This window comes from Trachurus japonicus, chromosome 11, assembly GCF_045865225.1.
Source record: "Trachurus japonicus isolate A0001 chromosome 11, Traja_1.0".
NCBI classification, from domain to species: domain Eukaryota; kingdom Metazoa; phylum Chordata; class Actinopteri; order Carangiformes; family Carangidae; genus Trachurus; species Trachurus japonicus.
In genome coordinates, this window is record NC_140917.1 from 34,169,917 (window position 1) to 34,458,274 (window position 288,358).

At 41.1% G+C, this 288,358-nt stretch overlaps 5 protein-coding genes, 1 long non-coding RNA gene and 1 pseudogene across 9 annotated transcripts in view; 2 read left to right on the top strand and 5 right to left on the bottom strand.

Annotated features, from left to right (window-relative positions):
• Positions 1-44,824: 44,824 nt before the first annotated feature.
• Positions 44,825-174,134, bottom strand: khdrbs3 (KH domain containing, RNA binding, signal transduction associated 3). Its single transcript, XM_085792344.1, has 9 exons — positions 173,852-174,134; positions 113,078-113,196; positions 102,710-102,826; positions 91,308-91,454; positions 89,627-89,766; positions 82,061-82,241; positions 67,044-67,126; positions 50,159-50,211; positions 44,825-46,015 (listed from the first exon to the last, which is right to left on the bottom strand). The coding sequence occupies exons 1-9, from the start codon at positions 173,940-173,942 to the stop codon at positions 45,924-45,926; spliced, it is 1,023 nt and encodes a 340-aa protein (XP_085648470.1). The 5' UTR covers positions 173,943-174,134; the 3' UTR covers positions 44,825-45,923.
• Positions 174,135-214,898: 40,764 nt separating this feature from the next.
• On the bottom strand, positions 214,899-221,843 carry LOC146979196 (CMP-N-acetylneuraminate-beta-galactosamide-alpha-2,3-sialyltransferase 1-like). The gene is made up of 6 exons (XM_085790428.1): positions 221,573-221,843; positions 218,855-219,051; positions 218,415-218,582; positions 217,757-217,796; positions 217,487-217,606; positions 214,899-215,108 (listed from the first exon to the last, which is right to left on the bottom strand). The coding sequence occupies exons 1-6, from the start codon at positions 221,828-221,830 to the stop codon at positions 214,941-214,943; spliced, it is 951 nt and encodes a 316-aa protein (XP_085646554.1). The 5' UTR covers positions 221,831-221,843; the 3' UTR covers positions 214,899-214,940.
• A 4,642-nt stretch (positions 221,844-226,485) lies between these two features.
• Positions 226,486-228,519, top strand: LOC146979197 (uncharacterized). Its single transcript, XR_015036991.1, has 3 exons — positions 226,486-226,577; positions 227,312-227,427; positions 228,425-228,519. It is a non-coding gene; the product is annotated as an uncharacterized LOC146979197 (long non-coding RNA).
• A 31,331-nt stretch (positions 228,520-259,850) lies between these two features.
• Positions 259,851-263,817, top strand: LOC146979198 (lactose-binding lectin l-2 pseudogene; annotated as a pseudogene).
• Positions 263,818-265,611: 1,794 nt separating this feature from the next.
• LOC146979199 (uncharacterized) lies at positions 265,612-266,900 on the bottom strand. The gene is made up of 3 exons (XM_085792347.1): positions 266,734-266,900; positions 266,481-266,654; positions 265,612-266,281 (listed from the first exon to the last, which is right to left on the bottom strand). Exons 1-3 carry the CDS (start codon positions 266,788-266,790, stop codon positions 265,670-265,672), a joined length of 843 nt encoding a protein of 280 aa, XP_085648473.1. The 5' UTR covers positions 266,791-266,900; the 3' UTR covers positions 265,612-265,669.
• Positions 266,901-271,792: 4,892 nt separating this feature from the next.
• LOC146979200 (uncharacterized) lies at positions 271,793-274,170 on the bottom strand. The gene is made up of 3 exons (XM_085790262.1): positions 274,051-274,170; positions 273,800-273,973; positions 271,793-272,668 (listed from the first exon to the last, which is right to left on the bottom strand). The coding sequence occupies exons 1-3, from the start codon at positions 274,111-274,113 to the stop codon at positions 271,793-271,795; spliced, it is 1,113 nt and encodes a 370-aa protein (XP_085646388.1). The 5' UTR covers positions 274,114-274,170.
• An 888-nt stretch (positions 274,171-275,058) lies between these two features.
• Positions 275,059-288,358, bottom strand: part of LOC146979201 (uncharacterized) — a 44,048-nt gene continuing 30,748 nt past the window's right edge. For 2 of the 4 annotated variants that reach the window (XM_085792345.1, XM_085792346.1), the window contains exon 3: positions 275,059-275,604. In XM_085792345.1, coding sequence (XP_085648471.1) covers positions 275,504-275,604 — 101 coding nt within the window. In that variant the 3' untranslated portion in view covers positions 275,059-275,503. Of the gene's footprint in view, positions 275,605-276,170; positions 276,304-276,388; positions 276,667-288,358 lie in introns of those variants that run through there. The other 2 variants (XR_015037162.1, XR_015037161.1) reach the window with 2 other exon arrangements.

Consider the following 288,358-nt stretch of genomic DNA (forward strand, 5'->3'; position numbering starts at 1 on the left):
TGTCGACTGTAATTGAACAATCTTTTACACCAGCTCTGACCACTGTGAAGATTTGCCCAAACAATGAATTTGTCAGGCAGCCTCCTCCACATGCATGACCTTTGTGTAGTGCATGTGCAAAATGGTGGGCGTTGCTCGGTGGTCGCACAGCAACAACATCATTATGGAAAATCCTCCCAAATGTCAATAAATTCATGCACTTAATGAATATTTGTAAGGCTTATAATCCCTTCTTATTTCCCCCCTCATTCTTCAACCACTGTGACAGTGAAAAGAGTATTACATTGCATTCTCTAAGGTAGTAAATAGGTCTTTAAAAGTCTTGTGTATAATTTTGTGAACACTGTAGAAACCCTGATAAAAAGCATTTAGAGAGATGAATGACAGCTGAGGTTTGTTATAAATCAGGCTGATTTTTTTTTTCTTTCATCGGTTATTGTGCTGCTGAATAGGAACAGGTATAATAAATGATGTTGGTGACTGAAATGAGGTGAGTTAGTTGAATGGTATCACCAATATGCTAAAATGTCTGTTGTTTTGAGCTTTACACGTTGGCCCTAATTCTCAGTAAATCAGGATTCTGAGATTGAGTTGGAATCCTTAATTTGAATTCTGTTGCCGCCTTCGCCTCTTCACGAACATACAAATTACAAAGCTAAATAAAAAGGTTGAATGCCAAATGGAAAACAGAGGGATATTACTTTAAGTAATACTTTTTTCCCCCAAGTTTTCATTTGCATTTTGATTTACACATTTCAGTTCAATCATTATTTAATTTCCTTGTGGACTTCCCTCTTTCTTTTAATATTCAGTTACAGTCTCATTAGCCAGACAGCTAAAATATCATGTAAATTTGTGACTAAAATCAGAAATGTAGCACAGAACCAATGCATATACTGTAATAGATGTTTTATTGGTCGTAATAGAAGGAATATGACTGGATTCTACCATTAGATGTGCATACATGTCAAGTACATACTTTCAATGGTTTATGCTTTTTCCAGGGTTTAGATTTGCAGTCTTCTTTCCTTTCACACGTAGAATTCTTGGTCTGTACCATCCCTAATCTCACAAACTCTGATAAGAGAAACACAACAAGATATGAAAATACTTTTGAAATTTATCAGATATAAGTCTAATCTGGAAAACAAGTCTTGTGTCAGGTGCTGTGCTTGTATTTCTTTAAGAAATATAAGACAGCAGCCAAAGTAGCTCACATGGTTAATTAAAACTGGTAAGAGATCAATAAAGCTCCCAGTCGCTCTCTTCTAATTCTCCAGTATTAATTAAAGATACTCACTTTGAAGAGTTTTCTCTTCTGTATCTAGTTAATTAGAAACAGTGCAGCAGCTCCCCACTAGATGACCGAAACAACGGTAAATTGAATTAAGCCACAGGATCTTAATCAGAACGTTAACAGTGAGACATTTTGCACAAAAAATCTAAAAGAATCGGTATGATGCAACTGAATCAGTCAGTTTATTCCTGCAAGGTTGAGGCATTAGCAGTGGGTTTCCATTTCTGTCTTTTTTTCTCCACCAATCTGGTTTCACAGTCAGAATTAAATGACATGTTAGGGGTCTGGGACAAAGCAGCACTGCCCTGAAATTGTTCCGCAGTGGCCTAAAGCGCAGGAATATGAGGCAAATGGCTTTCATTGCATCATAACCTTGACCGCAGCGACTGCTCTGCTTTGAGCTTCGGCCATCGATGCACTCGAGGGCCACTTTGTGCCAGTATTACCCCTCCATGTCGTCCTGCCATCACAGTGCAGCAAGCCCGGTGGCAAAAAATAATAAAATGAAATGTCAAATCAAAGAGAGGACAGAGAATGGTCTCTACCACAGGGCTTAGATTTTTGAGTGAAATGGAAAAGTGGATTTACAGCTGCTGTTCTCTGCGTTGGGGCGGATATGCTGCAAATGGAGTCAATGAAATATGGAATCGTCTGAATTCACACTGTCCAACATGAAGAAAAAATAACATTACAACTGCATGTATACTGGAACAATATGGCTACTATGGTTAAAATAAAGATTTCACCATAAATTTCTTAATGCCTACATTACCCACAATGCAACTCAACACATCAGCTGTTTTTTATGGGAGTAGTACTGTAGCTAATGCAGCTCCTGCTGACCATGAATCTAATAGGTGTGGTCACAGGTTTGTCAAACGCTGCATGGCATCAACATTTTCCAAACCATGTGTATTGGATATTTGGCTTTGGTGTCATCTTGAGCTGCTGGCCTCATCTAGACATCTGAAAAAGAAAAAAAATCTTGGGCCATACAGTGAATTTATCAGATTTGTATAGTGCTCAACAGACTCAAGTGACATCACTTAAGGAAATGTGTGCTATTGTTAGATAATTTTAGATATAGCCTACAATAGTTACATTAAAGTGATACGCCAACATTTTTTTTTCGTGTCTTGCCTCACTCCCGAGTCCATGACAAGCAGATAGACACCATCCTTTTGACTGTGAGATAGAGCTGTATTGTCTGTAATTAGCTTAGCTCAAATGCTGTTAGTGTATAGGTAGTGTTAGCCTGCATCCTACCCATGCCGAAATCAGCAGTCAGAAGCTGATTTCATTTTAGCTCTAAACTCTGTAAATATATCACTTTATCAACATTTCAAACATTTTTAGGCGAGAAAGTAGCCGTTTTGACCGATCCCATCCTGTTACCGGCATCTGACCGCTCAAAATGCCTTACCGGAGAGTTTTGTCAGCTCTGAGACGAAGATCGGCCCGCCGGTTTCCGTTTAGAGTTGCTGAAGAGTGTCTCTGATGACTTTAGGTGGAGACAGGCTAACGCTACCTATACACTTCCAGCGTTTGAGCTAAGCTAATTACGGGCGATACGGCTCTATCTCCCTTGTTACTGCACGCACAGTCGAAAGGATGGTGTCTATCTGCTGGTCATGGACTCGGGAGTGAGGCAAGACACGAAAAAAAAATGTTGGCGTATCCCTTTAACAGCTGGTTATTTACAGTCTTGCACGAGCTTCAGTCGGCATTAGGTGGGTTTACATGGAGCCAAATATTCTGATTACAATCTGTTTAGGTGCCCAAACCAAATGGGGGGCGGGCTGCTAGCTAAACACCACCCCAAAATAAACCTTTTCTTAAACCGAAAGAAATGAAAATTGTGTGACATAAAAACAGATGTTGTCAGGTTTACGTTCTTTCTGTGCATGCTCCATGTTGACGTAAATGCATGATGTTTCTTCACTTGCAAATGCTTGAATGGAAGTGTCAAAACCATGAACGACTGTGCTAATCAGACCATAGATCTCCATCTGTTTTAAAAATCTGACCAGACTGGAGCCATGGGAGTTGAAGCCCGGACTTGACGCGTCTCACTGGCATTAATTCTCAGGCCGAACCCGGCCGGAGTTGGCCAAAAAAAAGAGAGAGAGGAAACACGACTAAAGTCATTTCTATATAATTTCAGCCTGAACCCGTCTGAACCAGTGCCTCCTGCTGCGGTGTTCGGGTCGGGCCTGTTAAGAACACTCGGTGCGTGCCACGCGGCTGTAAAACGTCTGTTCTGAATAAATGGAGTGGCACATGTAAACACGCGATTGGATTAGATCATATCTATCTATCATATATCAGAATGAATTCAATCAGAAAGGGGGAAAAGTGTCCATATAAACACACTAAGAAGTTATAATATGCCCACAGTGAGTAACCTCTTACCTTCATTACTGCATTACGTTCCTTTTCAGATGTAAATAAGTAAATGAATCAACCTCAGTGAATCAAGATTGGTTCCTTGGTTGGAGGACACTGCTAGTAGAAGTCCCTTTACTTATCAAGATACACAGTCACCCTTTGCACTTTTTTGTAGACATCATTAAGAATAAATCACAAAGACTCAGCGATATGTATTTGAAAAAGCTGAAATATTTTGTTGTTTTTTAGTGGTTACCATGGTTACCATTACAATACATGTCCTTGCATTACATTACATTTTGTGATCCCAATTCTGATCCTGTTCCTACCAGGTTGAGAGGTGATTCTGAACCAGGAGTGTTTTGTACATTAAAATTGATATACATTTTTTTTTCCTACTTTCTATTTCTACAAATGCATGGCTGGAATTGATTCTCTAAAGGTGCGTTCACACCGGACCTTTTATTTGTGTCGCTGTCGCTCGTATCGCTCCAAAAAAAAAGCTCTGTCGCTCAGCTGCATTCGCTCGTCAATTTGGCACAGACTCACATTTTCGCTTTGATGACGTCACTCATGCCCACTGCCATGTGTCTCTGTTTACACCGGCACCACCGGGATTACGGCAGCCAATCAGCGCTGAGCGACGAGCGACTGACGGCCGGAGAGTTGGGATTTCTCATCTCGAACGACGGAGTGAAAAATCGCTCCGTCGCTATCGCTCGGAGCCCCAGCATTTTTTCGCCTGGGCGATTAAACGCTCAATCGCTCATTTGCATTGACTTAAAGCAGATATCAGTGGAATGTTTTTGTTAAGTCCTAAATAGTCCTATTTTCCGTCAGCAATCACTTACATGAAGTATTTCAGCCTAAACACGAGTCTCTCCGTCACTCTGCTCTGCTGTAACCCGAGGAGAAAATTTTCCTTGTGGGATACAAGTGTTATCCAATGAGGGGAGAGAACGGCATGAAGGGCTGTGTGTGCAGCCAAGGGATGCGCGTGAATGTGGTGACGTAGCACGAGGACCAATTGATGCCTGACAAGGGCGGGGGCTGCTAACTCATGGTGCGTTCAAGGAAACTCGTACTTTGTGTTTTTCCTTCCTGTGAAGTCATACCAGTTCGATCTGGTACGAGTTCACGGGTCGGAAGTTACGAGTGGCCGTTATAGGGAACTTTCACAGACAACAGGACGGTAAAAACACGAGCTACGGGTTACCTGGAACGCTACCAAGTCGTAGTTGTGACTTGAAGCTGTAACTTACGGTTTCAAAAGCCTGCCTTGAACACAGCATTAGCCGAAACGGCCGTGCCGCTGTTATCTGCTTTAACATGTAAACTCGTCGCCCGCGAGAAAAACAAAGGGTCCAGTGTGAACGCAGCTTTAGTGGAATTACTATGTAAAGCTTTTTGACAGTAATCTTCATCAGTCATGAAACAAATCACTAGTAGCCTATCTTTAAAAAAAGATTAAAAAAAAAAAGAAGACATTATGTGAAATTAAATTTTAAACATACAACAATGTGACAACCTTGTGCTTTGAGACAGATTGTCCTCCCCCCTCCCACAGAGACAGGCTCCATGCTGGTGCACCTCGCGCTCTTTGTTCACGCTGTGATATTATCAACACTCCATGGATCATACAGTTGTGGCAGCCTCTTGAGAGTCCAGATGCTGCAGGGAGGACCTCTGTTGACCTCACAGCAGACCTGGGATCAGTGTACTGTGGGTCTGCGATGATCATCCTAGGGCCCTTTTAGATGAGGTGTGCATAATGGGGAGGTTTCTCTCACTGAAGGATGAATCAATGTGGCATGAAGAAGAGAATTTCCACCCCATTTCCCCCCCTGATTACCCCACCACATACAGCTCCTTAATAGCTTGTTGTGTGTCATAAATCTCATTTTTACCACCATAGCATCACAGATGTATTACAGTGTATGCCTTACATATTAAACCAAAGGTGTCATTGGGATTTGGTGCTGGTGGTATGATGGAACAGTACTGTAAGGCAACATGTTTCATTTGTGGGGCTTGTCTTAGTCAGCACTGGAAGCCATGATGTGCAGCCAGCCTGCTTATCTTTAAACAGCTCTCTGGTTTATAATAAAGCTGTCCCTGCACGGGCTGGAATGGAGTGAGGGATGCTGCTGCTTTCACCTCGCAGGTGGGACTGCACTGGACGAGGCCCACAGGCAATACAGAGAGCACAAACTGTAGGTGTGCAGGGGTGAATGGGGTGAATGGGGAATGCTGTCAGAGAGATCAGGTACCAGTCAGAGGCTGCAGTGGATAATATTATAATAAATTCAAACAGCTGGCAGAAGCCTCGCCTGATTTCCCTTTTAATTGAGTTAGCACATACTGTATAAGAGGTTTTTTTTATGTTTATACTGTACAGGTTAGCAAACTGTTACTTATTTACACATCATGCAGATACTGAATGACATTAAAGGATAATTACCGTTTTTTACATTTTGGACCTTATTTCTAGCATAAAATACGATCATTTACTCAGCCAGATAACTTTGGTGTCATTACAAGTTGTTCCGAAGAAATTAGCTCCAGCCGAGAGCCGCGTATATCCGTATAATGGAGTCTACAGGGCAGCGGAATGCAGCCTTTAAATAACACATTATCTGCTGCAAAACTCATTAATTTCTCCAATATTTTGTTATGATACGCTAGTGCTATTCCCCTCTGAGTCCGGGGTTACCTGTTATCAACATCCGGGGTCTGTAGGATGACCTACTGACCTCTGACCTGGATGATGTCATCTCTGAGTGCTGCACAGCTCATTCTGATAATAATCATTCTGCTTTGGCATTCGGGTCCATTTTTAGCGCAACTAGCCGGAGCTTTAGTGACTCCAGGTTGAGGAAAGGAAGCCTGTGGAAGCTGAACTTCGTCCAGCTGCTCATTTTGTTCCGACAAGTCAGAAACACGCAGAAACGAACCGTAGCATTAGCGGTAGCAACAAGCCGCTCCACGCGGCGCTCAGAGATGACATCATCCAGGTCAGTAGGTCAACCTACTGACCACAGATGTTGTAGATAACATGCCACCACTGGCTTGGAGGGGAATAGCACTAGCGTATCATAACTAAATATTGGTGAAATTAACAAGTTTCTCAGCAGATAATGTGTTATTTAGAGGCTGCATTCTGCTGCCCCGTGTTCTCGCATTATACAGAAATGTAATGACACCAAAGTTATCTGGGTGAGTATATGATGTATTTTATGCTAGAAATTTTATTGACTGACAGTCAGTAGCACATTACATATTGTAAGTGATCAGATCCGGTCTGCATTTCTCTGCTTGTGTCTTCCATATTGATTTCTATGGTAACAGGCTATGCCAGGAAACAAACAAACAAAACAGACAACAGTCATCTGTGCTTGTTTCTGTCCCAAATCATGTGGAGCTGAGACAGCAGTCGAGGCGACTGCTGAGTCGTGCTGCTGGAACCACAGTGGAATGCGGCGGAGCAGCGATGTCTGATGGAATCGCGTGCTGGGGATGTTTGGCGATGCAACGTGGCGCTCTCATTTCAGACATTCCGCATAATTCGTCAGTGTCGGTCGTTTAATGCGGTGTCGTCATTGTTGTTTTTGTTTTTGTTTGTGTGACGTAGAAGACGCTTCAAAATTTGAGCTACGGAGCCGTTGACATTGAAACAGATCTGTACCAATCCTAACAGAATCTCATCTGAAACCACCTCTGTATGGGATTTGAATCAGATTTGTAAAAATCAGATATGGTTTATGGCTGTGCAGAAAAAATAAAACTAGATAAAATTTTGATACGCTACAAATCAATTTACTGTGTGAACATGGCCCAAGAAGATACAGTAAGTGTCAGGGTGCGGGTAGCGGGTGGACCCAAATGCAGGAGCATAGGCAAAGTTTATTAAATCCAAAGCAGGCAGACAAACAGAACACCATGACATAAACAAGAATCGGACAAAGAACTGAAAGAAACAGAACAACAGAACTAATCAAAGCAACAAGCAACAGCTGAGGAGACAGGGGGCAAAGAAAGCTGATTGGTGGAGACACACAGGGAGCAGGGCAGCTGACGAGGTGAAACACAGTGCAAGGAGAGTGTGGCGGGAAGTAATACTAGAACAAATGCACAAGAACTGAACTACAAAATAAAACAGGAACTGAAGAAAACAAGAGTCCAAAGTCCAAAAACAAAACAAGAGTCCAAAACAACAGAAAACCGAACCATTGAGTGGTGGCAGGCTCAGGGCCATGACAGTAAGTAAAGCAGCCTGTCACACAGGATACAGAAATTAAATCTTTACATCTACAAAAAAATATAATTAAAGCAGCTTAACCAAAAACTTAACAATAAAATAAAAGGTGTTCAAAACAGAGAGAGAAATGAAGTGTTCGATCTCTTCCACTCTCTCCCTCTTCCCGTTTAGCATAACCTCTGAGTAGATGTTCCTACTTCCCATCCCCCATCTCCTCCAATAAATATTTTAGCAACATAACAACCAGCACAAGGTATACATGACCTACTAGCCACTGAGGAGAATCATTTCTTAATGCAGTTGCAAATGAGAAGAGCTCTGGTTCATGTTTGCCTTTTCATACAATTATACGATCAGATACTACTTTTAAATGTAGGTTTGATCGAGAGTGTTCTTGCCGTGCATATCCATACATTGCAAATTCTATTTTGCAGCAGCTGAACACTTCTCTATAAAGAAACGTTACCTCACATGTACTTCTGACTTTATTCACAACACATCTCATTGTGTCCTGCATGGAGCGCTACACACTGAAGGTTGGCACTGGATGTAAGTGAGATACAGAACTGTCTGAATTGGAACTGTGTAATTCCAAGGATACTGGGCTGTTTTTGCCAACTGATGAGATACACGAGGAGAGGGGATGGAACATGGGAGGTTTTATACGCTTTGTGAACCGCTTGTCAGGTGGTTGAATAGATTTGGAAACGTTTTCCCCACACACCCCTTCATCATGAGTTTGCATACGAAATCATTAGTATCCAGAGCCACATCCAGATCCTAACTTAACCAACACACACATAATATATGAGCTAATGAAAATTATTCAGTTTTCACAGTACATTTCCATTTTAATTCAAACAGTCGGTAACACTTTACAATAAGGGTCCCTTAATTAACGTTAGTTAGTACAATATTAAGCATTAATATATAAACTAATGTGTTAATTAATGCTGAGTAATGCATACATAATGATTATTCAACTTTTATTATTACTTAATTTATTAACTAACTTTGAGTAGTAAACATTAATTAACTGCTTACTAATAGGCTACATTAATTCATGTGTTTCCTAATACTAAGTAATACATAATAATGATTGTTAATATATGTAAACAGTTAATTAATGCCTAATAATGTAACGTTAGGGACCCTTATTGTAAAGTGTTACCCAGTCAAACAGTCTTTTCTAGCAGTCACAACACAGGTTATGCGATGCTGCTCAGCCAGTCACTGAAACGAGAATCAGTGTGAGACGCACTCATGGTGAGATGTGTGATGACACTGTTCAATATCGTGATGACAATATGACTTACAATAAATTAGCAAATATTCCAGTGTGCATATTAACCATATAGTTCCTGTGTCTTCTTGAATGAAAAGTGTCAAAACAATGACAACTCCTGTGCTAATCAGACCATGGATCTCCATCTTTATCAATCATGGGATGTCTGGATCTCTAGAGTTCTAAACAGGCCTGAAAATTAAAACCCATGGGTGTTGAAGCCCAGACTCTGTGCGGCACATTAGCATAAATTATTGGCCTGAACCCCACCAAAAAAAGAAAAGACAAAATGACCATAATCATTTTTATATAATTTTGTGCCACATGCTTGTAAAACATCCGTTCTGAATAAATGTAGTGGCACATGTAAACAACTAGATTAGATCATATGCAAACAGTTAACCTGAAACCACCACCACTAATAATAACAAAATAACGATAGAGACAAAACGATATATTTATTGAAAATGGGCCCATTAACAAGTGTGGGTAGCAGAGATTAATCCACATTAACGTGAGACTTGTTTATAACCAAATAGAAACTCCTCGTTGTCCCTTTAAGATGTGATGAGAAATGGCTGAGACTGTTGGTTAAGCTGGAGTTGACCATGAGGAAGAAAAATGGTCAAAGTCAAAATGCAAATGCCTTGACAGTGCACATATCCATGCACGTCACAGTAGCTAGAAGTCAAACAAACAAACAAGTCAAGTTTGGAGGGAAATCAAAGCTAAAGGAGGAAAATTAATTTGTTTCAATTAAAACACTTTGCAAACATGAAATAAATCACAGCCTGAGCCGATCGATCCTCTCTGCGAAGAGTGTGGCGCAGTGAGCTTAGGCAATATTTTCATTAGGCCTCTGCCTGTAAGCGCCGTCTTCCAAAAGCTCTCACACTCATTACTCAGTTGATGGGGTCCAGTGGGAAATGTTTATTTGTCAGAGAGGATAAAAAAACAGATTGCGCTTCAACCTTAAATTAAATAGAGTTTGATACAACACTTGGCATGTCTCAGTGCAGCGATAGAGGTGAAAATAGATATATTCACACTATTCAGCAGCGGTGTGTTTGCACAACTTAGTGTAAGTCTTTTTTTTTTTTTAACAGTCAACCAATTACTGATGTAAGACGGCCGTCCTGTTGCTTTTATGTCATCTTGTTCCACAGAGAGAGAGAAGTGCAAGAGTCTGTACGAGAATACGCCGGCCGCTCACACAACTTCAGCTTCTTTAATAGGCAGTGGGATTTTTCCTTTGCTGTCAGAGCTACATATGCAAATGTGACAGCAATGTACCAACTGGTCATGAAGAGCAGTAGGAGAGCTCTATGCATTAGTCATCCCCGCAGAATGAACCGCTCTGACAGAACCACTAATTAATGGTTAAAAAAAGATTCAAGAGTGATTTCCATCCAGCTCTCCTCCACCTAATCAGTTTATAATAGCGTTTTCGTCCTCCGGGATGATAATGTCTCTCAGATGTCTGCGTGCTCTGTCATTAAGCTCTTTGCAGGAGTTGGAGTGGATTTGTCTGTAGGTGTATTGTGGAAATGGCACTTTTACTGTGAGGGCCATACAGTAGTAAATAAGACAAAGTAAGAGGCTCACGTCAGCACACAGGGGTCACTTTGGTTCAGACAGTAAGTGATGACACAACTGAATTGGACGAGGCTGTGTCTCTGTCAAGTTTTTATTTTTTTTAATAACTACAACCACGACCAAGTGTGTCAGTTGTCTGACCCTGTATTTATACTTTAAACTTAACCTTCAAATTAAAAGTAGAAGTTGGTGTCTTTACTGTCCTATGGGCTTTATGCACAGCTCCACTACTTCCTGAAATAAGCCAGCTCGTTTATTTCCTGTCTTACATTATTGGACCAACTGATTAATCCAGGTGTGCCTGACCATTGTTCAGGAAGTAGTGGAGCTGTGCATAAAGCCAATTGCAACAAAATGTGTGGCCAGGGTTTGATTACAAAGAATATTTGAATTAAATCCTACACGTTTGATTGGATTGCGGTAGTGTGTGTGTGAGAGAGAGAATGTAGTCCTCCGCCCCCACCTCTCTCGCCCCCGCTGCTGAATCAGGAGGAGGAGGATAAGGGCAAAATTAAAAACTGGATATCAACTGCAGTCTGTGGACACGTACCCCCATTTTGACGACTGAAATCACTCCTATACACTGTGCTACAGCTCACTATTATTTGGTTTGTGTCAGACAACACATCAGTGTTTGGTTGAAGTCTCTCACATTTCAGCTTCGCAAAAAGACATTTCATCTTTTAATCTAACATGGTTTCATTTAATGTAAGACTGCATCCTCTCTGTTACTGTCTCCCTCTATCATTCAGTAAAAGTGTGTGTGTACAAATTTGCTCATCACATCTTCCTTCCTTTTTTGTTTGTCATGTTTAGTCTCCACTGAAAAGTTACTGAGCTTTCCTGGCTCTTCAGCACTGTTTCTTTTCTTCCTAATGTTTGCAAATTGTTCTGCTGTTGGCTGCAAAAGTCCACATCAGTCTTCATGTCCTCCCATTACCTGAGAAAGTGAGGACCCAGTCCATTTGTTTTAATATTGATAGAAATGTCCCCACAACTACTGTACTGCAAAAACAGTAACAGTTTTCTGAATGAGGGCCAGACTGGCCAGTACAGCACAAATCTGGATTCTCTTCAAAACTGAAGATGAAGAACGGGTCGATATTGAACGTCCATGATGTAACTTCAAACTTTGAATCTTTTTTTTTAGAGTTGTACTGTTTGTCTTGTAGGTCAGCCTTTGAAACCTGCCCTTGGACTTTGGTACAAATAATATTACTGGAGCCTATACAGGCAGAAGGACTGATGCTGTATTGAGGAACCAGCAAAAGAAATTGTGTTGACACTAATGAAAATAAGAAAAATATTACAATATAATATAATAAAAACAGAAATGTAACACAAATGGGTTTACAAAGACAAAGAAATGAAAGACATGTACATGCACCTGCACCAACTGTAGGCTTACAGATTAGGCCTACAACATCACACACCAACATGCTATGCTGACTGTCCCAAACTAGTGCAGACATGTGAATCATGGGTAAAATCAGCCAAAAAATCATGAAGCGTGTCCCCTGCATTAATCCTGTTTAGAACAACTGTGAGTTATACTGGGTGAAAAGGTGCTTCTATCCTGAGAGTAATCAATACATTATGTAATTAGATGAAGGAACGGAAAATAATCAGACCTCTGTGGCAGCTGCAGGACTGACAAAACTCTGACCAATCCATGCTTTTCACTTAAACTTCAAAAGGAAAAACCAATCAGATGTCTTCATGTTCTGCCTACACCTAATCAAGCTGCCGTCACAAGAATACTCAGCTATGTCCGCGGAAAAGCCACACTCCAGTCGGATGGGTGGTAGTGTTGCACGTTGGGGAAAGGGGCTGGGACTTTTGACTGATAGAACCGTTTTTCCAGGATCTCCAACCCTAACTTTAAGTAATGGGATGCAGTAGAGATGTTCAATTGTTCATTGTCTGTGTAACTTGGTGTGTAGCTTTGATGATGTCATAGCTCTCTCCCTGTAAAACAGCGAACAACTCTTCCTGGCGTTTGATGAATATATTATGGTTAGTCATATGTAATATTTCATAAACTTACACTAAAGTTGCCAATTATTGTTATTGTGTTGTCACTGAAGATGATCCAGTGATTCTTTCTGGCAGGGTTAGGGTTAATAATGGTATAAGTGTAGTCAGTACATCAGAAACACTGTATAACGGAACTTCACAGGGAAATGTAATAAGACAAGCGAGAAACTCCACGACTCAGTGATACAGTACAACACATCTACAAAGTAATCAAACTGTCACTTTTCTTACGCTGCAGTTGTTGCATCACAGAATATTGAATACTCAGGTTTGTGAGAAATGTGCCTATTAATAAACAGCATACTCTGTGGAAATGTGGACTTGATAACATCCCACAGCCAAATGCTTTTTTCTGCTTTTTAGTCTTATTGATTTATTCTCGCTGAGTATTAATTTAGAAATTAATAATTAAAAAAACAAAAATCAAGAGAAGAAGAGTGAAGATTAAAGGAGTGTGTGTGTTTGTGTGTGTTTTCAAAGTTTAAAGACTCTGCCCACAGGTCATGAGAAGACTAAGTCATAACTGGCAAATAAATGGGAAATATGTAAATGATAGAGGATTCAGAGCAGAGTGGGAAGCCGTTTGGAGGCATGGCTTATATGTATGTGTATATATATATATATATATATATATATATATATATGTATATATATATACACACACACACACACACACACACACACACACACACACACACACACTATTATATATTGGTGTGTTAGGACTAATATAAATGTCAGATTGAGATATTTGTAATAGACGTACTGTATGATCATGGTATATAGTACTTACAGTAACCATAAACCATTTCCTTGATGATTCCACTGTTTTAACTGATATATTTTTCCACATGAAAGGATGGATTAAGTTAGCAGCTGTCGCCGGGGTGACGCTGAGTTCATTCATACCTTTGCTATGGAAATGAAGTCACTGCAACACTTGATATTTGTTTTCCCAGCCTCATTTAAAAAAAGAAAAAAGGTGTGCAAGCAATAACTTGTTTATCATAACAGCAATTCAATTGAGTGTTTGTCATAGACCACTGCACTGACACTGTTTATTTGAATAAACAGAAATAAATCACCCCGCCCTCCCTCTCTTCGCATGGAGAGAATGCAATAATCATGCGCTGTAAGTGGAGGGCTTAGCCCAGTCCGTGAAAACCCATCGACTCTTAAGCATGACAATAAATTAATTCAAGCCGGGCTTCAATGTCTTTTTCTGTTTCATGTTGTATTGATTGTGGATCCATGTTGTTTACAGAGACAAATGTTGCCCAGCACGTGTGTGATTGTCCCAAACAACAACAGATTTTTCTTTTTGAAAGCTGAGCAGGATTATGATGTATGTGATCACTGGTCTGTATTGATCCAGCTGATGCGTATGAGTTATCTGTAAAAGGGCCGGAGTAACAGAGGTCTCTTTAATAATACTTTACTTTAGTAAACATAGGTACATTTATTAATTTTCATAAGTGTTTTTTTTTTTTCATTTTTTCATGTGTGTTTGTCTGGGGGTGTTAATGTTATAGCATTTTATATCTATTTTATTGTCATCACCAGCTTTATTTGATTTGCCCTTAAAGGGACAACGAGGAGTTTTGGAAAAGCGAAGCGTTTTCACACTACATTTATGAGCCTCCGCGCACACCGTAAAATTCTTTGACCGGCGCAAGATGGACTCATGTTTTCATTCATCAAGAATGAAAGTCGGAGGTTCAAAGACGTTCAGTTACCATCGTAGTTCCGACTATAAATGGCCATTCAGCTGCGTTATTCTCATTAAGGAAACGCTGGTCGGCTCGACCAGCATTTCCGCCACCACTAATAATAACAAAATAACGATAGAGACAGAATGATATATTTATCGAAAATGGGCCCATTAACAAGTGTGGGTAGCGGAGATTCATCCACATTAACGTGAGACTTTTTTATAACCGAATAGAAACTCCTCGTTGTCCCTTTAAATTGTCATATCAGTCATATGTGAAGTTTTTTGCACTATACCTGTATGAAAAGTGCTACTGTATACTGATTGATTTATAGATTGATTGATTCTACTTTGTTAAACAGAGGCAGTCTTCCTAGAGGTTTTTGAACCTATCCTTCCAGGCCAAGGTCAGGGGTGGGACCTCACTGCTGTCAATCAAAGTGTGGATGTGCTTCTGGGCTACTTCTCCTCTTCAGGCTAGAATTAGCTGGAGGACATCACTATGCTAACTCACAGAGAGAGGAACAACGAAGTTGCAGCAAAAAAAAAAGGCAAATTTAGCTGCACAGCAGCTTCGAGCAAAGACAGCAAGGTCAGTAACTGAAACAGGTCCAGCAGCATTTTCAAAAGAATCTCTTTTAGCCTTCTGCTTTAAATTCCACACTATTCATAAATGTAATCCCACTTACAGGCAAGGGCAAATAAAACCAAAATCCAGCAAGTTGAGTATTGTAAACTGACACGTTGCTCTTGTTAAGAAATCCAGGAATCTGATGTGAGTGTACTTGTTAACAAAACAGGATGAAAAGTAAAAAAAAGAAAAAAAGAAGTGTGAAGTGGAAAAATCCATTAGATCTTCTGATAAAGCCCCGGTGCATTTGGTTAAAATGAATAAAAGGTATTTCAGACGCGGCAGTTCAACAGAGAGATGTTGAAATTGTTGTTGTTTGAAGGTGTTAGACTTCTCTGAGGCAGGAATCAGGGAGAAGGATTATTGACGTAAGAGACAAAACCAGGAGTTAAATGAATGCAGTGTGTCAACAGTCATTAGCATGCATGCTTAAGTGAGTGCTTTCAAACTTCATCATCTCTGTGTTTTCCTTCAGCAGACAGAGACAGACTGAGCAGCTGAGGGCTTCAGTCAAGAGTTCACACAGACTGCAGGACGGCGCTGCCTGATCCGCCCCGCCGTCACAGCGCAGTCCTCCTCCGGCCCTGCATGCTGAGCAGCCACCAGGCGACCTTTGACCTGTGGCTAGTCACGGGGTTTTGATCCTACCGTCAGCCAGCGGCAGCACAGCTGTAGCAGCAGAGGGAGGTGTCCCCGGGCCCCAATTAGGCTCCCGAGTCCCAGCCGGCCCACCGCGGCAGGACTCCGGGGAGCTGGGACCTGACACTGATGTGGCTGTACAGCAGCTGAAGGGGAGGGCAGCGGGAGGTGCAACCTTTGAGGCGATGCCAATAAGTGGTTTAAAAATGTATGAAACCCTTGTCAAACTTTCTCCGTCTCACAGCGCCATGGCAACCGACTTCGCCCAGTGGCATGGTTGTCGGCGAGAAAAAAAAAAGAAGGAGGGTCACATTTGTTCTCCCTGTCTTGCTTTTTTCTTACGCAGATGCACACACATAAAATTCACATCTCATTGGCTCCATTGGCGCAGCATGATACAGTCCTCAAATTGGTACTTTTCTGGTACAGCTGGGAAAAGAAGCAAGAGGGAAAAAAAATGTAAAAAAATACATTTTTTTGTAATTTACTTGGAAAAAAAAACTATTTGCAGCTTACTGTTCTTAAAGAGGAACTAAACCCCTAAACCACTTTTTTCTGCTGAAAACAAATGTATTTGGGTATAAGGTAGTGTTGTCAGTTGATTCTGGTCCAACTTTTGACATTTTAGTCAAAATATTTCAATTTGGTGTAGTAAAAATGTAGAGTGACTGCCCTCTATGGGTTGAAACACGGCTATTACAATCGAATTTTTCTATTGGCTGAGATGGAGGCAGATGACGTTTTGGAGGCAGCTTTCGTCACCGGCCACTAGCTCCCCGACCAATCAGGGGCGCATGACGTCTGTCCGACTACCCATTTCTCCGACCACCCATTTCTCCGACTCCGACCATACATTTCTTTATTTTTGCGTCCATCAGTCCGACCTCCCACTTCTCCGACTTAAGTAGCCCTAACCCTTAACCTTACCCTAAACCTAACCTCAACACTGTAGAATGGGTAGTCGGAGAAATGAGCCGTCGGACTTGTGGGCAGTCGGACTGACGTATGCTCCCCACCAATCAGCACCGGCTGCTGCCTGCCGCTAACGGTTGCTAGGCACTCTAGCTGCTCTGCTGCGGCCAACGGCTGCTAACAGCTGCCTGAACGGGAATCGTTAGTGCGGCCGGCGCTAACGAGCCGTTAACGAGCCGGCGGATCAGCTGTAGATGCTGTGTCACGGCTCTGGCGTCCTCTCCTAGTAGTGTCCACGCTACTAGTGCTGTTAGAGTAGCTCGTTAGTAGCTCGTTAGCGCTAGCAGAAGTGTCGATGTGTGTTTATTACTTTTTTTTCTCTTTTGTGTGATTTCGCGGGTGTGAATGGGGCGCAGGGGGGAGGGGGGAGGGGGGATCGGAGAGTGTCTCCTGGAGCCCCGCCCATAATCAAGGCATTTTTTGAATTTCAAGCTTACAGCACGTCATCCAAAACTGAGGGGTTTAGTTCCCCTTTAATTCTAGATTTAAAAGTGAGGTGAATATTTCCATAGAGTGTCTAGAAAAAAATGTCTGTATGTTTGATGTTCTGTGAAATGTGCCCATATAGATACATAGTTAACTTGAATTGACCTTTAGAGCCAGCAGTGGACTCTTTGGTCCTATACATGAATTCGGCAAGCGATTTGTGTATGCCGCCATCTTGCGGCGGCGCCATTGCTGCGGTGACATGTGTCAGTCATAGTAAACTGATTCTCTATGACAGCATCATAAATAGGCTGCATTTGTGATGTTTAGTGCCCCCCAGTAACTGATTAAGGTATCTTACATGAATACCAATATTAATTTAGGAATTAATCATTTGTTTGAGCGATTAGCAGGAAAGATTAGAGTAACAGGGAGATAAGAGACTGTATCCGGTACGTTATGCGTGCTGACGTTAGCAAGCCAGCAGCGGTATATTTAATCACGTGGACAGGCTACATGAATAAAAACAACAACTTGTGCTTTGTTTTAGATAATTCAAGAATATTTTATTGATCAGCTGGACTCCAGTGATCAGGAAAAACGTCAATTACAGGTCTCTGATTTATGGTCAAAATTACCTGAGCTCCTGATGGGTCGGACATATTTTACACCGACTTTTAGACGACCATGATCACATCATATTGAAGGGATCAGTGAGACATTCACAGACCATCCACTGTCACCACGACGTGAAGGTGACGGTGAGAAGGGAGAGGAGCCAGGCTGTAGGCTACAGGTCAGCTGTGACTGCGTCGCTGGCGGCTGCTGCTGCTGACACGCTGTACGTAACGTTACGGTCTAAACACGGACACTCTCCTGAAGTAAGGGGCTGTGTTTTGCTGATATTAGAGCAGTCAAGGACAGCACATGTCCTCCCAGCCTTCCTAGACATATTTACAGAAGAGAAAAGGTCCACTTCTTGGCGCTTGCATTCAAATGCCCGCTTCGCGCACAGAACCCATCGCTGCCTGACTGGGAGCTGTCACCGCAGTAATGGCGGCTGCTCGACTAACGGTTATTTTGCCGAATTCGTGTATACAGACCAAAAACTATTTAACTATTTTAAGTATCTTCTAACTATTTTCTCTGTAGTTTAGGTAGAGACCTAGGGCTGGGTGGCTACAACTTCTGTGTGTTTATAGAAAGGCAGGCAACAATGAATAGACTGAATTGCAAAAAGGAAGAAACATCACTATAGTTATCTTATACTGAGGAAAAACTCCATGGAAAACCCTTTTAACAGGAAAAAAATTAGAGACTCTTTGGCTGTGTTCGAAATCATCCACTCACTCACTCACTCCCTATCCACTACATCATGTACATGATATAGTGCACTACATCATGTACACGATGTAGGGAACGACGGGAGGAGAATTCGGACACTAGACGGTAATTTTCTGTACGTGGTTGCGTCAGCTGATGCGCCAGGTGTTGCTGTGACGGAAGCAGACGCGCCGAGAATCATGTAAACAAAATGAAACAAACCGGACACATAAAAATAAAAACCAAACACTTGCGGGAACATTTGAGGATGTGATTCTGTGTGGTTGTGTTACTCGGACAATAAACTGTTGAAATATCGGAAGTTTGGTTTGGTAAACTACTGTTGTGTGTCCCGACCGTGAGCCGTTAGCGGCTCTGTGGCTATGCTCTGTGGCTATTAGCTTAGCTCGTCAGATCGTATTTACTACATATTCTACTACAGTTTCTTTAGATTGATTTAATGCTGCCTGTTAATGTTGGGATGCTGCTGCCCAACTCCTGCTCCTCGGGCGAGGCAAACGGAGCGAAGGCAAATACGTCTGAGGAGTTTTTTTGGTAAATTGCCTAAATAAATCGTAGCTAACATGCTAATTAGCTTCCTCTTCTTCTACTGACTTCTCTGGCAAAACACGGCCGCATTGCATTGTGGGATACGGGAGTAGAAAGTAGTGTACATCGCTTGTTCACTCAATTTTGCGGTGCATTGTGGGTGTTTTGTCATCCACTACATAGTGGATGAAATTAATCGCGGAGAATTCGAACAACACTACAAAATGGCGAACACACTATACTGCACTACATCTGTGATAGGGGGTGATTTCGAACACAGCCTTTGACTGTTCTACATCGGTTTGTTGCCTAGCAACATTACTGCTATTTTTTTCTAGAAAGTCTAGAAAGAGTGATGTCATCAGTGACAGTTCACACACACAGTTCACAAAGCCAGAAAAAAAACATGATGTCATCGATTACATCATTCTGAATCCTTTGATGTCTCAGAATCCTGAGGGCATATACCAGTGTTCCAGTCTGAACACATCACTACTTGTAGAGAAGCTCGCCACAGAGACACAGTTTGTCTGCACTTACTTTAGTTCGATAATTTGTGAGTTGAAAAGTTCTTGCGAACACTTGTCTAAGCACAATGGATAATTCAGAACGGATGGTATTTACTACAAAGGAAGACCAAAAAGGCAAACAAGACGCTGTCAGGCTTCTAGTGTTACTTGTTGTTTGTAGGATAGCAAAAGAAGCTAAACTGGATTTAGATGTGTCAGCCAAGTGTGACATAACAGACCGTTTTTTTGAAAAAATATGGCCTCAGGTTAAGAACATGCAGTTTGTGTTATCAGAAGACTTCTGTGATAACTTTGAAGAAACTGTGTATAAGGAGCTATTACGATACTTGGGCAGCGAACGCTCAATGGCGTACTGTATGATGTCCAGCTATCCTCCAGATTTTTTTGTAATTATAAACTTTTTCACATCTGTCCTGAAAGCGTCGCAGCCCCCTGGTTGGAGGCGCTGGAAGCCCCGGAATGTGAAGTCCCGGATGAAAGGCTTTTTAAAAGATCACTGGGAGCTCGTCCTGCTAACAGCTATCTGCTCTGTTTCAGTTGCAGTTGCATGGATGTTTTGGGTGTGATCCTGCACCTTGTTGCCCTGCTCCTCCTCTCTCTCCTTCACCTTGTTGCCCTGCTGCTCCTCTCTCTCCTCCGCGTTGCCCTGCTGCTCCTCTCTCTCCTTCACCTTGTTGCCCTGCTCCTCTTTTCTCTCCTTCACCTTGTTACCCTGGTCCTCCTTTCTCTCCTTCACCTTGTTGCCCTTCTGCTCCTCTCTCTCGTTCACCTTGTTGCCCTGCTGCTCCTCTCTCCTCCTCCTTGTTGCCCTGCTGTTCCTCTCTCTCCTCCACCTTGTTGCCCTGCTGCTCCTCTTTCCTCCTCCTTGTTGCCCTGCTGCTCATTTCTCTCCTTCACCTTGTTGCCCTGCTGCTGCTCCTCTCTCCTCCTCCTTGTTGCCCTGCTGTTCCTCTCTCTCCTTCACCTTGTTGCCCTGCTGCTCCACTCTCCTCCTCCTTGTTGCCCTGCTGCTCCTCTCTCCTCCTCCTTGTTGCCCTGCTGCTCCTTTCTCCTCCTCCTTGTTGCCCTGCTGCTCATTTCTCTCCTTCACCTTGTTGCCCTGCTCCTCTTTTCTCTCCTTCACCTTGTTGCCCTGCTCCTCTTTTCTCTCCTTCACCTTGTTACCCTGGTCCTTCTTTCTCTCCTTCACCTTGTTGCCCTTCTGCTCCTCTCTCTCGTTCACCTTGTTGCCCTGCTGCTCCTCTCTCCTCCTCCTTGTTGCCCTGCTGTTCCTCTCTCTCCTCCACCTTGTTGCCCTGCTGCTCCTCTTTCCTCCTCCTTGTTGCCCTGCTGCTCATTTCTCTCCTTCACCTTGTTGCCCTGCTGCTCCTCTCTCTTCCTCCTTGTTGCCCTGCTGTTCCTCTCTCTCCTTCACCTTGTTGCCCTGCTGCTCCACTCTCCTCCTCCTTGTTGCCCTGCTGCTCCTCTCTCCTCCTCCTTGTTGCCCTGCTGCTCCTCTCTCCTCCTCCTTGTTACCCTGCTGCTCCTCTCTCTCCTCCTCCTTGTTGCCCTGCTGTTCCTCTCTCTCCTTCACCTTGTTGCCCTGCTGCTCCTCTCTCCTCCTCCTTGTTGCCCTGCTGCTCCTTTCTCCTCCTCCTTGTTGCCCTGCTGCTCATTTCTCTCCTTCACCTTGTTGCCCTGCTCCTCCTTTCTCTCCTCTTCCTCAGTCCTCTCTGACTGGTTCTACTACTGTAGCAGCTTGCTCTCTCTTCTCCCCCTTCACCTCTTCCTTTCGGCCCTGCTCTCTTACTTTGTCCATTCTGTACAAAAGTAATGGTATGAACTTTAAAGCTTTGTCTCCCACCAGGCTTACAGTGTAAATAATGCTGCTAGTGGACTGTATATAATTATTTGTTTGTCTGCTCACAACTGTCTGTTCTGTTTCAGTTTCAGCATGGAAGTTTGTGGGGGTTTGACAGATTTTTGCCACTTCCTAAATGTAGGTGGCTGATAATACCACAAACTCCCCAGCTGCCAGAAAGCCTAAGAGGTATTATGGGTTTACTCCGGGTGCTCCGGTTTCTTCCCACGGTTCACTTGATCAATAAAATTAAGTGACAAATTTATATTTTTCAATGTGTCTTAATCTATGTTCAGGTAAAACTTAATTCTGTTCACTGAAGAAACTCATCCTTGTAAAACTTAACAATACAGCATGTAGAAAGTATATAAATAACCTAATTAGACCTAGTTTTCATCTATCTAACATAAACAACAAACTCTGAATATGAAGTTTCCTTCTTCAGCTGTTGTTAAAGCAGAAGTAAGCGATCCGGTCGTTTTGACTAACTTCCTGTCAGCCGATGGAGGTAGCAGTCCCCGCCCTCGTCCCTACGTCACCACATTCACGCGCATCCCTTGGCTGCACACACAGAGAGGGCCGCCCCTTTATGCCGTTCTCTTTCCTCATTGGATAAAGGTTGTAGGATACAAGGAAAGTTTTCTCCTCGGCTTACAGCAGAGCAGAGTGACTGACAGACCCGTGTTTCAGACCAAACACTCTATATAAGTGATTGCTGTCAGAAGATACAACTATTTAAGACTTATATTAACACAAACATTCCTCTTACTTCTGCTTTATCATTATAAAGCCTTATGGTAATGATAGTTATACATGTCTATATAAGCCAATTATACCGCATAACTATATTTAGAATTTATTATCGATGTGGGCATTGTCAGTGAGTTATAGCATATTATGATTTTTGTTATAAAGCATTATGATCATTTATGAGTGTTTATAACTATAGTTATATAGTGATATAACTGCATTATAACTCATTAATAATAATAAACTTTGTGCAAATTAAAAATATATTCAACTTTACAAATAGTAGACATACTGTAGCCTTTTCTTCATCATAAAAGTAAACAGTTTAACAATATGACTTGCTCTCAATAAACCAATGAAATTTGTAATGAATAAATAAATAGCTTTATCAGATTCAACCTGTCACCAACGTGGAGAGACACTTTAGTCCTGGGCATTGCTACATACACATTTTTTCCTTTCACCTCAATGTTTTGATGCCTTGAAGAAGGTTTATTAGTGAAACGTTGGCCTTATAAATACAATTTAAAAAAGTGCAAGTGAGAAGAAAGTGTGCAGGAGTTTCTTCACAACCTCAATGAAGGAAAAATAATGCTTGTACTTCCAGTTTGAGAAAGCTATACTGTACGTACATTCGGACTCATTGAACCTGCTTCCATTGCTGTAACTTCTCCTGATGTATTTGCTACTGAGCTTATGTGCTTGCGAACAAACACCCGCCCTCTACCTGATTGGTGGTGATGATGACATTGATGACATTTTTCTAAGCCATAATCATCACTTTTTTGATTACTCGTTACTGAAAAAAAGTAGTGCAGTAGCATTGTTTATTTATAACGCTGTTATCCATTGCAAAAGACAGGTTCTCCTTCACTGAGCATCTGAACACTGCTGCAGGCTGACAAATACCAGCAGTACTACAGCCAGTTCCCTGAAGCAGCTACCAAGGCCTACTGGTTCTGTGACTTGCTGCTTAAAGGGGAATTGCCATTTCTTACAATCTGGACCTTATTTCTCGCACAAAATATGATCCTTTGCTCAGCCGGATAACTTTGGTGTCATTACAAGTCCTTCTGACGAAATACGATCCAGCCAAGAGCCGCGTGTGTCCATATAATGCGAGTATACAGGGCAGCGCAATGCAGCCTTTAAATAACACATTATCTGCCACGAAACTCGTTCATTTCACCAATATTTTGTTATGATACGCTAGTGCTATTCCCCTCTGAGTCCGGGGTTACCTGTTATCAACATCTGAGGTTTGTAGGTTGACCTACTGACCTCTGACCTGGATGATGTCATCTCTGAGCGCTGCACGGCTCATTCTGATAATAATCATTCTGCTTCGGCATTCGGGTCCATTTTTAGCTCAACTAGCCGGAGCTTTAGTGAGTCCAAGCTGCAGAGAGGAAGCCTGTGGAAGCTGAACTTCGTCCAGCTGCTCATTTTGTTCTGACAAGTAAGAAACAAAAAATAGTATTAGCAGTAGCAACTTCCAGGTTACAAGCCGTGCAGCACTCAGAGATGACATAATATCAGACGCATTTGATAGACATTCATAGCGCCCAAACAGGCTTTTGTAAACCACACCTCAAATCAGAGGTTGCGCTAGACTTTTTCGTCGCCGGTCATTTTGACTGACGGGGTCATAAAAATTCCGTCATAATCTATTTTTACCGGTCACTTTATTTATTTTTTTAAATGATAATAATGCCATATTCAATAGCATTCAATTTTAATTCATGTTTAATTCATATCAAGTCCAAACAAATTGAACAGAGAATGCTCCGGAGCAGAGTCTGCGTCAGAGTACATCTAACTGTGGGGTCAGTCAGTGAATGCGGGGGTCACTTTCTGCCACTCAACATCTAAATACAACGTAAATACCTGATGATGACATCAGTTTTCTGTCAACAATCAACATGCTAACCCATGTGTTAGGCTATACCAAAACATCCAAAGGAGCACGTTTTCACATAGGTACCGCATAGTGCACCGGCGTTAGCTCTCTCTCTCTCTCTGTGCCTCTCATCTCTCTTTTACGCACGCACGCACGCAGCCACTGCGCATCACTGAAACAACTGAAGCTATAGACCACACAGCCAGATGCAGCACAAATTCAGACAGGACAAAACCCACTCAGCTTTACGTGTTATAAACAATGCAGGCCCGTAGCCAGCCTTGTGGAGGGGGGGGTTCTTTTTTCCCAAAAAGTGGACCCCCCCCCCCCCAAAATAAAAAGTAAATAAATAATAATAATAATAATAATAATAATAACAATAATAATAAAGGCACACACTTCTTTTTTTCCCCATTATAACTTCACTTTGACATCACATGTTTCTCTTCCTCCACTATCCTTTACTGTTGCTCTCATTTACAACACAATTTTCACCATGTAATTCATTTATTATATATATATATATATAAAAAAAGGCTTAGCTTTTTCATAACAATAATCATAATAATGTTTAATGTAGTTAAATGTATCTCTCTCACACTCACTCACACACACACACACACACACACACACACACACACACACACACACACACACACACACACACACACACACACACACACACAGAGGTACCTGCAAACTGGAAATTATGATAAAATAAACCCCTGTAGGGGGGGTCTGGGGGGATCCTCCCCCCAGAAAGTTTTTATGATTTTAAGAGGTAAATGAAGCATTCTGGTGTACTCTGAGAAGAATATAATGGGAAGACAACATTCACTTCAGATAAAAAAATATATATATATACACTAGGCTACTGACTGAGGTTTCTATCTTTGTAATGGCACGAATGGCTGGACTGTATGACACTAGTCTAGTGGGGAGCTGTGGCTGGTGAGAAAAAACAAAACTTTTTTTTCAATCTTTTGACCTGGACCAGCCTTTCAAGGCCAGTTTCCTCTGCTTCAGCCTCTTTAAGACCACACCACCACTACCCTGTTCTCATCTGTATGATGGCTGTAGCTACTGTCAGATATTAATAAATGAAAGGAGGCTCCCATTCCCATTTGGAGGTTGCAGGTATAACACACGCACATGCACACGCACACACACACACACACACACACACACACACACACACACACACACACACACACACACACACACACGCACACACCTGTTGCTGTCTCCCTCTCCTCTGCTCTCTGGACTAGGCTGCCTGGCTGTTCTTTTGGGCTACCAGGTGTGCATGGACCTTCTCATGGACCGGACGCGTCAGTTCAGTCCGAAAATATGTAGACATTAATTAGGTCAGGTCGCGCTCCTACTCGGCTTCTCTCTCTCTCTCTCTCTTTTCTTTTGGCCGGGTTCGGACGCACTTAATTCAGGGTCCGGGTTTCAACACCCGCGGGTCGGACCGGGTTCGGCTTTTAACTTCCAGGCCCGTTCAGCTTGATGCCAGGAGCAGGACTTCAGAGCAGCATGTCAGTGCTGCTGACGCACCGCACCGCACCGCAGGTTGCAGAGCGTCAACTCGCGCGGCGCCCTACTGCGCTATGATTGGCTAGAACTCACAGGCTTTGGGCTGTTTGCTTCAGCAGCAGTCCAGTCAACACGGGGACACGCATCCCACACCAATCAGAGTTATTAGAGAGCCTAAAGACAAGCACCGCATTTGCGGCAGCGGTGTGGTGGGGGGTGAGGGGGGGGGGGCGGGGGTGTGTGTGTGTGTGGGGGGGGGGGTTCGAACGAACCCTCCGATCCCCCTTGGCTACGGGCCAGCAATGCCACGGCGGGCAGAATACATTAAAATAAGGCTTAACGTTACCTTTGGAAGAGTTGTGCGCGGCGAGTGTGTGAAACGGTGATGTCCTGCCCCCACCGCTCTACCTGTACCGAGACACACCTGTGTAGCTACAGCTACGTAACTTAACAGCTGACTACTGTCGGCCCCTCGGACACTGCAGCTGAATCTCGCCCGTTAAATCATTATCGACCGTCATATTTGCACTGACACGACTCCCATCAACATTTAATCCACTTGTAATGTTTGGAGTTTGAATACTGCGGGAAGCTTTCTGTCTTCTTCTCTGTTGTTGGTGTTTATGTGTGGCAGCGCTACAGCGCCACACGCGCTCCACACAGGCCTGGAGGATGTACTACAGCGTTCTACTGAGCGCACCAGCCAGCTGTTAGTTTGTTTGTTTTTTAATCTAATTCTCACCGCAGTGACTTTGTGACATTGTATATGTTTTATATCGTTATCCACCGCTCCATTTATTGATTATCAGCCGGCTTCATTGTAAACAAATGCACATGGCCAGACGGCCATGGCTGTGAATTGCAATCTGTCAAAATGACGGATGGCCTCAAAATTTTTCCGTCACCGTTTTAAAAAAACGGTCAATGACGGAAAATATCCGGTTAACGCGACCCCTGCCTCAAATACAAAAAAATGAACAGGTGGTTCCCAGACCGAATCTCAATCTACATTGAGATGAGGTCTGGTGTTAGCCAGGCATCAATCAGTGAAACACATGAGCATTTTGTCCTCAGCACCAACAGAACACACTTCCTGACTGTTTTACATCATCTTGTTGCCTAGCAACAGCCATGCTATTTTTTTTTTAGCGTGGCTAAAAGTGATGTCATGAGTGACATCTGTTACTGATGACATCACTTGATGCCCTAACAAAGCCAGAAAAATGGTAAATGGACTAGCGCTTTTCTAGTCCCTTGGACCACTCAAAGCTTTACACACAGGTCACATTCACCCTTTCACACACACATTCATACAGCGCTCGGCACAGCGCAGGAATCTAACCATTCACATACACATACACCCAATGGACACATTGGGGGCAAGTGTGGGTTCAGTGTCCTGGACATGTTTCCTGGACATGAGCCTGGAATCGAACCACGGACCTTCTGGTTAGTGGACAACCCGCTCTACCTCCTGAGCCACAGCCGCTCTGACAGCCAGATATGGACATCAGAGTGATGACTTTGATGTTACTATGGTACCACTCTGTCATCAAAACCCAGAAAACAACTGTACTGTCATTGATGACATCACAGAATCCTGAGGGCATATACCAGTGTTCCAGTCTGAACGCATCACTACTTGTAGAGAAGCTCAAGAGTACCCGTATGCAGGGACATGGGCGCCGCCATTAGCCCAGATCCATACCGGAAGTCACGACCGGAAGTTGCTCTTCTTCATGTGTATCATTTCTATGTAGATAAAAAAAAATAACTCAGTAACTCAATGGTCCATAATAAAATATTGTTTTCCAGCGGATATCTTAGTTACAACATGATTGAGCTATAAAATATTTTTTTGCATGGATCGTTTATTAAGTTATTGAGTTATTTAAAAAACGCTGCTAACGGCTAACAGCTAGCGCCGAACGGCTAACGGCTAGCGCCGAGCGGCTAACGCATGGATGTATTATATTAACGGGGCTAACGGCTAACGGCTAACGCCGCTCCTGCTGACAGCAGACCAGAGAGAGAGAGAAAAAATAAATGAAATGTCGTTGGTGGGTGCTTTGGTTAGGCTTAGGCAATGAAGAAAGGAGTTGGTTAAGTTTAGTAAAAAGAGCAGGTAGAGGCTAGACAGGCCAGACAGAGACGAAGAAGAGCAACTTCCGGTCGTGACTTCCGGTATGGATCAGCTGGGCTAATGGCGGCGCCCATGTCCCTGCACACAGGTCCCTCTCGAGAAGCTCGCCACAGAGACACAGTTTGTCTGCACTTATCAAATATTGGTCAGTTGAAAAGTTCTTGGGTACACTTGTCTAAGCACAATGGATAATTCAGAACGGATGATATTTAATACAAAGGAAGACCAAAAAGGCAAACAAGATGCTGTCAGGCTTCTAGTGTTACTTGTTGTTTGTAGGATAGCAAAAGAAGCTAAACTGGATTTAGATGTGTCAGCCAAGTGTGACATAACAGACCGTTTTTTTGAAAAAATATGGCCTCAGGTTAAGAACATGCAGTTTGTGTTATCAGAAGACTTCTGTGATAACTTTGAAGAAACTGTGTATAAGGAGCTATTACGATACTTGGCCAGCGAACGCTCAATGGCGTACTGTATGATGTCCAGCTATCCTCCAGATTTTTTTGTGATTATAAACTTTTTCACATCTGTCCTGAAAGCGTCACAGCCCTGTGATTCACGGCCCTCTGATTCACAGCCATGTGATTTGAAGACCCGGATGAAAGGCTTTTTAGTCCATAACTGGAAGATACTTCTGCTCACAACTGTCTGCTCTGTTTCAGTTGCAGCATGGAAGTTTTGGGGGGTTTGACAGATTTTTGCCACTACCTAAATTTAGTTTTTTTGGCTGATAATACCGCAAACTCACCAGCCGCCAGAAAGCCCTAGAGGTATTATGGGTTTACTCCGGGTGCTCCGGTTTCTTCCCACAGTTCACTTGATCAATAAAATTAAGTGTTAAATTTATATTTTTAAATGTGTCTTAGTTTATGTCCAGTTGAAACTTCACTCTGTTCACTGTAGCAACTCACCTTTGTAAAACTTCACAATACCAGCACATTGTAACCTTGTTAGAGCTGTATTTCATTTATTTTTCATACATAAACATCACTGGTCACTTAGGAATGCATAAGGAATTGTATTGTCCCAATGATGTCCAATGCTAAATCAGCTACAACCCTATTAGATTCATCTTTATCTAAGCTGACTGATGCACAGAAAAATCTCAGTAAGAGACCAAGGCTTCATTTACCTGTAGCACTCGTTGGCTGAAGGTTAAGAGAGTTTTCAGAAAGCACCACTACCAACACTTTAGTTTCTACAAGTGTTTCCTGAAGCAGCACTTACATGTAAGAGGCGCCGTGAAGAGGCCCTTCACCGTGCCTGTCTGTGGTGCTGGAGATTAGGCTGAATACGTTTTAAAGATACTTCACTCAAAAATACAAAACACCACAAAGAGTCAAAAGTGTATTATATTATATTATGTCATATTATATTATATATAAGATCATCATTCAGCTTTATAAGTCATGTTACTGAATGGACCGTGATTGTGATTTTTGCTCATCACTATTACGTCTTGTTTGTGCAGTGGTGTAGTTATTTTTCAGTCAGCATTGCGTATTCCCACTTCTAAATCCCCCCTGATGCGCACCATTCAGTAATATCTGTGAGCCAGATTGCCCATTTTTTCCTCAAGGATGGTGAAGCCATGACCCACCCTCCTCTGCCTCTAATTGGCTGGTATTGGATTGGTTAACTTTAGGCATGAGGACTAATGAGCCAATCAGAGGTAGAGTAGGGCGGGTCATGCAGAGGAAAATATTGCCAACACCTCAGGTGCCAGTGCCACCCCAGTTGATTGACAGGTCACTGCACGTCTCCTTGAAAGATGCACGATTATTGGAAATGCGAATGAGAAAGGAAGAATAAACATCTTTCAAGTGAGTGGCACGTATCGAGAGAACCTACTTTCATGGAAGACCCTTCTGAGGTAAGTTTTAAGGTGGTTTCCAAATGAATCATTGTTTTAAACTACTGGCAATATGACTGCACATTTAGAGGAGAAGAGATTTTGTCGCCAATAGTTAAACTGTGCGGACACCATGTTTGCCTCATGATGAATACATTTTACATTCATCCAGGCTACTTGTGTGACCAGTAGTAACTACAAACTGCTCCTAATCAAGTCATTTTATAATAGTGAGCAAGTAGAAATTATGGATTTTTTGGGTAAACTATGTCACTGTTTCTAAAACAGGACTTTTTTTCTGGACTACTTAAAAAAAAAAAAAAAGGTGAAAATTATAGAGTAGTATACCCACTTCTCACTGTGTGTGTGTGTGTGTGTGTGTGTGTCTTTGAGCTGTGGGAGAACATGAAAACTCCGCCCAAAAAAGCTGAAAGTGTTTAGTTGAGTATTTGGTGATAGACAGTAATAATGCATTCCATTCTGTGTTGACCACTGAAGTTATCCTAGGCCCATGTTGTTAGCAATGATTGGATTGTACTTAATTTATAATAATGTATTTACATTCCCTCTTTGCTTTCTAATTATAATTTCATTCAATGTTATAGAGTGGAAAATATAATTAATTTTGGAAATAACATGGAATTATATGTGTTTTTCAATTACAACTTGTATAGTGTGTATTTAAGTAGGCATGGGTAAATGGTAAATAGTCTGTATTTTATATAGCGCTTTTCTACCTGATCAATCCTCAATCAATACCACCTGAGCCACTGCCGCCCCCATTACATGGGTATAGCCTACCTGTTAAGTACAACTTGTTTGGTCTTATTACCTAAGACTGTATTGTGAAATAAAGTAATCCTAAATATCTACAATAACTATGTCATGGTAAATTATAACCTCTTCATACTGCACATGCCTGAACATACAGCAACATGTTAACATTATGAAATGTAAAACTGTTCACAGCAGCGCACTTGGCTGACAGCACCTTTCCAACTTATGTTAATGAGCATTTCCCATGTTGAAGTGTGGCCAGCAGCCTGGCAGTGCGAGGGAGTGAGAATCTGTGCTGTCAGATATCCAATGTGAAAGTATCCTGGTAGGGACAGCTTGTAGCCTCACCGCTCCTCCACCAAATATAGTCCGCCCTAATGCACGCTGCTTTTTCCATCAGCATTTTAAAATGCTTGTTTAATGCACATCATATCCTTTAGATGAAGTCCAAGTGGTGCATTATGGGAAACAGTTGGCTCAAAGGACAATCTGGTTTGATTTAAAGAGATGACATGTGAGGGGTTTCCTGATCCCTGACACAAAAGTGATCATAATGTGTCCACAAGAGGTTTTTGATCAATACAGAACGACTCAGTAATTATTTGGCATCGAGCTGAGATTTCTGGCTTCCCTCCTAACCCCACATCCCCACTCCCAAAATGGCATTTCCAACCATTCAATGAAGCAGGGCAACGCTAAAAGCAGCCAAATGGCATCACAAAAACATTTCATTTCAGTGCCGAAGGTTAAAAAGTGAAGCTGACACACTGACAAAGCTGCATTGTTATGCTGCAGCGTTTATCACGCCAACATGTTTCCTCTACACCAGACGTTTCTGTCGGAGCCCTGTTCTAATTAACCAGCATGCTGCTCTACATTGTGAAAATGGGACTTGTAAAGGGGAGGAGAGGTCTGTGCCAAACACCTGGTGGTGCTTTTGGAGTTCCTCCTGCTGACAGACCTCAGAATAGATGACTTAGTGACCCTTTAATGTGTGCTTTGAAACATTCGCTAACCTCTTGGTTCATTTCCTGGGTTTGACAGAAGGGGGGATTAAATGTGATCTTCCTCTAAAGCCTTATTTTCCATACATTATGTGCATGTGAAGAAGACAAAGCCTTCATTAAGGATTGAGAGTATGGTCATGGTCGTCCTATCAAATTCTACCAGAACAGCTGAAGCTATTCAGCCTGGGATGCAAACCTCTCCGGAGGGGCTCTCTCTGGGTTCAACCCTTGCCAATCATTCCGACGCTTTGTTCATTTGCAATTTTGCTCTTTTTGTCATATTTAATTACATTCGAGAGGAGTCGATTGTTTCTCTGGCATTAAAATAATTGCATTTTCAGGAAAATCCAAGTTTTGTGTTGTGGAGTGGTCACAAGACGCCTTAGATCCTCCTCAGCTGGGAAAAAAAGCTGCAAGTGGGGAAGGTCGGGTTTCAACATTTTCTCACTGATTTAAGTTTGAGTGATTCCATTTTACACATCATGAGGCGATCAAAGGACAACTAGCTCTCCAGGTTTTCATGAGATATTTCCTTCATTGATGTGAATATAGTTAGAATATTAGAACAAATCATAATTTGTTATTAATATTATCATTATTTATTTCCTCAGAACATTTAATTAACCTTTAATTTAATTTAGCAACTTGCACAGATTTGTTTATAATGTTTATTTGAGTTACCTCTGTGATGATTCCAGGATAATTTCATGATGTCTAAACACAGTTGGGGGATGTATGAATATGAATTTTACATTGTTTGAACATGAAAAACACAACACAATAAATCTCAATATCAGTCACCCTGCTGCTAACTTCATAAGGTCTGTGAGTGCAGAATAACATGATTTATATAACAGTTATACATTTTTAAAGTACTCTACTGTGCTGTACACTGTTGGAGAGAGGAGCTGTTTAAGTAGCAGCTAGCAACAGCCAGGTTAGCTTAGCTAGCTCACAGTAAATCACTGTGATTTCCTGAAAGATGTGACAGCACATAGGCTACCCAACCACAAACAATGTTCCCGCTCCGCTGCCATGACCTCCAGTAGACCGGGATTTGGATTAAAAATCCAGTACCAGTCTAAGGTTGAACACAATTATGTTTATTTGGAGGAGTTGTTTTGAAACAGGGAGCACTTCACCCTAGCGTTCGTTTGGTCATATGTGAACACAGCAATCGTGCTTGGATGCGGAATAAAACAAGTGGTGGTGAGATCGCTTGGAGGGGTCTAGTCTCGGCTGTTTCCGCCCTGCGGTTTGTTTTACAGTGAGAATGTAATCGACACAGCAACCGACACAATACGCAACACACTACTGATGTCATAAATGACAGGACGCGCGGGTCAGCTTTGGGCTGAAAATATGTAAATGACTCGGCTCAGCTGGTTCGCGTATGACATTTGGACCGCTTGGGACTGTTACCGTGTGAACACAAACAACCCAAAAGAAAAATGCAACATTCAATCAGTTTAACCTCTAAATCGGAACCAAGCAAACAAGCCACAGGTCTGAATACCTTAAGGTTATAGGACCATGTTATTGTCTCACAATAATACACTATGTTAGGATTGTGAAATAGAGAAACGATGTTGACAGTTTCTTTCAGGAAATGAAGAGTGGTCTCTATTTAGTCCACTCATCCGTCCACCCCAACATGCTCCTAAGACAGTCTTTGCCACTCTGTATCTGATGTCTAACACTCTGTTCAGGATTGGTAAAGTTATAGGGCAGCTCAATTGGAAACCAGCATAATCATTGGAAAGATGAGCTGCATCGATGTTTAAAACATGTTGCCCCTCCCAGCCTGAGGTCTATGATGCACAGAGTGAGTAGAAGACATAGAGTATACCTTTCTCAAAGGAACAGTCTAGTATCCACTCTTAAAAGAAATGACTATAGGCCTAATTATAATCATCTTTTCCTCTAAAATCCCCAACTGTTTATCTGTAGTAAATTCCAGTATCAGCAGCAAGTATTTTTTATACTGTAGGTACTTGGAAATGGCAGTATATATCTTAAATTGTAGTATTAAGTGTAGTATTAAGTGTTATGACCTCACTCTCCAAAGAGGAAGAAAAATTTGGACAAAGATGATGTAGAAAATGTAAGCTAGAGTTATCCGTGAAAGTGACTTACAGCAACATGTAAATTACCAGTGAAAGATAAAAGCTTGAAAAAGGCTCACTTATTATATTTTATTTTTAGTGAGAACATGATGAGTGGCAGGAGGGTGGTAGTGAAACAAGCTCACCAGGTTTTGTATGAAAGGGATTTTTTGGGGGGAAGAAAACTTGCAGAAATCAAAGAAGCAGGAAGGAAAAGTAAGATGACCCCATGCGTCTCATCTCCTGCGGTGTTCTTCAATCACAACATGAGCTTCTTTAAAAGTCATACTCACACTGCGATGCTGGTTTTCAAAACGTGGTTCACGGTGACAGATTACCTTTTGCTCATTTCATTCATTTTGAAGTCTGGGAACAGGAGTGAATGAGCTCCGTACATTTGAAAAAAGTTAACAATGGCCGTCGTGCTTGTAAAGGCCGTCGCAAATGAACAGCTGGAGAAAAAAAAAGTCACAAAAGTGAAATTAGGATAGGAGATGTCCTTTAACAAAGACAGTAAAAGCACAGAGTACCCTTGAGTATCGTTTGTGGAAGTCATTGGAAGAAGCCCAGTTTTGTTCCCTGTGAAGAATTGCTTGGATAAAGACAAAAAAATGCTAATTTCGTCGGCTCTTGTATGAACGTGACCTCGCTGAAACTCCAGGGAAGGATTTCTTGTCTAAGGTACCCGAGAGATAGTGATATTTTTCCCCAAGCGATTTATTAAATGGGTCCGGCTGCAGCGCGGTGGAGGGGTGTGATTGGGGGGGAGGCCTGCTATCATTTTCCCTCGGGATGTGTGTGCACACGGCTATGTGACAAATTAACATCCCCTTGTTTCTAGAAGCGAGGGGGGGTGGGGGTGGCGTGCAGGGTGTGGGGTGGGGTGTAACTTCCGTATCTCTGATTTATGTCACCTCACCACTCCTACAGACGGCAGCCACCCTGACTATTCTGGCAGCTCTCAGACACATTAAATGAAGCCATTTAATTAAATCTAAAACTAAATTACCTCATTGTATTTGCCCTAAATATGACCCACCATAACACGCAATGATCTCTCAGGATGAGCAGCCACATGAGATTTCTCTTGTCTGCAGGGATTTTACAGCCGCAAAGGTAAAGGAAACATAAAGCAGTGTCAGTCTGATGATTATAAATCCAAACGCTCCTCTCTTTCATCTGACAGTCAGTAAAGATATAATTATTTACAGTGTTGAGGCTTCATATTTAATTAAAACTTGGACTAAAAATATCCCATTAAATACAGCTCTAATGAGGTATGATCTGTAGATATTCATCTCCTAAGCATTCTGTGGGAACACCATAGTTACTGTACCCACGGATATTATTTTAAAGAGATGGTGTATATCTCTCCTGTGTTTTCACACCTCAAGTCTGTGTCACCATTTATTTGGCCCCTTACAAAGACGGATTTTCAACTCTAAATTTAAGGGATGCTGTAGGACTGAACACCCATATACTACCACACAATCACTGGTTGTTGTGTTGGGCAAGAAGCCAGTGAGGAATCACTAAATAGGTTGTAAGATAAATCGACGTGGATGGAACTAAACTGTGCATTTAAACTGTCAGACTGCACGTTACATACAATGGGTTTTGGTGAGAAGCACGTTTAAAAGAAAATCCTGCACCTTAAAGTGGGAAAACAGACATAACATATCAAACTTTAACTCTTTCATGACCACACTAATTGCTCAGCACATCCGCTCAGGACCACATGTTTTTGGCTATTTGTTTACCCTTTTTCTCACGTCGAACTGAACTCTGTACATCACCTAGAAACAAACGGTTTTCACGTAGTTGAAGAGTGACTTTCCAACATGCTCCTCGAAAAAACGGCAAGTTTTTCCACCGTTTCGTTCGTGAGTACGAAGGAGAAGAAGAGAGCTCGGTTTCTCCAAAAACGGAGCTCCTCCTCTAGTTTTAGAGAAAAATGCACTTCTGTGTCAAGTGGCAATCCGCTCATTTTACTGGTACTCTACAGTGTGTCTCCCAAATCATTTCTACGGCTAAATAAGTATTTTTGTAGGCAAATATGGGGGGTGCGGTGGCGTGGAGTGCAGCGGTGCGGGTCTCTGGCCACAGCGGAGCAGCTCTGGGACACTACTGTGTGACTGGCTGCCGGTGGGTGCTTCGGGGCGGGGGCAGCCAGCTCACAGCGCCCGCTGCACAGCGCCTGCTGCACGGTGAAAACAGCTGTGATAACGGGCTTTCAGGTCCAAATCTCCAAACCAGAAACGTTTGTAACAGCACCGGAAAAAGTCCCCAGATTTGTTGCCAGTCGCTTTTGTCAAAAAAAAAAGTCGCCAATAGGGTTTGGAAAGTCACCAGATTTAGCGAGAAAGTCGCAACACTGTAGCTGACAGCCGTACATCACACTGTCCCCAGAGCAGCATTCAAGGAGAACGATTACTCAAACAAAACCAAGATTACACAGTTTATAAAAAACATTATGTTTTGATTGTAGTTTAAAACAGTTTTTACATATCAGAGGACTACCATATTCACACACAGGGTACCTCAGAGTGTCTATTATCGTAATCTGTAAAAAAAAAAAGACGACGAGTTAACTCGTCAATGGTCGCGAAAGAGTTAATAGTAACACACGGAAATACACAAGTAAGGTAAAAAGTGAAAGTATCGTGATGTTGCACTTGAATATATGTTTATCTAATGCAGTAATTGTATGTCTATTTAACAAAGCTATTAACTTAATCTTATTTTCAACAAATCACACATTTGCAAAAGACGTTGTGCCTGGAGAGGTTTTTATGCTTCATTTAAACCTGTAAAAACTGAACTGAGAGTAGCCACAGTGGCAGGCAGAGGTCAAAGAGAGGTCAAATGCCAAGGGGTTACTCCTCTGATACCATGAAACTATCTAATCAACGTGATCAGGCTGACCTAAAGCAACAAAGAGATATAAAATGGACAGTGGAAAGTTAGAAGGCAAGAATGAGGAGGTCACTCTGAAGCAGAGGATGAAAGAGAACAAAATCCTCCACCGGCCTGACAGAAACAAGGCACAGATGGACAATCCCGGGGGTCAGGAGGTCCATCTCTGTACCTTTATTCTGGGGGCATGAGGAGCGCAGTGCTGACAGTTTCATCATCTCATCCAACACTGATGTAATGCTAAAAACTGAGACATGTTCTGGGAAGTGTTACCCAGGGGATCGCCTCGTAGCCTGAGACAAAATCTGAGCCAGAGCCTGCTGCACTAAACCAGCAGAACTGGACCAGCACTTTTAGAGAAGGACTGACTAAGAGTTCTTTAGGTCTAATTTTTTTAATGAGGTGGCCTCAATAATGGATTGATAGGTTGTGGTTAATGATTATAATATGAACTCTTAATAATTTACCAATTATCTTAAAGGTCCCATATTTATGAAAGTGAATGTCCATGTGTTCTTTGATTATAAAACAGCTCTAGGTTCTATATTAATACTGTGAATGTATCAAAGCCTCAGTCCACAGACAAATCACACAGCGTGTATTCAGAAAGTCAGCCTCACAATGACACATCAGGAATTCTGTAAATTTGTGATGTCACAACAAAGCAATGATTGCTTTCAGCCATGACCCAAGCCCCGCCCACCTGGAGCAATAATACAACTTTGTAGGAGTTGGTCTCTCTGAGTGTTCACATGAAATATTGATCATTCAGAAAATAGATTTTTTTCCAGTTAGGCAAGAAGATTCTGATTGAATAACTAACCACTAGAGAGAGGAGCTGTAAAACTACAATGGGAGGTTTATTGTGACTTAAAACTATAAGACTTGTGTTGCCGTAAATTATTAACACCAGTCTCCTGTAGTGTTAATTTTGGCAGCCATTTGTCTTAGTCTTAGTTCTGTGTCAAATGTCCTTGTTAGTTTTTATCATATTTAGTCTACAGCATTCTGTCTTTATTGAGTCAAGTTTTAGTCTTTTAGAGTATTTTAGTCTTATATTAGTCAAAGAAAACCCGGTCCGACCCGTGCGTGTTGAAGCTTGGGCGCGACCAGAGTCATGAGCGTTAATTCTCGACCTGAACGCAGACAAAAAAAAAAGAAGCCTGTCTCAAATAAAAGCCTGGTCAGTTTGGCAGTTGATATAAATAAAAGCATGGACTTGTATTGGAGAATTTACGGGATATACATTTTTCACATATGACAGTGTCAGAGGACAGAGTGTCCATGCCAAGGCTCCAGAGTTGTCCCTCCTGTACCCTGGTGGGGGGGTCAGGCTGGTTCATCGTTGCTGCTAATCCTGTTAACTGCTTAGCAGAGATAGTGTGGGGTGTAAAGTTCAAATACATCAGCTGTCAAGTGGGAAAGATGGGAAATCATGTTATGCTAACCTGACGAAATACATATTCCATAGCTGCTTACATTATGTTTATTTGCATTCATTTACCAGAGCATTGTTTGTTCTATAGGTTCATGTAGATGAAGAACCGTTTTCATACAGCCAATCATATCACTTCCTTTAAAACCATACATGAAACAGTAACGGCGGTGTTCAGTGACAGGCAGACGGTCACACTGAGCCCGACAGCAGCTGCTACACAACTCCAAAAGCCGCAACAACCTGCATGAGCTTCCCTGCTGCAGCCTCCCTCTGATCTCACTTACAAACACGTCTCATCCTGCATCTTAACTTGTTGAACGAGGCCCCAAACAAACATTCACCAGGGAAAAGTGCACTGCTGACAACAGTTTGCATGCTAGATGGCTGATTAGCCGGTCAGCGTTAGCAGTTGAACTGCATGTAAAAAGGGGCCTGTACATATCACCTGGGTGCAGTTCAGTGCTGGTGGTGACATAGAACAACTCTGTTTACAGTCCTTTAGTGCCTTACACCTGTAGACAGTCATTACACTGTGATATTAACAGGGATTTCCTACTTAAAATACTGTACGAGGCTAATGCCATAAATGTTATAAGTTAATAAGCTGTAATAAGAGCAGTGTGAAGTGTAGCGGGCTGCAGCACATTGATTCTTTCCTCCAGAGTGAATGCATAGTGGCTGAATGAGGACGTTTTAAATGCCAAACATGCTCAGGTTAACAGGAGCCAAATGTCACATTGAAGGTCAGTGTTCCATCAGTGGAAAGAGGTGTTAAGGTAAACAGAGAAGGTGATGGGCTTTTAACTTCACCTCATGGTGGTGTCTCTGCAATATCCTCTCACCCTATGAGTCTATTTATACTGTTGTTGGCAATAAGGTGGTACAGTATAAAGCCTATGTTATTTCATTTTGGCCACACAGGCCCCGCTTAAATTGCTTATATCTGGCCATATGCACTCAAAGTATAAACAAATGTTTTAATCTCTCACCACCGCTGGAGCCGCCGGTTTACAGAGAATATAGGCCTATTTACGCTGAAACTGTTTAGCCTCCCTTGCTGCTGCTGCTGCTGCTGCTACAGCTGGAATAAAAGGCCAACAGTAAAGTTGGGAGTGGATAATCACCATCAGTTTAGCTGAACCAGTGGAGAATCTGCTCCAGCCTCGGCCTCACACTGGGAAATACAGTACACACCTGAATGTGGAAATCTGTTTGCAACGCACACAAGCCTATACACTCACCTGCACAGGCCCAGAGGAGCAACACTGTAGCTACTGTTGAAAGATCCAGGCCTCAACAGCCATATTTCTGCACTGATAAATAAATAAGAATTAGATAAGCAATTCATCGTCCGCAATGGCGTGTGTCAGGCGTAATTGATCCAGCGAGGCTGAAAGCGCTCGCTCAACTGGGCCGTTGAGCGCTCACATTACGGCTGCCTTTGACCTATTAAAAAACCTCTTTTTGTCTTGTTTTTGTTTACATCTGTAGATGTGTGTGTGTGTGTGTGTGTGTGTGTGTGTGTGTGTGTGTGGGGGGGGGGGGGTTACGAACAGATGGACTTTAAATCTCAAATTTCACACAGCTTCAAAGTGAAACGGCCTGAAGGATGGAAGCAAATGGGGGGGGGGCTGGAAAAAAAAGAAAGAATAAAGAACAGCAGCATTTACATGAGGAGAGAGATGTATCCACGGCAGCAGTGGAGGGGAACATCCAATATTTAAAAGGGTTGGAGACAGACACAGCCTTTGCAACACAAACCTGTTTGAGGTGTAAGTATTATTTCAAGGGCGTATCAAGGTAAATAATATCCCTGCAGTGGTGAGGGGTTTGAAGTTAGAGAAGAATAAAAAAAAAGCATGCCAACTGCCAAAGCTCATCATGAGCTTCCTCTGTCGGAGCCAATAAAACACTATATTTAGTTCAGACTTCATTACTCGGTGTCAATCTTCAACAGGCGGGACGCTGGGATTGCCTTTATGATTTGTTTGCCAGTGTGACACGCCAGGTGAACACACACACACACACACACAGCGCAGCACAATCACAAACACAACACTGAGGACACCTGCAACCTGAACATTAGAATCTTTAATGATGACAGCACGCACAGTAAAAACAGAATCATGAGGTACAATTATGCACAGTGTGTATACAGCATCAAATGTACAGGTACATCTACTGGCTTACTTTGCATACACATGAAACAGTTTAGTTCTTCAGTCTGGATGTTGCCTTTTCTTCACAAAGACTCTGCTCTCACTTTGTGTTCCCCTTTCGTCTCCCCTTTTTTCTTTTTGTCCTCCCTCAGCCTTTTGTCTACCTGTGGCTGATTTTTTTCTTGTTCTTGTTTCTTTGAAAACTTCTCTGATATATATATTTTTTATATATTTTCTTTTCTCCCCGCCGGCGTCCTCTCTGATACCCTTGTTTTCATTTCTCTAGTTGTTTTCTCACCTCTTGTTTGACTATAATGCTAATTACATAAGTGATTATACTTCCTGGATAAATAAGGAAACAAGTAAGAGTATGTCATCATCATCATCATCGTCATCGTCATCGTCGTGTCCGTCGCCTGCGCTGGTCTGGCATCAGCGCGGTGCAGCAGTCTTTCTCCCTGTTATTGCTATTATTCACCCCTGTTCACTCAAGGCTCTGTAATAATCGATTTTTTCACAATCTGAGGCTCCACTTAGCGCGCGACGCACACTGACCCATGGTCACATTAGTGCTCACTGCTAAAGCAGACAGAGGGACACTTCAACATTGATCAGGGCGTTTTAATCTCTGCAAGATTAAGAGCCCTCCAGTTAATTACAGAACAAAAAGGCAGGAGACGGCCGCTTTAGATCCTGAACGTGATAAAGAGGAACACAAGTGGATAAGCATACTTGACATATCAGAAAGATATTACTGGACAAAAAAAATGCTAAAAATAATAAATAAATAAAAGAAAAGGCATTACAGGTGATACAGGTGCATGTAAAATAAAATAACATTGTTGTTTTTAATTATCTTCGATAATCGTGCTCCCAGGTTTGATGCTATGCTAAGCTAACCACCCACACAGGAAGTATGTGGGTGGGATTTGTTCAGATTTTATTGACAGTAAAGGCAACACAAGCTACACAACCTATTACATCTTGATTTAAAATCCTGTTAAAGTTGAATATTGGTGCATTCAAATACAAGACAACCTCCGCACAAAACTGTATAAATCATTGTCAGAACATGTATGGTGTGTTGATGCAGGATCTCATTGCTCATTCAGTTTCTCTAAGCTATTTCTAATTTCCTCTGAATCCTTTTCAAAAACACCTCATGTTGTCCCTGTGCCCTGTTGATCTGTATTCTGCTGTTGAAATGAACTTGTCTCCCAGTGACAGATCACTACGTCCTCCTCTGTATGCATTCTTAATCAAATAAGCTGCTATTCCTTTATTAACTTGGACAAGCTTACTTCAGATAAGCCTGTCGTCTTTTAAGCCACTTCAGAGGAGGAATCAGCCCCCGGGGGTGATGAGAGTTGACTCCGGAGCCTGAGATGCAAGCTTTAGGTTGCCATGTTATTGTCTGAGGCTTGGCCCGAGGCTCCACAGAGAATCACTCCCTCTAATGGAAAACTATTGTCTGCCGCTAAGGGCATACAACTCGGCGGAATACGGATCAGCCTATCTGGACTTATGCACAGGACAGAATGAAGCTCTCCATCCGATAGAAAGCTATTTTGGAATTGTAATATCCACTGAAGTCGATTCTGATTAAACAATACATCTGGAATGGACTCGGTGTGGTATGTGGCTGAGTGGTAATGCACACAGGAAACCAAGAAGCAGCATCAAAGAAGGGGAAAAAAATCTCCAGCAATGGCACTAAACATCCAAAACTGTCATAACAATGCAAGAATAAGGCACTTGGTGAATTATGTATTCATTGGTGTGGATTGGATATAGGTTAATGAGCAAGATAATGAGTTTAGAAGTGTCTTTGTTAGAGATACAATGTCGTTCTCTTAGCATACTGCATTATTTATTCACTCACACTCCCTACTAGGCGACAGTTAATGTCTAATGTAAGAGGTAGACACATTCCCTCTAACAAGTGAATCAAGAAAGACATGAGGCAGGTTCACAGTCAGTTCAGAGCACTCCTGTGTTTATGTAAAATGCACACAGAGCCGGTGAAGCGCTGAGATAAATATTCTCCGACAGATCGTCCCAGTGGATGAGGAACTCCATTTACCTCACGGCTTCCCTCTCTCACTCCCTTTTCTCTGGAAAAAATGACGATGTGTGATACATACATTATCCCCAACCCCCCCGCCCCCATCCAACCCCTCCTATTTATTTTTCTGCATCTCAACAGGTCACTCCATATCTTCTTTGTCCCTTGCTGGATTCACCTCAGTCCAGGATGTGGAAATTGTGAAAGTCCACGGTTTGGCCAGAGGGGGGACCCTGGTGAAACTGAACCACGGCCTTTACAGGATTTGGTTTGACATTGTGTGGACGTCAGGAAGCTCATGTGTGGTTCTTCAAGTCTATTGAGAGAGGAGAGAAGAACAAGGACAACATGAGCATCTGAAAACACTAAAAAGAAAAGCAATGAAGGAGAATTTTGTCTTTTATCCAAGTCTCTTTGCTGCACTTGAAGGTTTTTTTTTCTCTTTTTGCTAATGCAATCAGGCGGTGCATGTCTCCACTTAATACAAGCACAGGGTGTCATTGTCAAACTGCAGCAACAAGGACCCCGTTGTGGTTTAGATGACAGAGAGTGCTCTTATACAAAATTTGACGAGGTACAAAGCGAGGCAGAGAGTCCGACGGGACGGTGGAATCCTCTCGAGGAAATTGCTGGCTGGTATAAAAAAAAGGAGAGCTGAGGGTCGAGCCTCTGGAAATAAGGACGATCCTGAAGGATTTCACTAGCTCCCGAAAATATATTTTCAACCTTAAACACCCATCATGAAGACATCAAGATGCCTTAAAGGCACATTAATATTTGATATGCCGTGATAACGCTGTGTCCTCCAGTAGAATATTTCATTTTGTACTTCCTGAGGGTTTTTACATCGACAACCAAACAGGATAGATGATTTGTGAATTTCCTCAGAGGATCAACCCTTCATCAGCCAGGATTTCTCTCAGAAGAAGTCCTAAACCTTTAACTCAGCCCTTATAACTGCTTATACTGAATGGTTTAGATCAATGCATATGATCATATATCCTAATGTAGGCTAACTGAATTAATCTGAACCCGGCTGCAGTTTTTATTCTTGTAAAACCTTAGTGAAATCTCAGTTTTATTGTGTTGACAAACCATCAGACAAAAATCAAAACAACCGTAGACATTATGGGCGTTCTTTGAGAATTTCCTACTTTCCAAATCCAACCTTTAAGCATTTTCATTTAATAGATTCTGTATATTATAATTTTAAAATGTCCCAATCATCAGGACATCAGAGATAGAACTTGCATCTTTTGATAATGGGACAGAAGAAGAAGCTACCAGAGTCAAAAATAATTCTAATAATGAATAATAATAATAATAAAAACATACTTCTCTCTAAACAGATTGCTTAGAACCTTTCCAACAACTCTTGAGTTTCATCATATCCAGCCAGTATTTTGCCTTCATTCATTCTTTTGGTCTGATTATTCAGGTAATAGGTAATTCAGGTAAACAGTAATGTTAATGTTTTTATCCACAAGAGAGAAAACAACATACCTGTAGCACCAGTGAGACAAATGGACGGATGAGCGGGTGAAGCTGAGACATCGGCCTGGAAAGGAATATAGACAACACTATGAACACACCAGTTCACATCACAACACATTTCATAAGTGATCATATGAAAACAACATACAGACACATAACATTTTATGGTTCAATTATTGTAACAGAGGATATTTTATCAAAGTCTTAGGATAAAGTTATTTTACTGTACATTTCTGCTATTTATCACACTTTTTTACTGTTTTTTTTTTTGTTACAGGTTATCTAATTATTCCCAGCTTTGTGTCTAGATTACGGACTTAACAGAGACAGGAAAACATTACATTTAAGTTTAGAGAGGGTTTATGAGCAACTAGGTTAGGGAGGGTTAAACTGGGTCAGGTTGTTTACCTTGTGGGACGGAGGTCTTTTTAAACAGCTACTGCCATCCTCTCTGTGCGGAGGTCAGCTGGGTCATTTAGAGTCTCTTTAATGGACGGGGCAAAGCCAGGCTCTTTAAAACGACTGAGAGAGGGTCACATGACCGGAGGAGAACAGAAAGAGCAAAACAAGAAGAGAGAGCAAACCCCATCCCCACCCCCACCCGTCACCCCCTCCCTCCCCTCCCCCCCCTTCCTTCCCCCCATATTGAAGTGAACAAGGCCTAGAGGAGGTCAAGGAGGCTTCTTTCATGCGGTGCTACGAGCCGTCTGTGTCGGGGGGTAAACACCCGGGAAGTTAATGTGTGTTTACTGATGATGCTTGACGCGATCAGCGTTGGCCTCACATCGAATTATATGAACAAACAGAGTGGATAGAGTTTCGAGAGTGGCGACGTCGCTATCGCTAAATCCTCTAAATCTCAGTCCCAGAGATTTTCCCACAAAATGCATCACATGGCGCTCAAATACAAATAGGAAACCATTCTTATCAGATTACCAAGGTCATCTGCAAGGTCGCATACAGCCATTTGCTGTTTGTAAATGTTTTCCGTTATGCCATCTTGCTACCACACTGGATTTTATACTAGAACATATGTTCAATTTTCTTTTCTTTTTTTTGCTTGGCGAAGAGATCCTCTGTCTGTTCATGTCATACTCTATACTGTCATACAACTTGTCTAGCTTTTTCATTTGGGGTTGTTAGTTTAAATTATAAGTATTTTTTATGAATCCATAATTATTCTCTCAAACACCATTGTTTTCTTTCAAAATGTTTATTCAGCATCAACAAAGAGGAAAATATTAAAGGGCTTACATAAGCTCAAAATCAATAGTTGAACAAATTTCTAGATGGAAATGATTATCAATTCACCAGCATGTGATTTAGTATCTTAAAGTTATGCCTACAAAGTCAGAAAAGTATCGCGTTTTAAATCAAAAAATAACATCAAAATGACTTATTTAGAGCATCTAAAAAGAAAAATCACAAAAATTAAAAAGTTTCTGCTCTGGTTTTCAGCTCTGGTTAATCGGTGTACATAATGTATGAGCAGCTATTTATAGATGGATTAAAGTGGATGTTTGTGGGCATAATCATGAACACAACTACATAGGCTTCTCAGAATAAAACAGCTGACAATATCCACAGTTGCACACCATGCTTTTATAAGCCCTTTAACACTAAAGAACTAATATTTTTTACAAAAAGGAGGAAACAACAATACAATATGTATACAGTATGACCTTTCTCTTTTTCATTTTGTAAATGTTCAATTTACAAGGGACACAATTTCACTAATCACCCCTCAGAAAAAATATCTACAGTACTGCACTTTCCTAGAACTAAGCTACTACATTTTTAAAGTGATCAACCACGCAGTTCAAGGTTTAAAGAATAGAAGGTGATAAATTAAGTTGCATCGGCAGCTGTGTAGAAACATTGTATCAAACAGCTCGTAGTGATCGACCAATCGTTTCTGAGCAAAACACCTTGATACAATGTCATTCTTCACAATCACAATCAGCTGAGAGTGAAACTTAATGTACTATGGAGTCAGTCTTAACCTCAACATCCAGTTTCTCCAAGAGGAAAGAACAGATTACCTTAATTGCTCTACACATTTTTCCCCAGTGGGAGTACGTTATTAGAATCAGAGGGTTGTTGTTTTTTCTGTTTTTTTTTTTTACCAGTTTTTGCTAATTCATTGTCTCGCTTTCAGTATTTCATTCATTTTATTATATTTTTTTATTGTTTTGTGGTTTAGTTTTCAATTCTAAAAAGGTGGGAGCGTCCATAAAAAATCCATTACTTGGGTTGAAACAGCCATGAGGACTCAGGTGCGGGTTGTATAAACAGTTCAATATCTGGTGTATGGCTGCTCTCTGTACACTCCCTTGGCTGTTCGTGCCGACGGTGCCTTGCCGCGACTGTTTGCCCACTCTTCCTGACCTGATTAAGGAGAAAAGAGAAGAAACAGATGGAGCGTGATTACAGAGGTGTTATAGCATACCCAGGCTTCTATGCAAATGCTGTAAATGTTTCTGCCTTCGATGAAATAAATGCAGCGGAGGGCTGTGAACGCTCCGAGTGTCTGGTATCGATGTGGCTCGTAATAAACAAAAGCGCCGTCGCAAGCTGTGAATACAAACGGCGACTGGTGCAGAGGAGCTTGACTTTCACCTGGAAAGATGCATCTTGGATAATTGAATGAGAGGATCAAATAGCTACTTGAAAAGGAGCCGTTTAGTGGCTTCCAGCTAAAAAAAGGTCACAATTACCATTAGCCCAAATCAGCCCCTGTTCACCCCCCTGGTACTGTCAATGTGAAAGTGCCAGTATCGATGGCACCTTTTGTCTGATCTCCAGCCAGCTCCGAGACTTCCCCAGAGCTGAGGCTCACAAAGGGTTGTGTTTTTTTTTCCTGGGTACAGGCTCTCTGTTGGCAGCACACAGCCAATACCCCTTAATTAAACCTGTCACCCTTTCACTGACACTCACTTTGAAGAAATAGACCAAGGTAACCTTGCGTTACCTTGAACACGGATGCACATCAGCACTGTTTATCTGTTTTGTTTGAACTGTGGCTTTCTCCCTCTGTGACCCCATGCAGCAGCGTTTTCTTTGTGTGTGTGTGTGTGTTTTTCATTTTATGTGCAGGAGGCACGCACCACCCTAATGAGTTGAAGCTGCTCAGTTCTTCCACTTTGTGTGGTCATAAAAAGTTGGAAGGTTTTGAAGCGTTTCTCCATGACTTAAGGTTTAATGATGCAGGGGACAGTTGTTTCTGCAACAGAAACTATGCTCTGTAGAAATTAACTTTAATATGTTTGTCAGTCACTCACTACAAAATAAAAAACCCAAAACATCCACATATCATGCATAATACATTTAGGAAATCTTGTCTGAGAGCTGAATTAAAACTCAAAGGCTGTAGCTGAACCCAGCAGACACGAGGCTATACTAATCAGTTACAACACTGTGATGAAAGATGGTTTGTTTTGGAGAATGACATGCTAAACAGAAGAATGTAGAAGGTTTATTGACTCTAAAATACAACATTTTTACAACATTCTGAAGCTCCATCATCAACCAGCAGCCACTTATGACTCTCAACTTAAAGTTCCTGTGTCAGCTTTGTAGTAAAGGCCTAATGCAGTCAATATTCGGGTTAAGGTCAATATTCCGGTTTCTGAAACATTCAGAATAACATGAATTACATGTGTGAGCAAACAGGCTTATTCCTGTATACATGGTCATTGTAATCAAGTGGAGTATCCCGAACAAAACAGTGACGCACGGAGAACGTCTCGACACACAGAGAACACCATGACGCAACGTGCGTCATTTCAGCTTCTTCTTCCTGTATCCAACAACAACAACAACATCAGCAGCATGGTGGATGATGAACAGCCCGGGTATCAGTCGCCGTCATTTGCGCTTTGGTGCTGGTACTGACCCACCACCAGTACTTGACACTATTCTTGGTCACATTCTTCATTAAAGGAAGGTGAAAACGTGAAGAAATAGAAAATGGAGCCGGAGCTGTGCCATCCACATCCATCCTGTACTCAAAAGATCAAGATTCCTTGCGGGGGGCAACCGCCATTCCGACATCCCACCAGTCCGACATAGGCCTCTAATGTCTAAATGGCAACACTTAATTTTCTATCAAATGTCCCATCATTCCGACAATTCTTGCCTCCTATGGTCGGAATGAGGATATTTTTTCTTCTTTTTTTTTAAACATCCTGTCCAACAATTCCTATAATAGCATATTTTTTTTCCCAAAATATTTTGCACTGGTTGGGTTTAGGCGATGAAGGAGTTGGTTAAGTTTAGTAAAAAGACCAGGTAGAGGCTAGACAGGCCAGATAGATAGAGAGAGTCCAGATAAGTAGGAGGGAGTCACCTGTTGAGTAACGGATATTTCCTTATATTGAAAGCCTTGTCGGAATGGTGGGACCATGGCATGTCGGAATAGTGGTATGTCAGAATGGTGGGATGTATGAGTGGTGGGATGTCGGAATGACAGCATGTAACCATTCCTTGCAAATAGAACATACAGAGAACACAAATGAATGGTCCTTTCAATGGGGATATCCTGATACTGGTGTATACATGACCAAATATCCGGAATTTTCAGAAGGGTTATTGGTTTGGCCATGGTCGTATGCAACCGGGTTATTGCTAATATTACGGTTATGAAGGGGTTACTGACTGCATGTAAAGTAATAGTCACAGTATAGACCTGTGGGTTGTGTCTGTGCACTATGTTTGTCTATGTGGCTTTGTCAAGTACGTTTAAAGCCATTGAATCATCACCTATGTTGTTGTGATGTAAGTATTATCCAGTTCATGTAAAAGCTACACTGACATTTCTAGTGACAGATCAACCTTCAGATGCCCAGCAGCATGCTCTACTGTACCGTATATTAGCTCTACTGTCATCCGAGTGCTGCGGCAGGAACGACCTTGGCCCACTTTTCACTGGATCTGACAGTAAGCTGACACAGGACTTTTGAACATTATCTTAGTGCTGTTAACTTTGTCTGAACTTTGTGGCGACCGGAGCCATTGACACATCTTTTCATGAGCATCCTCCGAACCGGAGATCGGTTTATTCACCGTGGCCTTAAACAAAAAAGCTGCTCCGTGTAACTGACTGCATTAGAATCAAACAAAGTAGCGTCACATGGAATGAAGATGAAGTTGTTGTCATTCCTCCAGTGTAGTAAATGTCCTGGTGGCTGGGGGGAGGAATTGAAATCTTGATTGCCCTTTAAATTGAACTAAGCAGAATGAAGCTGATAACAACACATGAGAATAGTGCTTTAATACAAGTGCAGCATTAGTGCAGGCATCGTTTTATTCTACTTTTCTCTTGAAGAACTTCATTCATTATCTCATAAGAATTTTACATCTATATGTGAGTGTCAGTTAGAGAACCACCTTCAAAGAAGCATAGCATAATCACTATAGTTTTAGGAGTAGGTTCGTTCCCTTTAATTGTCGGTGCAAGCTATTTTTAGAACGGTGGAGCAGTGCCGTGAGCTGCTCAGAGCTACGCTACGGAGGCTCATGGGATTTCTTGGTTTTCCCTCATCAAACTCAAATACACAATCCAACAACTCCAAAACGCTCTGGTGGACAAGATGTGACTTGCACATTCACCACGCTATGAGATAATAACAGAACGTTACCAGACAGAGTTGTTTTAGAGGTAAATTCATGCAAAACCGCTGATGCACGTTCCTGTCGGGGGAAGAATTCGGCAAGCAGTCTCTGAATTTCCCTCTAAAACAACTCTGTCTGCTAACGTTGTGTTATTATCTCATAGCGTGGTGAATGTGCAGGTCACAACTTGTCCACCAGAGCGTTTTGGAGTTGTTGGATTGTGTATTTGATGAGTTTGATGAGGGAAATCAAGAAATCCCATTAGCCTCCGTAGCGTAGCTCTGAGCAGCTTGCGGCTCTGCTCCGCTGTTCTAAAAATAGCTTGCACCGACAATTAAATGTAATGAACCTACTCCTAAAACTATAGAGATAATGGCAATGGGCCAATTTGCCAAAATGTTGAACTGTCCCTTTAAATATGTTCTATATCTTTTAAATATTTAACACACAATCAACTTCTGCTTTATCTATCATACTGGATTACTTTCCTTATTTGGATTTATTTCAATTGATACAAACAAAATTAGGAGAAAACTGACGCTGCTAAACTTAAAGGGTCAATCATCTGTCAAATTACGATTTTCTTTTGTAATTGCATGTGATTTCTTATAGCACATTTTTTAAGGTTAATTCCTGTTTGGTTCACCCTGAACGCCACTGAAAACATGACTTGTAGTCGATTGATCTTAATTTGGAGTGGCACTCCCATCCCATCTAATTAGTCAGATGAACTGAGGGACTATTGACTATTATGGACCTTTGTGATGCTTTATTCTTATGTGTCTAAAACATCATACACTTAACCAGGTGCTATGGCAACTGAGATGAAGCCAGCAGTGCAGAGTCAGGCACAATAAATTGATATTGTTCTGACAACTGGCAGATGATATATTGGAGGAGAAGAGGTCTGCAACTCACCATATGAATCATATGATTCCCCACTGTGTCCGTATTCATAGTAGTCATCTGAGCTGTAAACAGACAGAACAGCAGGGTTAATAAAAGAATAAACAGGAGATGTGAGAAAAATAATACATTCTGCATCAAACTAATTGCGGTTATCAACAAATAAATGGAAAGTGACTTATTTTCTATGTTGTTGTCGAACATCAAAGTCAAATACATCACATGTATGTAGAGGTGAGAGAAAAACACAATCGAAGTGTTTTTGTCAGATACACTCGGCTGGATATAAAAGTAAAAAAACAAAAACAAGAGGCAAGCTTTCAATCATTCAAAAGTTTGGCCACATTTGTGGTTCTACAAGGCAATTTCCTGCACCACATTTCTGCACGAACCTCTGGTTCCATATCAGTGCATATGGAGATCTATGAGAGGTGGCAACTTTAATGAAAAATAAAAAGATGGGGAGGTGAGTTGCATAGCGCTTCATTTCGCGCTTTATTTATTTATTTCTTTATTTGCGGTTGCCGGTGAGACGTTGACAGAACAATCCTGCGTCGGTATCATCCAGTAACAGCGCTATCATTCAAGAGAGGCAATTCATCATAAGGCTGCCACTGAGCCGACACCAGCCATCACAGCTGGGTCCTCTCCGCCTGCCTGTCAGTCAGTCTGTCACCTCTCTGCTCTCCGGATTAGAGAGCTGAAGGCACCATCCAAAGTGCCAACACGCCGCATCAACACGGGCCCGACCGCTGAGGGCAAAGAGGTGACAGTAATGACACACCAGCGCCGGAGTAACGAATTACATTTTTTGCTCTTGTTACTGTAATGGAGTAGCTTTTTTTCGCAGAATGATCTTCAAAAAGCCAAACTGAGGTCCAGGAGTCGGGGGGGTTGAGACACTCGGCTCGTATATCAGATTACACCAGTTTGCAGCACTCCAGGAAATCAATTTCTACAAATTCAGTCTGGTATTGAGTCTGTGTTTCGCTGGGCGGTAGTATATCTGCCTCATGAAGAGAAACTGGACCATTGTGGGAAAAATAATTTTTAATCTTCGCAGATTCGCAATTTTCATTAATCCTTCCTCTTTATATATTCTAATAAATTCACTGTCACACCGAAGATGTAGCTCTCTGTGTTTCCTCCAATTCGTTTTCATTAAGCGCCATCATATGTTTGTATGAGGATAAAGTAGGCGATCCCACTAAATGATTTTGTGATTATACAGCACAGATTTCATTAAAAGGTTTCTTATTCTTTGTGCAGAAAATAACCTTTATTCCTATCAGTGTACCTGTCAGTGTGTATGCTAAAACTGAGCTAAATGCCACGGCTAAACTGCTGTAAGTGACATCCAGCCGGTTTGCCATCTTAACTGGCAACCTGCTTTATTTGTCTTCAGTTTTATTCATGCTTGGGTGAAACTCTGTGTGTTCACAGCATTAAAAGATTATTAAAAAAAGATGTGCAACATCTTTCCAGAGACAACTTTCCTGTTATTCTGGATAATCCACAGGACATAGTGTCAGTAGTGTTCAGACTTACACTTTCTTTAGTAAACAGAAGCTACAGTGCAAACAGCTCACAGTGTGTTCAGTGGATTAAAGGGACACTGTGTCTCACACAAAACTTTACTTTGACACTTAGTAACTGATCTCCAATACTAACTATCTATCTATCTATCTATCTATCTATCTATCTATCTATCTATCTATCTATCTATCTATCTATCTATCTATCTATCTATCTATCTATCTATCTATCTATCTATCTATCTATCTATCTATCCATCTATCTATCTATCTATCTATCTATCTATCTATCTATCTATCTATCTATCTATCTATCTATCTATCTATCTATCTATCTTCTCTTTCTATCTGTCATCCCCCATGTCTGCCTTTCTTTCTCTCTTTCTATCTACACCGTTTCTTTGTCTTTTTACTTCTTTCTTTCATTCTTTCTACCCCCTTTCTCTGTATTTTTCTTTCTTTCTTTCTCTCTGTCTCTTTTTTCTCTCCTTTTCTTCTTTCTTTCTTCTACCCCCTTTCTCTGTCTTCTTTCTTTCTTTCTTTCTTCCCACCCCTCTTTCTTTCTTTCAAGTAAATACAGTAGCGATAAAAACGTATCTACCAACACTTTTATTGTGTTGATAAATACATCTATCTATCTATCTATCTATCTATCTATCTATCTATCTATCTATCTATCTATCTATCTATCTATCTATCTATCTATCTATCTATCTAGTGCTTGGTGAGACATCACCAGGACTTGTCACCTGACATAAGGAACAGCTGGGTGAACTGATCCTGTCTCTGACATCCTCCCCAGCTCTGACGATGATGATGATGCCTCTCAGCAGCAAAGCACACGACAAACTGATTGGCTGCTTTATTGTTTTCCTGCAACATTTTCTTGGTGAGGATGAACAAGGCAACATGACCAATTGAGGACAGTGGGAGGAATCATTTTAAGAGCACTATGGCAGCTCAATGAGACATGAGACAGCTCCCTAAAGAGGCTTGTGCCTTAAGTCAGGCTTAGCATAAATTTTACACAGTCCATAATTCAACTGCAAACAATGCCAAGCCGGCAGAGGCAAACAAGGCTTTTCCCCCCTTGTAGTCTCCCTGCGAGAAGCCAGGCCAGCTGCTGCGACTGGTTTCCAGTCAGCCCTCGTGGCTGAGGTGCCACCGTGCATCTGCCATGGATGTCAGGTCTCTGCAATATCCTTGACACCAGCCGTTGGCCGACAGAGGCAGAGAGAGAGGGGGGGGTGAATAGAGGGAGACAGAGAGACATGTGACAGCTGAATGCATGTTTTGGCTCATCATGTTGTGTACCCTGAGACAAGACCTGACAGGATACTAAATAATTAGATTTCACACCATGCTAAAATGCAGGGGTGTATTCCAGAGACTGCGTCTTTGAAATAAACATCAATTTTTATGAATGTCAGAAAATCAATTTGCCACAATTCACAGGTGCTTGCAGACATATTGCAAAGTATGAGCAATGCTGGGGTATTTTGGGCTCTCCTCTACAGCTCTGTGTCATATTCAGTGATAAATAATAAAAAAAATAAATCCAGGTAACACAAATCAGGACACGACACCTCCCTGTTTACACTATCTAGAGGTTGCTACAGTACATGCTGTAGGCTGTCAGCATTTCCCCCGTTATTTATTTTCTATATGTTTATTTCACACACAAAAAAAGAAACTGAGCTATGATTCCTTTAAGGAAAAAAAATCACTTTACCCTTTATGTTTGTCTGTTGCCAAATCTAGAAAGGCCAAATAATAGCAGGCTGCCCTGCTGAAAGCTGCCAGTACAGACCACTCTTCGCACAAAGGAGAGGAGAGCAACAAAAGCTGTTAGGCGCCTCTAATTTCCGAGGTGACATTTTATCAATATTGCTACACAACTTCTCCCTTTAGTTACTTTCTCCTCTCATTTACAGAGACTTCAGATGTATCCTGAAGGTCAGAGATTCTGCCAAAAGTCTTCTATGTGGAGCTAAAGGTTCAGCAGCATCACCTACAGTACCATCCACACCAGGCTTCTGTAGGTGCAGGGTATGTATAATTTAAGCATTGAAACTAAGCATCTTTTATTTATCAGCGGTATACAGTAAAGATCTTCAGTGCAAGGTGTGGTACTAATACAAGGAGATGTTTTTGATATTCGGCAATTTGAGCAGGAGAGTAGCTCAGATTTCATTTGCGTGACCAAAATGATCAACCTCTAAATGTGTCTGTAAACGTGGGCGGATCATAAAAATGTTCACCCAAAGTCAAAAAACTATTGTAGAAAGTAGAAGTTCAGTCAAACGGAGCAGACCTCTGCCAAGATCAAGGTCAAACAGCAGACAGCAGACGTCAGAAAAGAAGAAAAAAACATCAAATTCATGGTAAAGGATCCAGAGCTGCCTCAAAAATCACCTCGGTAAACTGTGCTGACCAACACATTTCAAACGAATGTACACATGTGGAAACATGACCTCCTTTGTGACATTAATGAGCAGGTTAAAGGAGAATTACGATCATTTTCTAAGTAATGCTCTACAGCTCTAGGTCCCCGAGTGCGACCATAGGAAGAAATCGGAGGGAAACATGTGCAGACCGGACCTAGCTCTCCTCCTGCTAGCTGCGCTACACTGCAGTTAAACAGCGAGGAAATGCCCAACCAAAAGGATTTTGGATGGGGGAAAAAAAGCATCAATATGAATGTAACAGATTTTTCCCCAATCCAAAATCAATTTTTCCGCCTAAATCCATGTTTTCCCCGCGTTTTTTTTTTTTTTATAAAGTATATTTTTCGGCTTTTTGCCTTTATTTGATAGTGATGACAGTAGAGATAGACAGGAAATGGGGAGGCAGAGAGAGGGGGAATGACACGCAGGAAAGGTCTGCCCGACGCGGGATTCGAACCGGGGACGCCTGCGGCAAGGACTGTAGCCTCTACATGGGGCGGCCGCTCTACCCACTGCGCCACGCACCGCCCCGCGTTTTTGTCTTTGTTGATATGGAAATGGAATGGTCCTGAGCTCGGCAGTCAACTACTGTAGTAAGGTCTACCCCGGAAGCTAGAGTAAACTGAGCTACGTGATAAAAACACATGTTAACACTGCTCTTTCATATTAACGGAGTTTATGCACACTCAGTGTTGTGTGGTAAGGAACTGGTGGATGTTGTAAAGCATGTGTAGTGATATTTTGAGTGTTATGTAGAGGCCAAAGTCGTGGTTAGAAGAACTGCCCCCATTACTTTGCTGTTTAACTGCAGTGTAGCGCAGCTAGCAGGAGGAGAGCTAGGTCTGGTCTGCACAAATTTTTCTCAGATTTCCTATGATCGCACTCGGAGACCTAGAGCTGTAGAGCGTTACTTACAAAATGACCGGACTTCTCCTTTAAAATGGGTCAGGTTTGTGCAGTTGTTGTCAGATTGAAATGACTGACCAGGTCCAGTTCAGCATTTAGCGCGCTGGCACCAAACATGATCAATTCTAACAGCAAGAATGTGAAATCTTTCGATCCAGGTTCTTTCAAGTACAAAAAACAAATGTTGCGAGTGGAGGTAAATCATGGTGGTATGAGATGAAAGAAAAAAAAAACTTGAACCTGAAAGCCACTTCTCCGCCTCAGAACCCTAACCTTATGCATTCTACATTTATCACCACTGATCCCACATCACAGCTTCAGCGAGTCAGACGTGCAGCTGGCTGCACGTACAGAAGCCTGAGCCGAGGTGCCCTGGGTGGACGCATCTCACTAGAGACGTGGCGCTGTCATAGGTGTGAAAGTGCTTTGACTTTCTAAATAGGTCGGCTTTTGATTTGACATTCATTAGCAGAAGGCGTCCAATGCTTTGTGTCTCCCTTAACTCCACTGACTGAAGAAAAAAAAAACAAAAAACAACACATCTATCTGAGGCGGTGGCGGGGACCATGTGAGGCAAACACAACACCCATTATATAAGTGTGTCTCTTTCATCAGGCATCTGATTCCAGACCTACTTCTCCACAGGTAAAGACCCTGTCTCAGGAACACATCTGTCTTCTCTCTAAATGCGTTGTCTTAAGCACTGATGTTGCTGTTGCTGGGCATCACGGAACAGATGGCGGTGTTAAATCTGAATGATGTAGTACATGTCCCTGGTGGACTTTGTTTTCCTACATTCCCATTACTCTTCCAGTCCTCTGTGATAAATTTAAAGAAATCTAGTAGGACATTGCGAAGGGGGGCGCAGAGGTAACGCAGCCAGTGCCGCTCTGATGCGGAGAGAGGCTGCTTTTACTTCCGCTAGCCTCCTTCTTGCATTTTGGACATTTTAACTGATCATGACTGCAAATCCTTAAGCAGAGCGAAAAGAAAAAAACTCCTTGATGCGTCCTGTGTAATCATGTTTTTCATTCATTCTCAGCACAAGGTTGAAAAAGTAAAACGCTGACAGAAAGAAGCCCCACACTGAATGCTCTGATTATGCTGGTGATTTCCACAGACAACAATACAATGAAAATGGCTGAGAAAAAAAAAAACAGGACTACTTTTTTTTTTTTTTTGGCACATTTTAGTATGAAATGAAGCTCACATAATTTCAAATGGAAACTTCCTTATGGATACACTGGTGATTGCTCAGTGCGGTGGCTGATTGCAAAGCTATCTGCGCCGCTGACCCCCTGCCGAGGAGTCACAAAGAGGGACAAAAAGGCCTACGGCAAAGATTTGACTTTATAAATGAGTTCTTTCCAGCGTTGAGCGGACCACTTATGGTACTTTTTTTGGGGTGAAAAGAACATAAAATCACCCTTCAAGGAAAATACTACCTCTTCACTGCAAAAATTCAAATATCTTACCAAGAATATTTGTCTGTCTGTCTCAAGACAAAGAGTGGCATGTTGTAAATTTAATGCCCTTTCAATAAGACATAACAATGTCTTCCACGGTTTTCCAGTTTCATACGTGTTTTCAGATGAAGGATTTTAAAGAATACTATGGATTGATTTGACTTTGACAGAAAGGCCTACGGCAAAGATTCGACTTTATAAATGAGTTAATTCCAGCGTTGAGCGGACCCCTTATGCTACTTTTTTTGGGGGTGAAAAGAACATAAAATCATCCTTCAAGGAAAATACTACCTCTAAACTGCAAAAACTCAAATATCTTACCAAGAATATTTCTCTTATTTCTTGTCAAAATGTCTAATGTCTAGTCAAAACTATTCTCTTTCCATCTAAACTAAGACTCATCACCTAAAAATTAACTTGTTTTTAGATCATTTTCACTTGCTTCAAACTAATTTTCACTTGAAATAAGTAGAAAAGTCTGCCAGTGAAAGCAAGATTTTTGTGCTCATAATAAGGAAGAAAAACTTGCTCCACTATCAGATTTTTCTACTTATTTCAAGTGAAAATTAGTTTGAAACAAGTGAAAATTAAATAAAAACAAGTTAATTTTTAGGTGATGAGTCTTAGTTTAAGTACAATGAGATTTGTTTTGAGTAGAAATTAAATTTTGACTAGAAATAAGACAAATATTCTTGGTAAGATATTTGAGTTTTTGCAGTGAAGAGGTAGTATTTTCCTTGAAGGGTGATTTTATGTTCTTTTCACCCCAAAAAAAGTACCATAAGAGGTCCGCTCAACGCTGGAAAGAACTCATTTATAAAGTCAAATCTTTGCCGTAGGCCTTTTTGTCAAAGTCAAATCAATCCATAGTATTCTTTAAAATCCTTCATCTGAAAACACGTATGAAGCTGGAAAACCGTGGAAGACTTTGTTATGTCTTATTGAAAGGGCATTAAATTTACAACATGCCACTCTTTGTCTTGAGACAGACAGAGTGGTGTAAATCCTGCCTTTCGTCCCCTCAGATGGTCCAATTCCCGCCACAGTGCCTGTCACTCATCTTGACGAACTGTCTACCTTGAAAACGGCATCAAGGCGCCTGGCATCTGTGAGGCAACCGCAAGGTCTTTTAGAAGCAGACAGCAAACACACCCCATCTTTACGATGGGAAACAAAAGGAACATATTGGCCTAAATTGATGTTGTCTGCCATAAGGCTCTGACAACACAAGCAGACCTCAAAGTAGGAGCTTGAGAAAGGCCGAACCATCAAACAATAGAAGACAACCCTCTGGTCATCTAACAGACATGTGAGTTTGAAATCTGTCTTTTTTTTCTCGTTATTACAGATCTAAACAAACACTGACCAACTATTTTATACCCCGCTGTGAATCTACTGTAAAACGTTTCATTATATACTCCAAAATGTCCAGTTTTCACTTTACTTTGCTCTGGCCTTGTCACCACACAGTTTTCTTGTGAAGCAGGAAAAGAAGAAGAACAAAGGGACACAAGAAAACCACAATAAGTGAGACAAGACGTAACCAGTCAGACAACTCTTCCACTTAACTCTGCTTAAGTCAAACTGGTACCAATGATTCTGGAAACTACAGAACCAGTAGATTGAAATGTTATGTGTGTTTGTGGATGCCAGAGGATGAATCAGACCGGCTCCCTGTGAGCTGTTTGGTTTCGCTGTCAGCAGATTCACCCAGCCCATTTTTCATGATCAGATTTGTGTTAACAGCGTGGTAGATGGTTCGGCAGCCAAAAGTGGAACAACATGAGGATGTGAAGTAATGCTGCTCATACCTGGCTTTTAATGTGGATTTAGCATCATAAAAATACAGTAATTTGAATGCAATGTCCACTTACATCAGGGCCCTGCTGGTGGTTCCTCTAGGTCTCAGAGACTCAGAGTGACTGAGCCCCCAGACTATGGAGTAGTCTTCCTGTGGTCATTTATTCTGCCACAACTCTTTTATCTAACACATCACAATTAGTCCCAAGCTGTTTAATGACGGTAAAAATGAAACATAAGGTACATATCCTGCATACTGTAGTTCTTCTGCTCTGTGCTACTCTGATCAGAACAGCGTCCCTAGCAATGGTCTGTTTTACTTAGCAAAGGTCGGTTATACATGAATAAAAGACTGTAAAATGTAGAATCAGAGTGTAGTTCATTAGAGTGTAATCAAAATGCAGCATTCAAAAGAGCCATAAAAAAATGTTAAAGGTACATTGTGTAGGAATTACTCCCATCTAGCGTTGCGGTTGTAGATCGCAAGCAACTCAGTCGTATTTTTCATGCTGCATTCACGTGAAATTGGGCAGACGGCAGACGGACAACAGCCGCTGCAGGTAACGGCATAAACAAGCCTCTAGTAAACAAGTGCAACGCTCCATTCCTCCTCACTGCGTTACCGCGGTGACTTTTCACAGACGCCACCTCGACCTGAGCCGACAGCTCCGGTGTCTCCGCTGAGTTTCCGTGGTTTCCTACTGTCACGCTGCCACTGAACGTAAAAACACGGCAACACGACATGGCAGCCAGCACCGAGCTTAACCGCTCCATGTAGATATGAATGATATGAACGGCAGATTCAGAGCTGAAAGGAACACTTCAGTTTGTTGATGGGGGGGATTACTGACTAATGAAAAACAGACTTTTGAACCAAATTATCGATTTTCGTGAAGAGATAACTGGAGAAGTTCCACAATGTACCTTTAAGTCGTTAAGTAATCAAGATGGCGCTGCGACCGCTGTGTGATGTCACATGATATCTATCTAGTATATAAATAAAGTTGACAATTATTATCATCCTTAGTGTATATGTCGGTCTATTCCAACCATTGCCCCTCTGAACTGCCATCTCACTGGAAACAGCAGCAGCTTTTCCATTCCATGATGACCAGCTCACCACAGGAACAGACAGATCATAAACCTCCTGTCCCTGCTTCTGTATTCACTGCCCCATATGCTACTTTGCTGGGGGACCCGATGATTCGCCTCCATACTGACCACATTTCATCCCCTGTGTGGTATTTCTTAATGTTACGACAATAACTAGACACCTGCAAGCATACATACATAAGAATGTACCTGAGCATTAGGGATTGTTAGCCACTTCAGGCCATCCCAGCGCGCAGTATAATGCGCATACAGAAAGATTCTGCATTGACAAAACTGTCGAGGAAGTGGACACGGTTTGATATCTTGCTTTTCAGTGTTTGATAATGAGCTGTTTCTGAGAACAATCCGAGGAAAATATTCACACCTCATCCCCTGCAGATGTATTATAGCCTTTTTGTAGTGTTTGGAAGTGTAAAAAGTGAATAACTAGCCCCACAGTGATTCACTGAATAAGAGTCAGACTGGATGTTTGTGTGTGCGTGCTGGTGCTGAGGCTCTTCTGAGCGATCGATTCTAAAAGTGCAACACCAAGAAACTTAGAAATCCAGCTCCTCTTCCTCCTCTGTGTCCATTTCTTCTACTAAGATTTACAGTTGTTCCTCTGGGATGCGTCTGCCCTTTAAAACGCTGTCACACGGCTATGCGTGTACCCGCGGGCCTCGGGGATCCGGCCTACGATCCGGCGTACCAAAGCAAGGTGCGAGGTGTCGGCAGCCGGCAGTCTCCGAGGTGTCAAGTATGAAATAATGCTTTGATCTCACCCGAGCTACAAGGGACGACCTCGCCGTGACCTCGCCAAGTGTCCAGCCAGGGTTGTGCCACAGCTGTCATCCCTCTCATTTCCCTACAGAGACGTCACCTTCTCCCTGCTAATAAAATTAGAGGTGCTCTCTCCTCCTCCAGCCTCCTTGACCTTAGCACTTGATTGGTGCCTAGCCTAACCGCCGTGGCGTCGGATAAACTCTCCCGAGATGAAGCCCTCTTCCAACGTCTCCAGAAACAGACGGCAGCTCAGCGCTGGTACGCTGCGGTGTACAAACAGAGTAAGTGGAGGCTGTGATCTGCGAGCTGCCGTGGCTGTCATGCTGAGGTAGATTTCCACGAGCTTCCTCCGAGGCATCAGCTCTCTTCTGAAAGATTTAAATGTTGTGAAATGTCTTTAGGGCGTCAAAAAAAGCAACTGCTTTTTTGGTTATAGCTCACGTCTTAAGGTTGAGAGTTGCTTATTTGCCTTTCAATTTTAATTATGTCTAAATTTCTCAATTCTGTCTGTTCTGTGTGACAGAATGTGTGCAGTACAGTCCCAACAGTTTGCGTGTCTCATTTTTCACTGGGTGCTGTTTTTTTTTTTTTTTTGCTTTTATGTACAATAATGTGCTGCGCAACAGTTTGTTCCAGTTTAACACAGCAGAGGACATTAATATTTTATCATCTTCTCTGTTTGGCAGATGTGAAGAAATTAAGTTTATGTACTCAAGCACTGCAATGAAGTACACTGTAAAAACTCAGGAAGATAAATTACACTGATCAGCCACCACATTAAAATAAGTAACTGATTTTATTGTTGCAGGTGATTGGTGTTTATCTCGTGCCTGTTTGTAATTTCATTAAGAAACATTCCAGTTATTTTTCATGGCTTCATAGCTCAACTTGGATCAGATCCATCACAACATTAATACCACCAATACCAATACCAATACCACCAGTCACCTGTTACCCTAATACATGGCTGATCAAAATATTCATGCATTATCTATAGTTATGAAATTATTCAATCACCTCCTGAGGCTTTAGGGTTGCTGCAAACAAAAACAGTTAGGATATCATAACAGGATGATATAAATGGTTTGTGCTTTTACTTAAAGCAGAAGTAAGCGGAATGTTTGTGTTAACATAAGTCTTCAATAGTTGTATCTTCCGACAGCATCACTTATATAGAGTGTTTGGTCTGAAACACGGGTCTGTCAGTCACTCTGCTCTGCTGTAAGCCGAGGAGAAAACTTTCCTTGTTTCCCACAACCTTTATCCAATGAGGAGAGAGAATGGCATAAAGGGGCGGTCCTCTCTGTGTGTGCAGCCAAGGGATGCGCGTGAATGTGGTGACCTAGGGACGAGGGCGGGGACTGCTAACTCCGTTGGCTGACAGAAAGTTAGCCAAAACGACCGGATCGCTTACTTCTGCTTTAATACTTTGTACATTTTATGGCTGAGGATTCTGTAACTAGTGACTTCAAATTTAAATGCAGAACCTTGTGTACTTTAAAACACACCCTTTCTATCTGTAAGAGCCTGGATGGGTCAACTCAACTCAACACAACTTTAAACAGCCACAGCTGAAACAAAGTGCTGTACATAAATAAGAATAGAACGTAAGATATAAAACATAAAAACAATAGAAAAAATAACAATGTTAAAACAATAAAAGACTTAAACAAGAGCAGAGTCTCATGCTGGGTTGAAGGCCAAAGAATAAAAATGGATTTTAAGGAGAGTTTTAAACTCTAAACAATGGAGACATCCTCAACTGTTGGCATACGTAGCAGAAGCAGAGACAGGCAGTGCATTTTCAAACTTGTGAGTGGCGATTATGGTCTACTTTTCACGTTGACACAGAGGGGAAATAAAATGTCTATTTTGATGGCAACTGAGCAAAGCACCTGTTGGACAATCATGGTGTCATACTGTGATCATCATTTCAAGTGAGAGCACAACACGTGAGTGTACTTTTGTGTGTGCAGTGACTGAAATATCAGATTTGACACAGCATGTGACTTTTAATGCAATATCTTTTTCTTTTTCTTTTAAGTCTATCAGTATTCAAAGGTTCCATGTGGCGCTCCCAAGCAGTGACAGTGCTGTGTTTACCAAACTGCACATGGCACCTTTAATCACAACGTAAACACTTGCTTAACCAAATTATATTTAAAATATTCCCATGGCAACTCATTAATTTAGTACTAATATGGTCTTTTGTTCAGTGACTGTTCACAGAGGTGCCCAATTTTTTTTTAAGGTTAACAGAAATAAACCCTAATTTTAGTGGAATGTCAGATTAATTAAAAAGTGTTAATTATTTTTTTACCCTGATAAAACAGTAGAGAGTACTAGTAGAGAGATGTCATCTGTGGAGGTAAGATATTGAATATAGTTGTCTTAATTGACTGCAATGAAATGAATGTTACATGAAAAATAAATTTCAAGTTCATTTAATTATCAGTAAATCCACGGATACAGCTATGCAAGCAGCCTCTAACCCCCCCCCCCACCACCACCACCACTTCTTTCCTTTGTGTTCACAAATGGCAGGCCTGTTTCTAGCATAAGCCATTGGGGTAATACCATGACAGAGAGACTGTAAATTGTTCTGCTTGTTATCCTCCGGCAACTGAAATCCTGCCACGCAGTCAGAGCTCAGATTGGTGAGTGGAGCTCCTTAGGCTGCCAGAAACATTGTTAGGAAAGACTTCTTGTCCGCACAAACACACACACAAACGTCCACACACACACACACACACTCTCTCTCTCTCTCCTCCAGGTCCTGAAGCAGCTGGGGCCTACTATGACTTTCCTCAGGGTTGTGATGAAAATAAGGCACCTTTGTGTTTCACAACGCTAAATAGGATGGTGAGTATGAAGTGGAGGCCTGCTATTGTGTTACAGTATTATTCCCTATTGTTAAAATGCAATCATTAATTAAAAGGTAACGTATGGATTTCTCTGGACACATGATATGTAACACGATTCTGTGGTCTGGGATACAAGTATGTAAACATCCCGTGTAGTTTAGAGGTAGATGTCTACATATTCTTTAGCAGGTCTAAGTTATATACAGTGACTGTGAATGTGTTTTATGTTCTTAAAATTATAAAATTGAGATTAATGCAAATTGTTTTTCCTTTATTATCTGAAATTTAAATGCATCTTAGTTTTATGTATGCAGTAGTAATTGTGGTGTTTTAATAATGAGGTACATTGGAATAAACAACAAAAAAGAAGATAAAAAGATAATAGTTCTGTTTGTGAACAAATTCAATCAGTTGTTCATTTCATTGAGCTGCTTGTGTAATTGTGTACATACATAATCTGAGCTTGCACTAACAGTAACTTTTCATCCAGATCCAGGACACAGGACACCAAACAAGAGCAGAAGTAAGTGAATCAGCTGTCTCTGGAGGCGCGTACTTAGCTCTCTGCTCCCTATTAGTTGCTGCGTCTCCCACCAGATAATAGACATGAAAATCTCTTTGAGTCGACCCTGCCTCCAGCCTTTACATGATGGACTCCATTTTTCTTCTGTGCTGCCACTAGACCCCCCCCGCCCCCTCCTTCCACCACCACCACCACCACCACTCCCCATCCAACACTCCTCCCCCTCTGTGCTTTGCTTTGCTTTTAAAACAAATAGCTGCAGCTTCCTGGGGCAGACCTGCTTCCACCAAGCGAGCATCTCTACACCAGTTCATGATACATCCCTATGTGTGTTAGAGGGAGAGGGATGCTTCTATGTGTATGTGTGTGTGTGTGTGGGTGTGTGATCTGACCCCCCAAGAAGAGAGAGATAGCACAAAAGACGGATGAAGCCTGGGTGACATACATCATGACACCTCCACAAAAGAAAACATTGACCACTCTACTGACAAAAGCCAAGGGACAGAATAATGCTTTTTCTTTTTTTCCCCTCCTGTCTCTTTCCTTTTCTTCCCGCCGCTGCCAATACAAGCCAATTTTTTTTGACACACTAAATGTGACAACAATCATTCTTTCTTTGAAGTGGCACACAGGCATACATAAATGCAGCACATTGTACGCTGATGAAATACAGTGGGACACGGACAAACCAGAGCAAAAGCCTTTGACCTTGTGTGGCTCAGGGAGTGTGATAGCTCTCTGGATATAAGAAAATCAATATTCTGCATTTAGCCGCGCGGGACCTTCGGTTATATGGAGCAACGCAGCGCTGAGACTGTTTGTCTTGCATTGACATGAGAACCACGTTGAGGAAAAAAAAGAAACGCACCTCAGGCCAGATGTTTTTAAAGGTGATTAAGACAAAGATAATACATTTAACGTAATGACCTGCAATTAATTCCACTGAGGCGACAGAGAGCGGTTTACTCTGGGGCTAAACTGGAATTAGTCAGTGTTAAGTCCTGCTTGTTTTGAGTTTAGTCTGAAAGGTCAACACAAAGGTCGAGCAAAACATCTCACACTTCCCAAGAAACTTCACTGAAATGTAGCGTTTCAAACAGCTCAGGTGCTATAAATCCAGATGTTCTCAACCTGTGAGAATCTCAGTTTGACCTCATGTTCTCTTATATGTACTGTACAAAAGGCCAAACGGCCAGACAGCAGCACAGCTCAGATGCAGCTCAGAAACTGGACTTTGAAGTCAAATATAACTCAGTATAACTTTAGATAAACCTAGCTATAACTTGTACAGTCTGATAATACAATACACCCTACAGTAACTCAATAAAGGTCATAATGCTCTAATGTTAGTTCTACTGCTCATTGTGGAGGCCAAAGCATGTAAATGGCAGAACATGCTATGGGTCAATGACTAGATTATTGAAGACCAACATGTTTTTGATATTATTAAAGGGATAGTTCACCCAAAATTCAAATTTCTAATTTTCTGTTCACCCTCATGTCGACTAGGGCTGGGAGAAGTTTCAGAGTCCTCCGTGCCTTCTCTGAGTTACAGCAGGGCACGGCGCAGTGTCGCTACCCGATCTGCGACGCTACCGGATCTGTGACAAAACTGGTCTGCGCATGCGCAGACCGGCCGCCATCTTGGACAGCTGCCTACGGCAACACCACTTGGACAAACTTCATTTGGGCACTGCCCGATTTGCGTACATGCTTAAAGTTCTGTGAAATTAAAATACGGTACTGTGAAAATGATTAAAAAATAAAATAAAATAAAATAAAAACCGCGTAGGTCCGTCATAAGACAGCCACGGCAGACTCGTTTATTCAGTGAGTGTTGTGGTAGTTGTGATTGTTTGTGGTTGTCATGGTGATGAGGCCGGCGAGAAAAGAGGACAGTAAACATTAAAAGTCCGCCTGTGTTCCTGTTTTCTGAGCATCAAGATCCAGACCACCACAACCAACCCTCAGTTTACATTACTAATAAAGTATTTTAAAAAAATAAATAAAAAGATAAACCGTCTCTGGCGACGCACATAGGGCAGTGATCCTAAGTCAATTCAACTAAGTTTGTCCAAGTGGAGTTGCCGTACGTGGCTGTCACAGATCGGGTAGCGTCGCAGATCGGGTAGCGACACGCAGCACTGCATGTCCATATGACGGAAGCGAACGGGGCTCACTTTTCTTCGTCCAAAAAGACACACCAAAAAACATCCAAATACCTCCGTAGTGCTCGTCTGTAATGTCCCTCTTGTATTGAAGCCCCAACATGAGAAATTGTTCCTCGCGAGATTTGCACTGACACTGAACTGAGACACTGGGAGCTTCCGCTACGAACAAGCTAAAAATATACTTATTTAATTTATTTCGGAACAATTTCTCATGTTGGGGCTTCAATACAAGAGGGACATTACAGACGAGCACTATGGAGGTATTTGGATGTTTTTTGGTGTGTCTTTTTTTGTGACGAAGAAAAGTGAGCCCCGTTCGTGACTGTCATATGGCAGTGCAGTGCTGTGCGGACCCCCCCGTAACTCCAAAAAGGCACAAATGAGTCTGAAACTTCTCCCAACCCTTAGTCGACATGAGGGTGAGTAGAAAATGAGTGAAATTTGAATTTTGGGTGAACTATCCTTTTAACTTTTACTATTAAAAACACAAGCTGAGGGATGATTTTAAGAAGAAGCATAATCTTTTTCTGTTCAAGTTGCTGGCAAATATATAAGCAAATAGGCATAGCATTGTGACCCCCTGCCTAATATTGTGTCTTTTTCTACAAAATAGACAACAAACTGTGCTGCACTGTGTGACAGCTTTCTTTTAGTGGTTTGAGCAACAGTATCTGGTCTGTTGGATGGGAGCACACAGGTCAGCCTTCTCTCTCCACATGTACAGTATCAATGAGCCTGTGGCCGCTTCACCACTGTTCCTTCCTTGGACAACTTCTGATAGATCCTGACCACTGTAGACCAGGAACAGCCCACAAGAGAGAGACCCAGTCGTCCTTGGAGACTAACACATCAACTTGTTTGCAACAATGTTCGCTTTCTGCCTAATATATTCCACCCACTAACAGGTGCCATGATGAAGTGTTATTCAGTGTTATTCACTTCACCTGTCAGTGCTTATAATGTTATGCCTCATCGTTGTATTAGAATATTAATACAACAAACACTATTTATGTCTCTAAAGGTGCAATACTCATTGTATCCTACCTCCTGAAGGTAAAACCTGCGTTGTAAGATGCTAAATGTTCTGCCATTGTCAACAGCTAGAAACTAAAACTGTGTAGGCTGGTGCCTCTGAGCTCTCTTGCTGAAAACAGCTGTCTGCAGCTGCAAATTAGGTTGATGTGAGCAGTGAGAGAGAACCAAAACAATGAACTCTAACACCCTAAAACACACCCCAGGGCTGATGGGAGCTGCAGAGTCAGATGATTTATCACCAAAACTAGAATGGGGGAAAAAAATGCAGAACTTACTTTTGTACTTGATTACTGTAGTTGTTATCATATGATTCGTATCCCTGGTCATCGTAAGCTGTTCCGTAGCCGTCGTCGTATTCCTAAAGTAGAGGAGACAAAATGCAGCCGGTTAGGTGAGGCACAAGAGGAAAACCACCCATAAACATTTTGACAGTGAGGAGCTGTTGATATGACAACCTGTGAAACATCATGAACCTGTTGAAATGTAGCGAGAAAAGGTTGAAAATGCTTTTATTAGAATGAGAGCTGCTTCTTGCTGTATTTTGTAGGTGATTGTAACAACCCCTTTTGTGATGTAGATTAACAACAATTTCAGAATTGCTTGATTAAAGGGATAGTTCAACATTCTGGCAAATCGGTCCATTGCCATAATCACTATAGTTTTAGGAGTAGGTTCAATACCTTTAATTGTCGGTTTTAGTACGGCGGAGCAGAGCCGTGAGCTGCTCAGAGATACGCTATGGTGGCTAATGGGATTTCTTGGCTTCTAAATCAAAATCAAATCAAATCAAATCAAATAGCCTTTATTGTCATTGCAACAGACAAGTGCAACAAAATTTGTGGTGCCACATCCATTCCAGGGCTGGAATAGCGAGCCAAAAGCTGCTGCGTCAACACGTGCCGCCATCTGATGATTCCCTCATCAAACTCATCAAATACACAATCCAACAACTCCAAAACGCTCTGGTGGACAAGTTGTGTGACCTGTACATTCACCACGCTATGAGATAATAACAGAACGTTACCAGACAGAGTTGTTTTTGAGGTGAAGTCATGCAAAAGCGTCTCTGCATTTGCCTCAAAAACAACTCTGTCTCGTAACGTTGACCCACCCCTTTAAATAGGAACTATTACCAAATCATCCTTTTCTGGTATAGATTGTGTTCTTATCCATCAATTTTTAAAGGGTAGTTTTTTCAGGGGGCTTTTTTTGCAGTGCACTGACAATTTTTAAAGGGTAGTTTTTTCAGGCTTTTTTTTTTTGCAGTGCACTGAAGCCTTCAACTTAGCAAAGATATAGGTCAAAGTGCTTCATCTGCTGCAGTTGATATAGCAGCCCATATGCAGCCGCATTAAAGTGGCAAGTGCAGCCCTGCCCTTGTCTCTGTGTCAACTGACTGACGGTCGGATGTAAAGACTCTCGCTGTGGCTACGTTTCATCACCACCTCAAAGGATGAGCCTTGAACATCTGTTTGTGCTCCAGCAATCTGCCCGGTCGCCACCGCCATCACCCCCCACCCCCCAACCCCCCAACCCCTCCTCTGCACCCAGGCCCCCGCCAAGAAGAACATCAAAGGAAACCAGCGCCGCACCCGTCCTAATTTAGGATAAATGGGACTTACGTTTCCACAAAAGACGTCGACCCCTTGCGACACATCTCTCATCCCCCCTCACACTTCCTGGCTAATTCCATCTGCCCCTGATTTGCATGCTTGAAATGAACGTCTGTAAGATTTAGCAGCGGCAGAAAATGCTCATCACATCAATATTATTATTAAGGACCTAAATCCTGATTAGAAACATGCATTTGCCAAATGACAGTATTTGAATTGAGTCTTTTATCTTTAATCCTCCAGTAACGAAGTATGTGTGAAGAAACTACATATAGTAACTCTCAACAAAGATGTCCGAACACTTCTTGGTCTCTTGTTTTTGAAATATTAGGTTTGGTGCAACAGTTACTCAAGGGTATCCATTTCATGCCGATTTCATGCTGATCCATAAAAAATTGTGTGTGTGTGTGTGTGTATCACAATGTCATTTAACATCTCATTTGTCAGGCTTCTCCCAGTTGATTGAATCTAAATATAGCATTTTTCTGGTAAACACAATCCAGGTGGCCTGGACCTTTAGCATGGCTAAGAGCAGTGGCTGCTTTATTGTGACATCACACAGTCACAGAAGACCTAACAGCTTGTTTTAAGGCTCAGTGTCTGAATACGGGCTGTGTAGATGTCTCTGTGGACTGAGGTTTTGATGCTGTCACAGTATAAATAGAGAACCTGGAGCTGCTTTCTAGCCAGAAAACACAGAAAAATCTCACTTTATATAATATGGGGCCTTTAAACATTTGTTTTCTTACACTGTGGCAGCAGTCGCATTACAGAAATCATTTTAAATGCTCCGACCTCTCCTTGGTCCTCCCATCGGGTGGTGTATGGAGGATTTGTTTGTATTCCCCCTGTTGTTGTTAGTGTGAGTAGGAGGTCCGTTGGTTTTTGCTGAGGTCTTTGTCAGTTCTCTTTTATTCGTCTAGAGGTAGCTGACAGGGAATTCAAGTCCCTTCTGGCATTTTGAAGTTCTGTAGCTACAAGACCTTTTGCAAAGTCAACAATTCCCCACGCTAATGCAAGAACTAAGTTTAGTCAATAACTGTGGTTTTCACACTGTTTAACTCCCTAAACATCCTAAAAACAATACCAACAGCAATTCTCAAAAAGCAGAGCAATTTTGTCAAAAGGGGTGTAATTAAAAGCACTTTCCAACCAGCAGAGAAATTGGAGACTTTGATTTGCAATTTCCCAACATGACCCGTTTTTCTGTCTGCTAAAACACAAAAGACAAATAATTACCCTGGCAAGTTTTGAATAGTTCTTAGCAAAGATTATCACAATGACAGCACTGACAACAGTAAAAACATTTTAATATTTGTTTGTTAAGACTCCCAAGTGGCAAATAGGGTGAAGTGGACTGTGGAAATGATTTCTGAAGAAGACAATCTAAGAAATAAAACAGCAGAAAGTAAGCTGATGTGCCATCCCAGACGTTTGAAGTGAGTTTTCTTTTTTTTAAACACTACAATAAAACAAATAGTGCATGTTGCCACACATGCTAAAATAATCATGCTACATGATAACCACCGTGACACTCATTAGGAGATTTATTCAACATAATGATGATTGTAAGAATAATCTGAAGCATTTTGTGTTGCATTGTACTAAACTGTAAAGGCATTGCACTTCTTTTTCTCATGTACTGGTTCTGTATCGACACTGAGACAACAGCATGCTGCACAGTATATTCAGAGTTACTATCAACTAATCCAATCAACTGACAAGTATCTATGATGGAAAAAGAATGAATGTAAAGCCATTTTACACATTTAAATATTCTGTTTTTGTAAAGCTAAATAAATAAAAGTCTGATGTCAACCTCCTGTATTAAGAATAAAGTATTTGTCCAACATAACTCTCTCATCTTCCAATAAATCAGAATAGTATTCCGTTTATAGTATATTATCTATAGAATAGAATAGAATATACTTTATTAATCCATATAACCACCTATTAATATTAATATTATATAATAAATATATACTTCTCAGTGCTAGAACAAGTTAGATGCTCAGCTTGGAATGGTTTTTGTGCTTCACTCCTCTTAGACTCTGAAACTGCAACAAAAACAGTGAGTTGTTTTGTTCCACTGTAGTTGTGTATGCTGTCAACACCACTCAGGTTTTGGACATATTGACACACAGAGCCGGGATTCACTGAACTAAAACCAGACCAAGCCAGGCCCTCCACTGACACTGATAAGCAGCACTGAACAAATCCTAACAATATTGACTTGCAGATACAGATATCAAATAATACAAAGGATCAGCTTGATGGCTATTTACAATCATCAGTTTTATTCTGATCTGGCAGGAGAAGCAGGCCTGATCATGAATATGTATGAGCTCATCATCAGACCAAAGAGACTGATACTGTACTTTGTAGACTAAGTCAACCATCTGACATCTGGGGCTTTGGGAATAAAGCCTGACTGTATTCATGCAGTGGCTCTCTGAAAGTCTTAGAAGTAGTTTTTACAGGACAATAAACTACAGCAGCTGTTTAAGACTGGTGAATAAAAATGAAAAACAAAAATACAACACAACATACACTGTTTGCTTAGACTTCAGGTGGTAAAAAGAGTCTGCTGTGCTTCAGTGATGGAGGCCGGTGCTCTAAATGCAGGACACAATACCAGATATAAAACACACACATGGTTATTCTCATACACTGTGCTGGAGTTCTCAACAGGCCTGGAAAATAAAACCCGACCGGCCCAACCAGCGGGTCTTGAAGCCTGGACCTGACGTGGTCTGGCCTGATACGTCATTATTGCGTTCTAATATACAGGTTCACTTGATAAGAATAGTGATGATGAAACTACGTAGAATGAAATACCAAAATTATACATTCTTCTGTTAGTAGATAATCATCACCAAAATAAACAGTGCTGATTCAGTGCATTACACAATAAACAACACACAGTAATACCAGGAAGCAAATGTGGATGTCCAGCTCATCATTTGAACTGAACTGAGGACAGATGTGTTTTTTTTTTAAAAAGTAGTAAAGTGGATGTGAGCTAGGTCTTCAGAGCTGAAACTTCAGAGAAGGCTCCGATACGAGAAGGCCCCAGCTGAGGACACTGTGTCCTGTGTTGCTGGAAGTGTCCCCAACACAAATTGCAACCATGCATGTTATCTTGTGCAAAAACTCCTCCTATTTCAGACCATTTAAAAGCTGCTTCTATCACAGAGTGTCTGCTGCACCCTGGAACAAACAAGCGCATATGAATATTGAATGACGGGAAAGTCGGCAGGAGACGGACTAAAACCATGTAGCTGAGGTTGTGAAGCAGGATCTGTTGTCACATGAGATACTTGCTTTAAGCACAAAAACATGAAGACGGTCAAAACCTGCGCAAGATAACACAGTCAGCTGTCTCCACCGGTTACTACACACTAACCACAGACTCTTACATCAGATGACGCCATAGCTACAGTATGCTTGGCTTCTTTCAGTAATGACAATAAATATGGAGAGAGTGCATTCTGTTAAAGGGATAGTTCAACATTTTGGCAAATTGGCCCATTGCAATCCCTATAGTTTTAGGAGTAGGTTCGTTACCTTTAATTGTCAGTGCAAGCTATTTTTAGAACGGCGGAGCAGAGCCGTGAGCTGCTCAGAGCTACGCTACGCAGGCTAATGGGATTTCTTGGTTTCCCTCATCAAACTCATCAAACACACAATCCAACAACTCCAAAACCTTCTGGTGGACAAGTTGTGACCTGCACATTCACCACACTATGAGATAATAACAGAACGTTACCAAACAGAGTTGTTTTCAAGGCAAATGCAGAGACTGCTTGCTGAAAAACTGCCCCCAATGGGAACACGCATCAGCGGTTTTGCATGAATTTACCTAAAAAACAACTCCATCTCGTAACATTCCATTATTATCTCATCTTGGGAAACCAAGAAATCCCATTAGCCTCGGTAGCGTAACTCTGAGCAGTGAACCAACTCCTAAAATGTTGCCAGATTATTATGGCAATGGACCAAAATGTTGAACTATCCCTTTAATGTTAGTTCAGAACTCTTGACAGCAAAATGTGTGAAAAAACATTTGATAAAAAGGTTCATAGAACTAATATACTGCAATAGGAAATGACAGGTCTGATTTCAATTGTCAATTAGCACCAAGACATCAGCGCCAGCTTCTAGTCCAACACAACTATATAAGAAGTGAATTTGTAAACATTATACATAGGGACTACACTTCTTGGCAGATTATAGATACAATTTGGTTTAAAAAAAAAAAAAAAGTAGATCATCAGAGACTCAGACATGTGAGTTTTCAGTGGTTAATGACACAGAGCAGAAGTGACTGTATCATGAAATGCTGGCAGTGGCAAACTGAAAAGGTGGGATTAATTAAAAATAATGAGCTGCGTGGGCTGTGCCAGTCACATAAGCAACTAATATCATGAACTTTTATCGCAGTTTAATTCGACATTTTTCCAGTGGAAGAAGTTTCACAGCTGGCAACCAGCAGCCATCTGTAAACGTAAGAAATATCTCTCCTTCACCTTCAGATAGTTAGTTTGATTTGTTTCATGATTGGTTTTATTGATTCTTGAATACATAAGAAATAACAATTAAATGTAGTTTTTTTTGTAGTTTTTCCTCATTATCAACATCCTATCCTCTTATTTGTGCTACATTATTGTTCAGTCTGCTTGTGACAGAATAAATAGGCTGCACCTGATGAATAAACTTTGTTGCTTCAGTCGGAGACAAGCATTATGGGAGGAAATATTACCAATGCCCATAAAAGGAAAGAAAATACAAAGCCCCGAGTTCATATATTTCTATAATGTTCCTGCAGGGACTTCAGCCTCTAGTGGAGCTTTGTGCCTTCACCTTGACATGCTTTTCACTCATTCAGTGCCATTCATAATTATAACTATGCCATTAAACAATAGCTCTAGTTCTCAGTCGTTCAATCTTCATTTTATACCATGCAATTTTTTTAGAGCTTTTTTGTTCTCCATGCAAATGAAAGAAGTGCAGTAATTATGAGAGGGAAATCATTTCATTGCTGATGTACACTGGGAGTTTGTCTGCAACACAGCGCGGTTTCCACTTGTTCCTCCATTCACACACAGCAGGGAATAGAACGCTATCATGCAAGACACTGGGATCAGCATCAGAAGCAGTCTCAGCTCATGGACAGTTTGACATGTGGACAGGAGCTGGCCGCCGGTCCAGCAGCCTTCACTTGCATTTCATGTTGCCAGCTCGGTGTGTGTGTCATGTCCACAGGCTGTCCACACACAACATTAAGACTTTGCCAGTTGGTTGCTAAAGACCGAATTTTAAACGTTGAGCGTTACATGATTTGGTGCAGTGAAAACATGCCACCACTGGATGATTCTCATCACCAACAGCCGTAAAAACGAAAGGGCCCCCCTGCCCTGCATTGTGGCCCCTGGAGGCTGCAATTATGCCCCATTATACGGCATGGTAATAAGGAGTTGGACAAAATGTACAGCATATTGATGGTGCTGCCAAAACAAAGACCACAGGGTCCTTAAAATCCAAAGTGTTCACCCCCTCTGGAAGATGAGCTTCATGGAAATCTGCCAAGGCACAGAGGAAATTTCCCAGGCAGCTTCATGTTGGAGCGAAGGTAGCGCTGTGGGAACACTCGAGTAGCCAAAATGCAACAGAGTCATCCTCTGGCAAGTACCACTGTACGGCAGTCAACTATGTCTAGTGCCTACATGGAAATCCTGCCCTGAACATTGGGCTTGAGGAAAGTTTGGAACATTGGAATATTAAGATTCACAAACGTCCACCTGACGCCACAAATATCCACCATTGATTTCTATGAAATCATGATTAGTCGTCTTTTATCACACTTTTGACAAGCCTACAGTACAACTGTGAAATGAAATGACTGGCATCTCCACAGCTGGAGGCCACTAACGAGGCAAAAACACAACATGCATACACACAATACACACACCGAACCGATACATGTGAATGATATTTACTCCACACATTGACTTGTGTCATAACACACCAGTGTTGGGCACGTTACTTTTAAAAAGGAATTTGTTTTAGTTCAGTGTTGGGAAAGTTCACTTTCTACATGAACCAGTTCAAAGTTTAGTTCACAAATTTCAAAATGAACGACTTCAGTTCATAATCCAAAATTTTTAAATAAGTTCCCAGTTCCAAAAATGAACTTTTTTTCCCCAATATGTTGCTGCAAGCTATTTAAAAAAATATTGCCACAGCCCATATAGAACCACAGACAGCAATTACTTTATCAGATTTAACACTGAAACTATATGTCAGATTTCATCTTCATATCCACTTTTGAATCCTTATCCAACCAATTTATATCAGCGGTGTGACACTGTGGTGGCTGCTGTTGCCAGATTGGCTGGTTTTTCCACTACATATTAAACCCTGTTCACGCTGTTTTAGCTGCGTTTTCACCTGGAAGGCTCTATGGAAATCTGGCACACTCTCGAACAAAGTCATACTGTGAGAGAGCGCCGTTCACAAATGGCAGAATGAACGCGCAGGCACAACACTGATAGTTACTAGTTACTTTCCCCAAAAAGTAACTGAGTTAGTAACTGGATTTTATTGTCAGTAATGGTAATGGGGTTGTAACGGGGGAAACTGTAATTTTTTGGATTACTCACTACTGAAAAAGTAACGCTGTTATTTTATTACACTATTATTCCCATCAGTGTAACACACATTACACTGTTGCTGATGTGGGTCACGTGCATCGTTAGCAGAGGAGGTATTACACACCCAGACCATGTGCCATTTGTCTTAACAGTCTCTCCTCATCTCGACTAGGTGCTTCCGCTCACATAGGACCAACAACTACCTGGTATTAAGGACTTTTAACAATTGTACCTTATTGCCATTTATTAGAGCAGCTACTCTATAAATGAGTTACAAGCAAGCCGAGAGGAGAAACATGCTGGGTTTATAAATCATGTTGGCACTTTTAAAATGATTCTTTTCTTTGGTGTCTGACACGTGAGCCGGGGCTATTATAATATCTCATGTGTCGGTTACTGATAGATCGTTTACTCAGAATATCTTGGAGAGCACAATAGCGCAACAATGCTGCAACAGTGCTGTGTTTCCAACACTAAACAGGATTAGTGTGACAGTGAGAGGTTGAGGGAGGGAGGGGCGGTGAAGGGATAGAAAGAGAGAGAGAGGGAGAGAGAGAAGCCCCTAAGTGAGTCTTTCATTTGTATGCCAGTGGATGGCTGAGAGGTGTGTTGTTAAAAGATAAGGACTGGCCTCTGAGGCCACTGAAGACTAACAGAGGGCCTGGCACTGCATGTTACAACAGCAGTATCACAGCCGCTCCACTGTGCTCTACAATACATTGTAACAGATAGGATGCCACTGACACCCAGAGCAGGCAGGATTTGTTTCCCGCACACTATACTAAATCCAAATGAGTGCAACATCACACCGTCCTCCTCCTCACACCCTGAACTCTGTGAAGAAGTGCACCTGCTGCGCGGCCCGAGCTAAAAAACCCGCAAAGTGTCACTAAATGCAAAGCAAGAAAATTAAGCAAAATCAGAAGAAGAGGAAGAGCCTTGTTCTTCCGAGACGGCTAAATTGCGATACCATCTGTTCAAAGGGGAAAAAAAATGCCTCGCCTCCATACAGCTGTGCCACACGCTGCTCTTAACTCCTTAACAATAAAAGCAAAATAACACCCCATGATATTGCTCTAAAGAAAACAAATAATCTAGCGCTCGCAACCCTTGGTCATCTGTCTTGGTCTGAAATTTCTCAAAGTAGTTACGTGTCATTTATTCAGCTTTTCCTGCCAGCATATTTCACAAAGCTGAACAGGCTGGAATTTGCTGAAGCTCTTCCGCTGCAGGGGTTGAAATACTACTCAGGCTATTAGATTGAGGATGCCAAAAAGTTGGCCCCATGCATCACGTTGAAGTATCACTACTCTGTGTTACGCTTGACAAATGTCTTGGCTTTTTTTTTCCCTGTTCTGTTATTTTACCACCTTTGGTTTTGATCTTAGCCAAGTTTTGAATAAAGCCTGTTTCCATCTGCCAAGTATTATCTGAGGAATTCTTGTCATCTATGAATTAACCCTGCGGAAACACATCTGCACTGGAAATGTAATATCACTGCATCTGATGCAACTTGCTGTACTTGACTGTACTTGCTGCTGTGCAGAGCGGTGGTGGGGGTGGTGGTGGAGGTGGTGGGGGCTACAGAGTGTTTGAGGGAGGGGGGGGCGATCTGGGCCAAAAAGATCATGTGACAATCTTTAAGGATCGATTCTCAATCCATGATTTGAATTGTTAACATCCCCACAGAGTTAACTTGACTCATATGATCGTATGATATGTTGTACATACATACTGTTGCTCAGATACAAAACATGCCTCTTAATCTCTGATTCCTGATTCCTGTGTCCTATGTCACTTTAATTTATTCTGAAAGTCAGATTCTGCTGCTTCTGAGGGTCCCTCGACCCAAAGATGTCTTCTTAAAGTGCTGTATTTTATTTTGAAAGTTCAGTCAGTCCCCAGCAACTCCTCCGTCTTGGACAACAGCTGCTGGTGGTTGTTGGTTCTAATTCTGCTCAGCTGCAGAACATGTACTACATCTACCACTTAGGTACAATGTGGAAGAGCAGGACAGAGACTGCTGTCGCCAGCTACAGTTAGTTTGGCTAACCATTTAGCCAGTAACAATAGACTGGTTAGCAGTGATTGGCATTTAAAAAATAAACATGTTACAAAAGAATCTTCAATTGACATGATTTGTACAATTTATCTGTAAAGGAGATCATATTTCAAAAAATATTGCTCTCCCTCGTTTAAATAAGGGACTTTTGCTAATTAGCATTAAATTAGCATTAAAGGAGACATATTCTGCCCCCTTTCCACAAATTAAAATAGTTCCCAGGTGTCTTAAAGACATGTCTGTGACATGCTTCAGTCAAAATAAATGCAAATGAACCACTGCTTGCCCTACCCCTTCTACCAGTACCAGGTAGGGGTGGGGTTATGCAAATTTGAAACCTAGTTACATCACTGGAAGACAACTGAGGGAACAGCTCGTAAAATCACATCAATTCCAATCTAGGGAGCCTGAAATTACAGATTTCTTTTTTCTCACATTCTGGGGCTGTAAGGCAAGACAAACACCTAAATATATGTTAAAGAGCCTTCAAAAAGTGATATTTCCATAACATGTCCCCTTTAACGAGAAAGTGCAGCTGAGGTTGTGGGCAAAGCACTGGTGGCATTAGAGGAGGTGGCGTGGTTTATAGTTCAGACACCATGAATGTCCATCCATCCAGCCATCTCTATGATAACATTTGTGCTAACCATCTTGTCTAAAATATTTAGCTGGTAAGAGAAGATTTGTCCTGTTGTTGGTTCTACATGAAAGGTCGGGGGATCACCAAACTCATTAGGTCTGATCCTCTGGACACCATAAATGTCTGCACCAAATTTCACGCAGGTCCATCCAATAATCACTGAGCTGTTTCAGTCTGGACCAAAGCAGCGGAGTGACCCACACTGACACTGCTATTCCTCCAGTCAGGCTGCTAGCATGGCTAATGAAAATAATTTGCACCACAAAAACAAATTACAGCCGTGTTTTCCCTACAAAAAAATTAATAGGGAATTACTGAGATGTGCAATTTGCAGAAGAAATTATAAACGATTCACATTTGCAAGAGATAAAATATAATTTAATTTTCCATGCAATCTTCCCATTATTACAAATCACAGGTTTTGTCCCATTTGAAAAGGTTTCAATCTTATCTTCATGACTGGTCTTGTCTGCCGCACCAGTTGGATGCAGCTTCTTTATGACTGTATCTGAAATATTTTCCCAACCATTACACTCAATTTAGATGAAAATGGCTACAAGGACAGTGCCATAGAGAACACGACTCAATTAACAATGCTTGGCTCTCTACAGGGCTGGACAAGCAGAGAAGTGCCTGAGGGGGATGAGTTTTTTTTCTCTTTTTTTTCTGGAAATGCTGTAACAGTCAGCAAGGATTCACAATGCTCAGAACGGATTATTGTATCCGGAGGATTTAACATAAATAATGCAGCCCACGTGCGTTGCACACTTCTTGGTCTTCTCTCTCAAAGGAATTAAGCTTGTGTGTAAACAGAGACAAACACAGTCACATGAACATCCAGCTCTAGATTTAGCACGGAAGTGGAAGTTCTGCTACTTTGATTAGCCACTTTGATCAGTTTCCACGTTGGCAGTGTTCAGACTGCAACAAAAAGACGACACGCGTTCTTGTCTCCGAATTGAGAATTACATCATTTTTAATTCTTCTCCAATGGGATTAGCAGCAGGTAACACAGAGATCTCAATGCGCCTAATGAATTACATGAAATGAGATTTGGCTGCAATCATAGTAACCATTCAAGACTGATGGGGCTGCCAAGAATGGATCATTGGATAATAACATTTCTGTGATTTTGTTTGGTAACAATTGGATTCAGAGTAATTTGATACTGATACTTCTAGTACAAACAGAAATTCAACATAGGTGGATTATGTCAACCATCAAAAACAAACATCCAGACAAAGATACTGTACTCCCATGTGTCATCATGACAGTAATCAGCCAGAGGTAACCCAGGTCTGCTGTCTTTTGTCTGAACCAGAGAGAAGAAGAAAAAGCGCCTCCAGCAGAACAAATGTTTTGGCCCGTGGCGATGCGATGCAGCAGAGAAGAGCGGCGGCGGGGAACATGCATATGAGTGAATGCTAAGCAGTGATAAATAAAGGCGACAAATGTGAACCAGAAACATGCCTTTGTCATTTCATTGATGAATACAAGCGTCTATTTGTCAGCAGCCGATGGAGAACACTTGTCCCGGGATGGTGATAGATCCAGATAATACAGAGCAACTCATTCAGCCTCTAATTTGCAGCGATGTGGTTCGATTTATCATCTGGCAGATGCCGGGGGTCCCCTCCTCCCCCCCTCACACACACACACACACACACACACCTCACCCCCCACTCAGATACACAGGTGCAGGTGTCGGGGGATGCAGTTTACAACTGTGACAATGATGGGAAACAGCTGGTCCAAGAGTCATTCTCTACGACCTCCACGCATTTGAATTGCAACCTCTGAATAAACCTGTCACATGTGGTTAGGTATGGGCTGCTGGGGCAATTTTCCAGCGTAGGGCCACCTCCTCTCTCCCTCTATCTGCTAAATATGCCACGTTGACGCCGGAGTCCCTGGGGAACTTGCCTTGACAGTGCGGCAGGAGGACTCTCTTGGCTAATGCACAAAGGCTCTGACTCTAAGCCTAATATATTCATCTCTGGCAGGTGTTGATATTACAGCCAGGCCCCCACAAGACTGTGCAGGTAAGCTACAGGACTAGATCACAATAATGCCTACAATAACAAATTCACACACTTTATGCTAACACATTATGTATCCACGGAAACAAGTAAATATGGTGGGCCATCCTTGCTGCATTCTATTCAGAGCAGTTTCATCTTGATTATCAAGAGCAGCTGAGTCTGTACACTGATATAGGTGCATATCAATAAATTAGAATATCATGGGAAAGTTTATTTATGTCAGTAGGCTATATTCCAAAAGTGAAACTAATACATTATATAGATGCATTACACACAGAATGAAACATTTGTGTCTTTATTTATTCAATTTCTTTGAATTCTAATGATTATGGCTATGAAGACCTAAAATTCAGTATCTGAAAAAAATATATTATAAAATATATATATATATATATATATATATATAAAAGACCAATTTAAAAAAGCATTTTTAATATGGAAATGTTGTCCTTCTGAAAAGTATTGTCCACCATAACTTGGTTGGGGCTATTTGACTTGAACTACTGAAATGGACTTTTCCATGATATTCTAATTTATTGAGATGGACCTGTACATATTATTTGACTGAAGTTGAACCACAGTTCATTCAATGTCCCCTTGTTAAAGTTTTGCAGAATTCTCATTAAAATGACACAGGCTTAGCAGTCATTCATGCTTTGCAGCGTAGGCATGGATAAACAGACAAGTACCACTTTGATACTGAAGAAACTCAAACACTCGACAAGTGTCAGTGAAGTTATTCATTATAAGAAACATTTATTCTCTGTGATTTCTAAGATTATGCATGAGTTTGCGTCTGCGATGGATATCGAAACAGTGTCTGATTTGTCTCCCTGAGCTGAGTGTCATGATGACCTTTGGTGCTTTATCTGCTACCTGTGTTGGTGCAGGCCAAATCAACAACCAGACAACAACAATAACTTCCAGTGTTTTTTTTAGGACACAACAACAAGCCTGACCTCCTCAGCCCTCACTGTGTCTTTTCCCTCACGTCTCGCCCTCCTCCTTTATTCTCCAGCCCCTGCCTCTGGGGAGCCACATGTTGCAGTTTGCAATCCTCTGATCCAGATTAACTGGGACATTTGTCAGCAGAAAGAGAATTTCATGTAGAATCTTAAAAAATATATGTTTTAAACAAGTCTTTGGGAAATCTCAAAAGCTGGACAAATAAGACATTAACTGTCTTTACAGATGCAGAAAGAGGTAAATGTTGGTTTAGGAAACTGAGACATTTGGTTAAGGTTATAATAAAATATAGCGAATGACACACACTCCTGCTCAGACACTAAACACCAACTCTTAGTCTTAGTCTTGTCAGCAGCAAAATGGCTCACACTTACTCACACTTGTCTTGCTGTTAGTCATCGAGGGACGACTACACTCGCTCCTGTGTCAGCGTTTTCAGATTTATCTGTTTTGTATCTCCCAAAACGATTAACATCTTAATTGAATGTAAACAGACTCACATGCTTTGTTGACTCTTGACATTTTACTGCTGTGAATATTAAAGGGATAGTTCAACATTTTGGAAAATTGGCCCATTGCCATAATCCCTATAGTTAGAGGAGTATAGGTTTGTTACCTTTAATTGTCGGTGCAAGCTATTTTTAGAACGGCGGAGCAGAGCCGTGAGCTGCTCAGAGCTGCGCTACGGAGGCTCATGGGATTTCTTGGTTTCCCTCATCAAATTCATCAGATACACAATCCAACAACTCCAAAACGCTCTAGTGGACAAGATGTGACCTGCACATTCACCACGCTATGAGATAATAATGGAACATTACAAGACAGAGTTGTTTACAAGGTCAATTCATGCAAAACCGCTGATGCGCGTTCCCGTCAGGAGCAGATTTCAGCAACCAGTCTCTGTATTTACCTCAAAAACAACTCTGTCTGGTAACGTTCTGTTATTATCTCATAGCGTGGTGAATGTGCAGGTCACAACTTGTCCACCAGAGCGTTTTGGAGTTGTTGGATTGTGTATTTGATGAATTTGATGAGGGAAACCAAGAAATCCCATGAGCCTCTGTAGCGTAGCTCTGAGCAGCTCACGGCTCTGCTCTGCTGTTCTAAAAATAGCTTGCACCAACAATTAAAGATAATCAACCTACTCCTTAAACTATAGGGATTATGGCAATGGGCCAATTTGCCAAAAATGTTGAACTATCCCTTTAAAGTGGAATTTCACTAATTTTACACATGTGGATCAGTTTACATGTCACAAGGAGTCCTGGTATACTAGGATAAACATTATGGTGCTGATGCTAGACATGTATACTCACATATTCTCCATACGTGTCCTGAACTATGGGAGGAGCCGGTCGGTATCCGGCAGCCGGTGGGGCGCCTCTGGCTCTCTGCACCCCCCTCCCTCTGGAGGATGGAGCCCGGCTGGGTGGGGCTCCTCTGGGTGCTGCTCCTCGGGGCACCGCCGCATGCAGGGGAGGAACCCCTCCTCGACTCCTGACACAAGACACAAACATCCCCAGGTTTAGATCAAAGAGTCTCATTTGGATTTAATTCTTGTTATTCTGTTAATTATTGGAGGGAGAACTAGTTTATATGACACACAGTATATTCTCCACATATCCACACAACACGTTCATCTGAGAAAGCATTAAAAGATACTATTACAAGGACATCATTATATATCATCAATATGAGATGTCTCCTGTGTTCCACGTCTTCATGATGAGGTGCTGTAATTTATTATGTTTGGAGTCAAGCTGCCTCGTCTGCTTCCACTTCCAGTAAGTGATTTCCACCAAGTCGATGACTTTGACGATGAATTTGATACATTCAGTGTCAGGTTTATGTGAGTAGGTGGAGAAAGAGAGGAACAGTGAGGATGGAGGGCAGGTTCCTCCAGTCGAGAGAAAGTGAGTCACGTTCATTACTCAAAACACAGCTTGTCTTGTGGCTGAATTGCTTTTTCTTGCCTATAAAGGAAAATGTAGAAGAAAAAAATGTTTTTTTTGTGCCAGCTCAGTGATGGATGTTTGTTGATTTTTTTAAAGGTCCTACATTGTATAAAAGGTAGGTTTGCACACTTGTTTGATTATAATGCAGGTTAGGGTTATTTATTAATAGAGTGGAAGAAGATTAATACACAGCTTGTATTCAGAAACGGAGCCTTCCAACAAACCGTCAGGACTTCTGTAACGTTGTGATGTCACAACAAACCCCTCAGGCCCCGCCCACTCACACCCACTGTCCAATCTTGTAGGATTTGGTGTCTGTTTTTTTATTTGTCATCTATATATGATATTTCTATTCCGCCAATCAGAATACAAGCTCAGAGCCCCCTTTGTTCTGATTGGATCACTGACCTGATGTTTTGAGAGCTCCAGAAAGAAGCCTGCAAGAGATGTAAAACTACACTGACAAGCACAAATACAGTAGCTATATCTTCTAATGGATATCAGTAGTTTTTTTGTTTCTTTTTTTTTAGAATACAAAAAGTGGAAAATGTGAGGCATTTAAATAAAAACATGCATTAGTACTCAGAGGGAATGGCATCAAACAGCAGAGTTTTCAGCAATTGTTGTTAGATATTGTAGAGCACATTTCTGAGATTGATTTCCCCTTTAATATTTAAGTAAACAAGCATGTCTGTCTGCAGAGAAATAGCTACTGTTACTGCTGAGATACTGATCTCTACTGTCATCCAGATGAATTAACACAGGACCCAGAGTCAAACCTGCTCTGTAATCAAAATGGAAGCAAAGTCAAGCTGCTCTGTTGGAAATCAAAGGCAGTCTGACCTTGTGGTTTGGTAAAATGTTGTCTGGGCTTTTTACACCGACTGAGCTTTCTTTCAGAAGCAGTTAACTGATCTGAAGCAGCAGCAAAAAACCACCAAGGTTGCTCTCCAGGTCATTTTCTTTCTGTGCTTTCCATTTCAGCTGTCAGCACACAGCATTGGTGAGACATCACACATTTGGGACAGAAGGATAAAAAAAAGGAAATCTTTAATTTTCTGACTAACAAGGACAGTGGTGGATGTTTACTTGATAGAAATTGGACCACCCTCAAGCAGAGAGAGAGAGAGAGTACTGAGAGTCGATTGTCCTTTAAGAGCTGGACTTCATTTCCACCAGCAACTCTAGTCAAAGTCAAAGCAAAGAGGAAAAGGTGACGCTACAAAGTCTGCATGCAAAGCTCCATCAAAATCCAACACGTGTTAGTGTGAATATGCAATAAACAACACACGACTTCCTGTGCAGGAGCCTGTGGGACTTCCCGTCTTATCACACTTGCATTAGGCATGGTAAATGCTAATTACAGTGTAATTTAAAACACAGCCAATTATATTCTGACTCAGAGCAATACAAACACCCCATCTCTGTGACCTTGTTTATCTCAAAATCTGATGAAACGAAGTGTGTTTTCTTTTATAAACACAAAGAACAAACAAATGCTTTGTGTTTTTTTTCCCCTTCTATTTTTAAAGCCAAAGCATCAACACACACAGTGTAAAAGTCTTGTAATGGCCATGAGTATTTTCTATCTGCAGACTTGTGAGGTCTCAGAGGAGTCTGCATTAGCGTGGTTTCACAGGGATAGCAGGAAGGCAAGCATCTACTAATGATCATTAGCATATAAAGGTTTTTATGCAAATGTGGCTCAGCTTTGCTAATGTTTATGGACACCAGTCACTGCACCATGGTACCACTGTGACACTGTTTAAAATTTACCGGCTCTTTCTCCTTTAAGTTGCAGCATATTGGGACCACCCTCAGATTTAACATGGCATCATCACATCATGGCACAAACACGGTGAATGTTCTCCTACAAGCATGGACTGGTTTACTCAAGCACTGTTGATAAAATAAAAGCCCACATATCAGAGACCATTACTGTGGCTCTCCACGGTTCATAGGCCACGACATGACCACTCTGTTTCTATAACACTCCAGCAGGAAGGGGCGGGGGCTGATGGTGAGATGTCATTTCGCTGGAGCCTTGTGGTTGTAAATATGAGTAGGAAGTATGGGACATTTCTGACAGGTGCGATATCTACTTCTTGGCAAAAACAAATGCAGAGGTGTTTACAACCTGATGCCAAAAGCCTGCAAACAAACAGCTTAGTGTAAATAAAATCCAATCAGTGCAGCTATGTAATAAGTTCTAATCCTCAAGTTTTTTTTCATGAAAATGAACTTCTGATACAGACAGTTTCAAGAAAGGAGGACCGGTGATTAGAGTTTAAAGGTGGAGCTGGCAGGATTTTCCTAATGAAAATAAAATATAGACTTAAGCATAAGAAATCCGGCTTAATTATCACTTCTACTCATGTGATAGTCAATGTGTCTGGCGACTAGGACTAAAGAACTGCTGCCGTGAGCACAGAAATCTATAGGGTGTGGGCCAAGCCTGAGTGGCAGAGCCACCGAGGTGACTGTGGCTCAGCAGCCCAGACGGATATTGGTGTGAAATGCCGGCCTGAACCGGCCCGCCGTTGGGTCGGGTCGGTTCGGGTCAGGGCCGGGCTTGGGCTCGGGCTCGGGCTGAGAATCTAAACTCTACCCACCACTCCGACATACCACCATTCCGACATGCCATCGTCCCACCATTCCAACAAGGCTTTCAATATAAGGAAATGTGCGTTACTCAACAGGTGACTCCCGCCTACTTATCTGGACTCTATCTATCTGGCCCGTCTAGCCTCTACCTGGTCTTTTTAACCAACTTAACCAACTCCTTTCTTCATTGCCTAAGCCCAACCAGTGCAAAATCTTTTGGGGAAAAAAATACGCTATTACAGTAAAGGAATTGTCAGAAAGGCAGGATGTTTAAAAAAAGAAGAAAAGAAATAAGAAGAAAGAAGAAATAAATACTGTCATTCCGACCAAAGGAGGCAGGAATTGTAGGAAAGGCAGGACATTTGATAGAAAACTAAGTGTTGCCATTTAGACAATTAGAGGCCTATGTCGGATGGGATGTCGGAATGGCAGTTGCCTCCCGGGTCAGTCCTGACAACTTTTGTCAGGGGCAGGGGGCGTGGCAGGAGGGGCCAAAATTGAATGTTGTGTTTGCAAACTGCAACGAACAAACCTACAGACTATACCTTTAAATCCATGCTACTGATCTCATCTGCAATGGTGCAACCTTCAACCTTCATTCCTTCTCATTCATTAGACACACTGCTTATCCTATTAGGTCTACAGAGGTCAGTTCCAGCTGACACTGGACCAGTGTTGGGGTACACCATTATCATGTCGCACCAAACAACCACTCACACCTACAGTTCATTTAGATTCACCTATTAACCTGCCAGTGTTTGTATTGTTGGAGGAGACTGGAGTAATTGGAGGAAACCTACACTAGAACAAGGACAACATGCAGACTCTGGATGTGACTAAATGTGTTGAGCAGCATCACTGGTGCAATTAGTGTTCATAAGTCAAATCTACTGCTGGATAAAAGTGGATTTTTTTCTTTTCTCACCATATGTTCGAGCGGCACCCTGAGGAGACAGCACCCTGCTCAGTAGCCCTCTGGTTGCTTGACAACCCCCTAGTCCAGCTTGTTTACTATTAAACTAACTCGTTAATAAACCACTACAAAGACATAACACCACAGAAACAGAGTATAATTAGCTGATATGTGGAAAACAGAAGGGTGAGGATAGGTAATGAGAATAATATAGGAATAAAAATAGTAAATAAGTAAAATTTATGAATGGAGACAGGCATTGGGAGAGTGGCCAGTAAAAGAAAGGGAGATAATGGGTGGAGGAGTTTGGTATAGAAGTCTTCCCTGTCTTGTCCAGGTGGTTTAACACAGAAAACAAACTATAGTTCTCGATAATTCACCAATCATCTCCTCACCGTCATGCCAAGGAAGGGTTTGGGAGAACTTATGAGTCATCAAAACACTTTAGGAGTTCCAGGGAGCTCGTCATTGTAAACCATTGGATGTATGATGTGAACACGGAAGAACATCTCGCAGCAAATCTGGCGCATGCGCACAACAAACATCAACAGAGCCACTGGGAGCTACTGCTACAACAAGGCTTGAATCTTTTTGGACGATTCAAAAGTGAGCACTATCCGCCACCATTATATGGAAATTTGTTGCCAGCCGGACCCCCACCCCCCTGGAACTCCTAAAGAGTTTTGATGACTCTCCAAAACTCCAAACCCTTCCTTGGCATGACGGTGAGTAGAAAATTGGTGAATTATTGATTTTGGGTGAAGTATCCCTTTTAAACAAGCAGACATTCGCAAAATTTTGCAGAGTGACAAAAAAAAATTTAACTGTAATGCTTTACTGTAGGTTTTAGTTTTATGCCAATCAGGATTTCTCATCTCTGTAATTCCTGCTGAAGTCTGCACACAGTCAGCACGGTTAGAAATATCAGGGCTCGTTTTTCTGCCTTCACTGCCGTTCATTCTTGTAGAATATGAAAAACATCTTCTACAGAGAGAGATAGAGAAGTCATCAGGAAGTCTTTGTCTGGTTTAAGTTTTTATTTCAGTGTTGTGCCCTGTATCAGTTTGTACGGGGACATTATGAGCCACTGTGTTCGCTGTCAGTCAACACCGACGCCGACAAGGTCTTAAATAACAAAGGAGGTCGTTTGTCAGTGCAGAACAGCCCATTTGACTTTTACAAAAACCAATTGTGGGAGTGACTTTACTGTTAATGTGACTCTGAGGACCTAAAACACAAAAAAATAAACAGCAGAAGTTGTTCGACTTTCATTGAGTGATTTTAAGACAGAGTAATAAATACTCTGTCATTCCTTGTTATTTTAATTAATGTTTTTCAATCATAATGAGACACAGCCCAATTAATATTGTTTAATTAACAAGCACAACTTCAGCACAATAACTAATAAATCTTACCATTAAAACATGAACAAAATATTTACAAGAAATGAAATTGACCTGCTATTGGAGGCTGAGCTGCACATTCCCTCCGGTCTGCATGGATCAGACGCAGTGGGAAATCACTGCAGAGGTGGTTATGTTGTGTGTCTTGGCCTCGGACAGACGACTCCTCATGGCCAATTTAATATCACTCTGAAGGCTGAGCCTGCACTCTGCAGCAGCACTGGAGACTGAACTACCAGCACCAGCTCACAGCAGAAAGTCTGCTACAATACCAGTCATCTATATGGGATTATTGACAGCAAAAACCTTTCTGATTTTTCTAATGACAATTGAAGGTCCCATATTTTACATTTTCCCTGTGTTTTATTTTAAGTGTTGATGCATAAGAACATATTTTTGTGGTTTTAAGAACAAAAGAACATCTCAGTGTAGTTTCACATCTCCGCTCTCTGGAGCTCTTCAACAACAGGTCACTGAGCAAATCAGATGAGAGGAGGTTCTGAGTCTGTCTTCTAACCGGTTGCCTGTTTACTGAACCATCAAGTAACAACACAGCAGCTGTCTGGTAAACTCTCAGAGAAACCAAATCCTGCAAGGTGGGATGGTGGCTCCAGCTGGGCTCAGGGCATGGCTGAGAGGCCATGATGCTCTGTTGTGACATCACAAAGTTACACAAGTGGAAATGGCTCAATTTCTGGATACAGGCTGGGTGCATTTGTCTGTGGACCGAGCACTTTGATTACACAACATGTCTAGGTTCTTTACTGTGAAAGTATCAAAGAAGACATGGACATCAACCTTTATACTATAAGACCTTTAAAGCAGAAGTGTTTGGTCCGAAACACGGGTCTGTCAGTCACTCTGCTCTGCTGTAAGCCGGGGAGAAAACTTTCCTTGTATCCTACAACCTTTATCCAATGAGGAGAGAGAACGGCATAAAGGGGCGTTCCTCTCTGTGTGTGCAGCCAAGGGATGCGCGTGAATGTGGCGACGTAGGGACGAGGGTGGGGACTGCTAACTCCATCGGCTGACAAGAAGTTAGCCAAAACGACCGGATCGCTTACTTCTGCTTTAATGTTGTAAAATATCCAGGACGCTGCGCTAAACAGAGAACTAATAAAATCCTATAAATATGATAGCAATAATTATTCATCACAATGTTTAAAACTCCTGTTTTTAAATGCATTTGACTGCATTCACCTGTCTATTCCACACCATCTCTCTCCACCTGCTGCACTCTGGCCCGATGGTCCTGCTGCTCCCTCCACCTCCCTGTGGTGGCTTATGTATGTTTTGTGCATCTTACTCCATCCATCTTTCATGAGATGAACTAGTCATGAACATTGTCATTTTATAAATGTGTGAAATATTTTTTTTCTCCTGACAGAGTTGAAGTTACAGTCAAGGTCAGATCACAAGGCCGTGGTGTGTGTTTTTTTCTTCTAAACTTGGCCGGCTCACAGACTCCCACTCCGCTGTCTGACCTGTGCCTATGAGCTCTCATTCACTTGCAGCCCGCTCCTCCAGGGCAGTCCCAGGATCAGCTGACTGTGCAAGGAACTGCTGCCTTAATAAATCAAGAACTAATATACACATATAGCAAAACAAAGCCATCGTTTGTCTGATAAATCTGCCCCCCGATTGTTTAGGCACTGGTAAAATAAAACAGCCTCGCTGAAACGTTCAAAGAGCTCAATCATGAAACAAGACCGAAAAAACGGCTGGGCTTTAATGTGGCATGCGTGTCTTGTATTATTAGAAAAACACAAGGAAAAATATATTACATGTATTATTATAGCAGACAGGGAGAGTGGAGTATGTGCTCTAACTCTTAATGGCACCATTAACTGAAAATGCAACAGGACACCATACACATCCATTTACAGACGGCTTCCCAGTAGCTCCTTAACTGTAAATAATATCCAGTCCCCAGATGAACCAAAGTGTATGAATACACAACAAGTAGCACACACACACACACACACAAACCATTTGGAAGCATGTTACCTGGGAGGACCAGGAACAGGTGTCCCTCTCCCGCGGGTGGCCGACTTGCCCCTCACCGCCGGCACCTTGGCATCCTCGGAGCCGCCGTTCAGGTATGTGAGCTCCTGCAGCTGGGCCTGTCTGATCTCATCATTGTAATCCTGCACACAGAGAGCCAGCATGTTCACACACACACACACACTGCAATAGACTCGCTTTCAATTACTCTGTATTAAATTACGTCCTTTATCTCCAGGGCTGCAGCCCCGGGAATATCTAATTAATGTACTTTACAGTACTGCCGTGACCGCTGTTCCTGAGGCAGCTAAACATTTCAGATATCCTGTTGATAAATCCTCGGGACCCCCCCTCCTTTTTTTTTTTTTTTTCTTTTGCTTTCATCTCCTCATAACCCGTTGTTGTTGTTGTTTTGCAGCCAAATTAAAATACATAATTAACACGGAAATGGCTCTTTAATCATGAAATGACTGATATGATTGTCATGTGTCCGCTCTATCGATAAATATGTTTTGTGGCAACAGTGAGGAGAGGTAACGTTGAGCAGGGTGGGGTTGGGGAGGTGGCTAATTAATGATGAGATGTAAATCATCATAGCTCTGAGCGTTGGAGACATCATCCATAATGAATGGAGGAAGAGTAAATACGCTGCTGCCAAGAAGGAGGTTTGGCCCGTGCAGAAATATTCCCTCCTGCGCTCTTTTATTCCTGTTACAGCGCAGACTTCCCACCCAGAGTCACACACACTCAGCCAGATGCTTTAGACACACACACATGTAAACACACACACAAACACTGTGACGGACCCTGACAGAATTACAGTGCAAGTTACAGACAGTGGGTGTGAGTGGAGGAGCAAATCAATCAATCAATCAATTAATCAGGCTTTATTTGTAGAGCACTTTTCATGGCCACGGCAGCTCAAAGTGCTTCGCATGATAAAAACAAGGAACATAGGGAACACATGTTGGGAGACACACATACATTCACATGCACATACACATTCACACAATAATTTTAGAACATTGGATTTTAGAGACATCGGGGAAACGCTATCTTACACTCAATCATTTGCAGTGGGGAAAACACCAGATAAAATGAAGTAAAATAGATAAAGTGAGAAGACGAGGAAGACAGATAGAATGAAGTAAAATAGACAGGTGTAGTAGGATAAAATAGAATAAAAATGGATGAGTTAAAATAGAGTAAAAAAAGATAATAGTAATAAATAAATAAATAAGAAATAAAATAAAATGAATGTTTTATAACAATAAAAATAATAAGAATCAGTTAAAAGCCAGGCTAAAAGGGGAGGTCTTCAGTTTGCTTCTACAAATGTCCAGATTCTCTGCTCTCCTCAAGTCTTCAGGCGTCTGTTCCATAGGCGTGGGCCGCAGTGATGAAATGAGGCCTCACCATATTATGTTTTGTTTGCAACTTTTGGGATAATTGAAACAATTGAAACAAGACTGAAAAAACGGCTGAGGTTTAATGTGCTGCTGCCTTCATAAATCAATCAATAAACCATAGCTCGCTGCCTGAAGACCTGAGAGTTCTAAGGGCTCATATGTTAAAAGCAAATCAGATCTAAGTAACTGGGACCGAGACCATTAAGAGCTTTGAAAACCAAAGAGAGACAACAGAAACACCAGTGTGTGTGTGTGTGTGTGATATTGGAACATACCGGTATGAGAAACTTCTTGATCTCCTCCAGAGCGTGGCCCATCCTGGCATAGGCCTCGGCGGGCGGGGCGAACACCTCGATGAGGACGTGCAGGTCTTCGTTCAGGTGCTGGTATTTGGCCTCGCCGCTCTGCCGTAGCTCTTCTTCCTGATGGAAAAAACAACAACAACAACAAAGTTTGGTGTCATATATCGTCTGTCTAGGGAATGAATGTGAGTTAGCTGTCACACTCCACATCATTTATCTTATTTTTTTTATAATCCAGCAAGGATTTACTGCGGGGAGTTTTTCCATAACGGTTAGATAATGAGGTTTGATGCTTTAGTGCTGCAGAGTTGCGAAAAGACAAACAGAAAATATTTATGTGGGTTGTTGTAAACTTATATTCCTGCACGCAGGCAAATCCTTACAATCCACTCGACTGCCGCTGTCACAGTTAACCGATTGCTTTTGTCCTCACACAGCTGCCTGTCCTCATAACAAATGCATAGATGAAGTATGTGCTCGTGTGCACTTCATCATAATATCTGCTCTCGTTCTCGCTGTCGCTTCATCAAAACAAGTTCAGCGACTCTGGGAGGAAGAGTTATTTCATATGGTGCAATATTGACAATTTTTCTAAAATAATTGAGTACCTTGTGTAAAGAAAATGAGTAGCCTAATCATTCAAAAATTATCAATGGAGACAAAAAGTTGTTTAACTCAATGTGGGCAAAGAGTGTGCAGTGCAGGTGTGAGGGGGCTCTTGCGCTCCAGTCCCTCCAATGGAGATCAGCAGTCAGAGTAGGACCAGATGTAATCGCAAATGGTCTGTGATTCCACTCAGTGATGTTTTTTGACATCGTTCCAGTTAAATGAGACTCTCCAGTAGTCTGAGTCTCAGTTGGAACTGGCTCCCTGGGGTACGATACAGCAGCCGCCATGACTTAAATGCAAAAGAAGTGTTTTGTTTTTGTTTGTTTTTTAAGGTGTTCATATGCTACACTGTGGTACCTTCCTAAGAGTTGCTCATCATGACTGAAAGTTAGGGCGTGATGATTCTTCAGATTTTATTTTGGTCATGATTGTGGCCTCCAAAGAACAAAGTAGTCAAGAGAAAAGCAGTCGTGCCTTCCCATATTCAGATCTTTCACTTACCTCCCTTTTTCTACCAAAATTTGTAGATTGTGTGTTAACGGATAGTTCAACATTTTGTCAAATTGGCCCATTGCCATAATCCCTATAGTTTTAGCAGTAGGTTCATTACCTTTAATTGTTGGTGCAAGCTATTTTTAGAACGGTGGAGCAGAGCTGCTCAGAGCTACGCTACTGAGGCTCACGGGATTTCTTGGTTTCCCTCATCAGACTCATCAAATACACAATCCAACAACTCCAAAACGTTGTGACCTGCACATTCACCACGCTATGAGATAATAACAGAACGTTATGAGACTTGTTTTTGAGGTAAATGCAGAGACTGCTTGATGAAAAACTGCCCCCGTCAGGAACGCGCATCAACGGTTTTGCATGAATTTACCTCGCAAACAACTCGGCCTCGAGTTTGATGAGGGAAACCAGGAAATCCCATTCACCTCCGTAGCGTAGCTCTGAGCAGCTCGCGGCTCTGCTCTGCCGTTCTAAAAATAGCTTGCACCGACAATTGAAGGTAACGAACCTACTGCTAAAACTATAGGGATTATGGCAATGGGCCAATTTGCCAAAATGTTGAACTATCCCTTAAAACACAGCTAAACCGATTTTTTTTAAAAAGACACCCCACTGTTCACATCTTATATGTGCACAGGAGCAGTTACAACATGGAATTAATTTACCAGTTCATTTTTATGTGGCTGTGGTGTACTTTGAAGCTGTGTTTAATCCGGGTGTGCGAGGTAGCTGTGGTGTTTCTGGTTTAACAGCACGGTGCACAGGTGGTCGGCAGTGTCTGTGATCTGAAAACCTCATAGACACGATGCTGTTTTTTTTAAAATTTGTTTCTTCTATTTATTTTTAAGTGGATGTGTGCTATCTCCATAGTGCATGAGGGAATCATGTTAAATGATGGTCATCTCAATGATTTAGATGATGATTGTTGCAGCCCTGTAAAGAGCAGTTCAGCAACACAGTGACAGTGAATATTAGAATGAAAGAAATGATCTGTCACTGAGTGCACAATCATACAAGCTATGATATGATTATGATTTTTTTTTTTTAAGTCCAGAAGATAATTAAGGATAAACAGCACTTTAGTGTGTTTTCTTTCTGTTTGATTGATACAGTGTGATTTTAATAATTGTTTGTTTTATCTATGTGTGAACCGCAGGAAGACAAACAACCACTGTGTGGGAGATAATGGGGATCCAATAGATGTAAATAAATAAAAATGAAAGAGGCTATTAAAACACAAAGTGAAGGGAAGAGCTAAAACACCAGTGATGAAAATGGTGCACTTAATGACTATAGACTGATGTATAAGCTCTGTCACTCATGTTATTACAGACATACACTGTAACACATCTAAGGTTGTGTTTATTATTATTACAGAGACATCCCAACCAATCGTACAAAACAGTATCAGGACGAGTTCATTCCTGATGAACAAATCAGGTCAAAAAAAGCAGATTACATTTCTGGTCAGATTTCTCTGTTTAGCTCGTTTCCATACAAATGTAAGCATACAAATAAGAAAGTGCAGCAAAGGCTGATGGGAAAGGTCATAAAACAATACAGTGAACACATGGAAATCCTGATTCTGAAGCCTTTTGCTGATGGGCTCATCAGGTCACACAGGCGGTGGCTGTCACTGCCAATATGCTGTGAAGAACAACTGCTGCACCAGACTCACAGCTCACATCAAGTCCTTCTTGCCATGCATCAAACCCAACAACACAAATCAAACAGTAACTCACTTTAACAGAAGAAAATGGTCAGTGTCTGAGTCACACAAACAGCCAAACTGCACAACAAGTCGGCCATTTCTTTCCCATACCAATCCAGTCACCTGTTGCCGCCAGCGCAGAGGAACAGGCTTTAGCTTTAAGCAGGTGTAAGCAGGCATGAAGCACCAGTCAAATCTGTGAAAGTGGAGCAGATGTAAGTGGCTCCTCTCGACCTCGGACGGCACAAGCACAGTTCATTTTGATTTCAACAGGGAAGAAAGCCTTGTAAACAGTGAGGGGTCACGCAGGCCGTTCAGACCTGACAGAAGCAGGCCACTATAGTGTTATATGGCAAGAAATAGGACAGCAAGAACCCCCAAACGTCTCCCAACACATTACACAAAGGAAACAACAGGTTTGGCGTCCCAGTTTCCCTTTTTTTTTCAAAAAAAAAAGAAAAAAAGTCTTCTCCAGGGCCTTTCCAATGGCGGCAACTTCCTTTCCCCCCTTCTCCCTCTCCCAGCGCCATGCAAACCAATGTCTCTGATGTCACCTAATTATAAATAACCTTCTTTTAAGAGTGCCTGTGGTATGTTAATGATATGTTAATTTCCCCCCATAAATCTGTGCTTTACGAGCAGAGGGCTGCTTTGCACATAGCACCAGCGCTAACGGTGTTGAGCCGGGATGCAGATCTCTATCTCCTCTTCAATATTATTTGTTCTTGGTTTATTCACATGAAAAAAAGGGCTTCAACTATCAACAGCCAAAACAACAACAAAAAAAACTGAGGATATAATCTACTGTAATGTAAGCATAAATCATTTCAGGATTTTCATTTTTTTTTTTTTAAAGTATCCCTACTTTTAGTCCGTCTCTACAATCGTATGATCTATGCGACATGTCCAGTGTCATTTTGTTTGAAAGCAATCTGCATCATTTGCATATGATACAGTTGATATTGGAGCAGTTCTCATACATGGGAACTCTTCTCCCAGCGCTGATAAGAAGCATCCGTGATCCAGCTCAGTGCTTTAGCAGCTAAGCAGCCCACGGCAGGAGATTATAGCTGTCTGTTTCTCATATCTATTGCCAGCATCTTCCTCCTGTTTCTCTCTCTCTCTCTCACACACAGTAAATCTGCTTATGAAAAGTCGTTCACCCTGGAAACAGAGGGGCCAGGACGCCTTGGACACAGAAGCTCCAAGAGACAGAGCTTCTAGGTGAATAATGTTGAAATCTATGCGTGTACATTCAAATGAAATATTTAAGGCCAGACATTAGAAAAGGAGGAGAGGTTCTATTGTGTTCTATTATGCGGCGGCTAAACGACAGGTGATGCATCATGCTGTATAAAACAGCGCAGACATCTACTGCCGCAGCTCCATCGGCCTTGTTTATCTACACCTCTGACACTCAAAGTGGATTACAAACACAAAGAGCAGATTTCCTCTTTAACACTAATAAAATCATACACTCCCATACTGTAGATTCTGAACAAATGTATCTAGCAGCCTCGGCTTGGCAGCAGGACTCCAAATCTCAACCGACGAAGGGAGGCTATGCATCTACACTGTAGGCAAGGCAAGGACAGCTTTAAGCACTTTTAAGTCCAGGTTAAAAACATTTCTCTTTTCACGTGCTTATAGCTGAGGTCTTTTTAAGAACAAAAACTTTATATCTATTTTCTTTTATTTGCGCTGGCTTTTAACTCTGTTTTTTGTGTTTGTTTTTATTCTGTTTTATGCTTCTCTATGCTTATCTCTCTTCTCTTCCTCTCTTTTTTTAAAAATGTTTTGTCTTTATGTAAAGCACATTGAGTTGCCTTGGTATGAAATGCGCTATATAAATAAAGATGCCTTGCCTTGCCTTGCCTTGCCTTGCCTTGCCTTTACGGTGGTCCTGAGAGCTCAAAATACATACAAACAGACAAACAAGTAATTTCAGAAAATGCCCTCATCAGTTTGACAACGCATGCTGCCAATACACACAAAGTGTCAAATGCAGACACAGTCAAGGGAAAGTGGAAGTGCATTGTGTATAGGGATGGGAATTGATAAGAATTTAGCAATTCTGATTCCATTATCGATATTGCTTATCGATATGATTCCTTATCGATTATCTTATACATTCTCATTGGGTGAGGGAATAAAAGAGAAGTGGGTTTGTTTGCATTAATGGCTTTGACAGGACCGACCTGCCTGTAGAGGTTACAATACATAGCTTTTAGGTTAACACTACAGTATACACCACTGTGGCCTGTGGTGCAGCTGTGGTTACAGGACTTTCAATTTCATGTTTTTCTCGCATCTGTATTTTTTCTCACTAGTCAGCTTTAGTTTTCATATAGAAACCTGCCTTGGGACTGCGGCTGAAATTTAGCAGTTGTGCTAAGTCCGGCACATTTACACTGATGCTTAATGTGTCAGTGTTGATGAATGTGCACTGTCCCAATTCAATAAATAAAGAAATGAAATGAAATGAAATTTTTAAATGAGGATTGCGAGTGAGCGAGCAAACGAGTGAGAGAGAGCGCTAGAGAAAAGACACAGGGTGCGCACCATTCACCTAGCTACTGGCAAAATGAAAAGAGTTGGTTAGAAGTAAAGAGAGGGAAAAACAAAAGGAATGTCCAGGAGACGTAGGTTCAGGTTTACTGATGAGGAAACTGTCACTGTCAGCTGCACATCTGTCAGCAGGTCCACTCACTCCACGCAGACACGTCACTAACTTTATTTTGTGAGAACAAACTAGATGTTGATTTAGTAAACAGTGACAAGTCCACATGTGTGTCAGGTTACACACACAATACAGGTGTGTATGTGTGCCATAGGTGCTCAGGTCACTCAATCTCCACACGTGGAGGACTTTGATCTTTTATGCCTTCTGGATTGAGAACCGGTTACATGCTGTCATTCCGACATCCCACCACTGCGACATACAGTAGCACCATTCCGACAAACCGCTATTCCGACATGCCATCATCCCACCATTTCGACAAGGCTTTTAATATAAGGAAATGTGCATCACTCAACAGGTGACTCCCTCCTACTTACTGTATCTGGACTCTCTCTATCTATCTGGCCTGTCTAGCCTCTACCTGGTCTTTTTACTAAACTTAACCAACTCCTTCCTTCATTGCCTAAACCCAACCAGTGCAAAATATTTTTGGGGAAAAAGGCGCTAATAAAGGAACTGTCAGAAAGGCAGGATGTTTAAAGAAAGAAAAGAAAAAATCAGCAAAAAGAAAAAAGCAGAATAAGCGGAATCATTAAGCAGACATGCACATGATGCCAAGTAATTGATCCAAGTCTGGATTCCCACCTCTAGAAACTGCATTCCTACCCCATCAGTAAAGTTACATAGTATGTTTCAGCCGGCCTGACCCCGCTCTGCAGCAGCGTCACGATTCATCCTATTCACCATTGTTCTACCACTTTAAATTAGTTTTCAAATATTATTTCAAGTTTGAAAAACTACATAATAGTGTTGCCTTAAAAATAAAACAGGAAGTGATGTGACAAAGACAGAAAACTGAACTAAAAATAAACTAAAAAAACAATGGACAGCATTTACTGACTGGTCCTGACGACAAGTGTCTGTGTTTGTGCCATTTGAAGTTGAGTGTGTGTTGTTATATCATATCACACCCATTCAAGTACATCCATTAGGAGTGAAACTGATTTTTTGTCTTGTGAATTTGTAGTGAATTGAGCTCTCTGGGCCACCGTAGATATTCCCTGGTTAAAAAGAAAAATGCAGCGCTTCATACAGTAATGGCTGACTTTGCAAACAGTGAAGAGATGATGTGACAACATGATGAACTAGATAATGATGATAATAATAGCTTGGGTAGCCGCTTTATCATTGGGAGCAAAACAGCCCATTGATTAGTGCGACAGTGTCAATATCATCATTAACTGAGTCTGCCAGTTTACAGTTTGGTGCAAAACCCTGTCGCCCTGACGTTTTATCTCCCATTATTCATATCCTGCTTAATATGATCTCAATTACACCTTTCCCAGCAAACACAGCTGGGTTTATAATCTGCTCAGACAATGAAGGTGTTTCTTTTGAAATCCTACAGTTTGTCTATAAAGCACTAAATGGTCCAAATCCACCTCTGAGCTGTGAAGCCTCCAGACTGAGACACCGACTATGTTTACATGCAGTCAGTAACCCTTTCATGACCGGAATATTAGCAATGAACCCAGTTGCGCACGGCCATGTAAACACCAGTAAACCTTTTGAAAAACCAGAATATGCTCATATTCCTTTTTTTTTTTTAAAGAAGACCCCTGGGTTACTCCTTTTCTCCTTATACACCTATACTGACTACTGTATATACATGCAGTCAATAACGCTTTCATAACCAGAATATTAGCAATAACCCAGTTGCACAGGGCCATGTAAATGCAGCCGATGTTAATCTGGCCCTCTGCGTTGTGTTTCGGTATACAGACTGCCCCAGGTGGAGTTCAAACCCTGGTCTCCTGCACGGCGGGTGACGATGCAAACCGTTGTGCCAAGCGGTTTGCACGTCCTTTATGGGTGAGAGAGTGCACCCGGACCCTCCGTTACATAAACACCAAATTAAGCGTATAGCGTTAGTTCTGGCAGGCCATGACGTCAAGCTCTAATCAGCACAGCGTAACTGTCTTCACCTGTGCAGGTCAGCTGATGGCTCAGCTGACTCCCCTATTGGGGAACTGCATTCAGGGCGCGCTGTTTAAACTGCTGTAGCCCGACGTCACCTCCCTTGCTGCTGCTGCTTCCTCTGCCGGCTTTTTTGCAACCCACCTCCGCCCCAGCTCCTCCTGTCATTATATCTTGTTGGTTGCTCTGCTCTGTCTGGGTTTTCTTTGCTGCTGCGCTCCCTGCTTATGCCGTTCATGATGGCTCGTGAAGGGCAGGAAGGTGCTCTTCCTGCCTCAGGCTTTCCACGCAAGCGCGTGGAAGAGCAGGGGGTCCCAGAACAGTACCATACCGCCAAATTAAACTGTGCAAGTAAATAAATATTATTTTGACATAGTGGTCCTGACAGAATAATTATTTTGAAAAACCTGAAAATGACTCTTGGGTTACTCCTTTTCTAACATGAATATTTGGTCATGTATACGCCGGGATATCGGGATATCCCCATCGAAAGGAACATTCATTTGTGTTCTCTGCATGTTCTATTTGCAAGGAATCTTGCTCTTTCGAGTACAGAAACTACTTGTAAACAACGTTCTCGCCTTCCATTAATGGAGAAAGTGACAAAGAATAGAAGTGGTGGTGGGTCAGTAATAGGGCTGAACGATTAATTGCATTTGCAATTAAATTGTGATATGATAAAACACAAATTCAAAATCGCAGGCTGCGATTATGCTCTAGTCACGTGTCACGCAAGTGAGAGAGGAGTTGTGGATGAAAACAGGCAACATCGCCACACTGTTACTGACGTCAGGCTCAGCTGAACAACTTTAATGTCAGAGAGGAGCAGTATTTCATTGTGTGGAACGACTCCGTTTTTTTTTTTATTTGTGCACAACGTCAGGTGACACCACCGACCTGTAGATCAGCAGCTCTGTCAAACACTGCATATGATCGATGATGGCTAAAACGCTGATGAGCAGTGAGTTGAACGAGTCACTAACTGAAGTGTCCAGTGTTTCCTCTACATTCATTGAGGAGTGGCGGGCCACTATTCCTTAATCCTACCCGCCGATTACCATGTATACAGGAATAACCCTGTTTGCTCACACATGTAAACAGGTTATTCTGAATGTTTCAGAAACCGGAATATTGACCTTAACCCAAATATTGACTTCATGTAAACGTAGTTACTGAGCAACACACTCCACACTCAATGTTCCTTCAATGAGAAGCCAGCAAGGTGAAGCAGCTTTTAGTTTCTGTCTGAACTGAGATCTGCTGAGACCATCAGCTCATTTCAATCAGTGCTTTTTCTTTTGTTCCTTTTTAATATCAATGCAGTGCTTATTTTAAAACAATGCCCAATGTGTCTGAGCTGACTTTTTTTCCCAATCATGATAAATATTTTCATTTATTCATTTTCCTTTCATCCTTTTCAAAGGCTACTTCCTCTTATTTATGGTTCTATTTTTAACTTATTCCCACGCCTCTGTGAAGTGCTTTGATTCGTCTCGTGTCTGCAATAGCGCTACAAAAATAAACTCGTCTTCACGGCAGCAGTTCACCGAAAAGTAACGGCGAAGGGAAATGTGATTGCTTTTGTCTATCGGGGAAATTAAAGAGGGAGTCCAGAATCCTGTGGAAGAAAATGGATGAGTTAATCACAGTGCTAACGAGTAGGGGGCGCGGAGCACGGACGCCTTTACATCACATCCCCCCACGTGCGCTGACAGCGGCAGGACCAAACCGAGGTTCCACAGACTCAGCCTCTCTCTCTCTCTGCGCTCACTCCGCTGTCAGCACCAGATCAAGGTCCCGCAGCAGCAAATATTTGAGCAATTACCTCAGCTCTTTACACCGTCTGAAAGAGCTTAAGAGGGGACATATTGAACGGTGAACATGTTTCATCCTCCAACACATCTGGTTTTATGTGAGTATAGCAAGACCACAATTAGATTTCCATCTCCTGTCTTCAGCAGGATGAGACTGTACATTATCTCCTTAGCAGTCAACACAGCAGCATGTACAGTACAGTACATCACAGTGTGGATTTCATCTGTATAAATAGAAACCGGTCATTTAAGGGAAGAGAGCCTTTCAATAAGGGAGAGACAGCTTTGTTTTAAAAAAAAAAAAAGAATAGGCCCCGTCTTGCTCCTCTGCAGCGGTCTCAGTGCCCAACGCCACACTGACACACGCTGTGCTGCTGGAAACAGAAAGTCAGCAGCAGCAGCTGAAGATGAAGTAGTAGTAGTAGGTCTCTCTAGCAAGCCCCCACCCCCCCAACCTTTAAAAAAGAGGACGCAGCCCTGCATGGAGAAAGCTGTCAGTCATAAATCCCGCAGCGGGGTTTATGCACGACAGGTAAGGGCTGTCGAGGTCAGCACATCTCCGTGACAGATCTTTTTGCTCTTGGTTTGCACGAGAGGAGTCGACCATCAAAGACTATTGATCACGGTAATCAAAAAAAAAAAAAAAAAAAAGAGCGTGCTGTATGATGGCGAAAGAAATTCATCGCCGCCAACAAATCACCTCCGACAAACAGAGAGAGCGGAGGGACGCCGGCGAGCTAAGTGAAGTCGATATATTCCCAGTTAACCGGTCCAGACTGCAATCAATCCTGCTGCTAAAGAGCCGCCGCTACACAGCTACTAAATATCTACTGTTTATCTACCGACATGAGCAAGATGATGGAGAGTTGTAAAACTGGATCATGGTTAAGATTTCCACCCAGATTCACTCTTTCTCCTACACGTCATTATGAACTGTGCTCTTCTTCACCTGTGTCAGAGGTCATGTGAGAATAAAACCACTGTAAGCATAAACAGTGAAACCTGACCATGAAACTGTTTGGCGCAGCCCTCAGCATCATTCACATTTCCAAAGTTGTTTTCAGGGCTGAAGCTGTTTTTTTTGTTGTTTTTTTGCCCTTACTCTGTCCATGAGACCAAAGAGCTGTCAGCCAAATCTAACTATGGTTACTAAGGGTGACGACTCACATCTTTTTCAACACAAGACAAATATATAAACACGCTTTTGTTCTTTTCTTTTCTCTTTTGAATCATTTTCCTCTTAACTATAACAGAGAAATGAAAAGTGAAGACAAGAAAATTAGCATGTAATTTAAAACTCATTTAGCTAAAGTTTTGGTCCAATCATCTAAAACATATCAAGTACATTTCAGAGGAGCTGCTGAGCACAAATTTCAATTATTATAGACAGTTTTCAGAAAATATAATTTTACCATCAGAGTAGGTGGGAAAATATATATCATTGTCGAAAACACACAAGAATCACTTAGTTGACTGAAAGAAGATTAATCTGTAATCATTCTGATGATCAGTTAATAGGTTTTTTTTTTGGAAAGAAAAATAGCAAAAAGATATCTGTAGTTTCTGCTTCTAAAATGTGTGAATATATTCTTGTTTCTTAGTTTTATCTGATAATAAACTAAATATTCCTCCATTTCCAATTGGTCAGAAAAACTTAATTCTATGTGTAATATTGGTACATAAATGTATGCAAATGTATTAGTTACTCTCTCTCTCTCTCTCTCTCTAGGCTAGATGAATTGATAATGAATAGAATGATAAGACGCAGCCTTAATTCACAGCTCTGTGAACAGAGAGGCTAAAGTTTGATGGGAACCGTCTGTCACCCTGAGTCAAAACATTAGTTTCTCAAAAATGTGATTCAAATTGGATTTTCATTGGGCCCCCTTCATTAAAATCTCTCTTTTTCAACTTTAAAGACAGGTCCAGCCCACCTTGATTTCAAACCATGTGACAGACCTGCTGCTGCTGCAGACAGAGATCAAATTAAAAAAAGGAAAGAGGTGGAAGTAAAAGCAGTAACAGGAGCCAGGAGAGCAGGGATAAAAATTGAAATAACAGACTGGAGTGTTACCTTTTCTTTGTCTCTCATGGATCCTTTTCCGAGAATTGACATCTTTGTGAGAGTGTCCTCTTGTAGTCTCTTTAACGAGTTCCCGCGTGGCCCGAGGAGTTTGCCAACAAAGTTAAACTGCAACAGAGAGGGAGAGCGCGGATCAATCAGAATCTGTGTGTTTGAGATAAAGAGCAAAGACATTTCTCGTGTCAATCACACGACGCGCGACTCGACTCGACTGAAGCCGCCGGAAACTTATCAGCAGTTTCTCTCTCTGGTCCACGTCTGGGATGGAATCACTGTGGAGACAGGAGGGGGGGGTCTTCACCTAGGTTCACCGTGTCGCCTTTTCATGGTGATAGTTATATTCCCTTGGCATAAAGTTAGCATAAAGTCAGCATTACATTCAGTGTGGACAGCGGTGAGGTCGTACTGCAGAGGAAACAATGAAGTCAGAGGCTTTTCAACCAAAGAAGGTAGAAAATGATCCTCTTTCATATCAGTCTGGCAAATACCCAGTTATAATTGATTGTTTTTTTAGGCTTTTATAGTTTAATTAAATTGAATACAAATCTGATACAGGATATACAATAGATACTCTACATCAGCCTCACAATATAGACAATAAACAACAAATATACCATTAGAAACTTCAATAACCCATACATAATATCACTTAAGTACATACTGTATATCAGAATACTCTGAAAAAATAATCTCCCACATTACCTCAAAGAAAAACAACAACAAACAAAAAAAACAAACAGGGGCAACAATTTCATAACCTCGCTTTATAATTATATAAAAAATCCTTATTTGACCAGAAATGATTGATGACATCACATTCAGACATGGGATTAATTTGGTTACTCTTCTCTGAACTGCTCCAATGTTTTCAATATATTTTACTTCATAGGGACACCAGACAGAGCTTGCAAATTCATTGTATGCCTTTTTTTTTTAAATGGACTGTGTAAATTGTTTTATTATCAGTGTGTTAACTCATTTAGCACCTTGTGTGTCTTTGATGGAAACCTAATTGCGTTTCCATGTCTCCCATAAAGCAAACCCAAACCATGTATCAAATATATTATATATACTGTTTATAAGCTCTGGTTAGCCTAATAACATGCAGCAGTACTTAGTTACTTATGCAGTTACAGCCTGTAGTGGTGCCGACGGCCTTCATCTCAGCCTGAAACCCACAACCTCCAGCGATAATATATGGAAGCTGCCTGAGAGGCGTAAACTGGGTCAGAACATGTCGACAAAACGCTGCTTTCCTTTTTTCCCTGTAGCTTTAATTGCTAAGGAGCGTGCAGTAACAGGAACAAGGTGACTCAGGCGATCACGTCCACGCTTCGATCCACTCTGAAGTTGTGAGCCTCAATGTGGATCTTGGCGGCCGGAGAGCGAGAAGACACTAAATGGAACTGAAACTGGTTGTGTTAGAAAGTGGATGTTGAAAAGTGACACGTCCTCTTTATCCTTGAACAGCGGAGACTGAGGTATGGACAGTCATAATAATGTTACATTTCTTTAAGATTTCAGAGCTAGATATTATAGATCCATTTTGCTTGGAAAAGATAATTTGCACGTACAAGGTTTTATCTTCTCAGCACAAGTTTAAATTACAATAATCTCCCAACTGGCTGTGTGGAATCCCATTTTATTAACACACATAAAATCATCACCATCAATCCAGCACATGCAGAGATATGCTGATATTTAGTCCTTATGTTAAGCTCCTACATATCCCACAATGCAACTACAGATCTTCTGATTGCCCTTCGTGATAACAATTCTGATACTTGTGCTTCTGCTGTAAGCTCCAACACTGAGGTGATGTGGTGTTATGATATGTTCAATCCATTTCAAATGCATAACATTTCCCTCAGCAGTTAGTTCCAACCAATGACATCTGATGTAAAGATGTATAATATAATATAATAATCCAACCTGTTAATGCAGAGAAGCTGTAGTTAATCCATACAACAGTCTGAAACAAGTCAACAAGACTTAGTTGTGACAGTTTCTTGTGATAAAAACAGTATTTCTGGTCATGACATGAGTGTCCACATGCCTATGTGATATCGAGAAATCAGAACTTGTATCTGTTCACAACATTTCACACCTTTATCACAATACTTTGAACATAAATTGTCAGTATGATCACAATGTGTTTATGCTCCCTGACTTAAGCCATGTCCACACCGCCGTCGCCATCAGGCTTTTTAATTCTTCTGCAAATGGTAGATGAGCTGTCACACAAATGAATTACCCTTTGGGAATTAATAAAATGATTTGTATCATATTGTATCATATCATATTTCATATTTGATTTGTATGTTTGTGATTTATGAGACTGTTATGCAACTGCTGTTTTGATTTGATGTTCTCTCGACGTCATTGGAAACGAGGGTTTAACCTCAATGGCCCTCGAGATCTAAAGGTTAAAGAAAGAATATGGTACATGTAAACAGCCAAAACTGGATACTTTTCTATGCGTTTGTGATTATCATCCACACCTAAACTCCTTCTGGGCAGTGGACTTTTCAAAACGTTTACATGTGGAAAAGGAAAACTGAGTTTTTGGTTGCGGCCTATAACGACCTATTTCTATAACGCATTATAACCATACTTATAATGAGTTATAATGCAGTTATAGCACTGTATAACTATAGTTATATACAATCATAACGCACTACTGTATAAAGCATTTCATCGTGACTTATAAGGTCAGGTATTATAATACGTTACAATTATAGATATAATGAATAATAGTTATAATGTGTTATAACTGTCTAATAAACGTGTATAACTGTCATTATGGACACTTGAAAATTATCATAAGGCATTATAACAATAAGCATAGCACTTCATAGAGCATTTTATAATGGCTTATAAGGTCAGGCATTATAATAGAGTTATAATGCTCTATATTGTGTTATGCTTATTGTTATAAAGCCTTATGATAATTTATTAAAGTGTTTATAATGATAGTTAAACACGTTTATAAGCCAATTATAACACATTATAATTATATGTATAATGCATTATCAATGTGGGTACAACAATTATAACGTATTATAATACCTGACCTTATATGTTATAATAGTGTGTTATGATTATTGTTATAAAGCATTATGATCATTTATGAGTGTTTACAACTATAGTTTTACAGTGTTATAACTGCATTATAACTCTTTATAAGTATGGTTATAATGTGTTACAGAGATAGGCGTCAAATAAAGTGTTACCAAAATGGTTTAATAGAGGAGAGAAAAACGTGGTTCGCAAAACTACCCAGGTACGTGTGGACTAGGCCTTAGATTGCCTCACAAGCTTGTTTATTCTTTTAGCTGTAAAAAAAAAAAAGTTATGCATTACTGTGTTGAGGCATGTCGCGTGCAGGCGCCCAACAAAACCGGTACAACCTGAAGACGGAGCGCAACACAATCCAACCGGCAGCTGGAGATGGTCAGAGAGACAAAAGGAGAGCGATGCTCCTCTCTCGCCTCTCCATGTTTTTCCTTTAACAGTGAGTTATACAGCTGTCTGCCTCAACTATCTAGGTCATCAATTAGCTAGCAGGAGGTAAGAAAACAGCCAGTTTTGTTCTACACCTCGACTATAGCTCTCCTGCCTTTTGTTCAGAAAGCGGCTGCTTATTAGGAGGCTCCTACCAATTCCTGGGTGAGGGATTTGAGAGGTGAGCTTTAGTGATTCACTCTAATGCAGTAACCCACTGTTGTTGTTTCGGGGTTTTTTTTGTTGTTGTTGTTCTTTCTTGGCCAGGCTGAACTCCAGCAGTTTTCTGCTCCTGTATTATCCAACAGCTTTTTATAATTACAAACAGTCCTGTGACTGGATGTGATCATGCAGGACCCCGTTCAGCCCACTGTGCTAATTCCAGCCCTGTACTTGCAAGTGGGAATGAGTGGAGCCCTGCAAAGTCCTGACCTTGGGCTGATGAATATGTCAGACTAAAACTAGAGCATTTACTCCAACACGTCCCCCGTTCAAAACTTGACAAACCCTCGCCCTGGAATTTACAGCATAATTAACAAATATACTGAATAAGACATGAACGTTTGGATCAGGGGAATTCAATTTATCTAAGGAAATAAAATGTGTCCTGGCTCTAATGTATTCCAGTTTACAAAAGGAGCATCAAAGGAGACGGAGCCGCCAGGGCCAACAGAGGCTGCCGAGAATTTTTTTTTAAAATGTGCCGAGTTTAACCGACGTCCTGCGCATCCATCATTTCCACCTGGATGGAGCCTTGATCACTGAGCTGTGCCGTCTCTTGAACAATGATTTGCAGAGCACAGATCACACAGCCGACATCTCTGTGCGTTACTACAGCTTCCGCACAGCGCGCCCGTTCCCTCTGACAGGTTAAGTATCGGACACGGAGTCTGGGACGTTTGTGTGGATATCTCAGTTCTCCTCGGCGCTGGTGGATTTTTTTAAAAAAAAAAGCTCAAACAAGGAGAAAAGATTGTTTTGTTTCTCTTTTTTTCTAATGGAGAACAAAGTGTTACTGTGCTGCTTACAATATTACAGAGAAGGAGCTGCAGTATTTCAGCTGTGCATGCGTCAGGCTCCAGTCAGTGAAAAGTCAGACAGGCCGTGAAACACAACTTCATGCAGGCATATAAATTTACTGTTTCACTGGAATCAGAGACACAATTAGAGCTGGATTGACGACAGAACAGAGGCCCCCTTTTTATTATTTCTGACAATACGACACTGTCTGCAGCCGACACTTTACAATATCATAAAAATTGAATGTGTGGAATGAGAAATGGGCGACGACGTCCCGGATCTGTTGCATCATTAGACTCTGTACTCCACTAAACAACCATTTAGCACCTGAAGAAACTGAGCCACTAAAAAATACGACTTTTAATTAAAGATTACTTTATTAATTTCTGAATTTAATTATGTCAGATTTTGTAAACACCGAGTTAATCCAATTACTGACCCCTGGGCAAGTTTTTAATTTAATCATTCTGTCAGAAAACTGCAGTACAATGTTGTTCATTAGCATAGTTTTTTTTTTTCTATTAATTTATTTTTATAAATTGTCTTTATGAAGAGGGACGTCCACTGTTTAAACCGACAGCAAGCTGACACACCTGCTTTACTTCTGTTTTCGGTTTGAAATGATAAATGATTAGGCTATGTATTGTAAAGATCTGCGGGGGGATTTCCCCATTAGAATCTTTCTGAGGCCGTGTGAAGGAATCAGACAAAAAAGAGGAGTTCAACAGAAAGTAGAGCTTTAGTGACTCAAAATGATCCATCTTTGTTCAACCAAACATTTGTAGCTCTGTTTCAGGTTCGTATCGGTCTCTTTGAAGTTTCTTTTTCAAAGGCCGCAGCCCGATGCCAACAGCTTCAAGAATCAGGATACTTAACTTAACTTAACTTAACTTAACTTTTAACTTAATCAGGACGTATTTAGTCACAAGGGCTCAATCTCCAAGCTTTTTTGTTTTGGTCTGTGTACAAACTGAATTAATCAAGTTTGGGATGTTGAATAATGTCTACATCATGACTAAATGATAAAAAATGATAATAAAAAAGAGTAGGTTTCATCTAATATCTACACCTCCCAAGGCAGTTGTTTGATGGTCATGTTATTACTTGTAATGATGGTAACATTTCCCTCTGACACACCACAGGTCCTATGATAAGGGCTTAAATCCACTCCTGTATTACCTGCTCTTGTAACACTGTCTCCTAAAGCGTACATTTATATCCTAACTCATTTGTTTTGACAATTATGTTTTGATGAGAAATGTAATTGCAGCCTGGACTATGTTCGATAGCAACATTTATTCCAGTCTGGTAAGTGCAACACGGCTACAGAAATACTTTTTTTTTGGTTATAGGTGTGGGTAATCACTGAAGATTAGAGAAAGATCACAGTTTGGTATGTAAACATAATTTGTAGAGAAAAGATTACAAGATATTTCAGAATTCCAACATGAAGACGTGATATTCTGGCATAAAAATGCTAACAGGGGTCGTGCAGCTCAATTTCTGAGTCTGTTATAGACAACACAGTCATAGGTATGGATTTAATGGCATTTGTTTGACACTATTTTAAGATCTTGACTATTTAAAAAGAGATCATGGGGATTTTCTCTGTATTTATTTGACTAATGCCAGTAAATGTCAGACAGAAGTCTTAATCTGGACATTTAAATACATCGGCGTCCGGTCAATACATTTGCAGAGGCACACGCACATCCCATCATATGGGCAATCCAAAGATATGACTGAACACATAACTATAATCCCTGCTGTTTATCAGATATCAAAAATCCAAGCGACTCCCACTGTGACTGATGCGTTGGGGTTTTGCTAATGCTTTAGTTATCACGAGGGATTATGGGACTTACAAAAAAAAAAAACCTGCCTGGGCTCCTGCACTGGTTCATGTCATTAGACTGTGTGAGAGGATTGTGCTGCTGCTGCCTGTAATCACCAGAATAAAAGCTGATGTGTTTAATTACAGGTTGTTGCCTGCTGAGCCTGCTGCCATGTTGGCGGCACCAAAAAAAGTCATACAAATAAAATACCAAAAAAAAAAAAAAAAGAGGAAATGACTGAAACGATTTAAAAACGCTGGATTTAAATTGTTGTCTGTTGAAATACAATGAGAGTGTCAGGTGGATGAAGGGAATGAGAGATGGCGGACACAAGTAGAGGAAGAATGCATGATTAATCACAGTTAAGTTGAAGGGAGAGCAGGGGGGAGAGATCTTTTTATCATGTGCTCAACGTAGAACTGCCAGCCTGGCAAAAGGTGTGCTCACAGAGAACCAGCGCGCTGATTGTGCTGAGGACAGCAGGACGGGAGCGACAGCAGAAAGGATAAATCAGCGCTCCCAGCGCCGAGAGAAAAGCCACAGTCTGAACTGGAAATAAACCAGTGGGACTCCTTACGCCTCGCTAATGGCCTGCAGCGCTTTCTGCCAAAACAGCTGCTTTCTAAGATCCCCAGCATATCGTACAGATGAGCACCGATAGCGCATCCTTCCTTCAAAAATGTGGGATATTTTTAGTCCCCAGAGTAGGTGTGACTCTGTGTGGCGTTGGTTTAATCATGTAGAGTCTCCCTATCCGTCTCTGCAGACCAGCTTTCAATTAAATCTTCAGATTTTCTGAAAGAGTGTCCATTACGCGACAGGACACCGACACTGACACTATGAAATCATCAGTCAAAGCAAGTCAAAACATTCATCAGTGTTATTAGGGATCACATCTGAGGAACAGCTGTGTTTTCAGCAGCCGTGTGGGACCTGCAGCGCCGTGTCCTCAGCCACTTGATTTTGATAAAAAGCTTTGTTTGCAGAGGATGGATTTAACCTCTCTGCATGTGCACCTAAATGGCTATTTGGAAAATGGTTGTGCCACTTCAACGCCAGAAGCCAAAAGGTGACGCTCACGGCTCAGAGGAAAACCCATTCAAGTCAAACCAATCACTCTTGCCATTGCTACCTGTCAGACGGGACAAATTGAATTTGTCTTCCTTCGGTGGCTTGTTGGAGCTCTAAACAGCGTATTAGTGGCTCTACTTATCAAAGCTGTCAGAGCAAATCTGTTTAGCTGTGAACCTGGGAGACTCAGATCAGCCTCCAGATGACACGGCGTACGTACGTACTACAGACTCAGAGTCAGCGCTCAGCCAGATTATTTTGTAGAAGTGATTTCAGCTCCACAATACAGTGTGTGTCAGCACATGGTGATTAATGAGTCTGCTCGAAATTCAAACAAAAGGTCGTGAGGGTCGTAACACACTGGAATATAGACACTGGGATTTAGTTCAGTGTTGCAAACAATGGCTACATCAGCTGGCATCCAAAAGGCTGAAGCTAGAAAAATGTGATCACGACGTGCACTGCATCAGTGAGTGAGTTAATATCAACATGTCTTTTCATATAGACGTATGAAGTTCATTTTTCCTATTTCTTTTTTTTTCTTTTCTGGGGGGGGTTGTTGTTGCTCTTGTTGCAGTTTAGTGTAGTTTAGTTTATCTTATCTTATCTTATCTTATCTTATCTTATCTTATCTTATCTTATCTTATCTTATCTTATCTTATCTTATCTTATCTTATCTTATCTTAGTTTAGCTTAGTCTAGCTTTGGACAATTCCAGGCAAATTCAACCTGGGGATATAGTTTCCTAATATTTTAGGTCTAAAAAAGCCACATTTTTTCCCCACAGACAGCTTCAGATAGCTTCAAACATACACAGAGGGGTTTACTTAAAGCAAGCCATAAAAGAAAGTCTCACAAAGTCTCGTGTAAGAGTCAAGTTGACACGCTCAGTATGTTTTAGTTTGTAGAATGAACAATATCCAGACTTACTCTTATTGCTACGAAGAAGTCGTGGCTCTGAGTTGATATTCATTTGTTGATAAAACAAATGGGAGCTTTAGAAGACCTGTGAACATAGTTAGCCTTCATCTTGACTCTCACGAGAGATTTCACAAGTTTGCGCGGGACTTTGTATTACAGCTCCATTTACAAACACGTCCGCTTGCTTGAAGAAAATAAAGCCCTCAGTGTATGTTTGAAGCTATCTGACATTGTCTGTGGAGTTTTGTGGGATGTAAACAGCCTAAACAGCATAAGATTGATCTTATCCCATTATACGCTGCCGTGGCGATGCGGGGACAGACAGAACTGCTGCATAACAGGAGCAATTAAAACAAAAATATTCAGAATCCTTCTTTTAGACCTAAAATAGTAGGAAACTATAGCCCCAGGTTGAATTTACCTGGAATTGTCCTTTAAATGTTCAGACTCAAATATATTTGTGATTTATCAACTTTCCATAAAAATGTTATTTGACCAGTACTTTGGTTCATGATCAACAAAAGAAAAACTAAACAAATTGCTTTCCAATCATCTTAAACAGTCCTGCTACTTTGCTAATTAGCAATCATTAGCATGCTAACGCACTGAATTCAGAAAGGAAAAATTGCATTAGCCTATATATTTGCAGATCAACTGCGAGCCCTTTTAAATGAGACTGAGAAATGCAGCCTTCTTATCCTGGGAAACAGAGGAAGATCCATTGTGCACTGATAATGAAAGCAAACAGCAGCAGCAGAGAGCCTGAGGGTTACACTTGTTCTATAAGTTGAAGGTTCAGCTCAGTTAAACAGCTAACGGTACAACTGTTAAAAGCAGTGGCCTTAAAACTGTAAAAGTTTGTTTTTGTCACAAAATGTTTCATGCTGTTTAGGTTGCTGGGCGTTTTACTGAATGTTTCTTTATTTGAATCCAAAGAGTGCTGACAGAGGATGTGTTGTCACAGAGCTGATACAACTCTATGGTGGTTCATGCTGGGTGTTGACTAATATAAAACCTGCCAGTTTGCTGATTTTTACACCCAGAAAATTAACTTTTACCATGCATACGATTAATAATTTGGGGGATTTTGAGCTGAAAAGAACAGAGAAACTAAACCTTGATATAACCTTTGGAGTGGTATTTGTTTAGTGTGTGACTCCTCTGCTGTGTTTCTTCCCCCGCTGTCCTCTCCATCCCATCCACTCACTCCTGGTTACTGCTGTCTGTCCGTCCCCCGTCCCCCCTGGAGGGCTGAGGTGAAAACTTGAGTGATGGAGTAAGAACAGCCCTCTCACTTTTACATCAGCCTCCCCGTCGCGCTCCCAGCGGGAAATCCCCGCCATGCAGCGAGCGCGTGGTGAAGGCTCCTGATGGTGGCGGTGAGGCTGGAGTGCTCTCAAATGTGGCAACTGCATTATCGCTCAGAAGGGTCTCACATGGAGGTCACTGTGAAGCTGGCCCTCTATAACCTTATTGCAAACGCACTCCCACCCTTCAGGATAATGATTTTTTTGAGGAAAAGACCCACAAGTGCATGCATCTACCATTTTTGAAATGAAATCCACTGTGACAAAACTCCTTTGAATCCCACATTCATAAATATTCATTGACAAATTAATACACCGAGACATAAAAATGCCATTGACCAAGGTCAGTGTAATGGAGAGGTGTGTGTACCAGGGAGGACGATTGACTATTACAGTTGTAACATCTGGAAAGCTTTAACAACTCTTCAGGCAGGAAGTAACATCCCTAATATAGTCCTAGCCCAGTTCTGTCAGCCAGCACTCCGCCTGTACGCCGCCTTCCAGATATGCTACATCTAATAACATAAAGCATCAACAAAAAGTGTCAAGTGGCTGTTGTAAGGAATTTAAATCAAAACCAGAGCAACTGTAGTTGGCTTCATTATCTATAAATAACACCATCTAAAATTCTCTATCTGTGCACATCACATTCTTGGAGAAGTCTCTGGTGATGGTGGTGGTGGTGGTTATATAGCACTTACTTTAGGAAACTGCTTGACTGGTATTAAAACTTTCTGGCCCAGTTTCATGTTCTTGTTGATGACGACGTCAATGAACTTCTCCTCCTCCTTCCCCTCATCTTTCTGAATTTTTTCGATCTCTGCAGGAAAAATGAGAGAAGAAGAGTTAGGAGTCAGGTGACAGGCGGCGGATATGATGGGCTGTTAAAGGACTGTCGCACAGCCGGAGCTACCACTTATCTCCATTATCAGTGAAAGGATTACTGAGGTATCTCAGCCAGGTTTCCTTCAGACCTCGGACACACACTGCAGCTTCTGTAAGAGCAGCTCTGGATCTAACTTGAACAGGTTTTGGTTTTGGCTCCAGAAAATCACAGTTGCGCCAAATTTTATTGAAGATTAAAGGAGACGTATGATGCCCGTTTTCCACAAATCAAAATAGTTCCCAGGTGTCTTAAAGACATGTCTGTGACATGCTTTGGTCCAAATCCCCCAAGGATCAAACATCACAGCTCTTTTCATCCTCTCTAAACAGCCCTGTTCAGAACGGCTGCTTTCAGTGCCTGTCCCTTTAAATGCAAATGAACCACTGCTCATCCCCCTCTACCAGTACCATACTCACAGGTAGAGGTGGTATTATGCAAATTCAAAAACTAATAACACCATTGGATGACAACTTGGGGGAAAAGCTTGTAAAACCACATGGATTTCAACCTCAGGAGCCTGATAATTACAGATTGTTTTGTCAATTCTCACATTTTGGGGGCCGGAAGGCAAACCTAACAATATGTTAAAGAGCCTTCAATAAGTGATATTTCCATAATATGCCCCCTTTAAGACACTATTAAAAGGGCTCATGCTATCCTAACCACATGGGATATGCACTATACATATGGAGAGATAGTACTTTTAACAATTTACAGAATATGTACAACTGTTTTTATAATCAATTAATTGATAATTTAAGTTTTAGTCATATAATTATTCAATCAGAGAATCTAATATTTGCTGCTATCTTAAAACAACACTTCTGCATATATCAACTTTGGCTCTGTTCAGCTGTGAGGGGAATTGTGATTCTGATATTCCAAATATTCTTATTGTGTAAATAATTAACTAATCGGTTAATTATGAAAATATGCACATTTTCTTATGTTTGTGTTGTTAAAAGAATCAAACTACACAAAACATTTAGTTCACATTTTGTCCAAACACGAGTCCAAAACCCAGAAATATCCACGACACAAGACACATGAGAGCATTTTTTTTCATAAGAAGGAAAGTGCATGTTTTTCCTTCATAAATGAATAAAAGGGAAAGCTGAGCAGTGTTCCACTGAAAGGTCAGCATCCAGTCATGAGGAGATACACACAGCATGTGATAACAGTTGTAAAGTGTCTTGTGTGGATGTGAAGGAGTCACATCCAGACTGACACAATAACCTCTGCTCATGTCATGATGTGATCTCTGTTTGAGCTCCGAGGCGACAGCGTTCAAACAGGAAGACAGCTGATCCTTTAAGACCCACTCAGCAGATTTGCTCAACAATTTAAAATCTGGTAAACACACACACACAAACATACACACCTTATTGGCTTGTGCTTTATTTCTAAAAAAAAAAAAAAAAAAAGATATTTCCTTCAGCGTCATTCATCTCACCTACAGGCTGAGGCTCAGTCATCACGGTGCTTTAAGCTCGGGTACCAATTTACCTGTATAGAGACGACATGTGCTTGAGTCCCTTTCATGTGCCTATTAAAAAACGGGAGGACACTGGAGTTTGAACCTTCGGGCTATCAAAAATATTGGCTGTCACGCTTCTTCTTTTGGGAGAGGTAGACTTTGATGTATTTGGAGATGTAACCTTGAACGTTTAATCAGATGGATAACATCTGTGTTTCAGTGCCAGGAAAATGGTTTTGCAGAGAGGGCAGCTGAGAGGTGCAGGGAGGCTACCACAAAGACTCCAGGCTAAAAGCCCAGCGGGGGGGGGTGGGGGGGGGGGACAGAGAGCCAACTCCATCATAGATTTATTTCTCCTGTGAAAGATGATTTTATGAAAAAAAAAAAAAGCAAATACGATTAAAACGCGGCAAAGATGGTGCTTTAGCTTTTTTGGTTTATGTTTATTTGATTTTTGGAGCCTGGGCTCAGAGTTAGATGTGAAGATTAGATTTGGGTTAAAAAAAATAAGCTTTGAAAAACTCAACCGTGTTCCTATGTTCAAACGCCACACAAAGCAGATAGACCACATCAAGCCCGCTTTTCAATTACTCTGGGTCAGATATGAGCCGAGTGTATCAGCACCACAAACTAGGAACTAAGAAGGCAATTGTGATTTCTCCACAAAGCTCTGCAGCATTACATGTGCAGAATGTAATTAAAACCTTTGATATGAGTTTTAACGAGGATAAAAAAGAAGCATCAGTGTGATGGAGATATCTTTAAGCTTCAGTTTATCCCGAGGGGGGCAGAGAGCGTGCGCATTCTGAGAAAAGACAACATTAATATTAATGCATCGCCTAGCAACATGCCAAGACAGAGTTTCCTCCTTCAACCAGGCGTTGTCCTCAAAACATTCAGGCTCTGATGTGCTGGAAGATTGTGACTGAGACTGTGTTTCAACTACAAATACTCCTTTTTTTTGTCTTTTTTCCTCTCCAAGCAAACTAGCCCGGATTTTTTTTTTTCTTTTACATCTCAAGACCAAATAAAACCTCCAACAGGGCTCTGCAATCAATCAGCAGGTGTAATAAGCAACCAAAGAGCAGCTTCAAATGAGCTGCCTCTCTGAACATCAGCGAGACAGAATCAGCCAGTGTGATTTAACTAACCACAGTTCTTCGCAAAAAAAAGAAAAAAAAAAAAGAACTTGTTTGTGCCGCAGTTTATGAGGGAGAAAATGTGGCCATGTGAACCGAGAGCCTCCCTCCACCTCCAAGTCATTACCAAGTTTTCAAAAGAAAGAGGTTTGAGCGTGCATCACTGACACAAACACAGTGTGCATCCCCTTTTTGTTCCAGCTTTAGCAGAGTCCCCTCCTCTATTCCAGTTTGGCTTGTTAGAGAGCCACACAACACCTGACCACTCATCGATACAGTCTCCTCTTCTGTCCTCGTAGTTCCCGTCTTTGTGCCAAAACCCATCAGCTTTTCAGCTACAATGTCGACGAGTGAAGTTACGTGAAGGATGAAATGAATTCAGCCGGTTGATAAAGATTTCAAAGCCCACATTCTCTCAGCTGCTCAGAGGCTGTGACGGAATGAGTGAATGAAATATTGAATTTTGAAGATTTCCTTAAGATACGTTGTGTTTAACTCTCCTGTGCTCCGGAGGAACCATTTGGCCTATATTTATCTTGAATATGTATGTACATCCTGTTCCCCTGATGAGGGCTCTTCTCACTGCTGAAGAGCAGCTGAATTCTTTCCACTGCCTGGCTTCTCTTTGAGGATGGAGGGAGAAGCAGCAACTTAACCTATATTTCCCTTGAATTTGTGAATCCCTGAACTGGATGAGTAGAAAAACTGAGATTCAAGGATAATGCTGGAGTGATTTTTGGTTTGTTTGTTTTAGGTTCAGCAACGATATGGAAACACATTTAAAGTAAATGAGCTGAGACGCTTTATTTAGCAAAATTGTGATGAGACACAAACCACAGATTACATATTCACAGACATCTCCCTCTCACCTCTCTGAAACGTTTCTTTTTTCTAGACTTGACAAATGTAAAAATGTAAATTCCTTCATGGATTATGGATTCATGATACAGGGTGACCTGATAGCCCAGTGGTTAGGACTCACACCGTGTCTATGCAGAGTCAGACTGCCCTGAGCACTGAGTCCCTGTTTCCTGCCTGGCTGGACAAACTCTTGTCGTTCCAAGTCTATCCCCGCATTTCCTGACTCCAGTCTTTCTTTCTTTCTTTCTTTCTTTCTTTCTTTCTTTCTTTCTTTCTTTCTTTCTTTCTTTCTTTCTTTCTTTCTTTCTTTCTTTCTTTCTTTCTGTCTGTCTTTCTTTCTGTCTGTCTTTCTTTCTTTCTTTTTTCAAACTCGTAAGTGCACTGAGGCAAGCCTAATTTACAGTGCAGACGAGCAGGCAAAATATACAAAACAAAACAGATAAGAAAATAAAGATACAAACATGCAAGGTAAAATACAGGAAGCAGACAGAAAAAGAGTACAAACAGAGGAGAGGAAATTAGTGATTGAGCTTTAAGGTTATCTGAAGATTGTTCCAGGTATATGGGGCACAAGCAGAAAAGGCAAGCTATTGACTTACCAAATAAAGGCAAGAAATTACCATAAAATAACATTCATAAGTCTCATCATAAGTTTGGGATTTTGTTTTTGTAGGTTTTGAAATAAACACTTAACACATTATCTGCAAGCAATCAAAGGTGCTATGCTAAGATATTCTGCCTTCAAAATGTAGTCACCACCCAGTGCAGCTAGCGACAACAAGCGTCCATCAGTGGGACAACAGACCTATATAAGAGCTAAAGATGCGTAATGCATTGTGGCCAATAGCAAAATCCAAATTGTAGGAGCTGCAATTTTTTCTGATAAAAAGTAAAATGTGTCACAACAGTGTGCAGTACAGCATTGCTACAGAAAAGAACTGTAAAACAATGAGGATCACAGGCACTCAAAACCACTGATACATCTTGCTAGACAGTCAACAGTTAAACTAAACCCTGAGTATAGTAGACAGTATGAGACCTTTAAGGAACATGTTGACCAAACAAACACTGGAAAATTCCAAAATAACCATTTCAAATGAAACTGCATATTGTAATATCTGATATCATTGTAATATTGTTTTGCATAACACAGCCTGAATAACAGCACTGTCCATATAAATACTCCATACAAACTAGGTAAAAACATGTGATTGGTTTTGCCACCATTCAGATCACAGCGCTGTGGGTGAAGAGCAGTGGTGAACAACCAGAAGAAAGCATCAGGGCAGCGTAAAGTATCATATAAATCATAAAGCCAGAGTGGATACAGGATGTCGAGGTTTGTGTATGTTCCAGAAACCATATGAACAACCAGTCATGTGATCACAACTTCAACTGAATCTATGGGGAGATTTGTGATTCAAGTTGTGATGTGTTTTTGGGGCCAGATCAGCCATCCCTGTTGTGCATTTGTAGCTTCAATATGGTTAATCATTCAAACCAAAGTTAAGAAATAAAAAGAATTCAGCTGATGTTACAGCAGCAGAAGTCCTCATCAAGGGAACCAGATAAACATACATATTTTACAATATATTTTATAGGCCAAGAGTGTGTGGACCATAGAGTCAAAGTGAGTCAAGAATAACTTAAGAAAATCTTCAACATTCAATATTTGATCCATTTCATTCAGACCCACTGATGCATATTGGTTTAGAAAGATGAACTGTCTTTATTCTTCACATGGCTTTAAAATGAACCTGTTGAGTATGAAACTACCGAATAAACAAATAACCAGAGCTGAAATAAACCAAAGTCTTTATTTTTGTTTTGAGAATCTGTTTCTTCATGTTCGAGACCCTTTCAGAAAACCCCTGCTGCATGAGACGCTACCACTTTACAACCTTTGCCCACATTAAAAAAACTGTATTTATAGTCTATAAAACGCATCTGCCTGGATAATGACACCCCACAATAGGACACCACCCAGCTGTCTGTTTTTCTACTAGAAATGCATTCGGTTAAAAGCAGCTCTGTGATTTAGGCCTTCCCATTTAAAATGCATAAGCCGGGTAGATTTTGTAGGATTATACATGACTTCAGCTGCACGCCGCCCAGAGTCTAAGTGGGCACAGAGGCAATTGGGTCATTAACTTTACCAATTCCACGGTGAACGGTGAGATCATAAACACGTGTCTGTGCGCCAGGTATACCAACTCACAACCCACAAGAGAATTGTGCATCACTTTGTGATGCATCATCGTCATCATCTGGTCTGTGATGCAAACAGAATTAAACTAAAAATAACAATTTTAAAGCTGCAAAAGTGAAATGTTCAATGTTTTTTTCTTTCTTTTTTTTATTTTGATACAGATTCAGACTAAAGCTAGCCTAGAAATCTAGACGCATCCTAGCGGCAGCAAAAATATTTGCTCCGTAGGTGGGTCTAGAAACGAGCCATAGGAACTTTTTGAGTCTCGAACACCGATTGTGTTCACCAATCACAGCGCTCTGTTTAGAGAGTTGTTGGGCGTAGTCTGGGCGGGCTTAACGCGATGGCGACATAGATTTTAATTGGCTTGTCAGGCTAACGACATCCTGCTCTTTGCTCTGATTGGCCGTAGCGCTACCCTATTGCGTGCAGAGGCAGTTTGAAAGACAGCCTTCATCCCGCCCCCTGGATTGAGCTGAGGTCTACCGGTCGTTTCCAGACTGTCATTTTAGTGATATAGTCTGGTTTTTCAGGCTAGACTAAAGCAGGACTCTTCAACAGTTTTCTGGCCAAGGACCCCCAAACTGATGTATTACTAGCCTACTATATATTCAATATGAGGGTCCCTGCTCCATCTCGACATCATTTTATACAATATATTACATTGTATAAAACTGTGTTTTGTATTAAACAGGGCCTTGTGCCATGTATAAATCTACCTTGTTATTGTGCATTCAAAGTAGGCTAAGCTATTCAAATAATACACAGGGTCATATATGTTCGTGTTTTTATTTTAAACATGTGCAAGGTACAGTGAACAGGGTGGCCATGCCACTGCCTTGAAACGAACAAATATTAAAAAGAATTGTCTAATCAACCAAAAATGTTGTGACCCCCTTGCAGTACCTCCGTGGACCCCCTAATGAAGACCCCTGGTCTAAAGGATACAGTGAGGCTGCAGCAGAGCACCTATATTATATTTGCTATGTAATTGGTTTGTATTTCATAAAGGTCATTCCCTGAAGCCTTACACCTACAACAACATTTAATGACAGAGCATAAAAATTATGATAACTCACAAAAAGTGTTATGCAATACATTTTTTGTCACTTGCTAGTTAACCTGACTACAGCTTTGTCAGTTAACCCTGCTAGCGGGAGGCTAGTTACCCTGGCTGTGATGCCATGTGCTGCCCACCATGGGGTTGAGTTCACCACCACCACCACCACCACCACTCTTTTCAACAAGAGTGCATGTTGTGTGTCAAATGAAGCATAAAAGTGTTCAGAAAAGAAAATTGATTTTGTTCCCACTATGGGTCTTAAAATGAGTGTAATCATCAGACGATGTAGCCCAAACTTTGTGCAAAATTCTATTTTTGAGTAAATCCGGGGAGAAAGTAGGGTAGTTTTTTTTTTTCGTGTTGGATAGGCACGCAAAATATGCATCACTTTGCTTGCCATTCATCAGCCAGTGATATCAGGATCCTTCATCCGTCAATCAAAAGTCTGAGAAAAACAAGCGGTAGCCTACGATGGAGGAGACCACCACCACCAACACAAACTCTCCTCCGTCCCTACTCCACTCTCCTCCACATCCCTGTGGTTCACTTAGCAAGCTATAACTTAGCCTACTAGCTAACAGTTAGCTACGTAAGATAAACACACTCGCACACACACACACACACACACACACACACACACACATACACACATCAAGCTCAGTCTCACCCCAAACATTGAATATCCCGCCCGCTAGATAACGACCAATCCAATGTGTTTTATACTCATGTGGAAACCTGTGGAAGGAGGCGGGACAAACAGGACAAACGCCCATTTCTGAACACCTTTAACACAGAGATCATTGCTTTGTTACTATCACCGCCTCCCTATTGGATTAGGGGGCGGGGGTGTCTAACACAGTGTAGTGTGAGAGCACATGTACACAGAAAGGACCAGTAACCCGAAAGACAAGGCCACTAAAAACGTAATGGATTTTTTGACCATCCATCGGTTCCAGTTTGTCCGATGGCACAGGCCGACCACGACAGATCCACTGTCAATGTGTTTGTGAGTGTGAGAGAGAGATAAGGGGAGCGGAGCAAGGACAGGTCAAACTGAGCTCCATGCAGCTCTACAATGAAGACACAACACATGACAATTATTTGGATCTTGGATCTAGTCTTTTATCTTATCATGGGAAAGAGAAGAGAAAGAGAGAAAAAAAACAAAATAGAAAAAAAAAATTCTCCTTGCAAATGAGGCCCAAACGAGCAGAGCATGGGGAGATGTCCGTTAGAGATAGTTTTCCTGTAGGCTATGGCTTGATAAATTAAGAAACATACATGGAAAGTTTAGATAAGGGAAACACTCATGCTTGTATATGTTGCACTTACAAAGCAGGCTATGGCCTACTCATTAATATAGTGGTAATTTATTCATTTGACGGTCATGAGGGTAAACTATGCAGATACTTTGCTTTTCCCCACAATAAGAAAAAGTCCAAATTAACACAACCCTACAGTTTAAAGTACACACGACTAAAAAGTTTCAGATATCAGTAATTATTTCCAGACAAACAGCAGTTTGATAGCTGCATAATATAGTGTGGTATTGACCCATTCTTCCCCCATAATCAGATTTCCCAAAGCATTGAACTGTGCCTTTAATGTCAATACTAATGAATGCACATGTTCAGTCATGTAAGTTGATACTGGAGGAAAATCAAAAAGGCACCAGCCTGTAGAGGCAGACAGAGAAGCCCTCTATTAATGGAAAATAATGTTTACTTTGTACTTTTTTTGAATTATTCTAGTTTAATTTCCCATAACTGATTACCAATAATATCAAAGCGGTAAGAGCCCACTGTTCCTTTAATTCAAATGTGAGAAATAGCACTGGGTCAGCAGTTCTCTAATAAGGCAGTCTGGATGCCCTTAGTGGTGGCACTTTGGTAAACAATATGTGTGAAGCAAAAGTTCACAGCTAACAAATATAATGAGAACTACATTCTCCCTGGTGTACGCACTGATTCCAACACTAATTATCCCACAGCTCGCTGTTGCTTCGGATGTTCAAGGGTATTCTGACACCGGTTTGTGCCTCCAACTTTGAATTATCGCAACACACACTTTGAATTTTACACCTTTTTATGGTGAGAGAGTGAGAGAAGCCATGTATGAGTCTAAGGCAGCATCGGAGATTTAATAAAACACAACCAGTGTGTTTTCTCTCAGGGTGGAATAGAGTCTAACCTCATATGTGGGTTCAATTTAGCAGAACTGACTGGTACTTCAGTATTAATACATAGGAAGTGTTTTGTGTGTGTTGGTGGTTAACCAAGCAGATATGTGGTAAAGTCAGACTCTCAGGGGCTAGATCAGCATTTAAATGCCATTACCAGACACATGGTCTATAATACAAGAAGAAAGATTTGACATTTCCATCTTTTATTGTCCTTGGTGTAAGATGTTTTGTTGAGTTACACTAGCTATCTCAAAGTGATGCTGCTCGCATTCCTAATCATGAACTACCAAAGAAAACTGACAGGTTTTTTTTTTTTTTTTGTATTCATTTGTATTTTATGAAGGTTATTATTGTTTCTGCTGCTCTTCATTTCACCACATCACAGACAGGATGCACCTGCATGGAAAGAACTTAGCTCTCACTGTGTTTCATTGCGTAAATAATTGAACTGAAAATTGAAAGACAGTGAGTTTCTCTTCTGCTTCACTAAGCGTTTGAGGCAATAAAAACATACAGTAGCTCGTCTGAAAAAAGCACAGTGGTAGTTTGTCGGTGGCTTTCCGCCACTTCCTTGTTACAGCTGATGTTGTATGCTGCGGTCTGCGGCAGACAGACTCATTATTTTGTTGTTTTGCAATTATGAATCAAATGAATGAAATGAGATGCCAGAAAACAGGAATGTCACATCATTATTCTCATTCTACAAAAGAAAGCGCTTCTATCAACCCAATAATAGGACACTGAGGTCACTTAGAAAGGTAAAATATTCAAGACAAAATGGTATAAAAATAAATAATGGATGTTAAAAAATTTAAATTCTGGGAGACAATTAATAGACCTTGAAAAGCAATTTTTCAATCATCCATTTAAAATGAACAGAGGAATACAGTACATGAATGCAAAATATTCAGTCGGCGTTTGACCAGTTTGTGCTACTTTGCAAGAAACTTTTAGGTATCCGGTGATGATTTTCATGGGGGTCATGCCTATGTTCCCACAGCCCTATGTTCCCTCAGCCCTATGTTCCCTCATTTCTAACTTTTGTTGTCACTGAAAATTAGGCCCTATGTTCCCTCAGCCCTTTGGTCCCACCATTGGTTGGGTTTAGGCAATGAAGAAAGGAGTTGGTTAAGTTTAGTAAAAAGACCAGGTAGAGGCTAGACAGGCCAGATAGGCCATTTTCATGCACTAAACAAGGTTTTATTTGTTCATCCAAAACACTGATTATTGCTAATTTAATTCATGTTTAATGATGTGCCATATTGTATAAAAGGTAAATGTCAATATGTTTTGTTTATATCTTATAGGAGCTTTAGGTTCTATATTAAAGGAGACTTATTATGCCCTTTTCCACAAATTAAAATAGTTCCCAGGTGTCTTAAAGACATGTCTGTGACATGCTTAGGTCTAAATCCCCCAAGGATCAGACATCACAGCTCTTCTCATCCTCTCTAAACAGCCCTGTTCAGAACAAAGCAGTCACTGCCCCACCATTCACCCTTGCATAATTTGGTTGAGTGTTTGCATTAAAGCAGATATCAGTGGAATGTTTTTGTTAATATAAGTCCTAAATAGTCCTATTTTCCGTCAGCAATCACTTACATGAAGTATTTCAGCCTAAACACGAGTCTCTCCGTCACTCTGCTCTGCTGTAACCCGAGGAGAAAATTTTCCTTGTGGGATACAAGTGTTATCCAATGAGGGGAGAGAACGGCATGAGGGGCTGTGTGTGCAGCCAAGGGATGCGCGTGAATGTGGTGACGTAGCACGAGGACCAATTGATGCCTGACAAGGGCGGGGGCTGCTAACTCATGGTGCGTTCAAGGAAACTCGTACTTTGTGTTTTTCCTTCCTGTGAAGTCATACCAGTTCGATCTGGTACGAGTTCACGGGTCGGAAGTTACGAGTGGCCGTTATAGGGAACTTTCACAGACAACAGGACGGTAAAAACACGAGCTACAGTACGGGTTACCTGGAACGCTACCAAGTCGTAGTTGTGACTTGAAGCTGTAACTTACGGTTTCAAAAGCCTGCCTTGAACACAGCATTAGCCGAAACGGCCGTGCCGCTGTTATCTGCTTTAAAGCTTGTTTTAATTCTATTGGACGAGACTGTCTTCTGATTGGTTCTCTGCTCTGTAAAAAATATTTTTGGCTCTATATCTTCTCATGGACAAACACTGCAAAAACACAAAACAGGAAAAAGTACAACAACAAGGGGGGGGCTTTAAAGGGGAAACATTTCTGTAGTGGCAGTGGGGGTGAATAATAAATGTCCAGTATGGTGAAGAAAGGTGAATGCTATACACACAGAATGTAAGAAAATAAAGGTTTAGTCTCAACTAAAAAGCTAACTAGCTAAAATGTGTTAACAGTGCTAACTTTAGCCTCAATTAATAGGCATAAAACATCAAGCAGCTGACTGTTGTAGTAGAAGATTGGTGTTTATGTTGTTTCTCCATTTAAGAGAGACTTGGAGACACAAGAATGAAAACCAAATTTAAATGCATCTCAAATATACTGTAAATTTATGTGAATTGTTTGTACTGTCACAAAAGTTTGCTTTTCATTTTCATTGAAAAAATATTGAAATGATAAAGATGAGATTTTTGTTGTTGGTATTGCAAGATGTAAAGCTAAAGTTGTTGTTTTTTTCCACGTAGGCAAGGACCTCTCTCTTTATGGTATGTTAAAATACAGCACTTGTAATTTGAATACTGCACTTGTCCATATTTAAGCCTGAATTACTTTAGTCCTGCATTAAAGACAATTGAAACCCTTAAACATTGTTGGTCTAAAGTAAAACAATAAAGAAAACTCATCATCTATAATGTGTTCGCATGTGATGAAGAAAATGAGAAGATGCCATTTCTCAGTCTTTGCATTTAAACAAACTATTGTACAATGCTACAATGGCCGTCCATACAGACTGTGTGCACTGGACTGACCGACTGTTGAGTGTTTCAGGTAGTATGGTCGGTGCCAGAAACAGTTTCCCCAACACACATTTCATGTGTGCCAGTGTGACCACACACATTTAGCATGAATCATAGCGTCAAGGCTGTGACCCTTAAAAGAGAGACGCTCGGAGAAAAAAAAAGCCTCGACTCGCTCCTGTCCTGAAATCTCAATTTCACTCTGGCTCCTCCATTGCCTTGACAAGGTCAGGCTGGCAGCAGGAATTCGTCTCGCCCCCTAATCTAGAGATTACATTCTCGGCGGCCGGGCAGGGCCCTCCCTTCTTCCCCCCTTTCCTTTCTGCCTCTCTCCCTGCAACCCTGCCAGCCTGGCTCTCTACTGCGAGGTAACGAGCCAAGACCCGCTTACAGTGTAGCGATAATGTCCACGGATTAAGACAGAGAGCCCCTCGAGTGGTGCCTCTTTCATTTCAGTATCCGGCCTGTGAAGCATCATAAATACACCCAGCCAGTCAGGGACTCCATTCTGTGGATCTCTGGTGAAGTCAAACTCTCTCCCTCTTGCGAAAGTGTACGGTAGCAAACAATTTTAATCCGCCAAACTCAGTGGTAATGGCTGCGGCTTTGCAGAGATACAAAAGAGCATTTCCACTGCAGAAATCATGGGATCTTTAGGGATGTTCGTGTTGTCCTTGGGGTGAGTCACAAATTCAAAACAGTTTTGTAAGAACATTAAAGTTCCCTGAAGGTCCCTTTGGGTGGCAGGGTTGCTCAAAGTGCAGAAGCTTATTTTTTTTTGGGGGGGGCCTTGAAGGGTTCAAATCACCTAACAGATGCCAGAACTGCAACTGAGACTTCTACCTTGTGTCAACAGCATTTTGTGTACTTCAGATCTGTGTTGTTTGCTGAGGATAGTTGCGGGGTGCATTTATTTTGGCACCTGTTCGTTTAAAGGCTTGCTCACGGAGAGATTATCTGAGTGTTTTCAACTTGCCAGAGGATTTTACTTGACAAATTTGCTTTTATCCGTGACATCCTGAACAGCTGCATTAAAACAGGAAGGTGTGGTTGATGGGAGGTTTTTTTTTTTTGTTTTTTTTTAGGGTAACATATCAGATGGTAAGTGTCCAGCAAAATCTGCACGATTTAATAACAGGGATTAAAAAAAAGTTGTTTGAGGAACAAGAAGAGAGAAAGAATCAACCCCATTAAAATGAGATGAAAATGTGTGTCCTTGTGATTGGGGGGAGCATTCACAAGTTGTGCTCTCTGAATGTCAAAATAAAAAGAAGAGAAGAAGCCAAGTTTGTGCTTTTTAAAAAAAAATGCATCAGCGTTTGTATTTTCACTGAGCGGTCCACGGAGGCAGGATGAAGCCAAGTTCAGAAGAATCCAGGAGACATGAAAAGGATGCGAGAGCGTTTGTGCCGGCATCAGTTTTTAGCCATAACCGGACTGAACTGCATAACCCACCTCCTGCTCCTCAGATGATAAAGATGTCAGTGGTACAATGCAAATACTGGACACAAACTCAATGACTTAAAGAAAGAGAAAGTTTCTACAAATCGAGCCTTCGTGTCAGAAACGATGCTCCTGCTGAGCTGCTGATCAATGCATATTTACCAGTGAAAACAGCTACTGAACAACAACAATATTTAACCTGGAACTGAGCTGCTTCACTGACCTTGTCGCCACTCCTTGCAGTCCTAAGTGCATTTATGAATATTATAATAAGGCACATTGTATAACTTGCTGACGATGCTATATTAGTCTCAAAGCAAAGCAAATTTATAGAGCATTTTAAACTGTGCCCTAAAAATGCTGAATATGAAACGAGTTTGATTCTCAAACATCCTAGATCGTTTCATACTGTTCCCCCACCCCCATACATAATTCAAAGTGTTTCTCATCATAAAATATTCTGTTTTCACACAATAGATTGGAAAAGATCAAACTGCTCTGAGGTTTCCTGAAGGCAGCATGATCAAGTCCGACCTTCTGCAGAACAAACTGGTGGTTTTACTGATGGTTTGTAGATCTTGAAGATAAAACCACACTCTATAAGACAGACTTTCCTCTAAGATCTTTCTATTATGAAGTAAGTGAATAATAAAAAAATCCATGCACTTGTTTATTTTTTCAGCTACTCTTCAAATGAACGTCTGCCAAGGTTATCATGTTTTTATAAATGTATCAGTAATTGTCACCAACATCTGCCAAGGACTGAACAGGACGGGAAAAAAAGGCAAACGAGATTTCAGTTGTCCAAAAGAGACCACTGATTCTGTATATGCATTTATTTAAAGGGACAACGAGGAGTTTTGGAAAAGCGAAGCGTTTTCACACTACATTTATGAGCCTGCACGCGCACCGTAAAATTCTTTTGACCGGCGCAAGACAGACTCATGTTTTCATTCATCAATAATTAAAGTCAGAGGTTCAAAGAGGTTCACATACCGTCGTAGTTCCGACCATAAACGGCGATTCAGCTGCGTTATTCTCATGACTCGTTGCGAAACCGAAAGTAAAAAACGCTGGTCGGCTCGACCAGCATTTCCGCCACCACTAATAATAACAAAATAACGATAGAGACAGAACGATATATTTATCGAAAATGGGCCCATTAACAAGTGTGGGTAGCGGAGATTCATCCACATTAACGTGAGACTTTTTTTTATAACCGAATAGAAACTCCTCGTTGTCCCTTTAATAGCAAAGATGAGAAGGGTGGTTGACCTGCCTGAAAAACAACACACTGACAGTGGTGATGTCATGCCTATACAGAAATCCAACCTATTAATTCAGAGTAACGTTTTCATCATGTCCAATCAGCAGCTAAACTCCCGATATCTTACATGCTATCTTGTGTTTGCAACACAAACTAGACACACAAGCCACATGCATTCAATTTCAACCCATTTGTTAACTGGCAACCTGTCCAGGGTGAATATCAACCTGGGATTAGCTCCATGGATGGACGGACCAGACGACTGGCTGAGATCTGATCCTTTATTACAGGCCTGTACCATCCCAAAACATCGGTCCAACACTAGAAGACACTCATTTGCTGTTCTCTTCTCAGATTACAACTTAGATGAATCACTGCCTTTGTTTAGCAGTGGGCAGCAGCAGCAGCCTGTAATACTTTCTCTTCATTAGGCTATCAGCTCAGCAGACCACTGTGTACAACAACACACCGAGCCCCAGTGGCTGCTGCTCCATGAATAGGGAGGAGAAGAAAAGGGGAGGGAGCTGCAGAGATAAATCATTTGAAACATGTATTCATTAATAATAAATCACCTGTCAGGTCACACCCTGCAACCTCAATAATCAACCTTTTTTTTCCCCCTTTTCTTCTATCTTTGGTGGACCTCCAACATGTAGGACCACAGCGAGGCCTCTTTATCCCACAATTAACATGAGCTGATGTTTATCGGTTCGACATCCCGTCGCCTAATGAAGTTTCCCATAAAACTGTCATTAAGGCTGTGAGAGGGCGGGGAGGGGGGGGTGGGGGGTGGAGGTGAAAATGAAAACCGTGCAGCAGCGTAATGTACATCATTTTCAGGGTCTCATATCAGGCTGCGTTATCAAAATACACTGAATCACCGTAACTCATAACGACCAGAGCGCCTTCATTTTTTATTTCAATTACTCATCGTGTGTCAGTTAAAAACTGCAAATGCTGGAAAGCGTGCGAGAGTGCGTCTTGAAAGCATTCAGCGACGCTTTGGATCTTTCTCACATACACACACACACACACAGGCTGTGTCTCAGATTCTGGTAAACAGAGAAATTCATTTCCACACTCAAGTCAGCCAGCATTAAGGGAGGCATTAAAGGAAGCGCAAGTGGTTATGAAATCATCGCACGCGTGTTATTTTCTAACATTTTCCACCGTGGTGTTGAGCTAATACGCTGCTTCTCAGCGTCGCTTCGTCCTCTGATCGCAACAAGCTCAGTCAACCTCTGTTCCTAACTGAGCCAAATCAATTAGATTGCACTTTGTCATCTCTTCATGGTGGTGAGCATCAAACAATTCAAGGAGGAAAAAAAAAAAAAAAGATCAATATTGCAAATTAAATAAGGCACTTGATGTTCTCCAGTAGAGAAGCACTCATTTCTGCAGAGAGACGGCGTTTGGCATCAGCGGCGAGGAGCTGGCAAAGACTGAGGATGAGCTCTACAAATACATCCTCTGTTGTTTTATTACCACAGATTATCTGACAGTTTTGTATTTGGGATTAATAGGCGATATGGCTGAATACATGATCACACAGGATATGTACACGCCCAAATCTGTCTATCTGTCCTATTGCATTCACTCCAATACACTGAGGCTGTTTTTAAAGGTTTTTCATTGTATTATAATAAATAATGTGTCCATGTTACAGTAGCTCCTCAAGGAGGCAGATGATTTGTAGTAAACAAACTTAAATCATTGTTCAGTTTTGGGGGGAAAAAATGCAAACAATTTCAATGGACAAACCCAAAAAAGAAATCCAATACTGAACAGAAATATAAAGGGGCACTGCACCAATTTAACACATGTAGTTCAGTTTACTTGGTGTGAGGAGAACCAATTAACCTGTCAGAGGGAGCCTTGGTATGAGAGGAAGGAATGTCATTGGGGTTATTTCCAAGTAGGAGATGGAGATGTTAGGTTTGAGAAATATGGGAAGTGTAAGATTCAGAATTTTAGAGCTTGACTAATGCTAGGGAGGTGTACATCAGGATATCTTGACATGTTTTCCTTTGAATAACACCAATCATCACCAGAATGAAATGTTAAAGCCCCAGTGTGTAACTTATTTGGCTTTTTATTAGCAAAAATCAAACATGTCTTTCATAAATACGTATTTCACTGAAGTGGAATCACACCCGCATACAAATGAAAGCTTTCTCGTACCTTAGAATGAGTTGTTACAAGTCGTTACAAATACTGTACATAAGTAGGCGACACACCGAACCGAGGCGGCCATGTTGCATCGCCATTTTTTACGTTCAGTAGCAGCGTGACCGTAGGTAACCACGGAAACTCACTGGAGCTGTCGGCTCGGGGAGAACGTTTTCCAGGTAGCGCCTGTTAAAACTGTCACCACTGTGTAGTGTGAGGAAGGACGGAGGCACTGATGTTGCATTCAGGTGCAGTCAGGCAGACGGCCGTCGGCAAACCAACCGGATGTCATTTTACTCAACCAGAGAACGTGGGTCAGGTAAACAATACGACATCACCGTGACAACATATTGTCACACCTGTATTGTTTTGCCTCGTGCTGGCGGACCACTTGATTACATAGACGCTTGTTTATCCTGTTACATGCAGCGTCTGTTGTCTGTCTGATGTCTGCCCGATTTCACGTGAATGCAACATCAAGAATACGCTCAGATGCAACCACACCACTAGATGGGGGGAATTCCTATGTATTATACCTTTAAATCAATTAAATACTCTTCTAACCCATATGCAGTATACGCTTGTAATGTACGACTTCGACAATCATTTATGTGTCAGCTAAATGAAAATCATCAATCGTTTTTTCTGTAATTTTTAAAGTCATGGTTCTGACAGTGTCTAACCTGATCAAGAACATAATATTGTAGCATATTACAGTTATCTGGCTGCAGACAACAAAGATAACAACTTTCAGGATTCAGACACTTATTTGAACTAGCTTAGCCTTTAAGCCTCCACTAGGGGTGGGAATCACTGGAAGTGACACGATATTATCAGGATCCTTGAGTCTCAAAATGATAATATTGGGATATTAAAAATATTGCAACATACTGCGGCAAATTGCTTTTTATTAGCTCTTTTCAACTGCAAAAGATGTCTCTAAAGAAAACTTTGTTAACATCTGTGTTTTCTAATAGGATAGGAACTTCCTAGTCTGTTCATCAAACTGAAATCTACTTAGGACAAATGGATGCACATCCCTCTTAAACTGAAAAACTAGACCTGGAACACAGAAAAAAAACAACTGAAAACTGCCAGAAACACCTTTTAGTGACCTCTTACTGTGCGTTCACACCAAAAGCTTCCAAAGCGTCAAAAACGCCGGAAGTCAATTCATTTTCAATGAGAGCCCGGCGACACTGAGCGTCCAAAGCGTCAACAGGCGTTACCGCGCTTCCAAAGCGTCCAAAGCTTCCAAAGCGTCCAAAGCGTCACCAGACGAGAAGTTGAGCCAGGTTTAACTTTAGGGTAATGAGCTGTGACGCGGTTCGGCGGCAACCGGCAGCAACCTGTCAGAATAGAGATGTCAGCCGGCTGCCTTTTTTTTCTTTTTTTTGTATTTCGGCTCCCCAATGACCAGCTCGATCGAACTTTGACGCCGCCAGTCACGTGACGAGCGGCCAAAGCGGCTGAAAATATTTGCCGTTTTGGGAGCTGTTTTGTCTGACGCCCACCCTTGGAAGCTTTTGGTGTGAACGCACAGTTAGTCCTCTCTCCTTTTCTGCTGCTGGCAAACTAGTCCAAACCGGTTCCTGTTGCTAGGCAGAACAGCAACAGTGCACCCTCTAGTGGCCAGTAATGAGCCACTCTCTTCTCAGCTCCTGGTGACAGATGGCCTTTTCAACAAGATCGGTACTTGGTGTCCATATATTAACACAATATTGCCATGCAAAATATTGCAAAACTATGCTAACTAACTAACTAACTAACTAACTAAATAACTGTATCGTTTTTTTTTCCCTCACACCTAGTGGCTACAATGTGAGTTGGTGGAGGACCATGGAGCCTGCTAGCTAGAGATTCACTCGATGCAGTGCTGTCACTAAAGTCTCAATTTTCAGCCATGCTTCTGAAGCTGAGTAAGTAATGATACTTTTCAGAAAACCTTCAGGTTTTAGGAGGTTATATTCAAATAAACCTATTCAATTCAATTTTAGAATGGTTTTTTTTCAGTAATAACGACCTGTGAAGCCCTAAAAAAAAGCAACAGTTGGTAGCACTTTTGTTCTTCTTTAGTGTTATGCAAACTAGACATTATTAGAATTTGAATGATTTGTTAAACTATGAAGCGTTGAACATACCACAACCTTTAGTGTACTTAGCTGTTATGACACTGCGGCGCACAGAGCTTAGTGAGAAAGGTCACTCAGATCCACAAAGGAGAAATATTTCTGCTGCATCACCTCTTGTGCTTGAGGTGTTATGATCCCTCAGCCTCCACTGCAGCAGCAGAAATAGCTGCTGTCTGAGAGCTGAGGTTGGTGAACACACTATTTACCTTCTGTCCCATGTGCAGGATGACATGCTGACAAAAACTGGCACAACGGCACAATTGCTTGAGATATGGTCATTGGTAAAAGGACTTGGACTTATATTGTGCTTTTCTAGTCTCTAGGACCATCAGAGCACTTTACACTCACAACAGCCCATTTTGTAGCTACAGCACTTGATACTGTAGCTAACCATTCACACACATTCATACACACTGATGACACATTGAGGAGGTAAGTGTGGGTTCAGTGTCTTGCCCAAGGACACTTCAGCATGCAGATGGAGGAGGCAGAAATCAAACCACTGACCCTCTGGTTAGTGAACGATGTTCTACCTCCTGAGCCGCTCTTATTCATAAAGTCAGAGACAATAGATAACAGTTGTATTAATTAACAGTGAGGAAAACCTGTAGTGATTGCTATTTTATAAGCCAGCTGCTTGAGGCAGTGATGTAATAAAATCCAAATGTGAGCCATTCTATGAGGCTCTTCTTTACCCGTACGCTAACATGCTCATAGTAACAAGGCCAACCATGTTCACCACCTTAGCTTAAAGGTGTACAGAAATGGCCGTTTGTCCTGTTTGTCGTGCCGAGTTGCTGCATGAGTTTACCCGAGTAAGGGAAATTAATTTGATTGGTCGTTATCGAGCGGGCGGGATATTCAAAGCTTGGGGCGAGACCGAGCTCCGTGTGTGTGTGTTGTCTCAGACGTTTGATTGACGGATGACGGATCCAATATCAGTGGCAGATGAATCGTGAGCAGGCTGACGTATAATCCGTGCGCCTGCATTATCCAATGTGAAAAAAAAATACGACACTTTCATCCCGGATTTAATCAAAAATAGAATTATGCACAAAGTTTGGGCTACATCGTCTGATAGATGAGTTATTACACTAATTTTATGACCCAGAGTGGGCTCAAATTAAATTTTCTTTTCTGTACAGCTTTAAATGGTGTGAGCATGCTAATACTCCAATCAATCAACCAATCAAGTTTTTCTGATCTAATCTAATAAACCTTTAGGTGTTGTAGCCAGGTTTCTAAAGGGTGCTCCACTGTCACCATATTGGCAGGACCTAAACCCCCAAATGGGTAAAGAGGTGGGACATGTGCTGAGGCTTTGGCCAGTGTTGGTTTGTGACAAGTATATACACTCACCCACCCTTAAAGGAATACTTCACCCAAAATTGAAAATTCACCAATTTTCTACTCACCATCAGGCCAAGGAAGGGCCCAGTGGCTGCACGAGATGTGAAAGATTTGCTGAAAGATGTTCTTCCTTGTTTACATCATACATCCAATGGTTTACAACGAAAAACGAACATCTCGCAGCAAATCTCACGCATATTCACAGACATCAACAGAGCCACTGGGAGCTGCTACTACAACAAGGAAAAAAACAGAGATCAAATTATTTTTTTCTGAACAACTTTTTCATGTGGCGGCTTCAGGAGACTTGGGTCAGTACAGACGAGCAGTATGAAGGTGTTTGGATGTTTCATAGTGTGTGTTTTGGACGATTCAAAAGTGAGCTCTGTCCGCCGCCATTAGAAAGCGTTTTGATGACTCTGAAAGTTCTCTATACCCTTCCTTGGCATGATGGTGAGTAGAAAAATGGTGAATTCTGAAGTATCCCTTTAATAAAATGCAATCACTCATGGGTTATATAGAAATCCCATTCTGGACAAAAGTGGTGAGCCAGACAACTGGTTGACAGACCTGCCACCGGTAGAGACAGGGTGCTAGAGTGGGTAAAATGTGGATTAACAGAATAAGGTACTATATATCTAGTGGGGCTCTGGCTATAGAGAAATATCCTCAATAAAGATTCCTGTTCAAATGACATAAATCCCAGTTGTTAAATTACATGCTCACCAAATCTTATTTTAAATATTATATGACTGAATATAAAGTGGTTTGACTCATCTCACTTCTTTACCTCCTATTAAAATGCTTTAAATTATCTTTAGTAAAAAGGACATTTAAAACTACAATGTTAAATAAATGCACTCAACTAGATTAGTCAGGAGTTTTTTAGATTTATGTTTGCCAAAAAAAAAATTAACCTTACAGGAATTACCACTATCAATGACACTTTGACTACTACTCTTAACTTTAATTCCCCTGCTTGCATTTTTTTAGTGCAGACTAGCACATTAACACTTCAGTCCCATTACAGATAAGAGCATCTTGTATGTAATGGGTTGTGAAGAATTCATTCATAATTGGTCTATGCAAATTACTACTCATGTATTTGACTATGACCTAATCAAGTGCAGAGAATAGCTGCTGGGGAGCTCCCGTGTTAGCAAAGTAAAACAAGACATGAGATGTAAGTGAAAATGTCTTGACTGTACCGGGGTCAGACAAATTCTGAAGCAGATGCCTAAAAAGATTCCAGTTGTGCCGCTTGGGGAGCGGAGCGTGACGAGTTTTACAGCTACGAGGGAGGTCCTAATGAGTCTCACAAGACTCTTGAGGAGGAGAGAGTGACTGATACGGCCTTAACAAAGTTGCTTAGTCCAGCTGCACAGATGATACGCCTCCTATGAGGGGAGAAATCCTTTCAATCCCTCCTCAGTGCTTTTGCTATTTCTTTTTTTCCTTCCTCCCTCACTTTGCACTTACATGATCCTTCTGTGGTCACATGAATATTTTAGGGCCACTAAAGCTCCAAAAAACCATTTGCGCTCCTTATTTTTGGGTTGCTTGTGAATTTTTCCTGCAATCTGCAGAAAGTCACTCGGTACGAAAGGTATCGGGTGAAAATGTAACATGTCACAAGTGATATGCGGGAGATGTCATGATCTGAGCGCCTGGATACACAGTGGGACAAATCTCAGGCTCACAGTTTATAGATGCTATGCTAACAGAGAATGTTTTGACCATGAACTGGGCTCCTCCGGGGGAGGGAAAACCAACAGCTCTATTTGGCGTTTGCTGAATACACTCCATTTCTTCTCCTGTTGCCCTGTTACAGGTTGTCCCTACTGCTGCAGGCTGCTGCAAGAGTCTGAGCAGAGGAGGAAGAAAAAGAGATCATTAAGCCGGTTATTGCATATGCATCTGTCTCTCATATTCCTTCTTCCCCCTATAAATTCATACATAAGTAATTATTTATTTGCAGTTGCTTAATTATCCCAGTTTGACACATAGAGGACATCAAAACAGAATATTTTCCCTTTCTCTGTGTGAAATGGCCCACCATGTCACTCCCTTATGAATGATCAGATTTATAGCCAATGTATATGCAGAAATTCTCTAATGAGCTCAGGAACTAATTAAATAGTTATGTGATATTTTCCACATTTCTTTTGCCCAACCTCCATTACATGACTGTCAAGAGTTTAATTACAAAAGGAGATTAAAATGATTTCACAATGATCAAATATTAATACAGAGAGTGTGATCATTTCTCTTGGCCCTCATATTTCTTAATAATAAGATGACTTATATGGGATATTTTTACTCGCGTATCATTTGTCTGCGGGAGCCTTGACCTCGAAGAAAAAAAGCAGGGACAAATTACTCCTAGATGGAGATTTTGTCTGAAGTTTTGAATCATGTTAATACAGTTACCTCTTAACTTGTGGGGATCTTATACTCGCAGCATTTCACGGAGTCAGTCATCTCAACGGAGATATTTCATGAGGAATATCATATTACTCCTTCTACGTCCGCCTCACAGCCTTGGACACAGTTTGGACAACAACGAAAAGTGCTTGAGCGCCCACTCAGTGTCCCATGACGGCATATAGAGTTACAGTAAGCGATATCCTTGAATGGACACGAAACTGATACACAGCACTCTCTTATTTCCAGGCATGCACACACTGAAAGCATTGTTCACTTTTACTTTTCTCTGCACCTTTCACTTTGAAACCGAGGCGACTAAGTATGGCACAAAGATGCTAAATTTAACCCGAAAGAGCCGGGGTTGTGGCTCTTATCTCCAACACAGGAAACTAACAGGATTAAATCCGAGGTGCAGGGCCAGTGGGTTTAATCTGCTGTTATAAATAAGGAAGCTAAACATTGGCCCATGAATCATTAATTCAAGAGTGGAATTACATTCACACTAATTACTGCAGTTTAGCAACTCTATTTACTTTTCTTTGGCTTGTAGAAAATAATATAAAGTAATGATTTCACTTTCAGATATGAAGAATTAACTCCAGGTTCCTTTTTGAGAGTTTTTTTTTATCAAAAGCAAGAGCAACTGTTAAGTGTTTTATTTGGATATGGCGACCACATTTTATTTCTTCATTAGTTAGCCTGGCTGTTTTGTAGCTAGCTTTAATGATGAAAGCTCCACAGCAGTGATTTTTCCGTTACGTGCTAAATATGAAGCTTGTGTCAGAAGACAGTTAGCTCCTTTTGACTTAGCTTATAGCATAAAGCCTGAACCAGGAACCTTTGCCTTCCACATTGCAAAATGATAAATCCAGCTGGCTCCATACAGGCATGAGTTATATTGACGGTGTGATGTCAAATTATTACCTTAAAGTTAGTGCTGCAAACATTCTGAGTTAATCCCACAGCAAACATCTATCAATCCATCACTAAAAGCAGTCCCCTGCCAATGCACCATTCCTAGGAGGTTCTAATGTTTGCCAAGAAAAGTGCAGTGCTCAGCTGTCTGAGGATATTACTCAGCCTTTCTTAAAAATCAAACAACATTTGTGACCCATTTTTGAAAAGTTCACATCTTTAGTGGGAACAAATGCAGTCAGAAACAAGGTGAGTGAGAAAGAAAAGTGAGGAGAGAGAGACCTTGTTTTGGTCTCTATGAGATGACAGTGACAAAAATAAAAGGTTTCTATGTCACACCTTTGCTACAAACCAGCCTGTGATTATAATGCATCTCTTAAAGGGATAGTTCAACATTTTGGCAATTTGGCCCATTGTCATAATCCCTATAGTCTTAGCAGAAGGTTCATTACCTTTAATTGTCGGTGCAAGCTATTTTTAGAACGGTGGAGCAGAGCTGTGAGCTGCTCAGAGCTACGCTACGGAGGCTAATGGGATTTCTTGGTTTCCCTCATCAAACTCATCAAATACACAATCCAACAACTCCAAAACGCTCTGGTGGACAAGTTGTGACCTGCACATTCACCACACGATGAGATAATAACAGAATGTTACCAGACAGAGTTGTTTTAGAGGGAAATTAATGCTAAACCGCTGATGTGCGTTCCTGTAGGGGGCAGTTTTTCATCAACCAGTCTCTGCATTTATCTCGAAAACAACTCTGTCTTGTAACATTCCGTTATTATCTCATAGCGTGGTGAATGTGCAGGTCACAACTTGTGCACCAGAGCGTTTTGGAGTTGTTGGATTGTGTATTTGATGAGTTTGATGAGGGAAACCAAGAAATCCCATGAGCCTCCGTAGTGTAGCTCTGAGCAGCTCACGGCTCTGCTCCACCGTTCTAAAAACAGCTTGTGTAAATATACAAAACTGTCACGCATACACACACACATAGGCTGTGGAGTGTGTGTATACAGGATCCACAACATTAAAACCGGTAACTGGTCTTAATATTGTGGCTGATCAGTGTCAATATTTGTATGTTTTCTCTGCCTGCTTTAGTCAGCTGTGTTTGATGAATCCCAAAATTTGGAGAGCATTCAGTAGAATGACAAAAAAGAGAGACGTTGATGGAGGAGGTGAGGGAGGGGAGCGGGGGGCAGTTAGCAGTAGGAAGCTGGGGACGGCTGTGCTGAACGGGCAGCAGCCAGGCTGATGGATTACAGCGGCTCTCTCCTGGGTAAACGGACACCGCCGCCCCTCCCCTTTTAACAATGTCTCAGCCTGTATCGTCATTGAAATGTCTCCAAAGATGGAGGTGAACATGCAGCTCAGCCACTTAATCTGAGGGGGCTACATTTCGAACCGCAAGCAGCGGATTTGAGAGACTCCTGCAAAAGATATTTTCTAAACAAATCTGATATCATTTTCGCAGAAATGACTTGTCCAACCAATACCAATATCATCTGAAAAAGCCAGAAGCAAAACGCTGAAAAACAAGACAATCCAGCTGCTCATCGATTCAGTCAAGACTAATTGCCGGGAAAAAAGCCCATATTGTTTTCATACATATTTCCTATCTCGCTGTCATTTGCAGTGCAAGCTAAGAGTGCAGTCACTTGCCCGGGCCATGGCTTGGCATGTGGTTTTACAGGTTATGACACCGGGGATCATCATTGTATGACTGATGCCTTTTAGGGCCCAGTGATAGCTGCACAAGCTGCTTCAATAAGGCCTGCGCTGAAAAAGGTCGTGCTGCTAAGGAGTGTACTCTCACTAAATAAATAATGTGAAATGGGAATGTGCAAAAGCAAAGGAGTACAAATTAACTTACCCCCCCCCCCCCCATCCGCTTCTCCTCACCCACCCCTATATCAGAGACTGTCCTCGTGTTTCACAGCCACAAAGTCGTCAGCGAAGCCCTTGACATTTTCTCAACTGCTTCATCAGGCTTTGAAACCAGGAAATCACAGCAGCTGTGACCCCAAACACACACTAATTTTCTTTTGTTTTTTTATAGTTAAACATTTACATATTTACACATTCACAGCGAGATCTGGTCTAGAAACAACCAAATATTAGAATATACAGTCATTCCGGGAGGAAAAGAAGAGAAAAAAACAATGTAATTGTTTAATTCCTATGATCCCCTGGAAGTGTGCCCTGCAGCAAAAGAGTTGCAAAATTATAGATGGAACAATTATGGCTGTAAATAATTGTAACATCATTCACATCACAGCTGGGTAATTGGAAAAGACCATTTCCACGAGCAAGACTCTAAATAGCTGGCAAGTGTCCATTAACACTGTGTGCTGGGACACCTCAACAACAGTCAACAGTTTAATCACCAATGCTAATTGTGACGTATTTCTCAGGAGCAGCAGGAGGAGCGCTGATGCTTCACGCTGATGTTCATTTATCCATTTTTCAAAGATGATTTTTTGTTTCCCTGGGAACACAGGTTGTTGTAAAAATGTCAGAAAACAGTAAAAAAAAAAAAAAAAAGAAGCTAACCCCAATTTTCCAGGGTCTAAAGTGAAGCCAAATTGCTTCTTCTTTTCTTTTTTTTTCAACAAACTGAAGGGCACAAAGCCAAATATATTCAATTCACAATGATGGGGGAAAAAAAGATAAAAGCAGTAAATTATCATCCCTGAGAGTAAAATCTGAAAAAGTTTGGCATTTACACTTTACGAATAATTCTAAATCTACAATTACAATTACTTCTTTTACATTTAGCCTCTTTGGGGGGAGGGGAGGGTGACGTAGCCGACATTTCACGTGACAATCTTTTGTGGAAGAATGACATCAACCATCTTAAACCACAAACTGCATCATGTTTCCGCTTTTTCTGGGTGTCCTGCAGGCAGGTCTCTCATCTCACTTCTACACCGATCTCACCAAGCCCTCGCAGCAAACTGCCACTGCCAGCTGCAGTTAGCTGTCCAACAGTTAACGTAGTCTGGTTAGCAGCAGTTTATCATTTTAAATCAAATATCCAACTATAGCACAATTAAATTAAGCGATCTAAATGATTCATCTGAAAGATTAAGAAGATCGTACGCCACCATCACATCATCCATGACCACAGGATGACCTCTGATGATTGTGAGTGTCATCTAAGCTGATGTAGTAAACTTGCTTGTAAAGAGTTGTTGTTAAAGGGATAGTTTTGGCATTTTGACATTTTTGGCAAACTGCCTATTGCCATAATCCCTGTAATTACCTTTAATTATTGGTGCATGTTGTTTTGAGATCTGCGGGGCAGAGCTGCTAACTGCTAACTGAACACAATGGAGGTGAATATGGTGCCGTGTCCCTCATCAAACTTATCAAATACACAATGCAACAACTCCAAAACACTCTCATGGAGAAGTTGTGACCTGCACATTCACCACAAAATCAAATAATACCATTAACCTCCATTGTGTTCAATTAGCAGTTAGCAGCTCTGCCCCGCAGATCTCAAAACAACATGCCCAAATAATTAAAGGTTATGAACCTACTCCTATTATTATAGGGATTATGGCAATAGGCAAATTTGCTAAAATGTTGAACTATCCCTTTAAATCTCCAGCAGATACACAGCACCAGCAGCTTCCTGGTCTCCCTGGTGACATTTTAGTCTGTTTTAGCTCAGCTAGCTAAATATGAAGCTCTTTAGCTGCTAAATGCTGGGCTGTGTTAACGGTCTGTCTGTTGTTTGGTGCTGAATGGACAGTGGACAGAGCAGGGACAGTCAACTTATGGTGGGAATAACCTCACTACAAAGTGGAGCTGCCATCTTCAGGAGTCTAGAGGTTCATTTCTATGAGTGGCACATAGTTTTCACATTTCAATCTCATACATAAAATAGGTGCTTTAACTATTAATCATTTATCAACTAATTATTTTCTCAGTATTTTCCAATAAAACAATCCAGTTGGTGATTTGGGGCTCCTGACTATTCCATCGCACAGCTCATCATCCATTTTCACCGACATTACTCACCTCCTCTGTATTTTTGCGGCAACACATCCGAGTGACCCAGTGAATGGCGTTATTGATTGATTAATCTGCAGTCCTTTTTTTGAAAATAACCCTCTGCTACTTTGATACCACAGCCTCCAGCAGGTCGCCATATCTGATTAACCTTTTGTACATGGCAAAGCTTTTAAAAGAGCAGGGGGGGGAAAGACACGAACAGAGCTTCCCTATATTCCGCTCCTATTCTAAGTGATTAAATCAATTGTGAGTGCTTAGCCTCGCTCCGGGCCCATGCTGCAGGAGCGATAGTGTCGGGCCTGCTTGAATCCGTGTTCGCTGAGTCACCCAGCGTGCTCTGCCAAGCAGTTACCAGATCCCCGGGAAGCACATCAAACCTGCGATCTTATGAAAAAGGATACTGCGGAGAGCAACAACGGGGGAGTCGGATCGGTGACAAGATCAACAGGAGGAAAATGAGAAATAGCGATTAAAAGAATGTGCACCTTTTGTGAGGCTCACTGTGTTTGGTCAAAGCCTGAACTTGTCCTCAGGCCACTTCTACCTCCACGGTCCGGTGGCTGGAGGTCACAAGTTGCTGCAGGGCTCCACGTTGCAAGGAAGTCTGCAATTAATCATCCAACACGGGGCTTAACAAGGAGATTTGTTCACCGTTTTTATTAAAGATATCGAATTACGGAGCGTTTCTTTTTTCTTTTTTTTTTCATTTGTGCGGTGGATTCTCCTTCCCGTCTTTATCCCTACCCCATAGGAGGCGATATGTGTGATCAAGTAGCGAGCAAACTGATGGAAAATAATGACTCACTGTTAGTGGACTGGCCTGTGGGCAGAGATTAAGAAAATGAAAAAGTTCAGCGAGTTATTCATGCCGCTCTCCCGGTCTCATTATCGACCACACACCGGAGGGGATGACACTTTGGCTCTGAGCACCTGCATCCTCGCAGACTTACTAACTTTGCCGTGACTCCAAACAATATCAGGATGGAGAAAATTAAAGCTGTAACCGAAGCGGGCAGGCGAAGGAGGAGAAGCTATAACGGTAGGGCTGACAGCTCAAATGCTGATTTAAAACCCCAGAGTAGATGTGAGCGAATGTATAGCCTTCACACATCTGAAAGTTGTTTCCCACAACAGCACAAAACTTTGCTTGTAATAAATGTGGATGGAGATGCTTCATGAGGAAGATCATTTAGACTTTTTTCATGAGTCCTCTGGGAGGAGAAACAGTAACTGATTAGCAGGAGCACTGGGGTGTATACTGTCTGTGTTGGTTTACACGCAGCACAAAAAGGAGCGAATGTGAACACTATTTTCTTTTTCACCTTCTCACTTAGTCATTTTGGCAAATGCACATTTGAATGCATCTCCAAGTTGAGTGGGCGGTTACTTTAGTTTAGGTCACTGTGGTGTAAGACTGAGCTGCTGCTGGGCACCGCAGGGAGAGTCTACCCCCCCACCACCACATCTGACTGCAGCTCCACGCTTCACATAAATACTCCAGGTATAGCTGCTATTACAGCGTGGCATTCATTCTGCAGATTGGAGTTTTTCTTCAGCAAACATTTTTCAGAAACAAAAGAGTGGTAGAGGCAGATGGTTTGGTTCGCTCTCAAGGAAAAACAACGGCTCTTGGAGTTTATTTGTTTTTTTCTTCATTTCTACATGAAGCTGTGTATGTATACAGAATGTAGGTTCCTCTTCTTCACTGTGTGTTAAGTATGCTTAATGCCTTTAATGTGTTTACATATGACAAAATCATTTGTACATGAAGTAACTGTGCACTAAAGCCAGGCTCAGGTTTATATAACTGATCTTCTTAAAGGAGACATATTATGCCCCTTTTCCACAAATTAAAATAGTTTCCAGGTGTCATAAAGACATGTCTGTGACATGCTTTGGTCAAAATCCCCCAAGGATCAAACATCACAGCTCTTTTCATCCTCTTTTAACAGCCCTGTTCACAACGGCTGGTTTCAGTGCCTGTCCCTTTAAATGCAAATGAACCACTGCTTGCCCCGCCCCTTCTACTGGTCCCAGGTGCACTGGTAGGGGTGCTATTATGCAAATTCGAAAACAAATGACATAATTGCCACACAACTGAGGGAACAGCTCATAAAACCACATGCATTTCAACCTAGGGAGTCAATTCTCACATTTTGGACGCCAGAAGGCAAGACAAACACCCAAATATATGTTAAAGAGCGTTCAGAAAGTGATATTTCTATAATATGTCCCCTTTACTGCACATAAGCTTTTTTTCCCCAACACAACACAACATCTCAAAATTACGTTTCCGTATAGTTGGTGGTGGTAATAGTTGCTTGACATGAGCATCAGCCATCTTTGTTTTAACTATAAGAGGTCATAATTTAGGGTAGAGTGAAGGCTACGGGGGGATCACCATGGGAATTAGGGCTGGGACGATAGCTTTTCTCCCGATTCGATTCTTCTACAATTTTTTGGACGGTGATTCGATTTAAATTGCGATTCTATGATATTGCCGATTCTCTCGATTTTTAGTCTGCATTTTTAACATTTATCTGCACACAAATAGCCTACTGTAGGAGCCTATAAATTAACATACTCCATTATAAAGTTAACTTAAACCCTTTTCAAAACCTGTGCTCTCTCTATGTAAAAAAGGCTAACAAATGCACATTGCACAATATTTTAAAAAATCCCCCCCCCTAGAAAATTTTTTTTTTTTTTTAAATCGATTTAAAAATCGTCAAAAAAGATATTGCGATATTTATGTGAATCGATTTTTTCTCCCACCCCTAATTAAATGGGAATGTGAAAAGACTGCGCTGGAAAGGGCCAAGGCTAGCGGGTTACCATGGTAACTTTAATAGAAGAGTTAACTAGACTTCACATTAGCATCCCTAATGGACACAGCTGATGGTGAGTAAAGGAATGAAGTTCAATGCTAGTAATGCTAACACTGGATGTAGCACTAACAAAACCAGCTGCATTAATTGAAATATAATTATTATTTTTTATATTGAAGATATCATTAAATATAACAAGTTGCCAGTAAAGTTGGAATAATTTTATTTTCAGACACATTCCTCTTTTTATTCCTGTTACAGAGGTTACTTGTGGTTTTATTTTGACAGTGGAAGAGTTTAATAAAGTTTAGAAAAGTTATACATTTTATCTATCGAGAAGAGGTCAAATAAAACAAGCAGTATTCCATTGGTATATACCATAATTACCTAAATATACACATTCAACAAGTCTGTTAAACGTTAAGGATACAAACATTATGTTATGGTCATTACAGCTATAGTTTCAATTCAGTTTCAATCCAAAATGTCTCTTTTGAACTTGATGGTCTCCCATCATGATGTACTGTAGCATTTATTCTGATCAAGTGAGGCTCTTCTCCTCTGAAGCTGAGGCAGAGCTGCTTCTGGAAAATGTTTCCATGGGACTTCAGACTAAAGGTCTAAATTCCTTTCATTTGATCAATTCTCTTAAATTCAATCTGTATAATCTTATTCGGGGAAGGTTTGCACAAAGGTCATTCACATGCCAGTTACTATTAGTTCACTGTCTGTCTACAGGGAAGCTGTGGTGGTGCTGATAAGGTCGACAGCCTCAACAAACTACCTGTGTCTCTCTCTCTCTCAGTCAGACAGAGGATCTGCTTGGTGAGCTCATATCTTGATCCAAATCTCCCAACAGGCTTCACACATCTATGCGCTTGTGCCAAGTGAGGCTTCTGAGTTAAAACACAGCCATCAGAGGACAGTTTCAGAGATTTGAAATGGAGTTACTGATTAACTTTTAACCGTAGAGCTCATCACTTTTCATCATGCACATCATGCATCAATAAAATGATTCTGCTTGAGACGTCTTGGTCTCCTGACAAGTAGTTCTCAAGAATATCCACTATCAACCACTTCTGCCAACTTTTTCTAACTGGTTTCAGTCTTTTGTTATAAAACATAAAAATTGCTCTCACTGTGCCTTCTTATCACTGGTATAATGACCAGGCAGACAGTGTTCTAATGTTAGCAGATGTTTAAACCAACTATTGGGTCGAGCAAGCTTTATACGCTTTATACACGACCCAATAGTTGGGTTAAAAATAACCCAATGTTGTAGTTAGCATAACCCAACCTGTTGGGTTAAAATAACCCAAAAAAGGGGTTCGTCCTTATTTGAACCAGCAGTTGGGTTAAAATGTGGTTATTTTTTAACCCAACTGTTTTTAGTGTGTAATATGAGACTCTTTTACCCCCTAGGGGTCCCTTTAAATGTGCACTCTTGGACTGCTGATATACTTCCAACAATAGAGCCAAAAAGAGTGTTTTAATATTGAATACATGACCAGACAAATGAGTTTTTACAGACGTTACTGTTACTATAGATTTAGTGGCACCAGCTCTGGGTGATAAGACTGTGTTGGTAAATGGCCAAAAACAATCAACAATCATTGTTCACTCTGTACAGTAGGGTGGATCAACCAATCATTTTGCTTGGCACACAAACTGAAACAACAGCCCTCTGCATCGCTCCACTGAGGCTTGTATATCTTTGCAGAAGTATCAGTTCAGTTTGTGTTAAAGGAAAGCAAGAACAAATAGTCCTTATCTCTTTCACAACATCTGACAAATTAATATCAGTTCAAAAGCACCTGTTTCTTCTAAAGCTGTCAAGTTTACTCTGACTGACTCACATTGACACACATTGGATGTTTTTCATTTCCACTGTCAACAGTTGGAGGATTTCATATTCTTTATCAAGGTCAATTTCTTCTTTCTTTGTGAGGTCCTGGTTTTTCTTTGTAAAGTGTGTCAAGATAATACGTGTTATTGCTGTATAAAAATAAAACTGAATTGGATGCAGTTGGAGGCTCTAAATAAAATAGCTCTTGTCAAAATTATCACTATCAAAACCTTGACTGAAAAAATAAAATATACAGTAGATTGGAGCCAGAGGACGGAATGGTATTTCCGGTTTTCGGCGGGCATGTGTATCCTTCTGTTCTTGACTTCCTGATAATAACTAAACCTCTTGCTGCTCCTGTGGTCCAGCACTTCAATAGACACACGGTAGGTGGTTTGTGAGGGTGTGCACAAGTGTAGATTTGTGCAGCGAGACTTCCTCGGCTACCGCTACACCACCGCTCCTCTGATGTTGCCTGGATACCGTGGCTGCGGGCCGCTATGGCTCATTTGAACTCGGTGATTAACTAGCCAACTTGGACAACTCAGCAGTGAAACGGTTATTCATTTTATTGCAGCGAGCAGAAGGAGTCCGAGGTTTGAGGAAATTAGTACGCCTCTTACCTTTTAAACCGGGCCTGTGTAATGGCACTCAGCAAGATAAACTGTGGCATTTCCAATTAAATTTTAATATAAGAAATTACATCATTCCTGCCTCCAGCATTCTGCAAAAGCACACGCTGTTTGGATGGGAACTTGCATTCAGATATACACTATCGTGACTTATGCTTCATCTCCCTCACTGAAAAAAAAAGCAAAAAAAACAACAGGGTCCAGTACAGTAAGTCCTGTATATCTACATGATACAGTGCTCTGTCTGTGCATCAGCATCTGGGACAATTCCTTCCCGATAGGAATGTGCAGGAATGTGGCCCAACGTGCGGGCTGAGAGAGACCTCCATCTCCCATGGCTGCAGCTGCAGCCGCTGCTGTCAGGAAGATGAAAATATGCCTGGCTTCATTTAGTGCTGTGGGCATCCTGTGGAGAAAAGGGGCAGGTAGAGCTAATGGACTACTCGAGGACGCAGCGGGGCTGTCGACTCAGCACCGCCGCCGGCTGCCTCTCCAGGACGCACCATTTTTATGACGATCTTCTGGAGGCCACCGCGGCCCCGCCAGCCGCCACCTCCCTGCCCGGATTGTACAGGATTTACTGTAAACAAAATCCATTTTCAGGGTATTTTAGATTATTTCAGAGCCAGCTGTGTTGACATGAATTATGAGGTCTGCTCTTTTGAACAGCATAGGGGGAAAAAACTGAAAAACATTTAGCACCTGATTAAAATAGACACTGTTTTCTGTTTGAAATCTTGGCGTCTGTACAGCAGGATGAGGTTTCAGATATAAGATATCATATGAAACGTCCCAAGTTTATCACTTACATTAAGACAAATATTTTTTTTTGTATTACAAGTTTTGTCAAATTTTGTGTTTAAATATTTAAATGAGGTAATATCTAATGAAACATGCGCTAATTTGCATACATTTCCAAAACCGAAATTCGAACAATAGTTAAAGCTACTTTCAAAATTCTTGCTTTGTTTACATATTAGAGTCAGAAGTTTTTACAGAGGGGATTTTTAAATATCTCTTTTTATCACTCTGTAAATGAGAAAATACTGTCACCAGCCCTAAACAATCTAATTTTGCCATGTTTTTAGGAATAAAATGTTTTATAAATCAGGCTTTGAATGATATATCAACAATCCCCTCTGTAAAAACCTTCAGAATATCGACAGGAATAAACCTGGAAGGTTTGGTGTCTGTAAGTGCTGCTGAAGTGGAGATTTCTAGCTCAGAGTCTGAGTAAAAACTCATTTTGAGAAAACAGCCTTTAAAGACTTGTACTGTAAAAATTCCATAGATTGTTAATGTAAATCGTACTTTTATGATTGGTTGCAGATAATGAGGACATTACTAGAGAGAGAGAGAGAGCTTTACAATGATACCTGACATGACATGGGTCAGACAACAGGCACAGCACAGTATGTCAGTAGCATGTTAACTGTTGGTGAATTTAGGAGAAATCTACTGATGAAAGACACAATTAAGTAAAATAACCACCTTAATGTGGATTTTCTACTATTTCTTTCTACTTTTCTGAAAGAATAGACCACATGTTAAGGAAGAAAAATAGCCCAAATCCCAAAATTGATCAGTGCATGAAAAAACAGTGTTTTTGCCTGTAGTGTAGTGTCTGGCCTTATTGTTTTGTTGGGGTTTTGGCACTAAGTGCGTGTGCATATGCAACAGGAGCAGAGCAGGTGTATGTAGTCTCACTTGCATCTGTACATTTATTTGCGTGCTCGTGTGTAATCACACATTTCTGCCGCTATAGCGAGAAGCAGATCTATCATGAGCTGTCAGTCTGGCGCTGCAATAAGAGAGATACAGCGGCTGCACTGATTGACAGAGAGGAAATTGAAGTGTCACATGAAACATGTTAACCGTATTTTGTGGCGTGTTGTCACCCACTGGCGTGTTGCTTCATTCAAGCAACCCAGTTGGGAAAACAACAACGAGGGTAAAACATTTCAAGGGGAGGGGGGGAAAAACACAACACGGGTTGTTTCCCCAATTATTTAGCATGTTAACCTCAATAGGTAAGATAGTGCTTTTAAAGGCAGCGTTCCCTCCAGTGTTCTTTATCTTGGAGATCTAGGCCAGAGTCCCAGCTCTGTGGGTGCCATGTCTGATGGTAATATTTGACAGCGTTGTCAATGTCAGACCCACGATGAGACGTATGAACAAATAAGGCAGTGGAAATGAGGAGAAAAAAAACCGAGGGACAATGAAGGGTACGCATATTCCTCTGGATGACAGTTCACAGTGTAACATGATGCAGACGTGGATTCATGCCGTTGTGAAAGTGAGAATCCATTGTCACACCATGGCAGAGGCATGTGTAATGGCTCAGTGCATCACCACCCACTGCACATCATTAGCACAGCAGCTCCCAGCTGGAAAAAAAAAAATATATATATATATATATATATATATAGGAGGCAGCTGTCCACCGCGGTCGTCAAGTTCGCCAGGCTTGGGTCTCGCAGCTCGGGTCTGGTCAAAATTCAATCGCACCTTACCGAGGATAATGGGCTGGTTTTTTAAAATCGGCAAAAAAACATCTGGACGGTTGTTGCGCTGCGACGATGGCAGATAATACAAAGTGTGTTGGCCTGAGATTTGGCAATGAAAACTCTCCATTAAACGGTTGCAGCGAGAAAAAAAAAAGTCTGGGTGTGAAACGCCACTTTGAAGCACGTGTACACCAACTGTGGGCATGGTGATAATGGGATGGAATCTCAGCAGCTAAAGGTCACACACACATTATTCATTGTTAAGCGAAGCCACTGGAGGAGAATGTAGTCCAGTCTGTTACTGTTTGAAATTGTGAAGACACACTGTTGGCTCCTTTATATGCTCCGTCAGATATTTCTTAGCTATTAAGATCAATTTATACCTCAACATCAAACCCATCCAAAATAATGAACTCAGCATATTAGCAGTAAGACTAAACAAGCGTGAAAGCGGATGGACGTTTATCTCTCAGTCAACACGCAAGTTGTTTTTGAGTATCAGACTAATTTGAAGACACAATGTGAAGTGGTATAATTGAAAACAATGTTGATCACAGGCCAGAAAACTGCCTCTAAATACAATGGTGTTGTTGTGCAGTGCCAAAACTGTCATTACATATTGTTATGCAAAAACATAGCATATGCTGTTTATGATGATTTGGCCATTGTCACAGGGCTTTATTCATTGTGCTAAAGAAGCCTTTGTTGTAATTACTGTGTTCCGCTGCCACACGGTCCACAGCTTCCAATGAATAAACTACATGAGCAAAACAACAATGACACTAGTGTTACAGAGTGTTAAACCATCTATACTGAGAAAATACTCGTGTCAAAACATGGTTATGACATCGTGCTCTCCCACTCCACCTTTCAGAACTGCAGCTGGCTGACTCCAACCATAACACATTAAATATAGGAGATACAATGCCAAGTTTCACAGCTTCCACTCCAAACAACGGATATCTGAAAGCAGCCAAAAAACCCCTGACGGCACATTTAACATGTGATCACAAAAGTTTTAGAACTTTCATGAAAAAAAAACTGGAGTTCACACTCATGCCAGCTGGTACCCATGCTGCCGCGCGCAATTTTATTTGCTCTACAAGTCAGCCTGGAAACCATGGAACCAATCGTTCCCTCAACGAGGGAGCCAATCACAGAACAGGGGAGGGGGCAGCAAGACGATGTTGACGACTTTGTTGATAGCTTGTCGATTCAACATGGCGGCAGACGCTTTACCTTTCTATGGTTATTTTTGATACGATTGGCTATAAGCTACGTACGCATTTGATAGATATTCATAGCGCCCAATAAAAAGCTCTGCGCTTTCGTAAACCACGCCTCAAATATGAAAATATGAACGGGTGGTTCCCAGACCGAATCTCAATCTACATTGAGGTGAATTCTGGTGTTAGCCAGGCTACATGCCAGATGCCATGGTGACTGGTGATGGTCCTCTGATGCTGAAAGTGGTTTCCCTCTATGAGCAGGTGGTGGTGGTGAGCCATCATTGTGTTTACAGGACAAGCGCTATGTCTTCAGGGCAGATTGCATGAGATGGGCCGGAGGAAGCTGGTTAGCATGCTACATGCTGACATTGATGGAGACAAGACATTGTTCTCGGTGTAAAGGAGCTGGATGCTGAAAGCCTGTGTCTTCTCTACTAGACCGCCGTTAGGACTAACATTGCCTATTGCCAGTTGCTAAACATCAGTTTGGTTTTTGACCCTCCCAGCTACTACCTAACCCTTGAGCCATAAAAAACATTTCAAACATGAAATGCTATTCACTCTTTGGCTCAGCTGAATACTTGGTGGTTATCATTTACTGAGCGATGTGCACCTTTAACTCCCTGTATGCCCAGCCAGTACTAGGTGAGATTTCAGTTCAATATGAGCAGAGAGCAACACTGTTTACTATTTATTTTTACAAACTCCCTGTTCACTCAACAAACTTGCTGACTTTTAGGTTATTCAATTATTCCACTCATGCTCGTAATTCCTTGGCCTTTTAATACACTAACTGGACTGAGGTAGGAAACATGCTTTCAGTATTTTGCTCCACTTAAATGGAATAATCTCCTGTCTTTTAATCATTATTGACTTCATGCATTCTGAATGTGTATGTATTCTTTGAAATCTTTGTTTTATGTTTTACACTTTGCATGTAGTATATTAGTTTTATTGTGAGTTCTACCGCTTCAATTGTTGTAATCAGGGCTTCATTGGAAAATAGAGCTTTCTCTCAGTTGGCCTTCACTGAATAGATAAAGGTGAGTGAAATGAAATATCTATCCAATAGTCAATGTCAGTCCATTACTTTCTACTGGTCCAGAGTTTAGGTTTTATGGTTGAGTCAATGTGAGCCCTGATGGAAAAAGAGAACATTTTAGCAGTTGCAGGAAAACTGAGCCTATTTCGGTTCTTGGTAATTTAATAAAGCTTCTTGAAAAAATTATTTCAGACACTTGAGTTTTTCTTGAAATCTTGTTCAAGCACTGTTAACTCGTGGTCTTGTGTGACTCGTGTCAATGATGGCTTTCATGAACTATTTGGGACATAAGTGGTAATGAATAGTTATTTGGACGTTGATTACCATGGCAACAGTACAAGCCTCGAAGCATCCAGGTCAGCCGAAATGAGTTCCAACCTTTGCCAACATTTCTTCCTGTACTGCAACAAGTCAGCACTAATATGTACAGTAGATTATGCTCAAGGGTCCGTGTGCTCGAGGCTATCTTCTGGAGAGCACAGGACGGAGAATCAGGCTGATGGATGGTTCAAAGTCCTGACCCAAATAAGCACAACTAGCGTTAAGTAAGAAAAAGAGAACGAAATAAACAGTTCAGGTCAAAGACACCGCAGTTGTCGTTATTTTCCACTCTGGGACGACACATGAGGTTGCTTGTTGTGGTGCTCCGTGTGTTGCTGCAGTGAGACTGGCCTGGTCTTCCTCCTCCTGCTGCTCTCAGTCCCAGCAGACGTCTTACAGTGCTTTGCTCAGGGAGAGAAGCAGACGTGCACATCTCATTAATTATGTCTCAGTTGAAATATCAGTCCAGAGCTCCCAGCCATTTGACTAAGACCGAGGTAATGGAACCCGCTGCGTCCAAGCTAAACAAGACAGCGTGGGGACGGAGGGCGGTGACGGCGAAGGGTTGCCGGGTCAGGTGGGAGCTACATCCAAGGCCAAAGCCGGAACTGAGGTCAAATCAATTTGAGGCTAAAGTTTGGCAGTAAAAACGGACAGTTTTTTTTTTTTTTTTCATGGAAAACATTATGGCTTTGGGTTGGGAAACCCTTCGACACATTCCTAAGAAAGCCATCGCCCCATCAGCTCAAGTGGAGCGTGACAGCCTGGATATTATTTGCTTGAAATCAGCTGAATAATTCCCAACAACAAACCAGCGGTCTGTGTCCCCAGTGCAGACAGCCATATCATATCAGCGTGTAGCATATTTAAAGCAACAGAGAGCAACGCTTATCAATAAGTGTTCGCTAAATGTAAAAAAGCAGAGAAGGTCACAGTCAATTAGATGTATAAAATAACAGCGATGACATTCACGTTGTCACAGAAGGAGAGCGGCCCCGACCCCCCTTCCCCCGCTGGGACCCAGGGACGGATAGAGTTGAGACCCACCGGCCTCAGCTGCATCTGCAGGGAAGTCAATGACTGATGCCAGCAGAGACAACAATGTTTTTGCCTTTGTGCAAATTGAAGAAACATAACCATAAATTTGCAAGCGGCCAATCGATACGGCCCAGACGTGGCCAAGACCTGAGAAACATATCCAAGGGAAACCATTCGATAACTCCGATCAGAGATGGACCGGTGGCCCCGCTATTAATCTTCCATTACCAGCCACAGGCCAGTGGCCGTTGTGAACGAGCCCGAGACGTTTAGTGACAGATTCGGCCATTAAGGCTTGCACTGATGTGTACACCTGGCAATCAGATAGATTTCTCTGTGTACTATTGGCGCAATCATGACCGTTCATCAGATGCGGTCCATTAGAGTGGTCACGTTACAAAGGGCAGCGCCGCAGACCTTTCCTTTCACTAACATGACTCTATACACTATATCACTACAGCCACCAGGCAAACATATTCAGTATTTCATCTCATATTGCTTACATGACAGATCATTGATCGAGTGAGTTGGATTTCCAACATTCCTTCCATGGGCAGACCGAGGGCTCCTTTTTTTCTTTTTTTGTTAACCGTCTGCAGTTTGTAATAATAATGATCCGTAATAATGCAGTCATTGTAACTTAAAGCAACGCGTAGCTGGGAACGGAACAAGAGTTTCTCTTTCTCTTTTTTATTTTAATGACAAGGACAGGCCTGTGACTATGCTTAATAGTAATGTTCCCATTATGCACAGCAGCATCTCCGGAGACTACCCTTAAATATGGGACTACTCAATCATGACGAGAGGAACCCATGTTGGAATGAAATGGGTCATACGATACTTTAAATAAATATGATAATGAGGCAGACACTAGCGATTGCCTGGGGGGTTATTTGTGTTATGCGGAGGGAACAGTAGGTAGACTGGAAGTGAATAATACAGCTACAGTGAGGGTGGGAAGTGGCCTATACAGCAGCACATGGGAGTTTAGATGGGGATGTGGTGGTCTGTGTGAATGAGCTTGTTGTGTCAGAATGACATTTTCACAGAGTTAAGTTGTGTAAAATTGCAATAAATTACTTCTTGTGGAGGCATACATGTGTAATATATTTTTCATGGTGGGGTATAAAGTAAATATATGAAAGGTACATCTTCCTAGAAAGAATAAAATCATATCTTTTAATATCATATATCATCATGAGATAATTTTGATACATTATTCATTATACATTATGATAATAATTTATGTATGTAGTTAAGGCACGGCATGCAATCAGTTGAGCATGGCTGTCTATTATGCCTGTTTATGAGAAATATTATTTGTATGAGGAAGAAAAATATGGATAAAATGGATACAAATATGAATATAATTCAAATGGATGGTTATAAAATCCAGAACTGTGCTCTAATAGATTCTATATATTCTGGCACACTTGGCCTATGTGGGTAATTTATTGTTATTCAAAGGAGAGATGTGTATTAGAAACGAATTGCTTATTGACTAATTCAACAGATATTACATGGAATTTGACATTGCAAATATTCTTCTTTTGCACACAAATAATTTAAATTTTGTTTGTAAAGATACTGAGAGATTTTTTCTAGGCTATATCTCACAGTTTAATGTCTAGAAAGTCAATAAAGCACCAGAGTTAAGAGCCGGGGTAAAAGTGTGATATCGAAAAAGGTCGATTCCATGTGTGAACCTTGAACTTAAATTTTTGCGTAGTGCCAATTGAAAAAGGCCTGTGAGAAAACTGAATTGTAAATCCGCCAAGGGCCCCCACTGTTAACTGTAACAACCAGCAAGGAGTGGAGGAGGTTAGTAGAAAATAACATCATAGAACTGAGTGTGGGATTACCACATTAACTCTGAAGGAAAGGGCTTTAAACAAGCGTCTTGTGATGAATGGGGAATTGGCTCCTGTAAGTTGTGCTCTTCCTTCTCAGCAGGGGTCACAATTATCTCTCACTGGGCAACCTGAGGAGCTCAGTGGGGGTAATGTACTTCTACACTGAGATTTATGACACTTTTTTTTTTTAGTCCAACAGCTCTGGTAGCTCTCCAGCCTGGGATGCATTGTGGAGAGGAATAAAAAAAAAGAGAAAGGAATAAGTCAAGTGTTTGGAGACATCGTATTGCGTAAGGGTTGGATATTTGGCTTTTATTACACATCATATATTGATCAGCGATTTGATCTCGCTCTGATATACGACGGCTCCTCGATGCCCAGAGCGCAGCCAACATCGGCCTCTCATGTCTGCCGTGAAATATTTATTTTCTCCACGTCATATATTTTTAATCAAAACTGTTCACTTGATTAATTATTCCGTTAGTAACTCCGTTTATCTTACGGTTTTGTGGCATGATGTTCAGAAGGCAGTTTTCAGAGGGGTTTTTTTCCCACACTGGAAAAATAAAATGAAATGTGTCGTAAACATGATAAAACTCACGGTAACACTTTATTTGACGCCTATCTCTATAACGCATTATAACCATACTTATAATGAGTATAAACACTCATAAATCATAATGCTTATAACAGTAATCATAACACACTATAAAGCTTTTTATCATGACTTATAAGGTCAGGTATTATAATACTTTATAAGTTAGTTAGTGTTAGTAACTCACTGACAATGCCCACATTGATAATGCATTATAAATATAGTTATAATGTGTTATAATTGGCTTATAAACGTGTATAACTATCATTATAAACACTCATAAATTATCATAAGACTTTATAACAGTAAGTGTAACACATTATAGATCATTAGGCCTATAACCCTATTATAATACTTGACCTTATAAGCCATTATAAAATGCTCCATGATGTGTTATTCTTATTGTTATAATGCCTTATGGTAATTTATGAGTGTTTATAATGATAGTTATACACATTATAACTATATTTATGCATTATCAATGTGGGCATTGTCAGGAAGATACTAACAATTATAATGTATTATAATACCTGACCTTATAGGTCATGATAAAATGCATTATGTAAAGCATTATGATCATTTATGAGTGTTTATAACTATAGTTATACAGTGCTATAACTGCATTATGACTCAGTATAAATATGGTTATAATGCATTACAGAGATAGGCGTCAAATAAAGAGTTACAAAACTAACAAGATGAGAAAGGACACACACACACACACACACACACACACACTGACACAAAACTCATCAACAGTAACAAAATGACATTCAGCATTTACCGCTTCTATCTGTTATGGATGCTTATTAGCAAAACTGCTACATAATGACAAAATTACTATACAGTTTGACTCACAAATGATTTAACAATTACTTGCAGTGCTCACATCTTTCCACGATTAAAACCTCATAAAAACTGAATTAAGCTCAATAATTTGACAAACTAATGGCGGTAAACCAAACTCAAAAGAAATGGGTAACCAGCATAAATGCTCCTTTGATTCTAAGCAGATGCTTTAGTAAATGCTGCGGCGCTGGGACTGTGACCTAACACGGAGCGTGCACAAAGGTCCCCCGTGTTTGTGTTTTGTTTTGTGAATCAATGCACTTTCCCTCATTGATTTTGAATACAATGCTCCTTGTGAATGCAGCTGCTTCGTTTACGTTACAAGGTTACGAGCTCCTGGCTCACGCGCGCCACCTGCTCGGGCGCTCGTCGTCCCTCGGCTGCAGTTACGCCGTTTGGTCTGTGTGAGATTTCTACCTGCCTTTTTTGTGTCCTTTTTTCTGTGACGTTGGATGTGGCTGTCAGCCTCCTCCCCACTCCCACCCCCACCAAAAACAGCTCTGATTCTCGGCCCTGAAATGCAATCCACTCCTCTGTTGCGTCTCCCCGGATCCTGTGTTCTTATCAGCTCCTCCAGGATGAGAAGCTGTCAATACAACAACCACAGAAAAAGAAAACCATTCCTTCCCCCCTTCTCCTGGTATCAACGCGGCCCATCTTCACACAGAACCAACCCTCCGGTCAGGCAGCAATTAAAAACCCGGGGGCCCCTCCGGTGAAGGGGTGGGTGATGCGAACCACAGATCTATAAACTTGATTTCCATTCATTCCCCTCCTGCAGCCTCCCATCGACACGCCGGCTCAGGAGGCGTGGACTGTGTGGACTGCGTGTTGGCTGTAATTACAATCATATTTTGCCAGAGATGCATTACACGTGACAGAGAAGAATTGAGCTGTGATGCTTATGATCCCGTCACTAATGAATGAGCTGCCTAATAAATAGCTACAGCTGCAGTGATTGGAGTTTTGGCTTCTATATTGTCTCTCAGAGACGCTGTGCATCCGTATCTTTAAATCAAGAAATCCATTTCAGTTACTTGAAAACTACGACTAGTGTTGTATCTATAGCCAGTTGCATGTTCTTTATTTATTCCACGATGTCAAGACATCCCATGAAAAGACAAACACCAACACCAGCTGGTCCTACTAATAAATCCTGTATGTGTTCTACCTTGTTTGAACCATAGAGCTTCATTATTGGCTATTAAAAACACAGCAGTGAGCCTGGCTGTTATCACCATGACACAAACACAAGTGTATTAATCCGCAGCTCAAAGTAGTCACTATTTCCTGTCGTCTTCACAATGTTTGATTAAAAAAATAAATGAATACATTTGCGTCCTGCTGTTTCTGAAAATGACATGCTGCTCCATTTACAGTAGAAGAACAGTTGAAGCTGTATTCCTTCTCTCTGTCGTTACAGTGATGTATGTAGACGTACTGCTACTGAAACCCTTCAGTCCCTTTGAAATCTTATTGACTTTGACTGGATTTGTTTTTGTATATTTGAGACAAAATAAAAATTGATGATGATTATGAAAATGAAGCTGTATATTCATGTTCTTTAAAAAAAAAAAACATTTTTATGAAAGCAAAACAACGGCCTCAGGCTGATTGTTCTCTCCAGATTGTGAAACAAACATATTTTTTAGTTCTTTTAAGGAAAGCATAAACTATGTTTGTTTCATGGTTTTCATCACTTGTATGTGTCCACAGGTCAGTGGTTTCCTCTAGAACAGCGATTTTTTTTTTTTTTAAATGTCTAGTAATTGATTAATTAAAAATTACTGATAGAATTATTATTCTTTTTTAAATTATAATTAAAAACACCACACAATCTTAAACAACTGCATTCTATACTTTCACTTTCTCAAATATAGTTAAATAATATAGTTAAAATAAAATGCAGCATATAAAAATATCTGAGTTGGTGCATCTTGATTGACGGCCAGAAATTCACCAGAAATTTGTGATGTCAGGACGGGGTCACGAGCCAAAAAAAAGGTTGGGAACCACTGCTCTATAATGAGGTAAAGGTGAAACCGAGTGCTGAAACTTCACCAAACGTATAAAATGTGGGCTAAAGGATAAACCAACACGGGGGATAAGTATTAAAAAAGATGTGCCTGGAATTAAAAGTTATTTAATGGATTCAAATAAAGAAGCAACCTCATTCAGTTTTGGTAAATACTGACATCATTTCTTGGAAAGTCCTGCATAATTCATTTTGGAATAAATCTATGCCCTTAAATATATATATATTTTTTATTCAGTCACTATATTTAAATAAAATCTGTATTTAGCAACATATAAATAGCAACAAACTCCATCTCTGCGGTTCTGCACAGAGAGTGTGTTCTTGCTTGCAGAGCAGCTGTGCCTTTCAAATAAAGGTCTGCATCATTAAAACCCCACAATCCGTTTCTTTTGTAAGAGCTGTGCACTGCTTACACAATTGCTGTGAGGCCATTGTTTTGTCGACGATATACAAAAAAACTAAAGAATAAAAACAAAAAAAAAACAATCCCTAAACATTTCCTGCAGTCGAACTAATGATGGTTTGTGAGAGACAAGAGATTTAACAAGCAGACAGACAGACAAGAGTCACACTTCCAGGTCAAACTATAACAAGCCTCTTATTGGGCAAATCTGGAGTCCAACTTTAACAAGAGGTGAACGGGAGCGCATGCGAGCCATCGGCTGGAGTGTCAAACAGACAGCAGCAGCAGTATGGTTTTATTACCGAGGAGAGAGTGGATAACTGGGCTTGTTACGAGCCTTGTATATCCTGGTATGACCCCTTGTTTATGGTTTGCCTATAAGACTTAATGAATGTTTTACAGCCAATTGAAAAAACAGTAGTGACACGGTAACAGCCTGACACACGCACACACAAAAACAAATGTATACATCCCACATCTGGTCCCTGTGTCGTATTAATGCAAATGAAGGGGTGAGCTTGTTCAATAAAAGTAGCCGACCTAGAAGCGCGCATCTCGCGAACCGTGCTTAGCATTGGGTTCTATTTTTAAAGGTTTTTGTTGGCATGCCATAGGAGAGGATGAAAAAAAAAGAAAAGAAAGGGGAACAAGAAACAGAGGGAGATGTCCCTAAAACTCTGAACACAATTAGGCTTTAATATCAGACTCTTAAAATAGAGACGGGAGACACAGCGGAGCAAGCAGCCCAGCAGGACGCGGAGGAAAGGTCTCCTGGCGCTGGTGGTAAATGAGCATCCATCTCTCCTCCTCTCTCAGTACATTACAGGATAACTTCTCCTGCTCCAAAAACCCAGAAAATGCACTTAACTTTCATTTACTGATATCCCACCGCCCTCGCTCATTAAACATTCATGTCCACCGCCACCAAAGCCTGTGCTTCTCTCTCTGTTTTTTTATGTTTTCAAAAGGTGAGCAGGATATTTAATACTTAAACGCACCAAAGAAGATTAATGCTGTTAATGGTTACTTATGAAAGAATGATGACTTTTAGAAACATTGTTTCTTTCCATTATGTCAAAATGACAGTTTGCATTTACGTCTTCAGGCAGTAGAGGCCTTCACTTATTGCGCTTGTATTGTGTTGTATTTTATTTGAAATGGATGAAATAGCTCCTTTTTGTACCAAAAACCCCAAATGACAAAACCTGAAAAATCTCTCATTTACCAAAAAAGGATTCAAACCCTCGATCCAGTCCTCACAGTAGAAGCAGTGCAGCTTGGCAGCTCTTACGGCTCAGAATCTCCTACATCTCTACAATCACAGTTTATCCCATTCTTCCTGGCTGATGGGAAACATCTTTTAACTGCCACCCTCGGGTCTCTCTACCCATCAGGAGCAGACTCTGTGTATCTGGCAGTATTCATCTTCTCCATAACTCTCCCTGTTACTGCTACTGAGACCCCCCCCCCCACAGCACCATGCTGCCACCACAGTTGATGTTAGAGGTACAGCATAAACCAGATGATGAGAAGTTGTTGTGAGATTTTTTTCCCCCATCAGACAAAAGAATCTTTTTTCTGCGTCGGCAGCAGCTAGAGTCAGGGCCAGAGGCATTATGTTGAGGGTTGTCTGTCTGTCTGTCTATCCATTCTTGGGAAAGTGATATCTTCAAGAAAAGCCTTGAAGGAATTTCTCCAAACATGGCCCACATATCCACTCAGACTTGGGAACAAACTAATTAGATTGTGATGCTCAGAAGGTGAAGGTCACAGTAACCTTTTTGCTGTGTGATCGACTCCTCAAGGGAATCCCGCCAAATCTGGCGCAAATGTCCACAGAGATGTAAAGATGACCTGATCAGATTTTGTGGGTCAAAGGTAGAGTTGTCATGATACCCGAATTTCAAACTCGATACCGATACCCAGGAAAATACTCAATACTTGATACCATTTTCCAAAAGTAACAAAATCAAATTCTTAAAGGTCATTGCTGGTTGGTATTTCATTTGTTAAGGAATTTCATTTTCACTACCACAGATAAGCTAAAACTATTTTTGTTTCTTTGTTCATGTATGTTCATGTCTTTTTTGTACTATGTTCACATTGTATTGTTATGTTTATGTTCCCTCTAGAATTTTTTAAAGATGTGGCGGCACACACACACCCACTCACCCATCCACACACCCACACACACCCGAGCAATAAGAAAACTCTTTGATGAAACGTCGGATAATTAAACGTGCAGCGTTGGTCGCCACAGTACGTATATTGTAAGTTTACAAAGGAACGGTACCTGGTAGATTATTATTGTGCATCTGCTTTGACCTCATTATGAAGGAGAGGCGACGATAATTAAGGAGTGGCGGGTACCAAGCTCAACATCAATTTTTAAGTATCAATAAGTATCGAGTATTGATTATTTTGACAACCCTAGTCAAAGGTCAAGGTCAATGCAACATTGTAACGGTGAGATTCTGGATAAACAGGGATGTTAGTTGAAACTTGTGGTGTACAGCAGCGGTCCCCAACCTTTTTATCTCCGCGGACCGGTCACCGGTGGAAAATTTTACCGCGGCCGGGGGGGGACTCGTGCTTTTTCTTTTAGAACAGCTTTCTTCTTGTTGCTAGGCGTTGGGTCTTCTGTCGTCTCATTATTGAGTTTTTCCCGGCCCGGCGACGTGTGTTGTTCACTCTTTTACGTTTGTGCCTGCCTGTCAATTGCCTGTCAATTGCGCAGCACTGGGAAGATGCACAAACGGAAGTGGCAACATTTTCAAAATAAAACGACCGGAAGTGTGAAATAGACGAAACAAACAATTTTTTTTTTTTTTTTTTCATTTTCATTTCATCTTTCTGCGGCCCGGTACCAAATGATCCACGGACCGGTACCGGTCCGCGGCCCGGTGGTTGGGGACCACTGGTCATGGACGTCGGAACTATTTTCTGAGAGGGGGTGCGGGATTTGTGTTAGGAGAGTCGGACGTTGTCTGAAAATCCCCCCCCCCCCTCCCCCCGCTCCCTCGTTCACTCACACACATACACGCACACACAGTGTGCCATCTCTCTTTTACGCACGCACGCACGCAGCCATTGCGCATCACTGAAACAACTGAAGCTACTAGACCACACAGCCAGATGCAGCATACATTCTGACAGGAAAAAACCACACTCAGCTTTAAGATATAGCCTAAACGATATAAACAATGCCACGGCGGGCAAAATGCATTAAATGAGGCTTAGCGTTACCTTTAGAAGAGTTGTATGCAGCGAGTGTGGCCATTAAAGAACAGCGTCTTTCCACTGGGTTGGACATTTCCGGGTCCAGTCTCTCTCAAAGGCCAGCTGAAGCACCTGGACTTTTCTTTTATGAAGCATTGCACATTTGTGGTCCGAAAACACCCAAAACGGATCTTTTCTGAAACGATGATGTCATATCCCCACCGCTCTACCTGTACCGAGACACACCGCTGTGTAGCCTACAGCTTCACTCTATGGACGTAACTTAGCGTCTAACTAACTCGGTCCCTCGGACACTGCAGCTGAATCTCGCCCGTTAAATCATTATCGACCGTCATATTTGCACTGACACGACTCCCAGTCAACATTTTATCCACTTCTAATGTCTGGAGTTTGAATACTGCGGGGAAGCTTTCTGTCTTCTTCTCTGTTGTTGATGTTTCTGTGTGGCAGCGCTACAGCACCACACACGCTCCACACAGGCCTGGAGTATGTACTACAGCGTTTTCGACTGAAATGGAGGGAGTGGAGCGCTACAGCAGCCTGACTCCATACGCCAGATGCCAGGCTGCTGTATGGAGCCAGGCAGGCTGCATATCACATCAAAAGCATAGATCTGCGTTATATGAGATAAGTGTAAGTCAGACAAATTCAGTTTTTTTCAGATTTTATTATTATTATTTTTTTAAAGCTAATTCTGTGGATATAGGGAGGCTGGTGGAGTGCGGGAGGGGCGGATGGGAGGGGGTGCGGCCGCACCCCCCGCACCCCTAGTTCCGACATCTATGCCACTGGTGTACAGTGTTGGAGGCAGTAGTTCTAGCTCTACGTGCTCTCAACGTCCTTTAAATGTTGTTTGGCAAACTCTGAGCGGACTGTCATATGCTTTCTAGTCAAAGTGTCTTCTGTCTCCTCAGTCTACCGTGACGGCCTGATTGCTGGAGTGTTGCCGTGATGGCCGTCCTTCCGGCAGGTTCTCCTATCGCTTCTGAAACTCGGCCTGAGTGACTCCCATCAAGGTCTTTCTACCTCGCTTTTTTACGCAGCGAGGCCAGATAGCCGACTCGTGATGGTTACACACTTCTTCCATTCACAATTACTGAGGCCGCCGCGCTCCTGGGAACAGTCAAAGCTGTAGAAATGGTTTTATACCCTCGCCCCCGATCTATGCCTCGTTACACAGTTTTATCACGGAGGTCTACAGAGAGTTCCTCGGACTTCATGGCTCGCTTTTCTGTCCGTGGCGTGCAGTATGAATTGTGGGGCCTTCTATACACAGGTGAGTGCGTTTCTACACTGTGTCCAATCAATTCATTTTGGCACAGCTGGACTGCGGTAAAGTTCTAGACATATCTCATTTAAAGCAAACAGGAAGCTGACCGCAGCAAAGGCTCTGAATCCTTATTTTTAAATAACAGATTCTAAAAGCATGTTTTTACATTCTCATTATGGCTTCCTGAATGGAGACTGAAGTCACGCAGCACACTGTTACCTATTTAAAATTAAATCAACAAGACATTAAAGTGAGAAAAAGGTGAAGCTGAATATTTCCTGAGGTCGCTCTATGTACGGTGACAAAGATGTGTAATGTGATGCTTTTTCACTTGTACTTTTTTAATGGGATTGAAAATATACATTCTACACTGCATAAAATATGTGAATTTTCTGTTCTCTTATTCCCTGTGTGTCGTGATCTAACAATGTTCCTTTAGTTAAGCGTGCACCATACACCGCTCGACCTCACTCACCTATTGACATACTGAATGAAAAATAAAATAAATAAATACTCAGAACAGGTCTGAAATGATAGATTAGTCTCAGGGTATTAGAGCAGACTTTTTGACTGAGGTGCTGCAGACGACAGAGCAGGAGCACCATCTATTCTTCCCTTTCATTCTCACGACTCCGCTGCTCAGTGGAGTTGACTCTGACACCAGGTCTTAGACTGAGGCCATTCTTGCCCATTTACAAATTCATTACAGATCATTACTCTCAGAAAAAAAAAGGAATCATTTAAGATTTGTCTAATTTAATTGCGTATTACATAAGAGTTGAAGCTATTTATGAATGCATCTAAGCTGCATCTATACATTTAATCAGTTTTGCTGCACAATTGCAACATTCAGACAAAATACAATGTCAGGGTTTGAACGTGAGCCTACTGGCTTGAAAACCTATTTTTAGGCTGTTATTGTGGGCCTTTGGTATCTAATGCCAAGGACTAGACACGCAAGTAATAAAGAGGACTGTATACAGAGTGGGCACATTAATTCTCCAAACATCGGGAAGCGGGCGAGGGATGAAGAGCCCTCTAAACTGTACAAATTCCCATGACAACAACATAGGAAAAAAAAATTGAGGTTATGATCTCCAACCTTGGATGTTTTTTTCTTCCCATCTCACAGTGATGTTTGAGGGGCGCTCTGAAACATAATATTGTACCTAACACAGTATTTACTGAGAGTGTAGGTGACTTACACCATCTGTTTATAAAGCAACAGGCTTAGGCAGACACTCTGCCAGCAAAAAGGCACAAGGTCCCCGGGCTTATCTCAGCAGAGGTGTGCTGCTGCTCCTCGGCACCAGCGAGGTGGAACGATAAACATAATTAAATTGAGTTGGATTACACAAAATGGATCGGATCAGTTTGGAAGGCAGAGAAGCTAATCCAGTGCAATCCTCTCTATAGAGGTGCCAACCACACAAAACCACATAAATAAAGAAGAGGGAAAGGGAAGCATTGGCTGTCACAGGGAGATCAAAGCAGGGGCCACGGAGAGGACCCCTTCAAGTTAAAAAAAAAAAAAAAAAAACAAGCTCCAAAGTCATATATCAACTGTAATGATGCAGTTAAGTGAAGGGAATAAGGAACCGAGCTGGAATTACTCGTCAGTCGCCACCGAATTTCAAACAGATAATCATGAAAAAAAAAGAAAAAAAGATGTTAGGTAGTGTGAAACCGCAGGGCGTGTTCCGAGAAGCTTGCATAGTGTCAAATCTGAATAAGTAATGAGTTTACACCCCTCCTCTTCCTGTGACAGGGGGGGAAATCACACTTTTCTTTCAACATGGCAGTAATGACTGTGATGTGTCACTCAGCCCAGCGTCGGTATATTCACTACATACTGTACATACAGGTACAGTACAGTAAACACTACACACCTACTGTAGATGTGTCAAAGTCAGACAGGGTGATACTGTGGTTTAAATACTGAGCTCAACAGCAGCTGGGAGATTCTACATCTGCTCTAAAGAAACCCCGAGGAGTTGGTTTTTTTTTTTGGGGGGGGGGGTTATAAAAGAGTCTCATATTAAAGCCCCTGTACAGCCTTTTCATTTAGTGTTGATTTTGGCGGCCCCTGTGGACGAAAGAGGTGGTGTTTTGCCGGAATGAAGACTGCATTTCCCACTGTCATGAAGACGTTTGTCTGGCCGGCGCGTGTAAATTTGTTTTGGAAACGTCGGAAAGAAGACGGGACTTGCTTTGAAAGTTTTTTTGTTTTTTTTAGCAGCTATCTGCAGCGTGCGTAGTAATGTATCTATTCGTATTGTTTCGTCAGTGGTCCGACCCGACCATGCCTTCCAAGGTATAGAATTAGACTACTTAGAAATAGCGTATCTTCACACTGATGGGCTCATTTGCAGGTAACAGAGACACATCAGCAGAAACCAGAGACTTTTGCGTATCCAGTTAAAAGCTCCGTACCAAGGCTTTAATGTGGATGAATCTACGTTACCCACACTTAATGGGTTAATGGGTCCATTTAGATGAATATATTGTTTTGTCTTTATAGTTATTTTGATATTATTATTAGTGGTCGGCTCGCCCAGCATTTCCTACTTTTGGTTTCCCAGACGATGCCCAGCGGGTCATGGGAATAACGCCACCAAATCATCGTTTATGGTCCGAACTACGGTGGTATCTGATCGTCTTCCAATCTTTAACATTCTTGGCAAATGTTTGCGCTTTTGTCTGTCTTGCGCCATTCCAAGAATTTCAACATGCGCGCGGAGGCTCATGGGAAATGTAGTTTGAAAACACTTCACTGTCCAAAACTCCTCGTTGTCCCTTTAAAGACTTCCATACTTTGTTCCCTTCATCACCAGCACCTGTCTGTGGTCAAGGTCTGTCTCATAACCTCTTTTGTTTTCAATCCTAAAACGCCACTCAATCCTACTGCTCCACTTTTGCCCCCACCACCCCTCCACTCCCCCTCGATTGCATTTTCCCTTTTGTAACTGACTTTGGTACAATCCCTTTACAAATAACCTTTCCCAGGGGGAAGGAGACTCTCACTTTCTCTCCAGCCCAACTCCCATACCTCTCTTTCTTCTCCTCTTCTCCCATCTCCCTTTGTCTCTCAGCCTCAGGCACAGTAAACAGATTGATACAGTCTGGTGGTTTCTTCTGCTTTTCAAAAACTAATCCAGTGTAATCCCGGTCTGTCTGTGTCCTGTCTCGGGCAGCACATTATCATCCAATAAAATGATGTTTAATGGATCCAGAAGTGATGCAGGGGCGGATAAAGCAGAGGTTATATCACTGGAGGTGAGGGTATGAGCTCTTCCCTCTCTGTCCTCCGATTAAAGATCTATCCTGCCTGGTCAAGGTGAACACTAAGGTTTTGGCAGCAAGTCAAGAAAAATATCAAGTACAAAAAGTCTGCGTATAATTTTTATCTTCTTGTGGCTGCCTTGGTTATAGACCACAACCAATGTTTGACAACTTGAGCTTTCCTTGTTGTAATGTTGTTATATTTGCACCAGTCTCAAAAGATGTAAAACTACACTTAGCCATACCTAGACCTACCGACACACACCTCTAAACGATCTCCTTACCAGAGACGTGGAATATCAGCTTTCAGCATAACTCCAGCCTAACAAGTCCAGTCTGCATTATTGAAGACACCCCGGCTGGCCGCTATAGTCTCCCTTTCGATAGCCGTCTTAGCAAAGAGCTCAAGGCAAGCCCTCAGCGATGTGTGCACGCAGGTGGAGAGGAAAAAAAGTGCACATCTTTATGGCATTTGAAATATGAATGCAGCATTTATACCGGAGCAGCATGTTCCACATGGAAATTCAACAGACTCGACATTAAATCCACAAGCTGAGCCTAAGGCAAAGTTCTGCTCCAGGTGGAGGCTGAATATGTGCAATATGATGATGGGATTGTGAGGATGGAGCCACAAGAAAAGGCCAATGGACCAACAGCTAGAGAGGAGCTAATGCAATTAAAAAGTGCTGGTTTCTGGGCAAGGAAGAGAGACATTTTATTAAATAACAATATTCAAATGGACTCTTTGTGAATTGAGATGACAATTTCAAAAATAAACTCTTTTATAATGTCTGTCACTGTGCTTATATATTTCCACTGTCTTTCCTTTTTGTTTAACAAAATACAGTCGACTTCTCATTCCATTGCTGTTTAATGTCTTGTTTCCTAATAAAGTGATACTTTACTTACATAATATTTTCTAAATGAATGTTTCTGATTTCTAAATGAATGTAAATATCCTGTCAAAACATCAAACCGAGGAAGAATTAGACCTGCTTTTTCATGCCAACTTTTACTATCTGGAAGTTTGCCGTACGTGAAAAGGTTCTGCCAAGTCTAAACACAGAAATAAATATGTACCATATTGGGCTGAACAATCAGCTAACAGGAATTATATTGGTAGATAAAGTGATTTGTGCCTTATATTTTCAAAGAAAATGGGCTAATATATGTGATTTGTTGGTTTGTTGATTTATGTTTTACATCTGATGACTGTGTATGAATTTGGAATATGATCGATCAGGGTATTGGCGCTTGGCCATATTGCAGTTTTGATAATATCTCCATTCATTGTTCATTGCACGACTGAAACACAAGTTCAAACTTTTTTGCCACTTCAGGGAAGAGATCCTTTTTCAGTCTGTTCTTTGCTAGCTGCTTAGTTGCTTTACTGATTTTTATCTAGCTAGCTGCTATGTTTGCCTGTCTGCTATTGGAGATGCAACTACTGTAAAGTGGGTTTGTCAATATGATGTCAATGAAAACAGCTCCTATTAGATTTAACATAGCTAAAAGACACCAATCTGGATTAGTGCACCTCCATGTATGTTGTCATTGTTCATTTTAGTTGAACTACTTTTTTTCTCCCCTGCTGCTGTCCAGTTGTTAGATCGGTTCAGTGGTCCTCATCCAAGCTTAGTGTGCTGGCAGTACATGGACTCCCTCCGGCACTGTTATGATATACAGTATTTGCTTAATCCTTATTGATAATTACCATGTTTGTTTATTTACATGCGGAACAACACGGATGACTCATGTTTATATTCCAGGTTTGACATTTTAACTGCCGTTAAGCATCCAGTGATGTATCTGCATGAGGGTACGGCCAGAGAACGGCATCATCGGCTCATTATTACTTCCATATTGAGCGAGAACATGCATTCCTCATTAGCGGCGAAATCAATAATGCCGCCTTGAGACTCGTCGCATCTGTAAAGGAGTTGCCGTTGGGGCGTTCCAGCCGGAGTCGGCCTGTGTTGGCTCTGGCCGACATTTCACCCTTGGAATCCGGTGGGAGCTGCAGCGAGAGCAGAGACAGAGACTCTGCAAACACCTCTTCACCACACTGGCGCTCAGCAGCCCTCCGCTGCCTTGTCTGAATGCAAAGCGGGCTTTTCTGGAGCTCCCCCGTCTGCCCTCTTACAGTTCACTTGCAAGTTCACTACATCTGCGGGTCAAATCACCGGTCAGCTCTCGGCCAGGTCCACCGCTGTGGCCGCGCCTCCGCCTCTCCGTGTGGCTCAGTGTGTCGGCCGGCCGCCGATCCACAGATCATTATCACCATCAAACACTGTTTCCCCAACAAAACGATATCTCTGCCTTTGATCCTGTGCCAAAGCTTATTTTTGTTCACTTCTGGGCATTCTAACCCAGGAACTGCTATCACTTGGGGCAAAACTCAAGCACGTCTAAAAATACCGCTCTGTTCTGTTTATGAGATGGAAATGTATGAATTAACAATGGGGCATCACATCTGAAATAAGGATAGTTCCCCCCTTACCTGCTCCTCTGTACAGATACTATGAGCTCCTCTGTTGTTTTTCTTAGCAGGTGAGCTGGCTGAGCTTCCTCATACAATGCAAACATTGTGTTAGACTCCTGCTGCGGAACAGCCAATTAAAAAGCACTAGATGTGGGGCTTATGTGCAGCGCTGAGGTTTTACCACGTCCAAACTGGGCCAGAGGTCCTGAAAGATTCAGATGGGGGGGGGGGGTGCTGCTTTGCATTCACACAGTCAACAAACAGAATGTATTTGGTGCATGGAGATGCTTTACATTTTTAATTTGGTATTGTTTACAACAATCTGTCTTGGAGAGCCACACAATTCATTACACTTTAAAGCATCTTGAGTTCCATTTAAATGATAAAAGTCTTAACAGCTATGGTAATCAAATTATCATAATAATAGATATGCTGTTTTGTTTTTTTTTGTGATACAGAGCGGTAATATTAAATACAAAACTGGAATATCAAGCAAAGAATAAACCTGAATCTAATTGATTCTCTTGCTATTTTATCATACAGCCGAATACTTCACAATCCGGAGCCCAAACAATTCAATTCAATTAGCTGAGAGAGAGAATTCAATCAGTGAGGTTGCACTCCTCATATGTAGATGCACCAGTACAGGAAGTCAGCACAGCATGTGTGCACCATCTCTCCACAGACCAAAAAAAAAAAAAAAGCATTTTAAAAAGCATCGCTGTCAAACGAGGAGCAGCGACGTTGATAGCTGCCCCATAGTTTCCATTTGATGTATCGCTGTCTCTCTGCTTCCCTGTGGGAATGGATGTTTGTTGAGTTTTCATTGCGTGCACCTCAGAATGTTTTGAGATATTTATTCTCCTGGGTGGTTCAGATGCTGGACCACATCTGTCATCACACAGCCCATTAGCCTATTGGAATCTAAACATTTATATACATTTGGGGCCTGATTACTGCAGTTTTAAGGTCTAATACATTAATACATTTGAAGTAATGTGCAGGCATTTAGGTAAATAATCAGTGATGTTTCCCTCACTTTTATAGAATTTGAAATTATGCATTATGTTGGATTTTAGGACCTTAATCTCCATTGAACAAACACACTGTTCTAGGGCACTGCCTACATTTTTGATTAGTTTGTAAACTTGGATGCATTTTAGAATTTTTAAACGATAAAACATCTTAACTCAGGACTCTAAACAAAGCTGACTTACTATATTTTCATAAAACTAAAGTTTCAGTGACTTTTAGATAAACACAAAATGTTTACACATGGATTTAAACACAAGCCACGTAGCTTCACACACTAGTGGATTTACTATTGTTCCTTCAGCAGATAGTCTGACTTTATCCACCATGTATCTGTGTGCTGGATGAAATTATCTTTGAAATACATTTCTCCTTTTTGCATTGGCAAAGAGAACAACAGGCCAGTCAGACTTCATCACCCCCCCCCCCCCACCCTTTAGCCTTTGACAGCACTGGTCATGAGACACTACTCAGCCAATCACTGACTGGAGTCAGCCAAGTACATCAACAGACTGCGAGAAAAGTGGGATAAGAGAGGGAAAGAAAGGAGGTGTAACAGCTGTGCATATACGTATATGTTGAGGTTGTTGTAATATATTACGATTGGCTGAGACTGATCTTTCAGTTAAATTACACTTCTTCCATTTAGTAAAATAAAACACTACTTTAAATTTCTCTCATTAGTGCAGTAGTGAGTTTGAATGCTATTTTCATTGAAACACTAGAATTACAGACCTTTGCTTGAGGAAACTTGGTCTAACTGGACCTCTTTGAAATCTAATTGAATCCCTTTTTCTCTGAGGGCAACAGAGCAGGCAATGGGCCAGATTGAATATGGGCCATTTATTCTATATTTTTTATTTTTCCACCATTTGATTTGTAATTTTAAACATGAATTTAAAGTGACGACCCAAAAGGTGTGACTTTCCTGTTTCTATGATCACGTACAAGCTCCCAAGCTATATGTAAATACAATACAGCTGAAGACAAATGACATACGCGTTACCTGCTGCCTCCACCTACTGTACGGCTGCACTGGTTTCATGAAAATAACACGCGCCTGAAGTCACCCGAGGTGTTTCCGTACCTACAAGCCACTCATTAGTATGCTGCTGACGGTTTTTCATTGCATGTTCGCTGCTGGTCCTGCTTGTCTCTTTGGCTTAAGATATTTCTCCAGCTCCAAGAGTCTGCTGCTGACTGTATGAGGCTTGTCACAGGGTGGGGGGGGTGGGGGGGGGGGGCAGAGATATGGTCCTTGTGGGAGAAGAGCTCTGCGAATGGCCCAGACTTATCAAAGCAGCCCGCCCCGTCCCCAAGCTCCCAACACAATGCTCCCCTAATTTCTCCTGAATGGAAGTCTCTCCAGAGCTGGAGTAATCTCATATTTGCCGTTTGCATGCAGTAACTCCAGTAACTCCAGCTCTGTTCCCCACCCCCCTCCCCTTGCCAATTGCATAATCAAGTCCAGAACTCATCAGCAAGATGGCAGAAGAAGTGCTCTATTAAGCTGCATCGTGTTCCATCTGTTGTGTGAGAGAGAGATAACAGTATTTACAGTTTTGGAGTTGTGGCAGACTGTTTCGGCCAAATTTTGTGCACCGCAGAGTTCTGCTTACTTCATAAAATGTCACGGATTAATTCTGCTGCTTGCAATGGTGTCCAACTGCAATCTTTGCCCCCACCACCATCACCGCCACCAGAAATATCACAAACTTAACTTCACTGGAACTGCTATGGCAGGAATTTGTGCAAGGTGAAACTATTTGAATGTAAAACACCAGAGGGAAACATTTAGTCTGGAATTCTTTGTTAGCTTGTCCCGCCTCATTCTGTTAGCGCTCCATCACTTTTATTTCAATTTTTTGGGGGGGAACGGCCAATATTTGCTGTAACGCTACAGAAAAGGACCTGCAGTGTGGACAAAGGACATTAAGAGACTCTGTCAAGACAGCGGCTGGTAAGTGTCTTTCAAATGGCATTAAGTATTCAAGGCCTCAGTCTTCTCTCTGTCAGTGAGGTGTGTGTGTGTGTGTGTGTGTGTGTGTGTGTGTGTGTGTGTGTGTGTGTGTGTGTGTGTGTGTGTGTGTGTGTGTGTGTGTGTGTGTGTGTGTGTTCTTAGAAAAGAAAAGAGACTAACCCAGATTTGAATAAGGAAACCAGCCAGATAACAGAAAAAAGTGCTGAGTGAAACAGAAGCCTTCATCCGCCTCACCGAGTGAATTTACCTCTCTGTACATGAATCAGCTGGCTGGAAGACGTCTTGAACCTCAGCCGCTTCTTTCAAACAACGCACTAATCTGGAACCGATATCACCGGGTCATTACATCAATTACTCACAAAGGAAGCTGAGTGAGCAGAAGACGGCGGGGGTTCCATGACGATAGTAAAGACAAGTCATAGGGGAGCTACAGCTGGAATCATGGCTTTTACATATTCCTCTCTACACCACAGTGGAACGTGCCACAGTTTTAAAGCAGCGTGATACAGTCCTGTTTTTTGTTTGTTTTTTGTTTTTTTTTCATGGGGGCAATCTGAGGACACAGCAGGAATGCCAAACTCTTTCATGGCAGAAACTCCCATTGCTTCCAATTAATTTGACCACAAACCTACTACAAATATTATTCCATCTGATATCATCAGAGCGCAGCTTTTTTTCATTATGTGATCAAGTCTGATGTAAAATGATAAGTCAATTAATCGTTTGGTCAATCAATTGAGAACAGACAAATATCCAAATTAAAAATGAACCCTTAAAGTTGTGCTTTATAGAAAAATGCCAAATATTAAATATGTTTTGAGGTTTCTCTCTTATTTTAAAAGCTCTGCTTTGGACTGTCAGACAAAACAAGTAATTTAAGGACATTACCTTGGCCTCACATTCAAATCTTTTTAATTCTCCCTTCTGCTAAAGTAAATAATTACTAATTTTTCATTCTGCACTGTAACCTTTACTCTTGTATTTATTTATTTTAAATCGTCTAATGTGGTCTTTTTAATTCCTTTCTTATCTTAGTGTCTGGATGTAGTTTATGTTTTATGTAAAGCTTGATGTTCAAATGTGCTGCACAAATACACTTGCCTTGCCTTAGGAAACTGCGAGGGAACCTTTTTTCACTATATTCTGACATTTTCTACACTTTATGGTTAACTGCTTAAATGAGAAAATAATCAGCAAATCAGCCAGTAATGAAAACAAGCCCCAAAGTTCAGGAAAGTGACTTTGCAATCAGAAAAGTAATTCTGTTTGTCACTTTGGTAAACTCCAGAAAGTAAACAAACCTAAAATTAAATCATGCCTCACGTTGCTAAGGGACCCCGTCCCCCCACCTTCTTGTCAGGATCCCTCCAGGTCCCAAGTTTGAGAAGAAGCAACTAGAAGTGACATGGCTGTCTGAAGAAAAAGCAGCTGGGTGCAGGAGCTGCATCTGGAGGTTCATTAAAATTAGTTACAGCGGAGCAGGACTGTTTACAGTCAACTAATGCTCCTTGTCTGTTAGCGTTAGAGCCGACAACAGCCTGCCTGAATCCAGACAAAGCCCATGAGTGGTGCTTCAAGGATGCACTTGGATGCTGTAACAGAGCACTTCCCACACGAGGAGCTCCACGGGGCTGTGTGTGTCTGAAGGACTGTTTGCAAAAAAATTCAGACAGCTTCAAAGCAGTAGGCTGTGCGACGGATTAATTAAAGCGTCTGCTCGGCTGACGCTGCTCCAGCTCCAGCTCCGGCTCCGGCTCCAGATCCAGCTTCCAGCCGTTCAAAATTCCATTTCAGTCACGTCCACTTCTTCAAAGGAGGAAACACATGTACATTTGAATAAGAGTGTGATTATTCCACCACTTGCGCCACAGCTTACACATGTCTGCCTGGGATACAGATGAATGCAGCCAGAGAAAAGAAGAGAGGATGTCAAGTGCCTTCAGTGATTAGGGGTTTCACTGCTGCCTCCATTCATAAACTGTAAGCTATAATCACATGTGATACCAGTTCACATAGGCTTCTGCGGAAATATACAAACATTCCTTTTGCATTATTTTTTTTTTTTTTGTTCGTGCCAGCAAAAAGGAAAACCACATGTAAGCACCAGCAGGAGGTTTCTATTATTTAAAGATTTGTGTGTGCCCCTGTTTGTGCAGCTCAGATAAAAAAAAGTTTGTATCCCTACCTCATGACTAATGGAGCAGGTGGAGTCTGAAGTAAACATGAACCTGTTTTTTTTTTTGTTTTTCCTGAGTTGTAGGGAGCAGGCTGAGAGCAGCAGACTATGGTTTCTTTGCTGCCTAACAACTCTGCAAAAACTGCCACAATGCTGAAAGGACCTGGCTTTGTTAGTGTGACCAAACAGGAAATTGTAAGTAAACCCACAAAGCTCTAATTTTTAACTTGAAGCAGGGAGGGGAGGGGGGGCTGGTGGTGGTCGTGTAGCCTGCAGCCCAGCACCGAGCCTCAATATAAACAGTGTTCACACGCCTAAAGTGTTTACATCGGTGCTTAACCACGGACATTTACCTTGATCCAGTAGCCGCAGGGAGTGCTGAAAAGACGGATCCAGCGTGTCCTTCTCTGCCATAAGCTCCGGCAAGTACTTTTCGCTCCCCATATTGTCCAGGACTTTGTGCTCCGAGTAAAAAAAAAACGACTCAAATGCAATTCAAGTAAAAAAAGAAAACAAAAAACAAAACTTGCTCAACGTCCAAACGGCTCCAAGTTGAGAGCACCGCCAAAATGTTAGTGTGGACCGAAACCGCGGGCGTTTGATGTCATTCGAGCTCGCGCTACAAGAGCATTTCTCAGTCCTCGCGGAAAACACACACACGAACGCAACTCAGCACAACGTAGCAGTTAAATGTGACCGGGCTGGGTCTGCAGCTCCCATCCGAGTGTTGTTGAGCCCGCACAGCTCCTGATACACATCACAGCCGGGACGGAGGTTCCCTCGCTCTCTCTCTCTCTCTCTGGTGGACGGGCTCTTTGAAGCTCCCTCTGTTGTATCCAGTGCTCAACTGACGCTGCCGCAGCTATTGGTCGCGTGGGGTGGAGGGAGGGGGCGGAGCGATACGCCGGAGCTGTCCGCGGTGCTGAGTCCCGCCATTGCCGTTATTATCATAAAGTCAGCGTGAGCAGGGGGAGCCAAAGCACTAACTCTTCTTGAGCTATAGGGCAAAGTACACAACCCGCATCAGATCAAGACCGACAAAGCGTGTATGTAATGTTACTAATCCATTCTCATACTGCAGCCCCCCCCCACCCTCCCTCCCGCCCGTGCTTTTTGAAGATACACAGCAGTGCAACAAGGCTTTGTGAATTGCTTTGGATAAAAAGCTGGAACCAGTTTATGATCTGAGTGCAAACTGATTCAGCACACACATGGATTTGACCCAGAAACTCACCAGTAGCCTATAGTGGAATGTACTCCATAACACATGAGCTTATAATGCACTGTTGAGCACAGTAAAACCTATAGTGCATAAAACTGGTAGACATAGGGTTTATCTGTGAGACACGGCAACACGATTAGGTAATAATGCTGTATCCATTCCATGATGTACTACTGTACTTTAAAAAATAAAAAACAATACAATAGGGCCCACTGCAAAAGTCTGTCCGTGGCTCTAGGAAAGCAGAGCATTCATCCATTGTAGCTTTACGATATCTGATAAAAGTTGCTTCATAATCATGAGAAACAGAAAAGCACAAATAAAGTTAAGTGCCACTCCACATCACTTGAATGTTTAATAGCCTACTAAATGTCAGAGCACAAAGCAATATACCATAATTTGATAGATCATCATCCATTCAGACATGTTCTAACATACAGAAAGGACGGGAAAACAGTTGCACAGGTACCACTATAATGGAAAAGTAATTTTGTATGCATTACTATAGTTGATGAAAAATGCTGGCAGAGTATGTAGACAGACCCAGTGAGTCACTAGACAGACTGTTTTAGGGCAAAAAACCTTCTCTACACATATTTTTCCACTGCTGTCTCACATATAATTACATTAGATATAGAAACACAAGGTGTAGGCATCCAAATGACCTCGAGAACTGCTGACTGATCCAAGCAGGAAATGCATATATGAAAATAGCATTCATCATTCATCAGCTGAGAGAGCCTGTCTCCACTGCAGATGAGTCAGACATGCATGTTTTTGGGGTGGACATACTGTAGGCTAGGTGAGGGTTACATCGACCTTAAGAATGCAGCTATGTGATGGTATTAGCAAGGCTTAGGTGTTCAGATGATGTAGCTGACCTGTTGTGTTCCAGATCAGTCAGTACAGTTACAGGAACATCTCAGGAGGATACATAACCGTCCTCTTCATTCTTTTAGGCAATTGATTAGGACTGCATGACTCCTTAGGTTGCGTTTACTTGTTAGGACAAGCTGTCAATAGTTCTCAGGAAATCCATTCACCTTCCCATAGGTCAAGCATGCTTTTCTCCTGGGCGTGTTTATGAATTCATTAAATAAGAAAAAGCTCATTGTTCAGGAAACGCAGACACATAAAGCCCTCGACTGCTACCAGAACCTTAAGTTGGCAGGTCTCCAGGTTTGTAACAGAGAACAGACAGTGACAACAGTGTCATTAAAAGACAGATACAGAGTTTATCCAGACAGCAGTTATCTGAAGATTCAGCCACAAATCCACTTGATCAGACATCCTGAGCCCAGCAGTTCCAGGAAAAAAACATGCAATGAATGCAAAACTGTCTGTGGGAGAAATGTATGGTGTTTAAAAGCCAGGGAAGAAAAAAAAATAAAAACAGTGTTTGTGCACAAGCTTCATATTTGTTAGAAAATAAGGGAAAAAGATAAGGATTCTGTCAATATTTGTGGAGGATGCTGAGGTAGCCTCAGGTGGGCGGCTATCTGTAGGCTGATCAGCAATGGTTATATAATTGAGATTTCTTTTTTTTCTTTTTTTCACCATTCTATTTCAATAACTTGGAGAAAATGTGACCCACAGGCTAAAACCAAGATGGGTTTATGTTTATATATCTACATTTTCTACATTTTATCCTCCATGAACTTTGGAATGTGCTATTGTTTATTTTGCTTTAATGATTTGATTTGTGCCCTGGAATAACCACTATATACTGCATATATATACTGTGTGCATGTGGTATTGAAGCATATTATAGGTTGGAAATATGCACATGCTGCTTGATGAGGTCTACAGGGTTGAAAGCTAAAGAGAAATGGAGACAGCATGTTATTATCAAGGCCATAAAACACTTTCCTTACTAACTGGCTGTACCTGGTAACACCGTAAGATTCCTGAAATTGCTCGCCATGCAGAGAAGGTGTGTATGATATCGCCGTCTTAAGCGTTTTAAAGACGTTTTCCTCCAAGTCTTTCCAGATTCTTGTTTGTGAGTGATTCACCGCAAAGAGAAACGCATTATGAATCAGCTTACTTTTTAATCTCTCCCAGAGACCATTAAAAAGCAGCTCAAATGCACTAATCTCCTATTCAGAAGAGCGACTTATTTATAGATATGCTTGCCATCTGTTGCTCCCCATCCACATAAACAAAAACCTCACATTGTCACCGACGTTGGAGTCAAAGTTGCGGGTCCCATACGTCTTCCCCGAGGCCCCCTTGCTTTCATGGGGAATTTGCTAAGTGATTGCAATACATCAATTGCAATGAAAATAATCATAGTTTATGGGGCAATATTTTCTATAGAAGTCACAGCCGACCACAAGGGCAGCAGCGCCGGTGTAAACAAAGCCATGAGGAATGTTCTGTCAGGTGGGTGTAAAGGATGAAGAACAGCCAGCTATTACATTGACAAAGTGTTACTTTGATCATTAGAGAATGGCTGCCCCCTCTCTTGCCCCACAGCCTGTCCCTGCCCATTAAATATGATGTTGACCACACCTCGAACTAGAGAGCTCGTGCAGCACCCCAGGGTGTCATATATGGTATATACACCCATACTATTATGTCCGCACAGCACAGTGTTTCTCCCTTCTCTTAACAACAGCCAAGGATCTTATCAGCACTGCTGTTGTCTTGTTCCCGGCGACTTGATGTAAATCCTAACTGATTTAAATGGAAGCACTTGTCTCGTCAGCTTTCAATATTCATAAAATCCCATTTCTGTGAGAGGGGTGTCATGGGGGTCTTGTCACCCGAGGAGTAATTAGACCTTGATGTGTCCGCAGGCTGATTGCTGTGTCACTTTGTGTCACGGAAAGAGCACGAGCTGGGAGTCCAGAGCGAGGACATTTGCCCTGTTTCCACTTTGTTGACGGGATTATGTCTGCAAATCAGGGTCTCTTTTAACACCTTCAATAAGTGGATTCCCTCCCATCACCACATTTATGTGGTGGCAGGAGGATTTTGAGCAGAGTGACAACACTGCCTCCTTGTGACCATGTCAAACTCTCTAAGCAGACATGAGACATTCACATGAGAAAGAGAGGGTATTTTTTTCAGATGTTTTCCACTGGAATGAGAGGTGGTCCACTGGAATGAGAGGTGTGTCGGGGATCCGCGGAACGGAGGCTAATTACAGTGACGCTTTGCTGTAAATGCTGTTTGTTTAATTTGTCAGTAGCACCGGCGCACACTGGTGCTGTGATCAAAAGCTCATGCACTTCAGTAAAAAGATGTGGAGATATGTGGAGAAAGCAGTTTTAACAGGAGAGTAGAATTTAAAAGAGGCCCACAAATACATAGGAAATTGATTTTGTGCCACAGTGTCGCCCTTTTCCTTAATTCTTTCTTTGTTTCCTTCTATTTAAAATGCTCTATCTGGAAGAATAAAGGCATGAAAAGCAGTTATAATGCTAGAATGCATTTGCCTGTATTCTTTGCAAATACCGTCAATGTGCCCCCGGTAACAATGGAATAAAACACAATCTCCCTCAGCCTCTCTTGTCTTCTAAAGTGATTTAAACAAAGCTCTTCATTCACGATGTTGTTTTCCCCCCTCATGCAGCCCCACAATGCTGCTTCAGTCACAAAAGGCACCTTATTGTGGCTACTAAATGGAGCGCTCACATCCATTAAACAGCCATTCAACAGAATTATATTGCCAGTGTCAGTCTATCAGGTACATTGATCACGCATCGTCGGCTGTGAAGTGCAGACTCTGGTCTCCTCTCCTGGAAGTGTTGTGCAAAAGAAACCTAATGAGAAACTGTCAGGAGCGCACAGGTAAACAAATCAATGGCACCCAGCAGTGCTCCCAAGGTCAAGCTACACACACACACACACACACACACACATGTATGCACACGCTCACACACACATGCAGGTACACACGCACACACAGACACAGCATCAACCTCCCTAACAAAACCTGGGGTTTAGAGCAGCAGCCAGAGCCGTCATGGTAAGGGCTGCTGTCAAGATTTGACTTTCAGGACAGAACCAAGGTTCAGATGGGATTTAACTTTTTTTACTTGAGTCTGGTTTACATCACTGTTTTACCTTAAAGGAGCTATTTGTAGGTTTTGCAACAACCAGGGTGACCAGATGTCCCGCATCGCGCATTTTTTCACGCAGTTCTGTCTCTTTTCAAGCATCACGCAAATTGAGACCATGTCCCGCGTAATTCGTTGTCTTTAAGGGAGGAGATATGGGTCTGGGCCTTAATCCTTCTCTTGACAAGCTTCATGTCTGTCTTTTCTGTATCTGATCATCTGAGCGTATATGTCAGGTATACATGCACCTGGCTGTAACCATAGTTTAATGTCTTTCTCGCCTAAAAGAGGAGATTACATTGAAAACAACACAAAAGTTTAAATGAAAACTTGTCTACCGTCTGCTTTGTGACAATGGAAATGATGACAAATAACATAAAAGTGCGATCAATATATAGGTAATTGCAAGGGAATTTAGAAGTACACCATTGTTCCTTTATTGTAGGCTTTGTGTTGTGGTAGACACGCATGATGCTGCCACAGATGCCATGTTTTTATTTCTCTTATGTGAACATGACAACAGATAATGACATGTAAAAAAAAAAAAAAACACAGATTCTTTCATTTCACCAGTGGATCCAAGTACAACATGACATCAGCTTCTGGCTTTGCATCTTTTTTATTTGTCTTTAACTTAATAAGCAAGCGCTTAATAGAGCAGCCAGGAGCAGTGCATGATATATATATAGCAACCAAGTGTGTGGTGAGAGTTATCACTGTACACGTTAATACTAGAGAGGCACAAGGTCAACAGCAGTAATTATTCTGTGGGAAGCGTGTTGGTCTTCGGTGGGTGATTTCATTTCCCGTCATTAGCCACAGCGATTAAGCATAAGAACAATGATACTCTGATAGCATCAGCAGGTAGCACACAGCCTCAAGCTGCTCTCAGTATTCTGCAGCGTTCGGTGCTTCTCATGAGTTAATCCTCCCATGTTGTTCAGGTAGAAATCCTATAGCTTCTCAATTTAACTGCTTCTATAAGAAAATGATCATGACGTACAAATGAAATGTCACCATTAACCCCCGCCCCTATCAGCACATGTCCTGCATGTTATAAAAGGTGGCGAAATTAGGCCTTTTCTATGCAGAAAAAGATGTAAAGATCTTTAATTGGTGTTTTGCACAAAATAAAAAAAATAACTGTAAACCCAACAATCACATAGCCTATTAAATTATCACCCAATACATTTTAGATGTGGTGCATGTGTTAGTAAACAGGTTATTGATACACCCAGAAATGCATAATTTTTGCCATCTGAGAAATGTAATTTAATGTAATGTCAACTCTCCTTGTAGCTCGACTGTGGTCTCCACCAACGGAAGGAGACATCTGGTCATCTATGTTTGGTTTTCAGCTCCAGCTAGTTGTTAGCTTGTCTAATTGTACCGTAGATGAAAAGAGTGTCTTACTGCTCTTTGAAAATAAAGCTTGAGGCTGAACCTAACATTAAAGCACCATGCTGTAGAACCAAAACAATCTGAGGGGAAATCTGAGGGGAAATGCAATTGCAACATTGCCACTTCATTTCACTTTTTTATTTTTTATTTTTGGCTTTATTTGATAGCACACAGTAGAGATAGACAGGAAAGGTAGAGGCAGAGAGAGTGGGAATGATACGCAGGAAAAGGCTGCCCGACACGGGATTCGAACCGGGGCCGCCTGCGGTGAGGACTGTAGCCTCTACATGGGGCAGCCGCTCTACCCACTGCACCATGCACCGCCCCACCCACTACGCCATGCACCGCCCCCACTTCATTTCACTTTAAAGGGGAACTATACAGGTCTGGTCACTAACCCTCCTTCCAGCCATGTGCATTTGTTTTCAGCGAAGCCGGCAGGAAGCAATCCATGGAGCGGTGTCTATCTGGCGGTGACTTTTCACAGACGCCACCGTGACAGCTGCGGTGTCTCCGCTGAGTTTCCTGAGTTTTCCTGCGGTCACGCTGCCACTGAATGTAAAAACATGGCGACACGACATGGCAGCCAGCACCGAGCTTACCCGCTCCATGTAGATATGAATGATATGAACGGCAAATTCAGAGCTGAAAGGAACACTTCAGTTTATTGATGGGGGTAATTATTGATGAATGAAAAACAGACTTTTGAACGAAATAATCGATTTTCGTGAATAGATAACAGGAGAACTTACACAATGTACCTTTAAAGCAACAAGCGGAGTTTCAGCTCAGTGCTTCCACCATCTGGTTGAGAAGCGCTATTGTCCGCGCAGGGAAGTTACATAGTGCAGTTTCGCACGATCTGATATCACAGAATAAACAACAGCCCAGGACTAACCCTTAACCTAACCAGTTGGTTATAACAGCGCTCCTGGGCTGTTAATTACTTGGTAATATCAGATCATGCGTGCAGTTTCAGCCAACGCAACCCGGCTCAGGCTGCAGAGGCATCATTCATCCATTTAACCATTTTTCTACCATTGCAATGAGTCTGGAAACATTATTTTAAGGTCGATAAACTCCCCAGTGTTGCTTTAAATATATTGCTCTATAGGTGGTTATGAGACATTCATATGCAGTGTTGAAGAATTTACATATTATTTGTCATGTTCACTGTTCAATTTATTGTCAAAAAGTTTTAATTGGAATTGGAAAGGTAATCTGTGTCCCTTTATAAATTGATTGATTTTTTTTTTTTTTTCCACACAATTTGTCCAGCACATTCAAAGTGTGGTGGCTATATGAGTGAATGATAAAAGACAACAGTCATGTTTGTTCTTGGGAAAACATGTTTTTTTTTTCACCAAATCTGCAACAAGAACTCTCCAACATGAGCACAAACATGAAGATGAAAGACAGAAAGAGGATCTCATACATTGACTTTCATTAATTTGTCAGAACAACACCCATAAATCCACATGTTCTTGTCCATTTTAGCCAGTTTAGCTGTTAATGGAGGTTTTCAAGTGTGCGAGATTCTAAATTAACGCTGTCAGTGTGCTTCAGAGAAAACATTCATGTAGAATGTCAGAAAGCTTCAGCCAAAGGGGCGTAAGGGGAAGGGAAGATGGGAAAAAGGGGGAAGTTGAACTTGTTGTGTTCCTGGTTGTAGTGATGTGTTTGAGCCATTAAGCTTTGTGATGACGGATCAAAGATGGAGCTGGAAACAGTGAGAGAAAAGGGGATGGGGAGAGGATTTACCTGCCTGGTCTAGACAACTGATCTGTGGGGATGAAGAAGGCTGCTGTTAGCAAAACCCTCCGTTCCCCTTCATACCAAGGCTGCACCGCCTCATCAGCCTTGGAAAGGAGAAGAAAAAGGCTAACTTTAAATTTTGGAGACAGAATGTGCAAACAAAACATGTTTGAATACTGACAGAGGAAACTGAAAAACAACGACTGTTTAGCAGACAATCTGCTTCACTTTCTCTATTGTACCATAAATCTCCTGGGGAATGTGGGATATGGGAAAAGACATTGTAAAAGCAGGAAAACTATACTAGGGAGGGGTGGGGTGGCAAGGTTTCTCTTCTTAAGTGGCAGGGCAACCTAATGGTTCAAGAGTTCATCCTGTAACAGAGAGATGACAGGAAGGTCACAGGTTCGATCTCCATGAATGTCAATATCCATCAAACTCTAAGATGTTCACTCACTGAAAGTCTGTCTGCAGCAAGGAGTCAGTTACTGCAAAGTGTCCTTTCAAGGCACAGATGATGGGACTTGAAGAGCTTTATTTGTAATGCTATATATTCATTTAGGGGAAGGGAGAGCAGCGTTCAGCAGCTCTGCAGTAACAGGAATTAATCTGTTTAAGTGTTTCAAGTTACGATAAAGATTCTAAAGATGTTTAATCGTTAGATGTCACTCACTTTATGTTGCTGGGTTTCAGTTTCCTAACTGGAAGTTTGAAGGTTTGGAAATCCGCATTTAATTAATACACCGAAACAGTAAAGTTACCAAAGGGAAAACAAAATACGAGCTGGAAAAAACTCCATATAGATAAAAGTATTATGCTGTATCTGCTATTAAAAGTCAGTGATGCTTTACATGTCCTGTCATCTTGTGCAGTGGGCCGAGCAATTAAAAACTATTGATGTACCAAAATTGCAATATCATGCAAAATAATCATGTTTTTTGTTTGTTTGTTTGTTTGTTTGTTTGTTTGTTTGTTTGTTTTTTACATATTTCTTGAAATTTAGTATTTAAGATTTTGAATGCTTGTAAACAAATAAGTTACAATTGCAAATGCATGCATTGTAGATTTATTATCATCATGAGTGTGTTCATTCAAGATCAACTCAGATGTTTAATTTCCTCATCTGTGTTTGGACAGAATTTGACTGTAGACAGAAGTTGTGCCAAGTCCAAAAAAGATTTAAAAGGATCTATATTTAGGATGTTATCTTATATTAGCATTGCTAACACTGGCGTCTCCAAAGCTGTTGTCTTGTTTCATCCAGGAGTTATTCTCAGCCTCTGTGTAATTATCAACTTAACAACTGCAGCCAAACTGATATTGTCTTTCCACTTCCAATGTCCGGAATTAAAGTTAATTGAGAAACTGAATGTGAGATGAAAGATGCAAGTAAATCAGATGAGATAAATGAGGTGAGTAACGCTGTAAATCAGACTACTACAATTTATGTTTGTGGTGTGAACAAGCATTTATGCATCTATAGGCATGAATGTGCACATAGAGGGAACTCTTAGTGGGATGCAACACTGAGCCAGTGTAAAGTTTCATTCAGCTGGCCTCAGGAATTACAATGTCAAACACAAGTGGGGGGTTTCAGAACATTAGATCAAACAGTTTTACAGTCCTCTGCTGAGAAAAGAAAGAGGAGCAATTTATAGAATCACCATTGAAAATGAAATATCCCCAAGCACTGTTAATGGGAGGGAATATCACACTGTGCACCGAAGGTTTTTATTTTTCATAATGTTGTGTCTTTTCTTAGGCAATGAACATATTTCATGTCCAAGAGCAAGAACAGAGCTTTCATCTAGAAAAGTGTGAATCCTTATATTTATTGATATAAACTAAAAGACAAAGGCATTCAGAGTAAAAAGAAAAAAGTCAAAAATATTTTATGGGATATGAATTGGCATCTAATAGATTATAACAGAGTAGAGTAGATTATAACACTGCATAGAATCCAGACTGGTACTGTAGATAGTTTAGCATGATAATCTATGAAAGAAAGGGGGGAAAAAAACAAAGAACAGAACTAAACCAGTCAAGAAACTGGAGGGGAAAAAGCCGTACTGTATTCTAGAGAAAGGCTTCTGTTACAGCAAACCTCCATTAGCTCTTGTTAACGACAGAAAAAGAGGAGATTGAAGTGCCGGGGGAAAGAGGGGTAATTGGCTCTCTCCCAAGCAGCGAGCAGCCAATGTGTGATTGTGCAGCGGTCTGCTAGGTACCAGGAAACATCCTTGTCAGCACAAGGATGAGAGCAGCTTATTACACTGGGAGCAGCGCTGAGTGGCAGGTACAAAGGTGGAGATTCTGAGGAATGATAACTACCCTTAAAGTGGGAATGCTTGAAACAAGCACACAGGCCACAGGCTAATGAAAGACTGCTCGACAGTTTAGATACAGCTCTCTGTCAGCGAGCCGAGCAAGGAGTCACTTTCCTTTCAAACCTGCACCACCATCTGAAAATTACATTGGAAAAACTACTACTACTGTTAGAGTACTCTGTGGTTTTATATGTAAGGCTGCATCATCAGAGAGGCTCATGCATAGTTTAAGTACTGTAAATATGCAGCAAGAATCGTTTAGAATTCACCAGAGATGATTAAATGAGATTCTAATGATTTTTTAGGATATCACTGTGCATAATACATTTTTATAATAACCTGACTTGTGTAGCTATTTGATCAATATAGTCATTACCAATAAAAAGGACGTTTTTCCATTTGACTTAAAGCAGAAGTAAGCGATATTTTTGTGTTAATATAAGTCTTAAATAGTTATATATTCCGACAGCAATCACTTACATTGAGTGTTTGGACCGAAACATGGGTCTCTCAGTCACTCTGCTCTGCTCTGAGCCGAGGAGAAAACTTTTCTCGTATCCTACAAGTTTTATCCAATGAGGAGAGAGAACGGCATGAAGGGCTGTGTGTGCAGCCAAGGGATGCGCGTGAATGTGGTGACGTAGGGACGAAGACCAATAGATCCATGGGCGGAGGCTGCTAACTCCATCGGCTGACAAGACGTTATGGTGCGTTCAAGGCAGCCCGTAACTTGTTTATTTCCGACCTGTGAAGTCGTACCAGTTCGATCTGGTACGAGTTCACGGGTCGGAAGTTACGAGTGGCCGTTATAGTGACTTTCACAGGTAAAACAGGTCGGAAAAACACGAGTGGGTTGCCTGGAACGCTACAAAGTCGTAAGTCGTGACTTGAAGCTGTAATTTACGGTTTCAAAAGCCTGCCTGGAACGCAGCATTAGCCAAAACGACCGGATCGCTTACTTCTGCTTTAACGAAAATGAACTGCTGTGAGAGAGGACTAAATAACATTTATAATCAACCAGATGTTAATTATCACAGCTGATCTATTTGCACCCACAGTAGATTGTTAATGTGACTACTGCAGGCAGGAGTCATATGATGACTTCAGAGTCATATGAATGCAAAAACCATGATCCACTACTACGACAGTACTTATACTACTACTGCTAATTATAAAAATAATAATAATGATAAGTGATAACAAAAAAGTATCTGTGCCGCTCTCAGCTGACTCCCTACAGCCTTCAGTCTATCCCAGCATTTAGAAATTTCACAGTTCACGGAGCCTCTCTGCATATAGCTCCCATTCAACTGCAGTTTTTATTTCTTATGGAATAAAGTTGTTTGGGATTCAGTAAATAGTCTAACAGCTGCCACGTGACAATTTAAGAGATGCACAGTTTTAATCACACCTGAATAATCTCAACTCGTAGGAGAATGAGAACACGATTTACAAACTACAAAGACAGCAGGATTATCAAGATGCTTTGTAGGAAAGTGGCAGTGAAGCAAGAATAAATCAAACAGTCTGAACGGAAAATAACCTGAAATTTACTGGAATTTTGAAAAAAATCGTGACTCAAGCAGCTTTTCCTAAAATCAAAAAGATGAACATTAAAATAGTTATGCAAACAGGGATGAGAAGTTGTGAAAGTGCTCTGAACCATTATGAAAAATTGTTCTGAAGCCATTGTCAGGTTCAGATTAGGTAAACAACATTTATAAGAAACTGGGGGGAAACTATTGAAATTCATAATTTTACAATCATTGCACAATATGCATATCCGTATAAAAATACAAATATAAAGCTGAAAGCAGCGTTGAACAGGCCCTCGCTCTGCTGCGCACCTGCCTCCTGAACTTTGCTCTCAGGCAGGAAATTTTGGACTTGCACAATAGATACTTACAAAAATGCATACACAATATAATACAATGAAAATACAAAATACATAAATTAAATTTTAGAAAACTTTATTAAAATGAACAATAAATGCATATTTCATACATTACACAATATACACATAATAAAGCACACTATAAATACAAATATAAAGTAAAGCTGGAAGCAGCGTTGAATGGGCCCTTGCGCCATTTGATGTGTTGCTGTTCCAGATCTTTTTTGCCTCCTTCACCTTGTCAGACACGTTCTATTTAAGTGACTTCTTGATCTGGCAGTGATCAGGCCTATAGGGTTTGGATAGTGGCATTGAACTCAGCTTTCCAAAAAATGTGGTTAGTTCATGATTTAACAAGGGGGACCATTACTTTTTCAGATAGGACCAAGTAGGGTTGGAACTGTAACTGTAAAACACATTAAAGTAATAATTGATTTAGTATTTATTTCTTTGGTAAGTGACCGTGGTGTAAGCGGTATAATGCCCGCTTCGCGTCGGACGATAGCCTCCGTGCAGTCCAGCCATTCCTGATAAATTGGACACCTCATCAGGCATTATCTCTTGCATACAATTTCTCACATGAGAAATACAGAAAAAACACAGTCTATTTTGAGTAGCCTATAGCTGCTGTTGACGATAAATGTCTCACAGTAAAAAAAAAAAAAAAAAGAGAGACACTGTACTGTAAGATAAGCATAGCAGGTGATGATTAAGCATATGCCTTGGGGTTAACTAAGGAAATTGCGATTAAATCTTTGAGAAAAATAGTGACATTGATCTTGAGTAAGGTAGGCTATGTTGAAAGTATCATTTTACACTTTTACTTACATTTTTTACACTGGGCAAGGCCACAGTGTTGTTTGTTAACAGATTGAGCTGTGCCAGTCTCTCACGTACACAGGGACGCTCTGCTCATCTGAGTGGACCACAGCCAGTGTTAATTAGTTAGTTATTAGTTACACCTGTGTCAGCTGCTTTAGTCCACAGTGAAAGGCTTGTTACTCTCAGCTGTGGAAAGTCTCCTTTCTACAAATGTAGATTTTGTGTGGATACTAAACTCAGGTTGTGTCCTGGCTGTGAGAGAACAGTAAACACTGTTCTCCTCAGCTTATGGTCTATGAATGATGAATGATACAGGGGAAATAAACTCACCACAAAAAACGGATAAATGTATACCCAAAAAGTAGGTGAGAGAGCTATTATGTTTTGCTATTGCTACATAGCTAGCATTAGCATTAACAGCAGTTTTCTTGAAACATTGTGAGTAGCCTACAAACTTCACTCCTCTTCTCACTAACAGCTGTTTACACAGGTGGACAGTGATGGGAATAATGGCGTTAATAACAGCGTTACTTTTTTCAAGAACGAGCCATCAAAAAAGTTACTGTCTCCCCCGTTACCCATTACTGACAATAAAATGTGCCGTACAATATTAATGCGCCGTAGCCCACTGACCATTAGCTACTTGACTCAAGACGTCCCGCCACAAAATAATACCTCTGTTAAAGTGTAGCTATGTTTCAGTCCATAGTCGGAAAAAGGCTGTTTATTTATTTATTTTGTTTATTTTAACCTCTTATCTTATAGGCTAAACACCACGGTGAGCGGACACAATCACCACCACCTGCCTCTTTAAACAAGTAAATGGAAAAACAATTGAAAGATGATTAAAGTCAGAATTGCAATTTTGCACAACATGCTACACAGGACAAAAAGGGTTACCATTACTCTTACATCCCTTCACACAAAGTGCAGTCTTTTTCTGCATGAATATTTTCTATGTCATTTCAGCTTTTCAAGGTAAGAAATTGCAAATCTCTCATTTCTTACATGTTTGTTGCTGCACTTCCTGTTAGTCTCGGCGCTCCTGCTCATTTGTGCATGGGTCAGAATTATAATCTTTAGTCTTGAGGGGAAATCTTGAAGAGAAATCAAGGACGGAGAGAAATATTAGTTGCTGCTTTTTTTCCTTTCCACTGGTCCCATGTGAAACACCACCATGCTGTACTATCAAGTGTTTACATTTTCATGCTAATGCAAACTCTCTCAACTGAAGTCCCAAAACAATCAGAACAGAACTGTGCTTGACTGACACTGTTAAGCCAAGCAAATTGACGCTCAAGTTGGCTCCACTCAACTTCTACCCAAGTCTAGAGTCTAATTAGCCAGATAGCTAGAAACACCAGTAGGCTCTTTTTGCATCTTTTTGTTGGTGTTGTTGCTGTGCATCTGCTCATTAAGTGAAAGTGAAAAAATGTGTTAGTGAGACACTGCAAAGTGAGCAAAGTAGTGTTAAAGTCTCAACAAGGTTGCACTTGAGCTGCAGGTGTGAGGATTAAAATACCAGTCACTGGTCTGTAATGGGAGAGGTGGTGGTGTTAAATTACATGGACTTCTGCTCCATTCCTCATTGCTCATCTTTTTCAAAGTGCCATGATAAAATGACAAAAGCCAAAATATGATAATCAATATTTTAGAAATACTCTCCATCATGGGCTTAAAAAAATCCCCACCAACTGCTCTCTGACCAACATGTGTAGCTTGACAGCTGTAAACTAAGCCCTTTGCAAACTGTATGAACATATAAGGTAAATGCTTCATGTGAGCTCAGTCTAAAGTGGACAAATAAAGCTGCTTAACAGAATTGATGCAGTATCTCTCTACAAGATATGAGCATAAAATGAGCTGATTCGCTTCACAAGAAAATCAAGGGCATGAGACAATACTGTGTGAATTCCCAACTAATCAAATTTCTAATTAATACAACAATGAAAACATATTGGAATGTGGTGAATCTGAGGCTTTGGGGTTCCTCTGAGGTCTGGGGTCCCTAGGTAGCTGACAGTTTCACTGAATTGGTTTCCAGTTTTTCAAATTGGTACTGAACAGATAAAATAAACTGAAAATATTTGGATATTTTTCTAAAAGCTATGAAGGAAGACCGGAGTGTATTTCTGAATTAAACTTCAATCTGTGTGACTATTAGCTTCATGCTGGTTTCTAAAGCCTGCACTGCTCAAAAGACTAAAAAGCTAAACAAACAGTGTCTATATAAATAAAATCACAGAACATGCCCCTCCTGGCACGTTGTCCCTCAGCACAGTGTTTCTGAGATCCTCTGGCGGCTGTCAGGACGCCTATCTGGATATTAGGGCTGGACGAGCGGCTTCTGCTCTCGATTAGAGCTGTCAGCTCCACTGAAAGACTCTCTTTAATCACTTCAAATATCATTTCACACAAGGAATTTCAAGCCACTTCCAGAGCAGTGGAGAGAAGACAAAGGCACATGGAGTGAGGCCTTGCCAGAGCCTAAGCAGGCTGGCAGGCACGCGTGGAGAATTGTGACTTTTCCGAGAAAAAAAAAAAGTGAGAGACGGTTCTGGTGTGAAACAGCTAAATGAGAGGAGATGAAAGAATCTGAATGTATTACTGTAAAATCACATTGAGTTTGACTGCTCCTATCAACACAGCCAAAGTATCCCTCCTTTGATTCATGATGCGTAACACTTCCTCTGAGCCATGATGCTGATATGACCGTGCGATCCCTTATGATGGAGCCGATCAAAGACTTGATTTTCTGCCTGTCTGATATTTCAATGTCAAAACTATTTGCAGGGAAGCTTTGTTTCACCGCTCTTGCAGGCTGACCACCCACCAGAATAACTACGGGCCCGCGCTGATGTTTGCTGAAGATGAACCATTGCTGTAAATCCTGGTGTTGGATTTCTATCATACTCCATCCTATATTTATACACTTCCACAGAGTGAGGCGCCCACCACAGACCCTGCTGTTACATGTTCTGCTTGTGATTGCTCTATTATTGACCTTTAACCATCAGTGGGGTCAACAGTCATGAGGTGGAGGAACTGGCTGATGCAGTAGCTTTTCTCCAGGGGCCGTCAGCTCCAACACACACTCTTCTTACTTACACAGCAGCAGGGTGGGAAACTGGCTTTGGTCTTCTTTGAACTGTAGAGGTCAAAGTGGAGATTTGTATGTTGAGGAGTTGTCTGGGTTAACTGTTACAAATGTAGGTTTTCTTTGAATAGTAAACATGGGCATGAACTGCACAAAATAAACTATTTGACGTGTTTTTTGAGGCATAAATAGGTTGCTTTTAAAGGGATAGTTCAATAATAATCCCTATAGTTTTAGGAGTAGGTTCGTTACCTTTAATTGTCAGTGCAAGCTATTTTTAGAACGGTGGAGCAGAGTCGTGAGCTGCTCAGAGCTACGCTACGGAGACTCATGGGATTTCTTGGTTTCCCTAATCAAACTCATCAAATACACAATCCAACAACTCCAAAACGCTCTGGTGGGCAAGTTGTGACCTGCACATTCACCACGCTATGTGATAATAACGGACCATTACGAGACTGAGTCATTTTAGAGGTAAATTCATCCAAAACCGCTGATGTGCGTTGCCTTCAGGGACAGTTTTTCAGCAAGCAGTCTCTGTATTCACCTTGAAAACAACTCTGTCTTGTAATGCTCCATTATTATCTCATAGTGTGGTGAATGTGCAGGTGACAACTTGTCCACCAGAGCGTTGTGGAGTTGTTGGATTGTGTATTTGATGAGTTTGATGAGGGAAACCAAGAAATCCCATGAGCGTAGCTCTGAGCAGTTTGCGGCTCTGCTCCACCATTCTAAAAATACCTTGCACCAACAAAGGTAATGAACCTACTGCTATGACTATATGGATTATGGCAATGGGCCAATTTGCCAAAATGTTGAACTATCCCTTTAATTCATACAGTATGTTATGTCAGTGAAAGCTTGTTCTTTGTTATTTGAACATGTAAACATTTGAACTTGAAATCTTGAAATTGAACAAAGCAGTTAAGTTATGTGACCATGTGAAACTGTACAAGTCCCATAAGTTCTTCCTATCCTGTGTTTTATTTAAAGTGTTGACCCATGAGAATATATTTAGTTGCACTGCTTCTCTCTCAGGCTCCTCTCTGGAGCTTGGGCATTGCTGACAGTGGAAACTGCTTTGTTGTGACATCACAAAGTTACCAAAGTCTTGACAGCTCATTTTAAGGCTCAGTTTCTGAATACAGGCTGTGTGCATTTGTCCGTGGACTGAGGCTTTGATTTTTTCACAGTAAAGAGTACAGATCTGCTTTAAAATAAAAAAAAATGATTAATGATTTTGTGTAATACACATAAAACAGAATATAATGTTCATTAAAGATTAAAGGTCCTACACTGTAAAAGATGAGATTTAAACTTCTTCATTGATTATAAAGCAGGCCTAAGTTTTATTTAAACACTGTGAAAGTTTAACAACCTTCACACAAAGATAGTCTGTTTTCAGACTGAGTATCATCAGTAACTTTGTGCCCCCACCACAGCTCATCCAGACCCACCATCCAACCTTTCTTTTTTGTCATTTCAATAGCACAACACCAGGCACCATTCTGTCACTGAGTCAACAGCTATAAGACAGAAAAATGTGGGCAAAAGCTGCAAAATCAAACACAAAACACACTGTTGTTGCTGGAGCAATAGAGCAGCCCGAGAGAGGAGATGTAAAACTACACTTAAATAAGGTTTGTACTTTTAAATCATAGATATATACTCCAGTGGATATCACAACTTCAAATAAAACACTGAGGATGCATGAAATATGGGGCCTATATAATCTTAACCAGCAAAGCAGAGACATAACAGTATGGAAGTGAGGAGCTTATTTCACTCTTTATGAGTTCAACTTTTAAAGGGAACTATGAACTATTTCTTGTGTCAAACGCTTCACTGTGGAGCTGTTGCGCTTCTCCAAATGATAAATGTCATATTGTCTGACTTGACAATTAACCGTCAGTGGCGGTCTGGGTTTTTCCTGTCACGAACCGGAGCTCGTAATATCCATTACCTCTGTCCTCTTCAACCTTTGAGGAACGATGGCCCATGTTTCTGTGTGAAAGGACATGGCTCCAGCATCAGGCGGCGCATCCCTCTCTGTCTCTGCCAGGCCTGCTGGGACCTCTTAGGTGACAGCGTCACTCGAGCTGAGGTGGAGGGCTTCCTCCAGCCGGCTGCTTGGCTGCCTGCCTGCCCCCTCTTCCTCCGTACTCAATGGACATTGATCCCCCAGCAGCGACACCGTGTCCCAGGGAGGGGTAAGCAGATACACCTCGTTGCCTCCAACAATCATTCTGCCCCTGTAGGGACAGGTCGTGGTAAATTAATAGTGTGCTTGCAGCGACTAGATATTGTTAATGTATTTGCTATTGATGGAGTGAGATAACATGAGTAGCTTCAGCCTTACTTAACACAAAACATAAATCCTCCAAGGCCATAGAGGAGGAGCAGAAGGGGCAGTGAGTTATTTCAAGCTTTTAGCAAAGTCTAGTGCAAGACACATTCATTTAAATATATGATATGAATAACAGCATCAAAGATTATGATCCACTCTCACCACAGGTTTTGATTTTCATCATAAAAACAATGACAAGTTGAATAAATGTAGAGCTATGAGAAACAATGTGTGGAGCAACCTGAAATGTAATAGCTGCCAATAATGTAACCATTTTAAATGAAATAAAGCCAATGATATAATAACTTTACAATACTGTGATAAAATGTTTGAGCCAATAAAGTAATTACTTTTTTTTTGCCAATAATGTAATAAGTTATTATTAAAAATGTAATAAGTCTATTATATGTTATTGGCCTAATATTAAAAAACCCTTCGAGAATGTAATAACTGGTGCTGATAATATACTGTAATAATATACATATCACTTTTTTTTTTTTTTTTAGGGTAGAAGATGTCAATATGTTACATCCAGTGTGTTACAATGAGGTTGTTGATAGCCACTACGCTTACTTTCTCCATTAGAGCATTTATCATTAACCATGGTAGGAGTTTATTGCAGAACTTCAAATGTTTCACAACAGTGACATCTTCTACCCTGAAAAAAACATTTACAGTAGTGATAGGCAAGGCAAGGCAAGGCAATTTTATTTGTTTGTCTTTTACATGGCATCACAACAACATCCTCTGCCCTTAGACCCTCACATCCACTGAGGAAAAACTCCATGGAAACATACATACAAAAAAATATCTAACATTATTGGCTCAAACATTCTATTACATTTAAAATGGCCAAAATGATTACCTTATTGATATGGGCCGTCATTATGTTTTGGGTTGCTACAAATGTGGCTTCATTGAGGACTTTTGAACAGTACTGGGGCAAACACCAGGGTGCAGAGAGCACGTACTGTAGTGCTGGGAGAGTGGGAACAGTGGAAACACCAAAGTAGATCTTATAATATACTAGGTACTCAATCAAGTTCCAATCAATCTCCTGTTCTGTTGAGTGGATGAAAGTACTAGTACTTTGTGTAAAAATGAAGCTCTAACTCTACAACTGAGTGCTTTTTTTCATCACAAGCACAATACTTGTGCAAAGTTGTATTGTAAGAAAAAAAAAAAGAAAAACCCTGTTTACTCCTACAAGATACATTTTCTTGCAGTTGGAGAATTTCACCTTGTCACTCAGTTCACTCTAGCTAAAATCTGGGGCGTAATCCACTTGATCCTTGGTAAGAGCTGTCACAGTGCTGCATACGTCCTGTCTAAGCCCACTTTGAACTTTCAGATCTGACAGGCTTTGGTGTGCTGTAACATGACTGATCAACTTTAAACTGGCTTTTAGACAAAATAATAAAAGACTCTGGGGTTAGTCCCTCACTTACCAGATTTGCCCTAGTAAAGCACATACAGTAAGGACATACTGTAACTGTACCCATAATAACCCAACACCCAGTAGTGCTTTGATATCAGGCTTTTGTCTCCAACCATTCTCAGCATGCTCTACAAGTTTAGCTCAGTATTCCAAAATCTACTTTACTATTTGCATTTTCAGGGTAGGTCAGGGTTGCAAATATCAAGCTGCAGGGGGTGTTTTTTGAAATAATGAGTCTATTATGACTTGCCACACCATAGTATGGCAGCGCTTACTTCCCACGCTGTGGATGAGAAATCTTCCATCATATCATTGGCTTTATGTCCCATGTTCTAGTTCACTCTCACTACTCTCATCAAGCTCTTTTCCAGCAGCAACAGAAGGCAACACAAAGCTCTGATACACAAACACTACTCTGTCAAGCACCAAAAGCCACACAGATAAAGTTAGTGACAGGCTGGTAAACACAATGGAGAATATTTCCTTTAAGAGTGAGCAAAGGAGCAACGCAGTGCTAACAGTCAAGTGGAAATGAAGCCAGAACCTTAAAGCCTTACTGAGGACGATTTGTTTTTGACTCTCATTGTCCCCCTGCATTTGTAGAGTGTTATACTGTACCTTTGCTGTCATAAATTCACCAATGAAACTCCAGTGACCCTGTGATGGACAGCGCTACATTACTTACTGGTCATAAATCATAAGATCATAAATTAGGAGTTGGTCTGATAAGCTCTTGAAGTGAATAAAAGCCAGTCCAGGATTTACCCTCGTCCAGTCCTTTGCTTAGCTCCTCTCTTTTCTTCTCTTATTAGAATAGTGAGCTGGCTAGATTATTACAGCTGAGCAGAACATCAAAAAACATCAAAATTATTTCAAAACTGTCCTTTTAAAGAGGAACTATGCAAATCCAGCGGCTTTTCCGCTGTTTTGCTAACCCTCCTCCCAGCCATGTGCATTTGTTTTCAACGAAGACAGCGAGAAATCAATCCATGGAGTGATAGATAATAGGTGCGTTCGAGATGAACTCACCTGGAAGGTCGGCGAGAGGAGGCGGCAGCAGCAGGGGACGGTGACAGAAAGCTGCAGTCAAGTCGGACAGTTTCCAGCCACCGTCAATACAGGAAGTCACCGAAATATATATTTCTTATGCTGTACTGCAATTGTCCAATAAATAACCAATTTATTGGTCAGAACAGAAGTTTGACTCAGTGTGAATATTTTTGAAAGCAGTTACCATTAGGCTACTGTAGCCAGAAAATAATGAACACTTTTCACATATATTCCACTGTGTCCACCCAAAATACGTTTGTTAACAAATTAAACCTTAATTGCACAACATGAGATTCATATAGCCTAATCTAGCATTAAATCTAACAATTACACAGAAAATTAGGATTTTTGACAACACGTAGTGTTTGCAGTCCTAACTAAGAGCTCTTTGATCAGGCGCGTTTCCCATCATGCCTTGAGGCTTGCAGTCGCACCTATTGTTATATAGCACGATGTTATGATGTGTATATATTTGTGTAGTCTTATTTGTCATAAACAAGAGATTACAGGTTACGGGGCGCGTTTGTGTCGAGAGCTGGGACACTGGGACGGTGGTGCTGATCTTGCAAAGTTGGATTTCAGCCAAATGACGCTAGATGAGCCTCCATTCTCCCTGGAACAAGTTACAAGTCATTTATCTAACTATCGCAATCACTCTGAAGCCGTTTACTTAAGTTAAAAATCCTGCATAGTTCCTCTTTAAGAAAAAGTAAATGTAAACACATTAATGGGATATTAGGGATAGGGATAGAAAATTCAAATTTCACTAATTATCTACTCACCCTCATGTCAACTAAGGGTTGGGATAAATTTAAGAGTCCTCCGTGCCTTCTCTGAGTTACAGCAGGGCTCCGTGCAGCACTGCATGTCCATATGACGGTTGCGAACGGAGCTCATTTTTCTTCGTCCAAAAAGACACACCAAAAAACATCCAAATACCTCCATAGTGTTCATCTGTAATGTCCCTCTTGTATTGAAGCCCCAACATGAGAAATTAAATTAGAAAATTAAATAAGTCTATATTTTAAGCTTATTTGTAGCGGAAGCTCCCACTGTTGCTCTGCCGGAATCTTGCACGATTTGCGGAGCCGTGAACTGGGTGTGACACAGGCAAAGCAGTGAACTGAGACACTGGGAGCTTCCGCTACAAACAAGCTTAAAACATATACTTATTTAATTTTTTTCTGAACAATTTCTCATGTTGGGGCTTCAATACAACAGGGACATTACAGACGAGCACTATGGAGGTATTTGGATGTTTTTTGGTGTGTCTTTTTGGAGGAAGAAAAGTGAGCTCTGTTCGCTACCGTCATATGGCAGTGCAGTCCTGCATGGAGCCCCGCTGTAACTCAGAGAAGGCACGGAGGACTCTGAAACTTCTCCCAGCCCTTAGTCAGCATGAGGGTGAGTAGATAATGAGTGAAATTTCAATTTTGAGTGAACTATCCCTTTAACTGTAACATTACAAGGTGATGGTCCATGTGTGTCTGAAGTGGTCGAACTCAAACATTCACTCTTTAAAGTTTAAAGTTAGCTATCTGTCAGAGCTCTGTGTAGAACCACTCTAGGTGTTGGTGTGGAATTATGGTGGCACAACACTTGTGTAGGCATGAGGCTGAATGTTTTGCAGTAGCTGTGCTGTTTCCCGGATGCAGTACACACTGGACCTGAAAAAGACAAGTAGACAAGATCCATCTCTTTCTTTTCTGTGTTGGCCAGCGCTGCACCAAACACCTACATACTGTAAGGCCTTTGTGCATTGTTACTGCTGGGTCAAAAGGTCTGTGAGTGGATTCTATTGGGAGTGAATGTATACTGTAACTTCCTCTTCCCTGGATGAGGCCCAACCCATCCCATCCCATTCCCCACCCAGCCCCCAAGTAACCCACTTTCTCTGAAGGACAGTGAAGGGGACGTGGAGCTAGGGGAACCACCGCTGATACACTGACCAGCCACAACATTATAACCAGTAGCTAATCAGCTGTAATACTGTGGCTTATCAATGTTTGGCCATTGTATAAAAAGCCCTCACAGTCCTTTGGGTGACTGTTAGAGCCGAGTGTCTAAAAATACTGTGCTCATGTTGTCTTCACACTGTGGCTCGCCACACTGGTCAACACAGCGCGATGGAAACCAACCAACAAAATGTAAATGCAAGTGTTGTTTCCATGGCAACTTTGACTTAAGAATTACCATGAGGAGGTTTGCATTACATGTTTAACTGGTTGGGTTCAGTCCTGCTGTGTGACTGCTGAGGAAGACAGCTTTGTCCCCTCAGCTCTCCACATGTCCACATGACAAACACAGCTGGATGCTCTATAGATGTGAATGTGCTACATTTGTCTCTTTAAGTGTGTGACAGAGTGGCTTGTCCTTACCCTCCCTTTTTCTCAGAGCACGCTGGAATAGGTGCAGTCCCAACACACTGACGGACTGAGATACAGCTGTTGGATGAAGGGTTTATTCATTTTTCAGATATTATTGAATTACTCTTTTACTCCTAGCACATGGGGAAAAAAACACCTGGGGGATAATCAGAGTAGCTACACCCATCTCGCAGCAATTTTACTTTTGTGAAGACAAGAAAAATCCCCCTCTACAGTATTTTCTTAAGAGGAAAAAACCAGAACATAAAAAATCCAAAGGCTATTATGTTGTCTGATATGGTGTCTGATATGTTGTCTAACTGAGGAAACAATACACAAATCAGGAGGGGACACAATTATGTACTGTGAGTAAGATTATTACAATTATTTTGGGCCTGTTAAAAAATCCTCCCAAAACTCTCTGCTGCCCTGGGATGGCTGTAACATTTCTGTCTGTACTCTATCTTGCAGTTCCTTCAAGTTAGTGCCTTCAAAATTTAATTCAAACCAGTTACCCATGTCTGGTATTAAATGGTGCAGCTGTTGTCACTAACACAACATTAACACACTGTTAAGACAAAAGGAGTGAAAAGCTATGCTTTATTTAATTTTAGATTAGTTCTAACATTATGACATAAGAAAAGTAAAGTTAAAGCTGATTAGATGTGCCAATGTTACTAGCTTTACAAACTGGAAATATGTCTTTCTGTGCATGTGTATTTCTCCCACCCCTGAACTCCAGTATGGCTGTATTCAATATAGGCAAACAGCACTTTTATCTCTGCTGACCCCAGTCTGCCAGTCATCTTTGCTAACTGGGAGCAAGCTGTGCAGAATATACTGTAGGTTAACAGACTGACTCTTAGTGAGTATAACTCAAGTCAATAAACTCAAAATGTACCCCTTTAGATGGGAGTGAGTGGTGCACATCTGCTGCATCGGCTTCTTCCATTTTTTGGACTCTCACCCCCCGCTTATTTATAACAGGAGAGGAAAATTGAATTTGAAAAAAAAGAAAAAAATCTTCCTGCCAATCTGAAGAGCTTGTGTATTTCAATTTATGGACTGGCTCAATGTTCAGTTCAGGCTGAAAATATCAAGTGTCTTTTTAAGAGATGAGCGACAGGCCTTTTTGTCTGAAGAATGTGATGCATGATACAATACGTGTCAGGATCATAAACCATTCAAGTTGTGTAAGATGATAGAGGCACCAGACGTATTTCCTGCTGTTTCAGATGTGTTATCGTTCACATTTATTGTGCATTGCTGTTTGTTGACCTTATAGGCCTTATACACTGAACAGAAGCCTCGTTTATTATTGAGCATATGAAAATTATAATCAGTTATATCAGAATGAAATAGTTGAAGTCTGAAAAGGTCCATGTCCTTCCCACTGTGTTTAGATGGGCAGCAGGGTAAGGTTGAGCTGTGCTGCTGGTCAGTGGCAAACTCAATTCCTCATTCCATGACAGGCGTTCCAATCCTTTGTTGGCAGACCTTGAGTCTGCAAATGGACGGGCTTGTCACACACTTGACACTCTTCAGCTTCAGATGTGTGAAGCCAATCCTTTGTGGCTTTGGAGGGGGACATGTAAGGAGACCCTGGACCTGCACACAGGAGAGAGAGAATGAGAACTAAAGACAAACAGAACTCAGGGCCGGTTAAATAAGTATCCATTAGCTGTCAGTATATCACACAAAACATTACAGGTCAACTCAACTCAACTCAACTTTATTTATAGAGCCCTTTAAAACAACCACAGCTGAAACAAAGTGCTGTACATACTGCAACAGAAGAATAAATATAACATAATAATTGTTAATTGCTTTTAAAACAATTTAAAAGCAATAAAACAATTTAGAATTTAAATAAAACAATTAAAAATAAAAAAAACATTAAAAACAATGAATAGAACAAACCATAAAACACTAAAACAGAGGTAGAGTCTCATGCTGAGTTGAACGCCAAAGAATAAAAGTGGGTTTTAAGACTAAGGACAGTGAGGAGGCCTGTCTAATGGGTTGGGTTGGTTTAAAGCAGAACTAGATAGGCCTATTCAGTCACTCCAACTGTAACTGCACACAGAGACGAGACAGTGGACATGTGGAGGGACATAAAGACACACCTGCCTTCAGTCAACCCAAAACAGCCATTGGCTCCACCAACCTCTCAAAGCTGCCGTTACATGTACACTGTTTGGTCTCTCCCTGTAATGTGTTCGAAGCTACGACGAAGTGTGTCACACTTCTATATTGTCTTTCAAGGTAAAACAGAGACCAAGGAAGGAATGGAACATGCTTACTGTAAGTTGAGACCTGTAAATCAACACTTGTTTTAAAGTCCTGGAAGCCCCTTCTTCTGTCATTCGTATAGATATACTGTGCAAAGGTTTGGGCACCACTGGTCAAAATTTCTGTACATGTGTTACAGTTAAGCCAGTGGAAGATAAAGGCATAAAGATCATGAAACACTCTTTTGCAATATTTTAAGCAATATCATTATATTATTTTAGTTTTCTACAATGTTAGAGTGAAAAAGGGAAACAAAGCAGCAGCCTGCAAAAGAATGGGAAACCCAGGATAACTTTAACCAAGGTATCAGACAAGTTACAGTATTTCCTATTGACACACTGTGATAGTTTCCAAAGGGGAGGGGGCTACTAGGTACTAACTATGCAGGGTGGCCAAACCCTTGCTGAGGGCCCTTTTCCTTATATGTATATATATAGTTTCAAATGTAAAGGAAATGAGTTACAGTTTTTCTCAGTCGCTTTGGTGCTATTCTCAGATCAGAATGAAAGTTCTCATAACTATTAGTTCAACCTCCACAACATGTAGTCATTTGTCCACATCATAGTAGCAGTTTCTCCTTCCTCTGAACAAATTGCAAATGCTTTTGGACATGTATCAGTTGCTCTCATACAATTCTCTGCTGTTTTACAACATTATCACTTGTTTATGTCATGTCAGTCAAAATGAACTATACTTTTGAACGCTGAATAGTCTTTCCCTATAAAACTAATAGTCCTCATTTCATTGCTTGAGTCATTACATACAAAATTGTTGAACTAGTTTTCAAAATCTGTCAAACTAATTTTAAATGTTGGGAGAAGCTGTGAATTCAATTATTCAAACATTTACAGTAAGGAACAACAGGTATGTATGGTATTGGACAGTAATTCAGCACTAAACAATCTGCACTGCTGTCATTGTGTCAGGCATTACTGTAAGATACAGTGGGACAAGAACTTTTTTACATTTACATTTAGACTCACAGCTTCACTAGAGAACAGATTGACTGTATTGTATTGTAGTACAACAACCACAGTAAAGATTTCCCATCTTTACAGTACGGTACTGTACAACAGCATTTTACAAGTAGGAAGCACTTTTACAGTATTGTACACTACAGTAATAATGGTTGATGCAGTACATGTACTGTACATTACTGTAATTCTACTCTGCATCACATAGGATTACCAGACAACCTCACAGAGGTGGAAGAGACTGAGCCCTTTTTACTCTGCTACAAGAACAAGACCTTTGTGCAACGGTGATTACAAACAATGGCATAAGGTTGAAAGAGATACAATGTAAGGATAACATTACTGTATCTTTGGGAATATTGAATCTGTTTCAGAGTGATTTTTTTTTTTTTTTTTTTTTACCTTTATTTAACCAGGTTTGTCCCATTGAGATCCAAGATCTCTTTTACAAGAGAGACCTGGCCAAGAACACATAGTCACATTACTGTAACATAAAACAAACAAACAAAACAAAAAACAGATGAAAATGTGACTGGAACGTCTGGATGTGCAGGAATGATTTACAGTACTCTGTAGGTTCAGTTACTATATGTACTGCAACATTGTTTACGTAAAGTTGTACCCAAAGAGTGTTTCTTATGTTTGTTGTAGATGACTGTAGTGTATTTTTCCTTTGCACAACGCTGTGAACAAATCAGAATTGCAAAGAGCATACAGTAGAAATGTGAAACATATTCAGTATCTCCACTAAATACAGTAATGTGTAACTTTACTGTAGTTTTCACATGGCTGTACAAGTAGTATATAGTGCTGTCTGGAGCATTTTCAGGTAGTATCATCACGTTTTGCATTGGAAAACACTTAGAGAATAAAGTGTCCTAATGAAAACATGACAAAGCCATTTGACTATCTTGTTCATAAACGATGGTGTCAGGACTTCTCATTTTGACGACACTGACAGTTTCATTGACATGAGTACTTGCTTTTGAGGGATGGACAATCCATTTTGAGCAAGTGACGCGCTTTTGCAGGTCATCCACTAGGTTTTGCAGTTTGTGATAATTGTTCTGAGAAATGCACTAACTGTTGTGCAAATGTTAAGAGTGATGTGAGAGAAGCACCAAAGCGACTGAGAAAAACTGTAACAGAAATTTGAACCAGGGCTGCCCAAACTTTTGAATGTATGGCATATATAGCTACTGTATGTAGATAGATAGATAGATAGATAGATAGATAGATAGATAGATAGATAGATAGATAGATAGATAGATAGATAGATAGATAGATAGATAGATAGATAGATAGATAGATAGATAGATAGATAGATAGATAGATAGATAGATAAAGAGAGAGAGAGAGAGAGAGAGAGAGGGAGAGGGAGAGAGAGAGAGTGACCTGGGGCATATATTGACAAATAAAGTCAGCTGAGACATGTGCATTGGTATTTCAATGAATATACAGTATTTGCTGATCTGGGTGAGAATTGCACTCAAAGCGTCCACACAATTTGCACTGATACTGATAACTACAACGACACCTTCAGTTTATTATAGTACACCTGAACCACCTCGCAAAGACTCTTAATGTTGGCTTTAACTTTAACTATATATCTGTATATACGTATGTACAGTCAGAGATAACACGACTCCTTAGAGCTCAACATGTTAAAGATCTACCTGAAAGCACATGACAGCATACCTCTTTAGATGTGCTCTTGCTTATGAATCTGTTCACATCTCGCAAAAAGCTCTACAAGGAGAGAATGTTCCACTCCACTGCACAGAGAAAATCAGTCTCTCTCATAATAGCTCTGGGCAATTTCAGACCACACAGAATGACAAGGGAATCAATTTTCCTGGTTAGGTTATAGATGGATTTTCTTCGCCCGGTCTTCTCATAAGAAATAACTGAGATATGTTATATGAATTATTAAGAAATCTTCACCAGTGTTACATACCGAGGGCTACACCACTTTTCTGAAACCTAATGAATATTGTTAGTATTAGATATTCAGAGAGAATTTTAGAAATTTGCATTTGCTGATCTTGCTTTATGTTTCTGACCAAAAAGTGGGTACTTAGAGTAATCTACAGTAGCAACACATTCATGTGTGCTGAATATTAAATAGTGAATAAATGTCCTATAATCCATCACAAGAGTTCACAGTTAACTTGGTTCCACTGCAGAGAGGAGATGGATCAAGCCTGACCTCATGTGGAGGAAGCTGTCAAAGCAGCTTAGAAAAACTACAGCTCAGCCTGTAGAAAGGCTGGATGACATGATTACTTTGTTTCTATGATAATATCAAAAGGTTAAACTGCCCTCGTACTCTCTTTGTTTCTCCAAATCACACTGCTCAGTGTTTTTTTCATACTCAAAAGCTCAAAACAATGCCCCATGAGATGAAGTAAACATGTCCAACAAGAAACGGCTGTCTAAACTGATCACATTGATGTTTCAAACACACAAGCCATTAATTAGGCTAATGAATGCACAACTTATCACATAATGTCATAACAAGTCAACACTGTGGATGGATGAATGTCCATACCATGAAACATCAAGGAGACAGCCTAAGGCAGCGACCAATCAGCTGGTGAGCTACAAGGTGTTTGTCAAAGCGGTCTTCACACAGGTGACATGTCAGAGGGACGTGGGCTCCCAGTGACTGTCGGCTGCTGACTGACAGATTTTTGTGTTGGACTGGACTGAACATTCCCTCAAGCACCGACTGAACCGAGCAGCGTGGACGCCAGGTAAGAACTGGAAGCTAAAGCAATCTGGTCTGATACACATCACTGAGTACTAGGTTATTCTCTGACAAAGTTTGAATACACTATTTCATAACACTTGTGAACACACAATGGTTGGGTTTCAATGAAGGCATTCATCACTGCATAATCTGTTTATTATATCTTTAATCATTTGCCTATGTAGTTTTAAATCATAGCCTATAATAATCTACAAATTTATCATTGAATTGGCCACCAATCATCTTGATCCTTGATCATTTGGTCATAAAATGTCAGACAGTAGTGTAAAATATCAATAACTTTCCAGAGCCACACAAGTTTCTTCAAATCCTTTGATATCTGAATCCTTAATTTGTCTGAAAGGAAAGACTATAATAATATTTGATGTAGGCCTACTTCATATGGCCTAGGTAGGCCTATGGTACATAAGTGCAGTAATTGCAAATTTCTTTCCAGATTTTATTTTATTTTTTAATTCTAATCTCAAATATTTAATAAGATAGCTGCATGTTGCGGGCGCTAGGAATTCACACAGACAAAGTAGCCTCACTAAATGCATGCATATGCAGCAGGTGCATATAATGTAGCTATGGCTATACAGTAAAGTGTATTCTTAGCCATAATAATAGTGAACTCTATTTAGCCTATAGAATTTTTGTAAACAGTTACAAAGTGCCTAAAATCAGTACAACTCACTATTAAAACACTTTTGGGGGCTCTTTGATTTATGGAAGCACTTTTGCTCATAATATTTCTGACCTAAACACTATTTTGAATAGGGCATTTTCTGTTAACTTGAAACTGAATGTTTTATCAATCAATTTGTTTATTTCGGGCATGTCACTCTCCTGGGATATTTTTTGCTTTAAGTAGCCTAGGCTAAATGATGACTTCTTTTTTTTCCCACAACAGCACACACACAGCTGGAATTACCCATTCTGTGGCTGCAGAAAACTGCTCTTATTCTCCATCAGCTTGCTCCTGTTAAGTTTATAACTTTTCATATGACAACAGTGCTTTCATGCTCTCCATATGCCGTTTGTTTCAGGGTGTAAGACCGGCGGAAAATGTAAATGCAATTTTTACCCACACTGTCCAGGCTCGGGGTAGGCGGGACTCTGTTGCTATGGCAATGACGTCAATGTTGGTGTCGAGTAACCAAAGGTCAAAATAAAGACAAGTGAATGAAAACGGAAGGAAACTTAACAGGCTGCTCAGAATAGCACAGAACAGGAGCAAATCGGCTCAAACTTCAAACTAATTCACTGCGGTAGGTGTCGACGTGACGGTGTCCGGGAGTATCCGCTTTATTTGTCGGTAAGGAGACGTCAGACAGCAGAAGGTTAGGGTCACAGACGAGCTAACAGGAGCTAGCTGTGTCAACGAGCTAGCTGCAGCTATAGGTCGTTGGCTAACAGGAGCTAGTGCTAACACTTACCACATTATATTGTTTGCTCTGGCCGTTCCGCCTGACGAGTCAAAGTTACTTTGAACGTTTCGCTGGCGACACCGGTGTATTTACACCATTTGACGCGTGTTAGTGAAGGCTGTTGTGCTATTTAAGTTAGCTTTTCCACTGTTGCAGCCTGTCAGGATAGGACACAGTAGCTGGCCTTGCAGCAGAGTATGTTTCCCAGCTGTGCAACTTCACTGACATGACATTACCGTTATATACAGCGTTTACACGATGTGTAAGATCTGCGCCTGTATCAGTTAACGTGTGCTTATTAAAATGATACGCTTAATGTATTAGTCATTTTAAAGCAATTCCGTGAGTCTAAATAAAGCTCTAAGTTTTCTATTTCAAAACTGACTCAAAATCCATAGTAACATGTAGCCGCTGTTCATAAAGGACCAGACCTCAGAGGTGCGGGGTAGTGAGCCTGCAGTGGAATGTCTCTGTCTGCTGTCATTGACAAATGTTAATCAGTTTCAGTGTGATAAAGCAGCCAGGACACCAGTATAATGACAATGAGGTCAGGCTAACTTTTCTTTTTCTTCTTCTTATCCATCTATAGTGTTTATGTATTGAAATACAAAGCAGCAGACAATAACGCCTTTGATGCTGAAAACAGGATTCATCTACAGCAGCAGTCAGTGTCACTGTGGTCAGATGATCATTTCCCATGGTTTTTGCTTCCTGTGAATGTGATACCTGCAGATGGAAGCCCACACTGATTTTTGTAGCAGGTTTGACATTGATATCACAAATGGGATCATATGAGAGGAAGTCTTCAACTTTTCCGCCCTTTCCCTGCTGTCTCCGGAGTTCTTATGACATATCAGCATTTTGCCTTTGCCTGGCTGTGCACGTTGCTGTCAGGGACAGATGTTACAAATGAACTTTGGTAGTTTGGAGCTGTAAACATCCCCGACTGGAAGCTGTCTATCCACAGAGCTTTCAGTCTGATGTTTGCTGCTGTGGACTGCCTCCAGCCACACAGGAATGGACACATACGCTATGTCCATTTATCTGACTGACCTTTTAAAATCCAAATGTATTGGTTGGGGAACTTTTGTATTAAGTCATTAATTTGTTTTTGGTGGTGTTTTATTTAATTTATTTATTTAGTCAACAACAGTTGTTCAGACTCAGTTCATGTAAACATCCTACACTCAGCTGTGATTGGTTGCAGCAGAGGCTGAGAGAAGGTTGTTTACTTGAACTGCCTGGAAGTGACACTTTGACATAAAGCGGAGTGAGCGAAGCACATTCACATCAAGGTCATATATCACAGGTTTATCATGTGATAACAACTATGACATGTGATTAAGTCAAAACACCAAACATTTGCTTGTCTTAATCTGTCAGTGAAACTTATATTTTTATATTCTGTATAATACCGATGGGCGTTTGGACTGTGCAACTTGAATGCATCACTTTGAGGTTTGATAAGATGCCACAGACAACTTTACAGGCATGCTTAATGATTAATCAAGCTTAATAATATCATTAATAATGAATACAATCATTAGCTTCAGGCTTGATGGAAAAATGAATATAGATCTGACAAGTATAGACTATAATCATGCCTATTATCACAATGAGATTTATTATAAGGATGTTAACAAGGAATTTGTCTCCGGCTGCTGCAGCTCTCTAGTAATAATAATATATATACAGGTGATATGAAAGACAAACAGTAATGTTATGTTATGTAATGGTGTTGAATGTTTTTATGGTGTTGAAAACAGAGCAGCATAAAAGGTAGAAGATAGTAAAATGATTGGTAGTGAAGGATGTGATGCGTTCAAACTCAATCAAGAGTTCCTATTCTTGCCTTCATGTTGACCTCTTAAACATTGTTCTATTAATAGTGATCCTGTTGTAGGGCCTAACAGGAGCAGTCTAATTTTTGGATTCATCCATTAATCAACAGGAATAGGTAGGTTAGTGCCAGGACGAGTTTATTTTTACCACAATTTGTTTTACTTAAGTACACCACTTAATTGTCGACTATGATAAACAGTAGATTGTTTCGTGTGCTGTTTGTCATTTTGTGCTGCTGTGCCAAGGAGCTCCTCATTATCTCACAAACTGAGGAATACTGATGGGTAGATATTGACTGATTGTCAAAAAAAAAGATGTTGACAAAAGGTTTAATGTGTGGCACCCACATACCCCATGTAATGATTTGGAAATCTAAATAAAATAATGTAAATGGTCCACTTGTATGTTGTATTTTTTCTTGATTTTTTTTCAGACTCCTTAACAGTTAAAGGGGAAGTCCTGACATGTTGCAAATTTTTCTATACATTTCTGTAACAACACAATGACATTTAGTGTATTGGGAAAACAGATTTGTGTAGATTGTATGTATCAAGAATCTGAGGGGATCATATGAGCATGAAAATACAAGTAAATAGAACTTGGAAATACTTACATGTATATACATATATATGTGTGTGTGTGTGTGTGTGTGTAATTTTGATAATGTCAAATTAACTGAGATATTTATTTGTAAGGAACTGAAAGTGAGACTCAACACATTATGAACATTCACCACTAGATGTCATACTTGTGCTTCTAATTGATCTGCATTGTTCTGGATGCAACTCACTGACAAATCAAAAATAATACATTCCCATTTTTTAAAAGTCAGACGTTTGTATACAACTTGCTTTTTTAATTGTAATCACTTAAGATGCCTGTTGCAGATCATAAAGGTATGTTTATTACACTTTTTGGTAGAATTACCAGACCAACATCAAAAAAGGTTGTTACTCACTCTATCGATGTTTTCATCATTTATAGCAGATCTTTTCAATATTTCTGTTATGAAGTTATTATTATTCTTATGTTATAAAGTAGATTTGTTTAGAAACTACAGACCTATAAACTCACTGAGACCCCTTCTCTCTCCGTTCTGCATGTTTCAGGTAAAATGGGACATTAACTTTCAGCCCAATTTTCTTTTCTTTATTTGAACATTATTATGCTTTTTTTTTTTAAACATTGAGGATCAATCATCCATCAGTTCGTTATAATTATAATTATACATCAATGCTGTGTAGGCTAATTACTAATGGGCTCTATGCACAGTTCCACTACTTCCTGAAGTTAAGGCAGCTCCTTTATTTCCTGTCTTACATTATTGGACAAACTGATTGATCCAGTAGTACTGAGTAGTCATAATGGTCAGACACACCTGGATTAATCAGTTTGTCCAATAATTGACATTTGTGACATGGTAAACTGTTAACATTTTTATATTTCATTCTCGGGGGTGTATATATATATGTTTTATATGTTGCAAAATAAAATATATTAACATATTTATCAAATGCATATTTGAAAGTTGTTAACAGAAATCCAGTCTGGATACGTTAGGGCTGAGATAAATGGATTGCAATTTGCTGCAAAATGTATTAGAGGATGTGGTAAGTGTAGCATACAAATCTGTCAGCAGATGTCAACCTTGTGCCTGCTGCGTCTTCACATAATACTGTAAGCATCTTTAAAACTTCCCGAGGTCAGTTTTCAGTGCTGTCACTTAGGAGGCAGAGATAATGACCATAGACAGACAGACAGACAGACAGATAGATAGACTGTAAAAAAAAACAAAAACAAACAAAAAAAATACTGTAAAGATTGACAGCAGTGGTTTCCAGAATTCTTCCGTAATGTGGTTAAACTTTCTTATTTTATGTTATGTCTGGCACAACAGCACAATTTTCTAAGGTCAGATAGCTATATATTATAAGAGTCATGGTTTGCTGTGGTAATGATTCCAAAGGACCCACAAAGAGGCTGGCACTCAATTTCCTTTGTCCCTTTTCCAACATAATCCTTAATGGGCTTTTATTTGTATTACATCAATAAGTAACAACATTATATTTCCAAAGAGCTCACTAAATGGACAACTCCTCTCACTTATTGCGTAACATGCTTTTTCATTAAAAAACCTTATGACAACCGGAACAACATGGAGCAGTTCTCTACAGTAACGCCATGCACAGCTTGTCAGGATCCAATTCCCTCTGCTCTCAAACAACGACGTTCCGGTTAACTATAACTAAATTGGATCATCAAAGGAATCTACAAGAAACTCTCCTGTTCAGGAAATCGCAGTCTGCAAGCAGTTGGCTGCAACCACCATCCCAAGAGAGCGAGAATTCTCTGTCATCTGCCCAAAACAAAGGCGTTACATTAATTCTTAATACCTCGTACTATGTGTGTGTAATTAGTGTGAATGCTGGAAGCATTCACACTATTGTTATTCGGTTCGGCCATTTTCTGCCTTTCTTCGTCATGTAACTAGTCCTTCATACTTTGTGCTATTTCAACAATTCAAATATCAAAATGTTCAGCCTTTTCGGGACAGGTGTGCTATGTCTTTTCTCTTTTCAACTATTCATACTTTTTGCAATATTCAACTATTTCTGATTTTTTTTTCCCCATAGAGAATGCATTGGAACAGTCTTGAAACTCTTCAAATCTTCTTACTTCTTTCAGCCTTTAAAGCGTCCACATACTTTCAGCTAGAGACTTCATTCAAATTCTGAGCTGTAGACAAACTTCTAATGTATTCATCCTGTATTTACAACTTTTTCATAGCTTGCACCGTTTTTGAGATAAATCCTTTAAAAGCACATGAGGATTTCTGACAAATTTCACACTTTTCAATGAGTGTGTATGGGGTTGGGTCAGAGTGAGTGACATCATCGTTAGAGTGAGAGGGATCGAAAAAACATTCAGGATTTTTTCTGGATAAATTGCCAGCACGGCCACAAATTAAACTCTAGACACATGATTTCCTCACCGGTTTGTAGCCACACTTGTCGTGTCTCATTTAATGTGCTCAAAACAGCAGACAGACTTACAGAATTGTCTCAGTGAGCCTAATTGTGCAGCTAGACCCGCTCCAGTGGCTCATCCACTTCAATATAAAAGTAGGAGCTGATTTTTTTAGAAAAGCAGAAATGCCCCCTTTTCTACCTTGCGACCCTGAGAAAAGTTTTTGCCCTACAAACATTTAATGCACATGAATGTGCTCAGGAAGGTCTCCTCTCCCAGTAGTCATGGCCACATTCTGATAAGAGTTACGGTTCTCTTTTTATGGGCTGTTTTGGGAAGCTGCACAGAGCTCAAATCTCTCTGCTCTGCTCTGCTCTGTGTGCAGTTGCTCCAGCTGTAGGGGCCAGCTCGTTATCATGTCTATAAATAGAACAGGTGCTGGTGCAGCCTGGCCGCTCGTTAAGATGTTTTTAAACACAGCCCCACACACACACATGATAAACCAGACTGACAGAGGATGTCCACGCACAAACACAGGCATCACACTCACACACAGACACACACAGACACTCACACGCAGTCACACATGCACACATACACAAACAAACAATTCCATTCCATTCTTCATTCTTCCATTCTTAGATAATAATTTAAAATATTTTTTAAATGCAGCCAGGGAGCTCTCTGCTCTCATTCAGCCCAATGCATTGGGCTGAATGAGAGCAGGAGAAGGAGCTCAACTTTGTAACTTGCTGTTAAAGGGATAGTTCACCCTAGAATGATATTTCGCTCATTACTGTATCTACTCACCCTCATGTGGACTAAGGGCTGGAAGAAGTTTCAGAGTCCTCCGTCCCTTCTCTGAGTTACAGGGGGTCTCAGCGTAGCAGTGCATGTCCATATAACGGTTGTAAAGGGACACCACAGCTCTTCGTAAAAAAACACACACAAAAAAACATCCAAATACCTCCATGATGCTCGTATGTAATGTCCGTCTTGTGCTGAAGCCCCAAATTGCGTAATTGTCCCGAAAAAAATTAAATAAGTCTATATTTTAAGCTTGTTTGTAGCGGAAGCTTCTCAAAGCTCCTCTTCCTGGTCCGTCCAAATCTCGCGTGATTCGCAGTAACCGCACTGACGCCGGCGCAAATCACGCGAGATTTGGACGGACCAGGAAGAGGAGCTTTGAGAAGCTTCCGCTACAAACAAGCTTAAAATATAGACTTATTTAATTTTTTTCGGGACAATTACGCAATTTGGGGCTTCAGCACAAGACGGACATTACATACGAGCAGCATAGAGGTATTTGGATGTTTTTTTGTGTGTGTTTTTTTACGAAGAGCTCTGGTGTCCCTTTACAACCGTTATATGGACATGCACTGCTACACCAAGACCCCCTGTAACTCAGAGAAGGGACGGAGGAATCTGAAACTTCTTCCAGCCCTTAGTCAACATGAGGGTGAGTAGATAATGAGCGAAATATCATTCTAGGGTGAACTATCCCTTTAAGTGCTTTTTAATTCATTTTAATTCACCAAAAAATAGTCACAGGTCACAAAAAAGTCCTCTTCTTGCTTGGTGTGGCTAATTTCTGCACTTTCCTTACTTTTTTTTTAAGCATCATTGAAAAATCTCACATTCATGAAAGTCTCAACCTCTTTTGCACAACTCCACTGTAGTATAGGGGGTAGGGTGGCCGCTTGTCAACCCAAAGGTCACTGGTTTGAATCCAAGGGAAGAACTCTTGTTATGTTATGTTGAATTCTGCTCTCCTCCACCGCCTTCAATTGGTTACAGGTGTTTGTTATCTCCTTGATTACTCATACCAGTTTGCAGCACATCATCACATTACAATGAATGACAACAGTCTTGAAAGCAGTGTGCTCTCTGTAGCCGAGTGGCAGAGTGAAGGCTTTATGATCATAAGGTCATAAGTTCGATTCCTGCCTCAGTCATTTCACATCATTGCTTGACTTTTGATTCCAATTATTCAGCTGTCATTGGACAATCTTTGATTCCTCATAGTATAAAGCTCATTGTAACTCAGGTTCTCTGTGGCCGTATGGTTAGTGTGTTAGGTTACCACTCATGGAGTTGTGGGTTCAATTCCTTCCATGGACATGTTTCTTGTATGCCATTCCGCATGTCTTTGTCAATTTATTCTGCTAATTCAGCATGGTTCAGCATTGGGTTTCAGCATTCACACGCATGTTCCGTTAGGAAATGCTGTTTCTAGTTAATTCTTATTGGTCAAAAACAGGTGGGGAGTGGCTGTGGTTTAAACTTAGCCCTCCCTTCGTTGGTGCCCTCTGGCTGGCACAGGTTGGTCCCATCTTTCCAGCACACGGACCTCTGGGCCTGAAACACAACATAGCCCTCCCTACACTGACATAACTCTCCATCCCAGGTGTCTGAGGGGTCGGGGCAGGTAATACAGATCATTAAAGCTCTTCCTCACAATGCTTCATTCAGCAGGGCTCAGGCCTCTCATCCTCTCCTCCCTTCGGCCTTGGAGATGTTTTGCTTTCACTGTGGCTCTGTGTGCCCTCAACTTTGCCTCTGAATGATCAAACAGGTTACTGGTACTCATTGCATTATGAATTAAGCTGAACACAAATCTATATGGGTTTGCTTTAAACTCAGGGGGTTAGAAAAAAAAAAAAGACACAATTGGTTAGTAAAACATGAGACTAAACTTTACTACTACTTAAAGTGAATGCATAAACAGGTACATGAAGGCAAATGTTTCACACCACACAGGATTAACTTGTTTAATTGGGTAAAATGAGTAAGTGCTCAATCTAAAACAATCATCAGTGAGATATATTCAGTGTTGATCAGTAATGTCAAGGTGGAGAATGTGTTCAGTGTTAGTTCTGATGAGGTAACTGTGTGCAGCTTTGCAGTCTCCAGTGTAGAGACACAGGTTCAGCTTTATTTCATCAGTCAGTAAAACATTGGTGTTCTGTTTTATTTATTAATCAGTAAGGCACAATATCAACTTCAGTTAGTAAAAGACAAACATTCAGTGTTAAGACATTATTGATGAATATTTCTATAAAAGACATTTGTCGACCAAACCCTCCACATCCCCTGACAGAGCTCCAAATGATTATGAGAGTATGTCCCAAGAACGAAATGAACAGAATTAGCAGCAATGCCTGTATACAGACACATTCTCTGTTGCACTAACACATGTTATACATTGCACGATGTAACTTGTTTGGGGCTAATAAAGTGCTTGGTGAGATACATCACACAGTCAAAGAAGGAATATTTGAAAAATTTTTAAAAAAATATTTAAAATTAAAAATGAATTAAAATACAGTATATGTATTAGACAACGTATGAAGTCTTTTTTGATAAAAAAAATAAGTTCAATTGCAAAAAGACATCTCTCTAATAAAATATACTTCAGCTCAGCTATATGCAGATGATACTGTCATCTATACCACTAAGTCTAATATTTTACAGATACAAAATGCCCTTCAATCAGACTTTGATGCTGTACATAATTGGCTGTCATCTAACAGACTGCTGATTAATAAAACAAAATCTTACTCCATGGTCTTGGTACAAAACATAACCTAAAAATGAAATCTAATAACTTAATCATAACATGTAATGATGGTATGAATCTGCATAGAGTTGAACAATTGAAATATGTAGGATTATGGCTTGACTCAGAACTTACTTTCAAACCTCATATCGACTATATTCTTTGTAAAATCAACTTTGGTATCAGTTAGTGGCGGCCGGTCAATAGGGAGCGCTAGGGCGCCGCCCTCATCAAAATTTCAGGAAAAAGTGTAAACACAGTAAACATAAATAACATAATAAAAAGTAATTACCATATCTGTTCAGTGTTCACTCATACAATGGGTTGTATTTTGAAATTTGTAAGCCTTTCCATTCCATATTGGGCTCATTCGGGGTTGTTTTAATAGCGACGGGCGCCGGCCTAATGAGTGTGTATGTGGGCTCTTAAACTTTTGGCTTCCATGTGTCTTCATGCTGGTCTCTAATTGGTTACTTCAAAATTCTCCTCCGCCCGTGGCCAATCAGCGCGTTTGGGTCATTTTTTCATCCAATCGGATTGATTCATGATAGGCTACCTGTCAATCAAAGTCACTCCCCTGGCAGCGAGCCGTGCCTGTCACTCAAACAGTTACGGACACACCCGCGTGCACACGGAGCAGACAGACAACAAGACAGGAGACAATGGCGGCGGCGGCGGCAAAAGAAAAATCAGTTGTTTCTTTACGAAATAATCCTTTCACGAGGCGTTCGCTTGAGTAAAAAAAAAAGGATAGGCTACAGGGGCTTGGACCACCTGACTTAAAAATCCAGCAGCAGGCAAGTTACACGACGCTTCTCCCCACTGTGTCATGCCAAACACAGTTGGCTGGATGTGAAGTCAGCAATGCTCTTTATTTATCTTATTTATCTGACGCCTCCCCAATTTATTTTAGCACCAGCCGCCACTGGTATCAGTGTTTAATTTTGATCCAAGAACTGTTTTACACTTGATGTTCGAAGGAAACTTGCCTTACTGCTGATGTTTTATAAATGCATCCAAAACCAATCTTCTACCCCTCAGCACAACATATAACAGTCTTTGTAGATTTGCTCTTGGTTGTTATTTTTACACTCATCACTGCATCATGTATAATACACTCAAATGGCCCTCACTCAGTATTAAGAAGACAATTTTTGATTACATATTCCACAACATATCAATTACGGCAATCTCAGTACTTTTTCCTTATTCCTACAGTGAACAAAACAATTGGTAAAAGAGCATTTATGTTTAAAGCGCCATCAGACTGGAATAATCTAATCGTTCATTGACTTCTTTTCATAGGTTTAAATCTTCTTTGTCTTCTTATTTTGAGTTAAATTGCACATGTTTCAGATGATGTTATATCAATAGCCTATTATTTGTAACACACTGTAATTTCAATTTGCAACATTATGTTATTATTACTTTTTTTTTTTTTAGTTCTACTAGGCTTCTGCTATGGCCATTTGCGGCCATCGAGAGGTTGTGCTTATTCTTTTACTCATTTCTTTATGTTTGTGTTGATGTCTGTTGTCTTTGTTGTTGTATGTTTGTAGATTGTTGATTGTGTTTTGTCCCTTTATTTTAGTTTGTAATGTATTTCAGGACCCCCTCGAAAACGAGAGGATTCCTCTCAAGGGGTTAATCCTATTAAATAAACAATTCTGAACATATGTTGTCTCTGAATATTTTTTGTACAATTTAAACAAAATATATTTGCCATTGCAGTTTATAGAACACAAAACCTTCTAACAAAAAGGACGTTGAGATATGAAGGAAATCAAAGTACATGATGTTGCTCATATTAATGCAATTAACAGAAAGATAAAGGCAAAAATTACAATCCTTTATAAAAATGGATTTTCTTTGTCTTGTGAAGTTCCTCAATGACTTTATATTCATGTGTTCCAGGATGAGGTCCAGTTCTCAGGTTTTTGTTGTGGAGTACTTCAAAATAATGACCCCAGTTTCCATCACTGTCGGCACCAAACCCAAAGACACTGATCTGAGAAAACACACATTAAACCTAGAATTTAAGGTACTATTTTTGACATTTATTTTATAGGTTTTCGTAGCCTTTTTTTTTAAAACAAAAGATGTGTGTAGACTAGCAAAGATCACTAAATTTAGATTGCACTAAATTTGGTCCCGCTTGGGTCAGTGTGAAAGCACATCGCACTCTAATGCGCACCAAAACTAGTGCGGCCTGAGGAGGTGGTCTCGGTTCGGCTTCAGCCGCACTCTGGTGCGCACTAGTTGATGTGTGAAAGCAACCGCACTCTGGTGCGACCCAACTGCCAGGCGAACTCAACAAGTTTGAGCTAAAAGGGCTCCCGTAGTCACTGACAACGGGTTAACGCAGCGGGGAGACCGCCCGGTGCTCAGGTCCTACGCAGCTCTGTCCCACAAACGAAGCAGCAGCAGCGGGGCAGACGGTCGGTGCGTGTCCGCAGCTGATTACCGAGCAGCAGAGGTCCGCCCGTGTTTAACGTTTAACCGGGAACTAACGGGACCGAGCTGGGTGAACGCAACCGGAAGTACCAAACTAGAAAAATAGATCGGAACTATCGTTTGCCAAGAGTTATACATGCAAACAATATAGAAATAAATGACCAGAGCTAACAACCGGCTTTTGAGTCTCCATCATGAAAGTTTTATCAATCAGCGCTTCCAGATTTCAACCGGTAGTCATGGAGACATGACGCTCTCCAAGTTTGGTCCCGAGTGACAAAAAGCAGGTGTGAAGGCAACCGCACCAGAGCGATAGATATAATGTTATATCTATCGCTCTGAACCGCACTAACTGAAAAATGAAACAGTGTATCATTTTAACATTTGGTGCGCACTAGGGTGAGCACTACCTAAACATGTGTGAAAACACCCTAACACTGACTGGTGTAACGCTCCATTCCTCCTCACTGCGTTACCACGGTGACTTTTCACAGACGCCACCTCGACCTGAGCCGACAGCTCCGGTGTCTCCGCTGGGTTTTGTTCAGTTTGTTGATGGGGGTGATTAATGAAAACATACTTTTGAATGAAATAATTGATTTTAGTGAATAGATAACAGGAGAAGTTACACAATGTCCCTTTAATGTTTTTTGTTAATTTCTTTTTTCTGGTGAGTCTCTCTCAAATAGATGACACACATCTCTAACCAAACAGTGACCAGAGAGTTAACATACTCTACACAAAAACACATTTGAGGTGGAGGATTGTATTTTCACATGACTTCACGGGATGAAACAGCCTTTCACTGTGGACTAGAGCAGCTGACACAGATGTATATAATTACTCACTGATTAACACTGACTGTGGTCGGTGTGAGAGAGAGAGCGTGACTGGCACGGCTCAATTAATCTTGTTAGGTACACCTGTGCTTTTTCTGTGACTGAGCTGTTATTTTCCACTTCAATAGTTGTGAAGTGACAGTACCAGTTATGAATAGACCTTTTCAGAGAGTATAAACAAAGACAGGTGTGGCTCATTAGAAAACGCTCTGGTACACTAAATGGAATGGAGCCTTAATTAGTATCCTTGGTAACACCTGTATGAATTGAATTGAAGTCTTTATTGTCCACTGCCGTGGAAATTCATCTTTGGCCTCATACAAGATAAAAACAGACATAGTAGTCATTCACAATAGGATACACAAGAACACACAAGACACAGGACACACAAGAGCTTCCCGCACCTTTCCCGTCTGTTAAGAAGCATAAAAAGATCATAAAAAGATCCAGGTGAGTAAATAAATAAGAGTAAAAAAAAAAAAAAAGTAGTGAATAATGAAAAATAAATAAATAAACAGCTCTCTATATCAAAATCACCTGATCCTGATTGATTCATTAATTTGGTTTAATTTGGTTTAGCAAGACAATTGATGTAGGTACAAAGGATTTCTTGAAAATGTTTCTTGTTGATACAGGGACCCTGAATCTCCTTCCTGATGGGAGTCTTTCAAATGCATGATTTAGAGGATGTAAAGGATCCTGGGCTATCTGTGTGGCTTTCCTCCTAGTCTGAGTCGTGTAAATTTCCCCTAGCTGCCTCTGGGGGTTCAGTATAATTTTACTAGCTGTGTTTATAATTTTTGTAAGTTTACTTTTGCTTTTGGCCCCCAGATTCCCATACCAACATGTGATGTTGTATGAGATTATGCTTTCCAGCAGACTGGTGTAGACCGTCTTCAGCACTTTAGTAGTATTTGTTTATACTCTCTGAAAAGGTCTATAAATAGCTGTTTATCTGTCACTGCCAATGCACAGATGCACAGATAAGCACATAATGCATCAGACACTTCATGAATGCATTTCTTTTTACTTCTTCCTCCTCTTTAACTTTACTGGGACACTGTCACCAACTGTCAGTCAGTATTGAACCTACCTCATCACACATGTGCATGCTGAGAGCCACAGTCAGAAAGCCAGTGGATGGATATCTGCCTTTCTTCTCGAGCCAGCTTTCATGAACGTATTTCATGAAAGCTGGACTGAGGATCATCACCTGTTATGAAGCAGAATCAGCCCTCATTCTGACACTTACAACCATTCATTTTTACCATGAATTCACAATACAATATTGTTGTATTGCTAGATAGGCTATCTACAGTGCAAGACATTCAAGTTAAAATATAAAATACTATTAAATACTCACCAGATCCTTGTTAGGGTTTGAATTGGCAGCAGTATTTTTTCTGTTGGAGGGAGGGAGCATTCATTTAGAATAAAGTGCAATTAAGTACAGATTAAGTATTGTTTTGCAATCATGACATTAAAACCCATTTATAATGGCCAGAATGCTAAGGGGCGGGACTTTCGAGCAGCGTGGAAGATGTGTCCACTCAGGCACTCTCAATTTCTCCCGCTGTGAGACTACTGGTCTGCAACTGGCTGCCGCCACCACGGCGACGCTCCTCATTTGCATAAAGTTGAACTTCTCTCAATTCTAATTTGACACTCTCGACGCCCCTCGACACCCATCTCCATTGAAAATGAATGACATCTGGCCGCCGCGACATTCCCGACACTTTTGGTGTGAACGTACAGTAAGCCTGTACCTGCATCTTACCCTAACCTTAACCACTCCCTTCTTCATGCCTAAACCCAACCAGCAGAGTAGAGGGCATCATGATAAGCCAATCAGAGGCCTGGTGGGGCGGGTCTTGGCGTGACCATAGTGGGAAAAAAATCTGCTTCCAGGCCCTCTCTGTCTCTCTGCGTAAATCTGCACTCAGAACAGCTTATTTAGGTGCATTTGGGGGCCAGCCTCTCAATTGGGGAACACGATAGAGAGAGTAGCCTTGAATACTCACCCTTGATTGAATTTCTGGAGAAGCCATAGTAAATCCTTAATCTTGAATGGAAACAGCACTAGATGAGTGGTGCTGTTCAAAGGAACAGCGCTTTCTGGATACATCACATGATGAGTTGTTCTGCTCCCAACATCTGCTTCATAACCTTTGGTAGGCCCACGGTTCATTCTGAATAATACAAGGGAGGACATATTGAATATCATGCCATTACAGGCCAGTTATATGGTGACTGAGAGTTACATTCAATGGAAATGATGCTCATGTTGTGTATTGGCAGAAAAAAAAGATGACTGGATTTTAGGTGTTTCTGTTGAACTTCACAGGAACATTTATCTGAATTTGGCAACAACATCACTCACACTATACATGTTTTAAAGGCATTAATGTTGTTATCATTCAATGACAAACACATGCACATTTCTATAATTCTGAAGCTTTACCTTATTATGATGTCATGGTAATCTATCAGAGGTCCATAATGTGATCTCTTCAGATTAGCAGAGTTGCCCACCACAGCACAAGTCCTACAGCGTTCAGGGCTGCCTTCTACAACAGCTGGAGTGGGTGGGAACGTCTCAAACAAGCTTTTCACTGTTGCATTGTAGTAACTGAAGTTGTAGCTTTCTCTGTAAATGCGCTGACACACATAACAGACAGAACATTAAGAACATTAGCACTGTTACATCATTATATTGTGAAGCACTCAGAAAACACTTTGTTACTGAGGGTTACACTGACCACAATTCTTTGTTACTAATGTGTCATCGGTGTGTCGACAGTCATTTTTAGCATCGGTCTTAAAGGGATAGTTCAACATTTTTGCAAATTGGCCCACTGCCAATAACCACTATAGTCATAGCAGGAGGTTTGTTACCTTTAAAGCAGAAGTAAGCGGAATGTTTGTGTTAATATAAGTCTTAAATAGTTATATCTTCCAACAGCAATCACTTATATAGAGTGTTTGGTCCGAAACACGGGTCTGTCAGTCACTCTGCTCTGCTGTAAGCCGAGGAGAAAACTTTCCTTGTATCCTACAACCTTTATCCAATGAGGAGAGAGAACGGCATAAAGGGGTGGTCCTCTCTGTGCATAGACTGAGGACGATATGCCTGCATGTGGACATAGGGACGAGGGCGGGGACCGCTCACTCCATCCGCTGACAGGAAGTTAGCCAAAACGACCGGATCGCTTACTTCTGCTTTAACTGTTGGTGCAAGCTGTTTTTAGAACGGCAGAGCAGAGCCACAAGCTGGTCAGAGCTACGGCTAATGGGATTTCTTGGTTTCCCTCATCAAACTCAATCAAACTCATCAAATACACAATCCAACAACTCCCAAATGCTCCGGTGGACAAGTTGTGACCTGCACATTCACCACGTTATGAAATAATAACAGAACGTTACCAGACAGAGTTGTTTTAGAGGTAAATTCATGCAAAACCGCAGATGCGGGTTGCCTTCAGGGACAGTTTTTCAAAAAGCAGTCCCTGCATTTACCTCGAACGTTCCATTATTATCTCATAGCGTGGTGAATGTGCAGGTCATAACTTGTCCACCAGAGCGTTTTGGAGTTGTTGGATTGTGTATTTGATGAGTTTGATGAGGAAAACCAAAAAATCCCATTAGCCTCCGTAGCATAGCTCTGAGCAGCTCACAGCTCTGCTCCACCGTTCTAAAAATAGCTTGCACCGACAATTAAAGGTAACAAACCTACTGCTATGACTATAGGGATTATGGCAGTGGGCCAATTTGCCAAAATGTTGAACTATCCCTTTAACAAGAAACAGCCTCAAGGAACTGTTAAAAGTACAATAAACAAAGCAAAAAAATGTCGAATTGCATGTAATGGAGTCCTGAGAAGAGAACAAAGTCACACCCACACTTGTGTGTTGTAATCACTGCCCCATGTCTGAAACCACACAGTGTCTGCACAGTTCAGTAAACAGCATTCAGGGGAAAGGGAACTTCCAGAGTTTCCTCCAGTGAAGAAATCATGGTGTTCAAGAAACATGATTGCTACATTATGTTTTACTGACCTGATATTCAGGGACCAGAAAAAGTTAGGCATGATAATGTTAGCTACAGTAATTGGTTGCTAATATGAAAAATATTGCTATTTTTCACTGGTTAACATTGCTCTGTAGAGGAAGAGATATCTGGTGCATACATGGGGACAAATTATTGAATCATGGTTTAAGTATTGAGGGAACTGCAGACCTGTTTGATTAGTTATGAAATTATTAATAGAACTTATTGGACCCCATGTAAAATGGCACGGTTAGGACTTAGAAATGTGACACTTTTTGTGGTAGGCTACTTTTGTATGTTGTACTCATGCCCCATGATAGACTTACTATGGTCTAAGATTATCTGATTTATTAACACTGTGATGTCCTCTACTCTGGTACAACAACCACTGCTTTGTCTATTAGGTGTGTTACCAAAGGGAACTAACTGTCCACCAGATGGTATGGTCTAGAACAGCTTATTACTTGATGCAGGGTAGTGTTGCGACACTGGAAAAACGAAATAAGTTATACAGGTGAACGAATGGTTCGACGAGATGGTTAAGATTGCTTCCTATGAACGACTTAGTTATAGGCTGTGAGACAAGGAAGAGTTATAAATGAAAATAAGGGGCTCTTATACTGCAGCATCTTGATACAATGGTGGGTTGCACCAATTAGGCTAACTCCTGTCACCAGTCTGCATTTGTATTTGTATAGGTGTAGGTATACTGTTGGGCTCCCTCTGTACGTTTCTTTGTCTTTGTTTTTTGTAGAGGCTCTGTTTGGGCTTGGTTTAGACTTGTGGTATGTATGTATGTATGTATGTATGTATGTATGTATGTATTTTCTTGTTGAAAACTAATAAAAAAGTGAATTACAAACATTGCTCTGCAGCGAATCAATCTTTATTCAGTTGTGTGTGACACAGGTGTTACAACACCTATGTTTACTCTTAAATTTAATTTTTAATGAATAATAATGATGGTAATTAGTTGTTCTGTGGAATAAACTGATTCAAACTGATGAAGAAAATGAGGGCAGAGAATAGGTCGGCTATAGTTCTTGCTAAAGGACACCTGTCTCCAGACTCATCACCAGTGAAACGGAGGAAGAAGATTTTGCTGTGTCTTAAAAGATAAGTTGACATTTACCTTCCACCAAATGAAATCTTCCTCTGAGATTGCACTTTTTCCTGACAGAGAGGGCTTAGGAGACGACTTGATAAGTTCAGTAAACCAGGGATCACCGTCTGTTAAACACTTGGGACACGAACAAACGCTTGACTCATCAGAGCCGAGGGAAAATACAGACACATTCCACAAGTGGCTGATAAACAGGGTGACTGCAGCGATGGACAGGAGGAATGTAACAGCCCTGAGTTTTTTCATTCCAACAAGCATCTTGGCCATTTGAATGGAGAAGAAATGTGACCTGGTCTGTGGATACAACCAACAACGACAGGTACAGGTGAGTTGATATCAAGTTTACAGCACAACATGAAACTAGAAACTCAGGCTGGACTTGTTGTGGACAGCAACAGCAGTGTCGCCACGCTAAGCTTTTACATAAATCTGTTGGTGCAATGTATTACACCCTTTTCCAGCAAAAGTCAGGAAAACAAGATGAACCACAAAATAATTTCTGATCCACAGTATAACCTGCTTTTCTAAAAGAGCATTTTTTTTAAGACTTGCTGGGAGCCAAGAGAAAAGATTTCAACTTCAACTTAAGGACTCAACAGCTGAGTCATTCTCCTGTTCTCTCAATTTCCCTACGGGGACAAATAAACTACTACTACTACTACTATTCAACATATTCAAACAATTCAATTTGTACTGTACAGTAGCCTAAATGTAAATATAGAACATTGCTTCTACAGGGAACAATAACGTTAACAGTGATCATCTAAGAAAGAAGGAATCAAATAAAAGTAAATGAAAATGTGGTGTTAAGGCTTAGAATCAGCATTAGACAAGACAGTAGTGAGAATAGTACAAGAGTATTTCATTACATCTGTAACAAAGATTATAGCCATGATATACAGCTTTGATCACTCAATAAATGTATTAAAATACTGTTTTAAAATATAGCTTATTCTATTAAAGGAAAGAAAAAAAACTTGTCTGTTTACCAAGTAACTGTAAACTTGACAGTTTACTGTATTGCTAGACAACAGGATAAAAACTATAAAAAATAAGAAAATAAAAATAGTGAATAATGATGGCTTACCTGTTAGAGTTGGGCAGTAACTTAATGCTCAGCCCTCGGCTCGTCACCTGTCAGCTCACCTGGTTCTAAAACGGATCTCTACAAATTCCATCTGATCAGATGTCACTTCCCTGAAATCAACAGAATGCATGACTGTATTTAGCCAATCAGGCAGAGAGGAAACAATAGCAAGAGAGATATAGAGATATAGGTTTATTCTAAGACTGTGTTGTGACCAATTATAGGCTACCCAGCAGAAAACGTAAGCAGCGTAGGCAGTGCTTTATTGAGGCCTTTGTTTTTGTTTTTTTGGACTGGAAAGAGGACACAGGTGCAGAGTGGCAAAAGGCAGAAGCCAGTTTTATCTAACAACAAAAAAAACACTTCCAAGGAGAGAAACAAAAAACACTCGCAAGGAGACAAGAAGCTCAGTACAACTATGGGCGTGGTCGATAGGAGGGCTGGGGTGAACGAACGATGAAACACGTTCACACCGCAGTTACAAGTGACCTGAATCTGATTTGTTCGCTCATATGTGACCCATATCTGATTTGCTTTTGACAGTGTGAACAGCACAAGTCGCATTGAATCTGACTTTTTCAAATCAGATTCAGGCCACTTTTAAATGTGGTACTGAATCGGATACGTATCTGATTTTTTTGAATGCGACCGCAATCTGAACAGCCAGGTCGCATTTAATGCGACTTTGACGTCATTCTGACCCGCGCTGCACTGTTTTGTAAATGAATGACAAATAAAGTTGATTGAAAAACAAAAAATGTGCCACAGGCGCATTTCTGAGAGGGGGGGCGGGATTTTTGTTGGGAGAGTCAGGGGATGAGGATGAGACGCACACTTATCAATGACCGATTTGATACGGGATTACCTCAAATAATAGCCGGTATTCATTTGTTTACACAAACAAATAAAGGCCGGCCCTAAATACAAGCCAGGTAAAAAAAAAACTCTTTCAATTTTGTGGACTGTCTGCATGTGAAGACTGACTGGAGTGAAGCTGACCTCATCCTCTGCCTCAGAGAGGGACAAGTTGCACTGTCGGACTCGGACCTGGGTCTCTGCTCCGTCTCCGGTCCCGAACAGGCTCTGTCTGTCAACATGGGAATCAAACCCACGATCTTAAGGTCAAGACAGAGCTGATCAGACAGACACATGATCATCTTTCTATAAGCACTGATATGGAGGAACTGTAATCACATTAGGTTACCTGTGTGTGTGTGTGTGTGTGTGTGTGTGTGTGTGTGTGTGTGTGTGTGTGTGTGTGTGTGTGTGTGTGTGTGTGTGTGTGTGTGTGTGTGTGTGTGTGTGTGTGTGTGCTCTCGCATTTATGACTTGGTGGGGCCATACCACCTGTAGCCCACCAACAGTATGGGGCCATGAATTCTCGTGGGGCCATTTTGCTGGGCCCCACACCGTTTAGTGCTTTAACGTGGCTCAGGAGCCTTCCCTGATGCTCCTCATGCTTTTTTCTCACTTGGCCCACAAGGTGACAAAAAGTGGAAACGTGTGTGTGAAGTGTGTGTGCTCACTGGCCCCCTGGAGCTTGGGGGATGCAACTGCAGCCACACACACACTTCCGGAAGTGTGTGTCATTTTGCTGGGCCCCACTCCGGAAGTGTGTGTGATATTAGCCAATATTAGCTAATGTTCAAGACCATTAAGCGTCATAGTCTCGCGGGATTTTACGGGATTTGTTTGAGAGCTAATACTGTAATGATAACACATACCGATGCTGTAAAATGAAAAATAAAAAATGAAATGATCTGACTAATGTAGCGTAACAATTGTTTTAATCCTTGATGATTTAATGTATGTTTTTATTTACATTTTCTCTTCCCTTCTATATTTGATATGTGTTTGTTTTGATTTTTACTCACTTATCTTAATTTTTGTTTATTTAATGTTATTCTTTATAATTATCTCTGAAACATGATGTCTGCTCTTGTTTAATTTTGGACAGATATAATATTTGCCTGACTAATTTGTAAATGCATTTGTTTAAATAAATAAAATAAAAATCTAAAATTAAAAAAAAAGACCGATGCTGTAACAACTGAACCTCAAATTATTAAGGTATGTTTATTTTCAGTTTTATTTTATTTTTAATTAAGATTTTTGTCTATAAAAAGTTTTGTGGGACTACAAGAAACAAACTTACAACATTAGTATTAATACAAACTGTGCCATTTGATGCTGAAATAGCTGTAGGTAGAAAGCATTGTTCCCCAGATAACAATATAAAAGATCGTTTCTGTTATCTTAGGCTAATTAGCTGCTAACCATTAACTTTGTAGAGCTAGCGCTTTTAGCGGAAGCTGGCCCGTAGCCAAGGGGGATCGGAGGGTTCGTTCGAACCCCCCCACACACACACCCCCACCACCACCACCCCACCGCTGCCGCAAATGTGGTGCTTGTCGTGTATTAGGCTCTCTAATAACTCTCTGATTGGTGTGGGATGCGTGTCCCCGTGTTAACTGGACTGCTGCTGAAGCAAACAGCCCAAAGCCTGTGAGTTCTAGCCAATCATAGCGCAGTAGGGCGCCGCGCGAGTTGACGCTCTGCAACCTGCGGTGCGGTGCGTCAGCAGCACTGACATGCTGCTCTAAAGTCCTGCACCTGGCATCAACCTGAACGGGCCTGAAAGTTAAAAGCCGAACCCGGTCTGACCCGCGGGTGTTGAAACCCGGACCCTGAATTAAGTTGGTCTGAACCCGGCCAAAAGAAAAGAGAGAGAGAGAGAGAAGCCGAGTAGGAGCGCGACCTGACCGAATTAATTTCTACATATTTTCGGACTGAACTGACGCGTCCGGTCCGTGAGAACTCAAATCTAAGTCCAAAAGGCCCATGCACACTTGGTAGCCCAAAAGAACAGCCAGGCAGCCCAGTCCAGAGAGCAGAGGAGAGGGAGACAGCAACAGGTGTGTGCGTGCGTGTGTGTGTGCGTGCGTGCGTTACTGTGTGTGCATGTGCATGTGTGCGTGTGTTATACCTGCAACCTCCAAATGGGAATGGGAGCCTCCTTTCATTTATTAATATCTGACAGTAGCTACAGCCATCATACAGATGAGAACAGGGCAGAAGCAGAGGAAACGGAGCCTTGAAAGGCTGGTCCAGGTCAAAAGATTGAAAAAAAAAAAGTTTTGTTTTTTCTCACCAGCCACAGCTCCCCACTAGACCAGTGTCATACAGTCCAGCCATTCTTGCCATTACAAAGATAGAAACCTCAGTCAGTAGCCTACCAAATGTGTTTTTTTTTTTTTTTTTTATCTGAAGCGAATGTTGTCTTCCCATTATATTCTTCTCAGAGTACACCAGAATGCTTCATTTACCTCTTAAAATCATAAAAACTTTCTGGGGTTTACTTTATCATCATTTCCAGTTTATCATCATTTCCAGTTTGCAGGTACCTATGTGTGTGTGTCTGTGTGTGTGTGTGTGTGAGTAGAGAGAGAGAGAGATACATTTTACTACATTAAACATTATTATGATTATTGTTATGAAAAAGCTAAGCCTTTTTTATATATATATATATATAGAAAAAATGAATTACATGGTGAAAATTTTGTTGTAAATGAGAGCAACAGTAAAGGATAGTGGAGGAAGAGAAACACGTGATGTCAAAGTGAAGTTATAATGGGGAAAAAAAGAAGTGTGTGCCTTTATTATTATTATTTATTTACTTTTTTGGGGGGGGGGGGGGGGGGGCGGCGGGGGGGAGCCCTCCCTCCACAAGGCGGGCTACGGGCCTGGGAAGTATCCTCGCATCACCGGGCCTTTTTTTTTTTTTTTTTTTTTTTTCATCACCGGGCTCTTTAAGCGGAAGTATCATCCGTCCGATGACGCAATCCGGTGGAACACATGGCTAATTAACCTGGCGAATATTCATGAGACGGCGGAGCTCTGAAGTGAGGAGTTTCAACGTCTGATAAGGTATTTGATAAATGTGTTGTTGCCGCTTTCAACGGAAATGCTCGTCTCGTACTTATTTTATGGAAGCTACGATACGAAGTACGGTAGAAACTGTTTTGCTAAGGGCGAACATCCGGGTGACTTACAGCTAAGTGCTAACAGTGTTGAACGCAGGCTTTATGGGGGTATACGAGCACACGCAACGTCATGTTATAGTAGTCAAAAATGTCACATAATCATTGTAAAACAAACGTAATTGTTCGGTTACGTTATATGCCTCGCGGTAGGCACGGGCCCGGTCAGTAAAGCTAACGTTACCTGTGGTCCTAGGCCCAGGCTAAGCTAACTATGCTCTGGGTCTCAGGCCTATCGCTCTGGGCCAGGTACGCTCACTGTGGCCCGGGGCTCAGGCCTGGTCAGGGAGAGAGTTGCGGTAGGCATGGCTAGATCAGTTAAGCGTTGTGGGGTCCGGGCCACCCCCTCAAATGCAGTCGTGTTGAGAAATAGTTAAGCTAACCGATGTTATTAGTCAGGGGTTAATGATCTGTGTGAGTCACAATAATTGAAGCATGAATCCAAAACAGCTATATTCGTAGCACATGCCATATTCTCATAATTGAGAAAATAAATAATAACTTGCTAAGCTACAGTTCAGCTGATTATGATATTTTTTAAATTACAGAATGAATGAATGAATGAGCAGTCTGTTTTCTCATGCTGCACAGCTGTTTAATGTTATAAAAATATTTTCACAGAGCAATGACATCCAAAAGGAAGGCCTGGATAAAGCCTGTTGAAGATGCAATCTCATATATTCTGTCAGCTGGAGACAAGCCATGGTTTGCAGTGAGATTTATCAATAATATCAAAGGTATGATCTCTAGTGCTTTCAGTAGCTGCAAATTACAGCAGCACATTTTTAGATACTATTCATTATTAACATTCTTCATTCAGAAGATATCTTATAGAAATAAGTGGCTTCATTCGTCTGTCTTGTTTAAATCCAATGTGTTTAGGTATATAGTAGGTGTGTATAAATGAGCCTGATTTCCATAAGATAAGTTTCAGGTACACACTGGTATAATCAAATATACAAATGTAAAGTTATTTATTTTATTTCTGCTGTATGTAAAGTGTCCAGCACATTCAAGTACTATTAAAGCAGATATCATCGGCACGGCCGTTTCGGCTAATGCTGTGTTCAAGGCAGGCTTTTGAAACCGTAAGTTACAGCTTCAAGTCACAACTACGACTTGGTAACGTTCCAGGTAACCCGTAGCTCGTGTTTTTACCGTCCTGTTGTCTGTGAAAGTTCCCTATAACGGCCACTCGTAACTTCCGACCCGTGAACTCGTACCAGATCGAACTGGTATGACTTCACAGGAAGGAAAAACACAAAGTACGAGTTTCCTTGAACGCACCATGAGTTAGCAGCCCCCGCCCTTGTCAGGCATCAATTGGTCCTCGTGCTACGTCACCACATTCACGCGCATCCCTTGGCTGCACACCATAGACTGTAAAAAGACACACACACAGCCCTTCATGCCGTTCTCTCCCCTCATTGGATAACACTTGTATCCCACAAGGAAAATTTTCTCCTCGGGTTACAGCAGAGCAGAGTGACGGAGAGACTCGTGTTTAGGCTGAAATACTTCATGTAAGTGATTGCTGACGGAAAATAGGACTATTTAGGACTTATATTAACAAAAACATTCCACTGATATCTGCTTTAAGGTAAGTGCTGGGCCAATAGAAGACTGTAAAGAAAATGTGAAACTGTTTTGCATATTCAACAGTAACATTTTAAATTAATGCATAGAAGTAGTTACACAAGCTGACTGTCTTCTTCTTTTATGTCTAAACACCAGGTGACATCCAAGCAGGCTCCAGCAGCAGAAGAAGAGATGGCTGTGCCTCCTGTTGATCTGTCCTCCAAGGTTTATGGTGAAGATGATGCTGCTGCTGCTGAATGTGATGCTCCAAAGGTAATGGAAAGAATGAATGTGATTGAGTTCTTTATAAAGTGCACTGATAACTTGACACACTAGTTTCTATTTGATCTCCATTTAGCTAACTGGTTTCACACACACAAGGTTCAGGTCATGTCTTAATGGGGCCCTGATAGATACTCTTCCTTCAAAAGGGTTTTCCAACTTTTCTCTTCCACACACACACACACCAAGTTTCAAGTTCATGTCCTTACTGGGGCCCTCCGTATGGACCCTTCTATAAGTGATTGTTAACCTACAGGACAACACTTCTCTGCATCCAAACTAAAGTATTTACAACAACAATAATGCACTTTCTGAGCTGCTGCATGATGAAGAAAATATTTTGAAGTGAGATCACTTTTTAGGCCTCTGTTGTGGTGTTAAGATAGGGAGACTTCTAACACTGACCCTTGTGGGGCCCTGGATCATAATACCTTTGTGACCTGTAAGTATTTCCAGACTCATGATTCCTGTCAGTGCTGACTGTCTTCTTCTTTTATCAGGGCTCGACAGTGCGACTGTTTTGCTCGCATTTGCGAGTTGATAATATCCCGTGCGAATAAAAAATTGCATTCAGTCGCATCAGTGCGACTCTGACAGGCATGCACCGTTTTGCATGCTGTTTAACGTGAGCAGTATCTCCCCCGCCCCGCCCCCCCCCCCTGCCTGTTTGGTGATTTTGGCCGTCGCATTGATTAAAGCTTGTGTACATCGGGGCCGTTCAGATGTAACGTCTTTTCCGCACATTACTTTCAAGGTAGACGCGCGTCATGCACGCCAAGGCGACACCGTAGCAGCGCACATTCGGTGCGATGCGCTTTTTTTTCGTGCACGTTCGACCTGCTTCTCCCTCCGGTACACGGTCTCGGGCTGTGTCTCTCCTACTGTTTCACACGGAGCTCTGCCCCGTTTGAAAGGTGAAGGAAGCAGGTGGAAAGACGTGGCCTCCGAGGCTACCGCGGAGCTATCCAAAAAAAAAAAAACTCTCGCCGCGGTGGAGCTGAGAACAGCTGACATGTGGTCACAGTCTCACAGTGCAACATTCATATAAACTTCAACCTCAAAGCTCCCTGTCTGACCTGTCCCTGAACATCACACAGGGGCAACATGGAGCTGCTTGTGTGACAGGTTGTTGAGTTTTATTAATGTTAAAACATTATTAAAAGGAATAAAATTTGGTGTTTTTACTGTTCTCAAATGTAAAAATGGGTCATGTTGGACCCTCAGCATTATTTAAGGCTTAAACAGTCTGCTACTTAAACATTTTTCATTGTGCTCCTAAAAAATCTTAGTGTAGAGCCCTGTATGTAATGTTCAGCTTTTTATACTGAGGGAAATATAGGTTCACTGCTCATCAATACCCCCACCCCTGGGCCACATGCACACACATACAGCGCAAAACTAAAAACTAATATTGTTTGTAAATATTCTATTTTCTCACACATATTTGCATTGTTTGTCTTTCCTGATTTTTGTTAAGGCAAAGAGCCAGTTATAACATTAAAATTAGTCTACAGGGTTAGGATTATAGGCTAAATCTACTTTTTTAGTTTGAAAATTATATTTTCACCAAAACTGCTAAATTTTTATTGTGCTACTAAAAAATGTTGTGTGCTACAAAATTTTTCAGCATGGTAGCACAGTGCTACTTGGAAAAAATCTTAGCGTCAAGCCCTGTCTTTTATGTCTAAACACCAGGTGACATCCAAGCAGGCTCCAGCAGCAGAAGAAGAGATGGCTGTGCCTCCTGTTGATCTGTCCTCCAAGGTTTATGGTGAAGATGATGCTGCTGCTGCTGAATGTGATGCTCCAAAGGTAATGGAAAGAATGAATGTGATTGAGTTCTTTATAAAGTGCACTGATAACTTGACACACTAGTTTCTATTTGATCTCCATTTAGCTAACTGGTTTCACACACACAAGGTTCAGGTCATGTCTTAATGGGGCCCTGATAGATACTCTTCCTTCAAAAGGGTTTTCCAACTTTTCTCTTCCACACACACACACCAAGTTTCAAGTTCATGTCCTTACTGGGGCCCTCCGTATGGACCCTTCTATAAGTGATTGTTAACCTACAGGACAACACTTCTCTGCATCCAAACTAAAGTATTTACAACAACAATAATGCACTTTCTGAGCTGCTGCATGATGAAGAAAATATTTTGAAGTGAGATCACTTTTTAGGCCTCTGTTGTGGTGTTAAGATAGGGAGACTTCTAACACTGACCCTCATGGGGCTACTGTAGTAGTTCTGTAATTTTAAAAACACACCGGCAGCGGCCCCCGCTGATCTGTAGCGTCACTTGTTACTGTAAATGATGCTGTGTGGAAAACCAGCTGTGGTTTGTGATTGAGGGTGAGTTTGGAGCTGACAAGAGGATCGCCCTGACGACCGTTTCCTTATATTTTTCTCATCGAAAAACTATACAAATAGCATTTAGATGATGTAAAAAAAAAAAGTGATAAAAATCCACTTTGTCACCTCCATTTTTGCAAGCTCACGTCAACTTCTGCAAACCGCTGCAAACAACCTCTGGGGCTGGCAGTGTTTACATCAGCACGTGTGCAGCTATGACGTAAACGAGAAAAACAATCACGGTTGCAGTGTCCACACGCACCCGGTGAAACCAACCCCGGCCCAAAACCCCACCCTGGACTCTGGTTTCAAAAAAACACGGTTTCAGGTTTCCAAAAGCGCGGTTGCGTGTGGACAGGACATACAACCGGGAACATATGTTCACGGTTTCAAAAATACCTGAGGCCTGTACTGCGAAGCCAGTTTAGTGGGTTAGCGAGGTATGTTGAGTGTAAAGCCAGCCTCTCCTGTACTGCGAAGGTGGCTGTCTTTTAACGAGGCTAGATCACCATGGTAACTGATGCTTAGCTCATAACCTGGTCCCTCTCTGTGCGTCTCCGCCGAGAGTTGTTCTCCTCACCCGTTGAGCTGAGCGTCAGGAGCTCATTAAATATTAGACTATAGTCTATATTTTACTTTTATATACACTCAGTCACCACTGATAGAAGTTGTTCGCTCGCAGCAGGACAGATGGATAGTCGGTAAAGTTAATAATTTCACTAAATGTGGCCGTGAATAAATTAATTCCGACGTGTCGCCTGTTATATTTCAGTGTTGCCCAAACGCAAATCTTGAATAAGTCTCCGCTGTTTTCACATTTAAAAAGTTCTTAGTTTATGAGATTTGCTTGTAGCTTCAGCACCTAAAAAACCTCCTATCCAGCCTCGCTTCCAATAAAACACACACTCGCGTTATAATTGCGATCAGTGAAATATATAACAATATAAAACACAATTTAAAATGACAGTTGATGTTGCTCTAGTTTATATGGATAAAGCTTCATATTTAAAAGTAGCGCAAGAGCTGTCAGAAAAATTAAAAGCAGCCTCCTCTCGTCATATTTGCAGCAACACTGTTGCTTCAGGCTGCAATCTTGCTTTTTTTTTTTATATGGCTCCCCTCTCTCCATTAAAACAATTGCACTCCTCTGGGCTGAAATCAGCCCGTTGTGGATCAATTTCGTGCGGAAGTTGAATCATATGACGCCAAACGCCCCCTTTGATGTGAACGCGCACAGATCATAAAGCTGAGAGCCGGACTTAACAAACCAAGTTGATAACCAGCTTTGCAGTGCCGTGTAGAGTTGCACGATACCCACGGTAGCCACGGTACCCCGCGGTGCCAAAACGTAACGGTTCCTACTATACTAGAAATTCTACACGACGGTACTACCGTGGATTACTACTACCGGTGCCAGTTTCCGCTACATAGCGGCCGCCTCTCCTCTCCTCCCGGCTTCTCACTGCACGCACTCCCTTGTAAACAAAACCCACATGCACCCACTGCAACCTAACTACACAGCTGCTGAATGATTGGCTGTTTGCCTGTTACTGGTGATGTCCGGGGATATGATAGGCTGTTTCCGCACGCTGGGTCCGCCCGTCTGTTCTCTGATTGGCTGTTCGTGGTTCATGCCGGCAAGAACGGACTCTATGAAGACAGCTGAGACAGCTCCGGCCGCTTCGATAGAAACTCGCTTCAAAACAAACAACGAGCTAAAGTTCTGTCTCGCCCAGACCACAGTCTATGGCCCAGACGCGCACATGGCTTACAGTCACAAACATGAGACAACACACTGACCACGGCAGAAGCACCGGGCGCGAGCAGTGAGTCTGCCGCAGCGTCGTTGTCAGTGGCACTTAATTCATTTAGCTCTGTGTATTTTCTCATTGGCTAATATCAGGCTATATGCTCCGTGTACAGGCTGGGGAATAAAGAGTTAAAGGATGTCCAAGTATAAAGCACCTAGAAAATGCATAAAAATATAGTTTTCACAGGGAATCAGTTCCTGTTCATTGTATTCTGTCCTCTATGATTTATTATGTTAGAGAAGAAGCATTATTGTCAAATAGATTTTTTTTAAAGACAGTGGATTTGTTTTTATCCTAAGTTGATTATTTATATTTGTTAAACATAAATTAATGTGCAAGAGACTGAATGGTTATTTATTTTCAACCATATAAATTCTAACTTCATTTATTTGTTTTTTATTGCTTATTTAAAAATATTTGTTTCAGTCTAATCCCTACTTCACTAGTATTATGTTTATCATGCACCAAACAACATTATAAGTAGCCTAATTAATAAGTATTTATAACTTGTACAAATACATTGCAGTTCATAAAAATAATAATAATAAAAAAAGGTTGCAGTATCGTGATATTACCCGGAACCGTGATACTTTGTCTGGTATAGTACCGTGGTTACTCATTTTGGTACCGTGACAACTCTAGTGCCGTGTTAACCCGGGCCGGGACTTGAGGTTTTGTTGAGCTGGAGATGAACACAAAGCCTGGCCATGTTGAACCTCCTTCGCAGTACAGGCCTCTGGGCTCATGTGGACAAGGCCTGAGTTCTTTATAAAGTGCACTGATAACTTGACACACTAGTTTCTATTTGATCTCCATTTAGCTAACTGGTTTCACACACACAAGGTTCAGGTCATGTCTTAATGGGGCCCTGATAGATACTCTTCCTTCAAAAGGGTTTTCCAACTTTTCTCTTCCACACACACACACCAAGTTTCAAGTTCATGTCCTTACTGGGGCCCTCCGTATGGACCCTTCTATAAGTGATTGTTAACCTACAGGACAACACTTCTCTGCATCCAAACTAAAGTATTTACAACAACAATAATGCACTTTCTGAGCTGCTGCATGATGAAGAAAATATTTTGAAGTGAGATCACTTTTTAGGCCTCTGTTGTGGTGTTAAGATAGGGAGACTTCTAACACTGACCCTTGTGGGGCCCTGGATCATAATACCTTTGTGACCTGTAAGTATTTCCAGACTCATGATTCCTGTCAGTGCTGACTGTCTTCTTCTTTTATGTCTAAACACCAGGTGACATCCAAGCAGGCTCCAGCAGCAGAAGAAGAGATGGCTGTGCCTCCTGTTGATCTGTCCTCCAAGGTTTATGGTGAAGATGATGCTGCTGCTGCTGAATGTGATGCTCCAAAGGTAATGGAAAGAATGAATGTGATTGAGTTCTTTATAAAGTGCACTGATAACTTGACACACTAGTTTCTATTTGATCTCCATTTAGCTAACTGGTTTCACACACACACGGTTCAGGTCATGTCTTAATGGGGCCCTGATAGATACTCTTCCTTCAAAAGGGTTTTCCAACTTTTCTCTTCCACACACACACACACCAAGTTTCAAGTTCATGTCCTTACTGGGGCCCTCCGTATGGACCCTTCTATAAGTGATTGTTAACCTACAGGACAACACTTCTCTGCATCCAAACTAAAGTATTTACAACAACAATAATGCACTTTCTGAGCTGCTGCATGATGAAGAAAATATTTTGAAGTGAGATCACTTTTTAGGCCTCTGTTGTGGTGTTAAGATAGGGAGACTTCTAACACTGACCCTTGTGGGGCCCTGGATCATAATACCTTTGTGACCTGTAAGTATTTCCAGACTCATGATTCCTGTCAGTGCTGACTGTCTTCTTCTTTTATGTCTAAACACCAGGTGACATCCAAGCAGGCTCCAGCAGCAGAAGAAGAGATGGCTGTGCCTCCTGTTGATCTGTCCTCCAAGGTTTATGGTGAAGATGATGCTGCTGCTGCTGAATGTGATGCTCCAAAGGTAATGGAAAGAATGAATGTGATTGAGTTCTTTATAAAGTGCACTGATAACTTGACACACTAGTTTCTATTTGATCTCCATTTAGCTAACTGGTTTCACACACACACGGTTCAGGTCATGTCTTAATGGGGCCCTGATAGATACTCTTCCTTCAAAAGGGTTTTCCAACTTTTCTCTTCCACACACACACACCAAGTTTCAGTTCATGTCCTTACTGGGGCCCTCCGTATGGACCCTTCTATAAGTGATTGTTAACCTACAGGACAACACTTCTCTGCATCCAAACTAAAGTATTTACAATAACAATAATGCACTTTCTGAGCTGCTGCATGATGAAGAAAATATTTTGAAGTGAGATCACTTTTTAGGCCTCTGTTAGGATGTTAAGATAGGGAGACTTCTAACACTGACCCTCGTGGGGCCCATTGTGTGGATCCTGTGTTTTCTTTTCTCAATGGGTGACACCTTTCACTTCCAAAGTAACAAGTAACCTTTGGATTACCAGTAAAGTAACTTATTTTACACACTTTCTTAACTGCTGCATGATGAAGAAAACTTTTTAGAAAAATAACTGTTCAGCCTCTTTTCTGATGTTGGAGGTTTATGAGACTCCTCATAAAAATAGTTGTACTTGGCCAAAAGTTTTGTGCTTATCAGTAGTGCTGCACAATAAATCGCAAATTTATCGTCATTGCAATATCAACATATGCAATATCCATATCGCAAACGACTGCTTAAACCGTAATATATTGTAATATCTGTGTGATGCATTCACCCATAGGCGTCATTTACGCTGGGGACGCTGGGGACATGTCCCCACCACTTTTTGTCAAGAACTATTTTGTCTCCACCACAAAATTAACTTAAAGGTTCATGAGGCAAGAAATGCACATGCGTTTTAAGTTTTTTACTGCTAATGGGCGATGAAGCGTTCAAAACCAAAAAGAATGAGCCCACTCGCGTATCTCTCCGTTGCCTTGAACAGGCTGTGTGCTGCATAATGCGCTGCAATTCTGGGTCCGAATTTCCCGCGCTGTCCGCGGATGTGATGTCAAATGACGCTGCATGCGCGTCCTCGACAGCTTCGGCTTTCCTCCGCTTGCGACTAGCGGTCGGCGGATCTTCCAGCCTAAACAGTCATGTGAGCAGCGAGTAGAGAAATAACGTCACTTTTTAAAATTTTAATATTTTTTCATGCGAGAAAGTGACAGTTTAGATTCCCAATCTGTTGTCAGTTTATCCAAATAACGTCTGACTAATGGTACAGACACACCAACTCCGGCGGCGACGGATCCCGACGCAACGAATCGCCGAGCGCACCGGCGAGTGGGCGGGTCTGTGTGACGTGGTGTGGAGCTTGAGCTTCGCTCTGCCGTTTCCAACATGGCGGCCGGGTCACAAACGATCTCATTTTACAGTTAAACAACACACTAAAGTATGTTTCTGAAAACATTTGAGGCGGGAAATGTGTAGTGCAGTAACAGAATCTGGATTCATATTTGATCAACACCGCCTAGTTTGATAGTTTGAACGAAGTTTCTGAGCCGGCCGCATTGCGTTGGACGGACGTCATTTGCATAAAGTTCAATTTTTCCAACTTTATGCAAATTCACATACGGTGACGGGGCCGTCAACTCGACGTGCTGTGTCCATCATGCACCGCGCGGCCGGAGCTGCTGCTCTACATAGACAATGAATGGGATCCGTTGACTTGACGTCCGTTGCCGGAGTTGGTGTGTCTGTACCATAAGTAGATTTGCTCCGACATTTTTCGGAGGAGTGCAGAGCCACACACGCAGCGGCAGCAGCGGCTCGTCACAGAGGCTGCAGCCGGGGAGCTGAGCTCATCGGCCGGGCAAACTTTGTCCTCCTTACAGGGAAGAAAACGAGCCGAGTAACTTCCCCACAGGTTTTTAGACGTTTTCTGCCGGCTGGTTGAATTGTTTTTAGGAGATAAATGCATTGGTGCATTAGTTCATTTGAATGAAAAGTGGAGCTTCAGGTGTGTGTGAGCAGCGCAGCCTTGGGGCTCGATCTGCATCTGTACCTACAAAAATCACCATATTTAGGCTACTTCAATAAATAAATAAATAGTTTTACAATGAGCCGATTGATTCATCCGTGGTCAGTTTATCCAAACAACGCCTGTAAGGAAATTCTCCGACGTGTTGGGAGGAGAGCAGAGTCATGAGCAGCTGAGCGGCACCAGCAGCTCACAGAGGCGGCGGCGGCGGCCGGTGTGCTGCTGACCTGATGCCTGGGCGGTCAACCTCCCGGTGTCGCGGTAAATTGAGCACTGTACAATGAGCGCGGCACGGCGCATTTACTGTTTATTAACAGCCAAGCGCGACGTGTGTGTGCGCGTGCGTGCGTGTGTCGTGAGACAGCAGGGAGAGGGGCTGACTGGCAGAGATGAGAGATAGGCTAGTGAAAGCTGTTCTTTTTTTCTGTGAGAGACTGCTGCGGCTGACCCAAACCAAACTGTGGCGGCTGATTAATGGAAAACACTGGTATAGTAACGTTGTGCCGTTTCCAATTCAGCCACAGTGTCACTGTCACATCATCAGCTGCTGCTGTGGAGAGTTGATGCGCGCTCCCGCACCAGCTTGGCTGATGGCTGCAGTAACCCTGACGGCCGCTACGGCCGTTGTATCGCTAGTGAGTTTTATTCCTTGATCTTGCCTCAAGCTCCTTTAACATTATCCTAATGAAGAATGACGGAAAAACGTTGATAAACTATGACAGAATAGGCAGCTGAAACAGTGTGCACCGCGCAAAGCTTCTGCCTGAGCCAATAACTCGCAACAATGTAGCTTCGATGTTACAGTAGTTACAGTAATTCTCGGGCTCTTTCTGTCATCTCCCGCTTTGGAGAAAGAGGAGTTTTCAAGTCGCACCGTGGGGAGGGAGCAGGTCAGTTGTACCGGACAGCACCCAATATATGCTTAATGTTTGGGTGCAACAAAGTCACTGTTAACAAAATCAACATCTAATCTGTCCCTTCACGTGTCTGTTTGGAGCAGCTGCTGACAGATGTGCAGCTGCAGTGACAGTTTCCTCATCACTAAACCTGAGCCACCATCAGATCCTCCCTCGTTCACGTCGTGACGACGGGACTAAGTCTTTTGGACATATAGGCCTATTGTATATTATGTGTTTTTCCTCTCTTTAACCATCTCATTTCAGTTTTTGCCGGTTGGCAATCATCTGGTGCACCCGCTGTTTCTCTCGCGCTTACTCACTCACTCTCGATGGGCATATAGCCTAAATGTTATTAAAAAAATAAAAAGGAAAAAAACACAGATGCGCAAATTGAATCATTGAGTGATGACAGTACAGAGGGCCCTTCAGCTCAGTCCAAGTCTGAGATGGCTTTACAAAGGGTGAGTGGAGACTGTTAGCATCCTGAAAGCCTGTCAGTAAAAGAGGTATTCAGTTTAGAAGATGTTAACCTTTTAAGAGATAATACAGAGCAATAACAAACTACTCTGTCAGACATGCATATAACTGGTCAGATGTTCAAACTTAACTTTTTTGCTCACTGGCCAACTGGCTAGTGAGCTTTAAAAATCTACTGGCCAGAAAGATTTTTTACTGGCCAAAAATTATGTATAGCTGTTTTGTATATTTTTCATTGTGTTGAACTGTTATAATACACTCATAAGCATTTTTAACACATATCATAGCTATTAGCATATTTTTGTGTGGAATAAAGGAGTCAAATTTGCCTTTTTTCCCCTAAAAGGTTTATTTTAGGGATGCACATGGTTAACCATTTAACCATTAACCTATAACAAGAACTTGACCGAATAATACTATCAGTTATTTATATATATTTATTTATTAGCTCCTTATGTTGTCAACTCATGGGGGCGTGTCGACATGTGCAGACTTCCACTGCCTTCAGTCATATTATTTAGTAACCAAAAGTTTCACAGGAGGACTGACACTGTGCACCATGAAGGAAGATCAGACAATAAATGTAGCTACACGGACATAGATGTGCATCACCTGTAATAACGGCGCTGCAATAAAAAAAAATATATATATGTTGCAGTTCTCCTGCAGCTCCACAGAGGAGCTGTCAGAGGAGCTCTGCTGCTCCTCTCTCTTCAGTCTGGTGTTTGGCTGCAAAACATTGCTCCAATTTCTTATTTTTTATTTGCCGTTAAATAAACATGTGCGCTGCGATATCTGATCAATGCCACATCCATTGTGCTCTGTCTCAGCTGATCACGCTCATATGGAACTTCTCTTATTGAAAGTGCAGCCAAACACCAGACTGAAGAGAGAGGAATACACTCGTGCGCCGCGAGCGTTGTAATTGGTCACAAATCATTGCTATACGGCATGTTATGAGCTTTAGGATCTGCATGACACCGGCTCACAACCCAAGCGTCACAGCCGGGTCGGGAGGAACAGTAACAACAACGAAGTAGTTGGATTTTTTTCACTCGCCAGAGTGGCCGGTCAGCCGGCTTCCTTTACTCGCCAAAGCATCAAAGTTAGTCGCCACTGGCGACTGGCGACTGGCGACTGGCGACCGCTAATTTTGAACCCTGCTTATCACACAAAATTTAAAGCTTTCAAATATTCTGTGACGTTATAGACTCACAAATTTTGAAAAATTGTATCTGCTATGATTTAATCTGTCAAATTAGAACAGTATGCGCAACTTTTTCTGTCACCTTAGATCAGCGGTACTCAATAGGCGGCCCGCGGGCCGCATCCGGCCTGCCGAACCTTCCAATCAGACCGAGTTCTACTAGTTTACATATTACTGTATACTGTATTTCTCGGGCTCCGTGCGCCTGTAAGTCAAAGCGCTGGGACATGGAAACACGTGCGTAGCGTTTGTGTGTGCCTGTGAGGCGCTGCACTGGGATACAGAAACGCTGACGAACCCAAATCACCATGCGCGAGTGTTTGGGGAGCGGGCTGGACTGCAGGGGTTTCCCTGCCTGTCTGCAGAGACCGTGGGTGATTTTCACCGCCGTCTTGGTTCAACTGTGTGTGCATCATGCATGGGGGGCCGTTCAGATGAAGCGTCTTTTGCGCGCGCTCAAACCCATTCAATGTAGCCGCACGTCATGCTCACAACTCAAAAGCCGTAGCCGCGCGCATTTGATGAGACGCAATTGTTTTTTCGTGCACGTCTGCGGCGCACAGCTGCACGACCTGCTTCTCCCCCTGTGTTGTGCCCCGGTGCCCTCGGCCTGTGTCTCTCCTACTGTTCCCCACTGAGCTCTGCCTCGTTTGAAAGGTGAAGGAAGCCCATGTGTGGAAAGACGTCGCCTCCGAGATGTAGAATGTGTATTATAGAAGAGAAACACACATTTCAGGACCAATGACTTGTATCCTCAGAACAGAGTCAGACATGTCCTGTGATGGTCAGGTCATATTTAAGCTGAAAATCACAGGGCATGTCTGAGGATACAAGTCAGCAGTGTAAAGCTCCAGCATATGTAAATGATGAAATGTCAAGACATTTACAAAACACCGTGAAGTGTATAAATAAAAATGTGCTTACAAGTAAAATAAAAATATTTAAATTATTAGACGAAAAAAGGTGAATTTAATTTCAATCTCGGCCTATTTGAATGTGCGGCCCCCAAGGTGTCTGTTAAGAAAAATTCTGGCCCTTTGACAAATGTATTTGAGTACCCCTGCCTTAGATAGATTCACATTATATACTAAATTATCAGAAAGAAAAGGATCAAATGCAGTCAGTTTCTGGAATGCTAGGACTATCTTGTTTATTTATTCAAACTATTTTCTTTTTTCAGATGCAAGTATGGCAGAAGATCAGGGTTCAGAAGATGAGACAATCATCACATCATCACAAGAAAGCCCCTTTGCCAAAAACCAGAGGAGGAAGTTTGCTAAAAAGAGAGGTAAGCTTCTTAAATTAATTTATGAGAAACATGAGGAACTTGATTCATACAGTGTACAGACAAACACAAACCAATTATGACTAGGGTCATCTATGGAGTATGTTGTGTGTGTGTGTGTGTGTGTGTAAAATTCTTAAAGGACCTCTTCATTTATACATTTTAAATAAAATGCACATTTCTATGACAGCCCTCTTGGCAATAATGGTGCAAAAGTAGGTGCAGAGGTTATTGTGTTATTAGCAGGGGGGTTAAGGGTGGAGGGAAATAACCAGTATAGACCGTTTCAGAGAGTATAAACAAATACAGGTGTTACCAAGGATACTAATTAAGGCTCCATTCAATTTAGTGTACCAGAGCGTTTTCTAATGAGCCACACCTGTCTTTGTTTATACTCTCTGAAAGGGTCTATAGTCTGAGTGACAAGTAACTACTGTATACAGTAGACACAACTTACGACTTTGTAGCGTTCCAGGCAACCCACTTGTGTTTTTCCGACCTGTTTTACCTGTGAAAGTCACTATAACGGCCACTCGTAACTTCTGACCAGTGAACTCGTACCAGATCGAACTGGTACGACTTCACAGGTCGGAAAAACACGTGTTACGGGCTGCCTTGAACGCACCATAACAGTCCTCGTCCCTACGTCACCACATTCACGGCGTCCCTTGGCTGCACACACAGCCCTGCATGCGGTTCTCTCTCCTCATTGGATAAAAACTGTAGGATACGATAAATGTTTTCTCCTGGGCTCAGAGCAGAGCAGAGTGACTGACAGACCCGTGTTTCAGACCAAACACTCTATGTAAGTGATTGCTGTCTGAAGATACAACTATTTAAGACTTATATTAACACAAATATATCACTTACTTCTGCTTTAACTGTGTTTCCTTTCCCTCGTGGCGCAGTTAACACTTGCGCTGTCTGTCCCTCTCAAACATGGCCGCCTGTCGTCTCACGTAACGATCCACGAAGCAATCACGATGTGTAAAAATGTAAACCACTACATACCCGTGAAATAATCCCAACAGACTGAGAGAGCTTCGCTGTCATTCCTCCCCCAAGCAATAACACTATACAATACCTCACCTCTGTTTGACAGACAGCACTCCAAACTCTCTGCAGTGGGTTCTTTATAGTTCTTATAGTTCTGATTAGGGATGTTCCTGCCGACTAATTTCCCTGTCGATTAAACGCAAAATTTAATTTATACTAGTCGACTAGTCTAACACTTAAGAAAACAGTCAGAAAGCAGTTAAAATTGAGTAGAATTTATTCATTTATAATGTTAAACACTGTCGGAAAGAAATACTGTGCGTATTAAGAGCCATTTGAAGCCATTAATCACAGTCAACAATCGCCAAATCGGACTTTAAATGCAGCTGAAATGTGCACTATGCATGCTAAATATGCAATACAAACCAAACACATTAATGTACAAAATATGTAGATGTGTGGGCATGCATGCAAGCGTGCGTGCAAGCATGCGTGCGAGCATGCATGCATGCATGCGTGTGTGTATGCTCACTAAATGAGAGGGCTGCGAGCAGAGATGGGGACTCGAGTCACTGTGACTTGGACTCGAGTCGACTCGAATCGCTATTTTGATGCGACTTGACTCGGACTTGGAGGTTAAAGACTCGGGACTTGACTTGACTTGAGACACGATGACTTGAATGACTTGAATGACCAGCCGCCACCGCTGAATTTCTCACCGGCACGGCACCAGCTCAGTCGGTGTTTTTTTTTTCTTCCCCGGACTTTTTATGCATTTATTTTGAAAGGACCGCTGGAGAGAGAGAGGGAGGGGGAGAGAGATTGAGAGGGGGGCGGGGGGGGGTTTGACACGGAGCAAAGGGGCCGTCAGGGTCGCTGCAGCGGGGGTGCTACATCATGGATCTATTAGACTATAATATAATACATCCATGGCGTGCTATCACGCTCGCAGCTCAGTGTTTTTAATCAGAGATTTAATCCGGAGTTTCAGTGACGGTGAGCGGCCTGACGGTGCTTCATTAACGCTGCGTCGCCGCCGCTGTTCAGAGTTGGGGCAGACGCACAGCAACCAATAGACATATGGTAACAGTCACCTGTTACTAGCGTTACCATAGCGAGAAGCTAATGTGTCCTTTTTTTAATTTTTTTTTTAAAATCTCCTCTCCTTCAGCCTCACGTTCTCACTGCTGCAGAATCTGCAGTGACTACACAGCTGTTTGCCTGTCAGTCATAGCATCCAGGAATGTTTCAATGTTACACATTCTTTGACTTTTGAATATAAAATATCAATTAATATCTACTGTAAAACTACTTGGTATGAGTGCAGGCTGAGAATGGTGTTGTCATGATAGAATAGAATAGATTTCCTATTCTATTCTATTTGTTGACCTTTTGTGATCTATGAAGAGGCTCATTAATGCATTAAGACATGATAAGACATAAGACATAATAGATTTTCTATTCTATTCTATTCTAATATATTGTCTTCACTTTATTTAGATTAGATTCTGAGGGTGAAATTGCAATAATAAGGTGACTTGACTTGGACTTGACTTGACCTATGCAGGACTTGACATAACCTGTGACTTGACTTGACTTGACTTGCCCAAAGAAAAATGACTTGGGACTTACTTGAGACTTGAAGGTTAAGACTTGAGACTTACTTGAGACTTGAAGGTTAAGACTTGAGACTTACTTGAGACTTGCACATGTGTGACTTGGTCCCATCTCTGGCTGCGAGAGAGACACTGTCTGACAGTGCCGCTGCCGCAGCCCCGACTAGTGGCGGCGGCTGCATGAAATCTTAGAGGCGACAGATAACTGACATTGTGCATGGATGAAATATTGATAAATAATTTAAATGACTAGTAATTCTGGTGCCGACTAGTGAGGGAGGGGACGTTTAATCGTATAGTTGACTAATCGCGCACATCCCTACTTCTGGTCCAACCATTTTCCCTATTGCCCTGCTGGTCATGGCTAATTGCGCATTTGTTAGCTATTTTGCACATCTGTCTCAATAACACTCTACCTCATTTCTCACCACTTGGTGTATATAATTTATGTCTACTTATATTGATATTTTGCACAGTGTTACACTACTGCGACTGGCATAGTGTCTTTCTGTACATTTCAGTATAGTACTTTGTATATTTTTTAAATTTATAATCTTTATAGATACATTTTATGCTGTGTTTTACAGAAATAAGCAAACATCTTATAATATTCAAACTGCATAACAACAAACAGGGACTTACTGGTCTTGAAAATGATCAGCCCAGCTGTAGCTACTCCTCACTTCACCACGTTTCTGATGCTGTTTTCTGACGTCTTTTCCTCAGCCTGTCCATCAATACATTTGGAGACAGAAACTCTAAAGCTTCTTGTGTGTTGTAGGCAGCCCTGTTTTACTTTGGTTGCTAACTTTGTTTGGGTTTGTGGCGTGTCTGAAACATATTGTTGATCATGTAATGCAAAGAGCTCTAACAGGCATATGAACACATTGTGAAGGTCTTCAATCACGTCCCTATTTCACCACCCCCATTTTTCTTTCTTTTTTTATGTCCAAGTAAATCAGTTTTGTGAGGGAAGAAAACTAACATATTATCAACCAGGCTTTTAGATTTTGACCAATCATGACACAGGTGTGACAGAGACTCTAGAAACATTGCCTGGTGGGGGAGAGAGGCAGAAATCACACAAATCTTCTTAGCTGATCCGTGCAATAAATCACGTGATGTTTCAAATGAGACATTCATGTTCATTTTGAGCATTTATTAGCACATAGTGGGCTGGATAATATCCCAAATCTGGGCTTGATTAAGCCATTGATATGCAATCTAAAAGCCCTCCATCACCCGGCCTTAAATAGATTTTAGTTATGTGGCACCTAGGGGGTTGTGTGTAAAAGTGACTGGTTGGTAAAACTATGTATTTTTCCTGACTATGGGACAGTCCTGTATGGTCTCAACCAAGTCAGTACTTCATTGGATGACCAATGGAATCAATCTGAGTTTTTCAGTTGTAGTTACAAGTTAAAGTTCTTATAACTCTGTAACTTGTCCTTTTTATGCCCATTTAGGTAAACAAACTGTTTAACCTGCAGTTAAAAGAACCTGGACAACAGAAGAATGTGCAGCAGTAGAACGTCATTTAAAGAAAAAAAATTCTGATGAACCAAGTCCCAGGGAAGGAGGACCATCAGCGCTGCATCACTGCAGAACCTCAAGCCCTGAAGAATCGAGACTGGAGGGCAGTGAAATACTGTTAAAAATCGAAGTACTTCTCTGCAAAGACAATTAGAGTGAAAGTGTTTCACTTTACAAGGTAATAGACAGGCTTGTATGAGGAGGTGCTATAATATTTGTCATGTTATATGTTATTATGCTATTATGTTGTGTTCTTATCAACACAAGGAGCTGCTTTCCTGATATCAAAGCTCACTGTAATAATCAGCAGTTGATTCATTTTAAGCAGGTGATTGTTTTTTGATTATCACTGCTCTGTCTACCTAATGTGAGGAGAGGAGATGCAGGATGTAAACCTCTGATGCAGCCTTGCAGTTTTTTTTGTTAATAAAAAAACTATAGAAACAACTAATAACTCTTTGGTCCCCGCTAAGGTAGAAAGACTTGACATATCTGTGTGTGTGTGTAAGTGGACCCCCCCAAGTAACAAATGCTAGAAACGTGTCCCATAAGTGACCAAAAAAACTAGCATAGAGAAAAAACTTTAGAAAATGGCTAATCTAAAGTGACTGAAAATTTTGTTAATTTTTTTTAAGCTTGCCTGATTTTTTACAGAGGTCTGGGACCATTGGAAAGGGTGGGCCCCACAATTGGGTTAAAAACGCGTGACCCCATGAAGGGACAAATGCGAGTATGTGTGTGTGTGTGTGTGTGTGTGTGTGTGTGTGTGTGTGTGTAATCACATGAAGTTACCTGTGTGTGTTAGAGTGTGGGAGAGGAGTGCGCGCTTCCGCGCGCATTTGTATGTTACCTGTGTGTTTTGATGTGTGTGTGTGTCTGTAACTGTAATCACATGAAGCTGGTTCTAGAGTCTGTGTGTGACTATGAGCTGCAAGTCTGTCAAGTCTGTCAGACTTAAAGCGTGAGAGACCCTCTTAGGCTAGGTTTACACGAAGACGGTGTGAACAGAAGACGCAAAAGTGGCGTCGCGTCTTCACTTTTTATTTCGCGTCTACACGAGCGTTCTCGGGAGGAAATCTGTGTGCATACGGAGACGCAAAAGTGTGTACAAATCCATTGCTAATGCACGCCAGACCACTAGGTGGTGCTGTCACAAACGCCGCGATGCCTACGCGCATGCGTAGAACCTTCCTTCTTCTCGTCACTGTGCCGGGAAATCAGAAAAGGAAAACATGGCTACAGCTAACAACAAGAAGAACTTTGTCTGGTCCGATGAAGAGGTCGAGCTATTGCTCCAGACCACTCTCAACTATAAAACCTCCAAGGCCAAAGTAGCCTGCAGGTCTGAAGGGTGGATGTAATCCGACATGTTTGTTTGTATCGTGACGTCAACAGGCCGACTTGACGTGAGCAGAACAGCAGATCTGAGCCAGTTTTGCGTCTTGGCCTGTTTAGGCGGAGACGCTGCGCTGGAGCGTATTAAACTTTTCCACTTTCAGGGGTGGTTTGAGATTTTTGCGTCTTCAAGCCCCAAAAACGCCGTCACCATATAAACGAAAGGCACTTCCGATAAAATATTTTATCGTCTTTACTCGCAAGCGTCTTCGTGTAAACGGCCCCTTAGTCAGAAAAGCCGAAATAGACAAAACACATTTCCAAAAGTCGTACAGTTCTGATTTTGTAATACATGGTTCGGCGCCCAAGACAAACGCGTAGATGTGTGTTTGGTCCTGATCGAGCCATTACTTTTCGAGAGGCGGGGCTTCAAACAGCTGCATTCCTCTGTATCCTTGAGGCCGCCATTTCCATAGAAACCGACCAAATCACTTGAAACTTGGCCTGTGGACTCATGGTGAGACCCTTATCCATCACCCCGAGACCCAACTCTGTGGGAGCATGTGGGAGAGAAAGGAGCATTGCTTTTTGGCTATTTGTGACCCTTCTGAATGTCACAGAGCTCTGAATCTTTTGCACACACAATCTACTAGACATTCTGGACCACATATTAAAAGCTCATCTTCCTGCATCAAAGTCTTGGTGTTTTATTCAAGGAAACGGGGTCAAAAAGGTCACAGATCAGCGACCTTTGACACTTGTGAAGGTCGCACGGGTTTGAAATTGCACATGGTGGATGGCCTTAGGCCCCCGGACAAATACATGAAACTTTCAGCCTTATAACCCCAAGAATGTGGACGTTATTAGACAAAAGGCTTCTAAATCTAGGCTTTGAAGGCCGAGAAACGAGCCTGGACAGTCAGCTGTGACCCTTCTGGAGGTCCGACAGGTCTGAAATTCTACAGAAACTTTGTCCCTAGTGCTCTGAACAAACTATCAAAATCTCAGCTTCCCGCATCAAAGTCTTAGTGATTTATTCAAGGAAACAGGGTCAAAAAGGTTAAATTTAACACTAATCAGTTACCTCTGACCCTTGAATTCATAATAATGTTTTTCAGATGAAAAATAAAATGTCACTCATTGAATTAAAAATTACAATAAATGTGATGTGATGTGGACCAGAAAGATGCTGGTGAAAATTATGAAAAAAAAAGAAAAAAAGAAAGAACTTTTACGCACTTTATTGTTGAATTTTAACAATATAGCACCCTTTTTTTATTCAATGTTGAAAACAAAAAAGATGTTCAGAACTTTTAGTTACTAAGAAAATAATATAAGCTCAATTTGTTTTATTTTTTCATTTGCTGGTAACAGCAAGCTCAACCAATCAGACACGTCGCTGATAAATATGAGGATTATGGGTAATGTAGTGCTTCTCCGTGATATGACATTGGAAACAAAGCGTGTTTTCTTAAAATAAAGTTGATATTACACAGGGCTTTTGGACTCAGCAGAAGCACATAATATTGTTACACAGTCTTCCTTGGATGGTTACAGCGTTATGGCTAATAATCAGATCTTTCTTCAGAATATTGATTAAACAGAGCAGCTTTTTGAACGCGGAAGTGGTCTTCACCTGTAGAATCCACAGCCCCCCCCCCCCTGGTCTGACGCAGCTTCCGACAAGGACGTAATTTATTTATTTATTGATTGATTATTCTGCACCAAACACCATGATCACTAAATAAATAAATAAATAAATAACCGAAAGGACGTCCTTGCCGAAAGCTACGTCAGACACAGCAGCATCAGGTTCAATAAAGATTTAAGGAAAAGTTAAAAAAAAAAAAAAAGTTTTCCTCTGCTCACAGCGTCTTTCCGTGCCGCAGCCGGGTCGGCTGGATCACTTGCTCTGAGCGTCACATATCGCCGCAAAGGGGATTGCATTGGAATCAACTGAAAGCCTCACTCGTCAAAACCTGACGAAAAACGGGCACCTAATGAGTCAGGCATGTGACGATGAGGGACAGTGACCGTTCGTCAGGCTGTTGACGCATTGGGAGTGAGAACGTGTTGGTGTGTGTGATCACATGAAGTTACCTGTCTGTTAGAGTGTGGGAGAGGAGCATTTGTATGTTACTTGTGTGTGTCTGTAACTGTAATCACATGAAGCTGGCTCTAGAGTCTGTGTGTGTGTGTGTGTGTGTGTGTGTGTGTGTGTGTGTGTGTGTGTGTGTGTGTGTGTGTGTGTGTGTGTGTGACTATGAGCTGCATCCTGTGTCAGTCTGATTTAGCTGTGTCTGTGTTTATGAACATTTAAACGAGCACCAGGTGGATTGTTTATGAAGTTAACGAGCTCTGGCCTGAGGATCACAGAGGTTACCACGGCGATAGGGGCCTCCCAGACTGAGACAGACAGAAACGTGGAGAAAAAGAGTGATTTTCTGACTCTGCACCGGTCTCACATTTAGGCTTACTGTGACAAAACGGTAACTCCTATCAGAACAAAACACAGATCACTTTGATCTAAGGACTTCCTGAAAAATGTGGTACGATTTGGTGTTTCTACAGTAAATATTTTGGAGACGCTGGCAGTTTTAAAACATCGGTCCGTTCTGCTTCTCTCAGAAAATCTTTGTATTGGAGTCAATGAGGAGCAGAGACAGACGTGGCCGCACTTAGAGGCTTGTTCTGTAAATTCTGTAAGTCTCTCTGATATTTTGAGCACATGATATGAGAGATAACAAGTTTGTCTTACAAATTCTGAAAAAATCATGTGTGTAGAGTGTAAATTGTGGCCGGGCCGAGTGTGGAAAGAGAAAAAATCTGGAGTTTTTCTGGCCTCTCTCCCACTCTAACCGATGATGTCACGCGCTCTGACACGAACATTCCGTGCAATACACAACCATTGTAATCTCATAATTTCTCCAAAAATGATCATGGTCATTGATCAGGGATTGATCAAAAACTATATGACCAATCAAAACGTGGAGTAATACGACAATACACAAGACTTGTGTCTACTGTTTAAAGTTTAAATGAAGTCTCTAGGTGAAAGTATGCCTGAGCAGTAGACGTTTGTTAAACTCCAATGATTGGTCTTTTTCGCTCTTTTTTTCCCGCCCGTCCCATTGACGTCATTGCAAAATTTCGCGAAAAATTCGTAAACTGTTGAGAAAAGTAATAGCCCACCGATCCCGATCGAACCGCACGTTTTGATATATAATATGTCCTGCAACTCGAACTAGTAGCGAACCGAAAATCGTCCGGAAGATGAAAAATAATACTAGAAGAAACATTTCCAAGAATGGAAATGGTGTGAATGCTGAAAGCAATGCTGAATGAGCTGAAGAAATTGTTGAAACAATGCTGAATGAGCTGAAGAAAGAAAGAAAGAAAGAAAGAAAGAAAGAAAGAAAGAAAGAAAGAAAGAAAGAAAGAAAGAAAGAAAGAAAGAAAGAAAGAAAGAAAGAAAGAAAGAAAATCCGAAGGGTAGATGGAGAAAGAAAGACAGAGAGAACAAAAGGACAGAAATAAAGAAAAAGACACAGAGAGAAGGGTAGATAGAGAAAGAAAAAGGTAAGAAAAACAGAAAGATAGAAGATAAAGAGAATAGAGAATGAATGAAAGAGACAGAGGGGTAGTAAGAAAGAAGGAAAGAAATTGGGGTGAATAAATGAAAGAGAGAGATATACAGAGAGCGGTAGAAACAAAGAAAGAAAGAAAGAAAGAAATGGGGTAGAAACAAAGAAAGCGAAAAGGAGTTGAAAGAAAGACAGAAACAAACAAACAAACAAAGAAGTAAAAAGAAATGGGGTAGAAGAAAGAAAGAAAGAAAGAGAAAGATTGGAACAAGAGAGAAAAAGAAAAGGACAGAAGGAAAGAAAGAAAATGGGAAGGGTAGATGGAGAAAGAAAGAAAGAAAGAAAGAAAGAAAGAAAGAAAGAAAGAAAGAAAGAAAGAAAGAAAGAAAGAAAGAAAGAAAGAACAAAAGGACAGAAAGAAAGAAAAAGACACAGAGAGAAGGGTAGATAGAGAAAGAAAAAGGTAAGAAAAACAGAATAATAGAAGATAAAGAGAATAGAGAATGAATGAAAGAGACAGAGGGGTAGTAAGAAAGAAGGAAAGAAATTGGGGTGGATAAATGAAAGAGGAGATATACAGAGAGCGGTAGAAAGAAAGAAAGAAAGAAAGAAAGAAAGAAAGAAAGAAAGAAAGAAAGAAAGAAAGAAAGAAAGAAAGAAAGGGGGTAGAAACAAAGAAAGCGAAAAGGAGTTGAAAGAAAGACAGAAAGAAAGAAACAAAGAAACAAAGAAGTAAAAAGAAATGGGGTAGAAGAAAGAAAGAAAGAAAGAAAGAAAGAAAGAAAGATTGGAACAAGAGAGAAAAAGAAAAGGACAGAAGGAAAGAAAGAAAATGGGAAGGGTAGATGGAGAAAGAAAGAAAGAAAGAAAGAAAGAAAGAAAGAAAGAAAGAAAGAAAGAAAGAAAGAAAGAAAGAAAGAAAGAAAGAAAGAAAGAAAGAAAGAAAGGACAGAAAGAAAGAAAAAGACACAGAGAAGGGTAGATAGAGAAAGAAAAAGGTAAGAAAAACAGAAAGATAGAAGATAAAGAGAATAGAGAATGAATGAAAGAGACAGAGGGGTAGTAAGAAAGAAGGAAAGAAATTGGGGTGGATAAATGAAAGAGAGAGATATACAGAGAGCGGTAGAAAGAAAGAAAGAAATGGAGTAGAAACAAAGAAAGAGAAAAGGAGTAGAAAGAAAGACAGAAAGAAACAAAGAAGTAAAAAGAAATGGGGTAGAAGAAAGAAAGAAAGAAAGAAAGAAAGAAAGAAAGAAAGAAAGAAAGAAAGAAAGAAAGAAAGAAAGAAGAAAAAGAGAGAGGGGGATGATAGAACGAAGTAGATGGATGGATGGATGGATGGATGGATGGATGGATAGAGAGGGAAAGATAGAAAGAAGTTATGTAAAATACAAATGAAGGAGTAAAAGAAAGAAAGAAAGAAAAAGAGAAAAAAGAGACAAAGGGTTTGAAAAAAGAAATAGATAGATAGATAGATAGATAGATAGATAGATAGATAGATAGATAGATAGATAGATAGATAGATAGATAGATAGATAGATAGATAGATAGATAGATAGATAGATAGATAGATAGATAGATAGATAGATTTGACACATGTTAAAAGCTGCGTCCTATGTCCTAGGCTCCACCTGTAATTGTACTACTATTAATAGAGTTGGAAAGACTAAAGGTCTGAACTGAAATTCATGAGAAATGAATTTAAAAAATTCAAAAAAATGAATTGTTGGAGATGTTTACATCAAAAGTATAAAATCATTGAGAGGCTGATGAATGTGAGCTGAAAACCTGTGTGTGTGTGTCTGGGTGTGTGAGTCTGACGGTCTCTCTGTCTGTGTGTACATGTGCAGAAAGTAAAATAGTTGATAAGCGCCACAGAACTCCACACTGTGTATGTGTGCATGTGTGACTGTGTGTGAGTGTCTGTGTGTGTCTGTCTGTGTGAGTGTGATGCTTGTGTTTGTGCGTGGACATCCTCTGTCAGTCTGGTTTCATGTGTCTGTGTGGGGCTGTGTTTAAAAACATCTTAACGAGTGGCCAGGCTGCACCTGCCCCTGTTCTATTTATAGATGTTGATAACGAGCTGGCCGCTACAGCTGGACCAACTGCACTACACAGAGCAGAGCAGAGAGATTTGAGCTCTGTGCAGCTTCCGAAAACAGCCCATAAAAAGAGAACCGTACCTCTTATCAGAATGTGGTCCTGACCATCTGGGCAAGGAGACCTTCCTGAGCGAGCCAATGTGCATTAAATGTTTGTAGGGCAAAAACTTTTCTCAGGGTCGCAAGGTAGAAAAGGGGGGCATTTCTGCTTTTCTAAAAAAAATCAGCTCCTACTTTTATATTGAATTCAATGAGCCACTGGAGTGGGTCTAGCTGCACAAAGAGGCTCACTGAGACAATTCTGTAAGTCTGTCTGCTGTTTTGAACACATCATATGAGAGACGACAAGTGTGGCTACAAACGGTGAGGAAATCATGTGTCTAGAGTTTAATTTGTGGCCGTGCTGGCAGTTTATCCAGAAAAAAATCCTGAATGTTTTTTCGATCCCTCTCACTCTAACGATGATGTCACTCACTCTAAGCCCTGCTCGTTAAACGCAATACACAACCATTATAAAGTTGGATTTTGTCGAAAATTTTAATGATTTTAAAACAGCCAAATACCTAAAAACTGTTGAAGATATCAATAAGATGAGTCATACGTGAATAGATTAAAAGTTTGTCTACAGTTTAAAAGTCAAATGGAGTCTGTGGGTAAAAGTATGCTGAAGTTTTAGAGGTTCAAAGAAGCAGAAGATTTAAAGAGTTTGAAGACTGTTTCCATTCATTTCCTATGGGAGAAAAATTGCAGAAAAAGTTAAATATTTTAAAAAGTATAAATAGTATGAAAGAGAAAAGTCATAGCACACCTGTCCCGAAAAGGCCGCACGTTTTGATATTTGAATTGTTGAAATAGCACAAAGTATGAAGGACTAGTTAATTGCCGAAAAAAGGCAGAAAATGGCCGAACAGAATAACAATAGTGTGAATGCTGACTCAGCATTCACACTGCTGGTCCCTGCAGCTATTTCATAGCTGTTGGGACCAGTGCCCGGTGCGATGGCCTGTGGCCCTAACTAATGAACGATGAGCTTGGTCGCTAATGTGTAAAAATAAACTGAGGGATTTAGAAATAAAGGCCGTTGGCCGTAGCGTCACACTGAGCTGTCAGATGATGAGCCAGGCAGGCAGACTGTAGCCTCGTAAACCAGCCTCTCGCGGAAGTGCATTTCATTTCATTCCGAGGGAGAGTCTGGCCTCATCCCCATTCTAAGCGTTTGGACTGAAACCCTCAGAAGGCCGAGCCAATCAGCGTCGCCCGCTGTGATTGACACAGCACGTTGGCCAATCAGGGACCGACTGGTGCAACGCCCCGTCACTACACCAACTTGCTGATTGGCTGAATGGGGTTGTCTGTCAACGCTACTACCAAAGATATTAAACCGTCTTTGCTACTACTCCCACCCAGCTCCCGCCCACCCCAAACGCTTGCAGGGGGGATGAGGCCAGACTCTCCCGAGAAATGAAATGAAATGTATTTCCGCGAGAGGCTGGTTTACGAGGCTAGGCAGACTGCATGTCACATCAAAAGTCGGTGAGTTTAAATTCAGACTCTTTTTTTTTTTTTTTTAAAGCGTAATGCTGTGGGTATAGGGAGGCTGATGGAGTGCGGGAGGGGTGGCGGGTTCGAATCCGACGTGATTTTATTTATTTATTTTTAGCATTAAGCCATAAAGTCCTACAATACCGGTTGCCGTTGCCATGGTCGCTTCCATAAACACCGTTGTGGCATGATGTCATCCATGATCAACTGCGCATGCGGGTCACTTCAGGAGCTTGAGCTGTTCACACAGCAATCCATAGACAGGCCACATTTAAAGACGTAATGTGAACAGCCAAACAAAAAATCGGATTTGAGCAATAAATCGGAATTGAGCATTAAGACCTGCGGTCTGAACGTAGCCTAGACACAGGACAAAGGGAGACACAGAACCTATATAGACACACACACACACACACACACACACACACACACACACACACACACACACACACGGGGGTAATGGGGAACAGCTGGAGACAATCAGGAATCAAGGCAGGCAGACTGGTGACACACAAGGGAAGGGCAGGTGACCTGAAACAAGAGGGCAGTTAAATTTCAAAATAGAACAGGAAGTCACAAGACAAAAACAAGAACACCCCAACATCACTGTGCTGTGACAGCCATGACCGGGTCGGACTCAGATATGTCCTCAACCTGTCTTAGGTGAGCTCACACCTGAACTTACATAGATCTGCATGGGTGGAATTAGGTGGAAGTGGAACTACTGTACATGGAGGGGAGGGTTGAAGAGTTGACAGCGTAGCATGAAAACATGAACTTCATCACAATATCCCAGGGGGAAAAGCTTGTATGACTTGGTTGTTCCTAACACCTCTCATCATTTCTCATCACCTTTTTCCCTCATTTTGCATATGACAGGTCTATTCAATGCAAGTATTTGTCCAGTACCGAGCCAAAAAAAAACAAAAACAACAAAAAACTTTATTTTGTGACCAATGAGTGGCTAGTGTTTCTCCCACAGATGCAGCCTGCAAAAGATCTAACCTTCATGAATTAAAGGGACATTGTGTAACTTCTTCTGTTGCCTATTCGTGAAAATCGATTATTTGGTTCAAAAGTCAGTTTTTAATTAATCAGTAATCCCCCCCCATCAACAAACTGAAGTGTACCGGTAAGCTCTGAATTTGCCGTTCATATCATTCATATCTACATGGAGCGGGTAAGCTCGGTGCTGGCTGCCATGTGGAGTCACCATGTTTTTACGTTCAGTGGCAGCGTGACGGTAGGAAACCACGGAAACTCAGCGGAGACACCGGAGCTGTCGGCTCAGGTCGAGGTGGCGTCTGTGAAAAGTCACCGCGGTAACGCAGTGAGGAGGAATGGAGCGTTACACTGATGCTGCATTCACCTGCAGTCGGGCCAGACGACCGTCGGTAACAAACAACCAGATGTCATTTTAGTCACAAAAGTCCAGAGAAAGCTGGAAAAACGTGGGTCAGGTAAACAATACCACATCACCATGACAACATATTGTCACGTGTATTGTTTTGCCTCGTGAAGACGGACCACTTGTTTACATAGAGGTTTGTTTATGCCGTTACCTGCAGCGGCTGTCGTCCGTCTGCCGTCTGCCCAATTTCACATGAATGCAGCATGAAAAATACGTCTCCTTCACAGCAGTACTCTAGGAGAGAAGAGCAGCACAGTGAGCTCAGACCAAGATAATCAGCAGCATATGAACTGCTCAAAATATGAACATCATGGAAATAAATACTGCAAAACTGGCTGACACTGAACCTTATGGCATCAATAGGCCACACAACGTGAAATACTGATGAAGCTGTGCTAAGGAGGAGTAGGCCTAAAGAACAGCCATAGCAGAAGGTCATGGCCCTGAAAAAAAAATGCTGCCATGCAGAAATTGCTATTCAAGCGAGCAGTTTTGTTTTACTTGGCACAGCCGGTGACTGATCAGCCGGTGTGAAGGACATTGCCTGAAGTCAAGCTCTACAGACCATCGCTCACAAAACAGCACAAAACTGCAAGGTAAACATAAAAACAAACCTTGTAAAAAATAAAAAATAAAAACCTGAGGGATGTTGGCAGTCTGTTCTCACATCAAAATGAGAGTTTGGATCAGATGGTGATGTGGATTGGCCAGGACCACCACAGAGAGTGCACATGTAGGCTATGTCACTTGGTTAGATCGTTTGGAAAAGAGGAGGGGTAACAAGCTAACCACATGATAAAACATAGGCCTATATTGCACTAAAGAGTAGAAAGAGATTAAGCTAATGTAGTCTAATCCAACACTTATGGATTGTCTATAGACTCTATGTAGCATTAATATTAAAAGATGCAGGGAAAAGTAGAGATAAACAACATCAACTCCACAGAGACTGCAGCCAACGAGCACACAGAGAAGACGCTGTATACGTTGCTAGGCAACGCAGTAGTGTTTGTTAATGCTGAAACCATAGGCTGAAACCGAAACACACCTGCCCCAGCGCCATTCTGCACCGCGAGATCCTCCACAGTCTGCTGTGATCCGCTTCTCTGCCGACTCTTTGGGCCAGGTCCTGCCACATCCACCTGTGGCTCAGCAGCATGGAGGTTGCATCCACTCAGCAGCTGTGTGACTCTTCCTCACTCGTTGCTGTCTTGTTACTCACACGCACACACACACACACACACACACACACACACACACACACACACACACACACACACACACACACACACACATACACACACACGTGACATCTTTCAATGTAGCAAAAAAGCACACCTCAATGTTACACTTTTTTTTGTCTGCAGTCAGGCTCTAGTCTTCTATAGTAGGGGGACCAATGTATTTCCGTAATTTTGGGATGTTGATTTTTGGAGAGTGGTTGGAATGTCTTCTTGGGTGATTAAACTTTGAGAAAAAATATGTCTCCATTTTTTCTGACTTTTTTTTTTTTTTTTTTTTTACTTTTCTCTCAATTTTGATATTTTTAACCTTATTTGCACCATTAAATATGATTACAATGGTTAAAATTACTATTTCCATGAACTAAAATGAACTAAAAAGTCCTCTTTTTAGTTGTGATTATATTTAATAGTATTTGACAGATGCCATTACAAACAAACATTTTAATAAAGAACACAATAGTTATTGATCTTGCTGAAAAAAGAACAACATTTCAAGTCATATCATTTTTGACCTTTGCAAAATTTCAAAGTTGTTTAAACATGCCTATTAATATACCAATCCAGACCTGAAGACCAATTGTCAATATAGAAATAAACAAAAAAAACATGACACAATACAGTCTTCATGCTGCCAACAAAATCCATTCCATGACAGAACGGATTTCAGTAACTTTGTTTAAATGGAAGGATCACCATCATACTCATTTTCATCAATTGCCATCAGATGTCCTTGGCTGACATTTGCACAGACCTCTTCATCTGCTCCACACAGGCACATCTCAATGCAGTTGAGATTTTGAGACCTGCAAGAACAAGGTGACATGCAAAAGGTTTTCTTGCAGCCACATTTGATGAGATGTATGATGGTGGCTGGGGCTGGGGGATCCTGTGTTGTGACTGGCACCAGTTTACCTCCCTCGGCCTCCCATCCATATTCTGTTGCCGGTGGTAACTATGGGTAAGGTGTGAGGTCCTGATTCCATACCATTGTCTGTAAATGTGCACGGGCAATGGCTTGATGTAAGGCTCCTTGTGTTGGTGGCAGTCTCTCAGCTTCTAACTGTTACTTTGAGAATAATCTTCACCTGAGATCACAGACATTTACCAGTGTGGTACCATGCTCATACAGCTGACAGACAAATGCTTCAATACTTCTTTCTATATACTTCCTTCTATCACTATACAGAGGTGGCGCGAGTAGCCAAAAATTTTACTCAAGTAAGAGTATCGTTACTTTAGAATAATGTTACTCAAGTAAAAGTAAAATAGCCATTCATACATTTACTTGAGTAAGAGTAGAAAGTACTTGGTGAAAAAGCTACTCAAGTACTGAGTAACTGCTGAGTAACCTCTGATTTGTTCGTTAAAGGGACAACAAGGAGTTTCTATTTGGTTATAAAAAAAAGTCTCACGTTAATGTGGATGAATCTACGCTACCCACACTTGTTAATGGGCCCATTTATATATACCGTATATATATATATGGTTCAGTATGAACAAAAAGAACTAACTGATGGTTAAATGAAGAACAGTGACAGTGGTGTGGATCCTAAGACGCTGTCTTAGTAATACCAATGAAAGGTGAACATGTATGAATGTAAATCTTCAGCAGGAAGTCAGAAGTAGTTTATAGTCCAATTCAAATTCCAGGAAAGATGGTTGACACTTAATGACACTTTATAAAACAACAGGGTTAGATAAACAACAAGATAAAAGGTGTTACAGCCATCCCCACCCTCTGTCAGCCATTGTTAGGTGTAACAGCATGGTGGTTTGAAAAAAACATTGACGAAATGATTAATATTTTACCTAAGAACTTGCTCTTTAATCTTATACAAGTTACCTAATTCAAACTTCAACGGTATCGATACTGGTCAAAATTTAGACTTGGTCCAAAATATTAGTTTTTGACCTAAAAAAATGTTTTTTTGGCTGTAAAACCTACACACTTATTGACACAGCCATGCAAATTCACATACACTGTCTGGGAGTGAGTGGGTACACATGATATTAATCAGATAACTCTAATGTTATCCCTTATTGGTGAAAGTGATGCTGTTACAACCATCCCCGGTCTCCCCTATAACATTTTGATTACAGTAAGGTCAACCAGGGCCGGCAAGATATATATGGGCCCATTTATATATATAAATGGGCCCATATATATATTTGATATATAGTTGATTTATGCATTTCTGAAATAACAAAACGTCGTTCAGCCATGTGGAGGTGCTCATGTGAGAATAAAAATGTTAGCGGGTTGAGGCTGCACCGCTGGAATGTATAAGTACATGTTGTTATATTTTATGGCCACTAGAGGGCAGCAGACGAGTGAGTCAGTGTGATGATGCTCCTCTTTTTCCTTTGGTTTCAAACACTTTCCAACAGGAGGCTATTTTTTGTTTTAATGGCTGTTGTCACAACAACAAAAAAAGTCACATTAATGCTGCATATTTCTCCATTGAATAACGTCTGCATCCTTTTTAGACTCAAACCTGCTTCCTTCAATTTCTTGTTATAATTTGTTTTTGCTTTGCATTTCCGTTGTCACATTTTTATCTGAATAGTAGGCCTAATTGTTTCCGATCTCAAATTCACACCACATTGAGTAGTGACTTTAGTTATTAATTGCACTTGAGGTATATTTATATCAGGAACTTTGATCCTTCTCAGGGATACACCTGGATCAGACTCAGAAGGAAGGATCATGGATGTGGTCTGATGGGTCTGCAGTCAACTTTGTCTTTTGGAGTAGAGGGCAGCTAGATAACGCTTGAACAACAAAATAAATGTGCAAAATGATGATATCACAGCAAAAGTTGTGTACATTTAGTGCTTTCTTTCTTTCTTTAGTTGTACTGTAACTCAGGCTTGTTTTGTTTGGTTAAGTCTCAGACCAACAGTGCATATAGGTTTGACATCAGGCTTTGACATCTTTGTATCAATAAATAATAACACTTATTATACTTACTACTAGTTCTACTTCGCTTAAGACTGAAAGTATGAAGGGAGTGTGTGATTCCTGCATGTGTAACAGTTAGTTCTTGTGGATAGTTTACTTCAAAGCTGCACCAAAATTTTTAGGTGTACATGAGGTACTACGTTGTGCTCTGCTACATACCTTTTGCTTCTACTCTATTTTAACCTTTTGTAAAGCAATGTGTATGTAGGTTTTGTAGTTGCTATGTAGATAGAAATTGACTTAATGCATAACCACTTTTAAATAAACTGCAACAGCAACCCAGCCAATGAACCTGAGAAGCCCATTGATTGCTGAAAATCCTCAAGGTTCAAGAACTTGATGTACAGGGCAAGTTTTTTCATTCGGCAACAGGCTACTCTTAAGATTATTGTTTTACATGAATTAACATCCCACTGTGGATGTAAGATACACAATGCTAAAGCTAAGATGCTGCATTGTTATTTAGAATAGTTTCTGTGAACAATCATCAGAAATCATCAGCTGATGCGGATGAAATTGAAGAAACCTGAAAAATGCACATGTACATCAACATGCTATCAGACCAGCTGAATTTTATGGAGCAGATGTCAGTTATTGATTGACCAGCTTCATATGTGAATATCCATAAATGGTGCACAATCCCAGATAATCTGCTAATTAACAGTTACTGCTTCATTGCCAGTTTCCTTATTATGGTCTAAAGTCCATGTTAATTTTTAAAAACCTTTCACCAGTGACAACACATCAACACTTCAACCCTCCTCCCTCTCTGACTCCTCGTATAAAAGAAAGTGGCCTTTAGATGTTTCTTCAGCAATCTTGATCTTCCTACATCCAACACTGCAGGAAAGCTCCAACCAAGACTTCAACCCTGCATCATTCTCCAAAGACTTAGAGAGAGACTCTGACACCATCATGATCCTGCTGCTCTTCCTGTTTGGTCTGGCTCTGGGTGCTGAGTCTCCTCCAGGTGAACCTGTTGTGCAGCTGCAGCGTGGAAGCTGTCCCATGTTCTGGTACAACTTCAACGCCCGCTGCTACAAGTACGTTGCCTCACGTATGACCTGGGCTGATGCAGAGGTCAACTGTTTGTCACAAGGAGCCAACCTGGTGACCATCTACAGTCAGGATGAAGATAATTTTGTCAGAACCCTGATCAAGAACTTTGACCCTGCTGAGGAACCCACCTGGATCGGACTCAGCGATACCCACAAAGAAGGCGCGTGGATGTGGTCTGATGGTTATCCTGTGAGGTTTACCTACTGGGCTAGTGGGCAGCCAAATGGAGGAGGACCTGAGGGCTGTGTTGTGTACTATCACGACCATATGTGGCATGACGCAAGATGTTCTTTGGGTTTTTCCTTTGTTTGTGCAACTCGTATAAACTGTCTTTAACAACTGACAGTGTCTGATTCAACCTGGCCACTGTTCACCTAATGCTCTGTTAACAAGTCGTCCTCCACAATAAAGATATCTACACTTGTATGTTTGTGTTGAGAGGTAATTTCACTCACTTTGACACTCACTTTGTAAATTCAGTGGCTGATCAAAGGGAATATCTCCACATCTTTGTAAGAACCTTTGAAATAAACCAACAATTAAAGGCAAAGGAGAATTAAAATAAAACCATGTACCATTAACATGACTTCAATCCATATTTCTACATGTATATAATTATTATTTTTGGATAGCGTAATAAAAATCTAATAAAAGTGAAGACAAAAGGAAGAGTAAGGATTAAAAAAATGCATAAATAAATGTAAACTATAAATATGCAGTATATAAATAATATGGAAAAAGTAAGGTACTGAAAGGGAAAAAAAATCAGAAAACAGTAATTGATAAAATGGCAAACTGGTCAAATTGCTTACAATCTATGAATAACAGAAAGTTAAATCAATAAAATTCAAATAAAAAAATACGCAAGAAATAGGGAAGCTCGCAAGTTTGCTTTTACTCACTATTTATTTGTTAAATAATTGTTACATATTGTAACTTTCTGAATGCACAGTATCAACCTGAACTCAGGTCTCAGTGAAAATAAAGACATGATATGACATGATATGATCATGTACATCTGCCCATAAATCTGCTTCAATAAAAAGCGAGTGGGTTGGCTGCCATGTGCTCTCTGTGTGGAGGGCAGGTGTAGTCAGTGGTCGGTCCCTGGGTCTACTGATTCTGTTAACTTATATCACATTGCAGTCATCTTACTAAGCAGCAGTGGACATTAAAAAAGAAGTGAGGGGGTTAGACACACAGAGCAGGTTGGGTTTAATACAGGTGCTGTGTTACTAACAATCTGATAAAGTGCCCAGTGACTAAACTGAAATCTATACTGTACAACATAGTAATTTCTGGCAGTGTTTCTATTATTGTTGTCAAATTTCAAATCCCTATGCTCAGTACTATATACAAGGGAAACATTAGAGCCTATAGTTGACCTCAGGGCCGGTTCTAGGCAGGCATATACTGTGTGAGGGGGCAGTCAGAAATGTGAAGGGTGCATCATGTGAACATATCATGCTCCAGCACTTTTTTTTCTCCGTGCTTATAGTAACTTCATTGAATTGGGTTGTTGACTGTGTCCAACCCCAACCTGCAGAAGTGGATTGCACTTTGTCAGGCCTCTACCTTCAGACCTGTCCAACTAGGGGTAGGGGTGGCTAACCAGGGTCTTAGAGCCCAAATTTTGGAGTGCATATACCTGAAGATGCATTGCAAACCCAGAGGGGGTGAAAAAGGTGAGTAGCTAAACCTCTGTAGGGGGGTCTGGGTGCATCCCCCCCAGAAAATGTTTGTGATTTTAAAATGTGAGTGAAGCATTCTGGTGTACTCTGAGAAGAGGGGGGGGGGGGGCCCTGGTTGACCTCACTGTAATCAAAATGTTATAGGGGAGACCGGGCATGGTTGTAACAGCATCACTTTTACCAATAAGGGATAACATTAGAGTTATCTGATTAATATCATGTGTACCCACTCACTCCCTGACAGTGCATGTGAATTTGCATGGCTGTGTCAAAGTGTGTAGGTTTTACAGCCAAAAAAACATTTTTTTAGGTCAAAAACTAATATTTTGGACCAAGTCTAAATTTTGACTAGTATTGATACCGTTGAAGTTTGAATTAGGTAACTTGTATAAGATGAAAGAGCAAGTTCTTAGGTAAAATATGAATCATTTCATCAATGTTTATTTCAAACCACCATGCTGTTACAGCTAACAATAGCTGACAGGGGGTGGGGATGGTTGTTACACCTTTTATCTTGTTGTTTATCTAACCCTGTTGTTTTATAAAGTGTCATTAAGTGTCAACCATCTTTCCTGGACTTTGAATTGGACTATAAACTACTTCTGACTTCCTGCTGAAGGTTTACATTCATACATGTTCACCTTTCATTGGTATTACTAAGACAGCTTCTGAGGATCCACACCACTGTCACTGTTCTTCATTTAACCATCAGTGATGAGTTCTTTTTGTTCATACTGAACCATGGGAATATGCTTTAGTGTTGGAACATGCACAATAAACTTACATATATGTGTGTTTTTTTGGTTTGGTCTCAGTTTTTAGTTCTTAATCTCACCGTTACAATTTACCCCAGGTTGTGTACAACCCCAGTAGTGGGGTAGGCTGTAACAGTGGCACTCTTTGCATTTGACATAGTGGATTCTGTAATATAGTTTGAGGAGTTTAAGGCATAGCTATTTATAGAGGACAAATGAGGGTACACGGTGTCAAATTTTGAGAGCTCTACCATGAACACTCTGCAGGTTATGGGAGCTGAGACAAAAAGTGTTACAACCATCCCCGGTCTCCCCTAATTCAAACATTTTAAAGATCAAGTTTGACATGTCGGGAGATAGCTTATACTTATTCACCCTAAATTCAGACACTGATACACCTCTCATGTCTGCCCAGTAAACATGAAGCCACAGCCAGCAGTATGTTGGTCTAGCGACTATTCTGAGAACTGGCATTCGTAGACAGAAAAGCACATTGAGTGTCAGGGATGTTCAAGATGAAATTCTATGAAATACAATGCTTATAGCACTAGAAGAGGTATTGATATCCCAGCAGTAGCTATCATCAACAAAATGCTCTATCATCTATATCTATTGATTGTTTATTATGTTTTGTGTCAACTCATATTTTCATTAAGCCTTTTACTTAGGTTTTAATGTTGTTCTTTATCTTATATGGACCCTTTATTAATGTCATTCTTATACTGGTGTTTTTAAGGTCATTCTTTGTCTTGACTCTAGTCTTTTGCTTATGTTTTTTATTGTAATTTACTGTCTGGCATTAAAAGTCGAAGGATCTGGGTTAAAACCCACACCACAGTCCAAACACATTAGGGTTGAATGAAAGAATGCGCTGCCATCTAGTGGTGAATCTGTGTCACTGAAATAAAAAAAATTTTAAATCACTTGAAAAAGTTGAATTTCAGTCAGAATTACTTTGAAATATTTGACATGCAGTAGAAGTTATTTCACTGTCTGATTTCTTTCACTGACGAAGCTGATTTGTTCCAGTTCACAATATGTCTAAGGCTCAGACCTGAATACTAGAGTAGGCACTGTTTTCTCATCATCAGAGCTCCTGCTCATGAATGATGTTGTGAGGAGAGATGAAAAGAGCCAAAGTAAACTCCTGTTTGTTTTATTTTATTACTATCCATCTATCCATCCATCCAGTGAATTCTTCCATTTTCCAGGCGGCTGTGTCATGATTTTTCATATCTGTTCTGAGGTGAGTTTGTAAAATCATTTCAGTCAAAATCAGTTAAGTTTTGAACTAAAATTTGACGACTGTTGTCATTTACCTGTAGTCTTATAATGCTTCATCTGTCGTATCACGCTCTCACTCAGGGCCGGCTCTAGCCATTTTGGTGCCCTAGGCGAGATTACTCTCAGGCGCCCCCCCCAACAATGATCATAATGATCATAACGATAACATAGCAGTGTATCTCTATGTCCCCTCTGACCCTGAGATACACAACTTGCACAACAATCAGTAAAATTGCATTGAGTAAATCCTGGGTGAAGACATGAAAAAATTAGTCTCTTCACAATCATGAGAACAAACTGTTGTGGTGCTTGAAATGGGTATACGAAAGTCTGGGCTTCACAAAAGCAGTGGAATATACTGTATGATATAAGGCGATAAGTGCAGAAAAAAAATTGTGAAATTGCTTTTTGAGCATAAATGTTAGGCCTAACTGTCATTCTCACCAAATGTCTCAAATGTGGGATAACAGAAGCTAAATATTGACTTCATTGACTTCAACTTCATGAGATGTGTGTAGCCCTAAATGAGAGATTTTCTCCAAATATCAACTAAGTAGACAAAAAACACACAAAATTTACAATATTTAGCCTATAATGTATCCTATATGTGTTGCCACTGTGGTACTGTTTGAGAGGTAAAAAACAAAAACAAAAAAACAACTAGTTTGAGAGCTCAGCAGGTCTGAATACAGAGCTGGAGCTGATCTGGAGCTGTGGCCACTGGCCCTGCTGTCTGAGCAGGCTGAAATCTCTACTCTCCTCTTTTTTCATAATCTTCCTCATCAAATTAGTCAGAACTTTAAACCTCATCATCCTCACTGCCTCTCTCTCTCTCTCCCTCTCCCTCTGAACGACTCTGCTGTTTCGAAGCGCTTCACAGTTGTTGTTTTGATTGACAGGTCGTCAAGGGCGTGCGGCCGTGCGTATTTGAAAGAGGAGAGTTTCCCAATCACAGTAGTTGAACCACATTTCTACTGCGTAAATGACCGAAATATGAAAAAAAAAAAAACATATCGAGACGGTCGCGCAGACGCGCCGGCATTTGTGCCACACATCTAATTAAAAATGTGGCGTTTCTAACAAGAAAACGGCTTGAGAGCATTCCTGCTGCAGACAGGTATCTGCTGTGTGTGTGTGACTATAGGCCTACACAATTTAGGAACATGTTTGTCATTGTTTATTTATTTGTTTTGGGTTTTTTTTTTCTACACAGAAAACACTAAGTGAGGGGGCGCAGCGGACATAAATCATTATTATTATATATATATATATATATATATATATATATATATATATATATATATATATATATATATATATATATATATTTTTTTTTTTTTTTTTTTTTTTTTTTTTTTTTTTTTCCCCTTGACTGGCGGCGCCCCTCCAGCAGTTGGCGCTCTAGGCGACCGCCTATATCGCCTATGCCTAGAGCCGGCCCTCTCACTCTTCTTAAGACTCACTTTTATCATATGGCCTTCTCTTAATTGCCCTGGTATTTTATTTTTATTTCGCTTTACTATGTTTATATTGATGCTGGATCTTTTACTTGCTTAATTGTTGTTGTTTTTTTATTGTGAAGCACCTTGTAATTGTATTTCTAAAGGTGCTATAAATAAAGTTATTACTGAGAAAGTTTGAAGTAGGTAAAATGAAAAAAAAAATCATCAATTTATGTTTGGTTTTATTAATATCAACATGATCAACACATTTTTTTTTTTACATCATCCATTTACTTCATTAAAAACGTTAACACATAGTTTATAATCACTGACATGATCTTTACTGTTAGTGACATCACATGTAGCTGGAGCAGCAGTGATCTATCAGTGGAGGATTTTTTTATGATTGATTGATTGATTGGTTACATTGACTGGCAGGTATCAGGCCACTATCTGATAGAGATCGGCCGATGGTTTACTTCAATATTCCTCCCTGTTCAACACTATTGTGGGGTGTAGAACTGATTGTCCCATTCAAACTGGAGTGATCTTAGTGCAGCCTTAAGTGTGTCACGAAGACTCTCTTCAGCCCTCTGCCTGTTCGCAGGCGTGCATGTGGGAGACTCTCGTCTGGTTTGATTTTTAACTGCTTGGTTATTCTTCAGTAAGTTGCTCAGGCTCTCAGTTTCAGCACAGTTGCCATAGAAGTTCTCACGCTGATTTTCAACTGTGTGCAAACCAAACAAGTTCTGACATGATTTGCAAGGAGGCATTTCTTTTCCAGTGCAGAGATCATAGGCCTTGCACCTGACACCCTTTGGAAGTTTCATTGTTCCATCAAAGTAGTCTTTCTTTTGGGTCTTTGGATAGTAGGTCATCACTGCTCCAGCTACATAATCATCCCAGTTGCTCAAACAGGCAGCAGCTACCACAATATTCCTGGGGTTTTTATGATTAGCAGAAATGGAGGCTCCGTAGTACCTAACAGGAAGGTTGGGAGGCTGAGAGACACAGATCTTGGTGGAGACCAGAAACCTTGGTTTCAGCTTTTTGAGGATATCCATCAGACTCTGCTTTATTTGGTTTTCATTCTCTTGTCCTTTCTGCTGGACAACCTGGAAACAGTGACACATGTTAGCAAGATGTTACAGCTGCAAACTGCCACTCACTGAATCTTTTGTAAAATGAAGATCAATCGTTAGAGTTAGTAGAAGTGAGGGAACATTTCATACATACATTCACAAACATTTGTGAATTATTGATTCTGTGTGCTATATATAGTGCTAAATTGTCTATATTAGATCTATATCTTACCATGTCCATGACACAGGAGAATGGACTCCTCCGAGGAAGCTGAGTGGAGTACAACTGAAGAGGCCGAGGGTACTTTGCTCTCAGGTTTTCCAACATCTCCTTGTCACTGATGATTTGGTCTGGGGCGTATTTGATGTTGTTGACTCGTCCCAGGAAGAAGATGCAGTGAAGTATCTGTTTAGCAACATGTTAATTTATTACCATAAAATTACATGTGAGATTCTTTTTTTTTTTTTCAAATTTACCAACCCACCTCATCCACTAAACGTTTACTTCCTGGAGTTATGTTACACAAATCCAGCATCATCATGATGATGTCAAGGGCATTTTCTCTCAGATCTTGATCTCTCAGAAATTCTTCCTCCCTGGAAATAAGAATTAAGTTACAATAGCCTATAATTTTAAAGAGTTATAAACATGTTACAGCAGTGATAACTTGCAGTGCGGCAGAAGCTCACTCACCTTGTTGGCGGTGCCTTCAGTCATCAGGGGGGAAATGCATGAAACAATTAGATACAACACAGACGACAGAAACAAAAGCAGGATTTCAACACAGTTTACTGGTAATAATAACAGTACCAGGAGAAAGCCGCTACTCACCATCGCTGCAGTGTAAGAATGAAAGAGAAAGTAAAGTCAGTGTGAGGCAGCGCCCTACAATAATGTAGCCGACCACGTGACTTCCAGTAACAACCAGCCAGCTGTGGACTGCTGGTCAAACACGTATTTATCCAGATTTTCTGACAGACAGGAAACTCTATTTCACACCAGAGGTATTGTAACCTCCCCCTCAAATATATGACTGACTGGCCCTAGACAAAAAGTGCTAATCTATTTGATAATAGAATGATGCTGTAAGACAGTCAGACACCCACCCTGAAATGTTGTCTTTTCTCTAGACTGAATGTCACCATTCTCTGCCTTATTGATTATCTGTAAACTAATCAACCACCTAGGCTCAAACCTCATCATTTGGGAACTGTTTCTCATCACTCTAAAATGTAACACCTTCTGTTTACTTGATTCACTCTGTTGGTCTCAGTGCGAGAAGTGATAGGATCTAGGTGACTTATTGTCAAGACCCCTGATGATCAAAGGTCTCCAGATGTGAATGGTGTCTCTATGCAAAGTCCCAATTGGGTAACACTTTATTTTAAGGGGTCCTTGTTCCTGTGTATCTACCTAATTAATTACAGTGTAATTACCTATGTAACCGTATGTAATAACATGTACTTACATTGTAAATACATAGTGTATTTTAGTGTACTTACAGGTCCTTGTTACACTTGTAATAAGAAATGCCAAAGTGGCCTCTCTCTTTGCACAAGCATTTCTTATTACAAGTGTAACAAGGACCTGTAAGTACACCAAAATACACTATGTATTTACAATGTAAGTACATGTTATTACATACGGTTACATAGGTAATTACACTGTAATTAATTAGGTAGATACACAGGAACAAGGACCCCTTAAAATAAAGTGTTACCCCCAATTGTTATGTGAATTAGAAGTGTTTCTGTTCTGGTTGGGTATTTAAGGGAAAGAGCAAGAACCTCACTTCGAGTTGATGCTTACCAGAGCTCCCACACACTAGGTGTGTCATAGAATTTGTTGATTGTATTTTTACTTTGGATATTTCAATAAATTGGTATGTTAATCTTATTTCTAATATTGTCTTGAGATTTTGTTCTAAATAGTTGAGAATCTGTTATTGGATATTTGTTTGGTCTTTAGTTATATGGTAAGTTTCATTTGGTAACATTCATACCCTTAACCTCTGAGTTGAATAAAAAAGATTGAGCATCATGTCCTTTAACCATTGAGTTATATTTTATGACCTCTGAATATCTCAACCTACAGTAGGTGTCTGGGCTGTTCTTCTATGTTAAGAAGGTCACTGAGTGGTTTTAATAATCTATACCATCACTGAACTAAGATTGATTCCTGTTTTCTTAACAATAGAATTGATTCTTAAAGTGTTTATATTTTAAATGATTGATTAACTTTTAATTCCACCAATATTTAAGAGTAAAGTTATTTTTAAATGGAGTCAGATTAAACGAGTATTTGCTTTACTTTATTTTGAAAACCTCATCTAAACACCGGAAAGACAAGACACGTATTGGGGAGATATTGTTAAATATTGATGAATATTTCCTCCCCTACAATGCATAGAATAAAAAATACAGATTAGAAGAAAAAAAAACCTTCTTAAGTGACCTAAACATTTTGCTCTGTAACTATCTTTCTGCAAAACAACTTTTTACAAAAGATAACCAGCACTTATAGCCAGTTACATTTTAAAGTTAATATATGTGAAACAGAGTCTTCGTCTCATCCCTAAAGCTTGTTTAAAATTATAGAATATATTTCCATGAGTTTCCATGAATTACTAAATTTGCCCTCTGAGTAATTCAAGAAACAGGTAGCCTAGTACCAAAATGTCTAAGGCTCCTTGCAGGCTATTGTGTAGTAGTTACTCATCAATAAAGGGCAAAGGATATTATCCTTTGCCCTTTATGCATCTAAGTTATCTAAACTTTAATGGCCTCACATCAGGACGTTGAGTTATAAATAAGTCAGAGTATTTGCTTTGGATTCATTATGTTCATGTTGTGTTACACAGGTACTTAACTTAACTCCTGATACTCCTATCTTTTTTTGCCTCTTTCTTTGTGGTTTGGATTTTTTTTTTTTTGTCAGAGTTCAAACGGCTTTATATCTGACATCAGATTTACAGTCAGTCTTTTGAAAGTTCTTTATTATGAATGAGGTTGAGCAGAGCCCAAGAAGATTCCTGTTTGTATGACTGTTCATCCTAGCAGTGGATGTTTGAACCCTCCCACCTTTCAACCTGTTGTCTCATTATGCTTCATCTGTCATCTCACTCACACATACATTTACTTATGCCACTGTGACAAAGTTGATAAAATGAAAACAAACCATCAGCTTTGGTTAAGTTTGGTTTTATTAACATCAACATGACCAACGCAGTTTTTGCATCATCCATTTGCTTAATTAAAGACATTAACATATTTAGTTTATAATCACTGACATGATCTTCACTGTTAGCAAGTGCAAAAGTTCACATCACAATGTAGCTGGAGCAGCAGTGATCTATCAGTGGAGGATCTTTTATGATTGATTGACTGACTGATTGGTTATATTGACTGACAAGCCATTGATTAACCACCAGGGGCCCAGCACCTGTAAAGGGCCCAGGCCATAAAATAGAAGAATATAGAAGTGCATCAGCATAAATTGTTGACTTTGCATTGCATGCCACAGTGTATGGATTTGGGGTGGGCCCTTAATTTTTCTCAGTTTACGTCCAACTGGTTTAAATCATACCTCACTACCCGATCCCAGTGTGTTAAAATACAAAATACAAAATCTACTTTTAAAGATCTCATCACAGGTGTCCCCCAAGGTTCAATCTTGGGTCCAATTCTTTTTAGTCTTTATATCAATGATTTACCAACTGTTTGCCAAGGCTGCGAGGTTATTATGTATGCAGATGACACCGTGATTTTTGTAAAAGGTAAGGACCACTCTGATGCTGCTTCACAGCTTACAAAGGTCATGGTAAATGTATCAAACTGGCTGAACAATTGCCATCTACAACTTAATTCATCCAAAACTGTTGCTATGTTTTTTGCCAAAACAAAAAAATCATACACCGAGCCTGATGTTATTATTTCTGGACAGAGAATCCAAATTGTAAACAAATACAAATATCTAGGTATTATGTTGGACAGTAATCTCACTTTTAAACATCATGTAAAAAAAGTAAGCAATATTCTCAGAGTCACACTTGGAAATTTCAGGCACCTCAGAAATCATATGTCTACAGAAGCTGCGAAAATGTACATGTTTTCTCTCATATTATCTCATATTAACTATTGTCTACCCGCCTGGGCCACTGCAACCCCCACTACTTTAAACCCGTTAATATCATTATACAAGCAAGCACTCAAAATCCTGGATAAAAAATCAAGAACCTTCCATCATTGCACAATCCTCAAAAAATATAGGCTTCTAAGCTGGAACAATCTGGTTTTCTTCAAAAACTGCTGCCTTATATACAAAATCCGTCACAGTTTAGCTCCGCCTCCACTCTGCAACCTTATACAATTCAGATCACCTGCAACAAGTGGTACAAGAGGGGCGGCTAGAGGAGATTGCGAGATTCCATTTAGAAAAACTTTATTTGGTCAGTCAGTGTTTTCCTGTAGGGCAGGCAAAGAGTGGAATACAATACCACAAAACATAAGAGAGTCCATTTCATACGGTGCATTTAAAGCCAATCTAAAGAAATGGTTAATAGAAAACCAAATTTGTGAACATTAGTCCCTGAATCCCCTGTAGTACATGGCTTAATTAATTAAGTGTAATTTGACATGTACTTGTTGTTCTTGTTGTTGATATGAATATTCCCCTGTCTGAATGGGGGATGTATACATTACTGTGTGGTTGAGGGGTAAAGGGAGTAGGCTACTGGTTGTGGATTGGATAGTGTTTGTGCATATGTGCGTATGGGTGGGGGCTAAAGTGTAATGTTGCTGTTGTAGATATTGTGCCATTTGTCTTAATGTAATTTGTATACCTTTATCATAGGTCTCATTGCCATGCTCCATCTGGCAGGGGGACTGCCAACGGAAATTAGCCTATTGGCTATAATTGGGTGCATTTACATTTTATCCTTTTAAAATGTTCATTAATGTACACTGTCCCTCTCGAACAAATAAAGGAAAATGAAATGAAATGAAATTACTTTTCTTCCATAACAGTAGTTGCCTGCTTATGGCAATGGTGGTGATATTCAAGAATTTCAAACTGTAGCACAATTGCACACACACACACACACACACACACACACACACACACACTGGTTTGAAGTTAAGTGTCCCTTATGATGATGTTTGCATGCTGAATAGACTAGCACTATCTTCTTCATTTCACACATTGAAACATTTAATAATTTCTGTGTAAGTTCTGTGACAGATCTATTGCACAAAACTATGTGAAACATTTGTGCATCTGTCAATACAATGAGGCCATTGTACGTACTTCTGTACTGGTTCATGCAGAGGCCTGATTTGTTAGTAGCCTATAAAAATATTATTTTTATTAGAAATATAATATTATTGACTTTGTGATCTTTGTGATCATTGCTTTGGGGTGGGCCCTTGAGTCTTGTTGCCCAGGGTACAGAAAAGTATTACAGTAATATGGCCCTCCTGACAGGTTATATCAGACCACTTTATGATATAGAGATCACAGCCAGTTTACTTCAGTATTCCTTTAGACTATTCATTCTGTGGAGTGTAGTAGGTCGGAGTGCGCCATTTCTCGAATTGAACTGTACTTAGTGTTTGTTTGAGGTATTCAATCATACTCTCTCTGTTCCTTTGCCTGTTCTGAGGTGTGTACTCAGAATCTTCTCTTTTGATTTGATTTTTAACTTGCTCATTCTTAAGTAGATTGCTCAGGCTCTCAGCTTCAGCACAGTTGCCATAAACCCAGCCCTTTTTTTCATCTGTCTGCAAACCAAATAATTCCCCACATGATTTGCAAGGATCCATTTTATCTCCAGTGGACAGACTAAAGGCCTGGCATTTGACACCCTTTGGAAATGTGATTGTTCCATTAAAATCTCGATTGTCATCTGTCCCTTTCCCTTTCTTTTTCTCTTCCCTTGAGTAGGCCATCACTGCTTCAGCTACATAACCATCCCAATTGCTCAAACAGGCAGCAGCTATCACAATTCTTCCAGGATTTGGACCTGTAGTGGACATGGAGACTCCGTAGTACGTGTTAGCACCGTTGGGAGGCTGAGAGACACACATGGTGGTAGACATCAGAAACTGCTTTCCCATCCTGTTGACAAGATCCATCAGACTCTTCTTTATTTGGTCCACTTTCATTTTTCCTTCCAGCTCACTGATGATATCCCTCAGACTTTTCTGTATTTGGCCCACAGTTATCTGTTCCTCCTCCAGCTGTCTGATGATATCCATCAGACTTTCCTTTATTTGGCCCAGATCCATTCGTTCTCTCAGCTGTGCGACGATATCTTCCAGAGTTTCCACTGTTTGGTCCTTATTCACTTTTAGGTCTCTGACGATATCCCTCAGCTTCTGCTTTATTTGGTTTTCATTCTCTGGTCCTTCCAGCATCACAATCTGGAAGTAGTTACACATATGAAGATTTTTACAGCTGCTGGACAATTAAGCCAAGTGGTTTCGGAAGTCTGACCCCAGTCTTCACATGTGGATACAAAGGGTCTGACACAAAACTAATGGATGGTCTTTTTTCATGTTTTCCTTGTGTCACAAAACTGAACGGCTCAGAAGCAATAACAACAAAAACATTAAATATTAACTATATTTTAAGGCTCAAATAAAGAAATGAGTCACAAAAGAACAAAAATGCGAGTAAAAAACTAAACAATGTTGAGCCTGGATTTTTCTGTGGATATTTTGGTGTTTCCTTTAACCTGCAGTGTGTATACATTGTAATATATGTTTTTAATATCTTGGTTGCCCTATATTTATAAAAATTTATATTTATATATTTTTTTACCAGTCCACCACAGTGTGCACAGCATGTGTGAATGTGTTTGTTTGTATGTACTGCTGCTGTAACCCTGCAAATTTCTCTGTCGTGGGATAAATAAAGGCATACTTTACTTTACTTTACTTTGCTTTAGCTAAATTTTCTTTCATTTGATAATCATTTTGGAGGTTTAACATTCAGATAATGTAAACATAACAATGTAAAAATAAACACATGTGTAAGTCGGGTAGAAAAAAAAGAAAAAGAAAAGGTGACCAGTAATCACTTTTCAATAGAGCTAAATGTGATGATGTGTTGCTGTTCATTTCAGTTTGCACCACTTTACATACTGTTATCATATGTGACAATCAGTCTGAGCTGTGGAAGGTTAATAATGTAGGGTGTTGTGAGAGCAGCTGTAAGAGGTGACATCTTTAACATTTGAACAAAGCTGAATTTATCATTCTAGCTTGGAGTGAAAGTCTCTTTATTTATACAGTATGTACTATTATATTTGTTTTTTCCAGTATTGGTGCTTTTGATTTATGTCAACAAATTTGATCTGTTCTACTATTTTATTTTTCTTGCAAACATCTGATGATGAATTGTTTTAATATTTGTTGTTAGCCTTTCGGTCTTCTGTAAACTACTTTTATTTACTTGTATAAAAGGTGCTGTAGAAATGAAGTCTGATTAAAAGGCAGGAAAAATGAAGTTCTACAGTGTAACACACAGTCCATATTAGATCAATATCTTACCATGTCCATGACACAGGAGAATGGACTCCGCTTAGGCAGCTGAGTGGAGTAAAACTTAAAAGGCCGAGGGTATTCCTTCTTCAACTCTGTCAACATCTCCTCGTCATTGATGATTTCCTCTTCCTTGTAGCGGATCTTGTTGACTTGTCCCAGGAAGAAGATGCAGTGAAGTATCTGTAAAATAACACATGTAAATTTATAATCATAAAATTACGTATAAGATTTAAAAAATAAAATCCAGTCTAACCCACCTCATCCACTAAATGTTTAGTAGGCCTACTTCTTGGAATTTGGTTATACAAATCCAGCATCATCACGATGATGTTGAAGGCATTTTCTCTAACAGCATTTTGATCTCTCAGAAATTCTTCTTGTCTAAAAAATACCAATAAAGTTTCATTGTAAGTCACAAACACATCACAGCAGTGATAACTTGCAGAGCAGCAGAATCAGCTCATTCACCTCTTCTGCTCAGCCTCAGTCATCTGGGGAAAATACATGACAACAATTAGGTAAATCACACAAGACATGATTAAAATCAGGATTTCAACACAGAGTTTAGTCGTGATAGTGTCAGTACCAGGAGAAAGCTGCTACTCACCATCGCTGCAGTCAAAGTCCTTATACAGAACGTCTCTGCCGCAATGTAAGAATGAAAGAGAAAGTAAAATCAGTGTGAGGCAGCGCCCTACACTGATGTAGCCTAACATGTGACTTCCAGTAACAACCAGCCTGTTATGGACTTTGATGAGTGAGGCAGCAGCACCCTATACTGATGTACCATAGTATTCCAGTAACACAACCAGCCAGCTATACTGAAAAACCAGGACTTTGACATGTGATAAGCAAGCATTTTTAATAGAAGCTCAGTTAAACTCCGAACATGACTGATAACATGTATTTTTCCAGATTGAAGATGTGCGTAAAGGTCTTCTCTGCTCTCTTCCTTTTAGCACAGTGCCATGCTCGCGCCATTATCTGTGGTAACAGGTTTCCTGTGTCGATCCAACTATCCTGAAGGCCTGATATAAACTTGAGCATGATCAGTATAAACTCAGTGTAAAACAGCATCTGGATGTTGCAGAAATCTAACAGAGGGTAGATATAACTTAAGTCATTAAATGTTAATTACTGTAGGTGGAAGACATATCTGTTGTGGTATCAGTTTCATGAGCAAAATAAGGTCAGATCTTTTAGGAGTGGAGAAGAATGAAACGGAAAACTTTGTAGTTTAAGAAGAGGACACTGACACAAATAGGTCTTAATTATGTAATTTAATCACTTACTGTAGTGAGCACATTTTATTGTGAGTATATAGATTATGGCACAAAATAAGCAGCAAAGTTTCTAAACAGCAGGAATTCAAACTTCAATTACATGAAGCCACTTTTGTCAGTGAGGCAGTTTTTTTTTTATCTTCATGTGGGTGGAGTTTTCCTGCTTCCTTTGTAGTCAGTGTTCTCTGGCTGTTTGCCACAGTCCACAGAACTACACATTCACTCACTCGGAAATTACACATGTTTAACTTTAACTAACAGAAGCAGGTGGAGACAACTGACATGAAATGTTGAACTGTTAATACCCTTACTTATCATCTAAGTAGCACATGCAGGATGGAAAACTCTGGATCAGATCAGGCACCCAACATTGCTTTGACATTCGTACTAAATATGCGATGTCCGAGGAGGAAACATCATTAACATGCTATTTCATACACAGACTAGAGTGCATTTTATTTCTGTTGATTAAATGATGAATGATGAAGGCTTTGGAAACACATCCTTTACTTTGGGCAACACCAGAACCTAAAGAAAAACAAACAAACAAACAAACATATAATCACCATGTATTTATCAGGTATTCACTGTGTGAGGCTGTTTGTCTCTATATATTGGCCCTGCAGGTGACTTGGGACATGACCAGGGTGTAGGCTACCCCACCCACACCCTGTGTCAGTTTGGCTCCAGCCTCATGACTCATGACTATGTATCTCTATAGCAGGCATCTGTCATTCTTTTGGTCAACTCAATAATAAATATAGGCTATGCCAAGGTTAACACTTAAATTATACAAGAGGTTCATGGGTCTGGGGGGCAGTGTTCATCTAAGTTCGTAAAATGTTGAAAAAAAAGGCATTGAATTTTTCTATACACTGGTATGTGACTTGCATTCTACAAATAAAAGTTATAAAAAAATTTTTTTTTTAAAAACATTGAGTTATTCACTGGGCTCCACACAGACAGAAACAGGCTTTTCTTTAACTTTACATGTACTTTGGGCCTTTGCAAGTTCGAAGCAACTTCATTCAGGAATTATGCTTTAATCTTTAATACTATAATGTTGATATTCAGTATCACATCCAGACGAACACCCACCTATCTGTGTCCTGCTCCTTTGAGACTTGCCAAAAATGCAGCCTTTTTTGATTGAACCAGTTTTTGATGGTCTTCCTCCAGCTTCCTTCCCACTGGGCCCTTCTTCACCTTTTCCCAGTCCTCCTGAGTCTAGATCACAGCAGAAAAATAAACATTTGTCAGCACAGGTGATCAGTCATTTTCATGAGTCCCTGTGAATGATGTAACTTCTCACCATATTTTTGAAGGCCTCTCCACGGTAATAGTTTGTGGATGCTGGATACTCCATTCCCTCATCAAACAGCTCCTGCATGTCTGAAGCCACCAGATGCAGGGCCTCTCCATCGTAGGCGTACACCTTTTTGTCCTCACAGGTCATCACAACAAGCTGCTCACATGGACATGAGGTGCCCCCCACCACACCTAAAACCTGCATGTTTACTACAGCGGGGAGGAAGAACTTCCCCCACGCGTTCACCTCATCATGGTTCCCCCGGTACATGGTGTCTTTAAGCTCTGCTTTCTTCAATACAGCACCAGCTGGCTTCTTTAGTTTTATAGTAATCTCGTCTGTCTGTCTTTTCATCAGTCTCGCGTAAGCTGCTTCTGCAACATGAGAAGAGAAATATGTGAAATAATGAATTATGAGCAACAGAGGTATCATGATGTGTGTGTAGTCAACCTTCTGCTCTGCCTCCCCAAAGATGATCAGGCACACTGAAGGGTGGAAGAGACAGGAGGTTAAAAAGTCGATTCTCACTTTTTTTGTCCTTTTTTTTTAAAATAGTCAACCAATTATATAATGGCTTTTGCTGTTTCACAGGAGAAATATAGCCTACAGGTACATCCATTTTAACTTAAACTTCTCCCACATATAGCCTATCTACAGACAGGGCCGGCCCCTGGCATAAACACTCTATGCGGTTGTTTAGGGCCACATGATCAGAAAGGTACCGGGGTTCATTCAAGTCATTTAAACATCCTGAGGTCTGCATGTGCACGCTATGAGCTTTATATGTAATTTGAAGTCAATATTCAGCTTCTTTTATCTCACATTTGAGACATTTGGTGAAAATACAACGGCAGAATGACAACATTTGTGCTCAAAAAGTACAAAATGTCATTTTAGACTTGTTTTCTACACTTATATATTACTGTATTCATATCCTATTTCAAGCACCAAAACAGTTCATTCTCATGACTGAAGGTGTGTTTTCACAAGGGATTTGAAATTTTTCAAAAAGCAGACCTCAAATATCCAGCATTTGGCCTAAATTATTTCTTTCTACAGTGTTCTAGGACAAATTGACCTCAGTGTGCTTACAGCGGAGGTTCTAATATTTAGACATAAAACACTTGAGTATTGTTACATCTGCAAGTATCTTAAAAAGATGAATTTAAGAAAATATGTAAAAGTCGAGAAAATGGCCTCAAACCTCAGAGGGCATAAACATGTCTGTATTCAGTTTTAACCAGTGATTTGGGCCACAAACAAAAATCTTGTTTAGGGCCACCAAAATGCTAGGGCCGGCCCTGTCTACAGAACACTTATCTCTGTTTGCATTTTTGAGGAGAACTGAATTTCTGTGGTGGTGACAAATAAGTCATGTGAGGTATCTTCATAATATAAAACAAATTATTATTTATAACAACTATGGTTATATCTGGTTCAGACAAACTGGGCGACTAAATATTCTCAGGAGAACATTGTTTGATGTGTCCGTTTTTATTTCTGCTTCCCTGAACAAAGAGAACATGCCAGTTTACAGATGTTTATATTTAGCCTACCTGACTGCAGCCATCCTGAATCTGCAGGGTCACCTTGTAAAAAAGACAAATCAATGATGGAAAAAGGTCAGATATTTAATTTAAAAAGTGCTGTTAAAGCATTAAAGAGTCTTTAACTGTAAAACTGTGAACTGTGAACTTTTGAAAAAACTTTAACAAACTCAAACTGTAGTGGGGCTGTCAAAACTAGACAAAAACAACGATATTTCCTCTAAGAACACACACATGTTAAAACTAAACAAATATTTCATGTAGGTATAGGCTATTTATTTCAACATCAAAATGTCTACTCCATCAGCATTTGTCATCACCTGTGCTCTGGAAAAGAAAACCTCCAACACATTTTCTCCACAAAGTGAGGAAATATAGACGATCTAGCCTGTGAATATTCTCATTCATCCAGGTCATAGTTATCTCAAGGAAATTTCAATCGAACACAACTGGACTTGGTTATTTGTCTTAGAAGACGTTTCACCTCTCATCCAAAGGGGCTTCATCAGTTCAGGACCAGTCCCAGCCTGGTCAGATGCAGGGGTGCAGATCCGATGTCAGGATTAAGGGAGACACCAAAGTGATTTTTTTTACCTCATATGCAACTCATAACATGCCACCATAAATCACAACTTCATAGAAGCTCACCATATCATTCAAAAAGTACTGCACAGGGAATCATTAATTGTGCTTACCTTTCTTGGTTATTTGTCCTAAACAGCCAACAGCGTGAATCACTGCTTACTCAACTGTTATATTAGTAAATCATAATTTTAAGGGTCTCAGGCATGTATCAATAAATCAATATCAATAAATGAAGACCGAAGATTGGGGAGGTCATTTTTTTAAAGCCCGCTGATTTCATCAGCATCTGTGTAAGAAACTACCCGTTCCCGTTTGCATCATAGTGGAGAAGATGGAATATAGAGTCAGAAATATATTTGTCAAACATTCCACGTTCCACCATTTCAATCATTTCTTTTTAGATGTGAATCTAAAATGTGAAATCTGAAAATACATTTGTTCAATTTTTAATAATTTAGGGTATTTTTATTGGGGGGGACAATTCATGTTTTTCAGAAATTGGGGGGGACATGTCCCCGCCCGCCCCCCCCCGGGGATCTGCACCCATGGTCAGATGCGAGCATGAACTGATGAAGGCTCTTGGATGAGAGGTGAAACGTCTTCTAAGACAAATAACCAAGTCCAGTTGCGTTCGATTGAAATTTCCTTGTGATAGACAATCTAATTTATACATTAGCTTATTAGATATAATATTAATTACCATTATCGAGTTTCTGTTTTGTTTTTTTAATAGTAGACTAATACAATTTAGATTAAGTGCAGGCTATTTGTCGTCAGCCGTCAACTGCTGCACCTTTGAGTCTAAATAACAAGGCTGCTAAAGTCATCAAATAAATAGCCTATTCTTAATGTAAATGTATTCATTTATATAGCCTATATATGGAGAGAGAGAGAAGGGGGGGGGTATTAACAGTGTAACAGTATAGTGTCATTATATGGCGGTGTGTTACTCAAGTTCGTTTTTAAACAGTCTGTAAATTACAGTCGGAACTACGGTCGGTTATACATTTCATTTTACAGCTTTATTTCTTTGCTCTGGGTTAAAATGGCCCAAATTACTTTAAAAATATATTTGAATTTAAGTAGGCTACTGACTTCATATGGATCTTTATCTATTTAAGAACACGACTTGATTCAACTCTCTACTGCGTCAGCTGTCTGCATCACCTACCACAGGTTCCTACAGAGCCTGTAAGTCAAGAGGAGTTCACGGACCGACGGCAGAACACACTGTTCATTAGACTCACCCTTCACAAAGTTAAATGCTGACCAGTTTTTTTCTTTGTGTTGCTCCGAGTGACGACCAACGACCATGCTCTGCACCTTGGGTCGGTGATGTTTGACTGTTTCCACTGCAGCTTCTCACACTGTTTTTCACTTTTATTTTTTTTCGATAGAATCACGTGGTTGATGACAACCGAAACTCGCAGAGTCATAACCGGTTTTCATTGTCACTGTTCCCGTCCAGACAAAGGCGGTGCTACAATAAAAATACGAGTCACAGAGACTCTCAAACTCCCAGGCAATATGTTGATCATAGTAGGCCCTGATATCAGCCTATTTGTATAGGTCTTAGGTCTTCTTAGTTTGCTCAAAAGAAAGGTCACAAACCAAAATCTATTAGTCCTCATTTTGAAGGTGTCACTTGCACAAAGGGCTGAATGATTCATTGCATTTGCAATTAGGCCTATATTGCTATCGAACGCGATCTTGTTGTTATTGCGATTATGCTGTAGTATGTGTCATGCAAACAAAGGGGGGTGGGGTTGTCACTGAAAAGAGAAGGCAACAATGCCACACTGTTACATGTTGTATGTTGACCTCAGGCTCGCTGAGTGTAGCACTATGTTGGCTGTGGAAAAAAGAGGAGAGTCAGGTATGCGCGTCAGGTGTGCCGCACCGCGACTCCTCAGGTATGCTGCTGAGCAGGCAGGGGGGGGAGGTTTGATGCCCAAAGCGCCCTTTTGTCTGTGCTTTTTTTTTTTTTTGCCTGTCAGTGGGGTCGGGTCCGGGCTATTTTTTGGCAGATTTAGGCAAATTCTGAGCAACAAACAAGAGAATAGGAAGACAGGACAGTTGACTTTATAATGTTCATTTTGCACCAGTTGAGGGTTGAACCCACAACTTCTGGAACCAAAGACCATAGTCTATTGTACTGAGCTAATTGGCATGTGGTAGTTCAACAGTGGCTTCACAAATTGACTAAACCATTCACTGTCACGCAGGCAGATTTGAAACCACTGTAAAAAGAAAAATCAGTTTTTGAAGTAAAATTCTGATATGTATTTGTTAAACATCATCTACTATAACTCTAAGATCTTGTACATTTGTTTAAGAAAGACCATCAGGTATTTTGATGTGCTTATCATCAACTCCCTTGTTGGGTCTTAAACCCACAACCTCTGACACCAAGACCTGCAGCTCCTAATTCGATGAGCTAATTGCCTGGAAGTGAGACCTGCTGTGTGACTTCTCAAATAGACTCAGGCAGCAGCTGCCAAGGCAGATTTACTGTAAAATAAAAAAATAAAAAAAAAGGTCAAAATGTCACAAATTGTGTTTCTAAACAAAAATCTGATAATACATAAATTGCATCTTCACAGCATGGGAATGTTGGTGATTTGTTTTAGCAATAAGTGTTTTGCTTCATAAGAGAAAATCTGATGTTTAAAATGTCACTCTTACATTGACTCCAGTTGTTCCCATGAGAGCAGAATTCAAAATGTTCTCAAAAATTCAGTTTTTGAGATAAAATTCTGATATTTGCCAAACTTCATCAACCATAACTCCAAAATGTTGTCAATTTTTTTTCAGGAAGATTGAAAATGTATTTAGCAAGAATTGGATGGTATATGTTTACTGTTTATAGTCAAACGTTTTCATGCACTGTAGGCTCAATTTTTGGGAAACAAGTTTTGGTGAGGACATGTGTTGGTGAATGTGTCTCCTGATGAAACAGGAACAAAGGAGTTGTTTTGTTTTTCAAACATTGTGTACTGTGATGAGGAATGTTCTAGTGATTAAGACATAGCTTTATGATTGACAGGACTGTCTTTGTCTGTGTGCTGGCTTTAACTGAAACTTGGCTCTTAAACAACAATCCTGATTTGGATAAAGACAGTGACGTCACAGGGAAGTCCCATGGACATCTGTAGCAAGTTTGGTGACAATTGAGCAAAAATTGTGGGAGGAGATACATTTTAAAAGTTTCACAGTTATTGAAAAAACAGAGTGATGGACTTCATAATTTGTAATGAGTTTAAGTGGACAAAGTTTTTAAATTTAAACGCTTGTGCCCCCCCAGGAGGGGGGAGGGCACATGTCCTTGGAGTTGAGTAAATGTGGCATGGGACTGGACCTTTGTGCAAAGTTTGGTGAGTTTTCGCCCATGGGAAGTAGGATTTCCTCAGAAGAAGAAGAAAGAAGAATTCCTAGGAATACAATAGGATCCTATGTGGCTCAACCAGGGGTCCGCGGACCCCTAGTGGTCCGTGTTGTAATTGCAAGGGGTCCGTGAAAATATCCGCCGGACCTTCCAATCCGGCCCACGAGTTTTAATAGTTTACTGTATTTCTCCGTCTGTGTGCGCCTGTAAGTCAATGCGCTGGGACACGAAAACACGCTCCAAGTGTTTGTGTGTGCCTGTGAGCCCCAGCGCTGGGGTAAGGAAACGCCCAGGTACCGCAGGGTTTTCCCTGTCTGCAAAGGCCGTGGGTGATTTTGGCCGCCGCCTTGGTTCAACACTGCATCATGCATGAGGGGCCATTGAGATGAAGCGTCTTTTGCGCGCGCTCAAACCTATTCAATGTAGACGCGCGTCATGCACGCTCCCAACTCAAAACCATGGATGTATGTATTATATTAACTGGATACCGGACCGGAAAATGGCCGCCGTTCATTTCAATGGAAGTTGCTCGCCTGGCGCATACGCCGAAAAAGTTTCTGACTTCCGGGTTTACTTCCGCGTTATGCGGCCCATAGAGCATGCGCAGTTGAGTCACCCCCCATAATGCTTTGCGGTCTCCCATCATGCCCTGGGGCAATGAGAACGAGCAACCGCCGTTCTAGTTTTGGCGCTGCGCGTTCATGTATGAGTTATTGTGGATTTAAGGAATGAGTAATAAGACTTTCACAGGACTCACACGGACTTTAAAACAAAGATAATGATTTAAAAAGTAAGACGACCGATCGTAGGTTTACTACGGTCGTTTATATGATCGTTAAATCGTTTTGACAGTTAATTAATATACATGTTACACTGAAAACGAGTTATAGTCCGAACCTGTAAGCTTAAATCACAATGGAAAATAAATCATAATTAACTGTATTTTTGTTAAACATGACAGAGATGACCACAGAACACCTCAAATAATGTAATGAGGCTTTACTCTTACCTTTTTTATATTGAATAGTATATTTAACTTGCTGCACAGTTCACCAGTTGTACAGGACGTTGGTGGAGGTATTATAAGCTTAGTCACACGTGTTTTGTTTTTATCAACCACAGTGATTAAAGAAAATTAGAGCTCTTTGGCAAATGCATCTTCCTTTTAATAATTGTCTGTACTGGCTGTGTTCATAGTTTCATCATCATCATCATTAAGCCTTCAGGTGGATGAGACTCTTTGTAATTCAACAGTTTAACCTTACAATATTTCCACAACACACAGAATATCAGTGTCCACTAAATACAGCACAGAACCAGACATTTTAATTAAACACGAATGCCCCAGACACAGTTGCAGATGTTGGATTTGGTAGAAGAAGAAAAAAGTCACAAGCATGTTTGTTTTTTTCCGAACAATTTAATAATATGATGAGTTTAAGTGATCATTTAGCATACTGACACTGAACAAACACACACTGACGACGGTGAGGAGGAGGAGGAGGATGAGGAGGACGTCCACGGTTCTCCCTCCGGCCCCGGTGAAGAAGCAGCTGCACCGTCAGGACACCACGACACACACTGATGGAGGAGTCTGGACAAGTCTCGGTTTACATTTTACCACCGTGGCATTAATTAAGCCGTAAAATAAATTAACGTTGACGTTGTGAACGAAGCAACAGGTGTTGAACATCAGCCGCGATGAGACACTGTTGACACACACACACACACACACACATACAGCATAAATGACTTATCAAGCTAAAATGACTGAAAAATATGAGTTTTACAGGAGCAGTAATGTAAAACAGTCCGGTTTCACGTCAGTAAAAGCAGTCATTACGAGGCGATCTCATCAATTAAAACGTTACGTTTAAGAATACGAGTTGACAAGAGACTAATAACAGACATTAACTATCATAAAGTTAAATTAACTCGATGTGACCAAACAAAAACTCACCTTTGAGCCGTGTTTTCCACTTTTCTGAGTGATTTTAGCACCGGACAGCGTCTCATTAGTTTCAGGCATCCTCGGTCCCGAGACACACACGACCGCGCACTGCTGGTGCACGGACACAGCGGTTCCAGGGTGCCATTCCGAAGGGCCGCCACTCCGAACGTTTACTTTAATTTGTCGGAATGCCGACCCTTAATTATTTATGGGAAAAGGGTGCCATTACGAACCTGAAAGAAAGGGTGCCATTCCGAACCTGAAAAAATCTTGAATGGTTTACGGCACGGAGTAATCTAGCCTAATTGCGGTGGTAGCGTAGTGGTCAGAGCATCTGCTTTTGACGCGGTGGATCAGGGTTCGACTCCCGGGGGAGATACATATTAACTGCGATTTTATTGGCCTCTACCTAACCTTTTTACTAAACTTAACCAACTCCTTTCTACATTGCCTAAACCTAACCAAAGCACAGAGCAAGGACATTTATTTTCAGCAGGAGTGCCGCGGCTGCATCAGACCATGGATGTAATGCATCAGACTCGCACCTGGGTGAAACTTTGGAGGCGGAGGGGGAGGGGCCGGTCGGGCGCTGTCCCCGCGGCGCGTCGTGTCAAGCCGGGCAGGAAGTCAAACCACGAGAGAATCCGGTCAATTTTCAAAATAAAACACATTCGGAACGGCGGCCCCTCGGGAAGTTCGAAATGACGGACCTTCGGGAATTTTCGGACTGGCAGACCGTCGGAATGGTGGTCCTTCGGAATGGCGGTCGCCCCCCGACACAGCCGTGACGTCACGGCCAGAAATGAGACTTTTCTGTGGCTTTTCTGGCCGTTAGAAAACATTTTGACGGATAAAAAGTCCATGACTTAAAAATATAGAATACAAAGATTAGTAATTAACGGAGGTTACAGCTGGAGGTGTCCTGTGAACAGTTTTACAGGCTTCTCTTTTACTATTGCGGTCTATGGGAAAAATCCTTTCTGGGCCGCATGGGATTTTTTGTTGCAGTACCACGGGTGGCCACTGGGAAAAATCGGCGTGCCTGCTGAGAGGATTACAGGGGGGCTGCTCAAAACCCGTAGCGGTGCGCGGTTGTTTTTCCGTGCACGTCCATGGCGCACAGCTCCACGCACGGACCTGCTTCTCCCCCGGTATTGTGTCCCGCTGCCTTCGACCTGTGTCTCTCCTACTGTTTCCCACTGAGCTCTGCCTCGTTTCAAAGGCGAAGGAAGCCCTTGTGTGGAAAGACGTCGTCTGTTACGTGAGCTGGAATTACTGAATTGTTTGTTGTTGTTGCAACTTTCAAGTTGAAAAAAAGAGGAGAGACGTCGCCTCCGAGATGTACAATGTGTGTTATAGAAGAGAAACACATGTCAGGACCAATGACTTGTATCATCACAACAGCAAAATGATGATGATAAATGATGATAGGCTATCAAGATTTTTCATTTTATATCATACAAAACACCAAAGATGTGTATAATTGAAAATGATGTGCACAAGTAGCCTACTGTAAAATAAAAATATAAACAACCAAATTATTAGGGAAAAAGGTTAATTCAGTTTCAATCAGGCCTATTTGAATGTCCCTCAAGGTGTCTGCAGCCACTGCATAGCCTAAGTATGATTTTGTGTTCTGGAAGTTACAACTGAAAGCTTATATGCCTTAATGAGTAAATAAATGCCATAATGCAATTTAAAATGCATTTTTCCCCGATGTTTCTACTCTGATGTTTATGAAATCTATAAAACGAATTGTTGGACAAACATTTTAGATTAGCTGGGCTAACCGTTAGCTGTTAGCCGTTAGCAGTGTCAATAAACAATAACTCAATCAACGGCCCATGAAAAAAATATTTTTTCCAGCAGATATCCTAGTTACAACATGATTGAGCTAACTGGAGTAGTTTCATGTCCGACAACGGGAGGTTTTTGACAGCTGACGTCCTGATGTTAGTTTGCTGCTGCTGTTGTTAGCTGTCAGCAGCAGCAAAGCTAACAACTACGATAACCATGACTAATTACAAAAATGTGCACACCGAAATAGTAATGTTTGTTCAATAATTCGTTTTATAGACTTAACAAACATCAGATTTAGTCAAAACGGTTTTGGCAGCCCGGAGCCCCCACATTTCTACCTACACCGGTGGCTAACGCTACCAGTTAGCCGCTCGCTAGAATGCTACTAAAACCGACTTCCGTTGTGGTGTGACGTAATGGATCATGGGAAAATAAAGTGGTGGATAGCCTAAATGAAATTACCTGGCTCCCCTTGGTCACATCATCCACCAAGACCATATCGTTAGCCTCTGCCCATTCAGCAACGATACAGCAGAACAAAACGTTTAGGGATTATTTGTTTACCAACAAGTGCGAATGCGTATGCAACCCTTCTTTATACAGTCTATGGTGCGACCTGACTGCAGAAAGAACCGGTTGTCATGGTTACCTCTATGGATCTAGTGTAGTCAAAGCGGTGTACTACAACCCTTTATCACCTACTGATAAAAGTGTGTGTTTCATACATAGACTGTTGGTTTTATAACGGCAGGAGAAAAAAAAAACCTGTCAGGATGGAGTCGAGTTGGTGCCGGCAACTCAGCCACGGCACAAGCCTTTCTTATCTTTCGCTCGTGCTGACAGCTGACTGAGGGAGATGCTTTGGTTGGGCTTAGGCAATGAAGAAAGGAGTTGGTTAAGTTTAGTAAAAAGACCAGGTAGAGGCTAGACAGGCTAGAAGCATAATGAACATTATGTCATTAATATGAAGTATTTGCTTGTTTTGCAGTTAATTATGCACATGATCCGTTTGACCCCAAAAAGGAAAAAAGGATCAATGCGCACTGCGCACTGCACAGCCTCCGTTTCCTTTCTGATTAGGTCCGTCTGTCCGTTCGGAGTGGGGGGGGGGGTTTCCCCAATAGCCTTTTCGGAATAGCGGGGTCTTTAGAAAAAATAGAAAACCCCGCTATTACGATGTTTCTTGTCCTCCCTCACCATGTTGCGTAGCAACTTGGCACGGACAACATCCACTGAAGACTGACAACTCTGTCCAGACATCAGACAGGTGAATTGCTCCAACTGCCTCAGCATCTCAGGCTTGACACTCTAGCAGTCACTGAGTTGTCTGAATACGTGAAATTGGGGATTCTTCTTCAAGGGCCCCACCTTCCGGGGCGTCGAGTGGCGCAGTGGGTTAAGCAGGTGCCCCATATATTGAGGCTATAGTCCTCGTGCAGGCGGCCCTGGTTTGAATCCCACATCGGACGGCCCTTTCCTGCGTGTCATTCCCCCCCTCTCTGCCTCCCTATTTCCTGTCTCTCTCAACTGTACTGTCAAATAAAGGCATGAAAAAGCCAAAAATATATACATGGCACTGGTACAGTCTTCTCCACTGATATGAACACATAGAACCCAAGAAGAGTGGTGCGGTAGTCTTCTCCCAGGGATTCTGCAAGCTCAGAGATGTTGAGAAGCTTCCTGGATCTTCACACTGTAGGGGTCTGATGAAGTCAGCTTTAGCAGCCTTGCCCACAGCTTCTGCTCGTACTGTAACACGTCCATCTCAACATCAGTGGGGACAGATGCACCGGAAGCCAGGCAGTAGTAGTATTGCAGAATCCCTGGGAGAAGACTACCGCACCACTCTTCTTGGGTTCTATGTGTTCAGTGGAGAAGACTGTACCAGTGCCATCAAAGGGAGAAGGAAGGTGGGGCCCTTGAAGAAGAATCCCCGATTTCACGTATTCAGTCAACTCAGTGACTGCTAGAGTGTCAAGCCTGAGATGCTGAGGCAGTTGGAGCAATTCACCTGTCTGATGTCTGGACAGGCAGGCCAAAAGGGAGTATTATAATAAAATACTTTAAAATAAATCCTTTAAAAGCACATGAGGATTTCTGACAAATTTCATACTTTTCAATGAGTGTGTATGGGGTTGGGTCAGAGTGAGTGACATCATCGTTAGAGTGAGAGGGATCGAAAAAACATTCAGGATTTTTTCTGGATAAATTGCCAGCACGGCCACAAATTAAACTCTAGACACATGATTTCCTCACCGGTTTGTAGCCACACTTGTCGTGTCTCATTTAATGTGCTCAAAACAGCAGACAGACTTACAGAATTGTCTCTATAGCCTAATTGTGCAGCTAGACTCGCTCCAGTGGCTCATCCACCTCAATAGAAAAGTAGGAGCTGATTTTTTTAGAAAAACAGAAATGCCCCCCTTTTCTACCTTGCGACAGCAAGAAAAGTATTTGTCCTAAAAACATTTAATGCACATCAATGTGCTCAGGAAGGTCTCCTTGCCCAGATGGTCTCTACCACATTCTGATAAGAGGTACGGTTCTCTGTTTTTTGGCTGTCATTAGGAGAGCTGCGCCGAGCTCAAAACTGACTGTTCTGCTCCTGCTCTGTTGTGCAGGTGACCATCAAGACACACACACACACACACACACACACACACACACACACACACACACACACACACACACACACACACACAAGT

Coding starts and splice junctions, on each gene's coding strand:
- khdrbs3 (XM_085792344.1), bottom strand. CDS start 173,942: ATGGGGAGCGAAAAGTACTTGCCGGAGCTTATGGCAGAGAAGGACACG. Junction 67,127..82,060: donor AGGACACGTATGGAGAATAT/GTGAGTATACAT, acceptor CCTCTACTTTAG/GAATACGACGACGGCTACGG. Junction 50,212..67,043: donor TACAGTAATCAAGTACAAAA/GTAAGTTCTGCA, acceptor GTCTGTTTACAG/CTCAGATGACTACTATGAAT.
- LOC146979196 (XM_085790428.1), bottom strand. CDS start 221,830: ATGGCCAAGATGCTTGTTGGAATGAAAAAACTCAGGGCTGTTACATTC. Junction 218,583..218,854: donor TACCATGACATCATAATAAG/GTAAAGCTTCAG, acceptor TGTATTATTCAG/AATGAACCGTGGGCCTACCA. Junction 217,607..217,756: donor CAAACCCTAACAAGGATCTG/GTGAGTATTTAA, acceptor GCTTCATAACAG/GTGATGATCCTCAGTCCAGC.
- LOC146979199 (XM_085792347.1), bottom strand. CDS start 266,790: ATGATGATGCTGGATTTGTGTAACATAACTCCAGGAAGTAAACGTTTA. Junction 266,655..266,733: donor GTAAACGTTTAGTGGATGAG/GTGGGTTGGTAA, acceptor GTTGCTAAACAG/ATACTTCACTGCATCTTCTT. Junction 266,282..266,480: donor TCTCCTGTGTCATGGACATG/GTAAGATATAGA, acceptor CACTGTTTCCAG/GTTGTCCAGCAGAAAGGACA.
- LOC146979200 (XM_085790262.1), bottom strand. CDS start 274,113: ATGATGCTGGATTTGTATAACCAAATTCCAAGAAGTAGGCCTACTAAA. Junction 273,974..274,050: donor CTAAACATTTAGTGGATGAG/GTGGGTTAGACT, acceptor GTTATTTTACAG/ATACTTCACTGCATCTTCTT. Junction 272,669..273,799: donor TCTCCTGTGTCATGGACATG/GTAAGATATTGA, acceptor AACTACTTCCAG/ATTGTGATGCTGGAAGGACC.